At 44.7% G+C, this 288358-nt stretch overlaps 6 protein-coding genes across 18 annotated transcripts in view; 4 read left to right on the forward strand and 2 right to left on the reverse strand.

Moving 5' to 3' along the window:
• The window catches only part of LOC119217576 (collagen alpha-1(XVII) chain), a 16883-nt gene extending 14953 nt beyond the window's left edge, over nucleotides 1-1930 (forward strand). The window contains exons 45-46 of the mRNA XM_062564351.1: nucleotides 1066-1110; nucleotides 1382-1930. Coding sequence (XP_062420335.1) covers nucleotides 1066-1110; nucleotides 1382-1428 — 92 coding nt within the window. The 3' untranslated portion in view covers nucleotides 1429-1930. The remainder of the gene's footprint in view (nucleotides 1-1065; nucleotides 1111-1381) is intronic.
• Nucleotides 1931-6703: 4773 nt separating this feature from the next.
• Nucleotides 6704-32691, forward strand: LOC119217577 (collagen alpha-1(XVII) chain-like). Of its 8 annotated transcripts, none has more exons than XM_062564327.1 (41): nucleotides 6704-6803; nucleotides 11575-11741; nucleotides 11837-11881; nucleotides 11962-12015; nucleotides 12122-12169; nucleotides 12319-12453; nucleotides 12531-12620; nucleotides 14128-14286; nucleotides 14979-15023; nucleotides 15159-15269; nucleotides 15368-15577; nucleotides 15675-15725; nucleotides 15807-15833; nucleotides 15917-15943; nucleotides 16041-16103; nucleotides 16201-16305; nucleotides 16381-16443; nucleotides 16605-16640; nucleotides 16728-16781; nucleotides 22190-22252; nucleotides 22907-22978; nucleotides 23489-23524; nucleotides 23627-23779; nucleotides 23897-23992; nucleotides 24090-24140; nucleotides 24327-24353; nucleotides 24436-24486; nucleotides 24671-24742; nucleotides 24921-24968; nucleotides 26626-26751; nucleotides 26836-26946; nucleotides 27031-27126; nucleotides 27928-28053; nucleotides 28269-28388; nucleotides 28535-28648; nucleotides 28910-29053; nucleotides 31450-31599; nucleotides 31679-31828; nucleotides 31910-31990; nucleotides 32279-32323; nucleotides 32555-32691. In XM_062564327.1, the coding sequence occupies exons 2-41, from the start codon at nucleotides 11702-11704 to the stop codon at nucleotides 32599-32601; spliced, it is 3342 nt and encodes a 1113-aa protein (XP_062420311.1). In that variant the 5' UTR covers nucleotides 6704-6803; nucleotides 11575-11701; the 3' UTR covers nucleotides 32602-32691. The 8 variants fall into 8 exon arrangements, 7 of the variants coding, with proteins under 7 accessions (XP_062420311.1, XP_062420306.1, XP_062420307.1 ...); XM_062564322.1 differs by having other exon boundaries at nucleotides 6724-6803; nucleotides 11518-11741; XM_062564323.1 differs by having other exon boundaries at nucleotides 6736-6803; nucleotides 11509-11741.
• A 109-nt stretch (nucleotides 32692-32800) lies between these two features.
• On the reverse strand, nucleotides 32801-49949 carry slkb (STE20-like kinase b). Its single transcript, XM_037472369.2, has 18 exons — nucleotides 49151-49949; nucleotides 47661-47825; nucleotides 45592-45640; nucleotides 44863-45012; nucleotides 43428-43500; nucleotides 43080-43274; nucleotides 42896-42977; nucleotides 41748-41879; nucleotides 40631-41383; nucleotides 40400-40530; nucleotides 40113-40236; nucleotides 39411-39590; nucleotides 37775-37904; nucleotides 36041-36165; nucleotides 35750-35941; nucleotides 35483-35608; nucleotides 35287-35400; nucleotides 32801-34402 (listed from the first exon to the last, which is right to left on the reverse strand). The coding sequence occupies exons 1-18, from the start codon at nucleotides 49298-49300 to the stop codon at nucleotides 34256-34258; spliced, it is 3018 nt and encodes a 1005-aa protein (XP_037328266.2). The 5' UTR covers nucleotides 49301-49949; the 3' UTR covers nucleotides 32801-34255.
• A 334-nt stretch (nucleotides 49950-50283) lies between these two features.
• stn1 (STN1 subunit of CST complex) lies at nucleotides 50284-55916 on the forward strand. Of its 3 annotated transcripts, none has more exons than XM_037472372.2 (9): nucleotides 50284-50906; nucleotides 51443-51538; nucleotides 52287-52361; nucleotides 52626-52799; nucleotides 52921-53032; nucleotides 53960-54110; nucleotides 54368-54490; nucleotides 54578-54650; nucleotides 55059-55185. In XM_037472372.2, coding segments are annotated over exons 1-9 (939 nt in total). In that variant the 5' UTR covers nucleotides 50284-50773; the 3' UTR covers nucleotides 55061-55185. The 3 variants fall into 3 exon arrangements, with proteins under 3 accessions (XP_037328269.2, XP_037328268.2, XP_037328267.2); XM_037472370.2 differs by having other exon boundaries at nucleotides 50305-50906; nucleotides 55053-55913; XM_037472371.2 differs by lacking the exon at nucleotides 51443-51538 and having other exon boundaries at nucleotides 50295-50906; nucleotides 55053-55916.
• Nucleotides 55917-57176: 1260 nt separating this feature from the next.
• Nucleotides 57177-120892, forward strand: sh3pxd2aa (SH3 and PX domains 2Aa). 4 transcript variants are annotated; one of them, XM_037472364.2, is made up of 15 exons: nucleotides 57178-57779; nucleotides 64577-64657; nucleotides 74528-74603; nucleotides 75717-75793; nucleotides 81501-81592; nucleotides 90380-90405; nucleotides 95914-95958; nucleotides 99160-99288; nucleotides 106079-106192; nucleotides 108544-108627; nucleotides 111555-111672; nucleotides 112487-112890; nucleotides 113147-113196; nucleotides 113422-113541; nucleotides 113670-120892. In XM_037472364.2, exons 1-15 carry the CDS (start codon nucleotides 57603-57605, stop codon nucleotides 115704-115706), a joined length of 3630 nt encoding a protein of 1209 aa, XP_037328261.2. In that variant the 5' UTR covers nucleotides 57178-57602; the 3' UTR covers nucleotides 115707-120892. The 4 variants fall into 4 exon arrangements, with proteins under 4 accessions (XP_037328263.2, XP_037328264.2, XP_037328261.2 ...); XM_037472366.2 differs by lacking the exon at nucleotides 108544-108627 and having other exon boundaries at nucleotides 57177-57779; XM_037472365.2 differs by lacking the exon at nucleotides 95914-95958.
• Nucleotides 120893-122552: 1660 nt separating this feature from the next.
• Nucleotides 122553-159484, reverse strand: neurl1aa (neuralized E3 ubiquitin protein ligase 1Aa). Its single transcript, XM_037472833.2, has 6 exons — nucleotides 159253-159484; nucleotides 149713-149963; nucleotides 149137-149458; nucleotides 137607-138335; nucleotides 126505-126654; nucleotides 122553-125316 (listed from the first exon to the last, which is right to left on the reverse strand). The coding sequence occupies exons 1-6, from the start codon at nucleotides 159284-159286 to the stop codon at nucleotides 125078-125080; spliced, it is 1725 nt and encodes a 574-aa protein (XP_037328730.2). The 5' UTR covers nucleotides 159287-159484; the 3' UTR covers nucleotides 122553-125077.
• Between the last annotated feature and the right edge of the window lie 128874 nt (nucleotides 159485-288358).

The raw sequence follows: 288358 nt of genomic DNA on the forward strand, positions 1-288358 counted from the left end.
CCCCATTAGCTGTCACCAAAGTGGGTCGAGCTAATCTTCCTGGGGTCCAACAAGAAGGAAAATCACTTAATGATAACTACAAGCAGTAAAACATTGTAACATTATAAACATCATCAGAGATATTTCAGAATAAGTTATTATAGTATTACTTTAATTATTTCATTCATTGAGTTAATATGTCCATTCCCTACTCACAAATTTAAATAGTGCATTCTCAGATGTACTTGAAAAAGACTTTCATAATCATTTTCACATATCTTCAGTGGGCAAATATTCCAATCTTTGACAGCACGATAATTAAGTGTTTTTTGTTATATAACAAAACAGGTTGAGAAGAAAAGACAATGTTTCTGAAAAATGTAGTTGTATTGAAAACCAGCCTGTTCTCTACCGTTAACCATGAGAGTCGACGGTGTATACTGATCGTGTTTGTTCTTATGGGACAATGTAATACTAACCTGGCAGCTCTGTTTTGGGCAGTTTGTAATTTCTGTAATTGACATTTAGATGTAGATGACCATACAGGTGCACAATAATCTAGGTGATATAAAATTAGAGATTCAGCCACCTGTCCCACAATGTGTGTAGGGACATAAGAGAGACATTCCCTCACCAAAGAGATACCACAACCCATCTTCTTCACTATGGTGTCAATATGTTCTCCCCATGACAGCTGACTATCTATTATTGTACCTAGTAAATTTACTGCTACTTGTTCTATAGGTTCCCCAGACAAGTGCAAATTCATCTTTGGTGTAGATGACAGTTTATGACACGATCCCAAGATAATTGATTTGGTTTTCGAGATGTTCAGTACCAACTTATTTTGTTTTATCCAATCAAAAACCATATTTAACTCAGCTGATAAAACATTGCCCAGTTCACTGATAATTTTTGCAGCAAAATATAACATGGAATCATTAGCATACATTTGTACAGTTGCTTAAAACAATACTGATGGAAGATCAATTGTGAAGATGGCGAGTGGTAGACTTTGTTTACCATAAGTTTGTACTAACAACTGGTTGTTCATGTTATAAACTAATCTACTCTGTGTGGACACAGGTGAACAAGGCCGTCCTGGGCTGCAAGGACTCAAGGGACAGAAAGGTGAGGGAGGTCACTTGTCAACTTGTTTTGATGGTTGATGATTTGGCCCTGGATCCTGTTACCAAACAGGGAATTTAGTTAAATCATGACAGCTGCATCATGACATCATCGACAACATCAAGAATCTAGTCTCATGAATAGTTCTATTTAGTAACAAATGTATTGGTCATGCATTGATCAATATGTTTTTTAAAAGTAAAAGTTGTTCATCTCTTCTCTGCTAAGTGGGAAACTTTGATTTCATTATATCCATCCGTATGCTGTGTTCCAGGAGAATCATCTGTGAGGAACAGGAGGAGGCGAGATGCTGCAGACTGACACAGTTCCTGACATGGAGTCACTGAGACACAAGCTTGGATTTCTATATTTCTGACTGCGCTGTGGTTCATGAGTAAGAGCTGGTTCCACTCATCTGGGGGGAGGAGTCTCTCTTATGGTTTACGCCAGTCTGCGCTTTATAATTCTTTCTCTATTTTTAATTTTTTATGATTGTGCATGAGACTAAAATGTAGTACAGAGGAAACATTTTTTATTTACAGCACTATGAACATCAATATGACACATCTACTCTAAGAAAACAGACATTTATTTTAATAAACACATCATGATTTTGATATGGATATCATAGTTTTCATTTAGAACGTCATCCATTGACCCTTTTTGTGTGTAGAATCAAACTAACGGACAGAGCAGTACTGAAGGAGTGAACACGGTGCTTCCATAGAAGGAGCTGCTGAGGAAGTTCTGCAGGAGCTGCAACATTCTTCCGCTGGTTTAGTTGTTAAATACCTTTTAGTAGCCAATCAGAAAGAAAAGGAGACGATGCAGCGAACCAATCACCAGTCTAGTTCCTAAGTACATCAACACGGCGTCATTGCAATACATCAGCCCGCATAAACCAAAAGCTGGGAGCTCATGTCGTCTTCGTTTCTTCAGTCACACAGCAGAACACATTATATGTTCATTATGAAGGCTATTAGCTAGCGGGACCATGCAAACAGTTTTTCAATAAGAAGATGGAAGTTGGAAATGGAAATTCAAGTTACATAACTTCCGGAGTCAATGAAACATGCATCTCTTTTGCTTGGCTATAACTGGTTGGTAGCTAAAGAAAGAAAAGAAGACCCACGGACGCTCGTCTCTAATGCATGCTGAATGCCTTCTGGAGAAACGCCTGAAAGCAGGAATCGTGTCTGCAGGAAAAGGTTCCTGAAACCCGCATCTCAAGCGCTACTCATCACAAGCTAAACGTCTAAACACACCAAGGAGGATTTCATCTAATAAACTGAATCATTTCTTCAGCAGGACTCACCTCAACAAAAGGATCCGTCTCCTTTTCCCAAATGCATTCTATGTTATCATCACATAGAAATCACAAAGAAATCAACTATTTGTTTAAGCTGTATAATTATTATTTTTTTAATTCAAATGTACAGAAGCCTTGAGAGGAAGTCTGATCTCAGTGTTTATGTGCCTCCAAGTGTGGAGGTTGGTGGAAACCTTAGTACCTTATCGTGCGTTTCCACCGAGCGGTACGGTACGGTACGGGTCGGGTCGGTACCCTTTTATTTGTGTCTCCACTGAGAAAAGTACCAAAGATCCGCACCGTACCGTACCACTTTTTGGGTACCCTTCCGTTGGGGTACCTGGCACAGTTGTTTGGTACTAAAGGGTGGAGCTAGACTCACTGCAGAGCGTTGATTGGTTGAAAGAGTGTCGTCATTTGCGCGTGCCGCAAGGGGAAAGACAACACACGAAGGAACACCGCGCAGCATTTACTTTAACAGCCACATATCGAAACGCAAGAACAGGATCGGCTGTATGTCCTCCATTGTTGTTTGCGGTTAGCTTTCAGTGTTCGCGCGATCGAATGACGTCAATCTACTTTCCGTCCAATACCACGCCTATCAAGTAAGGGTACTGTTGGCGGTGGAAACGCTCGCCAAATCATGGTTAACAGACCCAACCCGTACCGACCCGACCCGTACCGTACCGCACTGCTCGGTGAAAACGCGCCATTAGTATCGCTTAGAAACCAGTGCTGACTGTCTACTCACAACACTTAGTTACAAAACAGCCTGGATCACCACCATACCTCATCTTTTCAGGGCCTCCGTATGAATGTCTACATAAGAAACAAAGGTTCCTGTAAATGATGAATTTCACAGCCAAACAAAATTAATTCTACAGGCAAACAACTATTACTCACAGAAGGGCTTCTTCACGGCAACACTGAAAGTGAAATTATCCTTCAAAATATCTGTAATAGTTTGAAAATATGCCGTTTGCGCGTCTGCTAGAAGCCTGTGGAGTGGACAGTGGGGATGGGGTAGAACTTGGAGATGCGGCTCTGGCTGGACGGGTTAAGGCACTCTGATTCGCCGCTCATCTTAAAGAACACTTCCTGTTCCTGCAGCTTCCTGGAAAACTTCTCCTCCAGGGCCTGCAGGTAGACATGCAGACATCCAGTTGTGTGTTAGTCAGAAGAGGCATAGCCACAGTACTCTGGGCAGGTTAACATTGGGCACTGATGCGATCGGGACTCCTCAAGTAAATCACACTTCTTAAACAGAATAAGACAGCAGGGGGTTTGGGGGCACGTAGTTGTAGAGCAACCTAACCAACAGTCTGAATGCCATCCCATAATATATGGTAAGAGGAGGTTATGTGACGGTGCTGAGCCGTGTTTATTGAGTCAGTGACAGTCTGATGTTGGTTCCCCCGAGAAAAGTCCGCTGTACAAAAACGAAGCTCATTACCAAAAACACAACATTGCTTTTACACTGTAAAATATATATGGTTGAAAAAAATATCGCCCAAGTTAACGGTTTCCGACAATTTTTCAGTACTGGTTTTTTAACTGCTGCTTGAACAGCTGGTGTTTCTCCTGCAGATGGCGCTCTATCCTCTCCAACCTCTTTTTCTGCCTTTATCTCTACTGCCAAAAGCTATCTCGACTAATCCACATGAGAGTTTAATTTTCTAACGTCAAAAACTCTTCTTCTCCAACCTCGAACTCCCCAGTCCTCCTCCCCCCTCCATCTTTCTTCCAAGAGACTTTGTCAGCTATTTAACCATGAAAATTGCTGACATACGCTCCTCTTTTTCAAACCCATCTTCCACTACTTATGTCTCACCGACTTGACCTCTAATGCCCTTACTTCCCTCTTTCACCCCTGTCTCCTAACGAAGTTCTCACCTTAGTAACCTCTGCCCGTCCGACCCCCTGCCCTCTCGACCCCATTCCATCCCATATCCTACAATCTATCGCTCTTGACCTTCTTCCTTTCCTCACCTGTCTCATTACCAATGCACTGTTGTCTGGCTGTTTTCCCAACTCTCTGAAGGAGGCAAGAGTTAACCCAGACCACCAGTCAGGACCCCTGGCGGGTCATTCCACAGAGACTGCTCTCCTTGCTGTCTCAGAGCCGCCTTTCTCTTCTCTGTCCTCATCCTTCTGGACCTTTCTGCTGCATTTAACACAGTAAAACACCAGATCCTCATTTCTTCCCTTCAGGAACTCGGTGTCACAGGCTCTGCTTTCACATAAAGAAGACTTCCAGGACTGCCATTTTTCATCTACGTAATATATCGAAAATCAGGAACTTCCTGTCTCAAAGTGATGCAGAAAAACTAGTTCATGCATTTGTTACTTCTAGACTGGATTACTGTAATTCTTTGTTATCAGGCTGCTCTTGTAAATCGCTTAAACCTCTCCAGCTGATTCAGAATTCTGCAGCACGTGTATTAACAAGAACTTAGAAATGGGATCATATAACTCCTGTATTAACTTCTCTGCACTGGCTTCCTGTTAAATCAATAATAGAATTTAAGGTACTTCTCCTCACCTACAAGGCACTTGCTGGTGTGGCACCGTCTTATCTTAAAGAGCTTGTTACACCGTATTGCCCTACAAGGCATCTGCATTCCGTAGATGCTGGGCTACTTGTGGTTCCTAGAGTTTTGAAAAGTAGGATGGGGGCTAGAGCCTTCAGTTATCAAGCTCCTCTTTTGTGGAACCAGCTTCCACTTTCAGTCCGAGGGGCAGACTCGTTCCTCTTTGATATTGCTTATAGTTAGGGCTGGCTCAGGTTAGCCTGGACCAGCCCTTAGTTAAGCTGCTCTAGGCTTAGACTGCCGGGGGACTTCTTAGGACACACCGAGCCCCTCTCTCACGCTCACACTCTCACTCTCTCCTTCCACAATCATCCATGTTTTATTAATGTACATCACTAATTAAGCTTCTTTCCGGGAGTTCTTTGTGCTTTCTCGCCTAGCAGGTCTCTGTGGATCATAGTTTCGTGCGGACCCCGGTTCTGACTCCTGGTAGGGCTCTGCTGACACCTGCTGCTGCCATCATCATTACTTTAAATATGATTCATATTACTGTCATCATAAACCAACATATTTCTGTTCTCCCTCCCCACAGAAGCCTCTGTGAATGGTGGTTCGACCTGATGGTGGTTGTCCCTGCAGTGGTCCTGCCATACACCTGTTCTGCTACTTGCAATTACTTGTATCATTTCTGTTAGAGAAATTGAATGTATTGTACATCTTTTACATTGTTGATTCTGTACACATGACATTTATTGCAGTCTGTCCATCCCGGGAGAGGGATCCCTCCTCTGACGTTCTCCCTAAGGTTTCTTCCCTTTTTTCCCCATTGAAGGGTTTTTTCATATTTTGGGGAGTTTTTCCTGTGCCGATGTGAGGGTTTCTGGACAGAGGATGTTGCATGTCTACAGACTGTAAAGCCCTCTGAGGCAAATTTGTAATTTGCGATTTTGTGCTATACAAAATAAAATGAATTGAATTGAATTGCTTTCTCCCTTCTCTCATTCTACCTTGATGGCCGCACCTACTGGGTAACCTGGAGAGGATCTGTCGGAACCTTGTCCTCTTACTACTGGAGTTCCTCAGGGCTCTATCCTGGGTCCCTTCCTCTTCTCTATCCATGTCATTTGCATGGTTTCTCCTACCACAGCTATGCCGATGACAACAAACTAATTCTCTTCTTCCCTCACTCGGACACTCAGGTGGCGGCACGGATTTCTGCCTGTCTGACTGACATCTCTCAGTGGATGTACGCTGAAAATCAACCCTGATAAGACAGACTACTACTCTTTCCGGGAAAAGACTCTCCCACCCAGGACCTTACTGTTAATTTCGACAACTCTGCGTTAACGCCAACTTTCACTGCAAAGAACCTCTTGACACTTGACAGCCAAATCTCCCTGACTCCCAACATTACAGCGACAACACGATCCTGTAGGTACACACTCTACATCAAAATGATTGTCTAACCACCACGTATAGGTTAATGGCCATCACTTGATTGTCCATACTTGCTTACACTTTTCATTAGCAGTGATGATATTTTATAATGGTCCCATTGTTTTTATGTTTAGGGCTAAGGACTTACTTGGTTTAGTCTTCACACTGGAAACATGAATGTCATTATTGAAATAACCCAATTTGATGAAAAGAGTTGTGCAAGACACTTTGAATGTCTTTAATAATGAAAAACCCCTGGGCTTATTTCACTTCGTTGGGACTTGTCCCCTGAAGAATGAGTCAGGCACACGCACTGCACAGCGATTTCCTTCAACATCTCGAGTTGATGCACTTTCATTTGCTGAGCAAGACACACTCATTGTGGTGGAAGTATCACTTCTGAACAACTAATCCATAAGGTAAGAACTCGCGGACAGGTAAATGTCTGTGGACCTTTCTGTAATTCCCACAATAGAAAAGTCGTCCGGGGGGCTGTCCAGACTCCGGCAACGGGCAGCACTGGACGGCGTGGGTTTGACATATGTGTTGTAGAAATTTGCACATGCTGAGAAACGGTCAGACAAGGTTTGTGAGCTGAAGTGCAAGTTCAAATAATTGCAAAAGCCAGATTGGATTGGCAGGTGAAACTTCGTATTATGCAGTTTTTCACAACTTTGAGAGGGAGGCGGAGGAAACAGGCAGAGGTGTCAAAAGTATTTACATTTATTACTCAAGTAGAAGTATAGATACTAGGGTTTATAAATACTTTTGTAGAAGTTGAGGTATCAACTCAAGCTTTTAACTTAAGTAAAAGTATAAAAGTACTGGTTTTAAAACTACTTAAAGTATAAAAGAAAAATTAATTTAAGGGAGAAAAAAATCCATTAAGGACAAACTTTTAATGTGTAACCTCGCTAACAGAACATATCTGTCTGTTACAATATGATGGGAAGGCGCTTTTAGATCATGTCACCTGCCGAGACATATGTATCGACCTGCATGCTATATATATATATATATATAGCATGCAGGTCGATACATATGTCTCTTTGTTGTTTTAGCGTTGCCTCTCTGAAATTCGCCATGTTTCCATCATTTATATATATATATATATATATATATATATATATGCTATATATATGTATATAGCATAACCAGAACCCATTTTCCAGTGACAGCAAAATACAGAATCCCTTTGTGTTCATTTCTAAAGCTTTGCATTAAGACATACACCACTTTATTTAAGACGCTGCGCTACTTGCAGCTCGCTGTGTTTTACCAGATTCTCAATAAAGTTAAAAAAAAACATTTACAACTAACCCATGGTCATGAAGACTCATGTGGAATTTGCATGAGGAGGAGGAGGGACGTTCATGTCGCTAGATGCCAAACTGAGTGAGTGCCGTTCTGAAAAGGATCCTTCCACCGACCAGCGCAGGAACCGACCACTGCAACCTGCCGTTCTGAAAAAGAACCTTCCCCCGACCACTTTACCCACTTAACGAGTCACTTTGTGTCATCTGCAGGCGCATCACGGAGAAAACCAATAGGGTGTCGGAATGGTAAATGTGAGGCTAGGGTTTCCACCCGTCCCTTATAATACGGAATCATTCCGTAGGCTATTTGAGCATGAAATAGCACGTCCTGTTTTGAATGAATACAGGACGGGGTTTGTCCCGTATTTTCCGAGTTGTCTTCTATGCAAATAATCCCACCCGAATTCTGTGAAGACTCGTCCTATTCGTCCCTGATTGGGTATTTCTCGCTGCCATAGTTGCATCCGTCACGTGATGTCTGTTCCCCCCCCCACCCCGCCCGCCTGCCCCACCTCGCCCGTAGAGTCCCTTTTGTTTCTGTACAAAAGGTGGCGACCCTAAAGGAGGCTATTTTTATAAACTACAGATATTTGTGTCAAAATGTAAGGGGTAGAAGTAAAAAGTCGAAAAATAAATACTCTAGTAAAGTATAGATACCCAAAATTTCTACTTAAGTAAGATAACAAAGTATTTGTACTTCGTTACTTGACACCTCTGGAAATGGGAATGTTTTTTAAAAGGCACATTTTATGAAATATGTTGCGTGGAGAGTCGAGAGCTGACGGCATGTCGTTTACACAGCAAAGAGTAGATTTAGAAGTTCTAAAAGTGGGAGCATGATGGCCGACGGTGTCGTGGACAGTGCGGCACACAACAAGAAATGGGCAAAAGCAACACAGACCGTTCACTGGAACTATTCATCCAAAAAAAGACTTTAAACGGCAACTCTTCTGATTTGCCTTTTACCATCTTTTAGTTGAAAAGAAAAATCAAGTGAGCATCGAGCAACGCCCATTCAATACCGCTTCAGGGCCATGTAGAATTCTAAACAGCTCCTGCCAAAAGACACATAGCTACAAAGGAAAGACATGTGACCCCACAAAATGAAAGAATGAATTCCTCAGGGATAACGTTCGGCTCTGTGTAACCAAAATCCACCACTTCACAGTAGGCCGTCACATTTCACACAGGATGAGGAGGGTGCAGCCCGCGGCCTCCTGCAAGAGGGGAAGGTGGGGCTGCGTTCTTCCTGAAGTCCACGACCATCTCCACTGTCTTCAGGGCGTTGAGCTCCAGGTTGTTCTGGCTGCACCACGTCACCAGGTGGACAGACTCCCACCTGTAGGCAGACTGGGGAGTCCAGATGTTGGAGGATGAAGTGGAGGACCATGTTGACAGCATCGTCTACAGACCTGTTGGCTCTATAGGCGAACGGCAGGGGGTCCAGGAGGGGGTCGGTGAGGGTCTTCAGGTGGGACAGAACTAGCCGTTCAAAGGACTTCATGACTACAGAGGTCAGGGCGACGGGCCTGTAGTCATTCATTCCTTTGATCCTGGGCTTCTTGGGAACAGGGATGATGGTGGAGGCCTTGAAGCAGGCTGGAACGTGGCATGTCACCAAGGAGATGTTGAAGATGGCGGTGAACACAGGAGACAGCTGGTCAGCACAATGCTTCAGGGTTTGGGGTGAGACTGAGTCCGGACCGGCTGCTTTACGGGGGTTCTGTCTTTTAAAGAGCTGGTTAACATCTCTCTCCAGGACAGAGAGGGTCCTTGGGGGCGGTGGAGGGGCGGGTAATACAAAGGTGTGAGCTACTGATGGGTCGGGGGAAGGAGGGGTGGTGGAGTTGTGGGGGATGGAGTCAGGACATTGTCTTTCAAATCTGCAGTAACACTCATTCATAAAGCCTCTACAAACTCATGCAGAGTCATTAGCTGAGATCTTATGTTGGAGTCTCTCAGAGTACAGTCGTTTAGCTTCTCTCACCGCCTTGCTAAACCTGTATTTTGACTCTGTGTCTTTGTCCCCACTCCTAAATGCCTGATCCTTCTGCAGACATAGTTTTCTGAGTTCCGCTGTGAACCAGGGTTTGTCGTCGTTATAACTCACCCTGGTGCATGATGGTACACAGCTGTGCTAACAGAAGCCGATGTAAGAAGTTACAGCGTCTGTGAACTCATCCAGATTGTCAGAAGCAGTCCTGAAAACATCCCAGTCTGTGCACGCCAAAGATCTTCTAGAGCCTCGCTGGTCCACTTCTTGGATTCCCTCCCCACAGGTTTGCAGAATTTAGTTTCTGCCTGTATGCGGGAATCAGGTGGACCATGATGTGGGCTGAGTGTCCCAGCACAGCACGAGGGACGGCGTGATAAGCCCTGCTTACTGTAGTGCAGCAGTGATCCAGCGTGTTCTCCTCTCTGGTCGGGCATTTAATAAACTGTTTGAACTTAGGGACTTCATGGCCGAGGTTTCCTTTGTTAAAGTTTCCGAGGACAATAACCAAGGAGTCCGGGTTGGTCCGCTCCACACGGCATATCAGGTGGCGAGTGTCTGCTGTGCCTCGTGCACGTTGCCCGCCGGTGGAATGTAAATACTGACCAGGATGAATGAAGCTAACTCACGGGGGGAGTAGAAGGGTTTGCAGTTAATGATAAAAGATTCCAGAAGAGGAGAACAGTGTTGGATCACTGTTACGTCGTTGCACCAGCTGTTGTTGAGGTAGAAGCAGATTCCTCCACCCTCCACCCTTCGTCTTTCCGAAGAGCTCTGAGCAGCTGGAGCGCAGAGTCCGGTATCAATCCACAGAGCCACGTCTCCGTGAAACACAAAACGAAGGATGAAGAAAAGTCTCTGTCTCTTCTCACCAGCAGCCGAAGTTCGTCCAGTTTGTTGCACAGTGAGCGCACGTTGGAGAGAAAGATGCCTGGCAGCGGTGTGCGAGAACCAGAATGTGACTAGAATGTCCAGTAATTCCACAGAGGAAAGAAGAGGAGTTGGAAATAACTCTGGAGTTGTTCCATGGATGTTCAAGAGCTCATTTCTGGTGAAAAAGCTCTGGGAATCGCAACGACAAAAACAACACAAAACAAAGAGGACCGAAACACAGAGGCAGCCGTCTGCGACGCCATCTTGGAACATGGGCCATCTTGGAACATGTGAATTCATATGTGATATGAATTCATAATGAAGACGGCTTTTCATTGCAGTATGAAGTGTCTTGACCCTCGGCTGGTTCCCAAGTTATAGCGAAGGAGCCTATGTATCTGCAGCCGGATGCTCTGTGAAACTCAGCACTGACTGACATCCCCGAGAAAGCGGTGCCACCTTCCTACACATGGAACGGCAGATTGCAAAGTTGACAGGAAGTCATCAGCACTTGTTCCCTCCACTGCCAATTGCATTGTTCTGATTTAGGTTTCTTACAGGGGGAAATGTGGGTCAAAAAAAGGTTTTCTAACAGCAGGCGGTATTCACTAAAAAGATTTAATAAACCAACTAAGTTCTAGTTTTCCTGAGCAGAGCAAAGTAGATGCACAACTTAATGAAAGGGAAGTTAATCATGGTATTTAGCCAATGAAAAACCCCTCAAGCTTCCAAATGTCAACTCGTGTTTTTTTATTAACAACTAAGGTAATTACTGTGGGCAGCGCGAGCAACCATGTTTTATGTGTTAGTGGAAGGATTCCTGTTTAATCTAAACTGATCTAGGCATATTTGATGAGAGTTTTGATAAGATCTACTGCTACTGATGAGATGGCAAAAAAAAGTCAGAAACGATCACTGTATTTGATGGCTAATATCTACTAGTCTATCTAGTTTAGAGCCTCCGGAGGATTCCTCCAGCATGTCTTCTGTTGGTGTGAATAATGGTAGAGAAAAAAAAAGGGATGGGGGTCTCGGCACGGCATCAAAGACCAGCTACGGTCCAGGAGGGTATGGTGACTCAAAGAGAGGATCGTGCACCACTGTCCTTCACTCAGCTCTGAAAGAGAAGAAGAGCATGAGCACGGCCATGGCAGGCGCTCACTCAGTTGTCGACGGTGAGTCTGAGGTCAGAGGTCAAGTCATTCACGCCGTTTCATGTGGGAATGACAGCAAACTGAAGGCTGATCTGATCTCTACTTTGTCAACACAGTTTCAAGCAGAAACTCATCTCCAGAGTACAGCAGGAAGGAGTACGGTAAGGTCTACCTGGGTCTCAGGTTATCATCTGGAACGAGCAAACGCATTCAATCTTTCAGGTTTTTCTTTTTCTTTCAGGCCCTTCAAGTGCAACCTCAAGTAGTGCCACCAGAGGGAGAACTCAGAGCAGAGGTATACTGGCGTCTGTGTCACAGTACACATAGTACCAGGTCTGACCTGTACAGCACATGTTGTTATCAAAGCAATGTAATATGTACTCATTTTGTTGTTTGTGTAGAGAGTGAGATCAGAGCCAGGCTTCAGAGCGCTTCTCCACCAGGGAGCTGTGAGTAGGACTCTTCCATATACATCTGGATGGCGATCACGATGCAGGAGTGTAATCCTGACTTACTGACTTCATGTCTGTGCACTGTCTGGGACTAAAGCATGCTGAGACATAGGGGACATATGTGTGATGTCAGCTCTGCCCCTCAGGGACGGAGCTGGATGACGTGAAACGTCTGCTGAGAAGAAACCACACTAGCCCCCCTCAGTCCCCTAACAACACGCTGCCCATCCCCAAGAAGGCCAGTGTGGAAACTAGGACCATGTCGGAGAGCAGCGGCGCAGGTTCAACTAATGAGCCATCAAGTCTCTCTGTGTTCATAAACATGTGATGAACCATTCTGTTCTGTTTTGACTACTAGATCAGTATGGCAACAGTGGAGGTATGAGCAGTAGCTACAGTTACAACACCAACCACAACCTGTCTTCTCTCACCACCCTCCACCCATCAGGTCAGTCATGTATGAAAAGCAGTAACATGTAGCCAGTACAACTATTGTTTCTCCCTTCTCAGTCACACCTGAGCAAAGCGACTGTGTGACCTTTCACAAAGTGAAGCGTCTCGGTTCTGTGAGCCGTATTGACCTTGTTACTCTCGCAGGCTGAAGTTTCTATTTTCACTGCAGACTTTGTTTAAATAAAATGGTTGGAACAAAAAAGTCACAGTTGGTTATTTGGGGGACCAGACCATTCAAAGCCACAAGAAAGATAGGGAGAGTAAGAGACACTGAGGACAGTTAAAGGCAGTAAGGTGTAATAGGTGGACTGATAGGACTTTGCTCTGTTCTGTCCTGTTGTAGCGATCTCTGGTACCAGTGCACGAAAGGACCCAAAAGCACGACTTAGACAACAATGACAGAGACGGGTGGATTTACTTAAAGTTCAGGCAAGGTCAAAACCATGAGACAAATCCAGAGGGGGAGGCAGGGAATGCGTAGACGTTGATAATGTGGCGGGATCTGAAATGATAGGAGAGTTAGTAAACATGCAGGTCCTCTACTACGGTCCTCTCTCCAAATGGAAGCAATTCACAAATAGGTAAAGCAGTGATGCTAAGAACAGAACGCATCTACGGAGGTCCTTTTCCATGGAGATCTTTTCCCACTGCGCTGTTCAGTCTGAGAGCAAAAGGACCAAGCCAGAACCGAGCCAGTGCCAACTTTGAACAAGAATATATGAAAGCTTCACTCCTCAAAACCTTAGTCTTAGCTACAATCTGCACATATACGTTTGAAAATACTCAAAAGACAACTCCAACAAGTTATGAAATATGTTATGGAAATTAGTCCAGATAATTTGCTTATGTACATTTTTCCATTTAAAGTTAGAAGCTAACTTAGATGCAGGTTTTAAGAAATGGGGGGGGTTCTCAGCCGATTCTCACTAGCCATTTTAACTTCTGAGTGGCAACGGGAGCTCTTTTACAAGTGGTGTTGGTTGGATACAATAAGATTAGACAATAAAAGTGCGGAAAAATAAAAGGAAAAGGTCCAGTTTTTGATTCCTGTCATGAGCCCTGCACAAAACCCTCCTCTGGAGTGGTTTCAGTGCTCTATCAACTTGAAACCTTCCATGTGTACTGTCCACACACAACGCTAGCACATCAATGTGTTTTAGCCTGGTATCTCCATGTTTTATACGACTTATAGGGCTGTTTTTCAGGCAATTCTCAAAATACGAAGGATTGTAATTTAAATTTAATTTTTGGAGTAGAAGTTTAAAAAAAAGCCTCAGAATAAAGAGGAGTACACTGTGTTATGTTCAGATGACCCTTTTAAGAGATGTCACAGTTTATGGTGTGCAGAAGAATGTTTCTGCCACTGGACTGAGCACCACTCCAGGTAAGGGGCTCATAGATGTGATTGTGAAAGAAAGTGATGTACACACTGTAACACACATGGTTGTGTACTGTAGTCACTGTGCCCATCGTTCACTAAGTGTGTTGTCTGTGTCCCACAGTGAGACCCAGCCGTCCCTTTAACGACAACAAAGTTACTAAGTTTGTGGTGATAGAGAAGGAGAACGTTCCCGTCAAAAAGGAGACAGAGCGCCTGGTGATGACCAAAGACACAGGGAAGCAGTTCATGTCTGCTCAGCCTGCTCTGACTTCTGGTAACGGTGAATGCTACCACGTACTACTGCTTACACTACTAACACTCAGGCAGTGACCCCACTCCCTTGACTGTTGTCACTGCTGCTGTATTTCAATGTCCCCTAGATGTCTTCCTATGATCAGTGTTAACTGTTCTGTCTTGTAGCCACCTACTCGGGGGACTCCCTGAAGAGAGAGAAACAGGGGCTATCATCCAGCAGAGTGGAGGGAGGAACGGATGCTAAATGTAGAGCTTTACGTATACAACTAAACTCTTTGGCCTTTTGGACTCATCGCATACATCAGGAGGTCTTCAACAGGGGGTCCGCGACCCGCAGGGGGTCTGCGGAGGTACCGCAGGGGGGTCGCGACATTTTTGGTTGATAAGACCATTTAAAAAAAAAATCTTATCCAGATATTTAAATGTCTTCAGAATCAGAATTGTATTTATTGTCTTTATATACACATGAACATGAATCCAACATATTGTAGCGACAGCACAGGCACTAGCCAATCAGATTGCGTTCATGCTCATGTCTAAAGAGGACAAAGCTCAAAAATAAAAGATGGCAGACCAAACTCCGTAGAATAGGGGGTCCCTGCTCCATCTCGCCATCAGATGGGGGACCTTGGCCTAAAAAGCGTTGACCCCTGAGCAGACCCCTGACATACATCATATGTCTTGTTCAGTGTGTAATTCTTTGCTCTTTTTTTATAGCTTCAACCATGAAAGTTGCCACAAAAGACAAAGCCACCTATGCAGGTCTGTATATGGTGCAGATTTAGTTTTCTTCTATAGCTAGTACTGTATTTGTTCGGTCTAAAGTCAAATGTCCAATGTGAAAGATGTCCCAAATCTCTGTTAAGTGTCTGTCTATTGCCATTTTTTGTTTGTCAGAGATCATTACTGACGAGTCAGGCTTTAGCTTCTGCTTCCACTGCAGCTGGTGGAAGTGGCTGCTCAACCTGCTGCTCCTCCTCAGCCTCCTCTTTGGACTCATCGCTTTGGGCATGTTATATACATTCTCCAGCAGCATGTTATATACCCTCACAAGGGTCACTAAAGCTCCTCTCAACAAGTCCATCATCTTCTCTCTGGCCTCACAGGTGAAGATTTGAAACGGTACAAGAACCGCCTTGATGCTCTTGAAGCCATTACTGGCACTGCCTCAGCCAGGTCCAGCCGACTGTTGGACTCCTCGGCCGTCAACATCATCGATCCACTGGACGCTTCATACATCGGCAGCAATTCTGCCGCCCTGCAGATAGCCGTTGAGCGGCTGGTCAAGGCCGAACTCCGGTCGGATGCTGTAAGAGGTACCGATGAGTTCTTTTAACATAATCTCAGGGATCACACCACAGCATATTTATATTTATATAAATGTTACTGATCCGGATGTGTTTTCACAACCAGAAACACTTGCATACTCGCTTAAAGGGGAGAAAGGAGATCCTGGACCTAAAGGCATGTTTGCACCAATTGAAAAATAATTTGGAAACTGATATTTTCTCGTTATCTGACATAAGAATGGTTGTTTCTCTACAGGTGATCCGGGGCAGCTAGGACTAAAAGGTGACGAACAGCCCTTCATATGTATTCAAAATGTCAAGGAAAAACCGGAAGCTGGGTAACATCCATGAATTGCTCTTTTGCAGGTGATAATGGATTTCCCGGCCAGTCAGGTGAGACTGAGCAAAATATGATGAAGATGTTTCCTTCCCACAGAGGTGACCAACTAACTGCCAGCTGCTTCTGCCCTTTTATATCTCATTTCTTTAGGCCCCCCTGGGCAGATGGGACATCCAGGATTGGATGGACCAAGAGGACCAAAGGGAAGTGGAGGTAGTGTGAAGATGCTCGTCTCTGTTCTTTGAGGACAACCCCACAGTAGGAGTAGGAAGAGAGACAGTGAGTGAGTCCCTCCTCCTTTGTGACCCAGGTGAAGCAGGTGCCGAGGGACCACCAGGACAGAGGGGGCGGGACGGGCCAACGGGCCCCCGGGGAGAGGTTGGACCACAAGGCTTTGGAGTGAAAGGAGACAAAGGTAGAAGATGTTTATGTTCCCATCGTTGAATGACAGAAAACGATACATTGATTAAATGAAACGTGCTTTTGACAGGATCTCAAGGCGAGGCAGGACGTCCGGGTCTTGCTGGTGCTGCTGGTCTTGTGGGGCCAAAAGGTAAGGTTAAAGGTCATGTTGGAGTTATAGCCCCTACCGGATCAAATTTAAAAACCCTTACGAATGTTTTTTCAAAAACAAAGGACATGTAAAGTGCCATGTAAAGTCATGTGCCAAAACAGATGCCAAAATGCATTTTTACTAAGACTTGTTTGATTTAGGTCCAATGGGAGAGCAAGGTTCCTCAGGAAGCCCCGGTAAAGACTGACTACTGAAGATGAAGCAGTGTTATTTTTCCTGTTGACTGTCGGTCATGTGTTGCATCTGTAATCACTTGTTTGCAGGAGCTCCAGGTCCAAAGGGTTTCCCGGGTGAGACAGGAGCACCAGGCCCTAAAGGTACCTTTATTGGTTTATCTTCTTTTTCTTCAAAAAAAACGACTAAATTAGTTCAGTTTAATAGCTCCATTATAACGACCAGTTGGTCCACATGAGCTATGGCTCTCCTGAGTCGTCCCTACTGGGAGTAACTTAGTAGACATGTAAAACATGCTCCTTGACAATGGCTTTTAAAAATAAAATGTGAGATTTGTTTTAAATGTGAGTACATTTACCAGAATACATTCTGCTGGACACATGGTAACAGATCCTTTTATAAAAGCAGGGGAATATTTTGATGGTTAAGAAAATGACAATTAAATAATGTAAAGGTGAAACTCAATGGCAAGGGATATCATCGCAATTTCAGTGAATAGTTTCCACAAAATGGACTGATTTAATGATTCGAGTACCCTTTAATGTTAAAATATGAAGAGAATCACCAAACAATGGACATGAAATATAACACAAATAATTAGCCCAATAATTGATAAGGTCATTGCATCATTAAGCATTGTGACGTCACGGGAGGCCACACCGCTCTCTGCGGAGCAGTTCAAGGAGTGCTAGGACACCAGGTTAACGGAAAATAATGATCTGTGACAAACTTAGGTAGACCCTCTCCTTGAGGTAAAACTAAAACACTGGTTCCCTCCGGCAGGAAAACACCCTTCTTCTGTCTTACTGGTATGTCGTGGTCTGGTCCTTTGTCCGGCGCCCAGTCTGCTGCTCGTTTCTTTCAGCTTTCTTCCCCCCCTACTCCCTCTCTCTGTCTCTTAAAAACCATTCAGTTCATTAAGTGTTGGTCAGTCTCAGGTGTGCGGGACTGGAGAGGTGGGGTTCCCGGGTCCACCAGCAGATGGGGCCATAGCTGTCCCAGGACACAGCCATCTTCTGGGGATGTAGCGTCCCTCCAGGACCCAGCCTCTCGTGACGCCACACATCCCTCCCCTCGAGACAGACGTCCTCGTCGGGGCAAAGGAGGTGCAGAAGGCGTCCCGTCTGGAGAGGGCATCCGCATTGCTGTGGCTCTTGCAGTTAAATGCTTGCAAGCTTAAAAACCACCGGGTAACTCAACTGTTGGTTTCCCTGTTCCTGGCCATCCACTGCAGAGGGGCATGATCCGACACCACCGTAAAGCGTCTGCCCAGGAGGTAGAATCGCAGGGATTCCAGGGCCCAGGTAATCGCAAGGCATTCCTTCTCCACCGTGGAGTAGTTCTTTTCTCTTGGAAGCAGTTCTCTGCTTATGTAGAGGATGGGATGTTCCTCCCCATCATGTGTCTGTGCAAGTACAGCTCCCAGCCCCACCTCGGAGGCATCTGCCTGGACAATGAATTCTTTCTTGAAGTCAGGCGCCACCAGGACTGGAACGGAACACAGCGCTTGCTTCAGGTTGACGAAGGCCGCCTCCCCCTCCGGGTTCCACCTCACCATTCGTGAGTGTCGTTTGGTTGTCAGCTCTGTTAACGGTGTAGCGATGGTAGCAAAACCCGTAATAAAACGTTGGTAGTAGCCCGCTAGGCCTAAAAACGATCTCACCTGTTTCTTGGCGATGGGCTGGGGCCAGTTCTGTATAGTCCGCAACTTTGCTTCCTGAGGCTTGACCAACCCCCTCCCAATGGTGTACCCCAGGTAGTTTGTCTCACTGAAGGCCAGCCTGCACTTCTGTGGGTTTGCTGTGAGGCCTGCATCCCTGAGCGAATCAACCACAGCTTGCACTCTGGGTAGGTGGCTGGCCCAATCCGGACTGTGGATGACCACGTCATCCAAGTATGCCGCTGCGTACCTCTTGTGGGGAGCCAGGACTCGATCCATTAGCTGTTGGAATGTGGCAGGCGCTCCGTGGAGACCAAATGGGAGCCGGGTATACTGGTAGAGCCCCTCTGGTGTGGCGAAGGCAGTCTTCTCCATGGACCCCGGTGTCAGGGGCACCTGCCAGTAGCCTTTTGTGAGATCAAGAGTGGTTAAAAACCGGGCATGCCCTAAAGAGTCTACCAAATCATCAACCCGCGGCATTGGGTAGGCGTCAAATTCCACCACTTCGTCCAACTTCCTAAAGTCATTGCAAAACCGTATCTACCCATCTGGTTTGGGAACCAGTACAATGGGGCTTGCCCAGGCACTTTGGGACTCTTCGATTACCCCGAGCTCCAGCATCTTCCTTACCTCCTCCTGGATGGCCACCTTATGAGCCTCCGGCACCCGGTACGGGCGTTGGTTTACCGTTTTGCCCAGCACGGTGCGGATCTCATGTTGGGTTACTTCTGTGTGCCCGGGCGGGAGGAGAACACCTCTCGGTTACGATTGGACCCACCTGCACCTCTTTCCGCGCCCTTGGGTTCCGTGGTGGGTAGATAATTGAATAGCGCCTCCGTGGCGTGCCACTTCTTTAAGAGGTTGACATGGTAAATCTGTTCAGGTTCTCTTTTATCCGGTTGCCTTACCTTATAATTTACCTCTCCCACCCGCTCAATGACTTCATATGGTCCTTGCCAGGTTCCCAGGAATTTACACTCGACGGTAGGTACCAGGACCAGCACTGTCCCCGGGCTTGAACTCTCTGGGTTGAGCGGACCTGTTGTAGGTGGCCTGCTGTTGCCGTTAAGCGGTCTCCATGTGCTACCGCATCATGGGATAGATGGCTTTCATTCTCTCCCTCATTGCCCCGACATGCTCAATTAGTGTTCGCTGTTGGCAAGGCTGCTCCTCCCAGGCCTCCTTGGCAATGTCCAGCAGTCCTCAGGGTCTGTATGAAACCAAGAGCTCAAAGGGTGAAAAACCAGTGGATGCCTGCGGAACCTCTCTCACCGCAAACAGTAGGTATGGTAGCAGATGATCCCAGTTGCGCCCATCTTCCCCCACCACTTTTCGCAGCATGGATTTTAGCGTTTTGTTAAAACATTCGACTAATTCATCGGTCTGGGGATGGTAGACTGAGGTTCTCAGCGGTTTGATCTTCAGTAAAGCGCAAAATTCTTTCATTACCCTGGACATAAATGGCGTGCCTTGGTCCGTCACTATCTCTTTTGGGATCCCCAGACTAGTTGAGAGGAGGAATAGCTCCTTCCCGATGTGCCTGGATGTAGCCTTCCTCAGCGGGACGGCTTCTGGATAGCGGGAGGCATAGTCTAGGATGACCAGAATGTACTGGTGTCCCCTGGCGCTTTTTGGTAGGGGCCCAACTATGTCCAGTCCAATCCTCTCAAACGGAGTTTCGATGATGGGTAAGGGAATGAGCGGGTTTCTATATGTGGGTTTTGGCGCCATCTGCTGACACTCCGGGCAACTCCGAAAGTAATTCTCTACCTCTTTGTGTACGCCTGGCCAAAAGAACTGCAGGATTCTTTCCTTAGTCTTCTCTACCCCTAGGTGAGCCCCGAGAGGGTGCGTGTGTGCTAGATTTAGTACGGTGGCTCGATAGGGCTGTGGTACAAGGAGCTGCTCCTGCACTTCATTTTTCTTAACTACCTAATAAACTAACCCCCGGCTTATTGCGAAATGAGGGTAACTAGGGCTAGTCCTACCCCCCATTACTACTCCCTCTACTACCTGCACCCTTCCTAAGACATTGGTAAGAGTGGGATCTTGTAATTGGGCTGTACCATACTGGCCTGTGAGAGGGGGAGGTTCCTTGGGGCCCCGGGCGTCTTCCTCACTGGAGATCGGAGCGCTGTCCTGGGCCCTGTTCTCGTCGCCTGTGTCGGGACCCCCTTCGGGGTCCGCCTGGGCACCTGCAAGAGCATAGGCCGGAACGCGTGATTCGGCGGGGGGCACCTGCGTATTCTCATGGGTCTTACCTCTCCGCTTCCGAGGTGCTTAGATTGGCCTCTCCTGGGTCTCCCTCCAAAGCGGGTAGAAGGCAGGGAGGTCTCGTCCAATTAGGACAGGAACAGGTAGGGAGTCAACCACCCCCGCCTCTGTGAATATGGTTCCCCGGGTAGTGGTCAGTTGGAGTTCGGTGGTGAGATAATCTCTGGTGTCTCCATGGACACAGGAGACGGGGAGGACTTTTCATGGGACCAGGCACCCCGGGCTCACCAGGTCCTGACGTACCAGGGTGACCCAGCTACCTGAATCTAGCAGGGCCTCCACGTCATGGTGATTCACCATCACTGGGCAGGTCGGCGGTCGATCTGGGTTGCCCTCTATGAGCCCCATTAGGGAGGCAGAACGGTGGGCGGGTGGTGAGCTGGATGACTCAGCAGTGGGCATAGGTTCATCCGCCGGAGCCCCAGACTCCCAGGAGAGGTGCCCCACTTCCCCACACCGGTAACACTGTCGGGTTTCCCGTTCTCGGTGCACTGTTGCTGGACTTCTGGCTCCCCTTGGCGTCGGGGCAGCTCCTGAAGAGGCTGGGTTGAGGAGCTGGGGCCGGACTCCTCCCAGCCGGGGCAGGGATGCAGTCCTGGGTTCTTTTCTTGAAGCACGAAGCATCTCTGTGGTGGCCTGGTATTTTTCAAACGCTTCCACGGTTAGATCGGCCGTGGTCAAGGCCTGATGGCTGAGGACCCGTTTCGCCTCATAAGGTAGGCCCGTAGGTAACGATCCACGACAATGGCCTCCACCACCGCCGGCGCTGTATTCTTCTCCGGTTCCAACCACTTCCGCGTGATCCGGAAAGCTTATGCATCTGCGCACTTTACACTTTACTGTGTGGACATTCTGGGCGGCCATCTGTTTCTGCAGCTGCAATTCCTCTGCCTTCAGAAGGTTGGCTTTCTTTTGTTCCTCCACAAGGGCCTGTTGTCCAGCAATAAGGGCTTTCAAAATGTCCTCCATTCTGTGGCCTACGGTCAATTTAGAGAAGTGGGAAATAAAACTTTCAGTGTCCTCCTCTGACATGCACTATTACCGCTTGAACAGTGCCCGCATTCTCCACCATATGTGACGTCACGGGAGGCCACACCGCTCTCTGCGGAACAGTTCAAGGAGTGCTAGGACACCAGGTTAACGGAAAATAATGTTTAATTGCTGTTCGGGGGGTTCTAACAGAAATTAACGTTCTCTGTGACAAACTTAGGTAGACCCTCTCCTTGAGGTAAAACTAAAACACTGGTTCCCTTCGGCAGGAAAACACCCTTCTTCTGTCTTACTGGTATGTCGTGGTCTGGTCCTTTGTCCGGTGCCCGGTCTGCTGCTCGTTTCTTTCAGCTTTCTTTCTCCCCCCCCCCTACTCCCTCTCTCTGTCTCTTAAAAACCCTTCAGTTCATTAGGTGTTGATCAGTCTCAGGTGTGCGGGACTGGAGGGGTGGGGTTCCTGGGTCCACCAGCAGATGGGGCCATAGCCATGTCCCAGGACACAGCCATCTTCTGGGGATGTAGCGTCCCTCCAGGACCCAGTCTCTCGTGACGCCACAGCAATTATATTACGTAAAGACATCTCTTTACGAGTTCAAAAAAGTTGTCTTAGAGCTTTATGTCCAACAGGTGATGAAGGAACACCAGGGCTTACAGGAAACAAAGGAGAACAAGGAGAGAGGGGACCACGTGGTGAGTTATAGAAAAGAAATATAGCAACAATAAGTCATTAAGTGTATTTTATTTTTCATCATGCCTTCACTAGTAGACCTCCACTGTCATGGGTACTGGTACCGGTACACAAAGGAACCCAAAAGTATGACTCAGACAACGACAGGTGGATTTTACTTAGAGTTCAGGTGACGTAAAAAACCGGGAGATCCGTCAGTAGGCAAAAAAAATCCAGAGGGGCAGGCAGGCAGGCAGGGAGTCCAGAGATGAAAACAGGCAGGGTCGGAACCAGGATGGCAATCAGACAGGCAGACAAATCCGAAAAGGGGCAGGCAGAGAATACATGGTCCAAAGGCAGGTGATGTCAGAATTGCGGGCTGTTGGCTAATTCAGAAACACTGGAAAACATGGCATACACAAGATGTCAGGAAACAACAGAACGTGACGTGGCTGACGAGGGGATGTGCTGCAAGTGAGTAGGGCAAGGAGAACCAGGTGTGGGTAATGAGCTGATATTATGGCATGATCTGAATTAACAGGAGGGTAAGTATACATGCAGGTGGGATGAAAAACAAACTAAGATGGGGTCAAATGTGTGACGTCCAGAGACTATATTATATAGAGGTGTTGTTCAGGTAAAAAAAAAATGCTCTGTAATCCGGAGTATTTATGCAGGCGACACAGGTTCGATGGGACTTCCTGGAGTAAGGGGACAGCCAGGACCTCCTGGAGATGTTGGTCCACCAGGTAGGCTACCACCAGCAGTTTGTGCAGTTTTCATCTTATCAACTCTTGTCGTGAATTTTGTCTAGGGAATCGAACAGCAGCTTTTTTTCAATACGATGTTGAAATAAAAATTATGTTTTATGCAAGAGTTATGAAAGCTAACTCATTAAACTCTTTCTAATGAGAGTGGAAAGGCTACAAATTTGGTGTGTAACTTGATACCATTTGGTACTTGGCAAAAAAACACAGCTGACGCTGATGTGGTCGTCAGCTTTAGACAATCTCTTGGGAAATCTCTAAGGTGAAATAGTTAAAGTGGTGGAACAACTGCGTGACTTCCAGCAATTCTGGTTCACCTTTAATGTGCCCAAAGAAAGCTCGCATACACACTTTACTTCAAAACACATGTTTGTGATTCAAGTTGTGTAAACTACAGGTAACTTTTCTTGCCAAAAAAGCTAAGGTATGTGTGCCTGTATCTACTGTATAATGAAAAGTCGAATCATATAATAACATATAGATGTCTTTCAGGTCAACCAGGGTCCCCTGGTAATGTCATCGCTCCAAGTGAGAACATGGACAAAGCAAAACTTTCTCCTAGACAAATGAACCTTATGATACATGAATTCTAAATGCAGCTGCGTTCAGCTCTTGCTTTTTTATTTCTAGTTGGTTCCAATACTGTGGCAATACCCGGAGCCCCTGGGCCTGCTGGGCCTGCTGGGCCTGCTGGGCCAGCTGGGCCTGCTGGACCTCCAGGTCCTGCTGGAACCCATGGTCTGTCTGGTCCTGTTGGCCCCGCTGGTATCCCAGGACAACCTGGTAAACCCAAACTCTTGACTCAGATTAAGCATCTGGAAACCAAAATGGACTGAGGGATGTGAGGATTGTTGGTACATCTGTGGTTTTCTGTGATGGCACATTGATTTCACAATGCAGGACCTAAGGGAGAACAAGGAGAGAAAGGAACAGGAATTGGTATACCTGGACCCAAAGGAGAGAAAGGAGAACCTGGCAGCTTTGTGGCAACCTCAGGTCTTAGAGAAAACAAATAAATCAAGAAACCTGTCATATTCAGCTTTTAGTGTCTTTGTTTGGCCTCTTTAATGTGTTCCTCCTTGGTTTACCACAGAAACCTTTTTTGCTGGACCCCCAGGACCCCCTGGACCGCAGGGTCCAGCAGGTAGGTTTGACAAACCAGATGCTCTGCTACTGACAACAAAAGTATTTTTCAACGGTCAGAGGACTGTATGTATGATGCATTTATGTAAACATAATTGTATTGGTGAATGTAGCAGATAAATGGACACTCTTCTTAGAATTCCAGTGGACAGTTACTTTCTTTCATCTTATCTTTCATTATCCTTAGGAGTCAAAGGGCCACAGGGTTACCAAGGTGAGAATTTTGGATAGAGTAGATTACCAACCTTTTAAACGTTTAAAAGAAACATATTTTAATGTAATCACAATTGTTTCAGGTGAACCAGGTCAACCGGGCCTTCCAGGGAGTCCAGGGGAACCAGGGGTTGGTATGTGAACCTTTTAGATAAGATTCAGTTTTGATTGATACTGTTGGCAGTTCAAAATATATTTTTGTAATATTTGTTACGTTTTCTAAAGTTTTCATCCCCATCTTACAGTTTAATTGGAGGGATGACAAACCTCCAAGCTTTTTTACTAGATCAGATGATCAATCAGTGTTTTTCATGTCAGGTGTCCCAGGTCAGCCAGGACCCATGGGGCCTCGGGGCCCAACGGGCCCTGAGGGGCCACAAGGACCTCAAGGTAAACTAGGCCAATGTTCTGATCCTGTCTTACAGAGCTGGTATCAATGCTCTACTTGTATGTGTCTTGTTATAAGAGATGGAGATGGAGTCATTGTGAATTGTAAAACACAATCCCTTCATGTTTCTTCTGCCTGTCAATCCCTGTGTCTCCTTTACCATTTACCTGTTCCTTGCAGGTTATGGAGGACCCCCTGGTGCCCCAGGAGTCCCTGTGCTCAACAATGGTAAGACCAACATTAATATTAGGTAAAAAAATGCATTGATAAAAAAACAATGGTGTGCTTTTAGAAGGTCTCCATGACTGTGAGTAACCAGAAACGGGTTGCTGTCAATCATCCAGTGTGTAGCATTATGGGGAAATGAAATATAATGCAATTAACTATATATTTGTTAGAATATTATTCCTATGAACTACGGATTGGTTTATATTTTCATTAGCTTAGAATTACATGTTTACATTTGGAACTCGTCCAGCTGCCGTGTTTCTAGCCTCAATGCAAGATGGCACCATACCTTTCATAACAAATCTTCAAGAATGTGTAACGTATCACTTGGACTCCTCTGATAAATTCCCATAGCAGCTATTTGCAAGGAAACACCAGTGTGTATTTGCAGAAGTCTTTTCTGGCACCCATGAGGAATAAAGGAGGTGTGAATCATTTCAAAACATGGGAGTGACCATTTGTTTGTACTTAATTAAAGTGACCAAACGTCATGCCATTCAAAGTTTGTGTAGCTTCTTATTGGGCTCTCTTATACATCCATTATATTCAAATGCTTTGATCCTGACATGATTGACAAGGCATCATATATTATCAAATGTTTGTACTCCTCAATATTAACTGGGTGGAGGGTTTGAGTGGCCCTGGGAGCTGTGTTATCGGGGGCAACAGATCAAGGTAGGGTATCCTAAGGCAGGGTGGTCCCAAATGGAGGGGCCAGAAGAACAATGATTCACTGGCCAAATATGATTTGCAAAGAAAACAGTTGTGGCACCTCAACCAGAACCATAGTTTTAAATGTTCACCACCTGGAGTAGTTCACAGTAAGAGCACGAGGGCTCAACAATATGAAGATATAGTATCATACAAATACCAATTCCTTTTCCTCGAAGTAAGTTGACTAATGGTTAATATATGCAAAATATTGGCTGTTGGATGAAGACCACTACCTCTATGGTCCACTACTCACTATTTAACAACTACAAGCAAAACGGAAAACACGCATGTTGTCAGAGGGGGGACGCGGTCGAGGGCAAGGAGGGAGGACTCAGATGCAGAGTTGAAAAATAAAAGACTTTAATTGTCAAAAAACTCAAACTCAAACTCAAAATCACTCCAACCAAAAAAAGGGGAGGACGGAGGCAAAAACAAAACAGACAAAAAAACAGGGACCTGGACTTGAAAACATAGACTTGACTTACTTGACGGGACACAAGAACGTCAACATGTAATGACGCCACACCAGACAAGGGACTCACAGGGCTTAAATACACAAGGGAGGTGCAGGTGATTGAACACAGGTGGAAACGATCAGGCACGGCAGACAATTACAGGGGAAGACAGGACAAGGCAGGAAGTGAAGTTACCCAGGAACACCAGAGACATGAAAACTACAAAATAAGACAGAGCAGACCCAAACCGTGACACATGTTGGGAAAATCAAGAACAGCAATGTCTTCTACGATTTCATAACCATAATTTTACTCCAACGAGTACTCCAAAGATTTATTATTGCAATCAGATGTGATTGAAAAGCACCTCTGCATTAGCCTAACCAACAAGCATGAATGATAAGTAATGCTATTAATTGAGCGCTAATCATACGTGTAGGTGATTGATATTTCATTCTTTTGTTACATTATTTGTGGTGTTGTACCAGGTGGTTCATCCAGCCCTGGAGCCCCAGGCCCACCTGGACAACCTGGACCACCTGGATCACCCGGAAGAGACGGAAGTGGGTCTGGATCAACTGACGTTGGCCAGTACATAGCAGATTACCTTCAGAGTAGGTGATTCTTGTATTTACTTTGGTTCATGCACATTTTTCTCTGTGATCGAATTAATGAGACAATATTGTCTTGACATGCAGGTGATGGTATCAGGCAGTACCTGGCTGGACCTCCTGGACCTGCTGGTCCTCCAGGATCCCCAGGGACTGCAGTGGATGACTTGGCCAACCAAGTTATTGCCTACATCCAGGGTATGACCATAAATCATTATACAGGAGCTCTGTGTGAGACACCGACAGCTTTTCTAACTTTCCTAATAACTTTCACCTCTTCAGGTTCAGGTAGAGGATATGATGGGACGCCTGGTCCTCCCGGTCCTCCAGGTCCACCCGGCTCCATCTCTGTTAATGATGTTATCAACATATTACAACGTAAGTCTCATTTGGAGGTTGCTAAAATACTAAATTGAATGGCAAAGTCACCACAGTTGAAGGGTGTTGGTTTAATACCATGCTTTCAGCAAAGCATGTGAGCAGTGATGCCAGGAACGCCTTACCTCTAATCTGACCACCTTTTTCAGTAACGAGTAATCTAAGGCAATAGTATGTCCAAACCGGTAATCGGATTAAAATTACTTGTCCAATTCACTAATAGTAAAATATATATTTGATTACTTGTCTCTAGGAGTGAAGCCACGTAGATGCGACCATTAGGTCACGTTTTCAGCATGAGGGTCACGTCACATACACGTGTACATACACAGACCTGCCACACAAACACCAATGGAGGAGGAGAAAAACAATCACTATTTTGAGTATTTGTCAGCTAAAGATGGAAATATCAAGGTTCGTTGTACACTCTGTGCTGGTGGCGACAAAGTGCTATCAAGCCAGTGTTTCCCCTACCGTTATAACAGCGGGGCGCGTGTGCGCATATGTCCGTAAATGCGCACACGCGTACCATGGACATCTATCAGCCTTCGCCGCCGGTGTGCGTCCGGCCCGCCGGGTCAACGACCCGTCAGCCGTACCGTTGGCCGGTCGGATCGTCAGCAGCACAGCAATCCCCTCCTAACTAATAAAGTAACTTGTAATCTAATTTAGTTTTAAAATCAAGTAATCTGTAAAGTAACTAAGTTACTTTTAAAGGAGTAATCGGATTACTTTTTCAAAGTAACTGTCAACACTGCATGTGAGACTGTTTGTCAGAGTAGGTCAATCATTTGTGTCCAGGAGAGGACATGAGGAGATACATGGCTGGTACTCCTGGTCCACCAGGACCTCCTGGAGCTCCATGCCCAAGCAGCTATGGATTAAGCACCCAGGAGGTAGCTGAACGAGTCCTTGCCATCATGAAAGGTGAGTATTACTGTATGGCACCAGAAAGGGGGTGGCAGGTTTCCTGGACCACCACGGCTTCCTGAAAACGTATCAACCAAGAAATAGCATACGAACAGTTGGCCATGCAGTAAAATCAGGTGTTTGAGCTCTTTCTGTCTTGTTCACGTAGTCTATACTGGTCATTGGATCTAGTAGCATTTTCAAGCCAATGTTCGTTTTCATTGTCCAACTAGGGGTCCATCAGGGGCCTCCTCGTTGCCCCGGTATCCCGTGTCCAGCTGGACCAGCAGGTCCAATTAGCCCATCCAGATTTGGGAACCACATCAGTTCAGACATTCGTGACTACCTGCATAGTGAGTCTGACAAACTGTTATTAGCTCCATCACTTCATGATGAGTTTATCTGCCAAGATTTACAAAAATAAATAGTATAAAATTACAATGTAAAGTAGTATAACCTACATTTTGTCAACCTTCACATCTGCTCCCTTGTTTCAAAGGTGTTGCCTTCAGAAACCAACCAGTCCACCATGGTCCCCATGGACCCGAGGGTACCCGTGGTCGATATCCAAACGGAGAGACGCTGAAAGCAGAACCACAACATTATACCAAGAGTGAGTTTACATCCCCGAATTTAAAACTGGGGCAAGGTTTTAACAAAGACTACTTGCTGGCATTGGGGTCCAAAAATATTGTACAACAACCCTAGTTTTGTGTCAATCATTCACAAATATTGCTTTGAGGATTTAAATAGAGCACTATATCAACAAATACTCCCACAATGATTTCAATTCATTAGTCATTCTGATTCATTTTTCCATCTGACCTAATAACTAAGGAACTGTTTCTTCTTTCTCATGTTGTTTGATCTCCAGGGCACGGTCTAAGAGAAACTTTGTTTGGTCTTCCTGGAACCTCAGGATACAAGGGAGAGCCTAGTGTGGCTGGTTCCAGAGACAGACACTTGGATACTGAAGACTACACCCATATGGCTATCAAAGTAACTGATTACATCAAATGTATGTGATCTAGAGGAAGTCTTCATTCTTATCACATCACAAACGATTTCTCTTTTAATACATTACTAGTGTGTTTCCCGTTCAGGGAGTGGTTCGAACTGAATTGCTTGGACCCTTGAGCTTGTTACAGCGTCATCGAACCGCTCTCCTCTCAAAATAGTTTAGGTGTATTGCTATTGTGTTTAGTAACCCACTGTTAATGTAAAGGCCTGCTGTGGACAACTTGGTGGACTTTAAAGGTTTCGAACAGTAGCAACTTCAACACTGCCCATCCTTTGGTTCCCAGAAATATACCCAGGAAGTGTAAATACTGGGCCCAACTATGTTAACAACCTCTTGAACAAATGTATTTAGTGTAAAATCCAGACTATCTGTGTTTGGCCTATGAGCTAAAAAGGACAGCAATACAGGTTTCAAATAGCTACAAAAAGAAAATGTATTTAAATAATAAAACACAGTCCGGGATGATGATTAGATATTTAATGGATGGAAGGGGCACAAACAGTTCATGTCCGGGGTGGGAGGGGTGAGCTACAATCCTACTGGCTGCTTCAAGGTCCTGGAGAGACGGCAGATTGCAGCCGATCACCCTCTCTGCAAAGCGGATGACACGCTGCAACCTGCCCTTGTCCTTGGCTGTGGCTGCAGCGTACCACACGGTGATGGAGGAGCAGAGGATGGACTTGATGATGGCCGTGTAGAAGTGCACCATCATCGTCTGTGGCAGGTTGAATTTCTCCAGCTGCCTAAGGGAGAAAAACCTCTGCTGAGCCTTTTTGGTGATGGAGATGATGTTCAGCTCCTACTTGAGGTTCTGGGTGATGATGGAGCCCAGGAAACGGAAGGAATCCATAGAGGTGACGGGGGAGTATTACAGGGTGAGGGGGGAAGGTGGGGCTGCGTACTTCCTGAAGTTCACCTCCACTGTCTTCAGGGCGTTGAGCTCCAGGTTGTTCTGGCTGCACCACGTCACCAGGTGGACAGACTCCCACCTGTAGGCAGACTCATCCCCTCCAGAGATCAGTCCAATGAGGGTGGTGTCATCAGCAACTTCTGGAGCTTGACGTACTGGTGACTGGAGGTGCAGTTGTTTGTGTACAGGGAGAAGAGCAAAGGGAAAAAAACGCAGCCTTGGGGGGGAACCGGTGCTGATGGACCGATAGGCAGAGACATGTTTCCCCAGCTTGTCATGCTGCTTCCTGTCGGACAGGAAGTCAGTGATCCACCTTCAGGTGGAGTCAGGCACGTGCAGCTGAGAGAGTTTGTCCTGCAGCAGAGACGGGATGATGGCGTTGAAGGCAGAGCTGAAGTCCACAAACAGGATCCTGGCGTAGGTACCTGGGGAGTCCAGATGCTAGAGGATGAAGTGGAGGACCATGTTGACAGCATCGTCTACAGACCTGTTGGCTCTATAGGCGAACGGCAGGGGGTCCAGGAGGGGGTCGGTGAGGGACTTCAGGTAGGACAGGACTAACCGATCAAAGCACTTCATGACTGGGGGGGTCAGGGCGACTGGCCTGTAGTGTGGCCTTCAGTCCTGTGATCCTGGGCTTCTTGGGAACAGGGATGATGGTGGAGGCCTTGAAGCAGGCTGGAACGTGGCATTTCACCAAGGAGATGTTGAAGATGGCAGTGAACACAGGACAGTTGGTCGGCACAATGCTTCAGGGTGTGGGGTGAGACTGAGTGCGGACCGGCTGCTTTACGGGGGTTCTGTCTTTTAAAGAGCCGGTTAACATGTCTCTCCAGGGCAGAGAGGGACGGTGGGGGAGGGGAGACTAATCCAAAGGTGTGAGCCTCTGATGGGTCGGGGGAGGGAGAGGCGGTGGGGTTATGGGGGATGCAGTCAGGACATTCAAATCTGCAGTAGAACTCATTCAGCTCGTCTGCCAGGCAGAGGTCATTCATGGAATGGGGGGTTTTCGGCTGAGTCGATCAACTGAAATAGAATGTTGGATTCAAGTGATCTGCTAAAAGTTGGATAAGATGGAAATACTTGCTTCTCTAAACGTTTACTAGTTTTAACTCTTGATTAGACCTCATTCCCAACTCGAAATACACGTACACGGTCTGTCAAGGCTGGCAATAGTCTGACATGTTTTGAAAAGGACACCACCTGCTCTAAATGGGGATTAACCAGTGCTCACAGGCATGGAGTTAAAGACAGCTGTGGACAGATGAAGTAGGAATAAGGGATGAGGATGGAATAGAACCTCTTCATGATAGGACACACAGGAATCCTTCATCTGAAAGCTGGGGGGTGAGACCGTTTGAGTTTCTGCTCCTGTATAGTATGAGGGAGGCTACAAGATACGTATGAACTTAAATGTCCCGACATGTGTCCTTTCAACTTGATTGACAGTCACACAGAGAGCTTTGCTTGGTTGTCCCTGCAGCCCACGGCCTCCTACAAGACATTGTGAGGGAATACAGCAGTCGTGTGTTCCAAGGACCCCCAGGACCGCCTGGACCCACGGGGCCACCTGGAGACAGCCGGTGGTTTGGTTCCCATGGAAACGCCACAGATCTGCTGGAATACATCAGATGTGAGCCTGTGTGCAATGACATTACAGATGTCAAATCAAGAGGTAGACCACTGGTTGACTCTACTCTGCTTGTCCCCAGATCACGGTCTGCTGCGTGACTCTGATCGAGACCACAATGATCGCACCATCCAAGGGCCGCCGGGACCACCTGGCCCCCCGGGTCGACCCGGATACAGCCGGCTGTTTGGTTCCAATTCAAACATCACAGATATAGTGGAATACATTAAAAGTAAAGTTGTTACTGGGAAGAAGGATGACGTCGCTGAGAGATGAGGGGATTTCTGATAACAACTGAACCTGTCATCCACAGCACAGGGAGCCATTGTGGGGCAGCCTGGGAGACCAGGACACAAAGGAGACACAGGATACCCAGGGCCCAAAGGAGAGAGAGGTAAATAGATACATGTTCATAGCTGAGTACACAGTGGGTACAGTGATGCAGTATTCCACACAATATTTCAGCTGCTAGAGCCTTTGTTCAGGTTGTTGAGACTCCGCCTCGCCAACTTTTCCCCAAACACCCCCTCCCCCCGCACGTTACCTTGTGCATATGATGAAACACTTGTACAACAACGTTCTGTGAGGAACCCATTCTTCTCAATCATTAGACTTCTACCATAAGTTTGTACTAGCAACTGGTTGTTCATGTTATAAACTAATCTACTCTGTGTGGACACAGGTGAACAAGGCCGTCCTGGGCTGCAAGGACTCAAGGGACAGAAAGGTGAGGGAGGTCACTTGTCAACTTGTTTTGATGGTTGATGATTTGGCCCTGGATCCTGTCACCAAACAGAAATTTAGTTAAATCATGACAGCTGCATCATGACATCATGATAAGAATCTAGTCTCATGAATAGTTCTATTTAGTAACAGATTTATTGGTCATGCATTGATCAAGATGTTTTTTCAAAGGAACCTTTGATTTCATTATATCCATCCGTATGCTGTGTTCCAGGAGAATCATCTGTGAGGAACAGGAGGAGGCGAGATGCTGCAGACTGACACAGTTCCTGACATGGAGTCACTGAGACACAAGCTTTGATTTCTATATTTCTGACTGCGCTGTGATTCATGAGTAACAGCTGGTTCCACTCATCTGGGGGGAGGAGTCGCTCTTATGGTTTAAGCCAGTCTGCGCTTTATAATTCTATTTTTTACATTAATTGTTTTTTACAAAGCTTTTTCTGTCAGATGACTAAAATGTAGTACAGAGGAAACATTTTTTATTTACAGCACTATGAACATCAATATGACACATCTACTCTAAGAAAACATTTATTTTAATAAACACATCATGATTTTGATATGGATATCATAGTTTTCATTTAGAACGTCATCCATTGACCTTTTTGTGTGTAGAATCAAACTAACGGACAGAGCAGTACTGAAGGAGTGAACACGGTGCTTCCATAGAAGGAGCTGCTGAGGAAGTTCTGCAGGAGCTGCAACATTCTTCCGCTGGTTTAGTTGTTAAATACCTTTTAGTAGCCAATCAGAAAGAAAAGGAGACGATGCACCGAACCAATCACCAGTCTAGTTCCTAAGTGCATCAACACGGCGTCATTGCAATACATCAGCCCGCATAAACCAAAAGCTGGGAGCTCATGTCGTCTTTGTTTCTTCAGTCACACAGCAGAACACATTATATGTTCATTATGAAGGCTATTAGCTAGCGGGACCATGCAAACAGTTTTTCAATAAGAAGATGGAAGTTGGAAATGGAAATTCAAGTTACATAACTTCCGGAGTCAATGAAACATGCATCTCTTTTGCTTGGCTATAACTGGTTGGTAGCTAAAGAAAGAAAAGAAGACCCACGGACGCTCGTCTCTACTGCATGCTGAATGCCTTCTGGAGAAACCCCTGAAAGCAGGAATCGTGTCTGCAGGAAAAGGTTCCTGAAACCCGCATCTCAAGCGCTACTCATCACAAGCTAAACGTCTAAACACACCAAAGAGGATTTCATCTAATAAACTGAATCATTTCTTCAGCAGGACTCACCTCAACAAAAGGATCCGTCTCCTTTAGCCAAATGCATTCTATGTTATCATCAAATAGAAATCAAAAAAATCGTTTAAATTGTTTAAGCTGTATAAAATTGTTTTTTTTTTAATTCAAATGTACAGAAGCCTTGAGAGGAAGTCTGATCTCAGTGTTTATGTGCCTCCAGGTGGAGGTTGGTGGAAACCTTAGTACCTTAGTATCGCTTAGCAACCAGTGCTGACTGTCTACTCACAACACTTAGTTACAAAACAGCCTGGATCACCACCATACCTCATCTTTTCAGGGCCTTCAGATAAATGTCTAAATAAGAAACAAAGGTTCCTGTAAATGATGAATTTCACAGCCAAACAAAATTAGTTCTACAGGCACCGGAGTTCATAAAAAACTATTACTCACGGAAGGGCTACTTCACTGAACACTGAACGTGAAATTATCCTTCAAAATATCTGTAATAGTTTGAAAATATGCCGACAGAAACAAAAGGAGAGTGCAGACTGAGGAGCAAAGTCCAGAGATAGAAATGCTTCCCACAGCCTCCCAACAGTCTCCAGAGAAAGAGGGCAAGGCAACTTGGTTCGGTCTGTACTGAGTGTGTGTGTGTGTGTGTGTGTGTGCACGCTCATCGTGCCCATCGTTCCCGTGTGCACGTCTGCTAGAAGCCTGTGGAGTGGACAGTGGGGATGGGGTAGAACTTGGAGATGCGGCTCTGGCTGGACGGGTTAAGGCACTCTGATTCGCCGCTCATCTTAAAGAACACTTCCTGTTCCTGCAGCTTCCTGGAAAACTCCTCCTCCAGGGCCTGCAGGTACACATGCAGACACGAGGGAATCAAGGTGGCTCCTTTACATCCAGTTGTGTGTCAGAAGAGGCACAGCCACAGCACTCTGGGCAGGTTAACATTGGGCACTGATGTGATCGGGACTCCTCAAGTAAATCACACTTCTTAAACAGAATAAGACAGCAGGGGGTTTGGGGGCACGTAGTTGTAGAGCAACCTAACCAACAGTCTGAATGCCATCCCATAATATATGGTCAGAGGAGGTCATGTGACAGTGCTGAGCCAGGTTTTTTGAGTCTGACAGTCTGATGTTGGTCCCCCGGAGTAAGTCCGCTCTCCAAAAACGAAGCTCATTACAAAAAACGTTGCTTTTTCAACGTGGAATATTTTACGGTTGAAAAAATGTAAATTAAGATAATGCTACCCAAGTTAATGGTTTGATTTTGTCTGGACTAAACCGGGCTGCAGTCCTGCTTTGACCATCACATCAGTCCCAGCCGTCATTTGGTGAACCAAATGGTTGTTTTACTTCACTGGACTGTGTGGGCGTTTTAGTTATGATATGGAGCTGATGTAATAGGGTGTTATGCTATTGTTGACTGCATGGTGTCCTCATGTCTCCGTGGTTGATCCAGATCAGACTCTTTATCAAGTAAGAACACGGTGAGGCATTGATGTCATACTACTAAAAGCAACTTACTGAAATGAACATGGACCCTCAAGTCTCCCTCTCTTCATCAATGAAACCACAAGACAACGTCTTTGGACAATGTCAATGCAATGTATTTATAAGAATGTAATGTAATCCCACTTTGCACCATCCTACCACAGTCAGCCTCGCTCTGAAGCTGCCTCTGTTACACATGTAGGTACGGTTATGTCATCAGGAGGAACACGTGCTTTACCTTCTTCCTCGGCCGCAGCTTCTCCCTCCACTCCTTGAGCTCCAGACTGTGCTCCTCGTCCAGTTCCTTCAGCTTCTGGGTCTCGTGTTCAATGAGTAAGTGGCACTTCTCATTCTGAAACGCACACAGGCATATGAAACATGTTACCTTGTCCAGGGCTGCGTGTAACAGTAGGTCAGAAGAGCCGGATCGGTACCTGGAGCTGCTGAAGCTCTCGGATGTTGGCGTCACACTGCAGCTGCAGGTCTCTCATCTGGTTTTCATGTTTCTGATGCTGATGGAGCCTCTCATTCTTCTGCCTCTTCTCTTCCTGAGCTGCAAACTGGAGAACAGAGACACCGTGAGGCTTCCACATCTTTGAAAAGGACTGCCGGCTGCGGTTTTTGGTCTGGCACTCCATCCGAAAGTAGACAAAAGGGTGGATTCAGTTGACATCCAATTCCAGTTGGTATCCCCTCCTCACCTGTTTGACCTTCTCCCTCTCCTGCTCTGGGGTGATGGCGGCTCCAGTGATACGGATGCTCTTCTTGAACATGGCCATGCGGGTCTTGGCGTCGCTGCGCTGGATCTTGGGCAGCCTGGTTCTCTCCTGCGTCTGCTTGTTCTTCATTTCCTCGATCAGACGCTGGTTGTAGCGCTGCATCTGCTCCATCTCCTGCACGGGCCACGCAAGCACACACAGAACATGGAGAAGAGAGTCCTTTCAAGGGGGAACAACCTAAGAGCAGGAGTGAGGCCTGGGGTCGGCCCGTACCTTCTCGTGTCTCTTCAGCAGCTGATGTCTCTGCATAAAGTACTGGTCTTTGAGCTGCTGCTTGAACAGCTGGTGTTTCTCCTGCAGATGGCGCTCTTCCAGCTCCCACATGGCAGCCTCCCGCGCTAGGGAACGAAAGACAGAACCAACTCATCAACATTAAGACGTATAGTGACAGCTGTGGTCTGAAATGGCTTTGAACGGCTGAATCGAATATTCAACTTTGGTGATGAGGTTTCCGCTTTAAACCGTCTCACAGTCGCCAGGCTCCTCCAGCACAGCTCTACCCTCAGGGAGTGTTTCTCAGAAATGTTTCTGTTGTGCAGTTACCGTTCTTCTAAGCACAGATTAGGTCCCAGGCAGCGCTACCTGCCAACGGGCTGCAGTGGTGTCAGACAGAAGATTTCAGGCTGGTTTACTGCTGACTCCCTATTCCATTGTATGCTGAACCAAGCCTTCTGCTGCCACTGAGAGGATTACTACAATCTAACCTGCCTGCAGTGAGACATACGGTAAGAGTTCTACAAACACCAAGATACAGATGCACATGCCCTGGGAAGTCTCATTTCTTTACTTCGGGCCTCAGGCAGCAACATGCGCTTCAACTAGATAATTAAACTCCAGATGGACCAAATGTTCTTAAACGTCCACATCTGCTGAAAGATGAATTCTAGTGACAATGAATAGATTATTAATATTACATTAGCATCATAGGCGTAACCAAGTATCCATTGGGGGGGGTTGTGTCCTGCAGAGAATTTTCTTCATTATCTGTTTGTGTCTGTGGACCGATACCGGACTCCGCGCTCCAGCTGGAGGGCTTCCAGCTGCTTAGAGCGGACCGCGACACGGAGCTCTCCGGCAAGACTAAGGGTGGAGGAATCTGCTTCTACTTCAACAACAGCTGGTGCAACAACGTAACACGGATTCTACAACACTGTCCTCCTGATCTGGAGTCAATTCATTAACTGTAAAGCCCTTTACTCCCCGCGAGTTCGCTTCATTCATCCTGGTCGATGTTTACATGCCGTCGGCTGGAAACGTGCACGAGGCACAGCGGACACTCGCCGACCAGATACGGTATGGAGCGGACCAACGCGGACCCCTTGGTTATTGTCCTCGGAAACTTTAACAAAGGAAACCTCAGCCACAAACTTCCAAAGTTCAAACAGTCTATGAAATGCCCGACCAGAGAGGAGAACACGTTGGATCACTGTTACACTACACCTGCCCACACCAGCCCAAAACCCGCTTTAAAAAAATTATGGGAAAGAGTATTCATCTGGACCCCCCCAATGTCTAAACCATGGTTACGCCCTTGATTAGCATTAGGTAAGAGCAGCTGTCAGGAGAAGAAGGGAGATTGATGAACTTCATGTACACATTGGATTTTCTCCATAATCCCACCATCATAATCACGAAAAAACGTTCATAACATAACGAAAAATAGTCCAAATGGCTGTGTGTTCACTAAAATGTTATTCAGGGCAACAAACACATGAATAGATTCTGGAAGTAATCATCAAACTAACCATAAAGAGGATTTCTTTGAAAGAGACAAGTGAAACCCGAGTCACAGGTTCAAACCCCACTGTTCACGCAGTGGAGGAAACAATGATGAGGTGGTTACACACTGAAAGGCTCCTGTGTGCTAACTAGGGTTGAAGTGGAACCATAGGAACATTCCATCACACGGGACATGACAGCAGGTCTATATCGAGTGATTCTTTTCACCTCGGAGCAGCTGCTGCTTGTGGTTGAGGCAGTCCCTCTCGATGGTGGCCAGCTCGTGTTTGTGCTGCTGGATGATCTTCTTCAGAGCCGTGTCCAGATCCTGCTGCTGCTTCTGAAGGAACTCTTGTTCCTGGACAAGGATTACAGGCCACATGAGCAAAACAGGAAGAGGCTGCTCATCTACAATTCACTTATCTGGGGAACCACGGAGCCTCCGTGACGACAATCATCATCATCATCATAATAAGAAGAAATCTTAGCGTTATCAGTGAGACACGTCTACAGAGACCTTTCAACCAACCCTATAGGAAGCAGGATTGGCTTTATGAGGCTGTGTGTGTGTGTGTGTGTGTGTTGGCCTTCAGGCTTTCTGCCAAGTTCCCCTGAGGATAAGCTCAGTTTGAGCTCACCAGCCAGATGGTAATAAACTGTGTTTCACATTAATCCAGCCTGCCTGGCTCACCTCTCACAGAGTGATAAGCGGATGTGTAGTGCTCATTGAGAAAACAGGAAGCACCTGTCAAGGTCCCTATTGACACATGTCTCCAAATGGCCATTTCAGCATGGCTTGTTCTCATAGGGGAGGTAGAAGAGTAAGGCCTCACACAGTTCTGACCCAAGAGACAACAGTGACTCTCTCTGGCCAGTATTTTGATGATCTCGGAGGTAGAAACCGTAACTCAAATGGTACAGACCGGTCCCAGGATCATTGTCCTAATTGATAATCCTCAGCAGGTCCTTAAAGTGCTGTTAAAATGAGAGACTCTCTGGGTCTCTGCAGGGATGGTAGTATTGGGTTTTTAGCTATAATGTTTCAAGGTCCTTATGGATGCCCTCATTTACACACAGGTGTTATTCTCCATTTGAACTCTAATAAGTCACACGGCCATCTGAAGTTCAGAGAGTTTTCTGAATCCAAATGGACCTGGACAGCCGTATAGAAGAGGTGGGTGTGGTCTCAAGAGTAAAGATTCATTCTTTGAAAGTCACAAGAAATCAAAAAGAGAGTATCGCAGGGCTTTCACATCTGAACTGGACTGAATGATAACATGGACCACTCCCTGTGGATCACAGCGCATGACCCTCCTAAACACTGCACACACACTCACTCGGAGCCTGTGGTCAGCTAGGCTTTGGAAAAGAAAAGGAAAGTCATGGAAAGAAGACATGTGGGCTGGATAAGTGTCCCTGCAGTGTGGTCTGTTCCCACAAATTACAGAGAAGATCAGAGAGAAAGTCTGTGTTTGTGTCAAAGCTCAGGACTCTAAACAGGCCCTCATTACCTCCCCCGGCTAGATTGGATAATATCCTCTTTAATACGTTTCAGGATTGCATTTGTCACGTACTTTGGATAAAGTCCCATTTCCTGTTTGCCCTACTTTAGGTCAGCCATGAGCAAAAGATACGAAGAGAACGAGAGAGAAGCTGTTAACACTGACACTAACAAAATGAGTGTCAGTGACAGAGCTTCTGTGCAGCTAAACGCTAGTTATGCACTCACAACAGATCAGAGAGGCCTGTGTGTGTGTCAGAGTATCAGAATAACTTCCTATAAATAGGAAGTGTACAAGCTCTCCTGCCCCCCTCGGGGTGTGCATGAGGGCGAGGGGCAGGGAAGGGTGTGGAACATGCCCACCTCTTTCTTGCGGTTCTTCAGCATGTTCTGGTGCTTGGACAGCTCTTTGTCCTGCTCGGCTTTGATGCGCTTGGCCTCGTCCCTGAGCCGGTTGGTGTGCTCCTGCTCCAGCCTCTCGATGGTCTGCTTCTGCTGCCGCTCCAGGTTCTCCACCTCCTGGTCGTACTGACGCTTCTTACTCTGGAAGGCGGCGAGGGTCACGTCAGTTCAACGAAACAACGGAGCCAATAAAGTCATTAAAGAGTCAGCAGCATGCGAGTGGCTATTAGCGTTATGAGTGACACCCAAGATGAAGACGTCTGATGACTAAGATCCGACACCCACTAACGCCAGTGATGGTGATGCGAGTACACAACATCTATATGTAGAAAACTAATGCTGAATGTTGGAGTCCTCTCATTCACACTGATGCTTGGGGCTATCATGGAGGTTAGTTAAGCAGTCACACACCAATGCAAAGTCTCTTCAAAGTGTCTTCTCCAAACACAATGACCGGAGGAGTAAGGGATCAAACCGCCACCCTCAGCTTCAACAACCCACTCTACCTCAGAGCCACAGCTAGGTCTTGTCCCTTTTGGACATTTGAATTTGACCAAGTTACATATTTTAGTGAAGGACAGTTTGAATAATTTCAGAAAATATGATAGACTTGTGAAAGGATGAAAGGGCCGTTTGTTTGGATGCATCCTCTGTGAGACTCACCGTGGTCTCCTGCTCAAAGCGCCGGTAGATCTGCTCCTTCTGCTGCTGCAGCTTGTTGCTGAGCTGCTGCTGGGCCCTCTGCTCCTCCTTCTGCAGGAAACGCAGCTCCCTCAGCTCCTGGCGTCTGCAGAGGAGGAGAGCAATGGTCATCTGTGCATTGTTTGGGCCTAACCAGGGTCAGAGTTGTGAACGTGCACGGCCACTGATTGAGAGGTTGAACACAGAGGTTACTAGGTAACCTGTGTCTATGATGATGATATTTGTACTGAACGGAGGCAGGTGAATACCTCAAGAACCTCATCTCCTCGTTCTTGGTGTCATTATCAGTGATGATCTTTGATGTAGTCACGCTAACTTCCACTCCGTCCACAATGAATTTGCGAGTCTTTTTCAACGTCTTCTTCTGGCGCTTGTTGTCCTGGAGAAAAAAGAAGAAGAAGGAGAAGAAGAAGAAGAAGAAAGGTGAATGCATGTTTGTGTAGCTGTGCTGACATGAGAGTGTGGACTGTGGGGGGTACCTGTATGGAAATGGATCCTGGCTCCTTTGTTTTGGACAGAAAGCTAGAGATGGACAGATTTAGGTCCACACTGCTGTTATCTGCAGCTGAGCTGCCCCCCGAGTCCGAATCCCTCTCTTTGTCATCCTTGGCTTTGTCTGGAACCGTCTTCTCATCTTCTGCGTTCAGCTTCTCCTTCTCTGTGGGCTTCTCATCATCTTCCTTCTTTGGAACAACGTTATCTTGCTCCGGTAGTGTCAGTGTCACCTTGAGATTTCTGTAGCGCTCTTGCTCTTCTTCTTCGTCTTTCTCTTTCTCTGCCTCCTCCTGCGCTGGTGCGTTTGACTCCTCCACAGCAGTTATGTTCTCTTGGTGAGGAGGCTCAGTGACCTCTGAACCCTCTTCTGTGCCCTGTGGATTGGCTGCAACCTCTGATGTGTCTACTTCCTTTTCATCCTCGACTGCAATCTCCAGCTGCTGCATTTCCTTGGCAGGGGCCTCTGGTTCTGTGAAGGCAACATCTTCTGGGGGCTTCTCCTCCAAACCTGCATCCTCATCTGGACTACTTGAAGTCTCCTCAGCTACAGGTGAAGCGACTTCCTCAACAAAGCCAGTGTCCACCACATGGTTGGCCACAAGGAGCTGGGTGGGTGTGGGCACGGACACGGCTGTCTCAGCCCTCTCAGGGACCGACTCCAAGCTGGCCGGCGAGAGAAGGATCTTCTCATCCTCTGAGCTGGCGAGGCTGATATTGGAAGGGGCTCGTTTGTGGCCCTGAAGCAGTGGTAGAGACAGGTAAAGAACATTAAAAACAACAGGGCAGTACCCTGTATGTAAATATCAATCAATCACCCAAAAAACAATCTCCTTCACAGAATATCTTTGTGTTGTTGGAATACATCGAGAGAACAATCAGCAGGTTCATTTTAAATTAAAATAATTGTTGCCCAATCACTTTCTGTGAAATACTTAAACAAGATTTTTGCAATGAGCATTCACCTATTAAGAATGATCAGACTTAATTTAAAATACATAGTCCTAAAATGGTAGGAATGTTGTATCGACTAATTAATTTACCAGCACTAGAAAAAAAAAGTCAGAAACTACTAACAAGTTCCTTTTGCAATTGTTTACACACCAGGTGCGCTTCTGTCTCCTCCTCCTCTTCTTCCTCTTTGTGGTCTTCAATCTCCTCTGTGACCTCAGCCTTTGCCTCAGCGATGAGCTCCCTCAGAGGCCTGCTGTCAGTCACGCTGGACACAAATGGATGCTGTGCAAAACAGTTCAAAATAACACCATTAGTAACCAAGATTTTGTCTCCATCTCAACAGCAAGTTCACAGTGATGTTGTTACATTCTAGGCGCTGCAGCGACAGCTCTTCAACATAGTCGGCGGTGAGGACTGGACACCCCACGGACCACTAATCCCATCGACTTTGAGATATAAATTGCTCATAGTAGAACCACACTGTTCTGTAAAAAAAAGCACACTAAACAATCCCGTCTTTCATCTCAAAGAGAAGACACCCACAGCATCGACATGACCAGCTCACCTTCTTTGGCGTAGAAATCTGCTGCACATATTCTATCGCTGGCCTAAGAATATGCAGCTTCTTCGATATCAAAACCTTCATCGGTGGCAGACCGACGTGTTGTATTTTCAAGCCCATGGATTCTTCCTTTGTACGGCACGATTAGGAAATCTATTTTGTGTCTGTGTGCCCTCACTGCTGCTCGGTAAACAAGTGGCTCCGACTGGACGAGCACCTCAAAGCTGCACCGCTGACGTCGGCGTGGGCAGAGAGGAGGAGTGTCGGTGTTACCTGACACGGACAGACAGGTGAACAGACGTCCTCTAGGACTCTAAGTAGCAGCTGGTGCATGGGTATGAGATGGGAACGAGGATTAGCAGTCCACCTTGGTGGACGCCTACGGGCCAGTCTGGCTTGGAGCGATGCCTTTGTGTCTGATCCAATCAGCATCCAGTGAGGATCTCCTGGTAGCTAGTGGCGTGGCTTGGGTGTGTGCGTCAGCCGAGAGGAAGGAGACTAGAACGTTGGCTGCTCTTGAAGAGGTAAGTGTTGATGCTGCGAAGCCATCAGTTCTTCATTGAAAACACTTTTCTACAACCGCGCTTTGGGGAGAGTTCATCGAAACAGTGTCTCTCTCATTCAGGTTAGAATAAATGTACTTGTCAAACTGAAGGGGTCCTGGCCACTGGGGCTTGCTTATAAACACATCCATGCTTTCAGTGACAGAGTGGGGAGAACATTCACAGAAAGGTACCTGCAGCAGTTGTGTGGGACTCCATCTGTTGTCCACATACTTGTCCAAACAGCGCTTTAAGAAGTCACTGAATTCTGGGGACCTTAAAGGTGCAATTGGGGAAAAAAAAGAATTACTGTTCTCCATCAAGGACCTCTGCAAATAATGATATTGTGTCGAGGTAAGACTGAAAGCTGGGACTCACCAGCGGGACGGCTGCATCAGGGTCGGAGGGTCAGCCTTGGCTATTTTCAGCAGGACTCTCATGGGGTTCATCTCGTGATTGGGCGGCTCAATCTGAGCCAGCTCTATCAAGGTGACCCCGAGGGACCAGACATCCGCCTTGTAGTCGTAAGGACGGTCCTTGGACGTCTCGCACATCACCACCTCGGGAGCCATCCTGGAAGGACACAGGGAAAGTCACCGGTCAGGAGTTCACGGAGCTCAAGAAAGGCAAACTGAACGCAAGAGTCTGTTTGACACCCTTCATCAATGACTGACAAAATGGTTGCCATTGACTACCACGACATGTGTTGTTGGATATTCAACTCACCAGTAAGGCGTCCCAATGAAAGAGTCTCTCCTCTGCAGGGTTTTGGTGTTTTTGGCAGACACACCGAAGTCAGCTGGAAGTCAAGGCAAACCACATATTTGTCAGAGGGACACCGCTGTGATCCAAATAAACAAAACAGAGAGCAGCACAACTGCTGCTCTCGTCGCTGTGTGAACAGAGAAGGAACAATGTGCCGTTGTTACGTCAGGCGTACATCACGGCTCGTCTGTGTTGTGTGTGTGAGCGCCGTGTGTGTTTTGTGTCCCTGAGCTCGTTCCTTCCACCAGTGACTCCTGCCCATATAAGGGCGCTGCATACACTGTACCTGCTGCTGGATGCAGGTCTGTTTACACACTGTGCAGCCACTGCTATTGTGCACGATGCTCACTGATTCATCGAGACCTCTGCAGCGCCAGGCAACAGGGGGAAAAAAGGTTTTCAGTCTGCAGTTTTGTATCCAAAGGGCTCACAGTAAATAATAAACAGGACTTCATGTGTCAATCACTTACGCCCTCGCCCTGCTGTAGTGTGCATGTGACAGAGAAAAAATATTTGGTTACATCTTTTTTTTTAAATAAAAAATTTAAAGACAGCATCTGCTGCATTTCATACATCTTTAAATTCTAGTTTTGAAATACGTTTTTATCGCTCAGCATTTCATTAGCAGTAATTCATTTTATTAATAATAAGTCGCAAAAACTGGCGCTTTTTGATGGACGACAACAGCCGTGGGTAACCGTGGTGAAGGTCCACTTTAGTGTGGACATACATATATCCTGCTTTCACTGTTGTAAAAAGTAAGCCTACTGCTATACAAACAAACCCGGTATGAAAATGAACATGGCTTCAGTTTACCAAGTAATCAATATGCTCTGTGATGACAAAGACGTTCAGAAACAACACAACGTTTTATGTTACGTTTCTGGCAGACAATGTTCCCAGCTGCCTCCAGGGTCTAGCTAAGCTAAGCTTGCATAGTCTTGTCCTCAACTACATGTTCCCTGTTATATGCTTTTGCAAAAAGAAAATGGTAAAAGTGTCCCAAATTCCCAAGCTTCGCCTTTGCAACCCTGCCTCTCTGCATGAGAGGCCCACATGAGCCGGTGAGCTTTGCGCATTAAAAGTGTGTCAAAGTGCTCAAGTTGTTTTTCTGCTCACACAAGACCACATGATACAGCCACTGGACACAGAGCGTCTTTTGGAGAAGCCTGTGCGTGAACCACGAGGATGAGAACTGGAGGATGCGTATCGTGGAGACAATGAGAACTCAGTCATGGTTGACCCTACTGTTAACTCTCTCCTGTCCCCTGTTTGTATGACACAGATTACAGTGGTCCTTGGGGTGGGATTGGGACCGTATCGCTTGTGTTGATGGTGGGAGACGGTTTGATACGGTGCCTCTAGCTGGACTTCCTGTTGTTGACTCTGCCCTTACCCAGCTTGACGTCCCCGTCCAGCGTGAGCAGGATGTTTCCAGCCTTCAGGTCTCTGTGGATGATTTTGTTGTCGTGGAGGTAGACGAGGGCCAGCAGAGTCTGCTGACACACCACCCTGATCTGAGGCTCTGTCAGAGGTCTCTCCAGTTCTACGTGGGATCACACCAAGACACATGCTTAGAATTCATCACTGTGGAGCACACACACATGCAACCTAATCATAGGTAGTAGGAGTTGAACTGCATTCACTGTATCATTGTACAAAGAGTGTAACGTGTATGTGCTACGTAGGTTTTTTGATGTCTTTAATCTGGTTTCCACTCAGCTAGATGCTGCCTCTGGCAAACAGTGACAAGGCATATGTCTAGGGCTTTTATTGTGAAAGGTAAGAGAAGGAGTGGACCTGTTCGGCTGTCTTTTTCATGTTGAACTGAACATGAAAAAGACAACTAATAACTGGATACTTAGCTTTGGGTTGCTGTATGATGCAGTGTGCAAACACTGTGAATGATGGATGCATTTATTTGTGTTCTGTCAGAAGGTATTAATGCCAATTCTTCCAAAAACATCATGTGATGGGCAAATTCCTCACACAAAAACCATCTCGGTGTGCTAAAGAGTTTACTCTGCCCTTTTCCCCTCTCACTGTGCTGTTTAGTGTGTACAGTAGGACAGCAGTTTTGTTTTCCACATTCTAAGCTGTATGCAAAGTGGAAGTGCTGACTCACCAAGCATGACTGCATCCACAGCCCCTCCCGCACAGAACTCAATGAGGATCTGCCGACACGGGCAGAGGGAACACACAGTTAATGTTTGTCCATGTAAAACAGCGTGCATCAAATAGTCTCCATGAAATCAAACTCTTTATGTGTCTTAGAGGTAAAGTGACGCAGAGCCGTGCTGCTGGGCGGGAACACAGCAATGAAATGCTCATCTCTGTAGGGACATGCATTGTATACCTGCAGAGCTGAAAAGGGGACGTACACCTGCATACTCAGTGGAATAAAGCAATCTGAGAAGGAAGCTCCATGCAGCCTGCATGAATGAAACACTCTGAGGGCGTTTAGCAGCTCGCGGTAGGGCTCTTGGTGTAAGAGGATTGGCCCAATTAGGGGCCACGTCGTGGAAGAGGTTTCACACAGCGGTTAGGTCACTAGCTGGCTACATGGCCAGACTTCAGCCTTGTGCTGTAAATAGGATTAAAGTTTCTATGGACGCAGAGCTTGAGCAGGAGGCAGTATGTTTAGTAGGTAAGGTAAAGCATCTGGAACACAGGGCACAACATTGAGCCAAAGTTGACACATTAGGGAAGAGGAAGTGAAGCACGCAATTCTGCTATTTTGCAACCATTGAGAAACGCATTGTGGTTGATATGTTGGTGCCTGCATTCAACATGGAAAGCTACCAAATCCTCCCATTTCCCTAAAAACAACCTGTAACTTTTCATCAAGGATCAATGACAATCCTCTATTCAGTTGAACTTTTTAAGTTCTACTTCAACACCAAAGCCCTTACAGGAAGCCCAATGCCTCACAACAGTCCACACACACGCACGCACGCACGCACGCACGCCCGCCCACAGTTGTTTTAGCGCCTCTGCTGTTCTACAATGGCTCCACAGTGGTCGTTCCCCTACACACACTTTGGAAGTGTGCACAGACACAAACAGAACATGAACTGGAAACATAAGGTCAAAGGGTGACCCAATTCAAGTTCTCTCAAACCGTCCACAGCCTTCCATCTCCAGGAGGATTAGTTGGTTCACAGGCCACGATGAAAATCCAGTCAAACTCCATCAGGCTATGCCATTGTTCAGAGGACAATGAGAAGGAAAAGGGCCGAACAGTGAAACGAAACACCCAGGTAGTCACCAGAGTTTATAAAGACCCCTCTGTCTCCTTTGATGCTGGTGTACGGACTCACATGAGTGAATGTGTTACTACAAAGTCATTCTACAGGGAGTATTCTAGAAGAAAGAGAGGACCAACCTGCAATAACGCACACACACACGTCTGGTCTAGGGCTGAGGTAAAAGCACTACTTCTACACATATTTTGCAATCCATAAATGCCTCTTGGGTGTGACACTGAAAAATTGGAATCAGTGTTGCAATGAAAATATATATATAGATACACACACACTAACGGGCTCCCAAAGATAACAGCAGACCACATTTTAAAGAAGGCTAAAGTGAAGAAAAAGAGCATTTCAAAAAGCTCAAATCAACAGCCGATGGGCTGTAAACCGGTGTGATGATTAACAGTCTTAAAAACGCCTTGTTTCTGCTGTTCATGTGAACTTTGGCCTCATATTTCAATAAGAATACGTAGGAAAGACCGGTTTATAAAGCCTTGCCATGATAGTAAAGTCTATGCCTTGTAGGGTCACAGGGTCAGCACTCTCGACGGTTCCCTCCTCAGCACAACGTTTAGCTCTCCCTTCCCAGACCTGACCACATATAGGATCCCTCCGGTGGGTGCTCGGTGTACTCACACTATTTGAACATGCGCGCTAAAAAGGGATGAGGGTCCTGAAGTCAGCGGCTGTACTCCCTACTGTGAGGCTGAGCCTAGCCACAATATGAAGGAAGCTCCTTTCAGGATGTATGTCTGAGGTGTCACTCTCTCGCTCACCAACCACAGCTAAGCACCTCGGGGGAGGTTATCCGTCTCTGGCTACACCTTCCCCTTACAGGGATTTAGATTATCAACAATAGTCTCATTTGTGATAAACCAGAGAAGTCCACGCGTTTGTTTACTAGAGTGGAGACATGGATGACCCCCCACCCCCTACTCACCCAAAGTTTGCTCTCATAATAGAAAGCGTCGAGCAGTTTGACGATGTTTGGGTGGTCGCAGGAGGCCAGGATTTCAATCTCCACCATGTAGTCTTCCAGCTCCTCCTCGGTCTTTGTATCGATAACTTTGGCTGCAGCTAGAGTTCCCGTCTGTTTGTTTTGGGCCTGTAGGATGAGAACACTATCAGACGGCTGGATATCAATGCAGTTATTCAGCTCTTTATTTTTGTCTGCTCTAATCTACTGGAGAACATTTCCCTGTTCAGGATGGGCTCATGCGATGTTAAAGACTCAGAAAAACGTTGTCTTTAGACCTCCACCAAACACACCCATTAAAAGGATCTACAACCATCAAATAAACCCCGTCTGCTTTGCTGAGGGCCAGAGTGAGTTAGCAGGTCTCGTTAAAGTGGACATTTCTCCTGTTTGTTTTGGCTCCTCTGCAGGCAGGATGTGCTCAATGGAGTCCCTGCTGCAATGTGGGATGCAGCCACTTCCTGATGACCCGCCCAGGTTGCACGATCAGCCACACACACCATCCAAAAACACGTAGACCCTCAGAATGTACTCATCAATGGTTTTTCACAAGGAATCCCCAAGGAAAACTATCCAAGTGATGCCTCAGTGCAGTTCGCCATTGTTAGATCTCCTTTAGCTCGACTCTGGAATCATCAAGTGTATCCACAAAACCACAAGGGTTAAGGATCCGTTTTGGTACTTGGTTCCTTTCTTCGACAGTCGGCCTAGTTAACGTGAGCCTTGCTTGTTGGAATGCTGGGAAATTGGCAACATGTGATGAAATCATTGTGCAAAAAGATTAGGATTAGTATGATACAATATAACACTGAGTTGAAATCTTGGGTAAGTCCAAAAATAGCATTTGGCAACAAAGAGCCAAACAGCCCATGTAAACCGTGTTGGTCCGCCACAGACTTCCTGGTGTCGGACTGGGTTGAGCCCTCATGGGAGGTAACATTTACTGTCACTCATGCAAATGGCACTTGTGGCTCCAGCGATGCATCAGGGTCAAAACAGACAATGGCTCGATTTAAAATGATGACAGGGGGGGGGGCTCGCTGTGATATTGGGTCTGAAGATGTACAGGCAGAATTTTTCAGTTTGCCTGCTGCAGCTTCTAAAAAAGCATCTGAAGAGTGCATATGAAAATCCATAGTATTGTCTTATACATGAATTCAAATGGCAAATACAATGTCAAAGAAGTGCTGAATGCTCAGCTGTTTCCAGCCATGAGGGCATGTGATGTCATTTGGATGTCATGTGTAAACAACCTTCCCAGGGAGAGGCGGGTAGGTTAAGACTGGAGGGACCTCAGCACTCCTATTTACAACCACCTGTGCTCTGAGGGGTCGCCGTGCTATCTGGGGTCCGGATCCAGACAGAGGGCTGGTGGGGACAGAGAGGACTACAAGAGCACGAGAGGAAAGCCACTCACTACAAGGAGGAACAGCTCTGAAGCTGACATGTCCTACCTTGAACACTTTTCCAAAGGCTCCATCTCCCAATTCACCGATTATGTCCCATACTTCCTCTGGATTTTCGTCTCTGCGCACGTGCTCGTACTGTTTCTTCCTCTTCTCGGCTCCCAGCTTAAAGATTTTACGGAAATTAAAAAACGACATGCTAATTCCTATGGTCCTTCGATCACAAAGTTGACAAAGGAATTCCAGAATAGTGTTGCTTGAGCAGTTTGAGAGACTTTAGTAGAAGTGGTCGGAGCGGTACTCGTGTCCCATTAGTTAGAAGTACCCGCTTGGATAACGTAACGTTAGTGTGTTAGCTTTCATAATAGTTCCTAAACTAGCCTAGCCTTCGACACCGTTGTGTCTGGTCCGGAGAACAGCTCTTTGTCCCCGGTCATCGTAAACCCCTTACGTTAAATGAACAGTTTAGGGTGGATGTAGACGTCTCCTAGCATCTGCTATCCACCGGTACAAGACTTTATTCTAATAAGAAGTAGTAATACGCAGCTCGTCGTTGGTCACCAACTGGCCCGAAAACCCCCGTGGGGCTCTTTTTCCACCCAAAGAAACAAAAGATGATACGGCGTCCTCCCAAGTAGTTGTATTCCACTGAACACTTCATCCGTTCATTGAGGCTTACGGTACTCCGTACGTTAACGTGAGCTATAACAGCAAAGGAAAGACAACGCTCATCGTTCCCTTGGTGAGACACGGCTTTAGTAATCTAGCGGATTTAGACTATGTGCGCGGTCCCGCGGGCGCGCGGCCCGGTTCTTTCTTTCTCTCCTTCGTCCTCGTGCTTGACAGTTGGTGTGGTAATGTCAGCCTTATGCCGCCCCCATCCGTTTATGTGACCAAACACTACGTTACACCTTTAGTCCGAATGGCAGACGAAATACTGCGTTTACACATTTAGTTTCATTTAAGAGAGACAAAACGCTGCATTTAAACCGTTCATTTATCTTAATGGGAGGCCAAACACTGCGTTTATACCTTTAATTGTCTTAATGGGAGATGAAACACTGCGTTTAGACCTTTAGTTTTCTTAATGGGAGATGAAACACTGCGTTTAGACCTTTAGTTTTCTTAATGGGAGATGAACCACTGCGTTTAGACCTTTAGTTTTCTTAATGGGAGATGAAACACTGCGTTTAGACCTTAAGTGTTCTTTATGGGAGATGAACTACTGTGTTTACACCTTGTGTGTTCTTCGTGGGAGACGAAATACTGCGTTTATATATTTTTAAGGAAGTATTTCCTCCGGAAACATGAGCAGTCAACTAATTGTTCGTACTACCTAAATCTTCCACCATCACCTCAAAAACACTGGAAGGTCCCTTTGTTTCCCAGAAAACTACATGTCCCACAAACCATTGCGAGAAATGACCCCGCCGAAGCGGCAGTAAATGCTAAAATGACTCTTTTAAACATATACAAAATCTTAAGGCTATCTTGCTAACATGTTGTCCGTATGTTATTAACGCACCAGAGCCAATGTGAACTTTACATACACCTTTAATGTAACCATGCAACCCGTCACGTGACTACTATTTTGGTTCCTGTCGAGACGCTCCAGTACTCAGTCCGCTGGTTCCTCGCCGCCAAAGCAGAGGTTAGATATTCCACCATGACATGCAGCAGACCACGATGGACCCAGCCGAAGAGCCCCCGTCCATGCTGTGGGGACTGGACCCGGTCTTCTCCGCATTCGCCAGGCTGTATGTCAGAGACATCCTGGTGATGACGGAGTCTACACAGGTGCCAGGTAATAACTGAAGTAACGTTAAATACGTAAACAACAGCTAACGTTAGCGGTAGCGGGGCGAACGTCGGACTGTGTTTACACGTTGAGAGTTCACGAGGAACACCACAGGTCACACGAAACCACGTGGCTAAACACAACGAGCAGTCCGTCACCAAGTGATGGCAGCTAACTGTGACGCTACTTCGATCAGCTGACATCAACTACAACTTTCGACATGTTATACAACGTTTGCCAAGTATAATATTATATATCCTTCTTTATATGTTAATAAAGTGTTGGCGTAGCAATAATGACATTGCAAAGATTGTTTAAATAAAATGAATACTTTATTATAAGTTTACAACATGAGCAACAAAATTCTTCTGCAGTTTGTCAGCAGGATCTCAAAAACGTTTGAACATCTTTTTATAACTTTTTTATAAAGTTTTAGTTCTTTTGTGCAGTTTATATATTTCTATGTATGTATGTGTACATATGTCACATTAGTAGATACACATGATAATAACGAATACCTGGTATCCACCTTTGTCTCACAGGTATTTATTTCTACAAACTGCATCCGATCTACAAAGTAGATGTTCTCGGCACAGTGGTTTACAAAAGAGAAAGAGATGACTTCTTCTGTTATGGAGGTAATCCCCCTGTATGTAACAAACGTATCAGTGCCTAATCAGGCTTGGCTGTGGCTAGTGAAAATTGAACTCAGCTTTCCAAAAAATGTGGTCAATCAATAATTACCCTTTTCACATTTTCCTCCCTTAGTCAATAAAATCATTATTCAAAAACTGCATGTTATACTTACTCAGGTTACTTTTGTCTAATATAAAAAGTACGACTGTAACATAAACGCAATTAATCCTGTGCGATTAATGTGGCCGAATTAATGCAACAAAATGATATTATATAGTATGTTTATTTACTTCCGGAGTGGAAATAAACCGGAAGTTGACCGTGGAAACGAAACGGCCCTATTTACATACATGGAGATAGCTTTTTGCATTGGAAGTAAACCTACATCGGACCTACAACCTACAACTGTGCAGAGGATATCCTGCACTTGTCAAACAGAAGGTGGATGAGTGTCAAACAGACCACTTCGGCTAAGCTAGCTGCTAGGCTGCTTCCATCTCAATTACCCTGTGCGGCACACAGTCTGCAGAGGACCACCACTGTGTTCCTAAAAGACCGTGGTTGGAAAGCATCCTGGCTAAATGTGTGGAGATTGTAGGCACATTCATTAAAAAACAACATTGTAACCACAACAACAACATTCATTAATCGCCATTAATCGTGATTAATGAATTTCAAAATGTGCAATTAATTAGTTAATTTTCATTATAATCTATTGACATCCCTGGAGAATCGCTCCTTTGTTCACAGTGGATGATGGTACTGGTGTAATAAACTGCCTCTGCTGGAAGAACGACCTGATGAAGGAGGAGGATCCTTCCCAATGTGAGTTTGCAAATGTATAAATTCCAGCGTTTGTGCAAGTTACTTTTCAGCCATATTGATACATTTGTAATTGCTTATATGAGCCTTATAGCAACCTCTTAGTTGTTTGTTGTGTAAATAAATTAAATGTTTATTAGTGCAGCTTAATACTTCATTATCCATTAGTTTGACCATTTTCAAAGGTGCTGCATAAACTCAATGTCATTCATTCATGTATTACCACAAGGTATTGTGTGCTATCGTATAGAAATCTTTGATCTCCAGCAGGAGCACAGCACGGTGACGTGGCTCCAGGAGGCTTCAACGTGGTCGCCGAACTGAAGAAGTTGAGACAGACTCAGCAGAGCCGCTGCCGCCTGGAGATTGGAGAGCTGCTCCGAGTGAGAGGACCGGTGAAGACGTCGAGGCAACAGAGAGAAATCATGGCCTCCACCTTCTGTGAGTAGAGGAGGCTCCTCTGCCCACCACAGTGTCAGTTTGACACCAGAACCCATCGTCCACTTTCACCATCTACCTCCCAGCTAATCCCACCATTGACGCCATGTCTCTGTGTTCCCAGATAAAGTAGACGACCCGGTGATGGCGGCCCAGGTAGCGTGGATGATGGAGGTTCCTCGGCTCTACAGAGAGTGTTACGACAAACCGCTACAGCTTCAGCCTAATGCAGCGGGGTACTAAAAACATTCAGCTCTTAATGGACCATCACAGTAGTATCCAAGAATTTACATAAAATTGGCAAAAGTAAATGTTTTATAGTGAGTTTCTATCCACTTTACCAAAACGAATAGTTGAGTGTAATTAGATTGCAGAAGAAGAGCAGCAACACGACGAAAATAAGAGCGGCAGGCAAAGTTCAGTGAAAGTGGAATGCTAAATGGGCGTGTGTTTTTATTGCATACGTCTCTCTGACCACTCAAAAGTCTTCACACTACATGTCATCACTAACTCACACTTAAACAAGATTTATTTAATTTCACCCTCTCACGTTCCTGCTGGTTCTAAAACAACCAGATGCTGACTGAGAGGAGTCCAACCTTTAAGCTACAAACCTCTCATCAAGCCAATGGGTGATGACAGTCTGTGGTAAAATCAGATGGATTGAAACTCAAAGACCAGGTGTTTATTACAAAAGAGCCATGTATGACAAGTGGTAAAAACACATTTGATTTACAATTCATACTATTAGAAGTTTGAATTGGACAGAAAATATCTTGCATCCCTATAATACATGTAAAAGAATTGACATATTCGAAACTTTCAACGCACACTGGCTGCATCATGTAGCATCCAGCACAATGTGGAGTGTAGGTCAGGACAACAATATTAAAGTTAAGAATCTATCTCCACGTAAATTGTGCTCCTCATGCAATGTCAATATCAAATTCATACTAAATCTGTGGCTTTACAAACATGCACGTACCCATTAGATAGTATGAAATATTACAGAAAGACATTGCGCACACAGTAGACCACCAGTGAACGCAGGCTCTAATCTAACCATATGTACATAGAGCGCGAGCTGTCATCCATTCTCTGTAAACATATACATAAGCATTGGTCTCAACTGAATCACAGACAGATTTTTTCCCATTGTTCAGTGACTCATCCATCAGCTCCATCAGCAAGGCCACGAATATCATCAAGGATTTCTTTAAGCAGAAGTCGGTGACCAGATTCAGACCCTGTGATGTTCAGGACTTCCTGCAGCCTCTGATCTCCTGCCAGCCTCAAACCGCAAGAGCAGACCAGGTACAGCCCAACAATAATAATGGAATCCTTTCTTTATTGAAGAACTGTGTTGGTGGAACCGAAGGAAATTCAAACAAAATTTTGCAATTGTGTCTTTATGTATCCCTCTTATGTGCAGTGCGTTTTGAACATTCTGGAGATCTAAAAGTGACCCCTCAGCACCCATAGCTTCATGCCTTCGCCCATCCCTACCCACTCGAGTGTGTAAAACAAATGTAGCCTTGTGTCAGCTCTGTTGTGTTACTGTCGCTGTGAAGGAGCCAGTGGCAGGTCCATCGGCGTGCCAGCAGCTACGCCAGCTTCTGAAGGAGGCCCTGCAGATTCTACAGGATGAGGGAGTCGTGTACCGCAAGGTCAAATCTCAGGATGAAGTCTATAATGTAAGGACCAGCAGAGATGTCTCCATTACACTCCTCACTCGTCACTTGGTCATGTTCGTGAGGATTCATGCTGTTGCCCCTCCCCAGGTGACGGCACATGACACAGATCTGCTCATAGCTGTCAAAGACGTCATCAGAGAGGACTCTCGGAGAGAAAAGTGTAAGTGCACTTCCTCCTGTTGCTCTTGATTAGTGGGAATAAGGTTGCAGCATTGACGTGGATGTCTCATGAGTCTGGTAAATGCAAGCTCTGTGTCTGTATTAGGGGTGTATTATCGCTTTAATTAAAGCCATTGAATAATATATTGCACATAAACATAGTTTAAAAATATAATTTTTCTTGATCCGTTTTGTTGAGTGCAGACTAGTGACTACCAGACTGGTGTTGAATCTACTAGTCTGGTTTTCTGGGTCAATATAGCATTGCTTGTCAAATATGTCCAATACCAAATGGATTTTTGCAGTGAGTATTGTGTTTTCTGCCATAGAATGAAAAAAGCTTAACCACTTTTAGGGTCTTGGTTTTCTGTGTGCTGATGGGTGCTTCCTCCGGTGCCCGTAGATGCAGAGAAGGGCTGCCACGTCCTGCACATCCTGTCTGCAGTCCGACAGCGCCACAGCCTCAACGTCAGCAAGGCCACACTGCAGCTGGTCCTCAAGTCCCTGGAGTGCAATAGCGACATCGTCAGCACCAGCGAAGACCATTACACCGCGTTTTAGTGCCTAGAGTTACTCTAGATACAATGTGTATCACAGCTTATTGCTCCAAAATGTGAGCGTCTAGACATGACTGCTGCATAAGGACAGATGTACGGGAAGGTTTCAGGACGACGTTGTCATTGTAAACAATCATGATCGAACACACGTTAAAGTAAATAAGCAATAAATAAAAAAGCGGGGCTGAGTTAACCCGCTAAAGAGGCACCTCGGGGCAAAATGTAAGGTCTGCGCCAGGGCAGTTTATTTTATGCCAAAATAGTTACCATCTATTAGGACTATATGTTTTTCATACTGGTTTTGGTCACAGATAGTTATATTCAGAACTATAAAAAAATATTTATTCAAGAACCATACTCTCAAAAACCAATAAACCAATGCATCATGGAAAGAGGAGTTAGACCATACGTTTTCTGTGATCAGGTCAACAGCAGAGGTGATTAAATCCCTGCTGAATAACGATGCCACCTAAATCACAACTGAACATCTGACTGATAATTCAAGGACAATGTTAAAGAGCTCTGAGCCTCAAATAGCTTACTCATGACCAACAGAAAAAGTTGCTTTTGTCATCAATTCAGCTATTCATCCTTGTAGATGTACTTGAAATCCAAAAGTTAGTTTTGAGCTGTACAATATCACCCCCTCTTTAGCCAGCTAGCAGGATGTCTACACCGTTGCAGCATTCAAATAAACCATCAATCATTACAATGATATGAATTATGCAAAGGTGAAGTTGCTATTATTGCATCTGGACTCCTTCAGTACAACAGCATGCCCTAAATTCAAAACGACAACACATGACTTGTTCTGAACCTGCCTTTATCCAACATGCAGATGTATGCTCACCATCCACTTCATTAGGTCCACCTTAGAGTGAAAGGTTGGACCCCCTTTTGCCTTCAGAACAGCCCCATTTATTTTTGGCATACTTCCAACAAGGTGTTGGAAACATAACTCACAGATTTGCCGGCTGCACAACTACGATGTGAATCCCCCGTTCCAGCACATCTCAAAGTTCTTTTGAGATGTGGTGGTTGTGGAACAGTCAACTCAACAACAGTACTCGAGTAGGCTGCACCACTCAAATGATGCTCAATTGGTAGGACGGGGCCCCACAATGTGCCGAGAAAATATCCCCCACACCATGACACCACCACCAGCCTGAACCATTGATACAAGGATGCTTACATGTTTTTATCGGCACATTCTGACCTCATCAAGCAAGACCATTTTTCCAATCTTCTATCGTCCCATTCTGGTGAGCCTGTGTGAATTGTCTCAGTTTCCTGTTGTTAGCTGACAGGAGGGGCCCCGGGTGTTCCCCTCTTCTGCTGTAGCCCATCTTCTTCAAGGTTCCACGTGTTATGCGTTCAAAGATGGCGTTGTGCATTACTTGGTTGTAACGGTTATTTGAGCTACTGTTGCCTTTCTATCATCCAGCCAGTCCAGCCCGTTGTCCTCGCTGGATATTTTCTCTTTTTGGGACCACTCTCTGTAAACCATAGAGATGGTTGTGCGTAAAAACCCCAGTAGATCAGCAGTTTGTGATGTTCTCCGATCAGCCCGTCTACCACCAACAACCACGCTAGGTTCAAACTCACGAAATTCCCCTTTCTTCCACATTCTGGTGCTCGGTTTGAACTTAAGCAAATTGTCTGGACCACGTTTACAGGCCTAAGTTGCCGCCATGTTAACAAGTAATTGAAGAGGTTTACCCCATTAAAGTGGCCCGTGGGTTATGTTGTTTTAATGTATGGATATCAGCTAAATTTAATTGCATTATAAGTTACTTGCATATTTAAGCATGTGAAATGAAAAAGAATTGTACGTACCGTGGTGCCGGTGTCGCTGCGGCCACAGGGTGGCAGTGTTCGGTCGTTAATTGGCTCTCTCCTGGAGAGCAGGCGGCTGCTGATTGGTCCGCCGTTAAACATCTGTATCCATATCTCCGGCCAGAGTGCAGCGCGTGAGTCAGAGCGTGGAGCGGCGCTATCCCGTCATATCACACGGGAGGACAAGCAGCCTGGCTCCGGGGGGGTGACCGACGTGATACGGACACACCGTCCCTCCGCTGCTCGAGGAGGGAGCCCCGGACTCATGCCTTTTTGTCTTTTTTCTCTCGCGAGCGCTTCATCTAGGTAGCCTCGTGGACGTCCGCGTGTAGCCCATCCCACTTGGTTCCCCAAATTGCCCCGCTCGTGCTGAGGCTCCCTCCCGAGCAGACAGCCCGCCGTAGGCTTCTGGTATGCGGCTGTCCCCCTGGTAGGCACCGCGGCAGACACAAAGGACAGCCGCTCACTGGGTTTCCTCCGCCGACCACACCGCTCCCTGCTCGGATACTCCGCGGAGCCTCTTCCACGTACCGGGTCGAGCTGACACCACTCGGCGATGCATGTCGGGATCTCTCTCCCGCGATAGGAGGCGGCTGATCCGGAGCAGCAGCAGCAGCAGCAGCAGCCTGTCTGTCGCTTCTATGCAGAGCCGTTGCAGGGTCAAGATGCAGTTCCGGACGGTGCTGGACGTGAAAGTCGTGGACGTGGAGAAGAGGCGCAGTCCGTCTAAACACTACGTGAGTCCTCTTGTTCCCTGTGGCCTGCTCACAGTCCTCTCCATGGAGCTAGCTGCTGCTCAGCAGCATACCTGCTTCCTAAGAAAAGTCAGTAGCTGACACAGGTGACTCCACAGCATACTGACCCACAGGCTTTAGACTCCCCTCAGGTCTATTATGACCACAGCCCGAAGGTTCAGCCTCACAGGGGTGCTTTAACCCCTAGTACAATATTATATTCATGGAGAAGTAGAATTAGCGTGCATTGTAACAGGTCCCAGATTCCGATAACAACCAATAATCCAGGTGTTTACCATCATCTTGTTCATGGTTGACACCATGTCTGAAATGGACAGTTCTCCCCGTGTCTGGAGGTTACTTCCTGTATCTCCATGACAGCCTGTGAGCATCAACTCATGAAGGGACCATGGAAAGATTTAGTCACAAAAACTAGGTCAACTAAAAAAAGGTGTCTGGTAACCGGCTGATAAAATGATCTCACACATCTCGCTCATTTAGTTGTTCTGGAGTGTATTGGTCACACACGTGATCTTGACCAGTAGATTGAGTTACACTTGAGTACATTGTGGTTTATTTGCTCCCTTGGCTTAACCGTTGAGGTGGTGTTTGTCCTTGGCAGCGGCAGTCGTCACAGTGATCTGACACATTTGTTACACGTACTTTCCGTCTTGCTCCAGTGGTCATTATTACCTTCCCGATCCTTTTGCTGCTGTGGCTTTCCTCGTCACTCTAATTGTTATGAGAGAGTCTTCTGTTGGGGCTCTGCCCGGTTTCCCAGATCAGGTCATAAAACGTTAATAACAAGTCAAGTCAAGTCCCTCCCTCCCCCACCCCACATTCGCTGGGTAATCCTGCATGTCCTTGCATTTGAGTAGCCATCGGAGGCAGACATGGAAGCCTAATTACACTTTGCCTGGAGCTGGTGGAAGCCACCAGTTGTCCCTGCCCCCCCGGTTTGCCCTGTGATGGATGCGTTGTGTTTGTTAGATACGCAATAACTTCTCTACTTCTGTCTGTGAAATAACCACAGCCTTTAAACTGGATGTCCACGTGGCTTTGAGATTACGTAACGATGTCGCTGAGAGCAACGCTCTTTGGTCCACGTGGGGTCTTTTAGTGCTTGAGGATCTTGAACAAATGTGGGCCTTTGCATGAGATCACACAAGCACACAGAGAGAGAGAAAGAGAGAATTGTTCTCACTCTTGGTTCCTTTAAACTCCCCCATTGAAAACTAATAATTGTGCTATATGCAAATGTGACTGAAACCCGATTGGTTGCCGGTGCTGCTCTCGATGCCTAATGACTGGTTCAGGGATCTGTCCATCGGCATCACGAGACTGTGGATTGATATCCGGGCCGAGAAGAGCTAAAGTGTAACAGGAGCTTCTCAGAGCTGAGTTCAGCTGTGTTTTGGGCCCCTCGGCCCCCCCAGGGGGGGCGGCCCTTGGCCTAGTTTCCCTGGCTACCCCGTCTCAGGAGTCAAGGCCTGTCACTGTGGGAAAAACGGAGGGAGGGGAACCGAGACGAGACGCTATCTGTGTCACCCATCAGGTGTTTGTGATGGCTGTGAAACCAGCTGGACATGCTCGTCTTAGGAGACGAGGGGCTTCGTGTCATCGGGACATGGGGGGCAGGTTGTACCATTGAGAGCACAGACATGTTTACCTCCAGCTCCGGTTTCCCTACAAGTGGCCGAGCTGCTGTTGTTATTGGGCACCGTAAAACACGTCTTCAGAGAGCTGTTCCAAACTCAAAGTATGTATTTGGCCATCAAACAAATAGGGAAAGGCTCCCCGGTCTCAGACGCTCACCCCTAACCAGGAGGCTGATGTGTGTCAAGGTTTATGAGGCCCAGCGACTGTTTGCAAGAGTGTGCTGAAGGCCTGTGTGTGTGCGTGCGTGTGTGTCAGTCAGGTCCCTGTTTGCAGAGCCGTCACCCTGACCCCATACTGACTGAGTGTGTACCTGTGCTACATGCCGAGGGTTGTTTACATGGCTTCAGTACCAGATGTTGTTTGTGATTATGGAACGTTTTATGAGTCTGAAAGAGTGATTCGCATAGCGAGATGTCTCCTGCGCTCGGGTGGAGAAGCACGCGCCCCGTGCCTCATTGCGGCCTGCGGCATTCCCTCCTCAACAGCTTGACTTATGGTCCATGCATCGCTTGGAAGATGCACTGGCTCTGGTTTCTGGGGACATGAACGTCTCATATTTACGGACACTTGAAGAATCAGGCTTGACTATAGCGTTGCTTCCCTGTCCATAAACGTAACAAATGAACAAATGTATGCACATTTCATACATTTGATGTATAATCAAAACAGTTAGACACGACAAGAGACTTATTTCTGAAACTATTGAGCACATTTCTTCTCCACACATGGTTTAAAGTGGTGCTTTTGTGTGAATCTTTAAATGTGTGGATTAGTGTACCAAGACCTTCCTTAGTGGAGAATGGCTCTGGCCTCAAGTCATCTGGTCACAGCTTGGGCCTCACTGGAGATGTCTCATGTTGCTTTGGAAGTCACATGCCTTAAAAAACGACTGGCTTCCTCCCTCTCGTCTTTAATCTGAACCGATGAGAATGATATCGCGGTGCACAGGACGTGTCACTTCCTGTGTCCACCACAAAGGCAGTTCTTCAGAAACAAACCCGCTGTCTTCAGTGGGCTTCCTGAGGGACTCTGCCATAGCTCATGGCTGGGACGGTCCCACAGTCCATTTCCCCCATGGGGACGTTCTTGTTGGCCCTGCTGAGAAACCTCTGGGAGAATTTATTAAAGGTCATTGGTTGATGTGGAGAGATAGTTTGGGACGTGTGAGTATATTTAGCCTGTGGTTCCGTATGGAAAGACTTAACTTCAATGCAAAGATAATTTTCCATGTGGAGGAGCATGTGCGCTTCCATGCCCTGTAAGTATGTTGTGAGTGTGTTTTATAGCTAAGTTTAAGTCTTGTGGTTTAGGCGGGGCTCACAGTGTTTAGTGGCTAGCTCCACGTTCTCTGCACTCTCCTGCCTTCTTCACTTCAGAACGGGCACACTGACTCCTGACTTTCCCCCCGAACTGTAAGTTATTGCTCTCTCTCTGTATCATTGAATGATCTGAAGTTAATAGAGAAATGGTTATTCTGTCAAGGGGTGGAGGGGGGGGGAGTTAAGCTGTAAACTCCGTTTGTATATTCATAGCCTGATTCATGAGAACATGATGAAATAATCAGAGGTCTTATTTGTTCCGTCACAACAATTCATGTTTGTGTCTTTGCTTCTGAGATTGAATCAAGCGTGTTTTCAAGTGTTTTCAAGACCCTCTTCCTCCGTGGGAATAACAGGCGTACCAGGGCCTTTCTTCCTATCTGGGACGTTGGAGGCCCCCAAGCCTTCTTAGACGCGTTTAGTTCCCCCTCCCTGTTTCCCTGTTTATGAATCTTTTTTGACTCCCTTTCTAGAACAAAGTTGACAAGTCAGAAGAAGAACATGGCGTTTTGACACGTTAGGGACTGCAGACCACTAGTTTGTGACCAAGAAGCGGTCAGTGAAATGTGAGTAGAAATACTACAGCCTACTCACACTTCAGGTCCTGCCTCCTCGTTGTTTCCAAGTGAGCTGTGCTTATTGACAGCTAAGTGGTGGAAATCCTGAGGAGTCCAGCCTCTCCATGTGAGCTCTTACGCCTCATGTTGGAACTGCGGCAATGCCGTGGTGGTCCAGACCTCCTGCTGCTGTGCAACAATGTCCAGCAGCAATCACAGCGTTCCGCTGAGATCTCTCTGTGTTTCTGTTCCCCTAATACCGCCATAACAACATGGGCAGTACATGTGGTAGGACGGGGCCCCACAATGTACTCATGTGGATGTGTAGAGTGGTGAACAGTGTAGAGACACACACATGTAATGATGTAAAGCGTGTCTTCGTCGTGTTTATCAATACAATACACTTCTAGTCTAGAGCTTAATACAACTACTTCAGTGGGTTATAAAGCATCCATTGCTTGTTTATATAATGCTGCACACTCAAACTCACAACTGGCTGTAATGGAACTCTGAGTCAGAGCGTGGGCTGCATGAGAGAGGTGAAGGCGAAGCAGCCACCATGTAGTATGCAGAATAGAGTCCGTATGCAGAAAAAAGTCTGTTTGCAGAATAGAGTCTGTATGCAGAATGAAGTATGCAGAAGGAAGTCCTGAGATTAGATGAGGGGAGGCTCACTGCCTGGAGAGGTGCAGCAGCTCAGACTATTCTACTTCACTGGGAGTGTTGAGGAGTGACTAGTGAGTCTATTTAGAGACGGGCAAAGGGCTTGAGGTCCAAGCTTGATATTTTCAGCACAAGCAGACCATGGATGGTTTTTGGTTGGGTTCTACACTGCAGCCTCCATTACTTACCCATCTGCTCCTGGGGTTTGGATCAGTTCACTGAGTTCACATTTTACCACATGGCTTCACACATGAAGGATTGCCTTCAGGCATTATGGGAGGAGTTTGTGGAGTACATTAGGTCCCAATCCCCACACTCACTGTCTTTGATGCACGCTACAGATTAGGGCTGTGCTGTTTAAGGAGGCCGTCGTGTTGCCTATAACTCATAGCCATGTGACGTCAAACATGGGGTTACCAGTGGAGGCATGGAGATGTCCAAGAAGGTACACAAAGAGGACATCAAATTAGTGTTTAAACTAGAATATTATTTTTACTCAAAAATACTAAAGCTGGAACAAAAAAACAGAAAAAATCAGGAGAATGGAAGCAGAGATGAGATCATTATATCAAACATTTCATTTTCTATATTTTGACAGAAACAAGTTAATACAACCAGATCTCATTTTATGAGGACAGTGCTTGGAACATGTTCAAATCAGGGAGTAAAAAGCATAAAATAAAATGTTAACAAAAATTGTACAATTTTGTTGGGGCGGTTGAGCTTCCTCCAAAGTGGGTTGTGACAGAAAAAGTTAGTGACCTGTTCAGTTAGAGGATGCTCCACATAGAGAGGCTGACCTACTGTGGATATTTGTTTGACCACAGACGTTAGCCAAAAAGTAATTAAAGATATATTTGGACGGGTACTTACCACATTGCTAGCAGGCCCAAGCAGTACTGGGAGCTGAATAGGCCTACAATGTTTAGAATCATTTCAGTATATAAGCTAAGTATCTCCAGGAATCTGGTCATAAACCAATGAAGAGTTAAACTGTTACAATCTACCGTGAGGGGGAAATTTCACCCTAAACCACAGATGTCAACCCCCCTGATATGGAATTAGGTTGTTGAGACATGTTACTCCAAGACACATGTTTGCATGGTGGCTCTTTAGGAAAAAATAAAATCACCAGGATCTCGAGGGCCATGAATGTGATCATTGAATATGAGTGAGAATACATTCCGATTATTAACGCTCTGTCACTGATTGCGAGCCATTTCTGAATGTAGTGATGTGAGGAGCACATTTTGGTGTGTCAGTTGCAGTGTCTGTGTTCTGCATGGCAGTGAACATTCTGGGGCGGCTCCTCGCCAGCACAGCAGCAGCCACGAGGCCTTTTAACCCCTCAGCGTTGTAGCGGAACCTCTTTTATTCCAAGCTGCTTCTCTCGGCACTTCACTTCCCCTCGTTGACCGTGGCTCTGCCCGGGAGCCTCCTGGCAGGTACAGAGGGGTTGGGGGGTTGTATGATCAGTCAAAGATGGAGCCTGCTGGAGTGTGGAGCAGCAATGCCTCAGCAGGGACACCCATTGACTTTATGCCATCTGAATGCTGGAACCTGCTCGTTCACGGAGCCTTGGCGCCGAGTGGATTTCTATATGCGCTGTGTCTGCGTCCACTTAGCTGGGTGTCTTGATTTATCGAGAATCACTTTATAATGGTTATTTTAGATGCTCCTTGATTACACTCCAGATATTTAACAGAATGCAACATATCTGAGAGCCCTGTGAATGCTTTTTGTTTAGCAACGTGAGCCTGTCCCTAGCAGGAATCTTCAGCCCTACCCCCATCAGAGTGAGAGCGTATCAATAGCACCTCTAGATCACATTCTGGGTGCGTGCTCTGTTAACTCACCGTTATTAACCCTTCACAAGTTGGCAGGCTAATGTTATGGAACAGCTCATCCACTTGGGGGCCCTTTAACGCAAATCAACTGATGAAGACTCAGAAACGTTGGCCTCTAGATGAATTCATTGAGACTAGAAATGACGGAGGCATCGCTCCCCTCCTCTGGATGGATTGGTGCTGCAGCCAAGGGTGAAGGCCAACAGGTCAGTGTGCTGACATAAGAGGGGGGGCCCGTCCGTCCATCACATTTATGAGCGGGTGTCATTGAATCTTTGTGTGGGGGAGGTGGGGGAGGTGCTGTTGGGCCGTGGGAGCTCGTTGCAGCCTCAGACACACGTTTATCCGATAACAATCCATCCATAGAGGAGCAGGGAAGAAATCGTTTTGTCACTTATCATAAAAAAGGACAAACCTTCTTTCCTCTTTGCACAGATGGCTGCACAAACACGATGGTCACAAATGTCAAGAGGGCATCTGTGGCTCATTGGAGAGCAGTGTCTCCTCTCCAGCACAGGATCAGTGGTTTGATCCCCATCCCCACTAGTGTCCATGTCGATGTCTCTGCCCCAATTTGCTTGCATAGCTGCAACCATGGTCTGTGAATGCTAGGTACTGATGGGCAGGTGGCTCGGTGTGTGCTAGCTTGTGTCATAAATGGGTGAATGATGACATGTGACAGGGTTAAAGAGCTTTGAGTGGAAGGGAGACTAGAAAAGACTTTTACCAAAACTCTGTTCTTCTTCTCTTGGCAGGTGTACCTCATCAATGTCACCTACTCGGACAACACCTCCCACATCATCTACAGGAGATACAGCAAATTCTTTGACCTCCAGGTAATCCTCCTCCTCTCATGTACTCTGTGAGAGGTGTGCTTGCAGAGCGATCCCTCCATCGGCCCGGTGAACACCCTGAGAGCATTGTTTTGTATAGATGAATGTGTTAGCCCTGTGTCCTCCACACCTGGTCGCCCCAGTGAATCCATGTGAGTGTTAGTAATTGGTGGGGGAGCAGGGGAGACACCTCGTACAGAAGCAGCAACGCAGCATCTCTCTCTCTCTCTGTGTCTCTGTCTCTTCTTCCTCTCTCATCTAATCTCTGCCGTACCCTCAAAACGTCATGGAGCTGACGGGCTCCTTTTTTAATAGTACGAGCACAAATCCACATGGAAGTCAGTTTAATGTGCCGTGCCTTATAGTGGGCTGCTGCTAGATTCTCTAATGCAGGCTGCTCTGATTGGTGGCCTCTTGAAGTATTTTTTCTGTTTTCACTTGGTGTTTAAAGGGTCAAGTTTTCTCTCATTCTGGACTATTTATTTTGGAACGCTGAATGAGTTGCAGTGAAAAAGCTGCCTTGTATCTCTCAGGTGGACCGCTCCAGTCTGAGAAAATGTCTGTGTGCATACACCGGCCCACTGCAAGCCGATACCACATGTGTGTTGGACTAGAGGTCTCTGGGTCACCAGTGAATATGAAAGGGCTGCTGTGAGAGAGTTACAGGGGGCCACATCTCAATGGCCGCAGTGTGCACGTCCAGAAGGAAATGTACCAATCAGTAGAGGAAAAGGTCCTTTCTGAAAGCTCCCATTGATAACCAGTGGGGCAGTGTCCCCGATGTGGAATAAAAGATGGAGGTGGAATAATAAACAGGGTAAAGGGAGTGAGGCGAATCTTCCTCCTCTATGGAAAGGTCCGAGACGTAGCCGAGTGGACTGGAGGTGTGATCTTTTAAGCCAGTGGTTCTCAAACATTTCATGTTGAGGCCCCCTGCCGTTCGTCCACGCACCCCATTTTGGGAAGCACTGTAATAAGATGTCGAGAGGTTGGTTCTAGAATCCTGGGCTGCACACTGGGGGGAGTTACCAGCTGGAGATCACCACTCACACCTTTATTTAATGGTGGTTTGGGGCTGCAGCTATTCTGCTGGAACAGAGCTTTGATCTTTTATAGTACTGCATCAACTCAGCAATCAATGCAGCTGAATTCCAGGCAGGCAACGAGTGGAGGCTTGTAGTCACACAACCAGAACACTGTAGGCCTTTGCATGTGCTTTTTAACAGCAGTATGTCCTTAGCCGTAGCATTTCTTAAAAATCTTAACTTAATCGCGATTAAATAACATGTAATAACCCAGGAGCAGGTGTCCCTGTTAGTGCTGAACCACTTCACCTCACTAAGTACACAGCTGAGGTTTACTGTTCAGTCCATGCGTGTACTACAAGTCGTTAAGAAAATTAACTTGCCCAGTCCTTATATATAAAAATATATACATATATGGGTGAGGACGGTTGTGTTTTCAAGGTGATGCAGGACTCAAAGGAGATTTTGGACGAGGGCCATGGTTTTGTTTTCTGTCCTTTCCTCCATATTTTTCTCTCTTTTTCCATGTTTAGAGTAAGCTTATTAGCTTGGTTAGGTTCTAGAGTCGGCCCTCAAGGTTGATGTTTAGTCCTTTTACAAATCAAGTCCTTTACTTGATGGATGCTAGCAGCACGCTGTGGGCACGGATCATCTTATTTTCACCTCTGACAATTATACTGATCCTGCGCTCAAATTGTTGAAGAGAAGGTCGTGGAATTGTGATTGTCTGAGCTCTAAGTGGGCCACTTGAAGGAAACATATGTCTACACCACAAAGCGTCATGGCTGTGCCATCCTTGAGGATGCATTTGATGAATAGCAAGGCCACTACCGTCTCCTTGTCCTTGAGGTGCTCATACTGTAACTCAACTTAATGAGGGAGCCTATTGTTTCAGGTCCAGGATGAAGGACTGATTCTATTTCATTTCTGTGTGCCAGAAAGAGAGGAGCAGAAAACAGACTTTAAGCTCCTCGTGGGATGCAGAGGAAGGAGAAGCCATACAAGGGCTTTTCTGGTGGCTTACAATTGGGCACTGAAGCGGACGGCTAAGATCGGGTCCTTGCTGGCCAGGGAGCAGAGGGGTGTAAAGTATGGAGTGTTTCCCACAGCAGAGGCGGAATATAGGAAAAATGAGCACATTCAGCTGTTTGTGGGACAATTCTTCAAAGTGTTCGGTGTGACTGTGAGGGGACGGGGGACACAGTGGGGGAGTGTGAGACAGACAGAAAAATACTTTGGATGAAAGACACACCAAAAGACGGCATGTCTTTTGATAGAAACTTCAATGGGGATATTGGAATAATGTTTCAGAGAAAGATGTAATTTTATATGATAAAATATGAAATAATGCTGGTTGGCCTGAAAATAAGGGGGGGGGGGGAAGTTCTGAGTTGCTGTGTAGGTTCCCCCCTCTTATAAAGAACAGATGGAGTGGTTTGTCACCACTTTCAAGAGGGATGTTGAAGGCCTATTATGCTCCACACTAACACTACCTTTCACAGGAGCTCTTCCAATCGCCCGCATGCTACAAAATACAAAGTTTTACTGGGGTCATGTTTGTATTATTTCTAACTTTTTGGTAGTTTCATTGGCAGACTTCCATCAGTGACATCCACCGTGCTGTTATAATGGCGTGGTGCAGGGGAGGGGGGGGGGGGGGGGGGGGGATAGTTCTCTACCGTTGTCTTCCCTAACTCCTGTTGAACCCTCCTTCACATACTTTTCTTGACTTGTGCATTTTACTACACGCCAAGTAGGGCCAAAAATCCATATCACAGTATTAAGAAACATTATGATGGTATATCACGGTATTGCTTTTTCAAGTAAATACATTCATTCATTGACCCCCCAAAATGGCCGCGGCCACCCCAACAGCTTGCTCACAACTGGGCGACGACTTAGCACGTTAGCACGTTAGCTTGTTGTGGCTGCAAACAGCCTACTCGAACAGCTGTTCACCGCTGCTGGCCAACTTGCTCGCAACTGGCTGGCGAGTTAGCTTGTTAGCGTGCTAGCTTGTTTTGGCTGCTACTGTTGCCACCAGAGGCTCGACAGACTTTGTGTAAAAATAAAATCTGCCGCCTGCCGAAGAGCAACTTCAGTTGTTATGGCGTAACACTGGTATGATTTCATTCCGTAAGGATCTTATACCGGTATTCGTTTGAACCGGCCAAGGAACAGTGGTTACGGAGACACTTCCTTCCTCTCTCCATCTGCTCTTGCTGATGATGTTGGTTACCGTATTGGATCAGTGTATTGATTCCTGTGTTTACTCGGTTATCGGCAGACCTAGACGTCCGTCTGGACTGGTCTCCAACTGAAGGGGATGGGATGTGGACAGAGGATCTCCTGCTCTGCCTTTGTTCACTCTTCTTATTTCAATGTCCCTCTGTGCATCTCGCTCACAGAGAGCACTGTCGAATAGACAAGGACATGTGATGAAAAGGAATGTGAAACTGTGTGGAATGAGTTCACACAGGTATAAATAAGTGCTTTTTATGTCTGTGCCATAGTGGAACTTAAAGAATAATATTCCCTCCTGTAGATTAGATCCATTTGTCCATGGGTGCTGGATCAACAGTAACGTGTTCATAAATCACACATTAACATCTAGTCTTGAAACAGGTTTCTCTCTAGAATTGTGTCGTTATCCCACAAACAAGAGTTCATAGATACAATGATGAATATAGAAAGTGTGTGTAGTAATAATGCTTATGTAACATTCCACAAACCCTCCCACGTTTACAGCTGATCAGCACAATATACAGACCGCTTCTGCTTATCTACAGTATGGGGGCGACTGCCCCCCCTTCAGGTTAATGAACAGTGCGAGAGTAAACAGCAGACAGGACGGGACAGAGAGAGAAACGCCAGGTGCCTGCATGTGGTCTTCTGCGTCCACTGGTCTCACACACACACACACACACACACATCCATCTCACATCTCATTCACACAATTCCCTCCCCACCATGTGTTAAACCTGTCTGTGTGAGTCGCTTTACCAGTTGGCAGTGGTTCCATCACATGATGCCATCTGAAAGACAGATTACACAATGCAGTCAAATGTAGCTAAGTAAGTAAACCACAAAAAGTCGCTATAAGCAAATGGTAAGAATTATTCTTAAATGTATTTTCTGTTATTTGTAACTCTACTGGCACAGTCAAAAACATTTAAACTTCTTGTCCACCCCGCTTCTTCTCTCTGCCCCCCCCACATTCCCTCCGTAAACACACACAAACACACACACACACACACACACACACAGACAGCCAATCTAATTCCCTCCTCAGGAAGGGACTGGGGTTTAGCCCCTTTGCTTAAGGGTTGTCCCGGCTGTCAGCATTGAAACTCTAGAGACCGTCAGCTCGGCTAAATCCGTCCCTACGCCCCTCTGTTAGCACTGAACCCTGGAACAGGTGAGAGCCCATCCCCCGCTGCCCGCGCCGTCTCCACAGCGTGTTGGCTGGCCTACTTACTTCAGCCAAAGCAAAGCCTGGAAGTCCACACTGTTCTTTGTCTCACTTTGTAGTGAAATGGCTGAGAGTGCTACTGAAACATTGAATATGCAGGGCAGGAGCGGGGGGAGGTTAGAACGGATTGAATTGTTGTTTGAATTGAATTGTCCTGTTCCTCATCCACTCCAAACTGCATTCTTCCTCCGCTCCAACTGGCACCTTCGCCTAGGCGATATGCAATACATTGACTATGATAGTAATAAGTCGATCACGCTTCCCTCATCTGCTTTCATTGTCAGAGGGGGGGCATAGGCAGCGCCTCCACACACGAAACACGCAGAGCGGACACCGACATGGAAAGAAAATGCGTGAACCCACCGTGTTATGTGTTATTTTTTGTGACATCTACAGACAATTAGGATAAACAAGTCTAAATGGACTTGGTTACGAAGCTGCAATCGGCTCCGGTGTGGGAACATTTGGGCTCTATGACTCATGACGAAGCGTATCTTCCTAAATTAAATGAAATAAGAAGTTTATCTTCCTTATTTGTACTTCTGAGTTTTTCGGATTCTAAGGCTATTATTGTTAAGCTCACCAGGTTGCTAGGCAACAAAAGCAGTGGAGGTAATGCTGATGACGCAAGCAGGAAGTGCCCCCGTAGGACAGACCGTCCCATGTCAGAGACCTTTTGGTTCAGCACATACAGTTGTTGGAGGACCAGCCCAGGTCTACCTCAAAGGCTGCTGAAAGCTGGAGGCTACAAGGATGGAGGCTACAAGGACGCATGCATTCACTGTGTTGAAGCATGCAGGATATCATGTTCCATCCAAATATAATGTGCCAACATCAACAGAGATTTGTCTAGATCTGGAGCCATCATGGCACAATTTTATATGGAGGCAAAAGTGTTGTGGCTGTAAAATAAGGACACCCCGCCTCAAGCCCATCTGAGACATCTGTCTCTCTTAAACTGAATGCTACTGAGTGCTAATGCTTGTTGAGAATGAGCTATTTCCTCACGATGGGTGAGGGGGAGGTAAAAGTGAGGGACACATGTTTAAATCTTCCATACAAGATACAAGCAGAGCAGTCATTCCCTAAGATCAGCAAAGAGAACAAGCAGGCCGTGTCTCTTGCCTTCCTCACTATCACCAAGTCGCCATGGCAATGGACTGCAGATCAAATGGCTGTCTTGCTGTGCCAGTCATGAGTTGTGCAGAGGTTGTACGCCTGTGTGTTTATTTCTGTTCCACTACTGTGAAGCCCGGGATAAACCCTCCCAGGCACATGGCCCCCAACAGGAAGTGAGGCATCAATGCAGCGCACAATAATTGTATGGTGCCCTCCCCCCCACCAGGTTTATGCCAAGCTCCTTGTATGGAGTCTCTATTCTTAGCCCATATAGTGTAAACAAGTAGCCGTTAGTACAACCCTGACGTGACGTCTTCCTCTGGCTCCACTTCTCCTGCGTTTCTGGTTCTGGAAAGAAGCAAACATATCTCCATGGATAATTCCGTATTGATTCACATCACATGACTCCCTTCAAAATGTGTGGAGGCCAGTTAGCAAATAGGTCAAAGTGACCAAAACACATGCTCAACGACTCAGTGATTAATGAGTTCTGATACAACAGGGCTCACATTCTCTGCCCTTTTCTCAAATGTGAAACGGTATTATTTCATTTCCATTTTGCCGGTATTATTTCATTTGGCTAGGATTTGCATTTCCTAAGATTTCAATCCACTGTTAAAAGCAAAAGGCGTCATTTGAAGCCCGGATGTGCCTGAGGCTTTACAGTAGGAGAGTAAACATTACGTCATGAGAAAACCCTCTTCCTTTTTTTTTTTTCTTCTTTTACCTGATTCCAACATGTACACCAGTGGTCCAGAGCTGTGCAGCAGCATCCAATCACGTCTCTGCACACTCTGTGGCGGTTACCAAGGAGACAGAGAAGTCTGGGAAGTGGAGCTGTGGTTTGGCATGAATATTTTTTTTCTTTCTTTCTTTTTGTCTTTCTCTTTCCACATCCCATATTGCATTTTACTTATATTACTACCGGGATTCTTCGTTTGTCATAGAAAATAGATAATAGATATTCCTGTAAAAGAGCAGTCGTAGGCTGCGGCACCTGAGCGGGCTTCCTCTTGGAATACTGTCAGTAGCATCAGTAAAGGGGAATTTCTTTGGCCTAGTTTGTCACCCCTTCCGTGGACTGATCATGAGCCAGAGCTGACATGTCAAGCCCTAGTGTATAGAGCCAAAACCAGGTCAAAAGTTTGGATCATTTGACAGACAAAAGTTTACGTTTTGGTCTTGAACATACAAGAAAAATACAACAATGTATTCAGAATACAAATAAGTGGACGAAAAGTGTTTTGGCGTTGAGTATAGTTTTGAATAAGTTCTATATTTTTTTTGAATAATTGAATAATGCCATGATGCCGTGCCTCTCTCAGTTGATGTCCTGGCCGTAAGCCACATCAGAGTCAAACGCCATTATGTGAATATAAAAGAACCGTAAGTAAAAAAAAAGACTTGATTTGAAACGAATCAAAATATAAAATCTCCAACCGAAAAATATAATACAGCGAATACAAAAAAATATTTGTAAAGTATAAAGTAAGATTTAAATAAATTAATGAGAATTTTTTTTCCCAAAAATTAGATAATAATAATCCAAATTATATCTGACCCAAAAATATTTTTGAATACATACAAGCATATTAGGGTTGTCACGATACCAAATTTATGACTTTGATACTATATCTGCCAAAATATACATAATATACATTTAAATATAAATTTACTTACGATACGATACCATAAGTACGATACTGGATTATTTATCTATGATAGTAATAAATAAAACATCTGTAAGGTAGATATTAATGAAAACAACATGGTAAAATCATAGCATTGATTATACATGGCTATATAGGCCTATTGTCTGTAAAGCTACGTGGGTTTGGTACATTAAAGATGGACGCAATTTCTCCCCTTTATCGAAAAACTACTATGAAAATTGCATCGAGTGTGTATTATTTGGTACAATTGTGTGTTAATTCTGACCTCATGATCACATAGACCTACATGAGTGAAATTGTAGGTTATTTTGCATCTATATATTTTTGCTGGACTATTCAGTAACGTATTTGCTGTCTTGCTTTGTCTTGCATTGCACTTGCTTGATCCTTAGTAAAGTTGTTGTCAAGAAAACACAGCTACAGGCTGCCATCTCTCACGGTTTCCCCGTGTGACACATGCTTTTGCGTGTTTTCACCGAACACTGAGTGTGCTCCGATTGCGTGATTTTTTTAATGAAGTACCGGTACTAAAAATATTCAAAATCGTTTTCAACGTAAAGGGTATATACATTAATGCATGGCATATAGACCTTTTTCAATGTTCAATATCAAAACAGTTCACATTTGTTTTTCAAAAGGTCAAAACTTTTGACCTGGATTTGGCTCCATTTTAGTGGGGCATTGGTATTCCGGAACCTACACACTCCCATGCATAGTATAACAACCACTCTGCCATCGCATGTAAATGATAAATGGACTGTACTTGTCTGAACCCTAAACCTAATTCACACACCTTTTTGTGTGTGTGTGTGTGTGTGTGTTAAAGGGGCCCTATCTCGGGCAGCAAAAGCTAGTATTGCCCTAACCCAAGCATGGGAAATTTGACGCTGTTTCCAGTTGTTTCTTTTTTTTTTAAACTAAAGTAATGTTAATTCATACATGTCAACAAATCTACATGTCAAATATCATGAATATATATATAAAGATTTGCATGTCTAATTACTATAGGAAAGTTACTTTGATAACGGAAAGTATTAAGAACAATCGTGCAATGCAGATCCATGATGAAAGAGCTTTTATTGCACTAATTGAAGGGGTTGAAGTGGTATGTCTTATTGCGAAAGGCCAAAATTGGGGTCCCGGATATGTTGATTCTCTAACCAATGTTTAATCTCCGAAAAAACAATGTTTACAATGACAACCAGTTTAGGGCACTACTAGCGCACTGCGAATTCACCGGCGTTAGCGTCCTCTTAATGACACTGGTGAAGACAATTTTAACTTTCATAATTAGAACCTTATTGGTCTCGAAAGGTAAGGAGCTAACGCTTACTGTAACACTGTTAAATCACCTGGATACATTGCACAAACAAGATTTTTATCAATAGTTTAACTGCCCGTGTTAGGGCACCCTGACGTTAGAAATCCCCATGTCGGACCACACGTCTCTAAGCCCACTTAGTCCCTGAGGGACTTCTCCTGCCATCAAACACAGAGAATCCTCCTCTCCCCCCCCCCACGTGGGAAAGGGTTTGCTGCATTGCTGTACAGTACGTCTCTGCTTTGCTTTTTACTATCTATCTAATCCCTCTCGTGAATGATTCATTTGAAGGGTGAGACGGGGTGAACACAATATGGCTGACACAGTCATCTGCCCATGACCTCTGCTGTATATCTCTCTCCACCTGCTTTGTCTCTACCTTCTCTCTCCTTTTCTTTCCCTCCATCTTACCTTATCCTCCTTCTTTCTGCTTACCCCTCCAGCTCCATTGTCAGCACGCATTGGTTAGTGTTGCTGTGGTTCATGAATTCATTGTAGCTCCTTCAACTCAACTTGGGAAGCTGAGGGGTGCTTCTTTGTGGGGGTTTACATGCATAATAAGAGGGCTGAAGAAAGTATTAATGGTTTACACACTTTACCTATGTAATAAACCTAAACTATTGTTTTCTGTTTGAGAGTAAATAATCTGCTACAATGTCATTTTGAGTATGAAGCTAATGTGCTAGATAGATTCACACAACTGTTAACTATTAACAGTCAAACAAAGGAGCTAATGTTAGCCTGGTTCTGTAAAGAGGCCGTGTTGGGCAGTAACAAGTTATTTCCTTTTTTTTGTAAAAGTATTGCCAGTAAGCAACGCCACGGCAGTGAATAACCCCAGTAGGTAAACCCGACTCGTTGTGTGTCTGAGTAGCAGTAGCACGTGGTAGCTTGGTGCTAACATGTTTGACTAGTCTAGGTGATCGGCCTTTGTATTATTAGCAGGCTAGCTAGCCACTGGTTAGCTTACACAAGTCACTTGAGCTTTGTTCAGAGTGCAGTCACTGCAGCTAAGCTAGCTACTGATGCTAGGCCGTACCTCCACCCACAATGACTCATTTAAAATATCTACATTTGTTAAATTAACGGATAGTCCATCTAATTGCTAACATTCCTACTTTTGAAGGCTGGGGAGATCGTGGCTGGCGTCGTGGGCAATCTCCCGTCTGGCTCCTGCTGCTCTATTCTTTATTCATGAGAAATGTGATTGATATCCACCTTATTGTCTCACACCATTAAATCTCTCCCCTCTTGTTCCTCTAGATGCAGATTCTTGACAAGTTCCCAATTGAGGGAGGGCAGAAAGACCCCAAGAAGAGGATCATCCCATTTCTGCCAGGTAATAGCCTGCTCCTGTTCTCCAGTTATCCAAACAGGCTCCCATATTAATAATGTATGGCTGGCACTTGTGGGGGGTCAATATGAGCTGGTTACTGATGCCGGCCTGCGTTGCATGTGTGTGTCTGTGTGTGTGCGACACTGCTGACTAGGCCCTCTCTGTGACTTTCAAATCTCAGCCGTGTTGGCACGGTGGTATGTCCATGATTTTCATTCTTTTGTTTTAAGGACACGTAGTATTGTGCGTGTGTTTCTGGGGTTATGGATGCATTTGATTAGCTTGATACAGTGTGTGTCCTCCTAGTCCTCTAGTCATGCCCCACATGTTTGTCTCCCTCCTGCTGGAAGTCGTCGGCTGACATTCAGGCTCATGGCGACCTGCCGCGTGGCAGTGAACGATGAGGGTTTGTGGTGGTTCATGCTCTTCAGGCTGCGTGGGCATCTGCGGCCTCCCGTGTGTTCATGCAGATTTCTGTCCATTCATCTGGGGGTGACATGCTCCTTTCTGTTATCTGTTTATTTTAGTAAACACTGTGTTTGAGCCAACACATGGTCCGAGCATCTCCTGCAAATGCTCTCACTCCCTCCTTCTGTCTCTGTGTCTCTCTGTCTCTGTCCGTCTCAAAAGGTAACATCTGGTCATGCTATTCTGAAATGGTCTATTCTAGTTCTTAAATGGTGTTAATTTTAAATGTAGATTTTTAAACCAAATAATCCTGTAACTGATATTTGGATTTGACTTTTCAAAAAACGTTTCAAAACAAATCTTTGATTTTTGTGAGGCATTATTGTCTATTAGGAGTCATGTCCGGCTTCTCTGTTTTAAAAGCAGGTTTTTAGAAGTTATGATGACTCTATGCTCAATTGAGCAGGATAAGAATTTTCAATTGTGACGGACGTGAAGGATCCCCAGCGAACATTCCTGACATCTATTGCTCGGTTGGGGTACTACTTCAAACAGGATCAACTCCACAACTGGGACAAGATGCATGTTGTTATTTATTCAACTCTCTTTGTTGGCTGTTTTCTCCTCTTCCTCCACCCATCACACTGGTCTTTTCAAAACTTTCCTCCCCCCAACTCATTCTGAATTCCTTTTTTTTTTCTCCTCCAGGAAAAATCCTGTTTCGGAGGAGTCATGTGCGAGACGTGGCCATGAAGCGGCTGCGTTTCATTGACGACTACTGCAGGGTAAAGAGATCTTACTACAAACATCTTTCATTTCCCCATCTGACTCTGGGGAATCCCTTCCGCCCCTCACTCCGTCTGTGAGGGGGTCCAAGGTCGTTTCACATACATGGCACACTTGAGACTTCGGCCACAGTAGTAAATGTGGAAAAGTTCCCTCGAAGAGAAGAGCTGTATATCTGAGCTATTCTGAGCCATCTCATGTGTGGCGAGCTCTGACACTGGACTTGGTGTGGAAATTATGGGAATTTTCCCTTCTATGGTTAAAGGGTTTGTGTGGTGGTGGGGTGTGATTAGCTCAGCTGCGGGGCGGGGAGGAGAGCTGGGAGGAGGGGTGCAGGGAACGGTGCCGGCAGGTGATGAGCACAGCTGGGATGTATCAACTAATTGTCCCCTGTGCTTAAAACCAGTAAACAGATCTGGAAAGAAAAAGCCGGGAACTCTGGAGCACGCACGAGCAACCGACGAGTGAACGGCGAGCAAACGACGAGTGAACGAGGAGTGTGCGAGGAGTGTGCAACCTCGAGCACTGCGAGCAAAATAAAGAAACTTATATTCAAGCTGCCAGTGTCCGCGTGTTACTCCGCACTCTGCTACAGTGGCGCCCAACTAGCGGATGGAACCCAGCGATCACCACGCGGAGGGGATGGCGCAGCCGGCGGTCGCGCTCGGGCGGATGCTGGGCGAAATCGCCGCGATGCAGCGGGAGCAGGCGGAGGCCAACCGGCACTTTATGGGGGCGCTCCAGGCCCAGGCGGACCGGCAGACCCAGGTGCTGGAGCAGTTGGCGACCCGGCCAGGTGCGGCGCCGCCGGCGGCGGCTCCCTCGGCCTACGCGGGGGTGGTGCTGCACAGAATGACGCCGGCAGACGAGGTGCAGTCCTACCTCGAAATGTTCGAGGCGATGGCGGGGGCGTGCGGGTGGCCGGCGGACGAGTGGGCGATCCGCCTACTGCCACTACTGTCCGGGGAGGCGCAGACGGCGGCGCTTGGTCTGCCACCGGGGGCGCGGCACGACTACGACGGGGTGAAGAGGGCCATCGTTGACCGGCTGGGGCTCTCCCCCGAGGACCACCGGAGGCGCTTCCGGGAGGCGAAGCTGGGGCCAGGGGACCGCCCGTTTGCCTTCGCCCAGCAGCTCAAGGACGCGGCCAACAGGTGGCTGCAGCCGGAGGGCGCGGGCGGAGCACCGGCGGTGGTGGAGAAGGTGGTGGTAGAGCAATTCCTGCAGGGCCTGCCGCCACGGACCTCGTCGTGGGTCCGCTACCACCGCCCGGCGACGCTGGAGGCGGCTGTCACCCTAGCAGAGGACCACCTGGCGGCTCACCCCGGCGGACGGGGCGACGGCGGACGCCCGGCCGCGTCACCACCCCCAGTCCCCACGCCGCGAAGGAGGACCCAGCAGCCGGCCGCGGCGTGGCCCCTGCCGACGCCGCGATCACCAGCCCGGACCAGGGGGGGCGACCGTGGGGAACCGACCGGACCCGGCACTCTTCCCGACCCACCGAGAGCGCCTCAACCGCCAGGGCAGGAGTGTTGGAGGTGCGGGCAGCCCGGGCACTACCGGCGGGAGTGCCCCCTGATGGAGGTGGGCCAGACGGTGAGGGTTGCCGGACCTCCAACACCCTCCCCCGGCCCGGGAGCGACGTACTGCGTTCCGGTAAGGATCCAGGGGGGTACATACCAGGCGATGGTGGATTCGGGCTGCACGCAGTCCATGATCCACCAGAGGCTGGTTCGACCCGGGGCATTGGTGGAGGCATCGCGGGTATGTATTAAGTGTGTGCATGGGGATATTCACGACTACCCAGTGGTACCGGTAGAGATTAGGTGTGGGGGTAAAAAGCATAAGATTAAGGTTGCGGTTAGCTCCCGCCTTACGCACCCCCTAATCTTGGGGACAGACTGGGCAGGGTTTCATAAGTTAGCGGGGCAGTGCGCGGGGGTGCGGTCACGAGCAGCAGGGACATGCGGGATGTGTGCGGTGCTCAGTGGTGACGCGAGGTTATCCGACACTGCAGACAGGGACGGGGAACCAACGGAGCCTCCCACGGAGACCCCGCGGGCTCCCGAATTACGCTCCATGGAAGATTTTCCACTGGAACAGTCTCGTGATGATACTCTACGCTCGGCCTTCGACCAGGTGATACGTATTGATGGTCACATGGTGCGCCCTGACACCGCATTATCATACCCGCACTTTTCATTGATCAGGGACAGGTTATACAGAGTGAGTCGTGACACTCGTACAGGTCAGGAGAACACCCAGTTGGTAATACCAAAAAGCCGTCGGGAAATAATTTTCCAGGCGGCTCACTATAACCCGATGGCGGGCCACATGGGTAGTGACAAAACTATGGACCGGATAAGGGCCCGCTTTTACTGGCCAGGCATTTGGGCGGATGTGCGCCGATGGTGCGCGTCCTGCCCGCAGTGTCAGCTAGTGAACCAGCCGGCCATTCCGAGAGCGCCGCTGCGACCGCTCCCGTTGGTGGAGGTGCCGTTCGAGCGCTTAGGGATGGACCTTATCGGGCCGTTTCACCGGAGTGCACGGGGATATCGCTTTGTGCTAGTTCTGGTGGATTACGCAACGCGATATCCCGAGGCAGTGCCGTTGCGCAACATCTCCGCGAGGAGTGTTGCGCAGGCACTGTTTCAGGTCATCTCCCGCGTTGGAATCCCGAAAGAGATTCTAACGGACCAGGGCACCTCGTTCATGTCACGTACACTGCGGGAACTTTACGAATTACTGGGAGTTAAGTCTGTTCGGACCAGCGTCTATCACCCCCAGACCGACGGGCTGGTGGAGCGGCTGAACAAAACCTTAAAATCCATGATTCGTAAGTTCATTCACGACGATGAACGTCATTGGGATAAATGGCTTGATCCTCTGTTGTTTGCAGTGCGGGAGGTGCCTCAGGCCTCCACGGGATTTTCTCCCTTTGAGCTGCTGTTTGGCAGGAAACCCCGGGGGGTGCTCGACCTGCTTAAAGAACACTGGGAGGAGGGTCCGAGCACCAGTAAGAACGAGATTCAATACGTCCTGGACCTGCAAGCCAAACTCCACACACTGGGTGAGTTGTCACGTGAGAATTTGCTCGAGGCCCAGGAGCGTCAACAACGGCTGTACAACAGAGGAGCAAAGCTGAGACAATTTACACCGGGAGAAAAAGTTCTTGTATTGCTTCCTTCCTCCAGCTCAAAACTCCTCGCCAGGTGGCAAGGGCCCTTCGAGGTCACACGGCGGGTGGGGGACGTCGACTATGAGGTGGTGCGATCTGACAGGGGCGGAGCTACACAGATCTACCACCTCAACCTCCTCAAACAATGGAGAGAGGCGGAGTCCGTTTCGCTGGTGTCCGCAGTAGCTGAGAGAGAGGAGCTGGGGCCCGAGGTTTCTAAGTCCACCGATCCGACCCGGCTCCACTTCGAGGCCCATCTCTCTGCGGCCCAGAAAACGGACTTAGCCCAGTTGCAAAGTCAGTTTAATGATGTGTTCTCTCTCCTGCCAGGTCGCACGGACCTCATAGCGCACCACATTGAGACGTCCCCGGGCGTGACAGTGCGAACACGGCCCTACCGGTTGCCTGAACACAAGAGAAAAGTGGTTCAGCGGGAATTAGCGGCAATGCTGGAGATGGGGGTAATAGAGGAGTCCAACAGCGCCTGGTGCAGCCCCATCGTCTTGGTCGCTAAGAAGGATGGGTCTGTGCGGTTCTGTGTGGACTATCGCAGGGTGAATGACGTGTCACGTTTCGATGCCTACCCGATGCCCCGGGTCGACGAACTCCTGGACCGACTGGGCACCGCACGTTTTTTTACGACACTGGATTTAACCAAGGGCTACTGGCAGATTCCCTTGTCACCAGAGTCCAAGGAAAAGACGGCCTTCTCCACTCCGTTTGGGTTATACCAATTCGCCATGCTTCCCTTTGGGTTGTTCGGGGCCCCGGCCACCTTCCAACGCCTCATGGACCGGGTGCTTCGCCCGCATGCTGCATATGCTGCCGCCTACCTGGATGATGTGATCATCCACAGCACCACCTGGGCGGAGCATGTGCGGCAGGTGGGCGCGGTGCTGGAATCCCTGAGGCAGGCCGGGCTCACCGCCAACCCGGGGAAGTGTGCAGTTGGGCGGAGGGAGGTACGGTATCTGGGGTACCACTTGGGGGGCGGGCAGGTGCGCCCTCAGGTAGACAAGACCGCGGCTATTGCGGCCTGCCCGCGTCCTAAGACAAAAAAAGAGGTGAGGCAGTTCCTGGGGCTGGCCGGGTACTACAGGAGGTTCATCCCGGGCTTTGCGGAACTGACCAGCCCCTTGACTGACCTGACCCGGAAAGGTGCCCCAGATCCGGTCCAGTGGACCGAGCGGTGCCAGTGGGCGGTTGAGGGGGTAAAACAAGCTCTCTGCGGGGAACCTCTCCTCCATACACCTGACTTTTCTCTCCCTTTTGTCTTGCAGACTGATGCGTCGAGCAGAGGGCTGGGGGCCGTTTTGTCCCAGCAGGTGCAGGGGGTGGACCGCCCAGTCCTCTACATCAGCCGGAAGTTATCGGAGAGAGAGGCCAGGTACAGCACCGTAGAGAAGGAGTGCCTGGCCATCCGGTGGGCGGTCGACTCCCTGCGGTACTACCTCCTGGGACGCTCATTCACCCTCTGCTCGGATCACGCCCCGCTGCAGTGGCTCCACCGCATGAAGGATACCAACGCCCGGATCACTCGGTGGTATCTAGCTTTACAGCCTTTTAACTTCAAGGTGATCCATAGGCCCGGGACGCGGATGGTCGTGGCCGACTTCCTCTCCCGCCCTCCAGAGAAGGAGGAGGAGGAGGGGGGGGGGGGGGGGAGTTGGTTCGGCCGGACGGCTCCCCGGCCTAAGTCGGGCGGTGGGGGTATGTGGTGGTGGGGTGTGATTAGCTCAGCTGCGGGGCGGGGAGGAGAGCTGGGAGGAGGGGTGCAGGGAACGGTGCCGGCAGGTGATGAGCACAGCTGGGATGTATCAACTAATTGTCCCCTGTGCTTAAAACCAGTAAACAGATCTGGAAAGAAAAAGCCGGGAACTCTGGAGCACGCACGAGCAACCGACGAGTGAACGGCGAGCAAACGACGAGTGAACGAGGAGTGTGCAACCTCGAGCACTGCGAGCAAAATAAAGAAACTTATATTCAAGCTGCCAGTGTCCGCGTGTTACTCCGCACTCTGCTACAGTTTGTTAATATTCATGGGTGCCACGATCAGAGAAGAAGAAGGCTGACCTAGTTTTTAACCAAACGTCTCGCTACACGAAACAGACAAAAGCTCTTCCATTTGTTCAGGAGCCGTGGTTCCACTTGTCTTTCTCAGTGTAGCTGTCCATTCTGTACACTCCGAGATCGGATGTCGCTCACATTGGGATCCGATCAGCCGCTCGCTGAGGTGCTGGCTCACATCGGTGAGGTGTGGACAGCTGGGGACAAATGATCCGATGTAGTTCTCGACCCCGATGGCACAGAGCCACACTAGCAGCAGGGAGAGGCAGCAAAACATCTCATTTGAGTGTGTCTGCACACATTAGGGAACAGTATGGCTTGCCTGCTTTAGGAAGGGTCATAGCCACGGGACCCACTCAGTATCGGCCTACAAGAAAAGTTTGTGAAGTTGGCGTGTCAGGTAAAAAAGTAAAGAAAAGAACAATCAGCCGGTCTTTAATTCCCGTTGTTTCTCTCCTTAGGCGCTGGTGAGACTCCCCCCTCAGATCTCTCAGAGTGAGGAGGTGCTGCGCTTCTTTGAGACAAAGGCCGAGGACGTCAACCCCCCAGTGGAGTAAGTGTCACGTAGTGTACACAGAGAAACAGCAAGCACACCCTCACATGCCGTCTTTACTGTCCTGCTGCAGTTTCACTGATGATGGCAACTTCTGCCTGTCACTCCAAAAATATGCCTCTGAAATGGGTTTTGACATCTTCTTTTGGAGAAAGAGAAGAATATTACAGCTGTCGTCATCGGGTGGATGTGTAGCAATCAAAGCAAAATAATAACTAACTTAGGTTCTCCCAAAATAATGTAAAGTAGAATTTATGAGTGTTTATGATATTCACCCGACTATGAGGTTTTGCTACCACTTGGCCTGGTGTGGTGTGACCGTTAGCTTCAATGGTTGCCCTGAGCTGATATGAATACACTTTGCCATGTGCCATGTCGTCCTGCGTGATGGATGGAGCTGTCCTGAATACTTTCAAACTCCATTCATTCGGTTGACCTTTCCATGGTTGAGTTTGAACCCGTTGTTTCTGCGTGACATGTTTCTTCAGTTGCTCCAAAGTCAATTTATTGTTAATGACACTTAGTGCAATAATAATTATCTTCAATCCATGTATTTTGGCGTTTAACGTTGTCACTGTGGTCCACAAATAGTTTGCTCCCCTGCATTTTTGATTGACCGAAGCACTGTTCAATGAGAACATGAGAACAAAAGTACAAGTGGCCTAATTATTGTTCACACAATGTATAAACGGGGCACCATAAAGCAGCCCTACTCCAAAATACAGTATGATTGTGCAATGGAGAAGCTCATCAGCTCTCTGTCTATTCCCAAATCATCTCTCTCTCTCCAAGTCCATTAAAACCTGCAGCCGAGTGAAGGAGGCAGGAGATTGCTCCTTTGGGGGGGTGTAATGAGAGAACACACTCTCCTCTCCAGACCGCCACGGTCCGTATGGCACGTTTGCACTTGTGCTCCTGTTGGCACTGGGCGCTGTGAGTTCTTTGTGTGCTTGAATTTGTCTGCTGACAGTGTGTGAGCAAAGAAGTCGGGCAGGATTCACTGTTTTTCTCTGCACAGAATCACAAGGGCGTCTCTCTGCTCTCATTCGTTGCCTCATAAATTCAAGTGACACAACAGCTGAAGGTTACAAATGTTTCTGATGCCCCCGGTGTCTCTCCTCTCCTGTCCTCCCGACCTGCATCTCGTCCAGTCCCTCTTACCTCCTTTCCTACTACATTCAGATTTCACTCAGAAAACATAATTCAAATAGTAGATGAAATTGTCCAGCATGCTCCACTGATAATATTTTGCTCATATTTTGGGGAGTTTTTCCTGTGCCGATGTGAGGGTTTCGGGACAGAGGATGTTGCATGTGTACAGACTGTAAAGCCCTCTGAGGCAAATTTGTAATTTGCGATTTTGGGCTATACAAAATAAAATAAAATGAATTGAATTGAATTGAATATGTCTGTATCAGAAAGTACACTTTTGAATGCAGTACTTTCACTGTGCCGTCATTAACAGCAGAGCCCTGAAGCCCCGCCCCCCTCCCCCCTCACGGTGCTCTGTGCTGATTTATGGCTCCGTGGGTCCCCAGAAACACACCCACCAGGTGTGAAGTAGATGAGCTTCATTCACTTTGTGTATTTCTATCTGTCACACTGGGGTGTCTATAGACGGTTTACTTCAGGTGGGATAACATCAACCTTCGTGTTGTTGAATGTCTACATAGACTGTATTAAGAAGCAGGCGTCTCCTCAGTTTGTGGACCGGCAGTTACGTTGCCATTGTGTTGTTCTGTACAACCAAAGAACAGAGGGGACATGTTGGTGTCCTCACACGGTGCATTGAGAATTTGAGTCATTTCCTCATAGATGGACAGTGACAACCGGGGGGAGACACGCCCAGTGAGTGGAGGGTAGAGAATGCAGCTTTAACACAGAAGTTCAACTTTGGGCGACTTGATAGCGCTTCCTTCAGTTAGTTAGAATGATAAAACTCCCAATGATGGAAAAACGCTGGTGGAACAAAGCGGCTTCCGTTCACATATCGGTTTGCAGACCTTCTCAAAATGGGGGTGTCTTGATTAACGACCCCGCCCACCTGTGATGGGAGGTTCTCAGCTACTGTTCTCCAGTTAGCTTCAGATGGATCCCTGCAGGCCTACTCTGTTGCACTAAAAGGAGCCCACCTTAGAGGTCTCCACTCGGCTCAAAGCTATTTCCTACCCATAATGCATGTGTTAAATGAAAATGAACCACAGGGGAGTATCTTCATCACCCATTGATTAAAGGTGGGGATTGAAGTGTGTGTGTGTGTGTGTGTATAGTGTGTGGGGTTATTTCATGTGGGAGTACACATGTGTGTCCTGAAGACACAGGAAGACTAATATTCATCATGGTCTGAATATGTGTCCTGTTAGGGTTTGTGTCCTTCGTTCTCCCTTACTTATTTCTCTTCTCTTCCCTTTGTTGTACCCCCCCGTCATTTGTCCATCCCACTCCGTCTGCTGTGGTGGAGACAGGGTCACTCAGCCTTAATGGATAAGCTGCTGCACTCCCTGTACTATTACGATCAATAGCACGAGCAGCACGGCTAGTGGTGAAACACTTTCAGTGTGTTGGAGTTGATAGGAGGGGTCAGCCCAACGTGTGGTGTGTGTGTGTGTGTCCATGTATGTGCTCTCAGGCATGAGCATGTATCGATCCGTCTGAAACTGAGCAGTTGTACACAATTATATGTTTAAAAAATCGTTGTTTTTGCAGCCAAACAGAGAGGGCAGCTGGAGCCAGGGGCTCTGTGTGCGCAGCAGCTTTAGGTCCTTTCCCATCATCCTACACGGATGCACTCACCCACCCGATGGTGTCTGACTCACTGCTGCACTCAGCCTCACTCACTCACTCACTCACTCACTCACACAGGGTGTTGTCAGGGCTTGCTACAGTAATAGCTTTAACTCTGCATGGGTGTGATGAATGGAGCGAGGCAAGGACAACTACCACGGCGAGGAAAAGTGTCCTCCTCGTCACTTCAAGATGGTGAGAGGGTCTCTGAGCAGCTCACGTCTTCTCTAGTGAGCTTCTTGAGCTTTGTAAGACTGGATGGAAGCGTGTGTTGTTCAGTGAGTTGAGTTGCTCTGTGACTAGAGCCGGCACCTCTCCTTCTCTTTGTGAGGTCTGATTAAAACGAGCGGCCACATGCCCGTCAATGTTTCACATCGATCCCATCAATCTGTGGAGTTGAGTACTGCTGTATCGGCACAGCCTCTCCCACTTTTCTGATGTTTTTGTTGGCATTTGATGCCTTGAAAAAAACTAGACAAAATCTGTCGAGCTCTGTGAGAAGGAAGGCGGAGCTTCATTAGCTCTGATTCTACTCCCTGTCAACTCTCCACTTGGTGGCGTGCTTCACAATAGGAGAGTGTCCTCTGCGCTGCTCTGCATCCAGCACATCCCCTGCTCACAAGCCTCCCTACGGCTTCGCTTTGGCTATACATTTTCCCAGTGTCTCTTAATGTCCATTTTGACCCCCCCTCCCCACTATTCCTATCTCATATCTTTTTCTACTGGAGAGAATCGCTCATGACGCTACACTCCCCTTCCCCTTTTTGTATTTTTCTGCACGTTTCCCACCATTTTCTATTTCTATCGAGTCACTTAGCATGAATGTGTGCTGTGATTTGTATCATTTGTCTGGGCCTTGCTATAGCAATCATACAACTATCAGCCTGAACGACATGATCTGTCCTCTGCAGAGCATAACCGGGACAAATGCCTCTATTAATATGCACACACTGTATTTCAGCCATGAGGACAATATTTGCCTCCCATGGGCTACCGTAGTATGAGGCCCGGCTGACGTTATTATCATTCATCAAGCCCCTCACAACCTTCCCCGTGAATAACAATAGGCATCGACCTTGGCTCGTGTCTCGAGGAGAGAGATGCTGCAAGATTATCAGATTATGACTGGGTTCAGCCATCAACCCCTGTGATTGGTCCAACTCTGGGCCTAAGTAGGGTTGTCCCTGGTGACAGAGTGAAGACAGATCTGGGTGTTTTTCAGACATAATTAGGAATAAGTGTGTGATTGAGAGGGGTAATAGGGGTGTCCCACTCAGTCACCGTTGTAGACAGGAAGTGCAGGGGTTGAAGCGATTATTTAATCAGAATAAGGCATTTTATTTTAGGTGTTCACCACGGCTAAAAACCTCGAGCCTTAAGGACCAACATAATGCCAGTGAGGATGCTCCTGTGTTCCGTAGATACCAATAAGCTGTTGCATGTCCAAAATGTACCAAAATCTGTGGGCCCTCCGGAAGAATCCCATGCAAGTGGGAAGGAGATTGGATGAACAGTCCAGGAGCTATGACAAGGACGCACGCACACACAAATGCATACACACATACAGATGAATTGCTTTATAGTTGTACACACACACACACACACACACACACACACACACACACTCAATCATGTACAGTTGACATCCCTCTTAGTTGGATGACCACCGAGCTGACCCCCCTGACCGCCTCTTCCATCTGCCTGCTGTGAAACTGAAGTAGGTTGATAGAAGCGAAGCTCCACAGAGCTGGTGAATGCACAGTGACAAAATGTCAGTGTGACCAGTGTTTGAATGCCCTCAATGGACCCACCTGTCAGTGTTGGAATCGTGAAGGACTTTTCTTTACACCAACACTCACCAACCTTTCTGAAACTCTGAGCTACTTTAACCATAATGAAGAGTACGGTGGCTACTTGTTTTATACAAACTTCCTTGAAGAAAACAAGTTGCACAGATCACCTTTTAATAATAATAAGATAATAAAAAGAATAGAAACGGCGGGTGAAATAAGTATTGAACACGTCACCATTTTTCTCAGTAAATATATTTCCAAAGGAGCTATTGACATGACATTTTCACCAGATGTTGGTGACAACCCAAGTAATACATACATACAAAGAAACCAAAACAAAGAAGTCATAGAAGAGGCCCACGGAACCTTCAAGATTTGAAGACTTTGTGTGGAAGAATGAGCCAAAATCCCACCAGAGCAATGCATGCGACTAGTTTCTCCAGACAGGAGGCATCTTGAAGCTGTCAACAAAGGCTTTTGTATTGAAGTATTGAATAAATATCAGTAAGCGTGTTCAATACTTTTTCCCTGCATCATTTTACATTATTACACATAACTTTATTTTTGAACTTTTTGGTTTACTTGTATGTATGTATTACCTGGGTTGTCACCAACATCTGGTGAAAAGTTCATGTCAAAAGCTCATGCTTATTTCACCCGCTGTATGTGAATATATGTAAATGTTAATTGTTCCTCACAGTAATGATTTAGGAAAGTAGGAAACACTGATGCATAAACAATGAACAATGTTTGCATAAACATGCAACATGTATTTCTTTTAATCTGTTTCAACATTTGAAAGGTATCTCATATCTTTTATACATAAATTATTACAAATAATCAAATCTTTCTTTCCCTCCATACATCAACTGTATGGAGGTAAAGTGCAGTACTTTTTTCTCTGTAAATGCACGGAGAACATGTTTATTTTAGATTTTAATGCCTTGACAGCACTGACTCACGTCAGCAACAGATTTACCTTTGACTCGCAGCTCAGTACAAATGGTTCAGTTTTCCAGGGATGTCTGCTAAAAATGCAAGGTCAACCATCTACTCAGTGTCCTGAAGCATCTTCCCCTCTGCACTGCAAGAACTCTATGATTTTGCCCAAAAGTGACAAAGAAATGCAGCACTGTCCGTCCCCTGAGAGCCATTAGATTTGTGTGTGTGGTAACAGGTCACCAGTGTTGGGAAAGTTCACTTTCTACATGAACTAGTTCAAAGTTCAGTTCACAAATTTTAAAATGAACCAGTTTAGTTCAAACTTCAAAATATTTGAACTAAGTTCACAGTTCCAACTAGTTCAGTTCTTTTTTCCATATGTTGCTGCAAGCTATTATTTTTCAAAATTATTGCCACAGCCCATATAGAACCACAGCAATTATTTCATCAGTTTTAACACTGAAGCTATGCATCAGATTTAATCTTAATATCCAATTTTGAATCCTTATCCAACCAGGGTTTACATTAGCATTGAGGGCACAGCATTTCCCCTTTGTTGCTTAAATGTTGCTGTCCATTCACTCCACACTAGCAGCAGCTGCAGCGTTCACCCCTACGGTACATTCTCAAACACATGCTGCTTGAATGGGCTTTTTTAAATAAGGAATAAAAACACAACAGTTATCATTAAGGTGCAAATGTTTTCAAAGAAAGCTCAGATTCCTCCCATCCTCACCGACCTTGTCAGTAACTTCATAAAACTCTTTTAAATTATTATATGCCGCTTCTTTGCTACACGAAGCTGTCGCCTCCATGCATTTCTTTTTTTTTGATGACGCATGCGGCGGTGCGACACTGGTGGCTGGTGTTGTCAGATTGGGTGTTTTTTCCGCTACTTATTAAGCCGTGTTTATGGTGTGTTTTCTATAGAAATCTGGCACCCCATTGAACGATGTTAACCTGAAAGAACGTGCCGTTCACAGACAGCAGAATGAACGAGTTCACAGTAACGTTCATCGGGCATTAATACAGTACGTTCAGTTCACGTTCGCCCAAAATATGAACGAGTTCATGAACTATCGTTCAATGAACGTGTTCAGGCACAACACTGCAGGTCACCATATTCAGCTGGCAGCTCCTCCAATAGCACCTTGAAAATCTTGTGTTTTTAGAGTCTTTAGAGCGGATGCGTACATAATCTCATGGTGGAAGCCGGTTACTTTTGCACATAGCGCCTCGTCTTTGAACGCAGTGTTGACAACTATTATCATTGCTTCTTTCATGACCTCACCGTCCGAAAGGGCTTTTTTGCTCTTTATTAAAAAATGTGCAGCTCTAAAGGAAGCTACAGTTGTCTCTGTCCGCCACGCGCTGCCAGACGAGTAGTTAGCATGAAAGCTAACATGATGGTTAGCATTGTATCTTTGTTGACACGTACTGAAGTGATTCTCCACATTGTGCCGCTTTGCAGTTGACCCACATATGAGACACACACGTTTGTCATCACTGTGTGAATAGTAGGTTTTCCTTTGCTTTTCCGCCATGTTTTTAGGGTTCGTTGTACACACAATATTGTAAGTTCTCACAATAATGCTAACTGGATAGAGTCTGCACCCTTTGTTTCTGTATTGAATCCTCTTCCTCCTCCTCCCTCCCTCTCCCTATGTCCTCCCTCCCCAACCCTTTGCCCTAATGCTTTGCAGATGTCTCTAAAACTATACTTCTAAAAAACAATGCCCAAAATAGCAAGCTGCACCCCTACTGGCATGTCCTGATGTAAAGTGGATGTGGCTATGCTAACAAGCTAAAGATCCCTCTTTGTGCTGTATGTGGCTAATCTCGGTGCTACTGAATTGGCTTTCCTGTTTACTGTAAGCATCTAGCTGAGGAATCAAATTTATAAAAATCAGTATTTGTTTCATGACTCAAATAAAATATAAGGTCGTACTTTTAGCTTCTCATAAAACATTCCCTGGAAAAGCACCGGCATCTTTAATAACACTGAGACGGGAAAACATCCTGGTGTAGGGCTCGCTCTGTCCACAGCATACTTTCCACTGAGACACATCCACACACCCAGCTTAGGGAGCTCTGATGTGTATGACTTATTGAATATTCAATCAGAGGCCTTGTGCCGGGCATGTGTGAGACGGACAAGATGAGGAAAGGGGTCAAGTCCCGCTCTATCCACGTCCCGCATGGGTGACAATGAAGCACACTGTGGTTGCAGCGATGCCGGTGGAGATGTCGGTACAAAAGCGCCATTCTTGGGTCTGCCGCTCACAAAGAGGCGGACACATCACAGGCGGGAAGGGAGTGGAGAGAGAGAGGGGGCTTAGGGACTCACAACAACCCAGGGGACACTTTGGGATCTCTTCATTAGCTTGATTAGCAGCGTCAGCCCCCAGAGCAGCTTCTCATCCCCCTAGGGCAGTCACTGCTGTCACTCTGCCACACCTTTACCAGATGAGAGTGACATCGGTATTTCACAGGGGGCCCCGGGGTTCCTGCAGCTGGGGAGCCAAGGGGTAGTCCTCCTGAAACCAGAGCAGTTTGTTGGTCTGATTCAGTCCACGAGGGGGGGGGGGGGGGGGGGGGGGGGGGGCTCACTGCATCGTCCTTCTCCACTGTTAAAGCTTCAGCACTGCAGCAGGATGACGTGCTGCAGGTCGGATGAAGCCTGTGATCAGCACAAGAGAGAGAGGACGGGGGTTGGGCTTGGGGGGGGTTGTGTGGGGTAGGTGGACAGATTGGCAGGTTTCTGTTTCCATAAATAGCATCTCTCCTTCGCTATCTTGTTGAAACTCAATTTCCACCGTGCCAAGAGTCGTTGCTGATGAGGGAGGAGTCTGAGCTGCTCAGCCCCCGGTCCCCCCTGTTCCCCCTCCCTCCCTGTCCGGTCTGTAGCTGAGCCTTGTGGCTTAATCCCATTAGAATCCATTAAGCAAGGCATCTTTATTTAGACCCCTGATTCTTCCAAATGTGGGGAGGGGTCATCTTCTTGTCTGTCAGGTCAGAGGGAGGGAGAAGATGGTCTGGAGTCACATGACTCATCTGTGTCTGTTGCTGGAAGTACAGGCAGCTGGGCAGAGCCTCCCTCTCTCTCCTTCTCCATCCTTCCCTCCCTCCCTCTCTCTGTCTGTCTCTCTCTCTTTCTCAGCATTTGTTAGTGAGCTAAAGCCAATTGCATGTGTGCTGTTGCTTCAGGAGAGCTTTGTTGCTGACTGCTGTCACTAACTATGTCTCTCCTGTGTTGCTTCTCCCTCAGGGACTATGGCTCCAAGCGGAAGTCGGGTAAGTAACCTGTTGCTTCTCTGTATTTCTCCCTCAACATGTTGCTCCGAACAGAAGCTGGAGATGCGGGGGAGGGGGGGTGATGACGTATGCCTCTTATCCATGTGATGTCAATGTGCGGTGTGTTTACTTGTCCTTGCGTATTATGTGTTTGGGTTGGATTAAAAAAGCTGTGATGCCTGCTCTCCCTCTGGCTGCAGGTCTGATGTGACAGACCAGGGGGGCGAGGCAATAGTGTGTAATTGTGAAGAGAATGCTTTATTCTTTGATGAGGTTCTGGGTGAGGCGTACACACAAACACATGTAGGGCTTGGTGATTTATCAATAATCTATGATCATGGTGATACGATTGGACACATTTTAGATATTGTCGTTTACTAGTTTGATACCAGTATATTATTTGCCTTTACCCATTGTGTGAAAATAGCCACATTACGTATGCTGATCTATCAAAACTCTGTGTGTAAATGTTCTTTAACGGCACCAGTTATCAACAATGGAATATCGTTGCAATGTGTTTTTTTTGTTTTACATTTTTGTTTTGAGTTGAGGTTTTGTCCATATCGCCCCGATCTTATGAACAGATCATAATTCTGTAATGCCAATTTACTTTGTAGGGAAATCTTTAATCTAATGTATTTCTCACCAAAACTACATTTTACAGATGGCGTTTGAACACATCATGAGAATCATCTAATAGCATGAGAATGTTTTCATTTTTACTGAACAGCCTGAAGGCATCATAATGTCACTAAAGGGAACCTCCATTGCTTAGCTCCTAGCAGTGCTGCTAACATTACTAGCTCTCCTCATTGTTTGTTTACAATGTCAATGTGAGGAATAGAATAGAAAAGCATCAATCATGTCCTGATCACTGATTTGAATATTCAAACAATCGCCAGTAGAACTTTATTCAAACAGTGATGGTTCTAGTTAATCTGTGTCATAAATCTGCGAGTCAAGCTGTGGCTGAATAATGAGGGGAGGGGGTCCTTACAGATCATGGTACACAGTGGTGCCACTGGTAGATGTAGTGGAGAGGGTTAGTTTGTGTTTGTACGTATCTGTAGCTCCTTTAAATACAAATACAACCTTCTTCATGAACATTTTTCTGCAGCAATAATGATCAGCCCTGTACATTATGTCCCTGTTGAGGACTGAGAATTAAAGATGGTAGTTGTCTTCTCTGGATCTAATGAGGAATGGCTGCAGGAGTGGCAGTATTTCTCAGAAGGACCCGGAGGAGAAGTCTGGTCACTGTGGAACAGATGGGATTTTTGAGAGGATGACATGATGCACGTAGCTCTTTGAAAGCTACTGCTAGAGCAGAGGGCTCATCAGAACCACTCCCCACACCGCTCTACAGCAGAGAGCCCGTCAGCACCGCTCCCCACACTGCTCTACAGCAGAGGGCTCATCAGAACCACTCCCCACACCGCTCTACAGCAGAGAGCCCGTCAGCACCGCTCCCCACACTGCTCTACAGCAGAGGGCTCATCAGAACCACTCCCCACACCGCTCTACAGCAGATAGCCTGTCAGCACCGCTCCCCACACCGCTCTGTGTGCCCAAGAATGTAATTTGTCACTGTGTCGGTTCCACCCTCTTCCTGGTAGAAGGATCGATAGCAGTTAGCTTCTGCCTGTGGTTTGACATTGTCACTCTCTGCTGCTGTGCTTTTTCACAAGTGTCCCATCAATACTGTTTAGTGATTGGTTGCCTTTGTCGTGGTGTTAGGGGACAAGGGTTTATCATTGAAGCTCTCACTGTGTGGAGGACATGCAGGGAGAGCCAGCATGAGGTTGGACCTTCAGTTTGGCTTTTTGATCTAATCATACAGTTCGGAATGAGCACATTATGCTGATGGCAGGTGTGTCCTCCACCCAGATGAAACTTAGTGACGTTCATGAAACCATCATCAGACAGGCCCTGAAGATTATGCCAGGCCCCACCATGTCCTCCACCTTTAATACCAGCTTCTTCCCTCAGGCAGAGGCTTCAGAGTCCCGCAGTGCAGGCTCCACCACTTTAAGAACTCCTTTGTCCCCTTATACATTAAAGCCCTAAATGGCAAGCTAGTCGGAGCCTTACCCCTGCAATGCAGATTTTTAATCTAACCTACACACTACAGGTGTGTTGTATGACTGCCCCCCCCCTCCTCCCCATTAACATTAGTTAAGTGTTAGCTCAGCTCAGCTGTCTCAAGTTCAATCAAAAACCTTGATTCATGCAGCTGACCTGTCGTACGAACAACGGCCGTTCTGGGAAAATTTGGCTCCGCCCACTCAGCTCGACATTGTGACGCCTGGCCAGGACTTGCCACAGATTTCTGCCGATTGCCACTGACTTTCCACTGCATGCCGCAGAGTTTCCACAGACTTGCCATTACTTGCCACTGCCACAAGGTAGATCTCACTTCAATAAAGTCTATCTATCCATCAAATAAGAGGTTCCAGTGATAGAGGTCTCTGCTTCTACTTAACCTTGCCCTTCATCTCTCACTTTGCTTTTCATCCTCTGTATTTCACACTCGTTAAAGATCCTAGCAAAAGATCCTCTGATTTCTCCTGGGTTGGTTAGGGTTATTATCATTATCAGTGTTTGGGATTATGACCAAATAACTGCAAAGGTTATGGCATTTCTTCTGAATAGTGATTCATGCCAATTAGCAAATAATGCATAAACGGTGCATGCTTGTGGCTCAAGGCCAATACAGGCTCCATTATTAGTAGCAGAGGTGGGACAAAGTCATTGTTATGCAAGTCACAAGTAAGTCTCAAGTCGTTGCCCTCGAGTCCCGAGTCAAGTCGAGTCAAAGATGAGGCAAGTCCCAAGTCGAGTCAAAAGTCAAAGCCACCAAGTCTCAAGTCGAGTCCAAAGTCTTATCATTTTAGTTTCGAGTCATTTCAAGTCCTCTTATTATAGTGGGGACGGGGAACCCTGGGTGATGGTGCGCTGCCTCACAGACCTAGACTACGAAGGGAAGGGTAATGGTGGATCGACTGTGACTGTGTTATAGTACTGTAACGCTCACCCCAATGCTGCAGCGTAAATAAGGAGGCGATGACTGGCTTGCAACTCCGCTGCATTTATTTATATAAAACAACTCAACTTCGGTCACTGTTGGCCGTCACCACGCCGAACGAACACTTCCGCATACACGGCCCCCCAAAACTCGGGTTGTCTCGCGTAACTACAGCTGGTAACAGAGCACATGCAACATCTGCATAACTGATTAACTAATAACATTAACTCAGCTCATTACAGTACTTTAAAACAGACGTTGACATAATGTTGGCAAGGATTTCCATCGGAGTCTGAATCCGGGTTCAAAAATCAAGATTTTTGTAACCATGAACGAGCTGTCTCGTTGATACGGTCAAATGGACTGCAGTGATTGGTTGTCGTGCAGGCAGCGCTCTCTGCATACAGGTGGCGCACATTTTTTTGACAGATGCAGATAAACAGAGCGGCGCGGCCGTGTGAAAATGTTTTCCCCCAGTTTTCATGGGAAGTAGCAAGTCTTCTCGAGTCAAAAGGCTCGAGTCCAAGTGAAGTCACGAGTCATCGATGTTAAAGTCCAAGTCGAGTTGCAAGTCTTTGTACGTTTTGTCGAGTCGAGTCTCAAGTCATCAAATTCATGACTCGAGTCTGACTCGAGTCCAAGTCACATGACTCGAGTCCACACCTCTGATTAGTAGCACTGATGAATACGTTTGCATGCTAACACAGGAATGGCTGCACTTAGCTTGAGCCCAAATAACTCTTGTAGTCATCTTGTAGCTGTGACTACGGTGTGTAGACATCAGTCTCGGCTAAGATGCCGTACACCAACCGCAGTCGCCAGTCAATATCAGAGCTGACAAATATAGACAAACAACCATTCACTCTTACATTCAGTCTTGCAGTTTACAGTCCCCAATTAGCCTAACCACCAGAGCATGTCTGTGGAGTGAGGTACCTGCAGAGAACCCATGCAGACACGGGCACAACATAAGTCCACAAAGAAAGGCCACTGGGTGGAGTCAAACCCAAGACAAGTACAGTCCTTTTACCGTTTTAGTGTTGAGCTCAAAGGGGCGGTGCCACAAACACTGGTTTCATCTTTACCTGAGAGAAATGAAGCAGCTCGGTGTGTGATGGGGGTGGTGGTGGTGCAGAGGTCAGCATGGAGGGCCCACAGTCAGAGAGTAAATATCAATCAGATGTTGAGCGTGGACTGAGAGTCGCCCGGTGTCTAGTATCACTTTATGTCAGTGAGCGGGGTTTGACCCTGGCTGACCTGGGACCAGCTATGTCCCTCCCTCAGGATCGACCATCCAGCAAAAGCCCCCGAGGCTCTGGAGGGTAGCAGCTTAGGAAGTTAGATATTTATTACAGGAAGTACACAAACCTCTAACTACTCTAAAGGTTAGAGTTTTTCTGAGATTTTCTGATCGTTACATTTTAAAACATTTTCCATGACTTCTTAGTGTTCCATGCAGGGATGAAACAACAAGGCCATATCCTTCATGAACATTATCTATTTGTCTTAACAGTCTCTGTTGGCCTCCACCGACAATGTGTTGTTACAATTCACTGTTCACTGACATAAAGCTCATTTCATCCATCTGATTAGAGAATCGGACTAAGCCCTCCATGCCACCTTCACCACATTGACTAATAGATGTCAGACGTGTTCATATGCTTTGAATGGAGTGAGATGAAGGCTTGTCTGGGATCAGGTGAGGTCAGGAGGGATCCAGCAGATAGTAAATCAACAAAAAGTAGAGGAGTTTTATTCTGGTCATTTTGCAGTTGTCACACACCAGCAGTCTCATAACAAACATATAACTTAGTAAACCTCAGAACCAAGTGAAAGTGACCGTAGAGTTGGTACAGGAGATTCCAAGAAGCAGCTTCCTTTCTATGGAGGACTGACAGTTAAAGCAGAAGGCCGGATAGTTCACGCTGAGGTATATGTGTGTCTCCATGTTTGAGGACGGGATGAGAAGAGGCCCCAACCCATGGGCTCCTTGAGATTTAGCTCCGTCTGCTGCACCGGAGACTTGGGGACCGCTCCCTCTGTCCCTGTCTACTCTGATGCATCGCATTTCATTTCCTGGCTAGGGGGGTGGGGGTTCGAAGGGGGGGGGGGGGGGGGGGGGGGGTGTTTGAGGAATAAACATAAGAGGTGGCTGACGTGACGGCCATCTCAGACATTCCAGGAGATCCCGATAGAGGGAAGGAAAGACTGGAGAACATTATGGAGAGAGGGGGTCACGGAAAGGGGAGAGCCCGCGTCTTCCGGTCTGAAGGAGTCTGGGGTGTCTGTGGTTGAACTGCCCTCAAGACATCCTTCACTGTCCTCAGCATGAAGAGAACCACGCAGCTACACACAGGCCATGGCTTTTTGCATCATCCATGTGTTGTGATGGATTAAGAGGTGTGCTTTGCCATACTGTTGCTTCTGCATGCTGTCCAACTAAATAACCTCTCTGCTTCTCTCCTTCCTTCTCTTGTCTGCAGTATGGATGTACGGCTTTACAGACAGCCCGAGGAAAGAGGCCTCAGGTAGCCTTGTCTGTCTAACATGTTGACTATGCATGAGCCGCTGTGAGAGCCACATGACAGCTGCATTGCTTTCTTTTCAGTCAGCATCTGCTTTGCATGCACTGCCCTAATCCTCCCCCTCATCCCATCACCTCTCTCTCCCTCTGCAGTCCATCCATCCATCTCCACAGGCCTGCTCGGCCGTCAGCAGCTGGGCACAGAGCACGGAGCTTAGGTCTGCATGTAGCTGCGTGTCCCAGACTCAAATGAGGTGTCAAGTCTGGTTCTTTACATTTGTCTGCTCAGTATTGCAATAAACATTCCAGGAAGTGACATTTTCAAACAAATTCAATCACAGATTTTCCCCACATGCTGAGCATTTAACCTGTGTCTAACTGTGAGGGAGGCATTGGAGAAAGACATTCCCTTAAAGATATGTGTCAGTAGAAGAGGAATATCTAAGTATATCGAACCAAAACATTGATACAAATGTGAAGATGTATTACTCAACAATGTGTGGTAGCCCTTACAGCACAAAAAACAGCTTCATTACCTCAGACCAACTGTGATTGCTGCTAATTTTCGGCACAACATGCTCATCATTGTTCCTTTAGGGAGGATGCTGAAGGCTAACATACTACCTCAACCAGGGGGGCAGGAAGGTTCATTCCCTGGTGTTGCCTTCCCTTTTATCAATGAATCTGAAACACGTTTTATTTTTCCAGGCTGCTGAGATGCAATGTTGCTCTGCACTCTGCATTTGGAATGGGAAGGACTCATTATATGAGTTAGACTTCAACTGGTTCTTCTTCTCTGGGATCTTAAGGACCGCGGCATCTAACGCGCTACAATGTATCTGTGCATGTTTGATGACGTAAACCGTCTTTTAATAGCATCACGTGCAGCATCTTCCACATCTCCTCTGCCAAGATGTATCTGATTATGTCAGCTAGCCAGGTGCTAACAAGCTAACTGAGCCAGATGGCCTGCTGGACCATCTCTGCTCCCACTGGTCCAGCGGATCCAATCGTACAGGTGCTGTTGATTCATGCTGCCCAAAACTCATACAGAGGCAGGTGTATGCAACTAATGTTAACCCTTTTTTGACTTTGCAAGAGAGCCTAGTGTCCTTTAAGGACACATCTTTGAATGCTTCATATCCATAAACTCTGTCCCAGAGCTAAAAGGTTTAAGTCTAAGAAACATAGGAAGTTTTCCAGTTGCGTCATTGTAGCGCGTTCCTTCGGTGACGTACATTATTAAGCCACAATTGAGCTGCAGACACAGTGAGTTCATTTTCTTAACGTGAATGACAGGAGATCTTTCAACTCTTTTCGTTTGGTGTTTATTTTACGCAGCAAAAGCATTAACTAACAAACACATTCTGTCACACAGTAGAAGAACTGTGCTGTAGTGCCTAGTGCAGCTTATCTCAGTTGCACCTGCTGTAATCATGACATCAATATATACAAGTAAATAAAGGGAGGGTAAATCAAACATACCTCTCAAAAATATATGCCACATGTTTTCAGCTCCTACACAACATGGACAAATCAAGGCTATTTTGATGGTCGCATCTTCAATAGCATTATTACCCCATGATATCATCACAAGTACACACGTCCCTGACTTTTCCCATACAATGAAAATGTGATTTTTACCTGTTTTTCCTGGAAATATCTAAAGTAATTCTGAATTGAGATGTTCAGCTGTAGGGGAACATCGATGTATGAGGGCTTTCTGCTCCATAAAGAACGAATGCTCCATCTCTTATTGGTCATATTTTAGATCCATATAAAATGCATAATGCCAACATGCATTTAAAGTGTTAAAACTGCATAGGTGCAGATTTTTATTCCAAAAGCAGAAAAAATGCACTGTAAAGTTTAAGTTTGTGCAAACGTTCTTGTTTGACATCCTGACTCTGAATATTTGGTGCTTCTCTCTGAAGATGAGAAGAGTTGCTGGAGGCAGATTGTAGCAGAGGAACAGCTAGTCTGTTCAAAGGATGCTAACCAACGTAGCTAAGCTGTTAGAAACACGCTGTTAATTAACTTTATATCCGTCTACCAAGAACTTCTGCCCAGTTAAAAACATAAAAATACATTTACAAGACGAGAAGATAGTTGCAGTAACTATTTGTTTTCTTTAATCCTTAAAGAAAGATTATTTTCATTATAAATATTATTTTCAGAAATCATAAGCTATCCCCCATCTCTTTGAGTTACTTCTTCATTAATACATGTTTAATTATTTAGGTATTACTAGATGTTCAGTTCTACAGAGATGACCTTTTTCAATGTAAATTCTGTTTTTTTCCTGATGAGAGGGGGTCGGACAATTAGTCGCCCAGCAGCCTCACTGTAGCTATTGATAAAAATCGTCTGACCTCTAATGGCTTATGAATAGCATCAGTGAATCATTGCGGCTCAGCCTTTTAAATTGTCCAATAGCAGAGCTCCGTCCGTCCGTACGCAAAATGTGTGTGTCCCAAACAAGCCGTAAGAACCCGACGAGATGAGAACTGTCAGTCCGGCAGTGAGAAGGTTAAACATCAGGAGGAGGACCGAGTGGCTCACCACAACTCTACTGCCTTCTTCTTGTGTTTCACATAAACGTGGACCCAGTTGGCTCCCCTCTCTCTCTCCCTCCCTCCCTCTCTCTCTCTGTAGTCCACTCATATGTTTCTATTTAAGGCCAGCAGTGCCGACTACCCCGATTGGTGTCCGCCCCCCGACTCCAGAGGCAGTGGAGGGGAGGCCTTTCTTCTCAACCGCACTGCTGCTTTTTCCACCAAGCACTCATTCGCTCCCCAGTCTTCCCCTCTAGCATTAGCAGCTCCTCGCTTTCTTCACTAGTCCTCGGTTCCCTTCTCCTTGGATCCTAAACGGTCCTGTCATGGATCACTCTAGGTTTGAGGTGCAGCCCCAGCTGGTGCTTTCTTCCCGTTAGCTCCTTTTGTTTTGACTCCCCTCCGATGCTCTTCAGTCTGTTGCTGTGGGCCGACGGTCAAATCAGCTATGTGGCCAGACGTTTGGGACTATGGCGGCCAGGCCAGGTCGTGAGCTTGCTTTCTGATTGGTCAGGGAGATCCGGCGGCAGGGAGCGGGGGTTGGCCTATGGCGGCGTACCGGGTGGACAGCGGAGTAGTCGGTCGCGGGGGGAGGAGGTCGCGGGGGGCCGCGGCGGGCAGGTGGCTGACGGCCTGTTTCTTCCCCTCAGGGATGGACAGCTCGGAGCCCATGGTGCTGGAGCAGTACGTGGCCGTGGCCAACTACGAGAGGCAGGAGAACTCTGAGATCTGCCTGAAGGCCGGCGAGACAGTGGACGTGATCGAGAAGAGCGAAAGTGGTGAGTGGATTCTTTGTTTTGTTTTGCTCACGTCACTTTGATCCACAACAGGAACGTGGGAATGGTGCACGGCTCGTCTTGTTTGCCCTGCTCCACTACTCGACCTTATCTCAGTCCCTCGCCTCTCCTCCCCATGTGCTGGTGCCCAAGCCAGGCTCAGCACCACCTGGAGGTGCTGTTTGGCTGTGGAGGAAAGGCAGTGGTGTGGCTGTAGCTTTCTAAGAATCGGCTGACTTCCAGGATGCTCTAATCTACCCCGCACTGCGTGATGTCTCGGCTTGTCATCTTCGAGGGATCATGCGCCTTCAGTTTTGAACCAGCTTGTCATTTGCCGTCTCTGTGTGCAACATTTGGTTTACAACCCCCCCGTCTGCAGAAATGACATCATGGTTTGGTTAAGTTTTGACTGCTTAAAGAAGTTGCATTGGAAGAGGCTAACTTTTGTGATGTGGCTGTGGCTGCGACCTGCAGGCCGTGGATGTCTTCATTAGAGACATCTCCTGGCTTTCTTTGTGAGGTTTCAACATATTAAGTGTTCCTGCATACTCTTGACTGGATGGGAAATTTACTTTTCTTCTCATGCAATTTTGATCAACGGAATCTCTTTGGAGGAACTTCAACATTGCTTTTGTTTAATGAATAATTGTGTACTGTGCACAGGCAATTTCTTAAGTGAATATTTGGCCCGACAGCATCTGCTCACCAGACCTGCCGGAAAGCCTCATTGAACATGGATCAAAAGCATTAATAGCAACACAAGCAACTTCTGAATTCAGTGGATGGTGGACGTCATTTACCGCTCAAGAAGTGGAGCAACAGCCATGATGGTGACGATGACATCACTGTGGGGCCTTTCCAAGACAAACATCTGAGTGTTCAGATAATATCCCACAACCCCCTCCTGCATCCAGCTTGTTTCCTTTGACACTGACTGGCTGGTAATGTCAGCTTATTCTCTTTCATAGGAAATAAGAGGTGTCTGTGTTGTACCCTCACACCTCTTATTTCCCCACAAGAAAGGGTTAAATCATTTTGTACCTGCTTTTTCCTCCTAATGTAGATATTTTTCTCTGCATGTTGAGCACAGATGGTTCCTCATTGCAACACAGAATATTTAGACCTGTTTTTAAGTGTCTGCAGGCTTGACTTGATGTAATTATGGGTCCAGAGTCGGATGTTGTTGTTTTTCTTCCTTGTGAGAAGTTCTTGACCTTAGACTTCTGGCCCAAGTTGTTTAGTCAGTGTGAGGAACCATCTTTATGGTTGGGGCTTGTTAAGTCACAAGCTGTGTGTCGAATGCAGGTTGGTGTGTATTTGAATGACTTTGTGTGGGTTGTTATGTCCCAGTGTGTGGGAATCCTGTGTCATGTATGTATGTATGTATGTATGTATGTATGTATGTATGTATGTATGTATGTATGTATGTATGTATGTATGTATGTATGTATGTATGTATGTATGTATGTATGTATGTATGTATGTATGTATGTATGTATGTATGTATGTATGTATGTATGTATGTATGTATGTATGTATGTATGTATGTATGTATGTATGTATGTATGTATGTATGTATGTATGTATGTATGTATGTATGTATGTATGTATGTATGTATGTATGTATGTATGTATGTATGTATGTATGTATGTATGTATGTATGTATGTATGTATGTATGTATGTATGTATGTATGTATGTATGTATGTATGTATGTATGTATGTATGTATGTATGTATGTATGTATGTATGTATGTATGTATGTATGTATGTATGTATGTATGTATGTATGTATGTATGTATGTATGTATGTATGTATGTATGTATGTATGTATGTATGTATGTATGTATGTATGTATGTATGTATGTATGTATGTATGTATGTATGTATGTATGTATGTATGTATGTATGTATGTATGTATGTATGTATGTATGTATGTATGTATGTATGTATGTATGTATGTATGTATGTATGTATGTATGTATGTATGTATGTATGTATGTATGTATGTATGTATGTATGTATGTATGTATGTATGTATGTATGTATGTATGTATGTATGTATGTATGTATGTATGTATGTATGTATGTATGTATGTATGTATGTATGTATGTATGTATGTATGTATGTATGTATGTATGTATGTATGTATGTATGTATGTATGTATGTATGTATGTATGTATGTATGTATGTATGTATGTATGTATGTATGTATGTATGTATGTATGTATGTATGTATGTATGTATGTATGTATGTATGTATGTATGTATGTATGTATGTATGTATGTATGTATGTATGTATGTATGTATGTATGTATGTATGTATGTATGTATGTATGTATGTATGTATGTATGTATGTATGTATGTATGTATGTATGTATGTATGTATGTATGTATGTATGTATGTATGTATGTATGTATGTATGTATGTATGTATGTATGTATGTATGTATGTATGTATGTATGTATGTATGTATGTATGTATGTATGTATGTATGTATGTATGTATGTATGTATGTATGTATGTATGTATGTATGTATGTATGTATGTATGTATGTATGTATGTATGTATGTATGTATGTATGTATGTATGTATGTATGTATGTATGTATGTATGTATGTATGTATGCTTGCACAAGTACCATTCAAGTACTATTTAGGAAACTGTTGTCTACTAAAGTTCATGAAGCCCCAGGGAGTTGGGCCGGCTGGAAGCTTGCTCTGGGTCGTCCTCGGACACGGTCGGAATGCCTTTAGATGCAAACTAAACATGTCATTTGCAGCATAAGTGAAAACCACCAGGTGGTAAAATACCAACTGAAGCTATGCCATAAGGAGAACACTTTTGGGTGACTGTGTGCCTAAGCCACACCACCAGCCGGGGAAGCAATTTCCCCAAATATCTTGGCCCTCCTTGGTGCCAAGTTTACTGTCATTTTGTCACAGCTGATTTGAAGAGATTAGATGGATTGGCTCAGCTCTTTTTGGACTCGACTCTGTGCCTCGCATAGAGTAGGACCACCTGTTGTGTTGCCAGATAACAGTAATCCTCTATTTTGGAAAATGAACTCATTTTTGTGGACATCTGTCAGAAATAGCAATGGGGCACATTGACATGAAGACATGTCAGAGTTATATGGTACTGCTTCTCATGATGTAGGGAGAACCAATGCCAGGAGTTTTGGCACCTTTCTAAGTGCCCAGGAGATGTGGTGAGGCTGGCAGCCAGGACCAGAATGCCTTTCCAACGGCTTGGCCTTAAATGCTTTGCTTGGTCTGGCGCAATTTAGTATCATAACCTCATTTGGACTACAAGCCTGGCCTCCAGGCTATGAAACGATAAATGCTGCAGTGGCTGGAAAACCTTAGGAAATATCCCTGAATGAAGGTGTTTTTCTATAATTATAGATCATTGACCAACAGCGCTCATCATAAGCTAAAAACCCAAACAAGAAGCCAAAAAATTCAATATGTATGATTAGCCTAGTGAAAACACTGCTATTAATACACCGACAGTCTTATGTTCTCTAAAGATATGAATGATATGTCTTTGAATTATGGAACTTTTGGCAGACATTTCCATTTGTGTAGAAGCCGGCAGTGCTTGATCTCAGGCTGTGAAACATACACAGCAACTTTAATCGCGCTGATTGGAGATCCAGAACAGAACAGTAAGGGTTGAACACGCACACGTATAGGTATATACAATATCAAGGATGAATGGTTCATCTAGTCCCTGCGGTTTTAAGCCCCACCCCCAGCAGTCCCCTCTCACTTGTAACCACACGTCCGTGTTTTATGAACACTTGAAGCAGGGAATATAAGCTTCCTACTAGGATGTAATGCGTCCACCTCACAGTGTCAATACTGACTTTCTAGGAAAGAAGCAGCATGGAAGGGCTTCGGTGCCGCCTCATACGTCCTATTTTTAACTGAAGACCCGCTTTGAAGTGTCATAAAGAGGTATTCCACCTTGAAATGAATATGAAACCCCCCCCTCCAAACCGCCCCAATAGTTTCGCAGTTGGAGGCAAAGTAGATTCTTGTTTTGAGTTTACTATCGTGTGAGTGGACCCTTTGTGAGTCTAAACATCCTCAGAGAGTGGACTGGACTGTAGTTTAGAGTACTTCTGCTAAGGAGGGACTGGACATGTGTACACAATACAGATGTTCCCCTATATGGGAATACGATGGATTGGATGTATGAAGCGTGTTACTTGTACCTTTATGTACCTTTATGTAAGAGACTAGTACTAATTTGTTGTTTTAGCATTTACTTTTATACATTATTATAACTATGGATTATGCTGCACTACGTGTCTGCTGAAAGCCAAGTTTCAAATCATTTTCCAAAGCAAAAGTCCTGTGGCGTGAGTCCACCTGTCTCCCGGGTGTAGTTCTCTATGTCTCCCCTTCTGCTCACTGCTCACAGAGCTAAGACAGCAGCTCCACACGCCGTCCATGTGTGTGGATCAGAGTGTCTGTTACTGCTGTACTCCCTGTGACCTCCCCCGTACCTCCCTCAGGGAGAAAGCCGCTTGGCAAGACATGGTGTTGCAATTAGAGCGCAGCGCTGTGAGGAATGCTTATTGGAGCTTCTCTACAGCCTTCCATATTCATGCACGCACCTCAAGGGTACCTGCTTCACAAGTTCAGACAGTATCTACTGTGGGGATGGGGGTGCATGGAGTAGTGTGATTCACTGGGAGCTGGTGGTTCGAATCCCGGCTGCCCCATGTGCCATGTTGAAGTGTCTCTGAGAAAGACACCCAACCCCTAATTGCTCCCCAGGAAAAATTTAACGCATGGGTATAATTCACTGTAAGTGGTTTGGATAAAAGCGTCAGCTAAATGTAATGCGTGCCAGCAGAGTAGTAGAGTAATTTGGTCAGGTCTTAACCTAGAATATCCTGAGTGTGCCGTAACTCAGAATATAACCATAAATGTAAGCCTCTAAAGAGGTGTGTGTGTGTGTGTGAATCCAATGTCGTGTTTTTAACATGACTGACATGGCATGACTCATTGTATACATCCATGTGGAGAAGAAATAGATTCAAGCCAAAAGGTGAGATCATATTGTCTATTCCTTGACTTAAGTGATAGTGATCTGATTTGATCCCAACCTTCACATGATATTTAATTACTTAACATCATAGCCTGGTTCTACGACAAGCAGAAACAATTCACTGCATTATTGATGAAAACAGATTGTTATCCTGTTTTTGCTCACATTGATAAGTGTTTTTCTTTTTCAAAATTAGGTTGGGGGGGCTATCGAACTGACCGGCCACTCAGAAACTTTAAAATCACAGAAGATAACTACTTTTAGGATTTTGAATGAGTGTGCCATGTTTGGTTCTGTATCAAGCATTCAAAGCTCTTAAAATACGTTCTTCCGATTAACTCCCCTGGAAGAGCTCATTAAAAGTACAGTGCCGGGAAATACACATACAAAAACTCTAAATGGCTGCGACATACAGTGATAGCTGCTAAGTTAACATTTTGTAGGGGGCGCTATTGAGCAATATTGCAGCTATGACAATCGGTATTTGGAGATGATCAGACAACGTCCGGGTGAGTTATAGCAACTTCCTGTGTCACGAGGGGAAGTCCGGACCGGGGACAGGGGACTCAAACGCAGTCTTCACTAAAACCAAAACTTTATTTCAAGTTGGATACAAAATCAAAAAGGCCTTGGGGCAAAACAGGGATCAGGAACAAAAACTCACCGACATACGAAACCCATTCAATGAACCGTCACAAGACACACAAGGTTTAAATACACAGGGAAGGTGCAGCTGATTGATGTTTCCAGCATTTCTAGACCCTTGAAAGAACATTTATTGCTCTTATGGAACTAATATGCAGTAGCGCCGAGTTCAAAGAGTGGCAGGTGGAATGGACCGGTCTCAGAGTGGTATGGAGCCGCCTCCTTATTCACATTACGACCTGTGATTCTGTTCTTTTTTTCTTAACTTTATTGACATATTAGCACCACGTAGCTTTCTGAAACTAGCACAGTGTCTTAAATTAGGAATGTGTCTTTTTCATCTGGTCTATTTCCTTCTTTGGCTAAATGCAAGGCTTTAGAAATGAAGATAAAGGGATTCTGTATTTTCTCTTATATTATTTTGCCTGCAGTGGTGGTGAACAGAATGAGGAGGATGTTCTCTCATCGGTCTGAATTTGGCCTTAAAGGGTCGGGCTGCGTCCGTTGGTTAGGCATTGCCACTTAGAGGATGACAATGAATCAATGGGTTACTGTCCATAAAGCCGATTCTGCATATTTGCCCCCACAGTACGTCCCCCACCACCCTGTCTGCCTGCAGAGCTTATACTGAGCCAAGTTATGCTTTGGTCTAATTACCTGACAGGTTTTCTGTAAAACTCTCTCAGAAGAGCCATTTGGCAGCGTGGCGACCCGGACCAGAAAATCTATGGTCCGACCATCACCTTTCTCTTTTACTACCTTACATCCACATCTGCTTCTCCGTTTAGTTTTTCTAAAACATTGTCTCCAAACTGCTCCAGTTGTGAAAGTGCATTTCAATATCTGAGGGAATCCAGCATTCGTTCTGCTCCTCATTTATCTGCTTTTTTTGATCCCACTTTCTTCCTAGCCGGCCTTTATGGGGGGGGGGCTCTGGGCCCTGGAGGACCGTACCATGAAGTGCCCATATGTGCACACGCTGGAGTCTGAAGCTTACCGCGTGAGACAAGGATAGTTCCCATCGTTATTGTCAACATGAGTCAGTACTGACCTGTTCCTCTCTCTGCTCTCTCCAGGTTGGTGGTTCGTCAGCACAGCAGAGGAGCAGGGCTGGGTCCCGGCCACATACCTGGACTCCCAGAATGTCACCAGAGACGATTTGGATCTGGGCACTTCTAGGACTGGAGAAGGTTAGAGCAGACGCACAAACCAACATGATATTATTAAATCAAGAAAACGTGAGCGTCATCCCGGCCTGCATGATGTTGTAGAACAGCCGGCGTGGAACAGGGCCATGGTTTCACACACTAGTGTTTTTTACACCTCAATCAAAGACTGCACGCAGAGACAGTACACACATACTCACCAGCAGTCTTCCAGTCACACATTAGGAGCCTTGAAGACCACAGCAGCAGCGTGGTGAAATGGTACCAGACCACAGCCAAAGGGTTTGCAACATTTTGGCACCACAGAAAATTCCTGTAACTCCCCAGAGAGGCTGCAGCCGCTGCAGGAGCCTTGTATTGTTGTGACCTTTCCCCCCTCATGTTCAGTGGAAACACATTGAAACACATGTGTCATAAATCCAAGATAATTAAGTGCAAACACACAAGTATGCTCTCATGCATGCATAGAAATAATCATACACGCTACACTGCAGTAGCAGTGGGTGGGTGATGCAATGGTGTGATAGTTTGTTTTGCTGAGGACCACTGTATGAGTCAACGGACATTTTCATCTGTTGTTAAGATGTGTGAGCATCCATGCTTCCAAGCTGTGCACGTTCTCCAAGATACACACTGTGCCAGGATGATGACAGCTCCTGCACAGTCACTGTTTGCGCCTTTCATTTCCTTGCACACACACGCACATACGCATTTTTGTTGCCTCTGTCAGTTATTTAAATCTTTATAAAAGCTTAAAAAATGGTTGCATCGGGTGTGATTATTTGGGTTCAATAGCCAATGCACTCCAGTGAATTCATGACACGTGTAGCCCCTCCCCCTCCTTTACCCACTAGGCCTGGCATCTTAACGTTTGCACACATCCTCACTTCCTATTTCCGATCCCCCTGTCGTTCCGCTCATCTCATTATCTTGGCGTGGTCTGTAAACCAATTCTACTGACAGCTCAGTCGGCTGGAGAGGAACCGACAGGCACACGCTGAAATTACCTCCAAATAACATTTCCCTTTGTGCCTTCCCTTGCTGATATTTCAATTAGGAGGTCAAAGGGAGTAGGGTGGTGCTCAATGGGATAGATGCAAGGCAGACAGGAGTCCAGAAAGGTAGCAGAGCCACCCAAAGGGGGGGGGGGGCAGGAGGGTCCCGGATGGGGGGAATCAGATTAGCCTTGTGTCTGCTCTCCATGTGGCCTCAGACACTGCAATAAGGGAGGAAAAGGACTCCTGCTATGACTGTGACTAACTTCATCAATTTAAATCAATACAATCTTTCTTCCTTCCTAGTTGATGGAAGGTTTTAGGTCTCAATTACAGACACAAATGACTTTATAAGGCAATGTTTACACTGTATATTCTGCTGTTTTTTCTCTGGCAGTTGTTATCATTTTATTTAGCTAATTTAATGTCCTGCCTCCATTACCTGATGAATCCTCAAGCCAATCAAAGAGTGTGAACAGGAAGGACTTAGGTTTGTAGAGGAGCTTCAGCCGGAGTCTTCTTCAGTGGTTTCTTTTCCCACAGGTCCCACAACGTACTTATGGTAATGGAGGCTGCAAGCTATTTGCATAGCAAAGATCTTATTTCATATGTTCAACAACACGCATTTGTCTTCTGGGCATGACACAAAAACACACACCAACATACACACACCAACATAAACACACACACACACACAGCTGCGTGTTTATAACTGTATACTGAAAAATAGTCTAACTTTAGAAACAGATCCTCAAGCCGAATTCCTCCACCAGAATATACCCATCCCTGGGTAACAGAAGTGAACTTTCCTGAATAACTAGTAACTTTGGGTTGTGTTGTCTGTGTAACACGTGGTGGGTGTTACCAATACCACATTTAGACTCCATAAATCGCAAGGTGTCTTACGTACTGCTGTCTTATACGGACGCCTGCTCCTCAAACTGTGATGCTCTTCCTTGGTTAAATTTTTCCACGTTGGAGTAAGTATGTGAAATAGTTTCATGAGTCAACATAAAAGAAAGAAAAACCTTGTCTTACACCTGAGACTGTAACAGCTGTCTCCTTGGTGAAAGTCCTGGTTTGTTTGAGCTCTCCATCCTCGGCCATCTGACTCTGCTGGGGGCGGGTTTAGCTCGGAGCTACTGGTGCTGTGATAAGACACATTATCATTACGGCCTGGGAATGCCTCACTTTTAACACGTCCAGAACTAAACACGTACCAATCTCAGCTCATCATTGCAGGAGGAGTTCCTCTGGCTTATTCGCTGGTTATTCACCATGTCATGACGCTGTGGTCCTGCTAACTCTGCTAATCGCTGCTTCTAATACATCTGTTTTTGTTTCTCCCCCTTTTTGGTTGCTCTTCCTCCTCCTCATCAGTTACTAAGAGACGGAAGGCACATTTGAAGAGGCTGGACCGCCGCTGGACCCTCGGGGGTATAGTCAACCGGCAGCAGAGCAGAGGTGAACATGGAGGCAGTGTAATTTGTTTTTATACTGCAGATGCAGTCAAAGATGAAAACTCACCCATGGTTTAGTGTGTTGGTTCTTCTCTTGATCCTGTGTGTCAAAAACCTAAAGGTCCATCTTTCACAGTCAGGTGTCATTAGTGCAACATTAAATGTTACTGTAGGCTGAGATACACTATTCGTCTGGCATTGTGTCTCCCTTCTCTTGATCAGTACATCACGTATTAAGTGGGTACTCAACTCAACAACTACGCATTGTAGGAAAACATATTGATTATGTTTTTTGGCAAAAAGGGACAGTGACAACCGCTGCGTTTTACCTAAAGTCTAGCAGAAAACAAGAATAGACTCAGTTCGCTGCTGAACACGCAGCGCAAGTAATTAATAAATGTGCTGGTCTCAGGGAAAAACCCTTCGTTGAACACGACACTCACTTTGGCGCAGAAAAGATAAGCTGTGTGTGCAGAGATGGATGCACACACACACACACACACACATTACCGAAGGCTTGGTGCAGATTATAATCACGTGTTTAAAACTCACTCCTCCAAACATAGAACGCACACCTTTGCTGCAGACTACCCCCTCCCCCATGGCTCCACTCCCCTGTACTCACAAATTGAGGCATCATGGTCAATACATGCTCATTTACTAAATCCTGATCAGCTAGCCTACAACAAGGACTCTTGTCACACAGAGCGGCAAAATAATTGGTCTCCTTTGAACAGATTTGGAAAATGAAGGCTGTACGGTTCCCTCTGCACCTTGACGACCACTGAGCATGTGAACATAACAGTGTTGCTGCTTGATTAAAGTGAGCTCCCTTAGGTTTAAAATGCTGTAAATTACTTCAAATATTGCTTGTGTTTCTCAGAGAAAAACATGAAATGGTGTGCCCTGCTTTCAAGATTCTTATTTTACCAAGTTATCAGTGGGTTTGAAGTATTTGCTGCTTTAATGCCTAAAGAGAGACCACATACACAGAAAACACATTCACACAAAGCCGCAGAGCTTTGCTTTTTAGCAGTGGACATAACAAACACGCTGCTGATTTAAGGATCATTCATATACTGGACTGTGAGGCTTGGACCTAGTTCTCCTAGTTCTTCATCAGGAGCCTCAGCACCACCTCGTCAGAAAACCCCTCCAATCAACACTCAGCTAGAAGGAATAGGGAAAATGTAACGTGAATATAAACTGGATATTGAGAATTAGGTCTAATATGCCGCTACCTCTCTCCCATCATAATCCCCTCCACTCTTTAACTCTGTGTTTGCTCAATGAATAGAGACACCACTGTCCCTGCCTGATAAGGCATTGCTGAGCGGGCGATAACAAAGGCCTGAGTGAGGTCTTACAGTGACGCGCAGACACTCGAGCTACAGTTTGATTCAGTAGCACTGGCAAAGGGCAAAAACCAAGAGCGCTCACGCAGGATTTAACCAGCGAGTGGATGAGAACAGCCTTTGCTGACACGCACTGCAACGTGACGCCTCAAGGAGAAGGGACCTTAACAGCAAAGTAAGGGCGCACTCGGGGCTCCAACTGAATCAAAGTGTGACGGTGAACCAGACGCACTCAGTGCCAAGGACATCAATACACATTCTCTTGTTGTCTGTTCATCTGCAAGCACGCACACAGGCTTTGTGAGCTGATGTTCCACTCTTATTGACCTCAACTGACAGGAAGCAGAGGAACCGGGGTCCCTGTTGTGGTGCAACCCAGATCTGTACCCAGATCCTTGAATGCACACATTGACATGAATAAGCAGACACGTCTTTCAGATATCGCCCCTGACCTCCGGCCAGGTCCTGGCTAACTCATTGATATTGCTGAAATTTTTCTAGCTTTGGCTGACAGTGGATTCTATGCTAGCACCTGTAGCACCTGTTCCACAGCCTTCGGGTAATGAAAACGTGAAAGGGCCTTTCCAGAGCCACTGTTTGGTTTGTCCATTTTGGGCTACTGTAGGAACATATCAGTGCAACACGGCAGACTGATTCGGAGCTAACAGAACCACAGCGATTCTTAGTCACACTAATAGAAACATGGTTGTGGATTTGATGTTCCACTGCTACTGACGAGTCTTCTGAAATGCCTCGGCCTTAAAGTCATCAGATCATGAGCCACTGAGATGAGCTAATGTGTGTTGCATTGCTGGGAAGCTTGGTCTGACCTATGTTCCAATATTTGGTCTCCTGCTCTTCCCTCATCTGTTTTCTTTGGTGTGTACGAGTACCGCTACACACCCCACCAGACCATGTAGAATGTGCTTCTCTCAGGCAGGGTATGAGGGAGGAGTGGTGGTCTCAGAAGAGTGAACTTGGTTTAAATATCCCCTCCTGCGGGCCCTGATGTCGGCCAGCCACTTGAAGAGGAATCGCCCTCTGGAGACCCTTCACACTCCGGACTAAAACAGTTTGTGTCCCTTTCATCTGGCAGGAAGCTGAGGTCCATCAGGACCAAGACCAGTTTCTTCCCGTCGGCAGTTGGGCTCATACACAGAGCCGGTCCCACAATGACTGACTCCACTGAACACACGTGGACTTTCAAATACACTGCCTGAGCACTTTAAGCGTTGTAAATTATTCTCTTTTGTTCAATGCTATGTATGTGCCACCCACCATGACAATTTCCAAATGAAGGTTTCTAATTTTGATTCTGAGTGAGATGCACTCAGGGTGAAAATAGCTCCAATGAGGCCAAACAAGCCGCGACAGACATGTTTGGCCTGTAGAGGGAGCCGCTTATTATTAATGTGTTTTTGGTTCCGTATGGAAATAGTTAAAGGACTAAGTAGGTCACGCTCCCCATGTTTCCCCCTCATAAGGCCTCTGGAAATATGTAAACTCTACTGTGGTCTCACCCCTCAGTGTAAGAGGATTTAATCACTGTGCTGCTGTCTGTCTGTCCTTCCTCCAGAGGAGAAATACCTGACCATACAGCCACACATCAGTCAAGGGAAGGATGAAGTGAGCTTCGAGAAAGGGGTCACCGTGGAGGTCATCCAGAAGAACTTGGAGGGCTGGTGGTACATCAGGTGAGTTGGAGAAGGAGAGAGGAGGCCTCTGCTGCACACGTACGGTCCTGTATTCTAATGTGTGTGTCTGTTGTTAATCCTGCCAGTGTGTGTTTTTCCATTGTTTGTCTCCTTTCATCCCATGTGGCATGTGACATCTATGTGCACAAAGAGTGAATATGGCTGACATGTGTACATGAGCTTGTTGGGGTAGTTTTTTCCCACGTGATTGGACGGATGGTGTCAGAGTGATTTGGGACATTTGGGACTGACCCTCGTTGGAACGCACAGCTAGTCGTCTCAGAGCACAGCTTCATCAGGAAGTCAAACCCCAGATGTGCATCCTTCTCTTAACATCAGGGGTCCTTTTCTCTTCTGGGGACTCCTTGTGGTCGCTGCTGGGCTCTCTGCTCCAGGAAGTGATCAGAAGTGTTTTGAGTGAAGAGTGGGCCACAGAGAGGAAAATGACTCACACATTTGCATACGTAGACTTCCTTATTGATCCACAAAGCACTCTAAAATGACTCATTTGGTTGAACCATACATGTGTGAGGGGGTCTTTGTGTAAATGGTGTTCGACACACAGGATTTTGGGGGGTAATTTCATTCCTTAGTGACCTCCCTCTGTGCTGTGATTTATAGTCAAACTAATATCAATATGCAATATCAATTTCCTAAAGGGGCACTGGTGATACACTATTGCACAGAAAGCAGATCAAAAGAGAGAGGTTGTAATAATAATTTCATCCCTGTGGGTCAAGCTCCAGGAACTTTAGTGCTACATTTCCCGTAATGCCTGGTACCAGATCTTTAAATCTTCTGTGTTTACCCACAGATACTTGGGGAAAGAGGGCTGGGCTCCTGCCTCCTACTTGAAAAAGATGAAAGAAGACTTCTCCCCCCGCAAGAAGACCCTAACCGGCCCCGTGGAGATCATTGGCAACATCATGGAGATCAGCAACCTGTTGCAGAAGAAGTCGGTCAGCGAGAAGGACATCCAGACGGACGCGGAGGGCAGCACCACGCCAGAGCGCCACATCTCCAAGAGCGAGATCAGCCTCCCGGTGCCCTACAACTCTGAGATCAATGCGGAGACGGGCAGGAGGCTGAGTGCAGGCCGGGACACCAACAGCCCGTGTCTGGGAATAGCAGCGAGCGCCGCCCTGAGTGACAATAAAGGACGGGGCGAGCCAGGCTCCCCTGCTGTGGCCAGAGTGGCTCCACACAGAGTGGAAATTGGTGAGTGTTGGTGGTGTCAGGAGAAGATTGAGCGGTAAATGCGATGCAGCGATGGAAAGGAGCATTTTGAGTCCTGGTATGAGACATTAAGACTTTTCCTTTTGCTGTAGGTAAAATACATGATGATGGTGGTGTAATGATGGCGGAGGCGCTATGCTTTTACCTCGGATATTTCCGTCTCATTCAAACAGGAATGAGGCACAAACCCACATTCACTGTTGAATACGTTTTAATAACATGTTTCTTTATTCATCAGGGTCTCCAAATCTGAGACAAAAACCCCCTCCACGAAGAGAAGCCAACTTGGTAAGACACTCACAAGCTGCTGCTCTCTAACAATGGCCAAAAGGACTCAGTATCTGAATGTGTCACTGACCACACTTACATACAACACATGCTATGTTATGTGTATATTATTCTCATATAGTCTATTAAACCTATTCCAAAGTTAAAGAGCATGTCAAACTCGTAGTGGTGCACATTCTGCCTAGATATGTCTGCTGCTCAAGTCTCTTCCTCTTTGCTGTTCAGGGATTCCAGTTACCCAAGCCTCCAGAGCCCCCTGCTGTGGAAGCAGAGTATTACACCATAGCAGATTTCCAGTCATCCATCTCTGATGGCATCAGTTTCCGTGGGGGACAAAAGGCTGATGTAAGATGATGGTTTTTGGCTTATTGATGTGTCCATTGAGTGCGGACAGCGTTAATGTTTGTCATTAATATTCTCTCCATAAAACACATACACTTTTTCAGACTGCGTATATCTTGCATGTCTTATAGGTGATAGAGAAGAACCCTGGAGGATGGTGGTATGTGCAGATTGGAGAGATGGAGGGCTGGGCCCCCTGCTCCTACATTGACAAGCGGAAGAAGCCCAATCTCAGCCGACGGACCAGCACCCTGACCCGACCCAAAGTCCCACCCCCAGCTCCTCCTGTCAAAAAACAAGAGTCTGACGAGGCTCCTCCCTGTAATTCTGTCTCCAAAGTCTCAGAGCCGCCGAGCAGGCCTGCGTACGAGGAACCCGAATATGATATTCCTGCAATCGGATGCGAGGGTGAATCTGACACGGATTCTTTGAAGAATGAGCGGGACTTCGATGTGAAGATTAGCAGCGTGGTCAGCAACAAGTACCGCGGCCCCCCTCCTTCCTGCAAGGCCTCTCCTCCAGTCTGCAAGGCCCCTCCTGTCTGCAAGGCGTCCCCCGTGTTTACTCATCGAAGAGCGGCCTTCAGGTCTGCAGAAGAGGTTGCAAAAGAGGAGTGCATCTATGAGAACGACGGCTTCAGGCCCAGCAGTGGAGTTGAAAGAACTTGCGTCAAAGGTTCCAGTGAGCCAAATTCTCCAAGGAGCTACCATTCCTCCACTGTTCCACGCAGGCCCTCTGGATCCTCCCCTTTACCTGGTCGACCCATGAAGGCCATCACGCCAGAGGTGAACCGCAGAAGCCAGACTCTTGGCAGACATGTAGATAACCGCTTCAGGTCGCAGAACAACAGCCCCGGCTCTTCATCCGATGAATTGAGCAGAGGCCCCAAGAAAGGCTCAGCCTTCAGCCGGGATGTGGAGCAGAGGATTGGTCAGAGCCCCTCCACCAGGCCCAAGCCCTCCGTCAGACCCAAACCACTCCTGACCAAATCCGAGCCCCAGAGTCCTGAGAGGATGGACATCAACTCTTTGAGACGGCAGCTGAGGCCCACAAGTCAGTTCCGGCCTCACAGCCTCAAAGCGAGCCGTGGGGACGACTCTGAAGCGGCCTCTGTCGTCTCATCAGAGGACTCCATGTGTTCACGCAGCACCTCGGATCTCTCTTCCGTCTACTCCAAAGGCAGCCGAGGGGAGTCGGACGTGGAAGGTCCCAAACTCTACCGTTCCCTGGATAACTATAAGAAGGTCCAGGACTCTGAGATCAGCTTTCCAGCCGGCGCGGAGGTCGAGGTCCTGGAGAAGCAGGAGAGCGGTTGGTGGTACATTCGTTGGGCATCCGAGGAGGGCTGGGCTCCTTCGTACTACTTGGAACCTGTCAGACAAGTGGGGGATGCGGGTAGGTTAGACCTGGGTAGACATGGGAGTGCTGGGAGTAAGTCCAACAGCCTGGAGAAAAACGAGCAGCACGTTCTGGCCCTCAACAACATCAACATCCAGGGTCCGAGCCAGAAGCATCAAGCAGTGAGGAGGGATACCCCGCCAATCCCTTCTAAGCCTCCTGGTGGCTTTTCCAAGCCTTCTGGGACAGTGAATGGAGCGGTGCGGATGAGGAACGGGGTTCGTCAGGTGGCGGTGAGGCCTCAGTCGGTGTTTGTGACCACATCTCAGCCCGCCAAGGATGCACACTACATGACAGGGTCTCTGAGGCGGAACGACTCCCTCGGCAGGAGCGACCACTACGGCTCTGGTTCGGCCACCCTCGGTGTCCGCCGCAATGCCTCCTTCAGCACGGTGCGTCCACACGTCGTCGTAGAGAGCAACACGAGGCCCGCCGAGCGCTCCGGCCCGGGCTCCTCGGGCAGCGCGTTCAGCACGGGCAATGTCCAGGACGCCTTGAGCAGAGTTAGCCAACGCAACGGGGTCCCTGTGTCCACGGTACGACCCAAGCCTATAGAGAAGGGCCAACTGATCCACAACAACCTCGGCAGGGATGTGTACGTGTCCATCGCCGACTATCGCGGCGACGAGGAAACAATGGGCTTCACTGAGGGCACCTGCCTGGAGGTGCTGGAGAGAAACCCTAACGGGTGGTGGTACTGCCAGGTGCAGGACAGCCTGCTGCCCCGCAAAGGCTGGGTACCCTCCAACTACCTGGAGCGGAAGAAATAAAAAGCAGCCCCCCACGTCCCCCCCCACTGTCCCCCTTTTTGATGTCCTCAAGGACGCCAGTGGCATCACTCCTCTAGAATGTTTCCACTCTCATGCAAGCAATATGTCCATGAAAATGTACAGTGATGACTGCGTACTAAAATGTATACAAGGAGGAGTGTAAAGACTTGAGACAGGGCGGTGGGCCGGACGGGACTGGAGGAGGACAGTGTCTCTGTGGTAGAACATGGTACGAATGGGAGGGGTGACCACTGAACGAGGTGCAGAAGTTCTCATTCCTGCCATCAGTGAGGCTGGTGGCCGATAAGTGCCTTTTGTAGAGGATCACCCGGTGGACTGCAAAACCCGCAAACCAACCAAATCTTTTTGGAGTGCCATAGGCGTGTGAATACCAACGGAAGTATTCCCAAAGCATATGAAGAGCGACACTGTTGAGTGCCAACAAGGTGTAGAATTTTGATCTCGAGGGCTGCAATTGGTCCAACACAAATTTAAGATAAACAACTGAGAATTAAGTGTGAATGTATTCTTTTTCTAAGCCGCAAGTTATCGCGCAAACTAAAACATTGTTTTAAGTTCATTATTTAGTTTCTTTTTCCATGTTTTTATGTAGTGGAGAATTATTTCTGCTCTCTTGTGACATCTGTTTTCCATCAACAGCCTAGAATTAAAAGGTTAGAGCTAGAGTTCTTCATGCTTCCATTCCCAGACATAACTATCGGAAATAACAAATGTCTAAAACCAAACCTGTGAAACTTGAAAATAACACACAGATCTTTTAGTTTTCTGGAAAATGTTTATTTCAGACAAAAACACATCATCAATAATAGTCTCAAAGATGAAAAAAATTACAAAAGTTTACATTTACTGCCGTGGTTTTAGTAATGACTTTAATGAATATCATTTTGTACATATTATGTTTTACCAATGTTTGAATTAGTACTGGAAACGTGCAATAATTAAATTCCAGGGACATTATTTGCATAGACCTTATCCCAAAATGTGATTAAATTAAAGAGAAATTTGTTTTAGTGGTTTAGCTATTTATTTATTTTATTTTGTAATACAGTGTAATCTACAACCTTTCTAAAATAAGTTCGTACCTGGAAGCACCTGATTCATTTCCTCCAAATTACAAATCCCTGAAACTAGAAGTAAACAAGTGCATCGTAATATTACAAATTGCTGTGCAAAAAATTGATTTGTAATTTTCATATTTTCCAAATTAAAGTTGGGTATCATATTACATATGATTTAAAAATAACTTATCATTTAATAGTATCAAGTTCACAATGATTCCTCAAATATGCAGAAGTGTCAGCATGTGATATTATGAGCTCAAATCTAACTTTTAAAATTCAAATGGCTGATGTTCAAGACTGCTGAAAAACATTTTCCGATGAGCACTGTGAGCTCTAACCTATGATTATGTATCTGCTGGACAGTATCACAGTATTAACAAAGTACAGGACCTGACCCATGACATATTTCTCTCATATTTCTGTGTGTCAATGTGTTACTCAGTGATCACACTGGGACAATAATGAGGAACGAAGTGGTTCTGTTTTGTGATTTAGTGCACTTTAAACCCGATTAATGGTGCATTGATGTAACGATGCAGTAAGTACTCAGCATTTTCAACATAATCTTGTAATTATTCAATTTCTGTTGGTTACCTCCAAATGAGAGGAGTGCTGCTCAAGCTGCCAAATGCCAAAGTTAGACTGAGTAGAAGTAGAGCCCTCTAGTGGCTGCTTGGAGGCACTACAGCTGCAGTAGTGCTCCTTCCTCAGTGGAGGAACACACACTGCTGGCCAGTGACCCAAAACTCTACACAATGTGTCGGATTTATTTTCCTTCTTTTCAACTTTAATGCAGCTAAGACATTTTTATGTATTGGGCAATACTTTTTTTTTATTAAGAAAAACAAATCTATTTTTTCTTTAATGCTGTGTGCTAAAACTTTAGCAAATCACGGGCCCTTCGTTCATCTTTATTGTACTTTACATAATGCCAGATTTTAAGTGTATTTATTATGAAAGCTTTTGTATTTTATCATGGTCCGACAATCACCTCAACCCTCCAATCTAAACATAATTGTAAGGTATTATCCAGAAATTGGCTCATTAGTGTCCAAAACAGCCAAACACCCAAAAATGATATTATTTTGGAAAATGTGAGATTTTTGCATTAATTATAGTATATTTCCAATCTAATTCACATTTGGATGAATAGTAAGAGACCGATCCAGACGAAGGCATTATGTAAATGTGTTGAATCACTGTACATTTCTTTTTGCTTCTTCTGATTTGACTGAATTGAGTGTAATAGTAAGGGAATGTTCTGTGGAAGGTTTACATTTAACTGGTCAGCATCTGTCTGTAGTCATGCCTTCACCTTTTTTTCTTTTGAACCCAAATTCCGAAATGTAACCATGAGGAAATGTGCAATAGATCCGAAAGGCACTAACATCACAAGAGCATGTATTCCAGTCGTCACAGGTCGGTCTGAAAGAGCCCGTGTGAAGGGCCCTGAAGGCGCTGAGGACTCAGCGGACCGGAGCAATGGGGACGTACCCGTGTCTCCTTGTCTCCTCACCTCACAGACTTCGCTAACAGCACGAGGACCTGTGCTCCTCCGGACGGCTGCCATGTGGACGGCATGGCAGAGCCCCTTGTGTACACTCATTACAGCCATCAGGGGTCTTCTTCACTGACGGAGAGTCAAGGGCCCATCATCAGGGGCCTCAGTGGCCCTGCTCTGAGCTGTCACGTTCGTGCCTGAATGGAATTTTGATAGTTTCCTGTGATTCATCTTTCGGTTAGGGTTTTCTTCTTCTTTATCTGTTTGCTTTCTGAAGGGTGTCCTCCCCATACCTTAGCGAAGCCTCTAGCCCCGCCCCCCTCGGTAACCAAGTCAGACGTCCTCGGCACCAATCACCGCAGAGAAGGCGGGAGGTGACGTGCCGAGGACACGGGGGTAAACAAAAGAGCGGGGAGGAGAATGCCCTTCAGACCATTTCAGACCAATCCATCAGCTTCCAGGATGTACGCCAAAAAATAGAAAAGCCTTTATTTTTCTCTTTGCCTTATCCATGTGTGACAGGTGTACACATCATCGTGCTAACGACTTTCTGTATGTACAGGCCAATAAGGCTTGAGTCCGCACATTTTTTTTGTCAGGAGAGTTTGTTAAAGTAATTTGTTTCAAAACGCGCTCTAACCGTCAGAAAAGAATTGTGGAAAGACTGAAGTTGATAGTTTGACATTTTCTGTGGGAACGGTGAAGCGTGTTTGTCTGCTGTCACTCACTGGGACATCTGACCTTCAGTGGGCTGAAGGATCTCTTCACATTTACGTGCTGATGGAGGCTCCTTTGAGCTTCCTCGGGACAGAGCCAGGCTAGCTGTTCATGACGCTAAGCTAAGCTGCCTCAGACATGAGACTGCTCGCAATCTGCTCATCCATCTCTCTGCATAGTGAATGAGTGTGTTCCATAAAAAGGTCCTTTAAGTGAGAGCCTCCTCCTTCAGTGAGCGCGGCCCCTTTCCCCCTAAAGCGCCACAATGGGAGTGGCTCGGCGGTGCTAATGTGTCTCACGTCGGAGGAAATGCAAGAGTTTCTTGACACATTCCCCAGAGAAGCAGCAGGGCGAGCTGCGCCCCCCCCCCTTAAAGTCTGTCCTCATGAACCCAGAGCTGGCGCTGCCGCTGGCGTCTTCCTCCTGCCTGCGCTCCTCGTCCTTCCTTTTCTCTCCTTCCTTGACACAGACAAGCCGTCTATTCCCGCAGAGAAAGATTGAGATGTGGAGGAGGAGTGGAGCGTGCCTGTGTGTGTCTGCCTGAGGAGCTGGAAGGCTTGTAGGGAGACAGGAGATGGATCAGGTGGTGGAATCTAGGAGACAAGGGGAGATTGAGGCCAGAGGAGCTCTGCTTTGATAGGAGGAGTAGAGAGGCGTTTTAATCAAACCATTTGAACAAAGCACCAGACTAACCAGCTCTCCGCTCCGAAGCCCGAGCCCGGACTCAAACGCTGATTTAATTGATGCTTGAGCAAGTTCACGCCACAGTTCCCTCCTCCTATGGAAGAACTTTTAAAGACGGATCTCAAGTCTTTTGCTGCCATTGTCTTCAGATCTTCTGCCACCCCTGAGGGGGGTAACGCTTGGGCTTGGTGTTGTACGGTTGTTGTTATTCTGGAATAAGACAAAAAGCTGGCTTTGTTGAATCACATGCCTCTTTTTTCTGTCTTATTCCTCAGAGTTGTTTTTGTTGCTGAGGGAAACGATTGAATGGATTTGAAGCGCTGGCTCAAATCTAATGAGACAAGCTGTCGTTCATAGTAAAAAGAAATGAAAAGGTCTTCTGAAGGCTGCGGGAGAGACAAGGACGGGGTGGGTTTGATAAGCAGGTGTGAGTATGTGTTTGGGAGCAGGGTGGAGGCGTTTAGGGAGATGTTATTGTACGTGTTTTAATTAAGCAGAAATTTCAGTTTGAGTGAAGAAGGGGAAGAGTAAGCGACGCTGCAGGGGCCTCGCCGAGGACGCTGCCGCTCTGAGAACGTCCTCTCTGAGTCACGCCGGGGATCACAGGAAGATCTGTGTCGACGGCCGAGGCTCGCGGCCATGTGTGCAGGGCACCTTTTCTTGTTCCTGTCTCTAATTAGCACAGCGGCGTGTCTTAACCTCGGCTCCGGCGTCCTCGTCAACAGAACCTCTGGAGCCTCGGGTGCCACATTCCCGCTTTGGTGGCAAGCTGTCCGAAGTGATGGATTGTTGAGTTCCAGGTGAGGTGTGTTCATGAGAAGGTACAGCCTCCTCCATCCTGGGTGCTGCATCTATAATAAGCAGCGTGCAGTGGAGAGCCGTGACACACACATGACAGGTGGAGGGCTGGAGGTAGACCAAAGGAGGTGCTGATCCGTTATGTTTTATTACTATCGTTGTTATGTAGATTGTGTTCTAACCCTCGCCAGTGTCCCGTTTTCAAAAGGGACGCCATGAGGAGAGACTTCATCATCCAACAGGGAGTTAACATGGGGACGTTCCTTTTAAACACAGGGCATTTCTTTATCCAACGCTTCATTTCGACAAGTCTTGCTCCTTTCTTTTGTATCTTGTACATGTTTACATTGTATCTCCCATCGCCCAAAAGACAAACAGTATTAAATGTATTATCTCTGTTTTAATACGGCTCCTTTTCATTTGACTTACACTTGGGATGGTGCGTGCCACTGCAGATAAAGAGCAGCCAACCCGCTCTCTGCTCGCCATGATCGATGGCGTGTGGCAGGAATGCTACAGCTAGACATTCATCTTTATTCGCCTTCTTGTGTTAGATTAAGTAAGTTCAAATGTGGCCGAACAGAAGAATACGGCTGGTTATGTACAGATATGAGCGATATATGAAGACGAACGAGCTCGGAGTCCTGGTCTCCCCTGTGTCCCAACGTGTGTCCATATATGCTTACACTGTGTTTTCCAAAGAAGCACGTGTGAAAATATTGATTAGTGTCAGTTGTACTTAGTAAATATTGAATTGTTATAAAAAAATGTGAGCTGTCGCACAGCGGTAAGGACAAACAAGTAAGTTGTCTCAAGCTCCATCAGCCATCTTCATCAGACATGAGGACAGCTCCCACAGCAACAGCTGTTTCATTGAAAGCTATTCCTTTATTAAAGATGGTCTTATCTGTCCTCCAAGGAAGACCTTACGATGCCGGTGAAAGTTGCTCAATGGGCTTTTAATTCATATTTTATGTCCAACAGGTATTTTATCCCACGAAATCTATTTTAAAGTGAAGCCGCTATAGCAGCGTCTGTCCACTAGATGACAGTGTGGAGCCTTTTAGTTCACAGCGGAGCGGATCTCCATATCAATAGACGTGCACGCTGCACAGTCAATATGCACATTTATATTAAGTCTCCAAATGGAATTATTAACTATTGCCCTTTTTATACGCCGTAACTAATACGATTGGTTGAGAACATTGAGGGACGACGACTCAGTTGAACAATGAACATTGTTAGATACATTAGATGCACGAGTCTGGATTTTTGTTTCATGAGATTACTACTCATTGTATTCATGTCCCTTCTTAGCCTCTTCTAGATGGGGACATGTCTGTTAGGGATAAATGTCTTCTGGCATCTAGTTGAGGTGCTTGATGGATTTATTGTGCTGTCCTTTTATTACAGTTTAAGGTGGAGGTATTTCCACTGATCTCCTAATCCCCACCAGTACCCGTGAAGCCCCCCCAGCAGCTGAGCTGTGACTGGAACAGAGGCCACAGCACTTTGTAAACCCCCCCCACACACACACACACACACACGCCACAACTGTGTTTCATACAGATCTGGCTGCACAGCTTGCTACATCTGTTCCAGGCAACTTACATTCTACCTTCTTTAGACGTTGATGCCAAAGGTCAAGTGCAATCAAAGATCCATTTAGGTCTTCTGCTGTTATAGCATCAAACACGAAACCCCGTGGAACATAATGCGAGGCAATGCATGAAACGTTGCTATCATAGCACCTACGAGCTATTGGGAAAGTGCAGCATTTAGCAGCTAATGAACACAGTAAATGTTCGGGTTTGTCTGGTGGCAGACGCACCACTGAAGAGGAAGGCTAAGTTTGACCTCTTCTACATGTGATAGAGTCCTCAAATATATATCTGAGCTTGCGTGGCCGCACTAAGCGGTGGTTAGCTAGCATGTGGTCAACTCAAATGTCACACAGTAGAAAGGATAAATCCCCTGACAGGGAACATAACATGTGTATCCGTGTGGCTGCGTCATGCAAACACATCCGAGCTGTCAGCGAGTGAAACACCAGATCAACACAGCTCAAACACATCTGGAAAGTTTATTCATTACAATCATCCGACGCTCACTGACAAACGTGATGTTTCAAGAGAAAAAACAAGGTTGGAGTTTGTAAAGTACTTCAGCTGCTGAGTCTATACATGTTTTTGTGTGTATATATATATATGGTTCCAGTCTACAGCAACGCGTACAGCGGCCCACTAGGAGGCTCGTCTACTGTTGGTCCCCATGTTAACGCAGTCAACAGATTACTGCGGCATTACATTATAAAAGTACTCAGCTCTACACAGAGCACCGCTAAAGAAAGCAAACACACAGGAATTAGTCCACATATCAGAGATGACCAAATAAATAGTACAATGTCGGGATCAGTGACACTCAAAGAGCCTGTGGAGGGTTCAGGATGCAAACAAATGACATCAAATACAAATAGCTTCAGTTAACATGATGTAAGGTTTGTTTGCTAATTTTTCAGCCAGGTTTTTGGCTGGGTTTGTATTTATCAATTCATGTGGACCAAAAACATACAGCAGCTCAAACTGAAACTGGGTTTTGCACCAAAGGACTCCCATGTGTGAGATGTAAAGACAAACCAAAATAATCAATGATCAATTTGGTCAGAGAGTCAAAACAATACAGACGTAGTTGAGTCGAAACATTAACAAGATTACAATCAGTAGCTTTATAAAGTGACATTTAGCATTCAGAGATAGACTTCATAATGAGAAGAGATCTACTTACAGAACGAGTAAGAAGGCTAATACACGAGAAGATCAATTACACAAAAGAGCTTGCGGAATTTAAGTAATTGTAATTAAACCAAGAGTTTATATCTTGCACCCCAAAGCAATGAGGTTCCGATTGTATACTGCAATATGACTTACTGTTGCAAGGTATAATCAAAGAATCAAAGTACAAGAATGGACAACAGAAAAATAAATCAAACAGACCTAACTTTTTTTCTTTGTTTTTTGTTTGAAATCAAACTATGATGAAAGCCAACAATCTCTCTAAACACACAAGTTGACATTCAAATGTGAATCCACGCTTCAAGCAGTAGCGTATCAAAGTGTAGTGTGGGAGGAGGGATCTGTGAAACATCTCTGCCGGCATTGGCCCTCAGAGGACAGCTGGCCAATAACGTAGCGGCAAAAGTTTGAGCCCCGAGCGTTTATCTGCACAGTGCAGGACGGTGTCATTAAAGGAGACAAACGGTCTGTCAGCTCGCGCCGTCCTCTAATGAGCAACGGCTTGCTGCTGAGCTGCTGTCTCTGAGGGGGACATTTCAAGACATTTTGTAGTGCTATTAGAGCATAAGGACCGTGCAGATATTCAAAATAGGAACAGATTCTTGCTGCTGGTGAAAGGCCTGTCACAAAGCGTTAGAAAACATTTTAGTTAAATATTGGAAATGTAGAGAATTTATGTTACAAAAATAGTTTTTTTTGGATGAGTGAATCTTTTTGTGTCACGGAACAGGATCATTTGGTAATGTGTCTGGGTTCTGTAAAACGGGAGAAAGCACAGGAATCGTGTAACACATGAACCTCCTCTGGTTTAAGGCAGGAGGCTGGGCGACATCTGTGGTGGCTTCTGATGCCATGGCAACGATCCTTTGACTCTGCGTTGCCATGGGAACTATTTCAGAGCAGCTGTCGATTCGTCATGAGCGCTCACAGTGTGTTAGGCATGACATGGCTGAAGTTTGGGAGGACAGTAAAAAGATTGTGGGCCCTGAGGAGAATCCAAAATCACTTCCTGTTTCCTGTCACAGCCTCCGAGCTGCTGAATCTATTGGATGCAGGTTTGGAGATTGAACCGGAGAACGTCTTTAACCTCTCGGTCTTTTGAGGGGGCATTTCTGAGAGGGCACTGCTTATTTCAGTGCAACATACCACATGGCAGAGCAAGCTGCTAGCTAGCACGACGATATAGCTACCACCGACATTTGCAAATAGTACATTAGATTATACGAGTACAAGAGGTGTTACAATCCTATTTAATATACTCAGCTCTGCCTTCCAGCTCTACGCACATCACTCACTTCTAATCACCACGACAGCAACACAGATCCATCACTTCATGGCTGAATGCTCAGTAACACACAGACACAAGTTGTGAGGTACTGAGGGGAAAAGCTGTCAGAACTAAGTCAGAGCTTCAGTCGTCCTCGGAGAGAGAACGCCTATCAACACATTCAGCCCCAGAGTGAGTTGTTTGCTTTGGTGCAAATTGGGGTGACGGTCCTCATAAGTTACAACGTTGCTTAACAAACGAAATGATTTTTGGGATTGTCTCAGTTCCCTCTCGGTGACACGCTCCCAAGATCCTGCCAGAGAGCAAACCCGTCTGGCTAGAAGGAAGCTTTTTGGGGGCACCTCTGACTTCTCCATCTTCGCCTGTGCAGGGACAAAAGAGCTTTCCAGCGAAAAGGTACCAACACTATGAAAGGTCAAAAAACAATTCCGTGAATTTACCAAATTAAAGTACCAGAGTTCCTATTCCCTGAACTTATTCCCCTGATTTTGCTGTTCTGATTGTCCCCTTTACGTGCTGCGGTAGGTCTTGATGATGTCTTTGATCTGCCTTCTGCAGATGGGACAGCAGGCGTTGGACATCTTCTTGAGTTTGAGGCCACAGATGTAGCACAGACACATGTGTCCACAGGCGTAGATGACCGTGTCCACCGCGTTCTCGTAACAGATGGAGCACTCGTCAGAACAAGGTCTTCCTGATGGAAACGTGGGGGACTTGGGCAGGCTGACTGGGGAATTTGGGGTTGTGCCTGTGGAGAAAATCAAATGATATATTTTTATCTCAGCCACAGAAAAACAATATTATATTCAATTCATTTATTTTGAACAGCCCAAAATCCCAATTTACAAATTTGAGGGCTACAGTTGGTAACATCATCTGCCCCGAAACTCCCTCATTGTCAAAAGAAAAACTCCCCAATAATTTGTTTTCCTGTCTTGATCAGAGAGTAAATAGAAGAAAATAAGTTGGAACTGCTGATGTTTTCTGCGATTGTAGAAACAATCAACCAACTCTGCACATTCTGTCCCTTAACTCGGCCAATGTGTTGGTTTGGGTCTCATGTGTCCCGTCTCTTTTCACCGTGGACCTCAAGCTTAGTGTTTGTTGGTTCTACTTAAGCAACAAAGGACTCGGAATAGGTTTAGGAAAAGGTTCTGGTTCAAATAAATCAATTTGTCAAATAAAAAGTATATTTGTTACGTAACAACTGAAGTACAGTAAAATAAGTAATGGTCTCCATGGTGACAGCTTTGCCTCCCGCATTAATCTTTCTGTCTTTAGACAGCGTCTCATACTAATGGCCTCAGATTGGAACTAGTTCAGACTTTCATTCAGCGTATTTGATCGGTTTAAGAGAAAATATATATTTTTATTATTACTCAGCCTTTCATTTGCAGTAATTACTTTTATTTATGACAAGTGACACCCATCTGGCGCTTATCACAGTAATCAATATGCTGCGTAATGACAAAGACAATGTTCCCAGCTAGCTGGATCCAGGGAGCAGCTGAGCTAGGCTTACATAGTCTTGTTCTCAACTAGTTCCCAGTTAAATGCTTTTGCCAAAACGAATAATGCTCAAAATTTCCAAAATCCAGAGTTTAAATTCTCATGGAAACATTCTGTAAATTTTCCGCTCCTTTGCAAACCTATAAGTCAGTTTACAGAATTAATAAATCTTAAAATATTTTTGTCTTCCTCTTCTTTCTTGAATGGTATAAACAGAACATTTTAGGACATATTCACAACTTCCTACTAGCCTTCACTAGTAAATTTTAATAATCGTTCAGATTCCAAAAAAACTCCATCTGTCCAAACGCATGAAAACAACACCCAACTTAGTGAATGAAGACATCTGCTCACTGTCCCATAATGGCTCCCACTGCATGCCCTTTTGGGGTGATTGATGCTGGGCCTCATATGCGGGAGTACCTACCCTCTGCTGAGCCGCAGTATGCGGCAGAGCACAGGCCTCCATTCAGCACCGGATCGGAGCTGCCACTGCCCAGGGCGCTGGGGGTGTGGGGAGAGGACGAGGGCGAGCTGGGGTTTGAGGTGGTCCGCGGATCCCTGAGGTGAGTGGAACCTAGTCGGAGAAGATCAAAGAAGGGATTAGAGGTCTAATTGATTCAGGAACCAGATGGCATAAATCTATGGTGTCTCTAAGTGACACTCCTGGGAACGGAGAGAATATTGTAATCGTAAAAGGATAGATCCCAATGCAGGCTGACATTGTGACAGGGGCAACCAATAGTTCAGAGAAGGAGACAAGGTCAGAGGGAGGTGTAGAACCCTGTGGGCTGAATAAGAAGAACAAATGCTCACTAAGCAGGTTAATCATGACTTCTTTAAAAGAAATGGCTCAAGGCGTTCCAGGCCATAGGGGTTCTCGTAGACAGACACTCTTTTACTGTTTTTCTTTCTTTCTTGTTTGGTTGGTCCACAAACAGGGAAGCAGAGCTCCACGGACTGTTTCTCCTTATCCAGGTGTTCCATTTAAGGTCACGTGAGAATAGAGGGAGCACATATTCATCACTGTTTTAGAGCAGTCCTGCATTCATTCTACCTCTACACAACGTTCGGGGAAACAAAATGGAATCCCGGGAATACGTTTAGACTACACATGTTGAAATGCCTGTGATGCCTAGAAAGAGAGATCAGGCTATTAGAGGCTACCAGGGGAGTAAAGAGATACATGACTAACAAAAGATGAACACGTGACTCTGAAGCCGCACTAATCAATATTTCCATACTAGGAGTGGATTAGTTGACTACGTGCAGTGTGAAGGGGGTCGCTCACTCGTTCGTACTTTGGTTGTAAATCATTTCTCTTTGGCAGCTAGTGAATAGTGAAAGACCAAAGAGCTGAAAGTGGATTAAAATGCACTACAATAGTAGATCGTTTGTGAGATCTCTCATATGGTTAAAAAAAAAAATTAATACAGCTTTGAAATGACCAATTTGGCCGGAAGGACAGTATTGTGCAAAGGGAAGAAGACACCAGTCTGCTGAAAGCAGCACCTACTGACACTCATCTTGTGGGATGCTCTGACATTTGACATTTTATAGTTTAACATCACAGGTAGGCCAGCGACACCAAAACACACAACACATTTAGATGCAAATGAGCTGTCTGGCAGAGCAAGCATGTTATCGCCAAGAATTCCCATCAAATGCTTTGCTGCGTCTTGCCGTAGCTGCAGATTACTTTAATTACCTTTCCCCAAGCTTGCTGTCAAAAATAGCACCCTAACTGATTCAGACATCAGCCGCTGTGTTCTCATTAGATATTGAACCATCCTATTTCAGGAACTGCTTTGTCTCAAAAAAGCGTTGCTCCACTGGGATGAATCATAATGAGGGACATTTCACGTGTCCCCATTGACACTGACCACCGACATCATGGTGAACGTCCCAGCAGACCTCTCCGCAGCCATCTGCACCAGCAGTCTGATCAATACTACTGATGCCGGGCCAGGAGCCGCTTCCCATACGGGGCCAAACAATATTGGTTCACTGGACCTGAGAGCAAATCAATTATGTTGTGTTATAACTCATCTTTGTGGTAGTAGTGTTTTTGTCATAGTTGGCGTGTCATCGAGTCGATCATATATCAGCAGCTGCTTGGCGGCATGTCACACTATCTTTGGTTTGTGAATCGGGGGGGTTGCCCTGATGCTCCTGGCAGCTCAAAGTGTGTATGATCGGCACTGTGTGTACAGTGTGTAACGTGAGGTCATCTACTATGATCTGCTCTCCACACATGTCTATGAGTAGATAAATGTCTATGAATGTCTATGAATAGATAAAAGATAAGCCACAGGTGTAAGCACAGGGGACACCATTGCTGGAGCTATTTCAATCAGAAAATGCTTTCCTTCCCTAAATAAGACCACTAGTGGTGGCAGCAGATTCTTATGCTGTAAACATGTTGTTCATGTTGTGAGAGTTCATGCTTTTACTTCCAATAGGTATAGTGGTCACATGAATTAGTTATGTAGGTAAAATTGGGTATGTTCGTTAAAATAACTATATCTCTATACTATGAACCATGAACCTTCCTCTGTGTGAAGGTCCTGTGTTTTAAGACTCGTCTCTTGACTTCTATACCTCTATTCCATTTTGGTGTCTTTTCGGTTTGAGTCTTACGATGCTTCAGCCACTTGATCCATCGTACTGACACCATCCTCACCAGAGCAATTACTGAGATTTAGGAAGGTTGCACAGGTCAAACAATCACCCAGGTTGAAGGTAGGTTTTGCCAGATTACTAAAAACTTTCTTTGTTGAAGTCACCGAAGTGATGGTTAATAATCCATTGTTGCACAGGAAAACCATCAACTACCAAAGCAAAGCCCAGGTTTGTGTCCTTCTACTCACTAGCCTCAAATATTAGCATCTCACTAGAAATGTGGGGAATATTACGTCTGAAAGATAATGTTAAGGATTGTGGGAAGCCTCCTGTGATCATAAACTTTTACCAACTTCCAACTCTGCAATTTCAGGTAATTGGGTTTCCTACCGCTCAAAGCTCCTTAACCCTACATGCCATTATTCACCCATTCATACCTTGATGACAGGTGCCACCATACACAGTCACCTTCCCACCAAGAACTAACATCCAAACACTTTAGTGGGCCATTTAGGGTTAAGTGTCCTACCCATGGCCACATCGACTTGGACTCTAGTGGAGCCAGGTATCAAACTCCTGATCCACTCATTAAAGGACAATCCTGATCTCCACTAAGTCACAGCCTCCTCTTTCACATTAGGTTTAAGCCTTTTGTGAGAGGAAGGTTCAGAATGTCTTCAGTGTTGTCTGGAGCTTTGTTGTTCCTCTCTAACCTCTGCTTTCCTTTTCCGCTGCCGTCAGTGAAGAATCGCAGGATGTATTTATGGATGCCTCTTCCTCCACGCACTCACTGAGACACCTTTGGAAACCTTTTTAAGAGCTGCATCCATCAACACTGTAGTCACAGCTATAGGACGACTTGGTGTTATGTGTTTTGCTCAAAGACAAAGAGGCCTAGACGAAGAGATTGACTGATTGAAGGCAAACCCTGCCTAGCTGTTCATGATGATGCTGATCATTCTTTGATAAAGACATCTAACACACATGTATAATACATCGAGTTTGCTTGATGGTTGGATTGTTTCTGAAAAAGCCTCCAACCACCTCCAACCACCATCAGGCAAGCAAAAGAAAAAGCCAATGTATATAGGAGGCTCTGAATTGAAGGGCCGCTGCTAGTGATTAGTATATCATTGTGAAAACCTACAAGGTGTTACTGCACTACTCAGGCTGAACCTTTAATCGGATGACTTGAGCCTCTCTCCCCAGCCTCCCTCCCTCTCTTTGTTCATCTCTCTCTGTTAATTCCCCTGACAGACGAGCAACTGCCATCCAGGGCAGCTGAGGCAGGATCTGTGCAGCCCAGCAGTGATTCCGACACTATATCAAACCGACCTCTGTCAACAGCTGCCCGTCTGGGGCCACATCTCTGCTGCTAACTACCTCAGCCATGCTTCCATTTTTAGCAAATATGGGAGGTATGCAGATGATGTGGGTGGCGATGGAGGGCTGGGGGCTTAGTATGTGTTTGTGTGTTGACTTCACATGCACCAGAAAGAAGAAAGGGAGAGGAGTGAAGGGGACCTTCAAGTGCTTGGCTTGGTGACGCTATACCCTCAGAGCGTAACCCAACTTCAACAATTCTGCCACATACCATCTCAAAATTACATATTACATCCGACCTGTGACGTGCGGCCACTGGAGGCAGGGGAGCCAGTGCCCCCCATGTCATCATGAATTGTAAAATATATACTGTATTTATCCACTGATCTGTGATAGAAGTGTAATTAGATTACAATCAATCCAATGATTATTATGGGCAATATCGCTGAATCTATTTTCCCGTACAAATACGGGGAAGCTTTGTGCAATCCTTCATAAACCCAGGTGAGCTGCTTGTGTTTTTGCTCAATTTGAGCATGTGCAATTAATGTCTCTTTATGTTACCAATGTAATGTTTGTACTGCTTCAGCTACAATCTTTCTAGCCTGCTTCAAGGTCCTGGAAGCGAACCTCCTGGAGAGACGGCAGATTGCAGCCGATCACTCTCTCTGCAGAGCGGATGACATGCTGCAGCCTGCCCTTGTCCTTGGCTGTGGCTGCAGCGTACCACAAGGTGATGGAGGAGCAGAGGATGGACTTGATGATGGCCGTGTAGAAGTGCACCATCATCGTCTTTGGCAGGTTGAACTTATTCAGCTGCCTCAGGAAGAACAACCTCTGCTGAACCTTCTTAGTGATGGAGCTGATGTTCAGCTCTCACTTAAAGTCCTGGGTGATGATGGAACCCAGGAAACGAGAGGCTGTATTTTATTGTCAATAATGTACTGTTCAAGTGTGTTGATGAACCTTATTGCTTATATAATACGGTTGTCCGTGACGTTATAAGTGAATAGCTGCCTTTCAGCACAACATAAGTTGTGGACACCAAACATTGTGTATTCAGCAACCTACAGAAAGTTTATATGCAACAAACAGACAGCATTGGGAACTTCCCGTGTGTTAGCCTAGCACCTAAAGTTGGTTGATGATTGGCAAGTAGATTAACATTAATGTGTGCTTCTCATTAATTCACATTGCTTATGGCGTCCACCTGAATGGTCTTCTTTGGCTTAAAGGTTCCCTAAATTGTTTGAGAAAGCTCGTATTTCTCAAATCTGCTCATTTGGGAAGTTTCCGGGCTATTTTTAGGTCATCGGCACTGAGCTAAAATCTGAAATGACTCTCAACGGTCGCCCAAAATCAAATTATCATTTTGATCACGGCACTGATATGCAACGCTCAGGTCAATGTAAACAAGTAATATTACATTATGGCTCAATTCAGTACACCCCATATACTCACTCAGAACGCTTGATTTCATCTACCCGTATTATAGAATAATGATTAAATTTATTAAAATTTCAATATTTGTGTTTTTGAATTATTTAATGTACCTAGAAATAATTGTAAAGTCTATCTGTGCAAAATATATGCTTTTTCTTACAAGTCGCTGCCTGTCATACGCACGTTCTGTATTCATGAGCGTTCTTTCTGCGCTAGGGGTAATCTCGAGATTGCCTGCAAAAGGCGGGTCTGAGAAGCACTTTAGCCAATGAGTGATTAAATAAAAAAATGTGTGACATTAAAATTTGGCCAATCAGCGTTCTTTACTAGATTCAGCCTGGGGCAACATTGGTTTGGCCCCCAATTTGCGTGTGCTCGTCAAGGCTACTGACGTGATGGACATATATGCTTCCTGCTACCAGCCAACAAAACCTCCGGAGGGACAATCCTCACTATTGATAATGATTACTTCATGCTTTATACAAGTAAGCGGCCTTGGTGAGGACTGCTTTATTTGCCTATCATGAAGCAGAAGCCCACTGGGGGAGCCAAGCTGTCAAGTTCAACATCCCTCACTCCCATCGAAAGGCATGGCTGTCATTCAGCTTCACAGAAGGTTAAATTGCTTTCCATTTAAAATAAAGCAATAGATCCAGAGCTGCATAAGAGACACTTCTATTTCAAAGCAGCTGCAAAGTAAAGATGAATATCCCCTTAGGGGGAATTATTAGATGTGCTCTGATAAGGAGATGTGCTCTCGACAAGTTTCATTGTTCGTCTTTTCCTGTGTTGTTGTGTTACCGAGGCTCTGAACACAGAAAAGACAGGTGGTCAGTTATGCACAAACAGGAAACTGTCATTTGAAACTAAAGCAGAAGATCTCTCTGAGTAACAGAGCGTGTAGGCAGTGTTGTGCCTGAACTCGTTCATATTTTGGGCGAACGTGAAATAAACGTACTGTATTAATGCCCGATGAACGTTACTGTGAACTCGTTCATTCTGCTGTCTATGAACGGAACGTTCTTTCAGGTTAACATCGTCCAATGGGGTGCCAGATTTCTATAGAAAACACACAGTAAACGCACCTTAATAAGTAGTGGAACAAACACCCAATCTGGCAACACCAGCCACCAGTGTCGCACCGCCGCTTGCGTCATCAAAAAAAAAAGAAATGCATGGAGGCGACAGCTGCGTGTAGCAAAGAAGCGGCATATAATTATTTAAATGAGTTTTATGAAGTTACTGACAAGATCGGTGAGGATGGGAGGAATCTGACCTTTCTTTGCAAACATTTGCACCTTAATGATAACTGTTGTGTTTTTATTCCTTATTTAAAAAAGACCATTCAAGCAGCATGTGTTTGAGAATGTACTGTAGGGGTGAACACTGCAGCTGCTGCTAGTGTGGAGTGAATGGACAGCAACATTAAAGCAACAAAGGGTAAATGCTGTCCCCTCAATGCTAATGTAAACCCTGGTTGGATAAGGATTCAAAATTGGATTTGAAGATTAAATCTGATGCATAGTTTCAGTGTTAAAACTGATAAAATAATTGCTGTCTGTGGTTCTGGGCTGTGGCAATAATTTTGAAAAATAATAGCTTGCAGCAACGTATGGAAAAAAAGAACTGAACTAGTTGGAACTGTGAACTTAGTTCAAATATTTAGAAGTTTGAACTATGAACTGAACTAGTTCATTTTAAAATTTGTGAACTGAACTTTGAACTAGTTCATGTAGAAAGTGAACTTTCCCAACACTGCGTGTTGGTATTTAGTTTTTGTTGCAAAAGAAAACAGGGTACGGTTTGCTTATGAAGCTAAAGACTACATCAAACACAACTGAATTGATGATTGGGGAAACCAACTTGCTAACTATGTCATTGATTGATCAGCTGATGAGCTGATTCACCACAATAGACCAGAAAGGACAACTACCCATGAAACAAAGCAACTGGAAGCAACTGGAATCAATAAAATGGAAATGTAGCGCAAAAGCAGAAAAAGGCCAGAAATGAAGGCTCAAGTAGACACGAAAACACTCCACATCAGCGGGTGAAAAGAGACAGGGTATGGGGCCACACTGATCCTTTGAGTTGAGTTGCTGCTGCTGTACATTGATGCTCACAGTCATTTGTATTGTCGTGGTTGTCACAGTCACTTTGTTGTCAAATGTTGTTATGTGGGTCAAGCTAACAAAGGGCAACATTAGCCCTTCGTGAACAGTGAATTTGCTTCCTCTTACATGCAAAGAGTTTGAAATAATTCTGTCAGGATTCAGCCTCATCTCAGGGGCCAACCAAGGTTTAACTCTGCGTGCAGTCTGCAGGGACGGCGACCGGTGGGGGGGAGCAGTGTTTGGGCGGGACACGGACATGAGGCCCGGGAGTAGGTGGCGGCAAAAGTTGTGGTGCCGGCAAGGCACGTTCCCCAAAACTGTTCAGAGGTTCTTGGTGGCCAGGGGGCCGAGAGGAGACGGAAAGTCAGCTGAGCGCTTCAGGGCCAGAACCGGTTCAAAGATCTCGCTGGCCAGGTCTCAAAAAGGAACTTTCTGGATATCTTTTGTGGTGGGTTCGTGCTGTGAGGATTCGTAACAGGCTCAAACCAAGATTTGAACTAAAAATTACTCTTATCACTCTTGAGCCAAAAGATTTTCTAGGCCTCTGCTCAAAAAAAAATCTGTGTGGCCATAGGGTTTATTTGAAAAACCTGAGTGTCATAATAAAAGGGAGCACTTGAGGTGAGGTTTTATCCAGATCCTTTAAATATGGGTAGATATATGTTTTAGGTGAAGACAAAAAAAAAAGCGCACTGCGCACTTCAGTAAAAAGAGTCAGGTTCGCTTTAAATAAAAAGCACTCAGGATGATTATCCCTTTGGAATTATAAAATGAAAGCTCAAAAACTCTTCCAGATCACAGCATAATATGTTGTTTGTGTTGTGTTTCTCTCTGCAAATGACTATTTTGACAAAGTGAAGGACACACTTTTAGAGATTATTTTAGTACAGACAGTTTAAAAGAAGATGTTGGTGTTTGGCCGCTAGCAAACACTTTTAATGGCAACATTAAAAAGGGACTTTTTTTTGTACAAATAAGGGTGGGCTTCATATCTATTGAATCTGCAGAACTATGTTTATTCTGTAGAAATCTTGATTGTGTGTTCAGCCCAAAGTAGGGCTGAGCTACGAATGTTGTCCAATTTTCATCATTTGAGTTGTGATATTTGGTCATAGAATTGTTGGGTGTTTTGGAGCATGTAAATACTGTATGGTATGTACTGTGTACTTGTAGCCCTTGTTCTGCTGTTGAATTTGATGTGCAAGATTACTATATTCTTTCATGATTAGTTTAGGTAAGAATATCAAAATGATTAGTTACTGGTGACGATATCAAAGTATACTGCTAACATACAAGTACTTGTTGAACTAAAATAAAGAAAAGAGATTATTTCCAGCATTCTTTTATTAAATGAATCAAACATAAAACAATAAAATAATGGTTGCACTAGGAACTGCAATTTTCTCTCCAACTATTTCATGAAATCAAGACAGAGAAGATGACGATGACTGAGGATGTCACCATACTAGAACATTTTTAGTTCATACCAACACCTGAGAAGTTTCCCAATTCTTGATACAAAAACTAAAAACTAATACTATACATTTTCAGAATTCGGCTTGGTACTAAAAAATCAATTCTCGTGACATCCTTCCTCTGGATTTTAAAATGGTAAATTACTCTTCCGGTAGTTCTCTTTTCTAGGCTTCCTACCGCTCAAAGCTCTTTAACCCTACATGTCATCATTCACCCATTCATACAGGTGCCACCATATCACCATACCACCATATCACCTGCCCATCAGTAACTAGCATTGAAACACTGTAGTGGGCCATTTGGAGCTAAGTGTCAGCGAAGCCGGGGATCGAACTCCTGATTCACCGGACAATCCTGATCTCCACTAAGTCACAGCCTCCTCTTTCACATTAGGTTTTAAGCCTTTTGTGAGAGGAAAGATCAGAATGTCTTCAGTGTTGTCTGGAGCTTTGTTGTTCCTCTCTAACCTGTTTCTAACCTCTGCTTTCCTTTTCCGCTGCCGTCAGTGAAGAATCGCAGGATGTATTTATGGATGCCTCTTCCTCCACGCACTCACTGAGACACCTTTGGAAAGGTTAAAACCTTTTTAAGAGCCGCATTAATTAAAGAACAGCTTTCCCAGCTGAACGTGCAACTTTGCAACTGTTGCATTTATAAAAACAGCAGTTGTTCAAAATGATCATTTTAAGGATGTCTCACATAAACCGTGTGTATATTTATTTGTGTCAGTTTGGCTTAAAAAGGATTTAGCCAACTTTATTCAGCAGACAAAAATGTCATTCAGAATGTTTTTCACATCATGTTGCAGCTCCCCCCCCCCGTCTACATACACATCTTGTAGGAAGGCATTATGCTTGGTAGACCAATACAAGTGTCCCCCCACTGAGACATCTTGTTGCCCCCTTCCCCCGGCAGCCTCTGTCCACCTCTGGGCACACTTCCTGTTTCTTATCTTCCTCGGTCCACAGAGCCTCGTCTTTTCTCTCGATTTCTATAAATGCGTCCAACTGCTTCCTGTGTGTAAATATTGTGTCTCCTTGGTGTTGCTCCTGGTCCCCGGCAGTAATTTCCAAACAAGGAGTCATGGTCGGTTTGCCCCGATTGGCATTCTGTCAGAGCGATCAACACTTAGCACAAATAGATTTTCAACCCTAGGAATTAAATAAATACAGCACATATCTAAGGGGTTTCAGCAGTGGTTTGCCGAGCCAAATGAAGATCGATATCCTGATCTGTGGGCTCTCGACCCATGATACATTGCTGGGCTCTAAGGACTGGGTTTTTCCAGCAGAAATGACTCTTTCACGTTGGATTATTCACAAGATAAAGCATGTGGTCTAAGAACTAAAGTGTGCTCATCGCTCCCTTTCAGACACACATGAGGCATATAAATCAACGTTAGGACTTTTCCATCTGATCCACTATTCCGTCCATCCATTTTGCGTCTTTCTTCACAAAAACTAAGTGCTTGGGATACTCCCATGGTCCTGAAGTTTGGCATGCTAGGATGTTCTTAATAATTGGGTTATATGTTTATATTCATCTAGAGTTTTTGTCAAATATAAAAATATAGTTCTGTATTTTCTGTGTTATACATATCTGTGTTTTAGTATAATTTTACAGATCGGTGTGTAATCCACATATATTCTCCCAGATTTTATTTTTTACATATCAAATTTCTGAACACAGTTGGCGTTAAGAGAAGGTCCAGGTGGAGAGATGGGTCAGACACAAGAACAATTTATTTTGTTGATGACAAAACAAGCCCCGTGTGTGTGATGTAAAATCTGTCATTTGTGCTGGAAGGTTTTTCCTAGAACCAACTGCACTCATTGAGACATTGAGCTGAATCATTCCAGTTGTGTTACACTTTAAAGTGTAGCACAACTGGAATGATTAAAGAACCATGACAGAGACATCTACCAGAACTACTCAGTAACAACATAGAAGAAAATAGAACTTTCTTTTGACTTCAGAGTGCTCATAAGCTTTATGTTATTCCGCTGTGTTTCTATAGGTGAGGAATTTTGTGTGAGGGCCACAAAGGCTCTCTCCATTAGTGGTTCCCAAACCGGAGGGAAGGCCCCCCTGGAGGTAACAAGTCAGGTCTTTCTGTGCTGCGATTTCTCATCAGTTATTGGCCGACATTGGAAGACACATGCAAAGCTGCTTTATGAGCCCGGTCAATTCATTTGTTGAGTTCAAACAAAAAAGTCCAACGTAAAACAGCTTTGGTTCCTTTATGGGAAGTGTAGAATCATGGTTTACTGAGTTGACAAAAATGATGAATTATGTTTGTCATTACTCACATCTCCACAGAAAAATTACCATTAGCATTAATGTTTATGCGGTTGATGAATTAAGTCCTCACTTAAATGTGGTTAAAAAAGTAAAACTAGGATGGACCCAGATAAAAAACACGGTAGAATCCAGAACCTTTTCAGTTTTAATATCTTAGCCTTTCCTGATTGATTTGAGTGCATTATTGAAACACTCCACTCCCCCTGAAATATTTTTGTCAAACTTTAATATTTAATTTGATTTCACTTACCCAGAATCTTGAGCTGAGTCACAGCCCCGTGGAGACCGAAGAACATCCAGAGCGGGCGGGAGTTGTCCACGCACACCTGCATCCCCACATTGGTGCCGTTGTGGCTGAGGATGACCTCCCCCCCCTGGTTGACAAGGAAGCCCAAGATGTCACTGCTCTGGAGAGGCGTCGGCACCCGACACACCGCCCAAAACTCCTTCCTGTCCACCAGAGCCTCCGGATTGTAGGGTAAGTCGCTGGGACGCAGCACCGCCGGGTCGCAGGACGTCACGCCGTAGGACAGCGAGCCCGAGCGGGCCGGGCTGGACTTGGTGACTTTGATGAAGACCGTCTCCCCGGTGCGCAGGGGCCGGTTGGTGAAGACCAGCGTGCGTTCGTCTCGCGCGTGCTCGGATCGCGCCACGGTCTGCTGGTCCAGAGTCTTGATGTGAGCGCCACGCAGCTGGTGGAAGTGGAGGTCGCTCTCCAGGGCGGATGGCAGCAGAGAGGACTGCTGGGAGTTGAGAGAGTTCTGAGGTATGGGGCAGGTGGAGGAAGAGGAGGAGGAGGCCAGGTGGAGGGTGTGCCGGTGGGAGTGATTGTGGCCGTTGCTTCCGTCCTCCTGCTGCAGGTTGAGGTCACACAGGCTGACGGACAGGCGGGAGTCGTCAGCCTCACGCCGGAGAGAGGAGGACCGCACTGTGGTGAAGGAGCGTGGGCGTAGGCAGTCTGGAGGAACAATCTCACTGTCTGCAAAGAGACGGAGACAGAAAGGTGCTTAATAGTGGTTATCTCAGAGTTGAGGCAGTGAAGTCTGCAGTCAGCTGGATCGCTGAATAGAGAGCAAACAATTCTCAGAAGATCTGATTAAATGATGAAAGAGAAAGAAAAGCCATTTGACTTACTTTGCGTGAGTTGGATGCCACGTACGCTAGTTCTAATTACTCATTTTGTCAGAAAGTGCGTTCAAAGATAAAAACAAAAAAGTAGTCAGGTGCTGCCATATTTGCACACAGCTGAATCATCTCCTGTGACTTTAGACAGAAAGTGCTCTATGGAGTCAGTCAATAAATGACTTTCCTCAAGCTAAATGAAGCACATGTGCATGTTTGCGCATTGGTTGCATTCCTTGCTGTCTATAATAAAGTATCACTTTACAGGGAGTCATTAATGTCATCCAATATGTATCACAATCACACAAATACAAACACATAAACCCGAGCTGAGCTGCCCGCAGGCTGCTTACATGTACCGGCGTTATGTATTTAGAATACAAATTGTGAATAACAGTATTCTGTTACAGTTACAATTTAAATGGATGGTATTTAGAATACAGTTATATTGTAATCAATGGATTACATGACGGTTACTTCTCTCTTTCACGAGTTTATTCAATCTCTAAAAAATGCGTTGACGCATTCCAAGTATTCTTCTTCAAATCTTTTTTCAACTTATTCTATTTCTTCCGCCGCACCTTTCAACTCCTTCACACTTTTAGCTATTAAAACCGTTCAAATATTAAAATCATCAGCTCGTTCACGGGAGGGGGGCTATGATTTTTCAGCTTTCTTGCTGTTATAATTGAATTTATATGAATTAAAATCAACAACTTTTTAAAACATGGTTTTCCAATGGAGTTCATTTTCAAATCCTCCCAAACCGCTTCAACTTTTTCTGCTTCGCCAATCTTACAGCTAAAGACACAACTGTAAAATGTTGACAAAAATCTGAACTATTTCATAAAAAAGAAAAAAGGCTTGTTGATATCTAATTTACTTGTTTCACTGATTATCGTTCATTAGTTTTTCAGGCCTTTTCTGAGATTTACATGGGTGTCTATGTAGAGAGATAGAGGGTGGACCAGCGTCAGAATCCGGTAAAAAGAATCTGGCACATTTGCCCTCATGGCCAGAATATTAACTTTTCAGGCTTCATTTTTGGATCAAAACGATGCCATGCTTGGGTATGGAATCCCACAGTTATTTACTTTTGGCCTGAGGAGCCCAAGAGTGAGACAAAGTCTGGTTCAAGCCCCATATGCTCCAATACAAATCAAAATCACATATCAATGGATACCCATCGTAGTTTTACTCCAGAGTACATTTGTTTGAGGTGTGGATTGGTTGCCTCTCTCTGCTCTTTGAGCAGCTGCTCCGTTGCCACGGATACTAACACACGCGATCCATGCATCTCTCCTTTACTTGCCCACTTTCTCTCTTCCTCCCTCTTTCTAGTTTTCGCTCTCTTTTCTCCCCCCCAATCCCATCATTTCAAAACAAACCAACCATGGAGGGGATTCTTACTGTAATGTTTGATGAGGCCTATCAATTAATAACTTCTTAGTTTGAATAACAAACATTCTGTCTCCCAACCCCCCCATTCCCAATTTCATCCTTTCAAAATAAAATCCTCAATGAGTATCTGTACCTTAACCATGAAGCTTAGAATGAAGTTGTTATTTTGAACAAGCTCTTTCAAATACTAGTACAAAGACTACTAATATTACTAGTACTACTAGTAGTACTTCTACAACTGATACTACCATTATTAATACTACTAGTATTTCAACTTCTATTATTTCTAAAAAGACGCTTTCTACTACTACTACTATTAGACTAGAAATACTATTACTACCAGTAGTAAATAAACTGCAACTGATATTAATACTCTTACTACTATAACATGTACTAATATTTGTACTACTACCTATGAAACTCACTATCAATACTAGTTTTTCTATTGCTATTAATACTACAACTACTACTAATTACTACAAATACCACTATGAATAATAGCAGTATTTTCTACTGCTATTGATACTATTACTTCTTTTACTGTTATTACAACTAGTACCACAATTACAACTATAACTACTACTACTACTAATATTACTACAAGAAATACATTTTTTTATTCTTCTCAGCTGTTGTCGGCTTTCAGTTTCTGCAATTTTTATATTTTCATCAGTTTATTGAAATTCGTATAGAGCTTCTGCTATGTATGTTTTCCGCCGTATTTTCAGCACTTTGTATTTCATTTCAGCTTCTCCCCTATCTGTATTTTTTGCAATTCTTTAAAATTAATTTCAACTTTTCTTATATCTGTATTTTTAGCAATGTTCAGAATTAATTTAAGCTGTATTATATTTTTTAATTTCTTTATTTTGAGCAATTTTCTGAAATTCATTTTTCAATTCAATTTCAGCTTTTAGCATTCCAACTCATTTTCAGCAGGAAAAGCATTTTCTAGTCGGATCCAAAACAGCTCGCTAAGAACTTTGTCTGTGGGGTCAATTGTTTTGTTACATCCAAACTTAAATAAAAGTGAAAAGGATGCGTTTGAGGAAGCTGTCACTCATGATGACACGCCCCCCCCAATTAATGTCCCGCCCCTTCACGCCACATCAGGGTCAAAAGTCTGAATGTGAAAAAAAAGATCAGAACGCAATAAGCAGATTTAAAGGTGAAAATAGTTATTTGAATGCAAAAACATAAAATCTTTAACCGAAGAATATAATACAGTGAATATCAAAAACTGTCAGGTTCACATTTGATTTTCAAATAAACATAACATTTGACCAATTGTAAACCAATTTAAAATTGGGACCAAAGAAGTATTATTTGTGAATACCGTAGAGTCATTCAAAAACTCCACATCTTAACCACTTTTCTGATTCCATCTACTATTCCCTTCTACTATCAGTCCGCCGACCGTCTCACGCTCAATAAAAACACAGCCAGCACCAACAAAACCACCAACATCTGACATTTCCGTGTTTCCGTGCCATTTCTTCAGACAGAGACTTGCTGAAGGGAGGCCTTAAGTTAAGTACATATAGCTTAATGTGGCTCTGGGAAGGCCTCTCCCTTGGGGATACAGAGAGCAGCAGGCATGCTAACGGCTTAGCCGAACAACTCATCGGGATGCGGAGGCAGTGGCGGCCTACTCTCTCAGATTTATCGGGGGGGATTGGAAATACACCACCAAACAAAACTGTTTGTGTGTGCGTTTTCCAGAGACGGATTCCTCTGCTGCTCATCGCTCCATCCTATTGGATTACGAGTGGACAGATTTTGTTGCAATACCTCCGGGACACGAAGGAGAACAGGAGCTGCGGAGAGGATGATAACATGTCGTAAAGCCAGGAAGGCGGAGGTGACAATGCTGGATTTATGTCGAAAGGAGTCGGGAAAGGCGCAAATCAGGGCTCTCTCTGTGTGTGTAACTCGGACTCATAAGTCCAACACAGACTGTATGAACATAAACAGTAAACGGATTTCTTCCAAAATACCTCAAAAGAAGGTTCACCGAGAGTTAATGTTCCTTTTTTACATCATCTCCCTTTCCTCTTCCTAGCTCACTTTTGAAAGAAAAGCCATTTACAAGCCTTATTGGTTTGTGTGCCACTTGTTCTTCTTTTGCTACTTTATTCCTCAAAGGCTGGTGAGATGGAAGCACTGAATATGTTGTTAGCCTCCAGCACAGAATGATGACTGAAACCACAGTAGAACATTGACCATGCATTTGAAAAAGATTGTGTGTGTATCTGTTTGTGAGCGCACCATCTGCTGCTCGCTAACCATGCTGCACCTGCGCCTTTAGCTAATACAATCCTTTTGTCTCATTGGTCCCTTTTAAATCCGCCACTCACAGATCCTTCCTCCCATTGGCCAAGGACAGTTTCTCACTATGAAAGCAGCTTTAAACATGCATGCGTGCGTGCCTGTGTGTGTGTGTGTGTGTGTCATGTAGGAGGATATTGTAATGGGGCCATTGAAGATGCAGCTGCTGACACTGTGAGCCTGGGAGAGGAGGAGGGGGATTCATCACCTGATTCTTCACTTTCGATTGAATTTCCAACCAAATCGAGCACCTGTTGGGGTGAACCATTAATTTGTTCATGCAGAGGAGTGTGCTAACTATGGGTTAGCCCGTTTGGGATGCCTCTTTTTCTGATCTTGGAGCATGTTTTGATTTGAATAATTAAGCACCTGTTGGACTAATCCATTGTCTATACATGGAAAGGGAGGGGGGGCGGCATGTCCATCTTGGCCCTCACGCATTGGCTCCCGCTGTAATTGTTTTTTATTATGGAATAGCCACAAAGCCGGCTAACTGGGGCTGTGCATGGGGGGGGTGGATAGTTGCACAGGCTGGCTTAGTGGCTTTGCTGGCCTGAGCAGTGGGAACACACAAACAGTATCGGAGCGGGAGGGTGTGGGGGGGATTTACTCTCACGCACGCAATCTATTTCACAGGGCTTATCTTCATCCGTATGCTTTGGAGGGTGTCATCTGATGTCGGCAAAGGTGAAGGGAAAGAAAGACTAGGAAGAGCAAACGAAAAGAGGGAAGGAAGAGATTGTCAGAAGGGAGGACAGAAAATGCACCGGGAATTGTTCAGATGAGCTTGGAAGGAAGATCCTGGAGGCGGAAATCCAGTGAGATATGAAGAGCAAGGAGTCAAAGAGACCAAAGAGAAAGCGCATAGCTTATAGACCGACCGAGAGAATGAGAGGCTAAGATATAATATGGCTAAGAGAGAGAGAGAGGGAGAGAGGCGGAGTCAGAGAGGCCTTTGTGCTAGATGTTTGGGATGTTCTTTATTCCCTGGCGCTGGCCCAATCCTTAAATCGGCCTGGGCGGGTTTGAACCCATGGCTTTTGGAAAGAGCAGCAGGCTCCTGAGGCGACACATGGCCATAACAAAGAGCCAGGCAAAATGCCCGGTAAGTCACAAAAGCTCTATCCCTTAGGTCATCTGCAGAATCCAGCATGTGCCTGGGCCCCTCCCCCCATCGCCTCTACCAATCAGCATGCCATACCCCAGCGTTAATAACCTCCATCATACGGTTCTTATATAATGAAGCACCTTTGTTTTATTCCTGTGCTCAAGCACAAAGGCTCATATGAGGTGGACGACCCTCTCAACACATGCGTGTCCACCCCTTTGCTGTCATTCTGAAAGCTGCAATAATGTCCTTCTATCCACTGGGGCTTCCCAATGGATAGAAGCCCCTGAAGTGACTGTCTCAGGCAGGGGGCAGTAAATATGGAGTTGACTCCCCTGGAGCTTCGTCACAAGGCCAGACACTGAATCTTAGCTCAACGTCCCTGGTAAGAGAACTTCTTGAGCATGGGAAAGACACACTGAGATGAGGAAACACAAGGAACAGAAAATAAATATTGATACGGTACCCATTAAAAGTCATCTTTTGAATTAAGTTCAAAGTGGAATTATTCTGCTCATGACTTTTGATACCTCTTCTTCAGAGGTATTCAGTGAGCTGGGGAATCCAGCCGAGGAAAAGTAACTTCAAAGTCAAACAAATCCAGTTTATTCTTCTTGGCCTTCAGAACGCTCTGACCAACATGCGTCATAAATGATATGAAGCCAACTGAAGCCAAGGAACAAATTTGCTGTGTTTGATGCCTACAGATCATTAAAACACTAAGCTACATTTCCTAAATGAGTACAGAAAAGGCAGGTTTTACGCCATCTTTCCTGCTTTGTGTGTTGTTGTTGGAGGGTCTGCGTGAAGAGTCCGGGCTTGTATATAAGTGCTGCTATTAACTGGGAGGCTGTTCTGCCAAGTCAAACATCACCGCTAGTCGAGTACGCAAAATAATCAAATCATTTCACTGAAAAGTAATGGGTTTCTCGTAGAAGAATGGGAACCCTGGTTCGTCTCTCTCTCTGAGCTGGATAACACAATCCTAATAGACTTCTGACTTCATGTTCCTGGAGTCCTTGGAGAGCAGAAAGAACATTGTATGAGAGACTATTTAACCAAACAGTTGGACTTCTTCCGCTCTACCATAGACCTGTTTTGGTCTTCATTAGGGGGGCGTTGATGGGGTGATAGCAGGTCAGCAGTAGATGACAAATAGAGGTGGTGTATATCATCTAAAAACTGGGAACCTGAAGAGTAATTTGAGCAGCGTGTATGTATTGTGTGTAATAAACATATTCAAATGTTTGGAGTGTGATTGTGATTCTAATAATTGCATCGATTTTTGGATTGATACCATTTTTTGCCAATACAGGCTGTAATCATGCTAGAGGTCACAACAGGTTATTATAGCAAGGTTAATGTTCTCGCTATGTAAAGAGCCTCCCCCAGTCAAACACAATAAGTGTAATTCAAGACTGTTGAGACCTATTATGCAAAAATGTTCAATTACAGAATTTTTGAAAAGGTGAAAATAACACATTTATACTGCATGCAAACTGCATCTGATCCCCATAAAATGAGCATGTAGATAGAGGGAGACTTTGGAAAACAATACAACCCATTTTAGCTGAGACGTGAGAGGAACCCTTCAAAAATCACCAGAATGTATCCTCACATTGGAATGTTATTCAGGGCCTCTCTAGATAAGCTAGCATGATATGGTTGGAACCCATAAATGCCATAATATAGGTTTACTACGGTTTAAAAACAGACAGTTAAAGTCTCTGAAAGACAGAATTCTATGAGTGTTATAATGGTGATCCAAATGTCATTGCATTCTGCTCTGTTACTGCAGGGTGAAACCTGCCAATCAGGACTATCTCAAATTCACACAGTGCAGGAACTACTTGTAAATCCAATTTGGGGTTAGGTGTCTTGCCCAGGGACACATGGACATGGACACGTTTGACAAGTTTGAACCACGCTGTAACTCTAAACCACAGAAGCTCCTGCAATAAACAGAAGACCAGGTTTCTGGTGCCGAATGCAGAGATAAGTCAAAGAAAGAGCACATATGTAAGAAACACGCATTGTACTGAAATTGTATTGTAGTGCTCTGCCAATCACAACAGCAAACACTCTGGCTTCCTGGTCCTACAACGGGACCTCATTCACCTGTCAAGACCTAAAGTGTCATTTAATGCATCACCTGAGGAGAGGCGCTTATGACATAGCAGACTTCAGTGACTTCCCCACACAGCGCATCTCTGATGAGCACAGATTCCTCTTCCAGAAGATATTTTTAATAAGGAACTGCTGCATTCTTTGACTGTCTCGTTGAGAGGTGTCAGTGTCCTGGAGAGTTTGCAATCTGACTGTGATCTCCCGTCTTTCACTGAAGTCCCACACCGGGCCCCTCTTGACTAAAGCTCCTATGTGACTGACTCATAGCATTAACAGCTGGAATTACTCAGGAACTCACCCGCCTTCCTCGTGTCCAATGAAGTTCTTCGGTGCACATGATGTGTGTGTATGAAAAAAAGGGTAATACATAATTAGCAGTCACTTGTTTGTGGTGTGTCCACAAACAAGTGACTGCTAATTATGTATTACCCTTTTTTTTCTACCACTAACCATTGTACGCAAACATTGGACATGAGACTGAGTAGTTCATTACAACATTCATTGGGATACCTTCTCAAAAACTGAAACCGCCTTCAGAAGACAGTTGGCCAATGCCTGTCAGTTGATTCACTGTTTTTAGAGGGTTCAAAGTAGGCCAAGTAAACCAAGAACTGAGGAGGACAAACAGCACGTGGATCAAGACAGGCAGTCTAACTAATACATTGGCAAAGCTTCCATCATTTTTCTTTTGGAGTGTTAAAGTATGTTAGGATTAGGCCTTATAGAAATAGACAGCAGTTTCTGTTCGGGCCTTTTTAAGAAGGAACATTTAACTGAATGTGTTACTAGTATGTTTTGTTCAAGTTTAATTATTCTTAAGACAAGCTGTTCTTCCACTGTTTTCCCCCCACAAATAAGTCAAAAGCTGCTTATGTAAAGGGCCCGGTTTTTGGAAGTCACATAATTTGTTCTGTCTCAGCTTCAGTAGCAGAATGGAAGATGGGAGGGGACACTCTTATTTCTTATCATCATGCTCACTCCTGCTACCCCATTTCCGCCATATAGGATGGATCATCCTAGTGAATCCTCTGCGGTTGGATTATCACATGATGAAGCTTTTATTTCAATCTTTCTACATCAACGCCACTTGAAATGTTGCCCGAGGTCATCCTTCGCTATCTTACTTCAGCTCTGACCTCAGAGCTGCCTCCGGATGCTGTCCCACGCAAAATGTTCGCTCTGAACACATGCTAACATATAAAAATGATCAATATCGTCATAGAAAATGCTGGACAAACAGGAGTAGTGGCATTTATGAAGTAAAAGTTGACTGGAACTAGGGGAGCGGTAAAAGGAGTCGTACTTCCATCCTTGGCTGCACTAGTCACGTTGGTGTTTCCTTGGGCACCTAACTCCACTTAAGGGGTGTGAATGGATATGAATGTTAGTTAGTCCTGATGGACAGATGGATTTTTTACATGGTCTGAAGGGTGAACGACATGGAAGAATAGAAAAGGACTATACTATTACACTCCATTTACCATTTATACCTCAGTCTATCTAGGGACATTCATCTATAAAGTAGTCCTCTTCATTCATTGAATGGCAAGCAGACAGATGGCTTTAGAACAATATAAGACAGATAAATCTACATTGCTGAAGAAACTCACTAATGCTGAAATAATTGTGAAAACTTTTTTTATGTTATCAACCAGAGCTTACTTGTCCAAGAGGAACGTGTGGTTATCTATATGTTTAATGTTGATGATACACAGCTCAGGTGGCATTCTTGGTGGCATCGCCAAATGGTGTTAAACTTAAGTCAAAGCATTTGTAACAGAACATTTAGTTCTTAGATGGCTATTTAGGATTGACAAAAATGCTTGGATTTACCATTCTCTTGTTTTATGTTCTAAATGGTTTATTATGGTTGAAATGCACTTATTGTAAGTCACTTTAGATAAAAGCTTCAGGTAAATGACATGTAATGTAAATGCACACCGGCGGAAAGTAGAAATGGACGCTTCTCAAATACCAGATAAAATAAGGAGTGAAAGCAAGAGGAAGGCCTCAGATGTGGCGGCCCAATCCGAGGATAGGGAAAGGTTCACGAAGTGCTGCCCCAGAAACGTGATGCACAGAGCTGACACAATTGGCCATTCAACGCCACAAAGGGACGTGTCTAGTCTGGATAAAGTATTTCTATCTTACCCTTCGGTAGCGTTCCACCCCTCTGAACAGGCCCCTGTTTGTGGGGCCAAATGTTAGTCAGTTGACCCCCGTGGAAACATGAGCTTCGGCCCTGCATATGGCCTGACTCTAAAAAGACGATAGGAATGACTTTAGTAGGGCTAAGGAGGAGGCCGGTTTAAGTGCTTGGAGTCTCAGAGAGGTCAGACGTCTCTCAGAACGATGAATTACAGAAACTTCAATCAGAGCGAACCTCAGGGTGATGAGCCTGAATAGTGAGCCTCCTCTGCTACTTGATATTTGAGCTATTTCCTGTATGTCCTATTATCTTATGTTGATCTGCTAGCCGTAATCTATTAGGAAAGTCTTACATACAGCAACAAGACTTTATGAGCCAACGCAAACACAAAGGAGAAAACACACTATATACATATATATACTCATGAAACTAAACACCCACCCCCGACACCATGAAGGCAACACTCAACGCAGGAGACAATTACAATATCTATGGGCCACGTCACACAACAGCAGAGGGATGACAGCAGTGAATCTCCAGGGAAAATAAATGTGTGTCTACATTCTCTCACATCAAAGCCTGACTATACTATCCTGGGCTTTGCATGTTAAGCTACCCAGCATAGCTCAATAATGCACAGCAGCCCCTCCTCGCTGTTTTGTGTAAACATAAGGGGCCAAATATTGGCCATATATAGACAGCCTCTTTTCATTGTTGTTCCATTGCTTCATGGAAGGCTTTACTGGACACCAACACAGGAAGGACAACCTCTAGAGGGAACCTTTTTGGGGTCAACTGCAGAAATTAAGACCTCATGTCTTTGCAAAAAAGATGACACAAAGTATTACATTGTGAGGAAACCAGTATATATTAGCTAAAACAAGGTATCAAGGCCAGATTAAATAGTAGCGGGTTTGAGGCACAATGGACTGTGGTTCAGGATCACTGTAGGGTTTGCTCACCTGTAGCCTTCGGTGTACATAAGCAAGGTGGTTTGTTTGACCTAACCACCTGATAAGCTATCGTTGGATACTGTTAGACCTCTATGATCAGAAATTATGCTGGTATCTGAGTAATAGATTTTCAATTGATTTAGATTTATAGACTAGGCTAAAAAAAATGAAACATCTCATCTCAAGTTCTGCTACTTGCAATTACTTGTATCATTTCTGTTAGAGGAATTGAATGTGTTGTACATCTTTTACATTGTTGATTCTGTACACATGACATTTATTGCAGTCAGTCCATCCCGGAAGAGGGATCCCTCCTCTGACGTTCTCCCTAAGGTTTCTTCCCTTTTTTCCCCATTGAAGGGTTTTTTCATATTTTGGGGAGTTTTTCCTGTGCCGATGTGAGGGTTTCGGGACAGAGGATGTTGCATGTGTACAGACTGTAAAGCCCTCTGAGGCAAATTTGTAATTTGCAATTTTCGGCTTTACAAAATAAATTGAATTGAGGGGCGTTCCGGTCATCCTCCTTGTACAACTTGGCTCTTGTCTGTTTTGTAATTTAGCTCTGCATTTCAGGCTTCTCCAACCATCTTACCTAGCAGCTGCACTCCGCGGGTCAGACCATAAACATCGATGAGGGCCCAGAGGGGCTCGGCCGTGCGGACTCCACTGAAGAAGAGCATAGGACTGGACTCGTTAATGCGGTAGAAGACTCTGCCCTTCTTGTCCACCCAAAAGGCAATAATGTTGCCCTCGTTGGCAAACTCCTCAGGCAGGGCCTTCGCCCAGAAGCCACTCTGGGACACCAGGTCGGGGCAGGCGTATTTGGGCAGGTTGTCTGGGTTTATCCTGGAGGGGTCTTTGGCAGTGAAGCCCAGACGTACAGCCCCACTCCAGCAACACTGCTTTTTAGTAATCTGGGGAGAAGAAAACCATATGTGGCTTTATTGGTATTATTTGAAATATAAGTAGATACCACCGTTTGACCGTATATCACCGCTGACTCTAAACTTCTACATGGTTTCCATTCCAATGCAACCACTGTGTTGTTGAATCTTCACAGTGTAACTCCACACATTAAGTGCATATGATAAAAAGGTACAATCATTTAGTCAGTTTAAAAGGCCACAGAGTTTTAGGGACTCAAGTGATCAACTCGGACATAGAATACCTTGAGGCGGACTTGCTCATAGAGTGCCATAGGCCTGTTGCTGAAAGTGATGGCATTACAGAAACTGGCCTGCCTCTTAACTGTCTTCTGGGCCAGGTCCATGACAATTTGGGATCCCTTGGCATTTGGATGGAAGAGCAGTGGGATGATGGGAAGGGGCGTGCCAACACTGCCACACTGGATAGGCAGGCACCTCCTCGGTTTGTGGTGGCATCTGTGCGACGTGGAAGGAAAGGGGCCACCCAGGGAGTCTGAGACAAAGAGAGTACAAAGCACAGAGTCAGTTGAGCTTTACTGTGAAACACAATTGGGTTTTTTTTTATTTCAAATTTGATGTCAAAATATTAACATCATCATCATCAAGATTCCTAAATACTTGTATTTGGGATATTTGTTGATTTGGTCTTAACACTGGTCGTCTAATACTGACACAATGGAGTTGATAAGTTTAGTTAGAATAGGTTGAAATAATACTTACCTCTAACATAGTAATAACAACATCGGTTACTTAGCTAAATTGACACCACGATCATGATAAAATCCTTGTATAAAAGAAAGCAGCCTAATAAAAAATGTAATTTTGCATTCCAACTGGCAGAGCGAGGCTAGATGGACTTGATAATTGAAGCGTCCAGCTGATCCAGTCAATGTGTCTGAACGGAGTCTGGGTGAGGGGGTCTGAGGGGTTGTGACAGCACAGATCGTCTAGTGCTGTTAACAGCAAGATTTCAACTGATGGATTTGTATTCTGAAAGCAAACTGAAACGTCATATTCCATCATTGCCGCGACGTTAAATGATTTCCAGGAGGTTCTGTATCTGTTCTGTTTCACCATCACAATATTTTGGGGTGAAATGGTTTAATTTAGATTTTTTTGGTTGAGCCCATTTTTTGTCAGGTTGTCAGGTCAACTCAGTTCGTACATCAGTTAGTGATCAACATTTGATGCAAGTTGAGATATAAAATATTTCTGATTCAAAGCAGTGCATGCTTCCCAGCTGTGTTGCATTATAGACCTTTGAGTGAACTGTCAGAGGAGGAATTGGAATGTCGCTCTCTTGGATTAATTTATCCCGGGAGGATTTACAAGCCCGGCTTTTCAAATCAGAGGAACTGATGCATCAGCATAAAAATCAACGAAACCTGATGTTTACCATGATGTTTCAGTTTCTTGAGTTTTTTTAAATCGAACTCCAAACATTTCCACAAGAAATATTTGGAGCACCTATCTATGGGATCTACAATCACCACCTCACACGGTTCTGCTTCTGACCCCCAGTTGTGTTGTGGTTTGTCGGAATAAGGTCATCATGTCAACAAAATGTCACAAATGTCTCATCTGTGAGACATTTGTGTGAAATATGTTTTGACTTGAGTCTTAGCCAAAATGTGTTTGGGAGGTGACAACCACCCGAATTGGATCAGTTCCTCCTTGAGTCCAATTGGTGGTTAGTTTTGTTCGTCAGGGGCTTAATTAAAAAATATAAAACGTCAAGATTTTTAAAATATCATATCAGAACAATAGTAAATATACAATGTCTGATGGACTCACTCAGTCATATTCAACGAGGACTGTCTGACTGACACAATGGCAGCAGCAGATGTGTGGTAGAGTCCTGATAAGACCATGCAGCTTCATGTTTCTTTCTTGTGTCCTTCTTTCCTTTGTCTCCATCCTCTCTCCAGTCTGTGTTAGCCTAGTATTGCCCATTCCAGTGTTTCACCCTGTAAGCCTCAACCGTTCAATCTGGCCCTAAACTATGGGCACTGCTGAGGCCTTTTGTCTTAGGCAGAGCCGCAGGAGAGCATGTGTTGAATGTGGTGCACATGGTCCTGGGTAGATTGAGCTGAATGCATTACTGGGCTCTAAAGAGGCGCAGCTGCTGTACAGGGAACACACTATGTGTAAATTCAAGTTCCTTAGCAAACACGTGTATCTAAAGATGCTGATAAGGGTACTCTATAGCTCTGTGGTTACCAGCTAGGATACAACAGATGCCTTTTGTTTACTCAGATACATCAACGTACTATTTATGATCTCAGATGGTATCTTTTTTGCAACTGGGCCCGAGTCTGGTTTCTTTGTCTATTAAAAAAAAGGGGAATATGAGTTCACAGAGCAAAGATAAAATCTGTGCAGGTCTGCTTCACCCAACTGAGACTATTAAGAAAAATCAAGGCTTTCCTCTCCGCGACAGACCTAGAAAGAGTCATCCATGCGCTTATCTTCTCCAGGCTGGACTATTGCAATGCACTTTATTCCAGCATTAGCTGGCGGAACATTTAGAGGCTACAAATGATACAGAACGCTGCTGCCAGGCTTTTAACCCATACGAAGAGAAGTGACCACATCACACCAGTCCTTGCTGCTCTGCACTGGCTACCCGTGTGCTTTAGAATAGATTTTAAGATTTTACTGCTTGTTTTTAAGGCTGTAAACGATTTCGCTCCTGCCTACATCAGTGAGCTTTTGAGATCCGTATGAGCCTTAGTGCTGCCTGAGATCTTAAGGCGGGGGCTTATTAACTGTCTCAAGTACTTGATTGGTCACTAAAGGTGATCGGGCCTTTGCGGTCAGGGCTCCAACTCCCTTTCCTGCAGGTTGAGACAGGCAGACTCTGTGTCCTCTTTTAAATCTCTTCAAAAAACTCACTTTTACGAGCTGGCTTATTTATATATTTGATGGATTTTATCTTATTTATTATGAACTGCTAGATTGTACTTTGTAAATCTCCTGTGTGTATTGTTAAGCACTTTGTAACTTTGTTTTGAAAGGTGCTATATAAATAAAAGTTATTTTTATAATCTAATTTCTGCTCCCCTGAAAGATCTTTCCATCTTTTTCCCAATATCTTCACTAACAATACATCCCTAAAGACACAACATCTTTGCAGGTATTTTTATTTTCTGGTCAAGTTGAGTCTTTCCCATTACTAATAAAAACACAAAAGTTAGCAACACATCAGTAGACATTTGGAGCATTTAGCACATGGCCTATTCCATTAACCCTTGGCTAAGCCCCGCCCCCAGCTTTCAGGGCAACCTTATAACGGAGCCCACATCATCACTAATGATATAAAAAATTTTGGAAATAGTAATTATATTTGACATTGGACATTAAAATGTTCAGCCTTGTATTTTAAATTCTTAAACAGTTCTTGAATTAGTCTGATATAGCGTCTAAAAGTGACTAAAAAAGGGCTAAAAAGGAAAGCGAAAAGGGTCGTTAGGTCTTACCTTAGGAGAGTATAAACTGTTAAGACAAAATACTAACCTGGTTTGTAAGTTTATCATATATTTTAGCAACACACCAACAACCCCCCTGTTTGAACATAAAAGGGTGGAGCAGAAAGGCTGTTGAGTTCAGCACTATATTTACATAGTAGAAAGACATTTGAACAAAATGTACTTTTTAGTGACAAACAAACTAAACTGTTAATGAGTGTCACTCAATCAGTGTGGACACTTCAACCTCATGTTGTCGTTTAAATGTACTAGAGCAAGCAAAGCCACATTGAGCCCACTAGCCGGTCTCAGTCCTCCTATTACCTTGGCAACACAAACCCTAGAGTACATGCTCACGTCCACGGAGTGTTATTTGTGTCCCTTGATGCAAACAGCTTGAAAAAGGCTCCTGTTGACATCAATGTGGTGGATGCCTCTTAGAAAAAACTCTGTGCACACAGATTGATGTATGTGTTATCTGTGAAAAAGCAGTTTAAACAGCCTCACTGGAGCCATTTGCTAAAGGTGAAGATGGTATGATGGAGGAACAGAGTAAGAGGCTTGTATTCCTCTGAGAGTAGACAACATTGCACTAATAGCTGTCATACGCCAAGCGACATCTCTGTGGAACAGTAAACTAACCTCCCATCACTCAGACGACAGATGTGTGAGTTTATTTAACCAAGGTTTTGTAGTTGTTACTCACCAACAATCACCTAAGTGGTTTACATTGCAAATAGGATGTCATAAGTGGGAGAAAACGATATGGAATTAGGAGTGTTCTTTTCAAATAATCAAGATCTGCCATTTTTTATGCAATTTTTTGATTGAATGCACGGTGTGGTTAGTTGTTAATGGGTACTAAATAGCGTATATCTATACCTCCAGCAAGTAATACTCAGCAAAGGAATTGTGATACGATACACACAGGACTGCCTCAAAGAAAGTCATATAAACAGCGTGGACACATTTTCTCAAGTCAATGAGAAAGTGCTGTACAGTATCTAAAAAGTGTAGAGGTTGCGTGGGAACCAGGTAGACGTGGCCCTGCAAAAACAGGGCGGCTGTCTACGCGGATAGCGTGCATAGGAGTAGGAGGTTGTGCAGGCGCAGCAATCACTCCCAGAGCCGGAAATACGTAGAACGCAAACACAGATATCATACCAACTGCTTTGTGAGGATATGCTGAAATAAGGAGGCATTCTGATTTACATCCATGTAGCACATGTTGGGTCAGTGTGTGCAAACCATTTTTTTCTATTCTGAGTTTGCAGATGCCATTGATCAATAACCTCCACCGTATGTAAAACCATTAATGATGGGAACATGATGAGTCTATAGCATTTAGTCACAACGGCAGCAGTGCTCATGGAGCACAGGTAGCCCACATAGTAACCCACTCCTTCTTCTTGTTACTATGTACAGTCTTCATCCGAAAACACACACACACACACACACACACACACACACACACACACACACACCTACAGGCTATTTTTGGAATAAGCAGGCATGCAGGCTAGTGTTGGGTGTTATGTAAAAGAACAAATGGCTAAAACGTACTGCAGTGCTGAAAAGTCCATCAGATTAATCATTTATCTTATCATTTTAAAACCATGTTAACTACTGTGTTTTTACACTTTTTTTGTTTCTCCTGGTTCCCGTTCCTTGCACGTGGTTCAACAAAGTCGATCAAATGTCCCCTTAGCCAGCTCAAATTAAACCGATGATTGATGTCGGGCTGTCTTTCTCCTCTAAGGCTGATCCGCTCTCAAACAGTCTCGTTAATTTGAACCAGATGTCAGTCATCAGGATAATTGTGCGTGGCCGTCCTTATTCAATACTAGGGAGGGAATACAAGTGCATAACATCATTTCTGTCATATCAATTGAACTTGTTGTACATGTTTTACATGGTTCATTCTGTACATCCAACCAATGAGAGGGATCCTCCTATGGCTCTCACTAAGGTTTCTTCGCCTTTTTTCTCCCCATCAAAGGGTTTTCATTTTTTGGGGAGTTTTTCCTGTGCCGATGTGAAGGTTTCGGGACAGAGGATGTCACATGTGTACATACTGTAAAGCCCTTTGAGGCAAATTTGCTATTTTTTTATATGCTCAAATAACTAATATCGCTCCATCAATGGGATCTCCGAGAAAGGGGGCAGTAATTTCGTTCCAGGGGGAGTGGCGGGTTTATCCAGACTGAAATTAGCCTGTGCCAGAACCGATTCAAGTTTTTAGATGTGTTGCTATAGTGATTTTGCCAAACTTTCTTTGTGGAACTAAAAAGCCTGACTATAATATTATAAAATAATCCAGGTACGAGGGACGGCGACATGGAGTGATTGCAATCATCACCATGTCATGCAGGTAAACTCCTGAATTTTGTCTTTCACACAGGATTAGGGGTGTAAATTGTTGCTCTTTAGCGCTTTAGTTGCCATTATTCTCCTTAGATCCATTGACAGTAGCATTTACAATGCCACAACGAGTTTAGAGGCCAATGACAAACAGCATCTTAATGATGTTTACACAGAAGTGTCTGGATGATATATTCAATCCCACTGACTCGTGACAAAACGGCATTCGGGCCTGATGTAACAGCCTCTGTTGAATCACACAATAATAGCGGCTATTAATCACACACATTATCATTTGAGCTTAAATGCATCACAATGCTGCGGAGGACGGCTTTATGCAGCTTACAGATATGTGCTTTTACATTGTCGTTAGCAGAGACAGTAACTGTAGCCTCCTCTCTACCGTGGGACAGGTAGCGACGGCTCATTACACACCCATCACTCATTTTGTTGGCGGTAACCAAAGGACTTGACGTGCAGCTAGGCAACGTGACGACAGATCTATTGGTTCAGTGTCGATGATGTATTGATAAATGATTGGGCCCCATAGTAATGCTGCTTGATGGGGGGGTTTCCATGATGACACCGGAGAGGAGCCTTAGGTGATCCTGTAACATCATACTGTCACCTCCAGATGCACTGCTACTGCTGCCTCGCTTACATTGTAAAAATACGTGGAATTTCTTTGCCTTCATTCATTAAAACCTGACATTGTCTTCATGATATCAATGTGATCTGTTGTACAGGAGTGAATTATGTTTTCATGGAAGTCTGTTCAGGCCAGAGTGATAAAATTGTTGAGCAGCTTTGCTCTTACATAAGCACATTAGGTCCTAGAGAGGGGACAGAAGGTTCAATGCTTGCTTGTGCTAGAGTTCAGATGGTATTGATTTCAAGAGCTACAGCATATTCCCCAAAGAAAAATGACTATTCTATGCTATTGCAGTTGCTTTTGCTGCTTTTACATTAAATAAACAGTCTGTGTTTTTCTTTGACAGGGTTTTTGATGTGTGATTTCAAATTTTCAACAATTTTTGAGACACTTTTATTGTCTTTATTGTCCTCTCTGGAATAGATGTCTCGTAACCAGATAAATCAAAGAATGCGGGACAGACATGAAACATAACTGAGTATTTCTAGTTTCCTACCTGGTGCTTATCCCACTGTGCCGACACTATCAATATTTCACAGCGTTGACCTGTGATTGAAAGGTTAGACAGCTGAGCACTCTCTTCATGAACTGCATCACACAACGTTTTAATAAGAAATAATATCCCAAAGGGCCCCTGGAGTGGATGGAGATCCTCTAGACGTAAACAAGAGCAGGGTGGTGGAGAGGCGTAAGGATATGCAGCGTGCATCGCAAACAGGCCGGATGCTATTCAGGGCTGACTGGAAGTCATTGTGCGGGCTGTGCCTTGAAGGTGACCTGTTATGAGGATGCGGGTGACAGGCCTTGCTGCAGACCTACACGTACACAAACACACACATGATTGAGCATGCTTACTGGACAAAGGGAGGTTAGGGTCGGTCCACCCTGTGTGTGTGGTTTGGGGCTGAACCATTATGGCCAAAAGGACTCTCATTTACATTTATTTATAGACAAAAGCAGCGAGAGCCCCGACTCAGCTCATCTCTTCACAAGACTAAGGATTTTTAAACCCATTGGGTTTAATTAAAGGCATTAATTTTTCATACGCCTAGTTTTCTCCAGTATAGTTAGTTTTTCTATAGAAACATTTCCCCAAATGGGATTAAAAACAAACAGTGTCTAAATATCGAACTTGAAACTGAATATTCCCAACGAATATAAATTATAGGGAAATATTCTGTTTGAACCATTGGTTAAAGAACTGGACTCCACTGAGCCACAGTAACACAGTAAAATATGAATGTGCCAGATGAACACAGCACGACGAGACTTCTCGCTCAGCAGCTGACTGGCAGTTCAAGAAGCGCTTGGTTTGATATGTAGCACCTTTTTCATGAGTGAAGCACTCTATTTAAATGGCAATGCCGCGATCCCAATTAATATTCCATTCATTGTGAAGCCCTGTGACAGACCGCAGAGCAGGAGGAAGTTGAAACCTTATGGGAGACTCTGTCGAAACAATAACACCTGACCCTGTCACTCCATAGCAACCGTTCAGGCCTGATCAACTTCCAACCTCCGGCTCTGACACACGCAAGTACAAAGAGGGAGAAAAAAGAGGAGATATCCTCAGTGGTAGTTGATGGACTGCATGCTGTGCTAAATATTCACTGCTTTTAAGTACAAAAGCAGACAAAAGGAGAATTTTAACAGACATTATTGAGGCTTACAAAAAATACTTGGAATAGATGGAACATAAGCTTTACCTTCCAATGTATTGCAAATGTCATTAAAATACCTCTAGTCAAAGTATGGACTCAGAGGAAGTTTTACTGACCGATTCCTAGTCTGTCTATGTATTCCAATTCTGATCAGATCTTCACTTTTAGAAACAATGTAAAAACTCAATTAACATCGCAGTCACTCAGTTGCAACGGCAAACTTAAAGTGATAAACACAACCCCTTCATCAGAACTCTATGGCAAGGAGGTGAAATGTATTAATATTACTTATTAAATTGGACTCCCTGAAGGACACGGTTGTAGGCCTTCTCAAAGTCTCCTAAACGGTTGTAGAGTAGATGGGGAAAGTCCTATGATCCGGAGCCTTCTCTCCAGCACCCTGGAATAAACTCTCAGGGTGACTAAGATGTGTGATTAATTAACTGTTATTGGACCACACTCTCGGGTCCCCATTTAAAATAACGGAACAGTGTTTTTTTGGTGACCAAGAGTCACTGCTCTTATGTATAATGATGAAAGAAGATCCACTTCATCCAGCATACCGCTGCTCATGTCCCACATTAACCCAAAAGAAGACATTGACATGGAGTTGTTTTACATGAAGTTGTTGCCCGTGTCATGTAACGTTGTGTATAATAGTCTATTAAGAGCAGTTGTCATGTAGTTACAGTAACGTCAAAACTTTTATTTGGACATGACCCATAAACCAAAACCTTCTGACTGGGTGGTATTGGGGGAGGTCAAGTTTTATGCAGAATACACACTGTTACCCTTAAGTGATAGGACAATAGTGACTCTGTTTATGAGGTGTTTGACCTTTGTCCCCAAAGAGAAGCGGCTGTTGCTTCCTCTGGCTGCTGTCTTAGTCAGTCTTTAGCTAATTGGATCAATCCACAGGCTATAATTAGAACTATCAGCTGGTTCAGGATTAACTCCAACAGGTTCACATACGTGTCCACACGTCAATATATAGAAATATAATAACAATGGCATGGTAATTCCATATAGACATGGAGTAGCTCCAGATGTAAACCATTGGTTTGGTTCATCTTCTGCGTGGTGGTAGAGAGGAGAGAAAGGAGCAGCAGGACCAATTCTGTTCTAGAAAAATCATAATGTTGTTGGTCACCACTGAGTGCATCAAACTTGCGAGGGCTTATGTTTAGCCCACGAACCAACACAGCACCGTACCACTGATGCCCCGTACCTGAAGAACCACGGGGCCGTGTTGTTCCCCACAGTTGAAATGATCCCACTGCCTCGACCTTAATATTCCAGAATCATGCAAAGGGAAATGAATGTACACATAGGGGAAACCACACCACAGCACCGGGCAGAGGGAAGCCCGCAACTTTCGAACCTGAGCCCCTCTCAACGGGACGGGTCTTCTTCATCGGAGCATGAGGCGTTAATCAAAGAGTGACGTTGACTTTTGAATGACGTCACTGGGACCAAAGAATAGGCTCTAATGGCAATCAGGTACCTGATGGTGAGAACAGAGGCAGCGCTGTGAGCGCACAGCTCCCACCGCCCGCTACCAATGGACCCCCCGGACACAGCACCGCTGGCCCACAGACACCGCCTGACACACCGGTTGGACCACAGATAGGAGCTCCTTACCGTAAAAGGCATTTCGCGTTATCTGGCCACCCATCGCTTTATTCCCGTGGAGTCCGCGTATCGCCTGAATGGATCACTCAGATGCTCGCGTGCGCGCAGCCCGGCGCTCGTGACATGGCTGCACGTTGACGTCCGGAGGCAGCCTGCCGCTTCTTCCCCCTCCGAATGGATGCGGCCGCTGACCCACTCCCTGTTTCTCGTGAGCGCAGGGACAACATCCACACCCCCACCCCCCCACCCCTCTACTCACCCCCACCCTCCATTCAGCGCGCGCTCTCCGCCTCCGGTCCCACTCACTCTCTCTGTCATTTACATAAAAGGTGGAGACTGGCTGAGCGCTTTTAACGCTGTCACTGCCGCACTGAGCGCACACCAGAGGGGTCTGATGGACAAAGGTCTACGTGCTTTAGGAGGAATATACATGTGTATCTTCATGAAACAAAGCAATACAGTGTGCAGCTCCACATTCAAAAAGGAAAGGGAATGCATGGGTCCAGAACCTGACCGGTCACATTCTTTATTCTCAGCACTCACTCTTTCATCTTGCGTATAGCTCCTGAGTGGCCTGGGCCCCTGTATTACAGAAATATTTAAACTATTAAGTTGTTCCTGATTTGTTGCCAATTTGGTCTTTGAATTCTGAAACTCAATTATATTGTTTTGCAAGCAGCCGTTTACTTGTTATTAAATAAATTCTGCTCTTTGAGTTTTCCAGCTAAAGCGGTGTACACTTTCACATTTAGAAATGGAGGCAGCAGATTTTGAGTATACTTGACAGTGAAATTTGAGAAAACTTAAACTAGTTAAGCAACCAGCTGCTAAGCTATTTTGAGCAAACTCAACATACAAAAGCAGTGTTGTTGTTCTAAAAGAACACAGAATTTCAAGTTCCTCCAATTTAATCTCAAGTGTTCTGAACCACCTTAGTTCCCAAGTAGATGCGACTATCAAATGCAATATTTTAAGTACTGTTATTAGTAGGTGTGAAAAGTATTTTAAGTATTCTCAACTTTTTTTTAGAGTGTATCAATGACAAAAACAGCATCAATTAGCTGATCAGAAAGGCTGGTTCAGTGATTGGCCTTCCCTCGGACTCACTAGAGGTCACTATAGAAAAGAGAACAAGGGCCAAGTTAGAAGCAATCATGTCTTTTGAAGGCCATCCACTACACAGTGTTTTATTGGACTCAGAAACTCATTCATTTAGCAACACAGGATACCCAAGTGTTCTACTGAATGACTCAGAGGGTCTTTTATTCCAGCAGAAACTCAGGTTTTGTCACGCAAGGGATGTGACTGTAAAGAGAGCTGTAACTGGACGCTGGCCAGACACATTTCCACAAGAAAAATCATACCAATACCAGGGTTTTTACCCAAGCCATGTCTTGTGACCTTGCAGATACACAGGAGAGGAAAGGCCTGAAGTGAAATGCACTTCCTTGCCTGGCTTGACGTTGGTGCGGTACCTAATTGCATCGTTAGAACATCCTTCCTTTGTACAGTGCCTTTTAGTTCCTGTTTATAGCTTAACCTTTAGGCAGTTTCCTCTGCAACATGCTTGAGGTGCAGGCCAGAGAGTCTTTACCTAAAATGACACCTCTTAGATGTCTGCCAAATTATTTTTATCTTCATACACAACTGGCTACGTGTTTTTATTTCTTCTTTTAAACTGTAGCCCTTTGAGATCCGCAGATGTAAAGGGCACTACAAATAAAATGTATTATTACTATTATTATTACTACTACTTACTTACTTACTTACTTACTAGTACAAAGCTTTACTGCAAAGATCCCAATACAATTTTTAACCGTTTGGTAAAAAAGTTGTTGCCCACAAAGGCTGCCCTCTCTGATTTAAAGTGTGTTTTATGTGCACAGGGCCGATTACCCCTATCTGGGTTTGCTCTTTTTGCATAGATCCTCTTAGTTTAAAAAACAAACAAAAAAACTGACTATATTTACACGCGTTTTCATGTTTTGAACAAGATTTCTTGGCACAGAGTACCTCCCAATAGTAATGCAAATATTTTGCATGTCAATGCATTTTGGCACAATGCTTTTTACACAAGTGCCCACTTGAGTGACTCCCCCCAGGGGGGCTATTCTTGACCGACGTTCCCCCCCCCCCCAAACATAAACTTTTTTTCCTATTAAGGAAAATTCTACAGCTGAAAGGGTTCATAATCATAAATAAAATTAAATCATTTTTTTCCAGTGAAATTATTGGACCAAGTTCATTTCTCATTTTATTGAGTTCATTTATTCAGTGGAAAGGGGAAACTCCTCACCAGAATCAGGGAAACAGTCGTCTTGGGAACCAGAGGACATTAGATCCTCGGCCTGCAGAAGGTACACAAATATAGAGACGCAATTGGGCCTCAAAGCGGTTCGGGTCATATTCTTACATATCCTGATCGCCCTATGCCGGATGAGGCCAGTCTTCATTTTTTAGAACTAGGCCTGGTCAAAAATGTTTTCATATTCCATTCCCGATTTTATCTTTAGGTACAGCAATGGCCAAAAGGTTCGCCCCAGCCTATGCAATCGTTTATATGCCAGACTGGGAGCGAACAGTCTTCCCCAAATGTAAAAAATGACCTACCATTTTACGTACGCTACCTTGATATTTTCAGCTTCTGGAGCCATACTAAGGCAGACTTCAGCGATTTTATTCCGGTCCTTAACCCCCACCACTTGTCGATCTCCGTAAAACACAATCTTCAACCTCAGAGAATGGAGGTCCTCCTGAAGATTCATGTCCAACCTTTAAAGGTTCATGTCTACAGCAGCCATTTGTGGTTTGTGTATGACCTCAACCACTTGAGGTTAATGTCTAACCTTGACCACTAGAGTTTAATGTCTACCTCAAACCATTCAAGGTTATTGACAATCCATCCCTGGTCCAGCGGAAATATTTCAGAAGCTTCAGCGTTTTGTCTTTTATTTCATGTTATTGTTTAGAGTGGTTAGCCCTTTAATCGCAGCTCATTAAATAGAGTTACAGATACCTTCAAGCCAGTGGCAGCTGGTGTATATAGGGCAATGGGGTGGGGCCCCACCATGAGCGACAGAAAAAAAGAAGAAAAAAGAATAATTTTTTGTTGTTTATTATATTAAATTTGAAAAGTGGATTATATACTCGGTATATTTGTAAATTAAGATATCTACCTGAAATATATGCTTTTTCTGCACGTCCTGCCTGCTTGTCCGCTAGTCTCAGCTGGGCTCAGGCGGCGTCCCAAAGCGGTCGATCTAAGAAGCAGCAATCACTGATAAAGTTAATGAGTGACAATATAATTTTTGCGTCCTAAAATACCTACACTGCGCTCTCGTCACATCGACGCGCCGTGTAACAACGTAACAAGAGCGAAGATGAGCAGTGTCCTTCCATGAAGACACAAACTCGGTACGAGAAAAGAACAGGCTGGACCAAGATCAGCCTGACCAGAAAACGAACCAGCGTGAAAGGGAAGCCGCACATATGACGCTTCTGTAGAGATTTCTACAACTGGGATGTTTAGCTAGCTAGTTAGCTAGCTACATGCTGTCATGGGGTGAAGAATCACACAACAAGGATAGCTCAAACAAAGTGCCCGGAGGGTGGTTTATTTACAAAGTGAAGGCTTTGGGTGGGTGCTCTCTCCTTGTGTTGCCATGAATATGGGATGTGCTCCCGAGAGGCTGATTGGTCACCCGCTGCTTTCTGGAGAAAAGATAGAGACCAGGCGTTAGAGTTCTGTCTCCTGGAGAGGTTTTTCTCCCTCTGGTCAAACCCGTGCAGCTTATGTGGCTGTTGTTTGATGAACTGCAGCTGGGGCTGATCAGCCGGTGACGAGGGCGTGCCGGTGTTCCTCGTGTGTTTCCAGGACGACGCTGATGAATCCTCTGAGTGCTCGTTACAATGCTAACAGCGTATATTCGTGCACCATGCGCATGACGTGTTAAAGTTAACATCGCTACCCAAATGCGACGCACACAGGACTGCGGTGAGCACACACCCCCGGGACGTCGTGTGTGATTCAATGACATTTTGTAATGAAAGGATTAACCATAACTAACAGAGCGACTAAGAAGAACTGCAAGTGAATATCCACAATGTATGGCCTCATAGTTTCACACAAAGCTCACGACACATTGGGTTTACTCAGCTGTGGTCTTTGACCTTCACTGCAAAATCTTCAATGAAGAGTCACCATCATCATGAATAGATAAATAGCAAGACCGGCATGTCATTTCCTCACACACACCCCTGTTTTCTATATACAGTTTTACTGTTGATTCACAACAAAAATAGAGCACGAGATCTGTCATTTTAGCCGTAACATTTTTGACCTTTTGTCGGTCTCTGCTTACAAATTAAACTGCTTCAGGGTTCTAAAACTGAGGGCGGCCACTACATATCATATGGCTAAAGATCTGATGATTAACTAACACTCATCTAAGCATGTCCCAGCATGCTTCAGCGTTTGACAGCAGCAGCAGACCAGATCTAACAAAAGTTTCCACGACAACCAGTTTGAGAGGACAGGGAAGCACAAACATACGCACAGTCCATTAGTCCAATGAAATATGATATCCATCAACAATGACAGCAATGGAATCTGTGAGCTAAGCCTATACCCATCCATTAGGAGCGACATCATCCTGTCTGCAGAACGGGGCTGCCACCTTTTTCTAACCAATTTGTATGGAAGAGAAAGCAAATCTGGCAGTAGATGATGAAAGGCGAGGAGGTCAGCACACCAGATCTGCTGCATTTGGTATGAGAACTTACCATCCAGAAACCAAAGAAAGGAGAAAGATAGGCTGCAGGGATCTGAAACCCTCTTGGTTTTTACAGAAGTGACTTTGGATCATTGTTCAAGGAAGGGAAAATGAGAAACATGGAAGAAGAGAGGCGGACAAGGTGAGGGGTAATGCGACAGGCATTGAAATAATGATGGTCCCGTCCTCATTAATTCATCCTTATTGTAAATCCCTTTCTGTCTATTCTGAAATATGCCCTGCGTAGATATTCTAAATAACTACACCAGTTATTAGCAAAGGTGAAAGTTAGTTTGAGGGCAGAGGATGTCTGGTGTAAGATAGTACTTTTCATCAAAGTAGAAGCAGACGAAGTGTGGAGGTGATAATTAGATCTGTCACTCTACTTTAATATCTCTCAGACGAGCTCTGCCCAGGGCTGGATTGTTTCAAAGAAATACTTCATTGTTTCTGCTGCTGAGGAACTGAAAATACCATTTCCATGCCTGATATGCTCCTGCAAAATATGCTGGTGATGAGTGATTGGCTTCAATGGGGTAACGCTGTGGATATGAAAGGTTTTGGGTTGTCAATGTGATATACTCTAGATCTCTTGATTCTCAACTGGTCTGGCTCCATGACCCATGAACCCCCATCACAACTTAATGAAAATTTGCGAACTACATTTTTTGACAAGGGGGCAGCGACATCATTTTCTGATGGAGGGCCGGGTGGTGATCTTTCTCAATGAGCAGCCTGTGCCACCCCTCCTCCCCTCTCACCCAAAAGCATGCAAAAAGCAGCTACAGTGAGAGCAGACAAACCCCTCTGTCCAGACTGTAAATGAATCTCTCATGCCCAGACCCAACCCACTAAAAACATGGAGAATCACTGCTGTTACCCAGTGAATTAACCATGCTATAATTAAATTAGTTTAAAAAGTCTAAGAAACAACTGCGTAATCATGTTTGTTAAAATTATTTTTACACTCAACAGAACTAGAGTGTTTCCTGTTTACGTCCATTATGGTTGAATGTTTGTGTGTCTCATTCATGTGTAAGAAAACACTAAAGTAGTGGAATACAGGGTTGTCTTAAATTGTACCTATCCTTCACCTTTCATGGTGTATAATGATATTATGGGTTACTAACAGAACATGTGAAAATGCTATTACTACAACACTACAACACTTCCTTTTCCCATCCTTTTAGCATCTATAAATCACTCCTATTCTCCCTCCCAAAAAGCCCCGTCTGCCGATTCGTCAACTGCTTAATCTTCGAGTTGGAAATGTCTCGCTACAGTTGCTACCAAAGCAGCTGAAAGCGCCGCTCCCTGTAGCTACGATCACAGTGGTTTTGGTTTAGCATAAAATCCTCCCAGTTTTAGTCCGAAGGCCAAACCTTTTCAGCTATTCAGGCGTTTTCACCTAAGAGAGGTAAAAGTATAACTGTCACTTTTCTATTTCTTTGTGACGACTGAATGTCTGCGGTCCAACTGTTAAATATTTTATTTTCTCTTTTGTAGAAACTGGATCTGAATGCTGAACAATTATGAAAATGCCTGCAGCAGTTAATCACACTAGACAACAAACTACATGGAAGAGCACCAAGAGCAGCCACCAGGATTCAGCCCAAGACACTGAGGCAGCCTTTGTAGGGAACACAAAAAATGTTCCTGATGAAATTGAAACTGCTTACACAGGTTTCCAAACCCTATTCACTTTCAGTATGAATACAACAGATTTCTACATATACCAACTTGTCACGATCCGGTGGGGGAGCGAGATCAACAGTTTTTGAATGTCCGCACTAAGTGCATTGTCATGCCTGTTTAAAAGGAAAATACAACACGTGTTTTTTTAGGTGAAAGCAGTTTTTAATGAATAGGCTCCCAGTGCAATATAAGGTGCCTAACTGTGTGGTGTCCAATGTTTGGTGTCTGTCGGAGCGCTCGTCTATGTGGATCCCGAGGCCCAACGCAGGAGGGCTTACCGGACCCCAGCGTGGTGTCCGTGGACTGACAGCAGGCAAGCAGCTCAGAGGACTGTACAAACTGACAACCAGGAACAGGGCCTACATGTTGCCAGGAGATAAGAATAGATGACAGGTGTGTTGGCCAGTTGGCGATCGGCTTGATCCTTTGCAGCTGTGCACCAATCAGAGATGTGAACATGGGAGGTGTCCTGAGTCTGGCCGTGGTTGGCCGATCTGCCTGTTTCAAACACTTTTTATATTGTCTTATCCTATCGGGTTAGCTACTGTGGCTTTTTGTGAAGATGCGCATATGAATTTTGCTGTGAGAATTTGTGGTTTTTGTTTCATAAAAGAAGAGAAAGAAAATCCCCAGAAACAAACATCCATCCATCTTCAAACTGCTTATCCTGCAAGCACAGCCGCTGGGCAGCGTCAAACCTAGGACCTTCTTGCGGTGAGGCAACGGTGCTAACCACCACACCACCATGCCGGTGGTTCTTTCCAATTTGGCTTCCATTTCAGAAGCTTTAGCTAAACCTCCCTCTCTTTCTAAGAGTTAGATCAAAGGATAATTACTTCTCTCTGTACAGTAAAGGTGTAGCTGTTTTGAGTTAGTTTAGCTTAGCACAAAGCTGTGATGAGGAGGGAAACACTAATGTGGAGTCCAGATTGAGTTTGCTGCAGGAAGTGAACACCCCCCTATTGCATTATCTGTTGATTTGATTTTTCTAGTTATGTTTATGGAACCGGCATATTTTTTTGTGCTTGGATTGATATATATATATATATATATATATGATTAGGTGAGAACGAGGGGTGCCCACACAGGCTCTGAGGTCACCTAACGGGTCCTTGTACAGGAAGTGAAGCGGGAGATGTGTTTCGCGGGTTTTGAGGGAAAAAGTAGAAAAAGAAGGAAGAAGAGAGAACAAGTGTATCTGTAAATTGGCGTTGATGCGCACTTCTCCCACTGTTCATTGGTAAATAAAAGATTCATCGAAATCAACGCACGCCTGGATGTCACGTTTGTCCAAGTGTGCTACACTAAGCCTGGCTCCTTCCAAAATTCTCCCATTAGTGACTCTACAGCACACTGATCAACTCCATTGTTTATTTCTTACTAAAACACCTTGGACAGATTGTGTTATTTGTGAGTTAGGGGTCATTTTGCATCTACTGAACTGCACCAGTCAAAAAAACAGAACAAAGTGAACCCAATGTTTCCTGTAGCTCTCTCTGTAGGGGCAGTAGTACATCCAGATGTAATTCTTTGCGGAAAAAATCCGAGACTTTAAAATTGCAATTACGATCAAGATGGAGGGTTTATTGCTCATTACATTAGATTAATATTGAACAGCTGCTGCTTGCGGCTATATAAGAAGGCGTTTTCATGGATGCATTGGCGTCATCAATCAGTGGCCCTGCTGCTTTAGTGGTTTTCAAACTGTCTGTGAATCATCGCTCTATCTTTCATGACACTCAACAGCTTATGTCTTGTTTGGCAAAAAAATATACTTCCAGGTGCTGGGAAGAATTACCAGAGCTTTGTTTTAACCACGTATGTGGCCCTCACTTTATCTTTTCTCTCATTTATCACATTTACAAACCAGTATCGTCTTCTCTCCCCGTTTGTTAAGCGGTGTCTAGATCAGGGTTACCTACACTTTTTTGGCTCGCAATGTAATTTACCAAGTCATGGATTATCTCAACCATTAAGTTTGCCTTCCAGTGTTCCTGTTTGTGACAATAATTACACATCATTTCTGCATTGTGCAGATTACTACCGCCTTTAACCGGTAACGTTTTTACCGTACTTATTTCATGACCTCCATTATCAGCCCGGGAATCTCCAAATACAACTTTTGTGTGTAAGCATGTGATTTCCAGTTTGCTGCATGCATATTTTTCCCCTTCTGCTCACTGACCTTTGTAGCAACATGTGCAGGAACAGCATTTTAAACTGCCCGAGTGCCACCAGTTTACAGTGCTCCACAATGAAATGAAATGTGTCCGTCAGGACACAAGCAAGGATCGCACTACCACGTTTTCTGTTGACCGCCCGTGTGTCAGAAAACATTTTTTTTTTTCCAATGGCAGTTGATCTACTGGCACTGCCTTGGCAATTGACCTATTGTGCACCCCTGGTCCAGATCCTTAAGAAGCTGCTGAGCCAGATCAAATGAAAGGAAACTGTTGTGATTGTCCCATAGACCTGGCACACTACAGAATGTGCCAGCTGAGGCAGAATGGAGCAATGGATTTGTGTGATGCGCTGGGAGCTGCAAGGTTGGTGATTCCAATCCCGGCTTCCCCATGTGCCATGTCGAAGTGTCCCTGAGCAGGACACCCAACCCCTTATTCCTCCCCAGGCAAAATGTAATGCATTATATAATGGGTTATAATGCAATGCAAGTCGCTTTGGATAAAAGCCTCAGCTAAATGACATGTAATGAAAAGTCCCCTCAAACACTATTTTGTATATACTTACTAAAACAATGGCCTTTTTAATTATACACTGGAGAGGCCCACACAGATTTTACCTTTGGCTAGTCTGTTCCTCATCTCATTTGGGACCATTACTGAGATAAGCAGATTGTTTTGAGGGCATCTTTTCCCTTTTGTTCCCATGCGCTGATGTGAGAATTAGTTTCTCTTCCAGCAAGAAAAACACATGAAGATGTCTCATACTTTTCTCTGAGCCTGAGAGAGGGACTGAAGACTAAAATAGGAAAGAGAAGTCACAGAATTCCGCTGAGATCAAGTAGCTTCAGGATCCAAGAGCCAGGATAACACAAGGAGCAAAGTTGCACGATGTGCTTGACACGTTTTCTAGGAAATCTTCGTGGAAAGGGACTCCAGTTACCTTTTTTCCAAATTATGTTTCTACATGACTAATACTTCAGAAAAGTACAGAACATGAAGAAAAATTGCTTTTAAATTGACATTGTCAAACCGCAACCATTACAACACACAAAAACACACAGGGAGAATTTACTAAGTCATGTGCGGCTTTCCTTCTGCATGAATAAGGCAAAAAGACATGACGTTTAACTGATCCCCAAACTCGGTGCTCCAGTACTATTGGCAAATTTTTGGAAATTCAGGCATTTACAGCAAATCGGTCCTCATATTAGTTCCATGTGAGGAGGGCTAAATTACAAATGCAAATCAATGTTGAATTCCGAGAGCGCAAATCAGGTCCAAATTAAAGATTCACAAGCAAAAGTCTGTCTCAAGCGAGCAAAAGATCCTTTCGCGCGAGCTATTTACGAAACTTGAACCCCATCGCTCGGGAGGCTGTTTTCTGCCGGCTTATAGTTTTTCTTTTTGACAGCATGGGGCCAGATCCCGTCACAATACTTTTTCATTTTTTTTACTTGCGTGGACCGAGACCGCTCGGTCACTGTGGGGGCAGCGGTGTTCTTGTGCACCGATGCGGACCGCGACGACTATTTTACGCTTCGGTGAGTGTGAGTGTGTGCTTCCTTGGTTTAGCTCTGCTGTCTCAGTTTATCTAACTGTTAGCAGGCTAAAGCCGCGGAACTTCAGAGACCAATGTGCGTGGAAATGAAGATCCGTTTAACAGCTTGGGGCTGGTCGGCCAGCAGAGATGTTAATGCGGACCTGGCTGCCCCATTTTCTGGTGAAGGTAGCCAGCGTTTCGTACGGTGGCCCTGAAGTGCAAAGCAACATTACAAAGATCGAGACAAATTAACATTTTGGAAGACACATTTACATTGTTGAAAACACATTTACATCTTAGAAAACAAATTTACATTTTAGAAAACAAATTAACAAGACGCTAAACACTTTTACCAATCGCGAAACAAATTTACAAAGGACAGATTCTTCACGGAAAGGGAATGTACCAAATACCGGAAGTGACGGAAGTGTTGAGCGCGGTGTTTTCATTGGTTGTGGAGTTTATGGCGACAAAGACGTTCATTGGAGGGATGTTTTGCCCGTTTTGTGGCAAACACATGAACAGCTTCGGTGCGGTCAGTGTTTGGAGTTTTTAAAGGACGTGGACCAAACGGAAACACCAGACATACTGCATCATTGCGTTCAATATTTTAACGAGGGTCACTCTGTAACCATAGACATGTAAAACAATGTAAATGTGTTTTCTAAAATGTTAATTTGTTTTCCAAAATGTTAATTTGTCTCGAGCTTTTTAAAAGTGTTTCATTCTTTGTAATGTTGCTTTGCACTTCAGGGCCACGTGCACTTCAACTAGTTCACACGGCACATCATGAGAAGTGTTTTACTAAGAAACAAAGAACGCACAAGCACATGTGACAGGTGGAGGCTTTTGATAAAGCTGCTCAGTGCAAGTGAAGGATGTGGCGGCACAGAACAAGTGGAAGAAAACCGGAGGACAGACAGAGAAAAAAACTGGTCATGAAACCAAAAAATAAAGAGAGAAAGAGAAAGAAAAAACTGTAAAAAGTGAATATCCAGTTGAGAATGCCTGGTTCATGATCCAGCCCAAAAAAGAATGTGTTGCACCGATTGTAGGACGTTAAGGGTTAAGGGATAAGCAATTTCACAGTGGAACAATAAAGGACCATGACGTTTCCGTTGACCATGTCAAAAGCATTGCGAGTAAACAAAGACAACAAAGTGTTTCGTTTAGTTCCCTTGTCCTCATGAAGTCGGTGGAGCTTTACACCGTTGCAAATGTGTTAAATACCCTTACAAATAAATGCTTTGCTACTTGTTCAAAGCCAAAGCCCTTCATGTAATGATTTTTCACATGTCATTTAAATTGGCCCCAATAAATAATAAATAGAACCCATCGTGACCCGCGAGTCAAAAACTTTGCCCATCCCTGCTATAGACTTATCCGAGGAGGGACAACTTAAGTACTGTAAGCTAGACTATTATGCAGTTGTAAACACAAAAAAGGGGGTCCCTGGGCCTGAGAAGGGAAGAAAAGGAGTTTAATACAGATATTAAATGTGACTAAAACTAGACTAAAATGTAATTAGTTTTCGTCGACAAAAACTAGACTAAAAGTAAGAAGGATTAAAATGACTAAATGTGACTATAACTAACATGCATTTTTCTAAAAGACTACAACTAAATCAAAATTAGCTGCCAAAATTAACACTGATGGGTACCTAAATTCAAGCTCCCTCACAACCAAACTGCAATGTGAACTATGTTTTAAAGGAAAAACATACATTTGTTGCGTGTTGAGTATTACAAGTGCATTTCCAATAAAAGAGACAAGTCAGATAAAGAATATGTTTGTTATTAACAGATGATATGCGATGATAAAGCCTTCACAGAGTCTTTGGAGCTTGCACTCTACAGGGAGATTTGTAATGGAGCGCTGCCATGATCAGCAACAAGATAACCCCATCTTTGGTGTCCGGTCCTGGTGGTGTTGGAAACAACGTGACAGCAGCATAAATGTACTCAAGGTACAGATATTTAAATTACACAATGGCGTTCCTTTGTGCTCATTGGGGAGAAAGGGATATCATGACTGACAGCCCCAAACAATTACAGAATGAAAATAATGAGAGAGCATGTGTGAAGAGTAACTGGCAAATGTATAAGAAATAAACTGCAGGTTAAGGCATGCAAGAGATCACACATCCAAACGGAAGGCAAAGATCAAGAGCGTCTTTACCTCTCATCATGGGTGATTGGTGGATTTGTGTTATTTTCTAAAAAAACAAAGAGACATTTCCGTTGTTGAAGATATGTATCTGAAGATATGTACCTAAACCATATAATGTCAAAAGGCTGTGGTCATTTGCCGCTAGGTTGGTGGTTAGAATCCCAGCTGCTCCATGTTCCATGTCAAAGTGTCCCTGAGCAAGACACCTAACACCTACTTGCTCCCCAGGAAAAATGTAAGCCATGGGTCAAAATGCAATGTAAGTCGCTTTGGATAAAAGCGTCAGCTAAATGACAATGTAATGTAATGTCATTTCACATCTCTGTGTAGCTCCAGTCCGTAGCTCTCGCTCCTCACTTTCACACTTACAGCTAGTCCCTCTCATTGTACTGCTCCACCCTAATACTCTGGTAAATGTCCCATGGCCACTCTTCTGGTGACAGATGGTAAAGGGTTGAAAACTCCCAAAATAAATGCATAATTCCCTCCTCAAATGGGCCATGGTAAAATACTGAGATTATCCCACGACTAATATCTCTCTTGTCTTTGCTAATCTCTTGTGTCTGTATGGCTTATGTGACTGGCTGCCTGTGCTTTATTAGAGGGAAATCATTCACAACCATCTAAGCAATTTATTTTGTATAGCCCCAAATTCCAAATTTACCTCTTTACAGAGAGACTCTAAAGTCTTTACACATGCAACATCCTCAGTCCTGAAACCTTCACATCGGCACAAATCATCCCCTAAAAATGAAAAAAGGAGAAAAAAATAAGAAAACTTAGGGGGAACGGCAGAGGAGGATCCCTCTCCCAGGATGAACACAACGTTCACTCCATATGACTGAAATAATTGAAACTATTGAGAATAGCCAATATGCCAGGTGTAAGTCAGGACCACCATCAGACTTAACAACCATCAGACATAACCCCCATAAAATGTAACCACCATCAGACGTAACCACCATAAGATGTAACCACCATTAGATATAACCACCATCAGGTGTAACCACCATCAGAACTAAGCACCATCAGATATAACCGATCTCCACAGAAACCTGGCTTCCGGAACGAGTCAGTGATGCATTACTACTAATTTTAATGTGACTGATAATATTGGTGTTAGAAGCGGCAGGTGTCAGCAGGTTCATGTCAGGAGACAGATGTGACAAATATTAGTATAAAATAAGTATAATTGATATTACAAATGTAACTCTAGAAAGCACATGAAAACTCAGTGGACAAAGCTGAATTAGTGATTATGTAGGAGGGATTATGTGGAATAAAGAGCTCATTTTTATCAACATGGGCAGATTTAAACACAACAAATTATTTACAATTGCCTAATGATCATTTTCCCACATGTCAAACATGATTATTGGTAAAGAAGATCATGGACCTAATAAGAGGAAACAACCAAAATTCCAACTAAAAACCTATGGAAGTAAATCTGTGCCATCGGGGGTTGAAATAAAAAGTTGATTGAATTTCTAGCACTGAATATTTATGCATTGAAATTATGTACCTGAATGTTTTTCAACATTAAAACACCGCAAAAAAATTCAACCTAAAAAAAAAAAATGTTGAAATATTCGAAATGGAGGCTACAATATTCAACCGCAAAAAATTCAACCATGGCACACCAATATGCGGAGGCTACAATATTCAACCCAAATAAATTCAACCTTGGCACACCAACATCCGGGACACTAAGGAAGAGCAATCGATTCTAGATTCAAGATCAGTAGCGTGCGTCAAGCTAAAGGAGCGAGCACCCAAAACACCTTCGGCTTTGGATTGTAAACATGTCCAATAATAACGGGGCTTTAACTCTTCTTCATGTCATCAGTGTGGTTTGTGTCTGTAAGATTCCGTAATAGACAGCTGACATTTGTACATTAACAGACTGTGTTGGACATGAACTAAGCGGAAGTTAAACGAGAGCGTACAGCCGCTCACAATACGCCTCTTCGTCTAGTTTTGAATTCATTTAATAATGCTGAGATCCTTGGACAAGCTGTTACGAGTGATTGGCGGAGTTTTGAAAACCAGGAACGCGCTTGAAGAGGCAGATGAGCTGCTGTATCGTAGTGGGGGGGGGAGGGGGGGGGGCAGCGGCTTTAACGGAGCGCGCAGACGCATAAACCCGACAGGACATGCAGGAATAACCGCAGTAGCGTCGGTGGAAGGATCCTTTTTCACAGCGGCACAAGCCGATCTCAGTTGGGTATTAAGCGACATTCAAAGTCCACGTAACGTTAAATGAGTCTTCATGGCCATTGGTAAACTTTATTGAGGATCTGGCACAACACAGCGACCTGCAAGTAGCGCAGAGTCTTACATAAAGGGATGTACGTCTTAATGCGAGGCTTTAGAATTTATCTCAAAGGGATCCTGTATTTGCTCGTAAAGTCTGAAACGAGAACCCATTTTTCAGTGACGGTGTTGCGTGCCTACTGGTTTTTGAACTACTGGTTTGGCTACGGGTGCGTGTTTGTTTTCCCCCGGTGTTACGTGCCTACTGGTTTTTGAACTACTGGTTTGGCTACGGGTGCGTGTTTGTTTTCCCCCGGTGTTACGTGCCTACTGGTTTTTGGACCTACTGGTTTGGCTACGCGTGCGTGTTTGTTTCCCCCCGGCAGGCAGGTGTTGTCTGCCTCCGTCACTTGAGTCGTCACACATTTGCAAACATATTGTTCTGAAAATGTTCAAAAATGCATCCCATATCCATTGCAGCGATTACGATTGTATAAGTGAGCACTACGTCACTGCCACGTATGAAGAAATACATAAAAGAACATTTATTAAAAGTCCGCCACAACCGGGATTCGAACCGTGTCGCGCAAAATAACGTAGTGCCACAGAGCGGCTGTGCTACCCACTCGGCCAACCGAGCTTAAGGGATTTCAGTTGATTTGTATATTTTAATAGAGTTGTATATCGTAAGGTGGCAAGCAAACGTTTTGGTTCAGGGTGAACATTATATGTTCTTTTATGTATTTCTTCATACGTTGCCACACTGATGGCATGAAGAAGAGTTAAAGTCCCGTTATTATTGGACATGGATACAATCCGAAGCCGAAGGTGTTTTGGGTGCTCGCTCCTTTAGCTTGACGCACGCTCCTGATCTTGAATCTAGAATCGATTGCTCTTCCTTAGTGTCCCGGATGTTGGTGTGCCAAGGTTGAATTTATTTGGGTTGAATATTGTAGCCTCCGCATATTGGTGTGCCAAGGTTGAATTTTTTGCGGTTGAATATTGTAGCCTCCATTTCGAATATTTCAACATTTTTTTTTTTTAGGTTGAATTTTTTTGCGGTGTTTTAATGTTGAAAAACATTCAGGTACATAATTTCAATGCATAAATATTCAGTGCTAGAAATTCAATCAACTTTTTATTTCAACCCCCGATGGCACAGATTTACTTCCATAAAAACCTTTTTCCAAACTTTGAATGGAATGTGGATCCGCTAATTAAACACGTTTAACCCGACTAACTCTAAAGACACATTGTAAGCATTTCAGGAAACTTGCTGCCCTGGCAAGTTAAAATGAATGTTAGCATTCCCCAGTGGTTAGCTCACGGCCACAGCTCTACTTTTCTCAGCTCGGATGTGGTGGTTGAGCTGTTAACTGTGGTGGTGAAAGCGTAGCAACCACCCTCCACTTCCCCTTCAGGGAAACACTGTTAGCATCATCAGCTGCCGGCCCAGCTATCAGTGCCTCTAAAGTTACAGCTCATAATTAAACACTACTATTGTTTAAACACTTAACCATATACTTCAAAGACAGACAAAAGGCAGTGTTACATTTGTTAACTTGTAATGGCTGAGATCTTCGATCACAACAACAACAACTCTTTTTTTAAAAGCAGAGTGCATGTGGTCTGGACGTTTGCTGTGAGGACATTGTAGTAATGGGACCTAAATTGAGCAGCACCTCACATTCTGACTAACTTGTCATTTCAGTCTACCGTCCTCTTTTAACTGTGCAATCAAAAGCATTTGTGTTATTGACGAGCTTATTTTGTTGTGGTGCCAAATAGAGAAGCTATTTGTTTGGTGGACTGGCCAAAAATGAGACAATATTTTAGACATTTTAAGCATTGGGTGGCATTAGGTCGAGGTACTGCAGGCCTGCTCAAGTCAGTTCATTTTCTGATCGCAATGGTTCTGCTTTGCAGAGGCTCTAAATAAACAATGTCTTTATTAATTCATTTCATCCGAGATGAGCAACACACTTTGATTTAAATCATGCTATTATCATAAATATCATAAATATTAATAAAATATTTGATTTCTTTGTTTTGTTTTCAACAGAATCAAATATTTTAATTTCACATATTTATATATATATATATATAAATAGATAAAAATATAAATAAATGGCTTTATTCCAAGAAAAAAAAACACTATTGCATTTGAAGCTAAGAATTCTAAAAAAGTGTCCTAGGAAAACTTTGCCTTATTGAACCATATACCCTGACCGCTGGGACAATATACTTTACCTTCATTGTGTGGTTTGAAAAACACTCATGGAACCTGACCTGGCTTTAACATCCTGCATCTGCCTGACGCTTCAATGACTCACCCAGTTTTTCCGGAACTCACTGTGTGTTTACAAAGCAGATGATAATGATTCAAGTCGTGGTGAATCGTTCCTCCTCAGCCCTCATGAAGTCAGTGGAGCGGTTGAGTACACGAGCACTATTAAAACCCACATCTGTTACTGTGCATACAAACAGGCAATATTCCCATATTGTCAATGGACTTTTACTCTTTTAAAACCGATAGTGATTGACCATGTGTGTCGTAATTCTGTCCTGGGTACCGTAGCCTGAGGGCAGGAACCACTATTGCCATCAGAGCATGAAACTAAAGCGATCATAAAGCTAAAGCACGAGCATATTCACCAGATTTTTTACACTTTCAGGAATAATACTGAATTTGATAAACAGGATCAAATATCAGACATACATGACATGAATGCACAAGGATATGCCTGTTTGTTGAAATTGTCATGAGCCAAACAATGTGTCAAATCTATATAAAACAATGTAAATGCAAAGAGATAACAGAACACGATTACTATTACTGAATTTTGAGATTGCCTAAGAGTGTTTGGGGGCAGATGTATTGTACATGTGCCCCCAAACATTTCATTTACATTGTTTTATATAGGTTATGACGCATCGGTTAACCTGGTGATGTCATCCACTTCTATAGCTAAAGTTGTGTAACCGCAGCATTACAATGCCTGAGGAGCTTGGATCCTCACAGGAGGGACAAGGTGCCTGCATCACCCCTCGATATCTGTGTCTCTCATCTAAGCAGGTGTTACCGATGTTCCAGGAACCCCCCGGCAGGCAGCTGTCCTGTGTCTGACACGGTGCATAAGCAGATCAATCAGACTCCACCCTGCTGTACCGTATGGTCTTTGATTCTCCAATTAATACACCGCTACAGTGTAATTTCAATTAGTGACTACTAAGACTACACTTCTAAAAACACCAGGTTTGCCAGATAATTTCCATACTTCACAAAATTAAGTCAATGCAGAAGTGTCCTAAACCTGGATTCTTTCTGAAAGCCAACAGAGCGACGGATGTAGAGAAATCTTACAATCTGCAAGCTCTTACAGAGTCAATTGTACGAAAGAGTTGGAGTCATCATCCAGTGTCAAGATCAGATTCATTTGCAACACTTAGTAGAGTTAAAATAACACTTTGATAGGATTGAAATGTAACTGTACAGTGTCACACTTCTTGGTATCAGGCTTAACTCCATGTAAAATGGCGCATGCATTGGTGAGGGTGCACCAGGAACCACAGGGTTGGTGGTTCACACCCTGAGCAATACATCTAACCCTGAATTGCTCCCTCGGCTAAAATGTAAATACTATGTGATAAAAATTCAATGTAAGTTACTTTTGATAAATGACGTTGTCTTTAACAACGAGCAGATTTATTTTTGACACTTATTCAGAGTTAAATTGTTAACACTTTGCGTGTTGATTTAACACTTACAAGATTGGTACAATTTGAAAACCAGCTTAGAGTTAAAATCTCACAGAGTCTAACTCTCTGAAATTTGCTGAGCAGACAGAATGAAAACAGATGTAGATCCAATGTACTGTATTCACGTAGAGGCCAATCCACATAGTCCAATAGACCAATGACCTGTTGTAGCATGATCATAACCTGCAACCTTACAACAACAGACTACAGACTGGGGCTGTATTCTAAAGGATACCATGGAATTTCTTCAATCAAAGGATCGGCGTCTTTTTCCCCCGACTCCAGTAGTCCACATCTCCTTGGGCAAGAAACCTGACCCCAAATTGCCGTTGCTGTGACTACAGTGTGTTAATGTCAGTCATTGATGGGCAGGGGGCTCTGTGTATGGTAGCTCCTGTCATTGGGTTGTTAATGTATGTGAATGGGTGTTACGAAAAACTTTCGTAACACCCATTTTCTGAGCAGTTACCCATCGAAGTGCTTTATTTCAGGATTTATTAAGAGAATACAAACAATTTTATTGCATTCTTTGCCACTGCAACCATTCAACTTTGATATTTGAAGTGAAAGGATCCTTCAATTAAATTGCCAAAATACATATTTTGAGTCACCCATAATACAAATATTGGTTAGATAATTGACACACACAGTGTTCAAATTTTGGTGTTTGACTCTGCACTGCTATCTCCATCTCAATGGACCGTATCCCAACTAAACAAAACAAACCCTGTCCACCTATCAAACCATAAAATAATTCTCCCAACCAGTCTGATGTTACAATGCCATTCCAAAGCCTTGACAGGGGATGTGGATCTCTCTCTTTCTATCTTTCTCTCTCTCTCAAATTTGCCTAACAAAGATTAACTTCTTTTCCTGGGTGGATAATTGTGAAAAAATAATATATTCTATCTCTAAAAGCAATTCAAGAATGATTATTAGCTTAGGAAGTGTGCAGGTATTGCACATGTATTACCCTAGTGAGTTACGGCATGCTTCAGGAGGTGGTGTTCATCTCTAAAAGATGGGGAAATGGTTTGGAACTAAGCTGTTGTTTACCCGGGAGGAATCACTCTACATCGTGTTTACTGGTAGACAACATTTGCATTCCCCATGTCTCTCTTTGTTGGCCCTCACACTGTTTTTCCAGGCACACGCACACACAGAAAAAAACAAAACACACACATCGCACACACACACATACACAAGCCTTCTTCAGCTACATGTGTTTGTGTCCCAGCTGTTTTCTGTCTACATGGACCTGCAACTGAACACCATGTTCATGTGCATTTGGTGCTGCTTGTTACTCTTCTCTAAATGATGTCCCACTAGCTGTAATAATAGACTCTGGTTACGGAGCCGGGTCCTTGTGTGCTTCAGGCTTCTAAGCAACCTATCTCATTGGAGTGATTGGATTTTTTACAGTGTACAGACTCAACAGTCAATGTGTCCTAGCATGTGGGATGACAAAAGTCTCATTGAATAGACTGGTGGATCAATAGCTTAAATTTTATTACTGGCAAAAAACAAACATCAAAACAACAAAACATCTGAAACTGATGATACATACAGTAGAATTAAAATGTTTTGTACTTATTAGCATTTAGTCAAGGTTGTCATTTAAGCTCCATTTTCCTCATTCTCATAGAACGGGTCATATGACATGTCCCAATAAAACACTCACTTATAAACTGTCAATTTGACTAGACTAGACAATTTATACCGTTCAGAACATTAGAATATGTTTGAAAATTCTAGAAAATATAAATTAGTCCAGATAATTTGCATATTTTTTCATCAAAGCTAGAAACTAAAAACTTAAACGGGACACCAAGTGACGTCGCTGAACAACGATACCCATAACATTTCTCTCAAAAAAACCTTACTAAAGCCAGAGTAAAATAATCACTAAGAATATAAATCAGAAATGCCCCTTGTTATTTGGGGGCCTTGATAAAAATAAAAGAAACAGGGGTTCTTTCAGGGGATTCTCTGTTATATTAATTTCTTGACTTGATCAACATATAGACTGTTTTTTACACATCAGACAGAAACTTGTTTGTCCAGAGAGTATTTCCAGAGTTTACATTATTTATCATGGGTATGCCATTTTTGGAGCTGTCTGCTAACCTGCATGCCTTTGTCCTGAATAAATGAAACCCTGGTTGGACCGCACTGCTTGAAGGGATATGCTTGGCTGCATCAGATGTGTCTTCTAAATCAGCGCCTGGAGGGCTGGGTCCCTCGACTGCGTTCAGAGGAGCCAACGGAACGGGACAACCAAGGCACAGCCGTAGTGACGTATATGGTAGACAAATGCGTCCTTAAATGATGCAGCCAACGAATTGAGAAATACCCATGGACCTGTGTACCAGTCGTGCTCCCTTCAACGCTCTCTCTAGTCTCAATTGCTCTCTCTCTTTTCTTTGAGTGATATTACGGTTTGTTTCTACACCATACAACATTGCAACAATAGTTTCCACTCATGCACTCACCTGCACTTTTGGTTTGAGCTTGCCTTTTATATTAACATTACAGTCCTTTTCATTGCCAGTGATCAAACTATGAATTCATGCACAGACTGCAGAATGAATAGCCCTTTTTTAAGGACTATCAAGTTTATGATCATTATTGGAATATGATGTTTACAAGAACATCAGGTTACTCCCATCCCTGCATACATGATACAGCTGGCTGCTGTTTGCTAAGGTGCTGTGATTCTTTAAAAATAAAAAACACTAAAATAACTTCTCATGGTCTTTGTTGCCTCTCTGGCTTGGAGCTCATCAACCGTCAACCACACACTGAGGCCGAATCTATTCCTCGGCTGCGTCCTCCACGGCTGTGTCAGCCAGTCGGCGCTCAGTAAGCAGTTCGAAGTGTGCCGTGGTCCTGAGTTCTCCAGGACGTAGTCAAACCATCTCGTTGCGGTTTCTAATAACAGGATCATAAGTGAAGTAATGATTTAACATTAAGTTAAGATGAAAACATTGAGTTACAACATAAACCACTTGACTTTCCTTTATTGAACAAGCCATCAGTGAAAGCAGACCAGAATCTTGACCTTATCCAAACCACTGTGTTTTCTTATAAACAAAACAAAGTACAAAGCGTATTAATATCCTTTTGAGGTTTGTGTAATATATGAGATAAAGATTACTGATGGAAAGTAATCACTTAAAAGCTGAGTCACCAGAGCTTGAGGAAAACAAATGATGACTGCACTGAATAACTGACTGTGTCTTTGAGATGTTGTGTGTGTGTGTGCATGTTGTGGGCTTATCTTGTACTCAGCTGACATTGCTCAACAGATCTCTCTTCCATATCCAGCCACTCACTGCACAATGCATGGCTCTAGTAAACAGCACACACACATCGCTGTCCTTTCGTTACTGAACGGCTGCAAGTGACGTCAAGTAGTGCTCTCATCTAAATCAGCCATCATCTTCCACTGATAACGCGCTCTGGAAACCATCACCATGGGAACTGTTGCACATTTTGGGGTGGTCGTCAAGGAAACCTGGCTGTGTAATAGTCCCTCTTCTCAGATGCACCTCCCTGCATCTATTTTCCTGACTCAGTTGTATGTTGTGTAGATGTGAAATGGCTGTGCGCTCTCAGAGTGTGCTCGAATTGGAAGGACAAACAGAGTACTTATCCCAATGACAGCTACTTTTTCAACCATTCCCCCAGGCTCATTTGCCCTATACGTCATCCAGATTCATGATTGGGATCAGCCCATCCAGATGTGGGAGTGGGATCAGCACGGGTGTTTGTGGAGGTGGACTTATTTCTACTTCACAGGATTGTATTATACTTGGGACTAAGCCCAAAAAAGTCCTGAAAATAGCTTTAAAATGGGTCTACCAGACTATGTTTGACTGTACAAATTACATTTCCTGGTTTGACTGTTGATGAAGTACTCAAATGGATTATGTTATTTGAGCTTGGCTTTGTACTTAACATCATGAATTACTCTCTGTGTACGGATTACTTTTCAGCATGCACCCCTATGTATGATCTTGAAGGTACATTCTTGTGGCCAAAGACAATGAAGATGGTCAGCATTATCTCTCAATCTCTTGGCGAGAAGTAGCGCACCCAAGTTTACCCACCTTGCCAATCGAATCTGCTGTGGGCTTGGAGAGGGATAACTGCTCAGCTGTGGTTTTCATCCTTTGACTGCGCTCAGTGTGGGTCAATGTGCCATAGTGGATTTAGTGGTCGACATTTATGCTTTGCCGTAACTTGAAGTGTTCAGTGACCTTTTTCATGGAGCCACTGCTGCGCTGCAGTTGAAAACTGGTAAACAAACTAATGCAATCTTTTTTTTTCCTGCTTTGCCCCTGCAGTCAAAATTGAAGTTGCATAAACCTGCCTTGTAGACATCTCATCTTAAACTGTGTTGTTTCGCTCCTCTTCACTGCAGTCCTCCTGCGCATCTGACAGATCTTGAATCACCAAATGCAGAGCTAGAGCAAGCGGTTCCCATCAGCCAATGAGCAGCTCCTGCTGGAATGTCAGCAAATGACCCGAAGGTAAACTCTCCCCCGCCAACACGCTAACACACCTGAGCAGCAGAGGGACCCCTCCTCCCTGACGTCTTCAGTGTGGGTTTGTGAGCCTGCACGTGTATGCTTATGTGTGTCTGTGAGAGAGAGGGGGGGGGGGGGGGGAGCAGAGCAACAGATCAGTAGGTCCACACTGTGTCACAGAAACACACACACATACACACAGGGCCTTCATCTCAAAGCATGGGCACTGCCAGCAGAGAGAACTAAGTCGTCATGGGACTCTAGCCCTGCTTTTATAAAGGCGTCATCTCTATTGGCCTTCAGCTACAGGAATATAATGCTATTAGATCTTTTTGGAAAGCTGTAGAAGCTTCAGGTGTTATTCCTCTTTTGGATAATCTCCACTCACCTCTATCAATAAAAGGCTCCTATTGAGCCTGAGGCATTGGGTTGGAGATGTATGTACAGACGAGCTTTTGGTTTGGCATTTAGAGCCTTGAACGCATCCAACCGCAGCACTGTGTGCTTGCAAAGCTCTAAAATAACTGCTCCGTCGGGTATGATTCATCCTTAGCTGGAGCTTAACGTACTTCAACCCCCCCACCCAACCTCCCCCACCTCCATTGATTTCACATTTATTCCAAGCTACTTGTCCAATATTTCTGCCACCTTTACTTTATGGCGCTCATATTAAAACTATAATCAGAGGCAGAGCTCTGGATTTTTCATTGGAAACCTCCACAAGCATACATATGTATATGGCAGATTGTCACATTAAGCGTGTACATAGTTTCCATCTCTGAATGGAAGGGTCCGAGGGCTTCAATGTTTGTCAGAGGAGGACTGTGTCACATGGAACCACAAGGGGGCACTGCTTGGACACAGTTCATTATGTAATGGGCCCTCCAACACATGTTTTCCACAAACAGATCATTTCTAATCCTGAGCTTGGAACATTTTATGAGTTTAACTTTTCATTGCATTTAGGCAAATCAACCTGGAAGCTTTTCAAACAATGTCATCAACGTGTCTTTTGGGTTGGAGGAGCATGCCAACACAGAATGCTTTTGATGTGCTAATATACTGTATACCTGCATTGGAATTTCACATGAGAAGATCTCTGCATGCTACTGCTGGATTGTTGTGTCTGAGGTGTAGGTGGAAATTGATGAAAGATAAAAGACACAGAGGCTGAAAAAGAGAAAACAAGGAAGGAAGGTGGCTAAAACATTAGGCCATAACATTTTCCCAAACCTGATAGTTCATGAGAAAGAGAACAGAGAAACAAGGCAACAAGCATTCTGACAAACTAAAATCAATCTTCCCACTCTTTCTCTGCATTCTCTTTGGGGTCTTCCTGGCCCCTCCCTCCCATGCAGGTGTCAACAGAACAAGAGGTAGTCAGATATGCCAGGAGATTGCCAAGTTAAAAGGAAAGTGATGGAGGAGGAGAGTTTGTAGAAACACGTGAAAGTGCTGCTGGGGAGATATGCCTCCAGTAAATGTGTCCCAGGAGATCAGCCGACTGGAGAGAGTCAAAGAAGACAAACACACACATTTATCCATTCAATAACATACCGATAACTGATATTGATAAAGAAACAAAACACACTTCAGTTCATCTAACTTCGCCACAAGGAGTCCTAAGAACCCCAAGATTCCTACAAAGTCTGATTAATCAAGCGACTCGTCCGCACTCCTTACCTGAGGACCGGGTGGGCCATCTGATGTTGTGATGAATGAGCTAAACCCCGCTGCCACATTCATCTGTCTCCCTGAGGTGATGGATGGGAGCCCAGCATTGGACAGGGAGGTCAACAACCACGATCCACTACACAACGACCAAAGGGAAAACACGAAATGGCCATTTCGTATGTTGTCCCAGATGCTCATGCTTTCTGACACCGTATGCACTTAGCAGTGTTGACTGGTCTCTCTGTTGCTTCCAACGACATGGCTACTAGCGTTTTTTCCCCCGTTTCTCCCTTTCCTCTTCTCTTCTATGCCTTCATGTTGATCGATCCTTCTGTCATACTTGAGATCTCTTTGTTTTCATCTGGGTTGGGTTTTTCATGCCTCTCAACTTTTTACTTTTTCAAAACATCTGTGCTTTCGAACTGCATCTTTCCTTTCCGCCTCGCTTCCCCGTTGTATTATTTCTTATGAATACTTTCATCATTTTCTGTTAGACATAAAAATAATAGGTATGTCCTTACCAATGGTAGCTTGCTTTCAGCTTCATAGATCTCGTATTGCAACAACATTAAATGGCATCTTTGTCACACTCCTTGTCATGCAGTAATCAAAATGTCAAAAGCAAATAGTTTTGACTACAACACATGGGCTCTGCTAACCTCCCCCTGCAGAGTTCAAGAACCCTCGAAAGTAAATTCGAGTGCTGTAAATTGTGCAAGGGGGTTATGTATCCTCTACCTATATGAGCTTATATCAGGGCCCTACGAGATTTACCATCGCGGCCCACCTTCTGTAGCTTTGTGATGAAACTGAAACATATGAGCTAGATGGCAGAATGTTACACACAAAACCTTATGTGTCAAATGTCCCATTATCCAGCTTCCTGGCATTAAATATGTTTCCCATGATACATATAAAAAGGTTTTACTGCATGTGACAATATATATTCCTGTGTTTTTTACAGTGTTTCTTGTACTCTATACTCACATTCGCATCAATGCCCAGATCTATGGATTTTTCACAAACAGAAATAACAACTCTTAAATCTATTTTTTTTTTCAATCTGAATTTTCACTCATTGTTATTATGCAATCATCAGCAGTTTGGCTACGTCGAGATAAATGTTTGGTCTTGCTAACCAACCTGTCAAAAGACATTAAAATGATGTTAATATGAACTCAGTCCCATACTGATTAATGAAAATAGAATGGCATTTCACTAATTATCTGGCTGTGGTTAATCTTCTTAAATCTACTGCCCTAGTTTAGTGTTTGCTCTATGTTCTGTAGATGTCCAAGAGTATACAGGACATTGTTTCAGGAAAGATTCTTTGTTGCATTTAAACAAAATGTATTCATAAAGAGTAAATTCAGTGCATTTCATTGACTTCCATCATATTGAGGATGATGTCAATTATTAGTGTTATAGTGTTACAGTGTCATGTGTTATAATATCAATGTGTTCTTGTTATTTGTGTTAATTCACTATTGAAAGTTTCAGGAACTAATAGAGCAATATTCTATTATTTTTTTCCATCATCATGTGGAAAAGGCATATAAGCCAATGAGACTCCTTGAGTTCGGTCATATAGAGCCATATGCAGTAATTTCCTGGAGAGGTTGGTCAATGGTCTCCTTGACCCGACACAAGGCACTCTGGTTTTTGAGAGGCTTTGATCTGGAGTAGTTCTGCTTGCAAGCACAGTCCCAGCCGACTCTCCTCCTTGAAAATAAGGCCCTAATTGCTCTTCAAGGCTCTCAATATGAGATCCTGGAAGGAGAAGTACTCCTGAAACAGATCATCATGTTCTAAATATTGTTCTTATCATTTTTTTGTATAGGGAGGTCTATTTATATTTAATTGCTTTGGGTAGCATTGCGCCCCACTCTGATAGCATTTACAGATTTGTGTGAATAGCTTTGAGTGTGTTTTGCTGTACTAAACAAAAATACCAATCTAATGAATATCTGGCTGATGTTTTTGGCCCAAACTGATACAAGCGGACACATCGGATACGAATGTGCAAATGTTAAGCAACAAAATGGACCTCATAGAGATCTATCTACTTTGGTTACCCGTGAAGGGTCTACAGCTCAACAAACAAGCGTGCGGGGAAACAACTGTGTCATAATGAAGGTAAGAGGTGGTAACAGGACACAGCAGTCCCAGGACCTGGCCACCATTCCTCCCGTCAGTCCAGCGCAGCCACTCGTGGCCTACATAACCGCCAACTAACGCCCAGCACGTTGCATGCAGGCCCTTAACGGGCCGAGGCCAAAGAGCACTGACCAAAGTTGGGTATTTGATGATTTAGGAGTGGCAACAGGTTTGTATGTTTAGAAAAGGTCCAGGCTATCTGTCCTATAACCTTTGGAACCGAAGAGTGTTTTTGAAACACTTTTTTAATATCGTTCCTAGAAACATGGCTAAAATGAATCTTAGTGTGCACATTCAGATTTTAATCGAGACTTGGTTTTTCTCCCCAAAGTAATTTAGAATGTGTTTTGGTATTTATTCATTAACTTTATTATAATGTAATGCACACAAACCCACACACACAAATGTCTGAACACAGAGGTCATTCACTAACATATAGTCTAATAACGTGCACTATACCTATGACATGCAAGGTGTTCAACATAACATATTTACACTGGCTTGTTGATGAGGTAGAAATGAGAAATGTAGCATTTTATCATGTTAGACTCCTGGCCAAATGCTGGCACTTTGTCCGTGTTGCAAAGCATAAACTGATCCGGTCGTCTTTAGCAAACAGACACTAATGCTTCTGAGAGGTAGCACAACCAACAATAATAGCCATGGTAACAATGACAATAAAGCAGATCTTGTACATCTGTGTGTCTCGATCTCTCTAAAATAGTGGAAAACTGTTTCAAAGAGGTTTCTTCTAACTACTAGCCTGCAGAAAGGCTTTGCAGCACGATGCACTATAGTAGCAGGCAGTTTTACTACCCTAAGCCGTGCACATTAATCTCTGCTGATGCAGTGCTGCTCTAATGGGCAATGGAAGTACACTGATTATTTATTATAAAAGGACCAGTGTTACTACATCTTATTATCCAGTGTTATTCCTCATGTATTATCTTGTTAGTGGAGGACAATAGCAGAAGAAAAGCACCACCATGGCTCTTTTCTAAAGCTGAGCTGGTGCTCGTCTCCGTAGCTTCCAAGAGGAATTTTAGTCTTCCTTTCTATTATTAACCCAGTCAGGCTCAGAGTCGGGGTTTATCACTTCCTTTTCCTTTGTAAGGAACTTCTTTTCAGCCTTGTCATTTTTCTGCTCCATTCTCCAGATGTAGTATCAAAAGTCATCATTTTCCTCAGCTTCCATCTAAACTTTCCCTTTGATTTTGCAAACTTTGTTCATATTCAGCCTGTGCACAGCAATAAAGGCTCACATGACAAACTTCCTTTTTGTGAATCATAATCCTATATTTCAATTTGAACTTTCTTACAGACAATATTCCCATGTTGGCCATTAAAGAAATAGCTTGCTGTGCGTGGTGAATACCAAAGCTGCTACTCCATAGCTGTCATACGGCGCCATGCAGGGTTTTCTAACCCCCCAACTAGTCATGGTTTTCTGAATGAGCCTTCAACTCAACACACAAGCATTCATGTATATATCACATATATCCTATTCTCGCTAAAAAATCTGGAGCACAAAACACTCTGTTCATCAGTCTGAAAGTTTAACTGGGGCAGTCAACAAAGTTTAAACAATACAAATCTTCTTGAGCATGGCAGTTCAGTTATTGATTTTAATCTAGTGTTCCTCCTTTTAATCATTAATCTCTCAGCAGCTTTAATTCCCGTTTCTTTGTGGCCTGGGGCGGCCACCTCTGAGCTGAGCAGAAATGGTTTCTCAAATGAGGTTCAGTCAGAAGGACCTCACTGCTGCATGCCTAAGCGTGTAGTTCATTTCTCATAGATCTACCAATCACTTCTCGCACAGGCTCACTCATTTTTTCTTGCTGTCATTGTTCAGGGATGTCAATCATGATAGCAGCTGTTTAGATCAGTTGGTCTCCATTAGCCAATAGCGTAGGCGTATTCTATTAAAATTCAGGCAGGTCCAGTTCTAGCTCCAGTTGAGATCTAGGACATCACGGTAATGTTCAATGTTCGCTTAAAAATAGTCCCATATATATTGATGTAGTTGACAGCTGACCGTTAAATTAAATAAAAAAAGTTCAACTAATGACTCTATATTGTCAGATTTCATATTGGGCGCTATAGAGCCCCCCCTGTCTCATCCCATGCTATGTTATATGCAATACAAGAAGTATTGCTTGTCCTTCTCTCACTCGTGATGGTTTGATTTAGCTTATAGACAACCAGAGTTCTCAGCTTCTACTTGGGGGAACACGTTTTCTTCCCTCTGTCATGATGTGAGTCTCAGACTGTGCTGAGAGAGACAAAGACACAGAGAGAGGATTTTGAGACAAAGACATCTCACTCTAAAACTAATAAAGTACTGATAGCCGAACTGCATCAGTATTGCATAATCATTTAGAACCGGTTCCGGCTAGCTCTTGGTTTTTGGTCGGCACCAAACAGTGTAACAGAAAACACCTTCCTACATTAGGTAAATGTATTTTAATGCATTCGTATGATATCAAAAATGTATCTCTCACTCCTACTACTGGGTCAGGTTCAGGCAAAGATCCTAGTTCCGGTTAAAATAACGTAATTCAGTTAGGTGGCTTTAGTTAAAGCTACAAGGAGGAACTTTCATGATCTGTTGATTTTCCAGTCCTTTGCCGTTAAATGGCTTTAGAAAATTTCTAATTTCACTGATGCTGGGTCTGACAGTCTGCTCCTCTCAGTCCTGGTTATGGTCCTCTCTCCCCACGAGTAGGCCCATCGATACACCTTGGTTCTCCAGCAGTGTGGTGTCAGGTTGTCTCCTAGTGAGGGAGGTCAACACGCAGCTGCTTGGAGTCTTGATCTCCTCCTCCCTCAAGAGATCCGATTTTGAGTCAGAGCTTTTGTTTCTTGTTTCCTGTGTGATGTCATCAGATATAACCTGGACTGGTGGCAATGATGAGAAGCAATAAGACGAAATATATCAATTACACAATCTTTCCTTTGATGGTTTTGTTACTGATAATGTTAAAATAGAGGATTAAACATATATAATAAAATATAGTATATAGTAATATATGTAAAGGTTGAGTTTTGGTTTCACGCTAGATGTCAACTGCTGCCTTTGTTTGAACGTACCATTGATTCCGACATCCTTTTTTCGCAGAATTACTGTGCATTATATTAGAACAGCCTGGACAGGGATACACTGTTGTCTGTCACTGACAAGAAGGAGCCCTTGTTCCTCTCAAATGAAATCATTTGATTCTGTGCATGTTATCTTGGACTTGAGCGAGTCAAGCCACGGCACTCCATGATTGGATTAGCAGATCCATGCAGAGGGAGCTGTGTGATACAGCCCAGAAATCTAATTTGACTTGGGAGGGATTGATGGAAGTAATGTGATGTTTCTTATCTAGCTTCACTGTGGACAGGAGAGGAGGAAAAAAAAACTGAGCAAGATACCCTATGTGATGGCAGTGTTGATCCGATACAAAGGACTCTGCGCTTTAAACCACATCAGCAGTGATCCAACAGCAATGGGAATAAGCATTACGTTTATACAGTGTGATACACTTGTCAGCTCAGCTTGATTTAAATTCTGGCATTGTAAAGATAATTTTATGGACAATGGCCATCTTGGTCATCCCTTCATCTTTAATGATTTGTCCGAAACTACAGAGCTCCCCACTTCAAAAAGCAGCAACACGTTCAGCAACACCTCGGCAACGGAGGTGTTGCTTGTTAGTCCGTCAATAATTCTGTCACACACTTGTTTTTGTCCCAATCAGCTCATCTGCCAGTCAGTCTGTGATGTGACAGATCATTTATGATGCCAATAATTTAACTACCTCAAAAAGTATCTGGCAACGTTATATGTTGTTCGCAAGGTATTTAATGCCCATGTTGTCTTGCTATCCTAATAAAAGGGTAATGCTTAAAAAATGCATGTTTAGACATTAAGCATGATTATCTAGGGTTAGAGGTATGGACTTGTAGAGAACTTTCCACTTGAACCACCAATATTTATTAGTTCAGGAGAACTGAAATAAAAACACACACCATGTACCATAATTTAAGTCACTTATTGAAACGTTTTGGTAACGGTGTGGGTACAGCACATGAAAAATAACCACAGTGTTGCTGTTTGCAGGAGAAAACAACATCTCGTCTCGCTGCTATCCTCTGCTTTTTCCAGCATGGCCACAGGTGTGCTCTCCCAGCCAGGACATCGGAAAGGCTGTCATATGTGTCCTGACCTTTTACACAGCTTTTGTCTTGAGTCTAAAATATGTGCAAAGGAGGCAGTATGACAGCTGGCTCCACGTGTAACTCAAACTTTGGTTCAAATGGGATCGTCCCGTATCTCTTAATGGGCTATTTGGACAACTCCTCCTCAAAATTAAATCTGTGTCATCGGATTTTGAAAGAAAAAGGTGATTGAATTTATATCACTGAATAGTTATGCATTGAAATTATGTATCTGAATGTTTTCCACCGTTAAAATACTGCAAAAAAACGCAAATAATTCAACTTAAAAATATTCAATGCAAAACATTCAACAGCACGTACCACCGTCACTAAAAAATGGGTTCTCGTTTCAGACTTCATGAGCTAATACAGATTCCCTTTGTGTTCATTTCTAAAACCTCGCATTAAGACGTACATCCCTTTATTTAAGACGCTGCGCTACTTGCAGGCCACTGTTTTGTGCAAGATCTTCAATAAAGTTTACCAATGGTCATGAAGATACTCATTTAACGTTACATGGACTTTGAATGCCGCTAAATACCCAACTGAGATCGGCTTGTGCCGCTCTGAAAAAGGATCCTTCCAACGACCACTTTCCGCACCCGGCACCCTACTGCGGTTATTCCTGCAGGTCTTGTCGGGATTATGCATCTGCACGCTCTGCTAAAACCACTGCCCCCCTCCCCCCCCCCTAAGCTACAGCGGCTCATGTGCCTCTTCAAGCGCGTTCCTGGTTTCAAAACTCCGCCAGTCACCCCTAACAGCTTGTTGAAGGATCTCAGCATCATTAAATTAATTCAAAACTAGAAGAAGAGGCGCATTCTGACCGCTCTCGTTTAACTTCCGCTTAGTTCATGTCCAATACAGTTTGTTAATGTACAAATGTCAGCTGTCTATTACGGAATCTTACAGACACAAACCACACTGATGGCAAAAAGAAGAGTTAAAGCCCCGTTATTATTGGACATGGCTACAATCCGGTCACCATGCTGCCGACAAGCCAAAGTTGTATTGGGTGCTCGCTCCTTTCGCTTGACGCACGCTCCTGATCTTGAATCTAGAATTAATTGCTTTTCCTTGACGTCCCGGTTGTTGTGGTTGAATTTTTTGCGGTTGAATTATTTTAAACGTTGAAATTCAGATACATAATTTCAATGCATAACTATTCAGTGCTAGAAATTCAATCACCTTTTTCTTCAAAACACATTCATTCATAAAAACCATGGCTCATTTTCACAAAATAGAAAAGGATGTGTGCGACGTACTGGGGGACACATCTAGCAAGCAGCACCTCTGGAAAAAGGTATGTCATTTGTCATTATTACGCATTTTGGGCTCATTTAACGCCATGTCATGACAGCAAAAGGGTTGTATTAATTTATAGGCAAGAATACCCCACCCATGTTGCTAATCAGTATCTGCCCTCATTTACCCAGCCCAAAAAAAAGAATTCGATCTCTTCACAAAACCAAAGTAACACTCCCTATCTTCTGATTACACTATGAACGTCCCATGTCCTTTCTGGTTTCATCATCTTTTTATAACATGTATTCGATAATTTGAAAAGAAAGCTTGACTTCTCTCTGAAAGTGTCCTCAACTGACAAGAATTGCGACCGTGTTACATTTTTTCACAGTTTTGGACCAGGGGCTGTGATTATTTAATGAGTCCCAGTGTACCCTGGCCTGACCTCAACTTATGCCTTTCCCTCCTTCTGTGTGTGACATCTCAGCTTGGATTCATTCATAGAGACAGAAAAGAAAAGACAGCTAGAAATATGTGCTCTTTACAGTCAAGGAGTAGTAACAACAAGCCAAAAAAGGTTATCCACATTTGGACATGAACAGTTTGTTCATGCCAGTACCTGAGCGTGTGATACGGTTTTGACATGGAAAAAAATGAAGCCAGTATAGATTGGTGGCAGAGGAACATTTTGAAAATAACTAAGTCAAAAGTTTTTTTTTAACTTATTAGAAACACCCATTTGGACGAGAACAGAGCCAGAACCAAGGTCCAACTCAACAATTCTGCCACAAAAGAGATACTCATCATAAACAAGTATAATAATGTCGCACACCGTTCAAACAGTCTTGGCTACAATCTCCACTTATCTGTTAGGGGGTGTTAACATCAGAAAACTCAGAGGTGTTCCCCTTTACCTTGACAGAAAACAATTGTCCAGATAGACAAAGTTATTCCAGACCAATTGCACTTTTTATCATGGGTACGCCATTTTTGGAGCAGAGGTTTGTCCAGCCACAAGCTGATAATTTTGAAATTGTGGTACATGTGTTTGTGTTTTTTTTAAATCAAAAACTGGGGGGGGGGGGGGGGGGGGCACTTACCCTCAAAAAGACCCTTTCTATACCACTTCTTTGGGAAACCAGGTATCTCTACAATCATCAAAAGTAGCTAATCCTGGATCTGGAGGGTTTGTGAAAGATGTTAAAAGCTGCTGCTGAAACCAATCGTAACCTTTTCTTTTCTCATGGCCTCTTTATTCCTCTCAGCCTCTGTGGGGGTTATAACTCTTTTTTGTGAAGAAGCTTTGAACTTTTGGTGAACAGATCCAAATGTTACAAATACTTGGCTTAAAAAAAGCTTTTTTCAGGACTGTTAAAAAGGTTGTCAATTGGATTTTTCCTTTTTTTGCAAGGAACTGCGGCTAACAACACAGGAAGATTAATGCAAAACAATGTTATCTCCTCTTTGGTTTTGCTTATTAAATCCCTAATGGGTGGATTTCTTTTTTCCAGTATAAAGTTTCTGGGGAAACGTTTTTTTTGTCGCACTACTCAATTTTTGCCACAGGAGGCTTAGGTATAGTTATGTACAGGTGAAACTTGAAAAATTAGAATATCGTGCAAAAGCTCATTACTTTCAGTAATTCAACTTAAAAGGTGAAACTAATATATTAGTGTATATATATATATATATGTATATGTATATATATATTGGGATGGCCCAGCTGGTGAGCAGCGCCCCACATGGCTTGGAGTAGCCAGGCGACGGCCACCAAGAGGCGTGGTAGTGGATGGGCGGTACTACAACAGGTGGCCCTAAGTGCACCTCCCCAATGTTTTGAATCAGAACCACAAAAGGGAGCCTGTAAGAGGGAGGGTGAGACGACACTGCTGGGAAAAAGAAACGGACCGAAACTAACCTCTCTGTCCTTCTCACTCCAGGACGAGTCCAGCTGAGCCTCCTGATGCCTCCGGTGAACCCGCCTGTAACAGCTGGGTTACTATGGGGGGAACGTAAGGACTCACAGACACCTGTTCACAGTTGGTAACCGTCTTTATTGTTATTATTTCCCCGGCTTGCTGGAACACCCCGCTCGCTCGGTCGGTCTCCCCGTTAAATAGACGGGGAAGCATCTCTTCAATTGTCCTCAGCTGGAGGTTCCTTACCTCCAGCTGTCACCATTCCCCGAGCCACTCCCCCTCTCTCTCCCTCTGCAGCCGAGCCGAAACCACGCCCGCCACCACATACCCCCACCGCCCGACTTAGGCCGGGGAGCCGTCCGGCCTAGCTTACTCCCCCCCCCCTCCCTCCAGAGGGCGAGAGAGGAAGTCCGCCACGACCATCTGCGTCCCCGGCCTATGGACCACCTTGAAGTTAAAAGGCTGCATGGCCAGATACCACCGAGTGATCCGGGCGTTAGTATCCTTCATGCGGTGGAGCCATTGGAGCGGGGCGTGGTCCGAACAGAGGGTGAATGGGCGTCCCAGGAGGTAGTAGCGCAGGGAGTCCACCGCCCACCGGATGGCCAGGCACTCCTTCTCCACCGTGCTGTACCTGGCCTCCCTCTCTGACAGCTTCCGGCTGATGTAAACCACGGGGCGGTCGACCCCCCCCACCTCCTGGGACAAAACGGCCCCCAGCCCTCTGTCCGATGCGTCGGTCTGCAGGACAAAAGGGAGAGAAAAGTTAGGTGTGTGGAGGAGCGGCTCCCCACAGAGAGTCTGTTTCACAGTCTCAAACGCCCGCTGGCACTGCTCCGACCACTGGACCGGATCTGACGCACCTTTCCGGGTCAGATCGGTTAAGGGGCTGGTGAGGTCCGCAAACCCGGCGATGAACCGTCTATAGTAACCTGCCAGCCCCAAAAACCGCCTCACCTCTTTTTTTGTCTTGGGGCGTGGGCAGGCCGCGATAGCTTCCGTCTTGTCCACCTGAGGACGCACCTGCCCACCCCCCAAGTGGTACCCCAGATACCGTACCTCCCTCCGTCCAACTGCACACTTCCCCGGGTTGGCGGTGAGCCCGGCCCGCCTCAGCGACGCCAGCACCGCATCCACCCGCCGCACATGCTCCGCCCATGTGGTGCTGTGGATGATTACATCGTCCAGGTACGCGGCCGCATATGCGGCATGTGGACGCAGTACCCGGTCCATGAGGCGCTGGAACGTGGCCGGGGCACCGAACAAGCCAAAGGGAAGCATGGTAAATTGGTACAAACCATACGGAGTGGAGAAAGCAGTTTTCTCTTTGGACTCTGACGACAGGGGAATCTGCCAGTAGCCCTTAGTCAAATCCAGGGTCGTAAAGAAACGTGCAGTGCCCAGCCGGTCCAGGAGTTCGTCGACCCGGGGCATTGGGTAGGCATCGAATCGTGATACGTCATTCACCTTGCGATAGTCCACGCAGAACCGCACGGCCCCATCTTTCTTGGCCACCAGAACGATGGGGCTGCACCAGGCGCTGTTGGACTCTTCTATTACCCCCATCTCCAACATAGCCGCTAATTCCTCCCAAACCACTTTTCTCTTGTGTTCGGGCAGTCTGTAGGGACGTGACCTCACAGTCACACCCGGGGGAGTCTCGATTCTGTGCATTATCAGGTCGGTCCGGCCTGGCAGGGGGGAGAACACATCAGCAAACCGCTTCTGCAACTGGGCCACGTCTGCCCTCTGGTCCTCAGAGAGCCGGGCCTCACACGGGAGCGGGGTGGGATTGACCGCTTTTGGCACCTCCGGCCCCAGGTCCTCTCTTTCTGATACTGTGGACACCAGAGAAACAGACTCCACCTCCCTCCAGGCTTTCAGGAGGTTGAGGTGGTATATTTGTGTAGCCCCGCCCCTGTCAGACCGCACCACCTCATAATCGACGTCCCCCATCCGGCGTGTAACCTCGAAGGGCCCTTGCCACTTAGCCAGGAGTTTCGAGTTGGAAGAAGGAAGTAATACAAGTACCTTTTCTCCCGGTGTGAATTCTCGCAGCCTGGCTCCTCTGTCGTACAGCCGTTGTTGTCGTTCCTGGGCCTGGAGCAAATTCTCCCGTGACATCCTCCCCAGTGTGTGGAGCTTTGCTCTCAGGTCCAGGACGTACTGGATCTCGTTCTTGCCGGGGCTCGGACCTTCCTCCCAGCTTTCTTTAATAAGGTCCAGCACCCCTCTTGGTGATCTGCCAAACAAGAGTTCAAAGGGAGAAAACCCTGTGGAGGCCTGGGGGACCTCCCGGACTGCAAACAACAGAGGATCAAGCCATTGGTCCCAATTACGTTCATCTTCGCTAATAAATTTACGGATCATAGACTTCAGTGTCCTATTCATACGTTCCACCAACCCGTCAGTCTGGGGATGGTACACGCTTGTGCGGACCGACTTAATGCCTAGTAACCCGTAAAGTTCTCTCAGTGTGCGCGACATGAACGAGGTGCCCTGGTCTGTTAGAATCTCTTTCGGGATTCCAACCCTGGAGATGACCTGAAACAGCACTTGCGTGACGCTCTTTGCAGAGATATTGCGCAATGGCACTGCCTCCGGATACCGGGTTGCGTAATCCATGAGGACTAGCACAAAGCGGTATCCGCGTGCGCTCCGGTGAAATGGCCCAATTAGATCCATGCCGATGCGCTCGAACGGGACCTCCACCAACGGCAGCAGCCGCAGCGGGGCACGCGGGATGGCTGGTGCATTGACTAACTGACACTCCGGGCAGGACGCACACCAGCGGCGCGCGTCCGCCCGGATGCCTGGCCAATAAAATCGGGCCATTATCCGGTCCAGTGTTTTCCCGTATCCCATGTGACCCGCCATCGGATTATAGTGAGCCGCCTGGAAAACCATTTCCCGGCGGCTTTTCGGCACCAGTAACTGTGTGTTTTCCTGCCCCGTTCGAGTGTCACGACTCACTCTATACAGCCTGTCCCTAATCAATGAGAAGTGCGGGTACGACAGTGCTGCGTCAGGGCGCACCAAATGACCATCAATTCTTATCACTTGGTCGTAGGCTGAGCGTAGAGTATCGTCCCGAGACTGCTCGAGTGGAAAATCTTCCATGGAGCGGAACTCCACGGTTCCCCCTCTCCCCCGGCGGCGTCAGACGACCTCGCGTCACCGCTGAGCACAGCACAAATACCGCATGTCCCTGTCGGTCGTGAACGCACCCCTGCAGCCTCCCCCATTAGCGCGTTAAATCCCTCCCAATCCGTTCCCAAAATTACGGGGTGCGTCAGGTGGGAGCTAACCGCGACCTTTATCCTATATTTTTTCCCCTTGAACCTAAGTTCTACGGACACAATGGGATACTCGTGAATGTCCCCGTGCACACACCTAATCCTCACCCGCGATGCCTCCACCAATGCCCCGGGCCGAACCAGGCTCTGATGGATCATAGACTGCGAACAGCCCGAATCCATCATCGCCTGGCGTATACCCCCCTGGATGCTTACCGGAACGCGGTACGTCGCTCCCGGGCCGGGGGAGGGTGCTGGAGCGCCGGCAACCCGGATCACCTGCCCCACCTCCATCAGCGGGCAATCTCTCCGGAGGTGTCCCGGCTGCCCGCACCTCCAGCACGCCTGCCCTGGCGTTTGAGACACTCCCTGTGGGTCGGGAATGGCGCCGCCGTCTGCTGCTGTCCGTGGAGAGTATGCCGGGGGGAGCGTGGCTCGTCGCGGGGCCGGTGTGGGTCGCTCCGCTGGCCGCAGCTGTCTTCCTCCCCCGCTGGGATGCACCGCCAGATGGTCCTCGGCCAGGGTAACCGCTGCCTCCACGGTCGGGGGTCGGTGACACTGCACCCACGCCGCAGTCCGTTCCGGGAGCCCCGCCATCAGCTGCTCCAACACCACCTTCTCCATTACTGCCTGCGCCCCACCCGGCCCGTTCGGCAGCAACCATCTGGCCGCGGAGTCCTTGAGCCGCTGCCCGTATGAAAATGGCCGGTCCTCCGGCCCCAGCCCGGCCTCGCGAAACCGGCGGCGGTGGTCCTCCGGGAGTAGTCCCAGCCTGTCCACCACGGCCTTCCGGACGGCCGCATACTCCCGCCGTGCCGCCGGTGGGAGTCCCATGGCCGCCGTCTGCGCTTCCCCCGACAGGAGCGGTAGCAGCCGCACCGGCCACTCGTCCTCCGGCCAGCCACACGCCTCCGCCGTCGCCTCGAAGGCCTCCAGGTATGCCTGGACATCATCCCCCGCTGTCAGCCGGTGTAGTGTCAGCCCGGCCAACGCCGCCATCCCGGGCGCCGGCGGGGGTGCGGCTGGCCGCCCCGCGAGCTGCTCCAACGCCTGGGCTTGTCTCCCCATTTGGGCTTGGAGCGTCCCCAGGAACTGACGGTTGGCCTCCGCCTGGTCGCGCTGGATGGCCGCCAGCTCCCCGATCATTCGGCCCAGTACCATAAACGGCTGGGTCGGTATCTCCTGCCTGTTGTCGTCCGTCATTGTCCCCCCTCCACGTTTGGCGCCACTGTAACAGCTGGGTTACTATGGGGGGAACGTAAGGACTCACAGACACCTGTTCACAGTTGGTAACCGTCTTTATTGTTATTATTTCCCCGGCTTGCTGGAACACCCCGCTCGCTCGGTCGGTCTCCCCGTTAAATAGACGGGGAAGCATCTCTTCAATTGTCCTCAGCTGGAGGTTCCTTACCTCCAGCTGTCACCATTCCCCGAGCCACTCCCCCTCTCTCTCCCTCTGCAGCCGAGCCGAAACCACGCCCGCCACCACACCGCCGTTTTGAGTTTGTTTATGCCCCCTCCCCTCTTCCCCTCAGATTATAACAAATAAAACTTCCGTTCAATTTTCTGCAACCCTTGGGTTTCGGCTGCTCCTTTACCTCCTCACCTGTAGCCACTGGCCCCCCTCTGAAGACCGGGCGCCCACAATATATATATACATATATATATATATACAGTATATAGCCATAATCATCAAAATTATATCAAATAAAGGCTTGAAATATCTCACTTTGCATGTAATGAGTCTATTGTGGAGAGCGATAAGTGAGGAGACAGGAGACAGAGATGTGTTGCGTCACCTGGTGGTAACCGCGCACCAGGTCCACCTTCAAAAAGATCGTGGCACCATCTAGGTGGGAGGAGAAATCTTGTATGTGCGGCACTGGGTAAGGGTTGGGGGTGGTGGCGTTGTTCAGGCGACGGAAATCACCACAGGGACGACAACCACCATCAGCCTTGGTCACCATGTGCAGGGGGGACGCCCACGGGCTGTTGGAGTGGCGCACGATGCCGAGGTCCTCCATAGTGGCGAACTCCTCCTTGGCAATCGCAAGCTTGGCCGAGTCGAGGCGCCAGGCTCATGGATAGACTGGGAGGCCAATCGTGGTGATGTAGTGCTCCACGCCATGCTTAGCCACCGCCGATGAAAACGTGGGCGTGGTGATATCAGGGAACTCAGTCAGCAGGCGTTGATACCGGTTCCCGGTGGCAAACGTGTTCAACAGACAAAGCACCCCCTCCCCCCCAGCGTGCAAGGGTACAAAGCAAAAGAGAGGGCGTCGATCAGGCGGCAGTTTGTAACATCCACCAACAGCCTGTAAGCATACAGGAAATCCGCACCCAGGAGCGGCGTCGACACGGCGGCCATGACGAAGTCCCAGTCGAAACGCCGCCCGCCGAAACACTTCCACTTACCTCGTGCCATAGTTACGAATGGGCGTGCCGTTGGCGGCGTCCATCGGAGGGCCATGCCTGCCAGCCATGGTGTCCACAGGCATCGCCGGCAGGATGCTGCGCTGAGGCCCGCCGGCCGGACAAGATGTCAGTGACGAATAAAAGCTTGCAGTCACGGCCAGCGCCCATAGCTGCTAATGAGCGCCGGCCCTGGCTTTTCCCTGGGCTCCAAAACTGCAAGGCTGGTGACACTGCTTGTCTTGGCCCCAAACCTGGAATGGTAATAACTAGAGATGAGCGAGTACAGCATTATCTGTATCTGTACTCGGATTGGGTGGGGCCTAACCCGGAAGTAGGCATGATTTAACCCGTAAATTGTCTTGAAATGGGCTGGGCTTTAACCGTTATGCTGTTTTTAAAGCATGCAATTGGCCCTTCGCAGGGAGCTTGATTAACAGGTGAAATGACCAATAATACATGAACTTAAAAAACAGTGTACTGTACTGACGCATTTCTGCGGTTAAAACAGCATTCCTTCTTAATTCTTATGTTCATTTATGTTTATTTTACATTACATGTCATTTAGCTGACGCTTTTATCCAAAGCGACGTACAATAAGTACAATTATTTAATGCTATAACTGAACTAGAAGGAAGAGATGATCGGTTCACAAGCAGCTTTAACTGATACTCTACAGCAGGGATTCCCAAAGTGTGGTACGCTGCGACCCCTGTATGTAATGTAATGGCGGTCAGTTTTTTTAAGTGGGATTTTTCCATTGACATATATAAAAGGATTTTTCCATACAATAAAAAAGTGTAAACATTTCCTTTGTAATCGTTTTTATTTCAAATATAAAAACTACTATTTTTTTATTTTCATTGTCACTGATTTGACTCTCACTGTCCTGCAAGGTTAAGCAAACTCTGACTGGTGGTGCTGTGTCAGCTGAAGTACTCTGACTCTGTATCACTCATCATTCTGTATCACTGATGATCATGAGAGATAGGGGAAGTGTGTGTGTGTCTTTGTAATATTAATATTTACTTATTTTAATATTTACTTATTTAACACAACTGGTCAACGTCAGACACTGAGTGCATGAAGAGAGCCAGCAGACGGTTAAAAAAACAAACTCTGATGACCGGCAGAGAGAGGAAGAGAGAGAGAGAGTAGGTCAGTGCGTGAAGAAAAAAAAATCTCCGACAGGCAGAGACGGAACGCGATTTGCAATCTTAAATGCCACGTCTTAACAAGCCCCATGTTTACCTGAACTCTACTAGTTAAGAATAACAAACCGAAGTAAAAAAAATAAACCTGAAGCCGAAGAAATCCTTTAAATTTATCGGGAAAGACCCGCGAACCTGATGACTGAGGGAGGGAGAGAGAGCTGTTCTCTTCTCAGTGTTCTGTGTATGAGTAAGCCGAGCGGGACACAGCAACACAATAAACTGTATGTGTGTAGGGGAGGGGCGCTGTGACTAGCCTATCACAGAACGCAGACACAGACAGCTACCCAATGAGGATTTTTATTCAATCCGAGCACAGATATTGACTCGTATTACTTGTATAATACTCGTACTCGGAAAAAGTTCTTTATATTTAGAGTATCCGGCTCAACTCTAGTAATAACACCACCCGTCCTCCCGCTGTCGATGGGCCCTTACAGAAGCTGCAGTGTCCGGGCCGTCCTCGGGGGGTGGGAGCGGGGCAGACGTGTGCTGGGGGGGCAGCAGCGCGTGGACAAACTGCTGCCGGTTGGCGAGGAAAATCCTGTCTGCCTCCAAGGCCAGCGGCCAATAGTCTCTGGAGGAAGTGAGGGAGGAGCAGGCCAGTGCGGTGCGCACAGCCGCTGGGAGCTGCCGCAGGAAGATGTGGGTGAAGAGGAACGAGGGAAACGCGCCCAGCACAGCCAGCATCCTCTCCATCGACTCGGACGGATTGCTGTCACCAAGGCCATTCGGGGATGGCAGACGGTCTGCTTTCTCAGGCTCCAACAGTTCAAAGAGTTTCAACAGGAATGTTTTGAGTGCGTCGTACTTGTCGTTAGCTGGAGGAGCCTCTAACAGCGCCAAAGCCCTGGCCGTCGTCGAGGCATCCAAGGCCGATACAACGTGGAAATACATCGTGAAAACATCCTGCGTAATTCCTCTCAGCTGGAACTGAGCCTCGATGTGTTGAAACTTGGATCATAGATAAGCAAATTTATTTCTCATTACCTTCTCACTGCATCCATAGTGATTACCGTATTTTCGCGACTATAAGACGCACTTAAAATCCTTTTTTTTTCTCATAAAACGACAGTGCGTCTTATAATCCGGAGCGCCATATATATGGATGAATTGGTCGATCCATGCTGGTTAACGAGGATCCATTGGAGGGAAAGTCTGGTGCCAGCAGTCGCGGTAATTCCATCTCCAACAGCGTATATTAAAGGTCGTAGTTGGATCTCGGGACTGAGCTGACGGTCCGCCGCGAGGCGCCACCGTCTGTTCCAGCGCTGCCTCTCGGTGCAAGATGCACGAAAGCATTTGCCAAGAATGTTTTCATTAATCAAGAACGAAAGTTGGAGGTTCAGAGATATTGTTAAAATCCACATTAACGTTTGAACAACATTACCATGGGAGTGAACGCTTAATAACGTTTGATTTAGCATAGCCCGATCTAGTGGATGCATAACGCAACCCCAGTCAAACGTTTTACTGCAGTATCTTCTATTCTATGCGCCTTATAATCCGGTGCGCCCTATATAGGAAAATAGTTCTAAAATCGGAGATTCGTTGAAGGTGCGTCTTATAATCTAGTGCGCCTTATAGTCGCGAAAATACGGTAGTAGTAAGGGGGATATCAAGAAAAAAAACAAGAACAAATATGTAATGGAACAAAATTAATTAATAAACATTTCAGGTTATTCTTAATAAAATACAATAGAATACGTGTAACATGAGTGACGGAAGGATGCAAATGTGGCAGGGTGATGTGTATCTCAAACTGAAAAACTGTAAATAGATGAAATGGCAATCCAGACGGCAGTGGTGGCCCAATCTAATGCTTTTCAGATATTGCATTACCTTCCGGGCATTTTAAACACTCAACTGTGCCTTTGTTCACTTACTTCCCGATGCAGAACCTCTTCCTTCATCCAAATGATGCATTGTTGCTGTCAAGCCAGCCATATGGCGACCAATTGAAAGGCACACAGCAGGCACCCAGCAGACGTACACAAGCACTTAAATCCAAATACATCAGACACTTTACAGTTTTACAAAGAGTAAATGTTGATAATGAACAGCTCATTAGGTAAATACATACACTCAAGTTTCTACCCTGCAGTATCTACTTCACTAGCTAAGACATATCAAATTACATATGCCCTTCAATGAAGTGTCAGATACCATGCAAGCAGGTCACTAAAGAGAACACCTAGTCACAATAGGGTGAACCGGATTCATTGAGGGAAGTGGGGCGGCTGTAAACGTTTTCATTCATCCACATGAATTGAAGTTGTGCAAACTCATGAAAAACTTGTGGTCACGGCACGCTGAACACAAAACAGCATAGACAAAGGTGTCCCTGATCTGATCCTCTCATCAGGCCAGTAGGAAACTGGCAAAATAAATCTATTTAGGACAATCTCTATTACTGTGGAGGATATTGACACTGCCAGTGGCCACAAGGGTCTTATTCAGTTAGGTTCTTAAAAAATCTATCATCATTTATATTTCTTAGAAGTAACACAAAGCTCTAAGCAAGTACTGCACAGTGTCAAACGTCATATAAGTATTTCAATTAGAAGTGGGCTTTAAATTTGATTAACATGCGAAGGATGTCGCGGGTGTTGTTTGCATAATGTGAATGTTACTGGCACTGTAAGCTCATCTCATCTTCAGCCGCTTATCCGGGGACGGGTCGCGGGGGTAACAGCTGTAGCAGGGGGCCCCAGACTTCTCTTTCCCGGGCCACATCTACCAGCTCTGACCAGGGGATCCCCAGGCGTTCCCAGACCAGTGTGGAGATATAATCTCTCCACCTAGTCATGGGTCTTGCCCGGGCCTCTTCCCAGCTGGACGTGCCTGGAAGACCAGGACGCATCCTTACCAGATACTCGAACCACCTCAACTGGCTCCTATCAACGCAAAGGAGCAGCGGCTCAGCTTCTCACCCTATCTCTAAGGGTGACCTTGTTCTTTCAGTCATGACCCATCCTTCATGACCAAAGGTGAGGGTAGGAATGAAGATTGACCGGTAGATCGAGAGCTTTGCCTCTCGACTCAGCTCTCTTTTTGTCACAACGGTGCGGTAAAGCGAGTGCAATACCGCCCCCGCTGCTCTGATTCTCCGGCCAAGCTCACACTCCATCTTCCCCTCACTCGTGAACAAGACCCCGAGGTTCAGATTTGGAGCTGCTAATCCTCATCCCAACCGCTTGATACTCGGCTGCGAACCGCTCCAGTGACAGTTGGAGGCCACAGACCGAGAATGCCATCAGGACCACATTGTCTTTAAAAAGCAGCGATGAAATCCGCGGTCCCCCGAATTGTAGACCCTCCTCCCCCCGACTACGCCTCGATATCCTGTCCATGAAAACCACAAACAAGATTGGTGATAAGGCGCAGCCCGGGCGAAGGCCAACCCCCACGGGTAATGACTCGGACTTACTGCGGAGAACCTGAACACAGTTCTCGCTTTGGGTGTACAGGGATTGGATGGCCAAAAATCCACAAAACACATGTAGACTTAATGAGCATACTCCCAGGCACCCTCCAAGATTCGTGAAACAGGAAAGAGCTGGTCCGTCGTTCCACGACCAGGACGAAAACCGCATTGTTCCTTTTCAATCCTTGGTTTGACTATTGGGCGAACCCTCCTTTCCAGCACCTTGGAGTAGACTTTACCAGGGAGGCTGAGTAGTGTGATACCCTTGCAATTGGCACACACTCTCATGTCCCCCTTTTTGAAAAGAGGTACCACCACCCTGGTCTGCCACTCTTTTCGCACTGTCCCAGACTTCCACGCGATGTTGAAGAGGCGTGTCATCCAAGACAACCCTTCAACACCTGTTGCTTTTAGCATCTCTGGACAAATCTAATCAATCCCCGGGGCTTTGCCACTGCGGAGTTGTTTGACTACCTCAGTGACCTCCACCAGGCAAATTTACGAAAATCCCAGCTCCGCCTCTACCAAAGAGGGCGTAGTAGTTGGATTTAGGTTGGATTTAAGTGTTCCTTCCACCGCCCGATAACCTTCTCGGTCGCAGTCAACATCCTTACTATACACAGCTTGAATGGTTCCCCATTTCCCCCTCCTGAGGTGCCGGATGGTCTTCCAGAAGCACTTTGGTGCCTACCGAAAGTCCTTCTCCATAGTTACCCCGAACTCCTCCCACACTCGCTGCTTTGCCTCCATCACGGCAGAGGCTGCTGCCCTTCGAGCCTGTCGGGACACAGCAGCTGCCTCCGGAGACCCATCGGATAGCACAACCCGGAAGGCCTCCTTCTTCAGTCGGACGGATTCCCTGACAACCGGTGTCCACCACGGGGTTTGAGGGTTACCGCCCCTTGATGCACCTAAGACCTTGAGGCCACAACTCGCTGCCGCAGCTTCAGCAATGGAAGTTTTGAACATGCACCACTCTGGTTCAATGTCCCCTACCTCCAAAGGAATGTGAGCAAAGCTCCGCCGGAAGTGTGAGTTGAAAATCTTTTGGACTGGAGCCTCCTCCAGAAGTTCCCAGTTGACCCGCATTACACGCTTGGGTTTACCAGATCTGTCCTGAGTCTTCCCCCATCCTCTGACCCAGCTCTACCAGATGGTGATCAGTTGACAGCTCTGCCCCTCTCTTTACCCGAGTGTCCAGAACATGCAGTCTCAGATCAGAAGATACAATTATAAAGTCGATGATTGATCTTTGACCTAGGGTGCTCTGGTACCACGTACACTTATGAACATCCTTATGTTTGAACATGGTGTTTGTTATGGACAATCCGTGACTTGCACAGGAGTCCAATAACAAACGGCCGCTCGGGTTCAGATCAGGGAGGCCATTCCTCCCAATCATGCCTCTCCAGTGCGCATTGAAGTCTCCCAAAAGGACTATGGAGTCCCCTACTGGAGCCCTTTTCAGGACTCCATTCAGGGTCTCCAAAAAGGCTGAATACTCTGAGCTGCTGTTCGGTGCATTTGCACAGACAACAGTCAGTTTTCCCCCCCACCACCACCCGAAGGCGTAGGAAGGCGACCCTTTTGTCTACTGGGGTAAACTCCAATGTAGCAGCACTCAGCCGGGGACTTGTGGGTATCCCCACACCCGCCTGACGCCTCACACCATGGGCCTAGAATAGAGTCCATCCCCGATCCAGGAGTATGGTTCGAGAACCGAGGCTGTGTGTAGAGGTAAGCCCCACCAGATCCAACTGATAGCGCTCCACCTCTCGCACAAGCTCCGGTTCCTTCCCCCCCAGAGAGGTTACGTTCAACGTCCCAAGAGCCGGCATCTTCCGCCCAGGTCTGTTCCGTCTAGACCCCCCACTATCACTGCCACCCTTGGAGCAGCGCACCCGACCCCATCGGTTGCCTCTACAGGTGGTGAGCCCATGGGGGTTAGAGTCATGGGATGCCGCGTCACTCCTTAGGGCTATGCCCGGCCGGACTCCGCTGCAAGCCCGGGCCACTAGACGCTCGCTGTCGGGCCCTCCATCTGGGCCTGGCTCCAAATGGGGGCCCCAGGCTTCCTCCGGGCCGGGTAACTCCTTTCCTCTTCCACTTTTTCATAGGGTCTTTTTGGAACATTCTTAGTCTGGCCCCTCGCCTAAGACCACTTTGCCAAGGGTAACCCTACCAGGAGCACAAGGCTCCCAAAAACACAGCCCTCAGGGTCATAGGGACACACAAACCTCTCCACCACGATAAGGTGACGATCCCTATTGAGGCTGCATGTCTTTATACATCCATGGGTCCAACTCATCAGTAACACTTCCATGTGTTAACTTTGCCTCTTCCTTGGACTCATGGGTTTTCTCGTGGGGGGTCTTATTATTTCATCAAAAGTAATTTGCGCGCCTATAATGGAAATCGCAAGGTTTCATTAGACTTAGGCCTGTTGCAATATGCAATAAAATTTACTTTGATCGCATTGATTTCCTTGAAAAAGAGCGGAGGCGGGGCGGGGCTAAAGGCAGTGCGCACACACAGATATAGAGCAACCATGGACGGGTGAAGAGAATCAGTGAACCCACAATGCTATAAAGTCTTATTTTCCGTAACATCTACAGCCGAACGGTAAGATCCCAATGGACTTTATTACGAAGGCACAATGTTCGGCTTCAGTTTGGGAACATTTTGGCTTTAAGCCGATTGAGAGACGAGAGCCAATCAACGTGAACGAACCGGTGCTTTTAAAAACAGTAGCACCGAAGACAGGGAACACATCTAAGCTAAAATCTCACCTAGAGTTTTGGGATACAGGATGTTACATGTGCATATATTATAGAGGAAAATTAGAGGAAATTTAGGGCTATGTAAAATCAATTTAATTAAATTGACAACAGATTTATTTACTCCAGCGAAAGCAGGCCCAAAAATACCCTGATGAATACAGGTTATGAGAGGTCAGAAGATTCATTTGGATCTTTATATCTCGCTAGAAAAGCAGTAATAATTAAGGTATTTCCTAATATATTGAACTATTCCGTATTCTCTTTAGGAACAATTACAATTTATTCAAGTACTAGTTCCTTCAAGTACCATTCTCTCATAAACATGCAGACAAATGAAGTCTTAGTTTTGAAAAATCACACATGTGTTTATTGAAAGCAATGGCGAGGAGGCTAGGGCCTTAAGTTACACATCCCTTTGGGTGATGAAGTGGTGTAAATCAGAGACTGACATGGTAACAATATATGACAATATATGCATGCAATTCTGTACTGCAAGTGTATGCAAGTGCCAGTCTAGAAGATTTAGTTTCTGCATGTGTGACTGTGTTTATGTATGTCTCTGCCATAGGATGCATCTGGCTGTCTATAATGTTTTGCATTTCCATTCAGGCAGAGACAAAGTAGCCTGGCACCTAATGAGCCGATTACTGGAAGCAGCATATGGCATGTTCTGTATGGTTATCTTGGCTCCGCCATTAGCGCTGATGAGAACAGGGAGAGGGTGGTGCAGCTTGGGGAGAAAAAGCACAGACGTGCATCTACTAAGACACACAAAGCTGCTTTTTGACTTCTCAATCTCTTTGGGCTGGAATTTACAGTGAGTGGATTCAGAAAAGGGCTGCTAAGGCTTAGGAACTTCCACCATTCATCTCATGTCATTATGAAATTCCTAGAAGTCCAGTTCAGATGACGGCCAAATGGACCACAGTGTGGAATGAGCTGGTTGTTATAAATGACCTGATGCTTCTGGAGGCTGAGATTGTCAGGAAAGAATAAAATATGACATGGCTGCTAGTGTGAAATTAAATCATTAACATTAAGTTTGTCACCATTACTGTTTTGCCCCTGAGATAAGGAGGGGAGAACTGAGAAAGGGAGCTAGCTGGGAGCTAAGCTAATGACCACATGGCAGGCCACATGTGGCTACGGCTACTGGCAGAGGTGTTGCCAGGAGGCTGTATTTGTACACCACTTGTGTTCCTCGCATAGTTAAATCTGTCTGTAGGTGGAGAGACAGGTGTATTGTTTACTAGGGCTGCAACAACGAATCAATGAAATCGATAAAAATTAGGGCTGTCAAATGATTACAAATTTTAATCAGAATTTTCAGTGGATTAATCACTATTTGCAATAACATCTGAATCCTAACCATTTTTTCTTTCTGAAATGCATACCAAAGATAAATAACAGGACACAGATACATCATTATGATTATTATCATCATTATTTTTTTTTTACATAAATACATGTTATTGATATTTGACTTGGTTTAATTCATTCCAGAAAATAATAAAAGCAATATTATTTGATAAGTTACAGACAGATTTCCCTGCATGGCTCTAGAAGGGTCTCGAGCCTCTGCAGTTTATCCCACTCTGCTGTGGTCGGCAAAACGAGTTTGTGCTCCTGATGGTCCAGGGCTGCGATGACCAGACATGTCAACCCTCCCGCTATTTCCGGGAGACTCCCGAATTTCAAAGCCCCTCCCGAAAATCTCCCAGACCGACCTTTCTCCCAAATTTCTCCTGATTTCCACCGGACAATAATAAAAGTTACACCTTGAAGTCGAGCGGCAATTAGAACGGAAAAAGATGAGACTGGCGCTGCAAGGAAAACCGCTAGCACACCCCCCCCCCGTCGATCACCAGCGCCCCTTTTGAATTGGCAAGTATTGCGATGACGGCGTCTTTATTTCTGCTCACGCGCTTGACTATTTCCAGCGTTGAATTCCAACATGTTAGAACATTTTGCTGTTGTGTTGGTCAAATGATCTAAGGTTGATTTTGTTAATGGCCTGCGAACATTCAGCGTGGACTGGCGCAAACGACTTGCTGAACCTGACGGCCCTGACATATGCCTGCAGGTGGCAGTAATGTGTTGTATAGGATGAAGTGCATTCCCTAAAGGAAGAGGTACTTTCCTGATCTGAATAATTTGTCACACTGCGCATGCGTGAAATGTGTTAAAAAAAATTACGTAATTAACAACAAACAACTAATTAACGTCGTTAACGCGCTATTTTTGACAGCCCTAATAAAAATCGATTATTAAAAGCGTTGGCAACAAATTTGATTATCGATTCGTTGTGTCGCGCGTCTATTATGTTTGAGTATTAAAAAAAAGTTGAGCGCTCGCGCAGCAGAACAGAGAAGAAAAAAAGCTCCGCCCAGCAGAGCATTGCTAAGAAAAATAAATAAAAAAAGAGCAAAGCTGAGGTAGAGGAAAGACCCTCGGAGAGACCCGTAATACTGTTCTGAAACATGCGGAGGAAGAGAAACCAATGCGACCTAAATCCTCTCAGGTATGGGAATATTTCACACTGAAATGGGGGGGGGGGGTGTTAGCGGTTTTCTTTGCAGCGCCAGTCTCATCTTTTTCCGTTCTAATTGCCGCGCTTGACTTGACTATTATTGTTCGGTCTTAAACAGCGCGCCCAGTGACGGATGGTGTAGCAATATTGTTGTCCGGGTGGAAATCGGGAGATTTTCGGGAGAGGCTTGGAAATTCGGGAGTCTCCCGGAAAGGGTTGACATGTCTGATTGTAAGATATGCAAAAGCGACAGGGCCTGGCACGGGAGCACCACGGCGATGATTCAGCACCTTAAACGTAAACATGTTGGAAAAATCTAATCTAAATATTTTTTGTGCCCAATATATTTAATTTGGCAGCTGTAAAGTATACATCATGCGATGTATGTTTTTTGTGTTAGTCCATTTTATTTACTTACTTAGGGATGTTCAAGGAGCAATCTGTTTGTGCACTTTCTAAATGTTTTGCACTGTCAGTTTTATTTTTCAATAAAGGGTTGGAAATTCATGTTTTTAAATGTTTTTTTTTTTTGTCCGATTCATCGATTAATCGAAAAAATAGATGAATCGATTATTAAAATAATCGTTAGTTGCAGCTCTATTGTTTACTAAATAAAAAATCAGAAGAAGGAAGAAACAACTCAAAGGAAAGCAGATCTTATCCGCCACGGTAAGACACGATATCGGTTAACTTCATCATGTTACACAGACTTACTGTGCATTGATGGGGTTTTACTGGGAGTCCGCTTGGTCCTTTACTTTGGCGGGATTCGGGATCTTGTGAACTGTTGGGTTTCTTAGTGGCGTAAATAGGGTGGCCATTCGTCCGGCCGTTGGTTGCTGAAACGGTGAATATGCTGAAGCGAAAGAACACAGGTTTGTCACAAAAAGTAGAAAGGATGAGTTTCATTTTTATTATACATTGTGTCGAAGCGACGTAGATGTCAGCAGCAAAGGGAAAAGAGCTATCGAAAGACATGCTAGTAGTGACAAGCATCGAGCTAACAATCGGAGTGCAGCAGGTGCCTCTTCTCTTAGTTCATTTTTTTACGAACGTTCATCACCTCAATGACAAAATTGCTGCTGCAGAACTTACCAGCTGCCTGAACTCAAGGTGAGAATGTCATACAACTCAGTCCTGTTAATGTTAACTAGCATAAACAAAAAATTAGACCTATGTAATCTGAATTGGAAGAGCACGTTGTCATGAGCTGTATCTTGTATTTTTTTTTTAGCTATGTGGTATGTGTATGAACCTTTATGTAATCTGGTGGAAAAACCTAGTAAATTTGAAACTGGATCATACCAAACAAATATCTGCTTGCGTGTCCCCGTGCAAAGTGTTCTCCTTTTTGGCGTGAAGGAAATGGCCACCCTAGGCGTAAAAGATGTTTGTGATGTTCGTACACGCAAGCTGTATACAAGAGGGTTGAGGAAGTTTTCCTTCTTGTGAGCTGCTTGGGCCGGAAGTGACAACTAGGGTCGGAAAGGTCCAACAGCGGAATGCTTTAACCTCACAATGACCGTGAATAAGTATGGAAAGGGGTGGATTTGAAGAAGCGGTCTAACCTTGCAAATACACAAATGGATTCAGAAAGAAAGTTTTAGAGGTTGGACTTCACAGCAGAGAAATGCCTATGGTGTCTGTGGCTTGACCAATTAGATCTCAGGGCTGTTTCACCAAGAGAGAGAAATTACACGTAGGTGTGAAGACAAATTCCTTGTGGGGGTTTCATGTCTGCCTTGGTTTTATGCTATGGTGGGAGCCCAACACTTCCTTTGTAAAGAGATGCCAACTTGCCAAAGGATGTATATCAGAATTGGAACACAACACACAGTGATAATATGGTAAGCATTTTGTGCCATCAAGATATACACTGTAAAATTCAATTCAATTCATTTTGTATTGACCAAAATCAGAAATTAAGACATTTGTGTCACGGTTTGGGTCTGCTTCCTGTTTTATTTTGTAGTTTCATGTCTCTTGTGTTCCTGGGTAACTTCACTTCCTGCCTTGTCTTCCCCTGTGATTGTCTACTGTGTCAATGATCGTTTCCACCTGTGTTCAATCACCTGCACCTCCCTTGTGTATTTAAGCCCTGTCAGTCTCTTGTCTCATGTTGCGTCATTGTTTCCTGTCACCTGTTCAGGTTGGTCTGTCTTTCTCTGGGATCAAAATAATAAAAACCCATTGTGATACACTATCCTGGCATCGAGTCCATTTGTCCGGGGCCCGAATGACCCACGCACCGTATAAACCTCTGTCCCGAAACCCTCACATCGACACAGGAAAAACTCCTATGCACCACAAACTCAGGGCGTTACAATGGACCTATGACCTTGTCAATAAAAATGTTTATGTTAAAACGGGTCCACCAAACTGATGATGAGAAGGAGCAGGGACCCGCTATTCTACGGAGTTTAGTCCGCCATCTTTTATTTGAGCTTCGCGCTCTTTAGACGTGAGCATAAATGCGATCTGATTGGCCTGTGCCTGTGCTGTGAATGAACCGATGCCCAGCTCGAGAGAGCTCCTATGGGGAGCTGAATGTGTGTATTGCGGACTGAAGGATAACGTCTTCATCCATTAATTTATCTGTATTGGCTGGATTCATGTCAATGTGTTTTTAAAGACATCAAATTCAATTCTTATTCTGATTCTTAGTTTTTTCTGATGGCTAAGGGACATTTTTGTAACTATTGGCTCTACACACAAATATAAAAAACCTGCAAAACATTGTAGTTCTCTTGCAAAAGCTAATAAACCTTGCTTAATTCTTCGTAAAAAATTAGTTCGTAAAAATGTTATTTTCATATCAAACAGTTCACACAAGCCATCACATTAATAAGCACACAATGCGCCAACTGCACACTGACAGCACGAATAAAGAACACAAAAGCTTTTGCTTTTCACGTGCACAAGGTAGGCTCTATCAGTTTGAGGTCATACTTTTGTCATAGTTTTGTAAACATACAGGGATCCAAACTTCTAGTAAGTATTGGTGTTTATTCACACACACCGATCACATGCAATATGCTCTAGTCCAAGGTACCGGGGAAAATATCATCTGGAATGCCGTATCCAGCCCTAACATGATGCCTCTCTTCGATTGGATTCAAGAATGGAGGTTGAGTAAAGTGAAAAGTGGGTTATCTGTAAACCAGTTGGTCTTCTCTGGTCTTAGTTAGTGACATTAGTGAGAATGTCCTGTAAGGTGTCCAGGAATGTAGTGATGTGTACAGTGTTGTATGGGCCCAGGGTTGCATGATGGTGAACAACACCATTTTTACTAATCGCTGCACACATAGTTATGTTAACACCACATTGTCTTGGGACATTATGGCAGGTGTCCAATAATTTTCCTGCCACGTCTGCTTGTTTTAGTGAGGTTAAAACCATCCACAAAAAGCAGCTCCTGACCCCGTCACTCTCAATGCAGCACAGCAGTATTGTAGTAGTATAGTGCGTATTAAAGAATTGCAAACTGAGTGCAAAGCATGAATTTTGTAAACTGAGTGGTTTTAATAGTATTAATAGTTTTAGAAATTGTGTGTTAACAATCACAGTTAGGGTTTAAGCATTCAGAAAAAAAATGGTTGAAAAAACAAAAACAAATTGTATTATCAACCAAACATTTCGCGACCCCCCCCTGCAGTACCTCTGCGGACGCCCTGTTTTGCTTAGATTCTTCTAACTCATGATCTATTTGTATTATTTGCACCTGAAATAGATGTGATCTTTTGATCTTTCTGGCCCACAACATCTCCCGAGAGCCCAAGAAAACTTTAAAAATTAAATAATCCAAAATGAGAAGCCTTTTATCAGTGCATAATTCAAGCTCATTGATTATTTATTGAAGCAGCTGCGAGATGACTGCAGTCTGAAAGGTTATTCAGGTTATACAGCAATATTCCTGCTACAGAAATAACCTAAAAGTAGGTTTTGATTGAAACAAACCCACTATGGGTTTGGATCTGGCCCTTTTCCACGCCTAATTCTGCGTCTAAAACTGAAAACCTGCTTTTGTCTGGGAGGTCTTTCCCTGTCTTCGTTTATATCCTTAGTAACTCTCCCAAATGTCATTATCCCAATTTGTCTTCTTCATTACTAGGAACTTTGGAACTCATAGAAATAATAGCAGTACTAGTGAAAAGTTTGGACACATTTGCTTATTTAATTCACTGAGAAAGTGTGTCTAAACTTTTGACTGCACTTTATGTATTGTACCAGTTTTGTTAGTCTAGTTTTGACATTCTCTTCTGGTCAATACTTGTTAACGTGTCATCTGCGCTAGACACGAGAGAACGAGAAGGGGTGTGGCTTAGCACCCTGAAACAGTTCAGCTTTCCACCATTGTTCGCCGCATCAACCCATTGAAGACATAGCGACTCTGTACCTGTTGTGGAAGCCCTACTCATGTTAGACCACCAAACGCCATTGTGTTTTGGTACAAAATAGCATCGGTAGCCACAGACAGCTCTGTGAATTTCACAGACTTCCACAGAAACGTAATAGATGTTGGCTCAAATCGAACCAGACTTTACCGCCTGCACACTTCTCTGCCTAGGGAAATGTCTTGTGGCAAGTTGACCACGTTGACCGATCGATTTGGGTCGCGGATTGTCATGAAGGGGTGATGGTGGTTCCCGGAGCCAGACCAGTTGAGAACCACTCAACTGTACTAAAGCATACTGAAGTAATAACAATGAATCAGAAATCATTTGTTTTCCTGCACATTTGAAAGGTTTCAGCCTCTCCCTCCTCTCTGAGGCAAACTTTGGATACTAAAAGACAACAATTCCTGTATTGTACTGTAACATGTATCATCTCACCTGTCGTTTTTCCGAATTAAATTTGTACTAGTGACGCAATTATTGAGCGGTGCAGATTTGGCTGTACCCTTAGACCAGCCGTTCACAGTGAGACCATGTTCACAACATTTACTGTAGTTCATCAGATATCACCGCTCTCCTTTGTCCTCCACACTCTCCCTCGTACCACTCCTCTTCCCCCACCGACCTGTCTTCTGTGGTCCATATTTCCAAAAAAATCAGTTCCAAGCCATCACCTTTTACTGAAACATGGTAGTGTTAGTGGTGAGTGTAAAGCAGGACGCCTGGGTCGGCTTTGAGCGGAAATTCCAATTAGCTTGGATTGATAATGTTTTGATTTTCTATATTTTAAAATAATTACTGCTGAATTTTTTTACACTTGTCATCATTCTGATTGTGTTTTTTTCAGTTTTAAAAGGAGTGTGTTAGCATATGAAAAATATCCATAATGTTTTGCAGTTTATGTAGTATGAATGACAAGTGTTTGTGAATTATGAAAAATTATTCAGTTACGTCCGTATACACTTGTTGTGTCGTGAATAGTTGAAAATGTGGTTTGAGTATTGAAAAAACGCCTTGTAGCGATTGAAACATTTTTTAATGGAGTTGTTGATGCTAGAATGTTCAGCTAATTCATAGGACATGGCTTTTAGTCCACTTAATGTTCTGACAAATGATAATCAAAAGCTTTTTCTTAGCGCTCTGTCAGGGAGTCATTTTCCTCTTTTGGTTGAAGAGTGCAAGGTCAGAGGGCAAGCAGGATGTGCCGAGCAGGCAGACGCAAGTCTGACAAGGATGGAGTTTAGAGACACACCAGAGCACCATACAACACACACACACACGTTTGCGACCGGATCTTGTGTTGCGGGGGGAGGAACTAGTCCTCTTCTACGCCAGTTTAGGGCCAATAGAAATCTTTTCTGTCTAACAAGAATTATAAAACATGATGTTCTTGCTGATGTTAGTTAGTTAGTTGTTCTTCCGGCCTGCGGGCCAACAGAACTGCTCCTGCCTTTGCAAACGCAGCGATGTTACTTGACCTGTGATCTGACAAATAAATCTCCCAGAACGAGAGAAGTTGTTCGGCTGAATTCTTCCAGACGTCCCCATCTGTGCTTCATATTTTTGAACACATTAGTTCCATTCTTTCACAAAGGAACCATTAGGTTATTGGGGATAAAGGTGCAGCACACTTGGCCAAACATAGAACACCTCCCTTTTGTGTGGGAAATCACAAGCAAAACCTTATAACTGCCCACCCTATATGAACCTTATGACGGAATATACTCCCTCCCATATTTTCTGTTCGTGGTGGCAGTTTTGTTGCAGTGCTGGCTCAATGAATGATGTATGTGAGCAACGAATTTGTGGGGGATTCACATATCACCGTTTATTGTTATGACTAGTGTTGTGTCACTCCCTCCATTTGGACTGGAACTCATTTAGTTTGCTGAAGGCACTTTCAGAGATGTGCTCAGTCAGACGGATTGTAATTGCTTTTTACACCACCGCAGTCTGCTGTTCAACAGCTAAAACATGGAAAACATGAAACAACAATTTCACCGCGCCAATACACAGTCATCGGCAAACACATATTTTCTTTTTTTTACCATGTTCTTCTGATCTTTGTCAATGACAAGCCCCCAAGTGGTTGAGTCAGCTCCAGTGCACCCCACAAAATCCATCTGTTCAGAGCATTGGTGCTGGGCCTGCCCACGATGTGTCCACACTGCCTGGCTGATAGCTGCCTCTCACTCTCTCACATACAGGCACCTTTTTTCTTAACTTCTTTAATGAATATACATATACTATATTGTGTACACAGGAGAGAAATGACATGTACAGGGCTTGAGGTTAACATTTTTGCTCACCATCCACTGGTGTAGTGGTTTTCCAAAGTTACTTTTTTGTTTACTACGGTTTGCTACAATTTACTAACAATTTTCAAACCTTTCAAATGTAAATGCAAAACCATTTTAAACACCCAAATTACTAGTTTTTGACAGTCGCTAGGACACATTTCTCAATACTTCTCAAGATCACTTTTTCAAAACTCTTCACACAGTGAGCACAACAGAAGTATATGTGGGCTAAACTGAGGATCAATTATCATTGCCTACCTGGTCTAGATGGTGCACAAGTCCCTTGCAGGAAATGTAAAACCCACAGAGTTCCACCTAATCTTTTAGGCATCAGATTCTTCAAGCCAATCTCCTCAAAGCTTTTCCTCAAGTTTAACCTCTTCAAGAAGCTCCTGTGCAGCAGTCTTCGGACCGCCCCCAAATAGAATTCAGATGCATTATGCTGATTATAAACAGCCATAATTGGGATTGCTTTGGTTGGGCCTTTCGTCCCTCAGGGCCCCATGCTCTGTTTGTGATTTTTGCCTCACTCATCTTGAGATTGCTTGTGTTAGTGTCCCACAAATGATGTGCTCTCTTTATTCTCCTGCTAACTGGCAGTCAAAAGGTTTGATTCTCTCTCACTCTTTCACCAGATAACGCTGTCACTGTGGAGGAGGTGTTGCTCGCTGTAGGGGATGTTCCAGGATGAACAAAGCGGAGCCAAAATACAGGTTTTTCCAAGGCGGTGAGAGAAGCTAAATGACTGTACTCTGAGGAACTTCAACAACAGTTGTCAGCAAGTGACTCTGCTTCAGTTTGGTGAGGCTTTAAACACTACAAGCCCAAACCCCCCACACACATGAATGACCTCCGCCTGGCAGACGGGCTGAATGAGTTCTACTGCAGATTTGAAAGACAATGTCCTGACTCCATCCCCCACAGCTCCCCCAACCCTCCCTCCCCCGACCCATCAGGGGCTCGCACCTCTGTATTACCCTCCCCTCCCCCACCCCCCTTACCATCAACGACCCTCTCTGTTCTGGAGAGAGACCGGTCCGGACTCAGTCTCACCCCACACCCTGAAGCATTGTGCTGACCAGTGTTCACTGCCACACTCAGTGAGGCAGCTGGCTGTCAACCAAACAGGACCACAGCTCTGGTGAGAACCCCGCAACAAGTTTCAGGAGGCAGAAAAAAAAGCCATCTATTGCACTTGCGTTAAAATGGTGAACTTGCGGTCTTTATCATCAGCAGGGGTCAAAGAGTCAAGGTGGGCTGAGTTCTTTGGACCAGAGGTTTCTCCCAAAGGCAGCTGGTGGTCTCTGTATAAAATGCCCGTAGAGAAGCAGAAAGCAGACCACCAGTGGAGGGAAATAGTGTTTCAACTTCTAAAAAGGTGATTCCATAGACTCGGGGAGGTGTTCTCGCTGATTTTGTTTATTTTTGTGCTGAAATACAGTGCAAGGAAAAAAACAGCACACACTTTGATAATTTTCTGTCAGGCATTGCCAAACTGGAACATTTGGCTCACTTGCAAAAATAAGATTCAAAATGTTGGCAGTGTGGAGCTAGTCCTGGTCCTGAAGGGGCAGCTGAAGGGCCGATTGAGAGTGGAGTACACATACTATAAAATGATGGATAATATGACTGCGTTAAGCAATTTCTGGGCTGTGGGGAGGAGGGAGAGCTGATTTTTAGTTTGTGACGATGGGTTTGTTTTCTGTGCCTGAACAAGGATTTTTTATTTCTCTTATTATTAATTTCTTTTCAAGGCTAAACTGAAACTGCACAGCGCCATGGATTTCAGCAGGCTGACGCAGAAGGACGGCATGAGGATCGTGTGAGTGTATCGTACACGGTGGAGGACTGCAGCGTAAAGTCCACTGCGCGCATGAACAGGGGGAAACATCAGGAGGGACAGGAAGAGACAAGTGAGATAACGCTGGTTGGTTAATGTGGCTGAGGGCAGGGCTGGACTGGGACAAAAAAAGGGCCCTGGCATTTTTGCTCAGACCGGCCCCCCACAATCGGTCGGACACAACCACCAACCAGTACACTATCCTTGCGTTCCCTGTAGATATGCATATCTACTGTTCCCAAAAACACATACAAAGCTGAGAACTACTGTAAGTGCCATGGACAGTAATGTCGGTAATCAGACAGTTGATGGACCCCATTGACTTCCATAGTATTTTTTTTTTCTACTATCGAAGTCAATGGGGTCCATCAACTGTCTGATTACCGACATTCTTCAAAATATATATTTTTGTTTATCAGAATAAGGAAATTCATACAGGTTTGAAACAACTTGGTTGAGTAAATGATGACACAATTTATTTTTGGGCGAACTACAACATTTACCACTAATTGTTGAGACACTTCCCATAAAAACCCTATACAAACAAATTACTCACACAAAAACGTCCTGATTACTCTAAATTATAATTTAGAGTAATCAGGACGTTTTTGTGTATATTCACTTGCCGTAATATTGATATTGGAAATTCAGATGAAACATTATAAAATATCTAGTTAGTTGAATATACAGCTTTCAAAATGCAAAGCGGGTTTTTAAACCCCAAATAACATACGTTACCTCTTCTAACGTGTAACTCGTGGGCGAGTAATAATTAAAATAATCAAATGGCATCATTTCAGTTTTTTTCTAGAGAAGAAGGGCCGTCGACGTTATGAGTTTTAAATGTTTACATTAGAATATCAGAAGTTGCAATTGAATAAGTGAACTCTCAACTCAAAAAAACAGTGCAAAATAGCTAGTAAAATAACACATCATAAGCTAACTGAGTGGCCATTGCAGTCACTTTTAAGTGACAATTGGACAAATGACAACCTGACACTCAGACTTTAAAATAGCAACAACCGACAACGATAATGTTTGTTGCCTTATTATAATATTCATTAATTGAGGTAACTGTTAAATCGTCATCATCTTGGTTGTGGCCCAGCCAGGTCCACACACACTATCCTCATGCTCCCTCCCTGTTCATGTAGCTACCTGCTTGCTTACCGTTTCAATGACACTCTCCTGCTCACTCTGCCCCTCCTGGACTTCACTGTCACACTGACACCTGCTGCACCTTCTCCTCTGCTGCCTGCGAGCTAGGTCTGCCAACCGTCCCGTATTACCCGGGACATCCCGAATTATGGGCAATTTTGATTTGTCCCGGCCGGCACAGCTTCAGTACAGATTTTGAATCACAGCCTGCTAAGTCAATGACGCGCGAAAAACTCCCGGTTGTTGTGAAGTTGTGGCGCATCAGACCAGTGTGTGTGCGCGCGGGTGCCGGGTGGCCAGAGCGGAGCATGTGAGGTTGTGCAAACCCGGCCGCCGGCCGCCGACCGCTAGCATCCCCCCGTCAGCCCGCGAAAGTGTCCCTGATTTGGGGTTGGGAGAGTTGGCAACCCTACTGCGAGCTGCAAGCACCGCTATCGCTATGGCTAATCACCTCTCCTCCTCCATGTGCACCTACTGTTTCTGCAACATGTCGTCAGGTTCTGTAGTAGTTTTGGAAACTGAAGCTACAGCACTAAACACGTCGGTTATTTTTGAACATGTTGAGGCATCAACCTCTAGATAATTCTTTGGCCCGCAATTTCTCCGCACCCGCCTTGCTCTTACGTTTTTGTTTCTCCTTCTTAATCCACACATTTATTTCTAGCTCTGAGTCACTGAATGCATCTGACTGACACACGGAGAGGGAGGGGTGGAGCCTGCTAAGAGATAATTGGGCCAGCCCAGTGTCAGTATGGAAAATTAACCAATGGGCCGCTGTCCCTGCTTTATGGGCCGGTCGAAAGCAAAACATTTTTTTTTTTTAAATAAAATGTTTTTATAGGCCTATCGATCGGCCCACCAGGCATTTGCCCAGAATGCCCGATTACCAGTCCAGCCCTGGCTGAGGGTGAAGAGGAGGGGACAGGACGGAATAAGTGAAGTCCAACAGGCAATGCAGATAGGTGGGGAGGGGACAGATGAAGTCCAGCGGGAGAGCGAGGTGTGTGAGGGGGGGATGGGTGTGGCGGAGCCCAGCTCGCCAGCCAGGAGAGTGATACAATGACTGAGGGGACGATTGAGGCCCAACAGGATAGCCAGACTCGGAGTGTGGGGGCGAATGAACAGGCAAGTGGGGTCAGACCGGTTGGTCAAAAGAGTGGAGGAAGGTACAAGTAAAGTTGAGCAGGTGGTTCGGGGGCGTGAAGGAGGGCTGGAGGGGGGGGGGGAAGCAAAAGACACGCCGGTGAAATGCTGTCTGAAAACAGTGAGGAGGAGGGACGTAAAGCCACCCTGAAGCGAAGGAAGACAAGGAGCAGCAGAGGGGCCTCTCGAGCTCAGAAGGGGATGCGGCTGAGTCTGGGTGCTGCAGCATTCTGAATCAACTGGAGAGGCTTAAGCGATTTACAAAAGTCCACTGTGAGAGACAATCTAAAATAAAATAATAATCCAGAAATAACAATGTATGATAACTATTTATTTGTATAATACAGCTGCAAATAAGTATTTGAACACCTGAGAAAATCAATGTTAACATTTGGTACAGTAGCCTTTGTTTTCAATTAGAGATGTCAAATGTTTCCTGTAGATTTTCACCAGGTTTGCACACACTGCAGGAGGGATTTTGTCCCACTCCTTCACACAGATCTTCTCTCGATCAGTCAGGTTACTGGGCTATCCCTGAGAAACACGGAGTTTGAGCTCCCTCCAAAGATTCTCTATTGGGTTTAGGTCTGGAGACTGGCTAGGCCACGCCAGAACCTTGATGTGCTTCTTGCAAAGCCAATCCTTGGTTATCCTGGCTGTGTGCTTTGGGTCATTGTCATATTGGAAGACCCATCTTCAATGCTCTAACTGAGGGAATGAGGTTCTTCCCCAAAATATAATATGTGGCCCGGGTCATCCTTTGTCTCTAGTGTCTTTGGACAGCTCTTTGGTCTTGGCCATTTTAGGAGTTGGATTCTTACTGATTGCATGGGGTGGACAGGTGTCTTTATGCAGCTAACGACCTCAAACAGGTGCATCTAATTTAGGATAATAAATGGAGTTGAGGTGGACATTTTAAAGGCAGACTAACAGGTCTTTGAGGGTCCGAATTCTAGCAGGTGTTCAAATACTTATTTGCAGCTGTATCATACAAATAAATAGTTAAATCATATATTGTGGTTTCTGAATTTTTTTTTTAGATTATGTCTCTCACGGTGGACATGCACCTATGATGACAATTTCAGACCTCTCCATGATTTCCAAATGGGAGAACTTGCAAAATAGCAGGGTGTTCAAATACTTACTTTACTCACTGTAGGCCCCCAGCTCGTTAGCCGATTACTCCCCAGGTCTTCACCACTAGCTAACCAGCACACAGAACAGACATGTACTGAAGAGTAGGACAACCAGCTCAAACAACAAGCAACTCACGGAACAGACGTACACTCTGCAATTAACACAGTCATTCTGCTTCCACTGTGGAGGACATCTAACAGTCCAATCTTCAAGTCCGCCCAAACATCTGAAGGCATTTCTACAAAAGAAATAAGTCACAATGTTTTTTATTCATCATATTGTTATATTGCCCTACCGAGAATAGATAACTACATACAAGTTATGTGTCTTTCCCTTTACCTGAGGAGATTCATTTCAGGATCATTGATTCTGGGGAAGAACATCAACGAGTCATATACTCAAATCTCTTTGGCTTTGAAGTCAAACACCTTATTTTTTGATAAAATTAACAAATGTCAGTGAAGCTGTAAACCTACTACCCCACATAAAAGCCAGTGGAGGTGTTGGGGTCAACATTTTGCAAGGAGGAAGTTATAGTAATTGAGTCTCAAAAATACGAGTGACAGATGCATGACTTAGTTTCCAGCTTATTGTGAGATAATTGGTTTTATTTTGTAAGGGATTTTAAATGAAAGGACACTGGACTCAACTTTGATTTGTGGTTAAAATCTTAAATCAGAATAAAATAACAATAATTTCGGCCAGTGGAGTTTTGTTGACTGATGTAGATAGCTGAACAGCTAATAGTCACCAAAAATGTATAACAAACATGTTTACCTGTTTTCAGTGGCGGCTAGTGAATTTTATTCACATACAAATGAAGCATTCTGACAAAATAATAAAGACAAAATAGAACATTTTCTTCCAAAGGCAAATGGGGCCAAGGAAAAAGTTTAAACTTAATTGATTTGCCTTGTAGAATTTTGTAAGATTAAATACATCAATAGAAATTGGGAATCATTCTAACAAGTTAACAGAATGTGATTCTAAAATGGGTGAGTGTGTTACAGCCAATCTATTGGTAATATCCCCACCCCCTCGCTCTCTTTGCTCAGTTACGTATGGCGCAAGCGCGTAAGTGCGAGCCCCAAATCCACATTGAAAATGCATTGAAGGCTAGATTTAAAAAAAAAAAAAAAAAATTAACATGAGGGTCAACGGGAGAATGCTTGGGCAGTTTTCCACGTCAATGAATTCGCCCCGAGAGAGGCGGGACTCGCGGCGGGAAACTGAAAACACTGAACCAGTAGGCACGTAACAACGGCGTTTGGCGAGGAATAATCCTTTCAGCGGTACAACCGGGCTTCGTTCAGTTTACTTTTAAGAGTCCTCAAGCTGATGTTTACACCGTGTAGACTTGACATCATGTCCACGGTTACAGCGTACGAGTGACCCTCGTTAAAATATTGAACACAATGATGCAGTATGTCTGGTGTTTCCGTCTGGTCCGCGTCCTTTAAAAACTCCAAACACCGACCACACGTAACGCAAAACCGCGTTAAGCTGTTCATGTGTTTGCCACTTAACGGGCAAACCATCCCTCCAATGAACGTCTTTGTCGCCATAAACTCCACAACCAATGAAAACACCGCGCTCAACACTTCCGGTATTTGGTACATTCCCTTTCCGTGAAGAATCTGTCCTTTGTAAATTTGTTTCGGGATTGGTAAAAGTGTTTAGCGTCTTGTTAATTTGTTTTCAACAATGTAAATGTGTTTTCTAAAATGTTAATTTGTTTCAAGCTTTGTAAAAGTGTTTCATTCTTTGTAATGTTGTTTTGCACTTGCAAACTGCTCTGCAACAGATGAGTTCACCTCCCTCCGTAAACTGGGACAGATGTTGAGACTTCTCAACTTCTCTTCTAGACGTTTTTGATTCTTCTGATGGAATCTGTCGTACAGCTAGTATCTGTCTGATGTCTTGGTGATAGGATGCCTTGCTGCCATCCTATCACTATCTGGCATTTCCTGCAGTGGTAATGTTGATCTCAGGTTCTTCACCCACTGCATGTCAACCTTTAGGTTTTTATCCGCTGCCAGTTTTATGTTGCTGGATGTTGGGCCACAGAGTCTCCCGTCAAATGGCTGGAAATATTTTTTTTGGTGCGGTTGTTGGTGTGACGAGCAACCTGTCCTGCCACGTCAGAAATGTAACACGTGGGGAAGTGTTTAAAACTCAGCAGGCCGTCCGTGTGGTCTCTTGCGGACTCAATAGAATGTTGACGTAATATACGAGACCATGCGGACAGCTGAAGTGAAGTACTCCACCTTCAAAATAAAAAATTGAATGGCAATCATAACTAAGGTTTATAAAATTTAAAAAGAGAAATCATTTTCAGAAATAACATCTCACCACCAGCTTTCTGCAGTTTCATAAACAGCTTAGGATAAACATCTTTAAAGTTTAACATGTCGGCAATGGACCCATCTGAGGACAAGCTTCCTAGAGATCCTTTTTCTGTGGCTGAAAAATTCAAAATATGCATTTCAGTCATTTAAAATCCAAATATATTAATCTCACATCTTTTATGAATATTAAAAATTAATTCTATGGAGAATAATTAACTTACATAGAGGGCTATCCATACATCAAAATAGTTAGCTTCTCAATGTGTGTACTTTCTTTGACTCGATCAGTTCGAGTACTGTGTCCCCATTTTTTTTTTTGTATGGATGTTTGAAATCCTCTGTTTTACGGAGAATGTTTCCAACTCTGGTGTGCTCTCCCATCCAAGGTGCCAAAGTAGAGTGGCCAACAGATGAGCAATATGGATTTGCCACAGAAGACCCTATTTGTAAAAGGACATTGTAAATTGTTTAAAGAAGCATATAGTTGCCTGAAAATTTAAGTGTCATAACATTGTGATGTAATTCTTTTTTTTTTCCTTCACAGAATTATAATATAAATAACTTTACCAACTTGGTCCACACCTGATATAAGGCCTTGGGCGATTTGTGACCTGTCCAGATCCGACCATGCCTTGACAATGTCCACTTGTAGGTCTTTGTCCGCTATGGTGTCTGAATCGGGCCTTTTAAATGTCCCAACTGCAAATTAATTTCTTTAAGCAATTACAAAGCCATTTAAACATACAACTATCATAGAAAAACATAACCTCTAACTTCAAAACTTTAAATGAAGCAAGATTGACCATTACATAAAATCAGATGTACAAGCAAGTCATTAAATATAGAGCCCTTGTACATCTAACACCCTTGATACAGAGGCATATTTGTATTTTTTTAAATCTTCATTATAATTTAAATTTATTTAGGGAGATATAACAGACAGGTAAAATATTCTTACGAGGGACATCAAAGGCCATTTTCCAGTTTGCATCTGCTACAATGACGGCTGGGTGGTATCCACACTGGTACCAGAAGAAGTCAAACTTGAAGTCCGATAGTGAAAGGAAGTGATTGAACGCCCTCCTCACTATTTGATGATGGTACAGGTTGTCATTGAAAAATGTAGTATCAAGCATCCGTCCACTGGTTGTCTTGTTCTGTTATTGAAAAACGTGATAAGAAAATATCCATTACTACAAAATGATTTCCATGGTTTAAAATGTTCAACTCTTTTTGTAAAGACACTGCTGTCTTTGATTGAAGTGAAAAATTTTTTACAGCCAAACCCGACAGCAGAAGCTCACACAACGGCAGCGTTAAGATCACGCAGTTGTTAAAGTTGTGGAAAGCCCAAGAATAGCCCTAGAATCTCACAACGTTAGCACACGACGGGCAATCTTTTACTGCAACTGAGACACCTATTAAGACAATTTAGAAGTGGATTTATGCATAAAAAAAGCCTTCTTTAGCGGTCTGGCTGTTATGGAGTTATGGAGTTCAGATATAATGTTATTTCATCATCCATGTAAGAAAGAATTGTTGATTTACCTTTATGGACTTATCCCGTACACCATTGACTGAGTGGTGATGATCTTCAAAAGATTAAGTGCTGGAGGTGTGGGGCCTGGACAGTAGGGGCAGATACTTTCAGAAGGCACAAAGCATTCTGGAGGCTGTTCCTCTAGAGTCCTCAGCTTCACAGGCAAGTCTTGCAGACGAGGGAGCCGCTTTTTTGATGCCAGGTACTCTGTCATAACACATGAGTTTGTGTTGCTCACATGTTATGCTGCTTTCCTCTATGTGAGTTTCCAAGTCATCAATGTCCCTTATTTGGATGTCCGAGGATGCCAGTGTGCCTGGGGACTGCTGGAAAATCCACCACATTCCCATCATTTGATGGATACAACTGTGTGATCGACCGGTTCCTCGACACTGACAGTTCCACTGTCCTCCTACGGAATCAAATGTCACCCTTGTCCTCCCGAAGTGACACCAGTTGTCCGTTTCATTTGTAAACACCAAAAAAAATACCATCGCTTGGAGTATCGGTCATCATCAAAGAAGATAGGAAACACTATCGACTCCATCATTGGTGGCAGCAATGTTCAGTTGTTCACATTTGTCACCCCAATCCGATGACATTAGGCCTGTAACGATTCCAAGTAGGAATCGGTTCTCGATGCCCAACCCTGGGCATCCAAGTCTTCTCACAGTTGGGCATCGTTACAAAAATTATGATTTCATCGGAATTGTGTCTTTATTGTAAACTGTCAGGGAGCGGTGCTGGTGCAGGCTGAAGGCAGGACTCAAACGCAGGCTCTTCCGAAGTGCTCTTTATTCCAAAACAAAAGCCAAAGCCAGTCTCGGGGGGTCTGCCGCAACGGCGGCCGGGCCTCAGGGTCTTGGGGGGGCACCGGGCCAACCCCTGACCCCACCTCAATGGCCGGATCCCAGACGGCCTCCAGGGGTGGGGGGGGGGAAGAGGACCAAGGGATGGGAGGGAGGGGGCACGATCAGGGGTCGTGGGGCTGGAGACGGGACTGGGGGGGGTTTGTGGTCTCCTCCCCCCCGGGCTCCTTCTCCTCAGGTTTAGGAGATCCCGGAGCTCGAAACATTCTTGCTGGTAGCTCCTGGGACCGAAAACGAAGTTTGTCTTCTGCTGGAAAAATGGGCTCCTCAAATCAAGGTAGGTGGGGCCCAAATCGCTCCAGGAGTCTGCTGGCGAGCCAGTGTTGGCATTAAGCTGGGCAGCCAGCTGCATGCCACATGGGTTCCCCAAAAGCCAGACGAGTTCCCAAATACTTTTGTCATTTGGGTAAAACCCTGCTGAGTCCTTACATGGTCGCGTCATTCTGTCAGGATACCTAGCGGTGCTGGTGCAGGCTGAAGGCAGGACTCAAACGCAGGATCTTCCAAAGTGCTCTTTATTCCAAAACAAAAGCCAACGGACGTGCACCAACGACGCGACATGGGACAACAGGCACACAGGGCTTAAATACACTAGGAGGTGCAGGTGATTGGACACAGGTGGAAACAATCAGGCTAACCCAGGGACACAAGAGACATGAAACTACAAAATAAAACAAGGAGCAGAACCAAACCAGACAGAAACGTTTGGAGGATTTGGTTTCAAATCTGATCAACTCACCTTCCCTTTCTAAATATAGACCACCAGGACTCAATACGCTGGTTATTTATAGATGAGCCGTACATGTGGCTGGACGCTCCCGTGATCACTGTGATGGTGGCGTAGGGTACACTGAATTGCAGCCATTATGCCGTTCTCAGTGCCACAATCAGTCCGCAGTCTCATGGGGATGACACCGATTTTTGCACACATGACATGAAATAGTGAGCAATCACTGTTGGGTTATTATTTGTTGGTCCACATTCAAGCCACAATACTTTACGTGAAAATCCATCTATGCAACCCGAAATGGCCAAACCGAATGGCTTAAGTTTGTCATAACCATCTGCGTGCCACATATAGTTTGGTCCCATTGAGTGGTAGGTTCTTCTAGTAAACCTTCTGCGTGCTCTGCTCTCACACCCTCGAGGATTAAGCTCCCGGAGCAAATTCATCACATCATCTTTCTTCACTCGAAGATTGTACTTTTGTTTAAGTACCTGCCACATCGTGCGGTAACCAAATAGTTGTCCAGGTCCACGAAGTTCAGATCTGATGGCGTTACTCGCGGCGTTTGGCGAGGAATAATCCTTTCTGTGGTACAACCCGGCTTCGTTCAGTTTACTTCCCCTCAAGCTGATGTTTACACCGTGTAGACTTGACCAAAATGTCCACGATTACAGCGCGATTACAGCGTACGAGTGGCCCTCGTTAAAATATTGAATGCAATGATGCAGTACATCTGGTGTTTCCGTCTGGTCCGCGTCCTTTAAAAACTCGTAACGCAAAACCGCGTTAAGCTGTTCATGTGTTTGCCACAAAACGGGCAAAACATCCCTCGGCCGCAGTCTATGTTCGGACGGTCACCATAAACTCAACAACTAATGACAATTCAAAAACACCGCGCTCAACACTTCCATCACTTCCGTTATGTGGTACATTCCCTTTCCGTGATTTGTAAATTTGTTTCGGGATTGGGAAAAGTGTTTCAATCTTTGTAATGTTGCTTTGCACTTCAGGGCCACCGTATTGGTGTGATAATGTTTCAAAAGTAATAGCATTCCAATAATCCAAAAATTACAATTAAATTACACTCCATTTAGAATGAATGGAAGAAATGATTAACCGGACCTTGTCAAATATTTTTTTCATCAGCTTGGACAAATATTGTTGTTGGTGTATTATGCCTGCAGATGATGAATCTGTGTTGTTTTATAGCATTGTCGTAATCAAGACGCAGCACTACAGGGTCTCTTGTTATTTTGCGTGTGACAAACTTTGATCAAGTATTTGCACTTTAGAAATAGTACTTAATAGTATGTATAATTAATAGCTGATTTTACCAAATAAATTTTAATTGTTTAGGCCAGAACACATAAATCACAATGAGTCAAACACACAATTGGATTTGTTTGGAGGTAAATTAGACAATGATATATAATTTTACACATTATATTGGATGACTAAAAAATAGCATATATTTCTTCAAGGTATAAAACAAAAAACCTGTATGAATTCACATGATGATATAAAGGAGGGATGGGCAACTGGCGGCCCCGGGACATTTTTGTCATGAATCTTGCTAGGAAGTGCGCTACCCCCTCAATCATTTAAGTTGCCCATCCCTGATATAAGGGTTATATTTGCAACATTTAGGCAACATAAGCAGGCAGTGCTATATGTGTTACAAAAGCAACTACACCAGCAGACTAGTGTCTGAAAAAACACCCAGGCCAACAAATTACTTCTAACAATAAATCAATAAAGTTAAGTACTGTTACTGTTTACAAAAAGTATAGAGTGATATTAAAAAGTGCTCAAAAACATAGTAAACAACAACAAACTAAAGGTATTCTTAATACTCTTGTGGCTAAATAAGTTGATTGATGTGAAAAAAAATGTGTAACACATTATATATATATACACAAATAAACAAACACACTGACTTGAGTAGCCATCCTTATATTTGTTTATTCAAGCGATAAAGCATGACTCAAATAGTAAACAATGATGCGACAAGGGGCACCAGGCACACAAGGTCTAATAGTGGGGCTGCTTAAGTCCATTTTTGAGCCGAATCGTTCACTTCATGGTACAAGCACCAAATTTGGTACAAATGATGTCCAGGACATACCTTCTAATAAAAGTACGTTGCCCAGCTGAAAATCCAAGAGGGCCGCCAGTTTTCAAGATGGCCGCCTCGTCAAACGCCAAAAAAAGGTTTTCGAGGTAGAACTTGAATTAACAGAAGAATGTTAATGATCCAAGCATCAAAATGAATGTATTATGACTGGAATAACTCAATGGTGTCAATTGAATTCCAATATGGCCACCAATTTTCAAGATAATGGCTATTAAATGACTAAAAAGTAGCGTTTTCGCGTTTTTTCTTCAGTTTTCTGCAATGATCTTAAGTGAAAATCTGCAGAATTCTGAGGGATGTGTTTTTTGTGTGAATCATTTGTGAAAATGTGTCCAAACTTTTGACTGTCACTCACCACACACACACACAGCAACACAAGCGTTCTTTACTGAAATAAAAGTACTAATTTAGCAATATAAATGATAATTCATTAAAATTCTGTGGTCAACATTTATTGGTTAGTAATTTTTTATAAGAGTGATGTCAAAGCACAACCAGGGCACACTGGTGACATCACTGCTGTGAGACTCAGCATGGGGTTCAGTGTCAGCTTGTGGTGTACTCACTGTAGTTGTAGTATACTTTAGTGTCCCAAATGCTATATAATAAGCCCCTGTATAGACTCAACTAGAAGTTTAGTTAGTTGTAGTATTGTAGTTGGATGTGCCAGCGCGGGATAGCCGAGCCAAGGGTAACGGGGCTTTAGTTACCTGGATGGTGTACAGATCGCACGGGATTTATGGCACTGGATGAACGATCGGGCTAGGTGTAGGGCACCAGATACTTGAACCTAGTTGCATCCCATATTCCAATGTGCTATGATATTTTGTATGTTTGGGTGGTAAAAGGATAATCCCTCGACCTTCAACTGTATAAGATGCCTGCCGATAATCCATTGAGTTGTGCTACTAATACTGACTGGAGCAAGTGTTGCCTCTGTCAGACAGATACAAAAGCAGCGTTGAAGTCTCCCCCTACCCGTTATGAGTGTAGTTCTGACGGCTATTCCATGATAGCCAAAAACATACCTCTATTTCAGGCAATCAACCTGTTGCCCATCAGGTTAGACACATCCACATTGGATGATGGAGGTGGCATTGAGGATACGTTGAGGCGAAACGGTGCAATGTATCAGCAAAATGTTTAGCAACTACAAACTCAAGCGTGCCACTAAAAGAGCAGCTGAAACTCAAAATGATCCTGGTGAAGGACATCAAAAAATTCGAAGGGCTAGCACTGAAGTACAGCAGTGTTTCTTATGCAAAAAGCCATGACCATGCAGCTGAATGAGAGGCTCAATGAATGTGCTCGTAACCTTAATGACGGAAAGCTTCTGGCATTATTGAGTGGCGGAGATGTGGTGGCCCTAGAACTTAAATACCACTGGTCTTGCTTAACGGACCTGTATTACAGAGAGAGGGCACACATTAAAGCGGAAAAACAAGAAAAAATCCAGTCGTCTCAAGAAAAGGAAGCCTTTCATTTGGTGTTCTCTGAACTTCTGACCTATGTCATTGAGGCAAAAAAAACAAACAGTGATGGGTCTTCTGTGTTCCGACTTGCTGAATTGGTTAATCTTTACAGGGAGAGACTTAAGCAGTTTGGGACAGACCTACCTGATGTGAATGCGACCCGACTGAAAGAAAGGCTTTTGGCAGAGATACCTGGACTTGTAGCCTACAAGAAAGGGCGAGATATACTTCTGGCATTTGAAAAAGATGTTGGTCCAGTCTTGTCAAAAGCGTCATCCGATGCTGATGCCATTATTCTCGCCAAAGCTGCCCAGATATTGCGCAGGCACATGGTGAATCACAAGTCTAAGTTTGAGGGCAATCTCTATGAGAGTTCAGTGCACGATTCCTTTCCTCCAGCTCTACTTCAGTTTGTCTGTATGATTGAACATGGGGCAGATATAAAATCTCAGCTGAAATTTGGAGCGACTACAAATGATCTGGCAATGGCTCAGCTCCTTCAATACAACTGCTTTGCCAAGTGCAAAGAAGGTGCTGCCACACAAAGGCATTCCAGAGACAGGGAAACCCCATTTCCGGTCTATATAGGGATGTCTATTTATGCTAAGACCAGAAAGAGACACCTTGTGGAAATGCTGCATGACCATGGTCTTAGTATTCCATATAATGGAGTACTTGACATATCAGCTCAGTTGGGAGATGCAGTTGTAAACAGATACATTGAAGAAGGTCTGGTTTGTCCCCCCAAACTAAGAAAAGGCCTCTTCTGCACAAGTGCAATCGATCACAATCCTTCATCTACAACTGCGACTTCATCATTTCATGGAACCAGCATCTCCATCTTTCAACATACATCATCAGAAAATCAAGGCGAAGTTCGAGAACCAATTCTTATTAAGAACAGCAGTGTAAAGAAAGTCCCGGAACTTCCTGATTCCTATACAAATGTCCACCCTGCTTTCTTCACAAAAAAGAAGCCATCTCCTCCAAAGGGCAATGTCACATATGCATCTCTGCCAACTCTCCTCCTGACAAATGAATATCAATGGCTGCAGAAGGTTAGCCTAACACAAGATGTAGATGATGAGGTTAACATCACTTGGTCAGCTCACCATGCAGAGAAGAAGCGAGGTCTTGCATTTGATGTGAGCATTACCTCACTCTTCCCCCTTCTTCGCGATGAGGCCCATTCTATTGCCACAGTGAGGCATACCATAAACAAAGTCAGGGATGCTATTGCACACCTCAACCCTGGTCAGGTCCCTGTGATAACTGCAGACCAGCCTATTTATTCTATTGCCAAACAAGTCCAGTGGCACTGGCCTGACCTGTATGGTGAGGACAAATTTGTTGTAATGTTTGGCGGTCTCCACATAGAGATGGCTGCATTCAGATCACTTGGGACCCTGCTTCAGAGTAGTGGGTGGACAGGTGCTCTTGTGGAGGCTGTGGTGGCCTCTTCAGGAACAGCTGACTCCTTTCTTTCTGCCTCAAGTGTCACAAGAACACGCCACAAGTTACAGCATGCTGTCTGTACATGCTCCGAAAGGAAGCATATGAGTACCATTGTGCAGAACAGAATGATGGAGCGCTGAATTTCAATGACTGGTGTGAGAAGTGCAGGAAGGAGAGTCCTCAGTTTCAATTCTGGGAGCTTGTGTTGTCAATGGAATTGGCGATTTTCTCGCTGGTCAGGTCTTTCAGAGAGGCTAACTTCAACTTGTATTGTCAAGCACTGTCTGCTCTAATCCCCTTCTTCTTTGCAAATAACAATGTGAACTATGCTCGATGGCTCCCCATTCACCTCAGAGACATGGTTTCTTTGGAGCAAACTCACCCTCAGATTTTCAATGAATTTCAGCTGGGAAAGTTTGTGGTCTACAAGACTCACAGGGAGTTCTCAGGCATAGCCATTGACCAAGCTCACGAGCAGGCTAATGCAGTTGTTAAAGGTGATGGTGGTGCCATTGGAGTTACTGAGGATCCATCTGCACTGAGGCGGTGGATGGTGTCTGGACCAGAAGTTAGCCAGTTAGTCAACCAGTATGAGTTGGCATCTGAGGTCAATGAAGCAACTGAAGATATCAGGCATCATGAGCAGACTCGTCAGTCTCAGAAGTCCTTCACTGACAAGGTCCAGAGGTTGTTTGCTGTGATGAAGGATCTGGGTAATCCTTTTCAGGAAGAGTCCAAAGATCTGCTCACATTGGACACAAAAAACATTGCACATCCCAGTGCTGTTGAGCTTGTAAGAACTCACTTGTAGAAAGGTCAAGTTGCCTTCAGAGACTTTTTCAATGGTCTGGGTGATGAGACTTCCTTCTATAGGCCGATTAAAAAGAACAAAGTTGACTTCTTTCGCCAAGAAGCAGCTTCAGCTTGCAGTGACATGAAGAAGCAGGTACTCAAAGATGACTGTCGCCTGTTCTCACAGCTCTTTATATCCTGCCAATCACGAGAGTGTGACCTGCTTGAGTTCTTTAAGCATGAGAATCAGTCTTTCCCTGCAGCACTGAGCGACACAGGGAAACTCTACTACGGCCAGAAGTCTCATGTCTTGGAAGCTACCATTTCTCCTCCTGACAAACAACCAGAATGTGTTGCTATTATCATTGATGCTTCCTCTCGTGTATTCATTGTCTCCAAAGACATCAAAGACCTTTGAGGAATATGCTGTCCAAGATGTAGTTCCAAAGATCCAGGCATACTCATCAAAGTATGAGCGAACCGACATCATTTTTGATGTCTACTGGACTTCAAGCCTGAAGGCTGAAACAAGGTCAAACAGAGGTAAGGGAGGTCGACGTAGAGTGACCGACAAAACCAAACTACCGCCCAACTGGAAAAGCTTCTTGCGAGACAATGAAAACAAGACTGAACTCTTTGGGTTCCTAGCAGAGAAGATAGTGACCTTGTGTCCTGACAATGTCGTAGTTGTGACCAAAGGAGAGCAGGCTCTTACAAACAAACCCATCAGCCTTGAAGGTTTAAGTCCTTGCAACCACGAAGAAGCTGACTCCAGAATCTTCACACATGCTCTTCATGCAGCCAAGCAACAGATAAAGTCTGTGTTGATAAAGGCATGGGACACAGATATTCTTGCAGTCAATGTTTTTGCGACTCTTCAGGATGCAGGCTTAGAAAAGTTCTGGATAGAATTTGGCCAGGGTCAGTCCATTAGGTGGTTGCCAATTCATGATATGGTGGTGAATCTTGGCCCAGAGAAATCCAGTGGCATGCTGTTCTTCCATGCCTTCACTGGCTGCGATGTTGTGTCAGCTTTCCGTGGTAAAAGCAAGAAAAGTGCATGGCAAGAATGGGAGGTTTGCCCTGAAGTTAGTCCTGTCTTCAAAAAGCTCAGCCAATACCCACCTATCATAGAAGATGCAGACCTCAACATCCTTGAGAAGTTTGTCATCACCATGTATGACAAGCAAAGTACTACATGCAAGGTTGATGAGGCAAGACTGGACTTGTTTGCTCGGAAGCAAAGGTCTTATGATGCCATTCCACCAACAAGCGCATCCCTCGTTCAGCATGTGAAACGGTCTGCTTTCCAAGCTGCCTGCATATGGGGCCAAGCAACAGTGTGCAAAATGCAAACTGAAAGTCCTGCCAACTGGGGCTGGCAAAAAGATGGTCAGATCTGGCAAGTTCTCTGGACAACCCGTCCACCCATTGCTCAGACTTGTGAGCAGTTGACAAAATGTGGCTGCAAGACTGAATGCCAAGGACGATGCAAATGCTATCGCTTTGGCTTGAAGTGCACACAGTTGTGTGCCTGTGCATGTGAGGGCTAGGAAAATAGAACAACCAAGTTTAAGTTGAATGTTTGAGTTGGATATTTGTATTATTATTTTTTAAGTTATGTTGATTCAAGTTCTGGATCGTAAAACATGCAGCCTATGCTTTGACACCTTTTCTGTGTTTTTATACTGTTGCCTATACAAAAAAAAAAAAATGGGGGGGACAAAGACAGCCTCTACGTGGCCTCCCCTACAAGTAGCTTACAGGTCCAAAAGCGGAACTAATGTCTTTGTGAGTGTTTTTTTCATTTAATTCGCATTGTATCATCATAATATTCAATAATTTTGATTTTCTAAATGCAGAGTTGTATTTCTCATGTGCAAAAACACATATTTCAATGTATAAACCATCAGAATAGGACTATTCAATCAAAATATAGTTCAAACGCTGTTTCAAACCACTTCGAATGGCGGCCATCTTGAAAAATGGTGGCCACTTTGTTTGTTCAAGTGGGCAACGTACTTGTATGAGATAGTAGGTCCAAAAGCACTTGTGTACCAAATTTGGCGCTTGTACCACAAAGTGAACGATTTTTCATTAATGTGCTCCACTATAAATACACAAGGAAGGTGGAGGTGATTGGACACAGGTGAAAATAATCATTGACAAGGCAGGAAGTGAAGCTAACTCCAGGAACACGAGACATGAAACTACAAAATAAAACAGGAAGAAAATCCAAACCGTAAGAAGTAGTTCTCAACTACTGGCTCAGATGCTAAAATGGGTAGAGTGTAGTCGAGAGTGAGGATTGTCTGACAAAAAGAAAAACACCGAACCCCACAATCTCCGCTGAAATTGCTTGTGGTGTGCATACAATGGCCGCAGCAACAACTGATTTGATAATGCCGTTCAAAACGTCAAAGGTAAGTGGCAATTATGATTTATTTACTTAGACAGAACTTGCAAAAACCACAGCAAAATAACCACTAAGCATCTGATATAAATCATACATATATCAGAGTCTTCAACAAATGAATGGATATTGTACAATATCAAGATGCTGATGTTTTTAACGGTGTGAAGCATTCATATATTTGTCTGTGATGAGTACAAAATATTCCTTTTGGAAGAAGCTTCAGACTTGATTCTGGCTCAGTTTGAATGGGGGTGCTCCTGTACAACTTTAAAACATTGTGCAGTTTATCTCTATTTCTCAGCAGGTTCATCACTATTTTCTGAATCCCGCAGTTTCTCAGTAGCCAAGTTCCTTTTTATTCATTGTGTATTGAAGAAGCCTCCAAACAAGACACATATTCAAATATTTTAAATGCTCAATTTTGTGCTATATCCAAAATAAAATGACAAAACGATGACACATTGATCAACAGTGAACACTGTACTAATGATCCCACATCAATGTGTTTCTGTTATATTAGGGCTTTTACCATCATGATGATTTAGTACTTATATATTGGGATCCTATAGGCAACCCAAGGTCAAAACAACCAACAACAGCAAGATAATCGATCAAATGTTTGTCTAATTTTAAGTATGACACACTATCACGAAAAGGATAATATATTATCTGTTACTTTCTTTAAATAATTTAAATCATTTCAGATGACAAGTAAAAACCAACCGCTTTTTGAAATAGAAACTAGAAATGAATTTGTTGTTTATTCTTATTCAGGAATAAGGAAACGTTTATTGCCATAATGTCAAATATACATGGAATTTGACTTGGCGGTTGGTGCATGACGGCAAACAGTACGACAATGGGCAACAGACAATGTAGTGCAGGAATAAGATAAAAATATAATAATATATAGTGGAGACCTGGAGAGACGGATGATTGCAGCCAATCACTCTCTCTGAATGCATTGGAATGTGAGGGAGAGATAAGACAGAGAGGTTTCAGGTTACTGTGGCAGTTTCACACCTGGATGTGAAGAGGATGAACCAGGAGGAGATACTTTGAAGAAGAAGCCAAAGACATTCAAATGCAACAAAAGACGGCCCCCCCGGGAGTTTTTAAAATACTAAACTTAGAGAAGAACTGGTAGAAATGTCCTGCAGCCGCTCTGATAAGTCACCTTTGACTTGGTCGGAGAATTCTCTATTTCGCAAAATATATCATTATTCACATTGTATTTCACTTTGTAATTGTACACCTTATTCTTTGTTTAGTTATAAAATACTTTTTAAAACCTTTTTAAACCTGAGCTAGTTGACTCTTTGATTCACCGTTTCCTGCCGGGACAAACAAAGCAAGGATGATCTCCATTGGGCCTTTCCAGAACCCAACAAGTCCTCAAACAGGATCCTGGTCCATTTTGACAGCATTGTTTACAGACCTGTTGGCTCTATAGGCGAACTGCAGGTGTTCCAGGAGGGGGTCGGTGAGGGTCTTCAGTTGGGACAGAACTAGCCGTTCAAAGGACTTCATGACTACAGAGGTCAGGGGCCGGCCCTGTAGTCATTCAGTACAGTGATTCTGGGAACAGGGATGATGGTGGAGGTTTTGAAGCAGGCTGGAACATGGCATGTCGCCACGGAGGTTTTGAAGGTGCCAGTGAACACCAGAGAGAGCTCGTCAGCACAATGCTTCAGGGTGTGGGGCAAGACGTCTCTCTCCAGAATAGAGAGGGTCGTTGGTAGTGAGGGGGGTTGGAGAGGGGAGGGTAATACAGAGGTGTGAGCCACTTATGGGTCGGGGGAGGGGGGAGTGGTGGAGTTGTGGGGGATGAAGTCATGAGATTGTCTTCCAAATCTGCAGTAGAAGTCATTCAGCTTGTCTGCCAGGCGGAGGTCATTCATGGAATGGGGTTTTTTCGGCTTGTAGTTTTGTGAGGTGTTTGAAGTCTCCAAACTGAAGCAAAGCCACTTGCCACTTGAGTTTCTCAGAGTATAGTCGTTTAGCTTCTCTCACCGCCTTGCTAAACCTGTTTTTTGACTCCCCACTCCTAAATGCCTAATCCTTCTGCAGTCGTAGTTCTGCTGTAAACCAGGGTTGGGTCGTTGTTATAACTCACCCTGGTGCATGATGGTACATAGCTGTCCTCACAGAAGCCGATAAAAGAAGTTACAGCCTCTCTGAACCCATCCAGATTGTTAGGAATCCTGAAAACATCCCAGTCTGTGCAGTCCAAACACTCCCGAAGATCCTCTAGCGCAGGGGTCCCCAAACTTTTTCCAGTGAGGGCCACATAACTTTTCCCTTCTATGATGGGGGGCCAGGGTCCGTTTCTAACAGAGAAAATGTGACAATCGCAGGGGTCCGTAAATGTAATCATTTATTGTTATCCAGAAAACATGCTGACACACCAGCGCACCACACATATCCAAATATTAATAACCCTTTCTGAGATCAAATAACCCTCTCTGGGTTCTTCACAGAATAAAATAACGTAGAAAAAATATAGGCTAATAACACTATTTATGAAATCAATAAAAATCATATAACCCTCTCTGGGTTCTTCACAGAAAGAAAGTTGAGAAAGAGATGCTGTGCCGTGCACAATCCTAGGTAAAAGTTCAACTTCACTTGTCAGAGCAGAATCTCAAAGTTCTTGTGTTCTTTCCTTATGATCCAGTTTTGTAGGTTCCATAGGCTAGCCCAGTAGACACCACTGTAGGCTCTCTCTCATCAACTTCCCTCTGAAAACCACAAAGCGATACATCACAATACATTTCAATACCAGTATGGTTGTGGAGATGGATTTTATCCCAATAGATTTTATGATGATTATATTTGTTCATATTCAGAATGACTAATTTAAGTCAGAAAAGTGAGCTTACCTATGTACTGTATGTTCATCAGTGTGAATGTGGGCCTGCATCTGGCTGGTGAGAAGTTGAATGTCCGGTTCCATTCTAGTCACAGCCAGTCTCAAACACTGATGCAAATGTTCATCTGTCAATCTTGATCTCGTTGGAGTTTTCAGGAGTTTCATGCGTGAAAAGGTTTGCTCACAGATATACGTGCTGCCAAAAAGTGTGGACATCTTCATTGAGTGTTTTTTTATGTTAGGGTAGGTGTCATTTGGGAGGGCGGCATAGAAGTCAATGAGACTGTTGGGCTTGAATGCGTCTTTCAGAACATCACAGTTCTGTAACTCGGCCAGCTCAAACTGATAAAAAGGCTGGGCTTCATCGATGTCGGCAACAAAAGGGTTCTGATAAAGACGGCTTTCTTTTGCATGAACATGTAGTTCACGGAATTGTACACCGAACTCCGCCTTCAGCATTTCCAGTGCTTCCACACACTTTTCACCTGGGAACGCAACAGCTGGCTTCTCTGCTGAAAAGCTTTGGGTAGCAGGGAGATGGCTGAAGTTGTGTTTTTTCACTTGTTCCAAAACCAGCGCTAGTTTCACCTCAAATGCTTTTATGTGGGAATACATGTCGCAAATGAGTTTTCCCTTTCCTTGTAGCTGAAATTTAAGGCCGTTAAGCATTTCTGTCACGTCTGTTAAAAATGCGAGGTGCCATTTCCATGCTGGGTCGATCAGCTCAGGGACCGTTTTGCCTTTTGACTGAAAGAAATGCGTTAATTTCAGGTAGCAGCTCGTAAAAACGCCTCAAAACTTTGCCGCGGCTCAACCATTGGATCTCTGTGTAGTACAGCACATCTCCGTACGCAGACTTTAGTTCAGACAGGAATTGTTGAAGTTTATGCACGATACCACAAGTTTCTTGACACAATCCCACTTCAACACTTTGCAGCACAGCGCTTGCTGGTGAATTAGGCAGTGTACTTATAGCGGGGCGGTGAGACCCCGTTCTTCCATCTCACGGTTCATGCGTCCTATTAAACCCAGAGACGTGCCTACCATACACGTCAGTCGTGATGCTGGCAAGCTTTGCCCAGTCCAGATCCAACTGTTGCATGGTTTTACATACTTTGTTGAAAATATCTTCCCCAGTCGTAGTGCCTTTCAGGCTTTGTAGGGCTGCCAGCTCCTCGCACATCTCAAAGTTTGCGGTAACTCCACGAATAAAAATAAGAAGCTCCGGTGTCCTGCACGTCCGTGCTCTCATCCAGTGCTAATGAAAAAAAAGTCAAAATCTTTAGTCTTCTGCTGCAGCTGTGCATACACATTACCCCCAATTTCTTCAACGCGTCTGGTAATTGTACTTGCCGACAGACTCACGGCATTAAAGACATCTATCTTCTCGGGACAGAGCTCCTCCACGACAACATTCAAACATTTCTTGACAAACTCTCCTTCAGTGAAAGGTTTACCGCAGCTTGCTATCAGCTGAGCGACACGGAAGCTGGCCCGAACTGATGCTTGGTTAAGCTGAGTTTGTCCTACAAATGTAGTCTGCTGAGCTAACAGTTCAGTTTTTAGCTTTGAGATTTTTTCTGCTCGCATTTGGCCTTGCAAGCTAGCATACTTGTCTTTGTGACGGGATTCATAATGTCGGCGCATGTTGTATTCTTTGAATACCGCCACCGTCTCTTGACAGACGAGACAAACAGCCTTTTTTTTTAATTGAACAAAAAAATAATCGTGTGTCCACTGCGGGTTAAATACCCTGCATTCTGAATCAATTTTTCTCTTACCCAACCTTTTTGCCATTATTCCGTTCTGGGGGGGGTCACGTTCACGTTCTATGACTGGGATATGGGTGGCCATAAGGGTAAAAAACGTGCTGGGGCAAAGTGACAGCATAGTAGTAGCATTTTTTTCCGTCTCTGGTATTGTTCAGGGGGCCGTATGTGGCCCGCGGGCCGTAGTTTGAGGACCCCTGCTCTAGCGCCTCGCTGGTCCACTTCTTTGATTCCCTCACCACAGGTTTGCATAGAGTTCCTGCCTCTATGCAGGAATAAGCACAGCTTACTGTAATGAAGCCATGATCCAGTGTGTTCACCTCTCTGGTTGGGCATTTAATAAACTGCTTGAACTTAGAAAGTTCGTGGCTGAGGTTTCCTTTGTTGAAGTCCTTGAGGACAATAACGAAGGAGTCCGGGTTGGTCCACTCCACACGCCGTATCGGGTCGGCGAGTGTCCGCTATGCGTTCTGCACGTTGCCCGCCGGTGGCATGTAAACACCGACCAGGATGAATGAAGCTAACTCATGGGGGAGTAGAAGGGTTTGCAGTTGATGATAAAAGATTCCAGAGCAGGAGAACAGTGTTGCAGGATCACTGTTACGTCGTTGCACCAGCCGTTGTTGGAAGTAGAAGCTGATTCCTCCACCCTTTGGCCTTGCTGGAGAGCTCCATGTCGCAGTCCGCTCTGAGCAGCTGGAAGCCCGCCAGCTGGAGTGCGGAGTCCGGTATCGATCCACAGAGCCAGGTCTCCATGAAGCACAAAACGAAGGTTGAAGAAAAGTCTCTGTCTTTTCTCACCAGCAACTGAAATTCGTCGAATTTGTTGCACAGTGAGCGCACGTTGGAGAGAAAAATGCCTGACAGTGGTGTGCGAGAACCACGCTTGCGGAGTCACACTCAACAAGCCGGCACGGTTTCCTCTCTTCCGGCAACGTACAACGTGAGTATAGGTGAGCACATCGTTTGACTAGAATTTCTAGTAATTCCACAGAGGAAAGAAAAAAAGTTGGAAATAACTCCTCTGGAATTGTTCCACGGATGCTCATCTCTGGTGAAAGAGCTCCAGGAATCGCAACAACAAAAACAACAAGAAACAAAGAGCACCGATACACCGTGGTAGCTATTTGGGGCGCCATCTTGAAGGTTTTAGTAGTTTTGTCACAGGGTGGATTTATTTCCTGTCCTTTTTTCTATTGTCCTGCCTCTCGTGTTCCTGGCTCTACTTCACTTCCTGCTCTGGGAGTGTCTGCTCGTGTCTGACACGAGACACTCGCAATAGTTTAATGGAATCAGCTTCACTCCAAGTAATTTTCAATAGAAGCTGGCGATATACACTCACCTAAAGCAGTGATTCTCAACTGCTGGGCCCTGTTTTTAGTGGGACGTGGGCCTTTGGATGGGAAAATAAAAATTAGAATTAAAAAAAATAAAAAATCCTTTTTTATTGCGTCATTTTTTTGCCGGCTTGTCCGTCTGTTTTCAGCAGCGTGTGCCAGGTTGGGTCAAACCTTTCTGAAATGGGGGAGACATTGGGTTTTCAGGATAATTAAACAGCCTGAATATAAAATTCAGCTTATGAACTTGATTTTGAATAAATTTGAGATGTTGAGAATGTTCCTCAATTTGGGTCGCGGCTTGTCATTAAGGGGCGATGGTGGGTCCCGGTGCCAGACCAGTTGAGAACCAGTGACCTAAAGAATAATTAACACCTGTTCAATTTCTCATTAATTATCTAATCAACCAATCAGATGGCAGTTGCTTCAATGCATTTAGGGGTGTGGGCTCCTGAACTCCAAATTGAATGTCAGAATGGGAAAGAAAGGTGATTTAAGCAATTTTGAGCGTGGCATGGTTGTTTGTGAAATACTTAGACCAGCCCGTCTGGCACCATCTGCTCAGTTACTGGGATTTTCACACACAACCATTTCTAGGGTTTACAAAGAATGTTGTGATAAGGGAAAAACCTCCAGTATGCGGCAGTCCTGTGAGCAAAAATGCCTTGTTGATGCTGGAGGTCAGAGGAGAATGGGTCGACTGATTCAAGCTGATAGAAGAGCAACTTTGACTAAAATAACCACTCGTTACAACCGAGGTATGCAGCAAAGCATTTGTGAAGCCACAACACCTAAAACCTTGAGGCGGATGGGCTACACCAGCAGAAGACCCCACCGGGTATCACTCATCTCCACCATAAATAGAAAAAAGAGGCTACAATTTGCAAGAGCTCACCAAAATTAAACAGTTGAAGACTGGAAAAATGTTGCCTGGTCTGATGAGTCTCAATTTCTGTTGAGACATTCAGATGGTAGAGTCAGAATTTGGCGTAGACAGAATGAGAACATGGATCCATCATGCCTTGTTACCACTGTGCAGGCGCGTCTGAGTCCTCCCTCCTTTCCCTCGCACCCCGAGTACTGACACTGGTGGTGGTGTGGGGGATGTTTTCTTTGCACACTTTAGGCCCCTTAGTGCCAATTGGGCATCGTTTAAATGCCACGGCCTACCTGAGCATTGTTTCTGACCATGGCCACCATGTACCCACCCTCTGATGGCTACTTCCATCAGGATAATGCACCATGTCACAAAGCTCGAATCAATCAAGTCTTTGGTACATGACAATGAGTTCACTCTACTAAAATGGCCCCCACAGTCACCAGATCTCAACCCAAAACAGCATCTTTGGGATGTGGTGGAACGGGAGTGTTACGATGTTAGGCGGTCCAGGGATAACCGTAACACAAATACTGCTAATGCATCACGGGGGTGAGATGAAAGGAGACAAGGCAGGCAGTTTCTGGATGAGGCTTGACTGGGGTTTTATTGTTTCCACGGGTCGATATCAATGCTCGTGCGCTAAGTACAGTGCAGAAAACAGGAACAGACCCCCATAAATGAATCTACGGGGAAAGAACGTAAGTGGCGCCAACTGAAAGAACCAAAGAAAAAGGTAGAAAGGAAACCGAAATCTTCGCGCATCCGGCGCCTAAACATCCTAACTGATAACAAAAATACAAGGGGGGTGGCGCTCACCTCCTACCTGGTGTTTCTATACACAGAACAGCTACGGGCAGGATGTATATCGCGATATACTAGCCTACCGTTCTTCCCCTACGTAGCTTCACAGCCGATCCCGGAATACTGGACATAGCACAGGACATAAACATAAACACGTATCAATCAGACTGTAGCGCACAACAAATAGCTTCCTGGAGCAGGCAACAACTGGCTGCCGTGAGCGTGCCAGAGAGAGAACCCCCGGTCGTCCCACTTAACCAGCGGTTCCGTCTCCGATTGGCCCCCGTCCTCCGCCCCACTGACGACCGACGCCCGCGTTCCGCCAGTCACAGCGACCTAGAGGAGGGCGATCCACAAGAAAACAACCAATGAGCGACACCCCTGCAGTGCATCAGCGATGGTGTCTGGTGATCACAGAACAACTCCCAACTGCACTGGGAACGTAACAGGGAGCTTCGTGCCCTGGATGTGCATCCCACAAATCTCCATCAACTGCAAGATGCTATCCTATCAATATGGGCAAACATTTCTAAAGAATGCTTTCAGCACCTTGTTGAATCAATGCCACGTAGAATTAAGGCAGTTCTGCTGGCAAAATGGGGTCAAACACAGTATTAGTATGGTGTTCCTAATAATCCTGCCCTATTTGGCGCAGATTACATCAATTGAGCAGGAAGGGTTTGAAGTATCTCCATGAGCTTCAATTGCTGATTATTGTGCAGTGGGCAGGCTCACCTGTCTACTTTAGTTTTCTGTTTATATATAATACAGTATATACCTATTTGTAAATGTAGCCCTTCTTCATTTCATGTGATGGATCATAACTCATTTAAAACCAAGGCTCTGATAATGTTCAAATCTGCTATAAGGGATAACTCCTTCTCCAAAGTCTAATTTTTTATTTATTCTGTTGGATTTTAGCAATGTGCCACTTTCAAATATTTGATGCTGCAGATGTGTCACCTGTAATAAACATGTGCTTACAGTAGGTGTCCAAACATTCATATGTCACTCAAAACATGTAAAGAGCTCCCCGTGAAGGGATTAAGCCATAGCTCAAGACCGGCTTTTCAGCTTTTGGGATTTTTGTGCTGCAGTCTCGCTCTGCGAGCGCCTCACCCCCCTGTGAACCTTCTGGACTTGTGCTGATCTGAAGCGAGCATTCACCTCTGGGTTGTGAAGACTCAAACGCCCACACACGAGCCAGAGAAAGGCCACTTCACTTCCACTAGCAGAGACATTTCTGTCAAGGCGCTGCATATAAATGGAATCACTGCTGTTTGTCCCCCAGTCATGACTATATGAGTTTTCAAAATGTGAAGATGCCTCACATTGTGGTCAAAATCATGACAGTAGACAGTAGTCTCTCCCTGTCTTCAATTTATTGGCATACAACGAACTCTGAAATCGTTTCTGGAGTCCAATTACCTTTCACTGTAGAGAGAACCTGACCTTTAAATGAAGGTTTAACTGCTAGTTTGGACTTATTAATAATGTTTTCATTTGTTTTTACTATTTCCCCAGGTGTAAGGCATCGGAGAGATCACCGATGTAGTGATCTTCTCATGACTAATAATCTCTAGTACTGCTGGACCCATTAGTGTGAAATTTTTGTGTTCTCATGGTTGAACTTTGTTCTGGGTCAAGATCTAACATCTCATGAGTTTTAATTAACTCTATTTCTGATTTGTTTTGTTCCATTAAAGGTAGTTTGATATGAGATGAATATGGACAGATCATTGCCGCCATTTTGCAGGAATCTGCTAGATTGCTAGATTAGGAGACATAAACTCCAGTTAGCCCTCTTTTCAAGTTTGCAGTTTGTCCTATTTTGGTACTTTAATGCGATGGTTTCCATCAACAGCTTTTCGTCAGAGGTAAAACCAAAAGTGACCAGAAAAAAAGAGGAAGAAACCAAAAGTGAGACTTGAAATGAACAGGAAGATAATTAGACGTGAGCTAAAACGTGGTAAACTCGGAAAGTTCCAAGAGACGTTTGAAGGTGTAAAATATTAACTGATGAAGTGTTTTCTCTCTCTCTGTCTGTTTCCCACTCTCCATCTAGTCCATTGTATACATAATTGCTTTGAGTCATTAATAACCTATTAATATTTATTCATGTTATTCAAATGAGCGTGTTAATGGCTCAACGGACCTCGTTAAGACCTGATGGGTCAAACTAGCCCTGCAGTCCCACCACAGTGCACCTGCTTGCTCTTTGATTTGCTTGTCTGTCCTCTCAACCTTTGGTAAACCAAGATATTTTAGTATGTTTTAAGTGGTACTTTGAAGGAGGCTGTTTGCCTTTGTAAGCGGGCAGGTGTCACTGGTTAATTGACTATCGAACCCCTTCCCAAACGGTAATTATCTAGTCATTCATTAGCTTTGAGACCCTGAAGGCACAGTCAGGCCTGTCAGGTTTCAGATCTCTTGACATCCTGAGCTGGGTCATGTGGCTTTAGTTTGACTTAGCGGTATGAACCTCCCATTGGCTGAGAATTTCAAGCAGCTTCTCCACTGATGTCTCCGCTACAAGAAGAAATAACGGCTAATTCTAGAGCTCTGTAGGGGGCGCAAAAACATTTCCGAATAAACAAGCTCTAATTTGATTCCTTACTTTGCACTCTGGCACCTTATTCACATTCACAATACATCTATTTATTTCTGAAAGAATTTAAGTGTAAGTGTATTTGTTATTAATCTAACTTTGTGTGTTAGAAAATATTAACAACATGCTTTACAGCCACGATCAAATTGATTGACTAAATTTGAATATGTTGGAATCACATGGAAGTACATTTACTCAATTTCTGCATTTAAGTACAATGTTGAATTTAATACTCAAGTATTTCCAATTTATGATAGTTTATAGCTTTATTAGATTCAGATTAAAACACAAAGTATCTTGTTTAATTAAGGATGAAACTCCGGAGTAGTATTTGAACAACCTTCACCTTGACAAGCTGCAAAGTATAATGCATAAATATACTATTCATTATTCTGCACAATGACCAGTGAATCAGTTTTTGAATTTATTTAGAGAAATATTATTTTGTACTTTAACAACAGGGATATATTTTAAATGGATAATTTTAACTTTAACATGTCTTCATTCATTTAAACTTTGAACAGGTTTTCTTTCACACAACCACAATTTGCAGATATTTTCAGATGTTGTGAATCGTGTGCAGTTCGTGAGAGCACCTCTCAGGTGCCTGCTGCTGTTTTCTTCCATACGTTAGGTATGTACCACCTCTCAGTTCAAACTGAATCCTGAACACTCCCCCTCTCTCGTCACTTGGCTTATGATCGCCATACACATACTTGGTTTATATCAGTCAAGTGTTTATTTTGTCTAGTTAGTCTAGTATTAAAACTTAAACCATAAAAATGATTTGCTCTTAATGTGTGAATATCAATTGTGAAACTTGATTTAAATTTGGTTATTAGCCCCTCTTAGCTCAGCGTGGGACCCAGTTATTTATTAATGTTTCGAATTACCTGGATAAATAATAATTGTATTAATTTCACTCTAATTTGTTTTCACACACAATACCTAGATAATCCTCCTCCTAAATTCTCCCAATCTGTGGTAGCGGATGACCGCTTCCTTTGCATGAGGTGTGGTGGGGCGGTGAGATCAGCACAACATACTGGTGTCTCTAAAGCTGGACAGTCTGCAATCGGTGGGTTGGAAGAGGATGAGAGTCTAACTCCCTCTCAGCCAATCTGTGAGGAGCAGTGGCAGCTGGGCATCTCACTCAGTCATCAGCTCATTGTATCAAAGAGCAGGATTATTATTTGTGCCATCAGACTGTGGATACCGATTGAGTCAATACGCCCCCCCCCCCCTACTCAGATTAATACGGAATATTCTACTCCCCAACTTTCTCATGTGGACTATTGCACATACGTCTACCACTGCTTCTCTCAGTTTCCACGTTAAACCTTCACTCCGATCTGCAGCCTTGGCCTGATAATAAAGCAGCCCAAGTTTCAAGAAGATGGCCTGGTACTGTCAACGCACTCACTTATTTTAACAATTTTTCTCTCTGCACTTTGCAACCCTCCCACTCCAAGTGGGAGTAAGCGTTTGCAGAGCTGGCACACACGTCGGAGATGCTGCGATGTTCCAGAGGTAGCCAAGCTGCTCTGGCTGTGTCAGAGTGCCATCAGGGGGATGAACGAGAAGCTCTAGGTCTTCACAGACTTTCATGTGTCTCTCTGTACTGCCGTCGGTTGTATCATTCCCTTCTCCATACTATTTGTTCTCCCATCAAAGCATCTCTATCACACTCTGTCACACTGACAGTTATTTCTTGTTTTCTGAATCTTTATTTTTCTTGCATATATTATGCGTACATCCACTGTACATCTGTCTTGTTCCCTAGTTTGTTTGTCCCACCTCTGTCCATCTCTCCCCTATATTTTTTGTTTTTCTTCCCACAGAAATGGTACTCGAGGCCCAGCGTGGATGGAGTCCTGCGGAGTATGTTAAGGAGGCAGTTTTTCCCCGTCAGCCTCTAAGGGCTTCATGTGTTTTGACTTTCCCTAGGATTTCAAGCAGAAAAGCATGCCTGGCAGTAGAAATAATCAAATGTGTGCTCATGGTAGGTCATCTTGTGATAGAATTATATATTGTGTGTGTGTGATTAGATGGTATATTAATGTCTGTATTATAAATTAAACTTATTGTATATCTTGTAAGTCATTTAGTACCATACACATGACATTTATATTGTAATATTCAGCATGGGAGAGGAACTGCCCATTCCTTTCGTCCTTATTCATCCCCATAGAAGGGTTTTTTAGGAAGTTTTTCTGTGTCAGGTCAAAGTTTGGCTCTATATATATATATATGTATATATACACATGCCATATTATGTTTAATTGAAGAAGCTTTAGATCTGAGGTAAATCATTGAATATATTGTGATATTGATGAGGTTAGTGTCTGATTAGGAGAGCAAGGGATTTCAGGTTCGGTCAAAAAATCAAGCAGGGAAAAACGGGATGACCTATAGAGCCAAATCCAGGCCCAATGTATTGACCATTTGAAAAACAAATGTGAAGTTCTTGAAAATTAAAAAATAATGAACTGCCTCGGCGTGGACCGATGACTGTCAGGATTGGTGCTGGTGCAGGTTGAAGGAGGCAGGCAGGACTCAAACGCAGGTCTTCCGGAAGGTGCTATTTATTTCACCACAAAAATCAAATCAGAAGCCAAAGAACGTGCACCAACGAAGACTGACATCAGACAATGACGCAACAAAGGACAACTGGCACACAGGGCTTAAATACACAAGGGAGGTGCAGGTGATTGGACACAGGTGGAAACAATCAGACAATCACAAGACAAGGCAGGAAGTGAAGTTACCCAGGAACACAAGAGACATGAAAACTACAAAATAAGACATAGCAGAGCCAAACCGTGACAATGACAGCGAAGTCACTTTTGAATGTGTAGCCAATCACATACAGCTGTAAAAATAGTGAACACGCCCTGCCAAATGCAAAAAGTTCTGCCTCTCCACCCTCCTCCATCAGCTGTCCCTCCAAGGGCTTCAGGGCTCCCATGAATAATTTATTCCTCACAGATTAGTTGTGAGTTTGAGCCAGTTAATTTATGAATAAATATCCCTGATTAGGAGGCCAGTCATAAAGAATAAATAAATTCCCTCTAGTCTTTATCCTCGTCTTCCCTTCCTTTTTGTTTTTTAGATTAAGACATCATAAAAACATTTGTAGCAATACATTCAAATAATCACTGATTTTGTGGCCCTGTAGTATTTCTTTTTACAGTGCAGCTGTGCAGAATGGCCTGTGAACTATCTGTAGTTAGCTGCAGATAGGGTTTTAGGCAGGGTTGAATGAAACTCCCATGCCTAGAGGTGGAGATATTCAGCACATAATTCTTTGATAGTTCATTGTCGGCGACGGTTAAATAAAAAAGCTGTCATCCAGGAATCCCACTGCTAATACGGAATGAGCAGTTTACAGCTCGATAAAGCACAAGAAGATTTTATTTTTCTAAAGTAAAAGAACACACTTGTTTCCTCATTTGTAATTCTACTAATACAATATCTAAAGAAAAACAGTGCTTTTTAAATTTGCTTCTGCAGGGATTGGGGTGACCGAATTATTTTCAATTTACAACTAGTATACATCCAGTGTAAAAATAGTTTGACTCAATAAATAAAAAGTTCATTTAAAATGAAAGGTTAAACTACATATTTCCTTTGTGTGATAAAATGTAATGCTCATGGGTAAGAATGTTAAAAGTGCATTGGTTTTTTTAATGTTTCCTTTCTGACGGGGGCGCGCAAGAGAAGAGAGAGTGGGAGGACGCGGGCGAGAGAGGGAATAGGTGGAAAACGGGTTTTGTAAAAAGTGCTAAAGAAAGGGTAATAGTTCCATAATATATAAATTAGCAGCCAGATAATTTGCGGATTACCTGTGCGAGGAGTAGCAGTGAACGTTGAAACGAAGTTTGACATGCTGTGACTTAATATTACTATACTCGTTAATTCAGCAAATAACTAAAGTAGCAACATCGACGAACTTTAGCCTGCCGGTAGCTAACCCAGCTACATGCTGTGGCTTCGTCTGGACTGTTGGAAACGGTAAACCAAGAGCGAACCAAACCAAGAATCTCCGTTGAAAAGGTACATTAGGTACTAAGTTTAGTCCAATAATAATAATTCTTTAATAGAGTTAATTAGGAATGAGAACACTATTGAATTAAGTTAAGAACTCAGGGCCCTATCTATCAATTCAGAGAGTAGACTGGCTACAGACAGGAAGTTGATAAGTTACTTTCATTCATAGTCTACTGGTACGACAAGGGAAAACAGTTTAGTAGTGTTGATGCATGTGCAAGCAAGCAGCCAAAATGGTGCTAGAGAGATGTCGGACAGCGGAAAAAAAAAGAAGCGAAATAGCGCAGAGAAAAGACTAATGGAAAATGCTCAAACAAAGAGGGAATCTGATGTCCCTCTGGCTGAATATTCCTTTAGCTAGAAAATAAAAACAATCTCTCTCTAAGCCTGGCAGCCCACGGATCAAAACTGAGGGGATGTCCTACTATTATCCTGCAAACAGATAATTGAGCAGGTCCATCAAGATGTTGATGTCCTGCAAGGGCACATTTTAAAGCAGACTGTATTGTGTATGAAACAAAGCCGGCTGACCGTTTCTGTCATTTGGATATGGCCTGCAATGGATTGTGAATTGTTGCTCTTGAGATGAATAAATCGCTGCTGACAGTAAGCTTTAGAGCTGCTATGTGTTTTTAAAGCTTACTTCAAACATCCATAACCACATGTATGTTGCTTTGCCATACACACAAAACCCTTTCTCTCTGCAGTTCACAGGAGTCCTCATAGTGCATAAAAAGACATGCAACCTCCCTGGGACACGCTCTGTTGGAAAGGCAGTGATTTCCCGGTCAATACTAATGGCACAGACGAGGATATTTTTTCTATGGGCAACCCAGACTGCACTCGGCACATCACCGGAGATGGAATGTTTCTTTAGCATTGTGATGTATAACAAAAAATGAAAAGTGCTATATTGAAAGAAGAGACAGCTACTGTGATCTGTTGCTCTCACAACCATAAATACATATAAAGATGTCTAATATTAATTCAAGCCAATTCAATAACTATAATTTGAATGTTATCTGGGCAATACAAGACACATCCACATGCTGTACCTAAATAAAATGACAACAATATTTTAGGGATCATCAGAGCAGTTTATGTCTTCAAATCATTTAGATGATACTTTCCCAGTCGCTTCCTACGGGAATGGTTAGCTAACGGCCCGTCTTTTACACTCTACAAAAACACTCTTATTAATATTATCTTAGGCAAAGTAATTTGGAAACGACAGCTACTGGACTTCCTTTACGCAAACTTTTTGTAATATATTATAAGAAAATGTATGAACAGATATAGCAAAACAACCTTTCTTCTTGAAACAACTGAAACCTGAATTTGGAGTCGGTGAGAAGACAAAGGGGGAGTCTGTGAAACCCGGCAGGGAAAACGGTGAGATCTGCCCCGCCCCAGTAATGGCTGACATTGACTTCATGGGACTGAGATGGCTGAGTGGGAAGGACTGTGCCAAGTGGAGAGCAACTATACAGTGCTTTATATGACTTTGGTGGTACCATTACAGTGAGTTTTGGAGCGTTCTGTCTCGACCTGGTCGGGGCAGATGACCATTGTGATCCACAAATCTTGACAGGTGCCAAACAATACTTCAGATCATGAAATCAGACAAGGCGACACAAAGCAACTAAAGGTAAAAAGTCAGAGAATCGGCTGACCTTTCCTCACCTAGCATTGTTTGTCTGGGTTCTAATAGAAAGCGTGCCATTGAAGATTAAAGTTATGTGGCTGGCCCCTTGTTACGTCCTGTAGCTAGAGGTAGACTGACATAAACATTAAACCAGACACAAATGGAAATTTAAAAGAATATTTCTTTTGGATTCAAAGTAACAAATAGAGCTTACAAGCTTACAAAGGGGCCAATGGATGCCTCACTAAGTGGCTTAGTGAAGGTTAAACAAAAAACTAAAATCCTAAAAAGTATAATACTCACAGCACCCCACAGCAACCTACTGTGGCTAGAAAACACAAATCTGTTAAATGCAAAACGGTGGTTTCAGTATTGAAACGTGCCCGCTTCCTCACACTAGGGCCCTTTCTCAATATGCGTTCTTGTGTGGACTTTTGTTCTCGTGGACTCGTGAAACGTCATCAGTCGCAGCCCGAGTACTGTTCCAATTCTAAAGTCCGCATCTGGCCGAGAACGGTCATAATACCCAGATGTGACTCGCCCCGCCCATTTTACCGGGCATGCATCGGAGCAGGCTCGTCTGTTCTTGTGAGCGCCAAATATCCCAGAATGCATTTCACCTCAGCAACAGGCAACAACGACAGAGGAAAATAAACACAACTTTATTTAAGTAACGTAATGTAATTTTATGACTGAAGTTAGTTGTTAAAGCAACTTTTGTTGTTTAAATCTGGTCCGTGGATGGAGATGTGAGGTGTAGTTAACGGACCGTCAGACCCTCCAGCACCGGGCGGTCAGCTCATCTCAGCCCACAGAAAGCAGCCTGTTTTTGGCGAGTCTTTTGTGAAACGCTCCGCCGGTTTTTACATCTCCGTAGCGGTTATACATGAGATTTAACGTCTCTCGGTTACGTATGTAACCTTCGTTCCCTGAAGGGAACGAGACGCTGCGTAAAGACGCTGTGGAAACGCCCCTGTGTGCCCGCGTCATGAAGCACGTGTAAAAACTAGCCAATGGCGAGCTGGTACGTCATAGGCGGGGACGCCGGACCAGGCCGTTATAAAGGGACCCGAAGGGCAGGACCATTCATCTCTGAAAGGCCGAATCGAGTACCACGGGCAGGCCGGGAATATGGCAGAACGCCATATTCCCTCTCAGGGAACTCGAGCTGCGTAAAGACGCTGTGGGAACCCTATACGCACTCACCATACGAGCAAGTGACCGTGGTGTGAAGTTTTAAAAACGCACACTCGACAAGAGCCAGTCCGCGACAGGAGGACTTCTGCAGCCGCCATACCCAGATAGAATGGGCCCGGACAGCCGAGATGCGGGCTGACCGGCCGATTCATATGCAAGTGCCATGGCCTTAACCATTCACTTGCTGCGGCTCCGTTATACGCCTGGTCCGACGTCAGGAACGGAGGACAGGTTGCCACAAAGGAAGAGAGATGCCCAAAGGCAGACAGGAAGACCTGTGGGAAACATGGCAGGAACTCCAGTACTGAACCGACCAGGCAGTTAACTGGGTCCGCAGTTGTTCCTACAGCAGGTGGCACCATCTACCGGCATACGCCCTCCTAGTGGCGGGGCTCTGGAGGAGGAGGTGGTCTCTACGACCTCAGTCGAGAGACCACCCCTTAAAGGGCGGGGCCCATAGCTTCCAAAACTCAGGACGGGGGTGAACTATGGACCCCGACGCCTGAGACAGCAGGTCCGACCTGATGGGGATCTCCACCGGGGGGCCTCCGAGGAACGATATTAGGTCCGCAAACCATACTCGGGCCAGCCAGAACGGGGCTACTAATAGTAGGCCGACGCCGTCCTGACGGACCCTATCCAGAACCCCTGGGAGCAGAGCAAGTGGGGGGGAAGCGTACAGGCGCATGCTTTTCGGCCATGCCTGTCCCAAAGCATCCAAGCCGAGAGGGGCGGGGTGCGTGAGGGAGAACCACCAAGGACAATGAGTTGTCTCTGCGGAGGAAAGTAAGTCCACATCGGCGCGGCCGAAGTGACCCCAAAGAAACTCCACCGCCTCTGGGTGGAGTCTCCAGTCCCCGGGCCTCGGCCCCTGCTTCGACAGGGTGTCTGCCCCTTGGTTCAAGACCACTCATGATCGCACCCCAGCCCGTGAGGGAAGTGTCTGTTGTGAGGGTGACCCGACGACAGATCGCCCCTAAAACCGGCCCTTGGGCTAGAAACCCAGGGTGCCTCCATATGACCAGGGCCCTCAGGCAGCGCCGAGTGACTTTGATCAGGCGGTGCTGGTTCCCCCTCGGGGAGAACCCCTTGGTCTTGAGCCACCACTGCAACGGTCTCAAGTGTAACAGGCCACGAGGGATCACATTGGATGCTGCTGCCAGGAGACCTAACTGAAACTGTTTCACAGTGAGTGGCTGGCCTAGCCTAGCCTGCTGAACAGCAGAGAGAATCGAAACTACCCGAGCGGGAGACAGGTGTGGCCGCATCGTGGCCGAATCCCAAATTACGCCCAGGAAGGTGGTCCTACGTGCTGGGGACAGCACGCCTTTCCTGGTGTTAAGTCTCAGCCCTAGACGGTTGATGTGAGCGAGCACAACACCAAGGTGTTGGGCCGCCAGGCGCTCAGAGGGCGCTAAAATCAACCAGTCGTTCAAGAAAATAATTCAAGTTCAAAATACGGATGCCCTGGAGACGCAATGGCGCCAGAGCTGCATCCACGCATTTGGTGAACGTACGGGGCGAGAGGGCTAGGCCAAAAGAAAAGACTTGGTAAATATTGGTAAGCTTTATCCCCAAAAGCGAACCTCAGGAACTTCCTGTGTCGAGGGAGGATGGGAATATGAAAGTAAGCGTCCTGGAGATCTACCGTGACAAACCAGTCCTCGGACTGGTTGTACAGCTTGCTGTACGAGGATCACTACACTGATTATTTCCAGCACACCTCAGTCTTTTGCATGTGGAAAGTACAATGTTTCTCATATTTAATCACCACATTTGCAGACAAATACACACACACACACACACAAGTAGGCAGACCAACTGGTCCACATGGATACACATAGGATTTTATCATGCTTCAGTTTCCTTTCAACATTTGAAATTCATCATCCCCACCAAAACACAAATATGGAAATCTTTGGGAGGAATTATTCCTAGTTGTTGTGCTCACAAGTGCTCTTCAGCATTTCAAGGCTTTATTTGCTTGCCTTATTCATTTGCAATGAAAAGCTCTTCCAAAAATGTGTGCTTGACTCAGGTATCCTTGTATTTCTCCCCCAACAGCAACCGTGCAACATCACATCTGATACACACAGGAGACATTCGTCTTGGAGAGCGAGCGCATGATGAGAAACATAACCTGCTCCCTGTAGGAAGTCGGCCCACCCTGAATAATAGCAGCAGATTGAATCACCATACTTGGTCAGCCTCTAAGCCATCTGCTAGTACCAAGGAAGTCTGGTATATAGACCCCCCCCTGCCCCCCCACTGTACCAGCCCCAACCCGTTGTGGCCTGGCCTCTGTTCAGGTGGCTGCTACATATGTTGTTGTGTTTGATCCAGCGATCTGTGTGTGCTGCATGAAACAAAGCACAGTTTGATTTACAGATGTGAACATTGCAGTTTGAACTCAACTTGAAAATCCGGGGCAAAGTCATTTTAGTGCTAGTGGTCAAACAATAGATGAAAAACAATAAAAAGATAGAAATAAGATTCAAAGAAATGCAGTCAATCAATTATGTAAATCATCACGTGATATGATGTTCCATTTACTTTTCAATGTGCTACTAAGAAAGGAAGAAAAGAAAAATGCACATAATAGCCCTTTAACAACATGAAAAGAAATGAAAGTGGGGGAAGTAAGGTCAAGCGAGACACACTCGTGAGGTGGGGAAAGTGAAATAAATCAGTGTCAAAGCAGTACGAGTGTCAAAGAATCAGCTGGAAAATGGGAACTTTCTTGGATAATATATTCATAGACGTTTTCAATATGGCAGAGTTCTGTGTGAAAGGAGACTTTCCATACATGGGTGAAAACAACAAAGGCAGAGTATATTTTTGATTATAAATGTAATCCTGATCCATGCGTCAAGGCAAAAAATGAACCCCCTTAAGTATAGTTCTTCCAATGCAAAGTCAAGAAGATCATATAAGGTTAAAACTATTGAGGTGTTAAGGATGTGTTGTAGGCTATTCTAAGTGTAAGCATATTGCAGCTACAGTATCAAGTGGCAGTACAGACCATCATCATCATTGAAAGATTAATGGAAATCATAAGAGGTATTGCTTAACAGAATGAGTCCAGTGCTCCTGGTTTTAGATTTTAATTTATATACAACTGTAACCTTTTATTGTCTTACTTGTATTGTCCGCCCAAGACAGTACACTCCGGAGAGATAATAACAATTCCAATAATACTATTAATACTAGTAATACTAAAGAACTGGCTATTGATACAAGAGTGGAAATAGTATAACTGTTATGCACACATTTTTCTCGAGATTAGCAGATACTGTATGAGGCTACCTAGGTACTACTGGCACGTAAAAGAATATGCCCAATATGTCAAACCAAAGATCTAATTGGTTGAAGACAATGAACAATATTCTCCCCACGTACTTTAATCTGTCATGGAGTACCTCGGGCCTCTCTCACATAGAGAAAGATGGGTTGAATGTGATGAAAGCTCTCTTTAAAACAACCTGCAGGCTGGAAGCAGAGCAACAGAGGAAGACAATTAAAAAGAGATAAAAATAATACATGTAGTGTATTTCCAAAAAATAAATAGATGAAATAGTTTTGATTCTGTTTAGGCCAGGTGAGAAGGCTTATTCGGCCTTGAAGTTCCACCACTTGTTCACACTCACAGATCTCTTTGCGGGCCAATTTAGCGGTAGATCTGAGCTGCTGGGTGGCCTCGCCTCGCACTCTGCTCAACACTGCTTTTGAATTAACAAGCCCCCGAGCAACATTTCGTACGGCTCACAACGTTAAATGTTTCACACAGAACGTTGACACAGCAGCTCTAGCAAGACCATGCTAATGATGCTAGTATTGATTACTATCTCTCACTCAGGCTCTTGTAATACAGAGAGGAAGCAGATGGGTATGAGTTGCTAATTAAGGTTTTTTTATTACAAATTTCAAGTCAAATTGTTATGTCTACACTGGACTTTTTTTTTTAAATAAAAAGGTAATAAGCATGTCTGTAGAAGAAGAGCTATATCTTACCAGTATACAAATCATCAGTTGAGCATGGGCACCACAGTATGTCTGAAACAGTGGAGAGGAAATATCCATCCGCTCTAATCGCAGACTGAATCCAGTCTCTCTGCAGCTGCAGACTACCAGGTGAAATACGACTTGGGATGATTTTACAGTGAATTGATTAGCGTGTGTTGGCTGTAGACCCTCACAGCCATGCCTGCATCCTTAATCACCTGGCAGAAAATCTTTGAGGACCTAAAGCAGCAATTACAGTAAAGTCAATCGATAATGACAGGTTTTAGAGGAGACCAAATGACTTTTAATGGATTTTAAAATGTAGCATAAATAATGCACAGGCTAAGGTGTATAATTACAGTTCACTGCCAGCTGCTGTTTAACCAAATGTATGTAAAGATAGACAGTTCCTTTCCTTCCTTTTCAAAGCACATAAAACAAAGACGCTGAGCGCCACAATAAGGTTGACCTCTTTTATTCAGCACCCTGGTCCACAAAAGCCTGACTGTCACTGCAAATTAATGGCTTCCATTTCAGAGCGCTTCCTCTCTGGACGCTGCACGCAGACCAGGGCGCTGTCTTCATCGCTGAGCCACAGAGGTTTGATCTACCTGGATCCAGTCGAGCTTATGTTAGGCCGTTCACCCAAGCTGGCCTCGGTGTGTTCCTCAGCACGGATTTCTTAACCGTCGTCACCATGTGCAGCGCACGATATACTGTTCCCAACTCATTGTTTTGAAGTGTCAAGATAGCTGAACAGCTGGGACCATTAGATTTGACAAGCGTGATAAAACAGAAGCAGAAAAAAAATGGGCTAATGGATGTCAATGATCAGTGTTCCTAATTTGTTTACAGTAAAAGTTTCAGAGAGCACTAACTTCAAACATCCTTAAATCCAGTCAAAAAGTCTTGTTAAGTTTCTGAAATAGGTTGTATATTATTTTTCTCATACACTTTAATCTTTGTCACCATTGACTAAAGGAACCAGTAGGAACAGTGATAATGAGATTCAATTGTTCTTTGTTTGTGATGATTAATGATAGAAGGAGACACTCAATTCTACTCACCACACTTTTCAAGTTCCTTAATCGCAATCGTTCCTTAAGTTGCATAATCACAATAAACATTTGATATTGTTATTACTTTTGATTCCAATTTTCCAATATAAAATGTGTTCTGTTACTCATGTAATAACCTTACAATAATCAATAAAAGGACTGTTCTCCATCCTCTTGTCATATTCAATGTATTTTAAAGCTATTTGTAAAATTGCTCATAGTGTGATCTATGTTAGGCTATTGTAATAACAATGTGCATTAAATCTATTATTCAGCCTCAAGTGTTCTGTTCCCAAGTATCACTTTATTGTACATTCAAATACAAAACAGCAGCGAAACAGCTTGATTGGACTGTGTACCATGACATGGACGAGTCAAAATAAACCCACATTTTTGTAAACTAATTCTATTAAATAAATAAAACTGTCTCACAATATTAACTACAGGACTTCAGTGCATGGAAAATATTGCATTTCTGATCAAAACTGAAAGTACAACAAATGCTTTTGTGTCCCAAAGCGAGCATCAGTCCAAGGTTTAAACAAGGTTAAAAACATCACTCCTTGGGGTTTGCATTTGTACTAGATTACAACTCTTAAAAGTTTTCCTAAAACACAAATTATAAACCTATGTCAACCTTGCTAGGTAATGTTGACAACATTATCTAACAACAACTCTTTGTAACACAACGTGGCACTATTTCCACCATTAGCATACCAGCATAACATTTTAATTGAGATCGTAAACAAGCAAGCTCAGTTGCATGAAAGCATCAAACTTTATCTGATAACAGGAGAACTTTACTAGGCTAATCCAGGAGACTGTTTTTCAGAGTTAACAGTTTTTTTCCCAGTCCAAGCATCACAGTCTGAAGTTAAGTGTATTTGCCATGAATTTTGGGTAATCCAAATGCAAAGCATATGTAAGCCCAAATAACAGACAAACTGCCTGAAGCAAGTTTTTAATACAAGCCATGACGATACCTCCCTGGAGGTCCACTTAACTTGGACCCTCGTGAGGACTTCACTGACAACTGTCAGCACACCAACAGTGATGCATTCTAGGGCCTCGTCTCTTGCTGTATCCTACACCGACACAAACACACTCTTTAGTATTGGCAATTTATGCTCTTCTAAAACATTAACGTTTAGTGTTGAAAGCATTTGCTAGAGAATATGTGTTCACATCGATTGTCCAACAAAATAAATTTGGTATGGTTAAACAGAAGCTATGGTCCACAAGGTCCATATAACAGTGACAACGACCTTTCAACCTAGACTTCTGCTCCTTACATTGAATAATGAATCAATGAATGAATGTACATTTCCATGTACAGGCTTAAATACCTCTCATATTAGCTGTGGAGAACAACATGTATGTTGTATATTATGCAGATAGAAATACATCTTCTGTCAGCACAGGTATAGTTTTATATTAATGCACACCAAACTTTTATTATTGTGCAAGTACTTACAGAGCATGTCTTGAAGAATTCACTGGAGTCGTCACTGAGTATAATCGGAATGCCTTTGAGGACAACAGAGCGAAGTACTGTAACGTCTGGTGTCTAATGATACAGAGAGAGAAAAGACCAGTTCACAGTTATTTGGCACAAGCACAGCTCACAGATTGGTCTGCATCATCTCATTTAGAACTTGATTGATGAACTATCATACAGATCAAAAGCAAAATCAACCTACTTACCATCCAGCTCATGTGCTGCATCAGCTTACTGAGTTTCCGGCCAACAGTTCCCTTTTTTGTTTTGAAAATGTCAATGAACGAGAGTGAGAGCCTCAATTCAATTCATTTTATTTTGTATAGCCCTCAGAGGGCTTTACAGTCTGTACACATGCAACATCCTCTGTCCCGAAACCCTCACATCGGCACAGGAAAAACTCCCCAAAATATGAAAAAACCCTTCAATGGGGAAAAAACCTTAGGGAGAACGTCAGAGGAGGGATCCCTCTCCCGGGATGGACAGACTGCAATGGATGTCATGTGTACAGAATCAACAATGTAAAAGATGTACAATACATTCAATTTCTCTAACAGAAATGATACAAGTAATTGCAGTAGCAGTAGCAGAACAAGTGTACGGCAGGACCACTGCAGGGACAACCACCATCCACAGAGGCTCCTGTGGGGAGAGAGAGCAGAAATATGTTGGTTTATGATGACAGCAGCAGGTGTCAGCAGAGCCCTACCAGGAGTCAGAACCGGGGTCCGCACGAAACTATGATCCACGGAGACCTGCTAGGCGAGAAAGCACAAAGAACTCCCGGAAAGAAGCTGAATTAGTGATGTACATTAATAAAACATGGATGATAGTGGAAGGAGAGAGTGAGAGTGAGAGAGGGGCTCGGTGTGTCCTAAGAAGTCCCCCGGCAGTCTAGGCCTAGAGGAGCTTAACTGAGGGCTGGTCCAGGCTAACCTGAGCCAGCCCTAACTATAAGCAATAGAGTTGAGCCGGATACTCGGCGAGTACGGATAAAGCACTGTTGCCGAGTATGAGTATTATACGAGTAATACGAGTCAATATCTGTGCTCGGATTGAATAAAAATCCTTATTGGGTAGCTGTCTGTGTCTGGTTCTGTGAAACGTGGGGCTTGTTAAGACGTGGTACTTAAGAATACGACTTGCGTTGCGTCTCTGCCTGTCGAATTTTATTTCAATTGGCTCTAACCATTTTTTTTTTTTTTACTTCACGCACTGACTCTCTCTGCCGGTCATCAGAGTTTTTTGTACCGTCTGCTGGCTCTCTTCACGCACTCAGTGTTTGACGTTGACTAGTTGTGTTAAATAACTAAATATTAATATTACAAATTCAGCCACACACACTTCCCCTCTCTCTCTCATGATCATCAGTGATACATAATAATGAGTGATAAACATAAATGAACAAGGAATGCTGTTTTAACTGTAGAAATGCGTCAGTACAGTACACTGTTTTTCACAAGTTCATGTATGATTCGTCATATCACCTGTTAATCAAGCTCCCTGCGAAGGGTCAATTGCATGCTTAAAAAAGAGCATAACGGTTAAAGCCCAGACCATTTCAAGACAACCCGAAAATTTGCGGGTTAAATCCTTCCTACTTCCGGATTAAGCCCCGCCCAATCAGAGTACAGATACGGATACAGATCATTCATATGGTTCAACAGATACAGATAATGCTGTACTCGCTCATCTCTAATAAGCAATATCAAAGAGGAACGTTTTAAGCTTTATCTTAAATGAACTGATCGAGTCTGCCCCCCGGACTAAAAGTGGAAGCTGGTTCCACAAAAGAGGCGCTTGATAACTGAAGGCTCTGGCCCCCATCCTACTATTTAAAACTCTAGGAACCACAAGTAGCCCAGCATCTACGGAGGGCAGATGCCTTGTAGGGCAATATGGTGTAACAAGCTCTTTAAGATAAGACAGTGTCTCACCAGTGAGTGCCTTGTAGGTGAGGAGAAGTACCTTAAATTCTATTCTTGATTTAACAGGAAGCCAGTGCAGAGAAGTTAATACAGGAATTATATGATCCCATTTCTTAGTTCTTGTTAATACACGTGCAGCAGCATTCTGAATCAACTGGAGAGGTTTAAGCGATTTACAAGAGCAGCCTGATAACAAAGAATTACAGTAATCCAGTCTAGAAGTAACAAATGCATGAACTAGTTTTTCTGCATCACTTTGAGACAGGAAGTTCCTGATTTTCGATATATTACGTAGATGAAAAAAGGCAGTCCTTGAAGTCTTCTTTATATGAGAGTTGAAGGGCATATCCTGGTCGAAGAGAACTCCAAGATTTCTGACGGTGCTGTTTGATACCAAAGCAATTCCATACATAGAGACTCTATCACGTGACAGCTGACTTCCAAGGCGCTCTGGGCCTATCACGATAACTTCCGTTTTTACATCAGGAAGTTGCAGATCATCCAAGTTTTGATGTCTCCAAGACAATCCTGAAGTCTAACAAGCTGGTTTAACAACGCCTCACGTAGATAAGTCGCCGCTTGTACTGACAATATCACGACAGAATCAACTTGGTATCGCTAGAGCTTTGAAAAATTTCAATGGCATCAAACATGCTGTCGACAGGAAGTGACGCAACAGACTCACCGCACCCGCTCACTCACAGTCTGTCAGTCTTAAACTCAGCAAACACCTTAAAAAGTAGAGAGAGGGGTGGGTAGGGATGCAGAGGTGTTAACATTCCAACAAGTTTGTTTGGATTTCTAGCCACACACCTTCAATTTCTTTTTGACTAGCATTATTTTATTGGTTGAGAACAAAAATATCTTAACTGTCTCTCTGTGAAGAGTGCTGGCCACTGTGTACAGCAAGCTCCTTTTTTATTGATTGGTCCATCATTTGTGAGATGAGCTGACAAAGGAAAGCGGTTTAACCCACGTTCCCTCGGTCCTTTTGAGTGTGCCATGTTGCTAGTGGCACAGACACTCCTTATGAAGGCACGGTAGTGGTGATTTCCGGGTGTGGCACCCATGTTTTAAGCGGTAATACTTCAGTAAGTAGCCCCTTTTCAGCACAAAATGTGCAGTACTTACACGTCCACTGCATAGGAAGTTCTTTTGTCGTCTTAAAAATCTGAAAGGAAAGAAAAGTTTTTAGCATCAAGGCCAGCAAAATAGAAAGAAAAAAATACTAACGTGCAGTATCAGATTTGAAATACCAGAGCTATAGAAATACAAAAATGTATCTAATAGTCAAGCTTTTAATCATTGAACTTAAAGACATGACGGCCAGCTACCAAATGAACACTGCAGTACAAAAGGTAAATGATAAACATCATCAAGGGAACTGTGGATTGACTATCTGATTCACTATCCGCCTGAGCCTGTAAGGGGACAGTTAAAAAAACAATTTAACACAACCAAAGCTCACCACAACTCACAAACATCTTGAGTTCAGTAAAAACTCTATTACAGGCCTATTACCCACAAAGACAGTGTTATAATGTACAGATTATAGACAACATGACCTTAAAGAACAACTTAGGGAAAGTATTTGCTGGCATACTCAATGGCCTATGATAAACTGGGTGTTAAGATCTTTTCAGATGAGGAGACACTTTTTTCTGTATCTGTGGGCTCTCACTGCGTCCCTCGTGTAATCAGACAAGCACTGCGCGACTACCCATGGTAACCATGGCACAGCTACACATATTAACATTATTGTTAATATTAGCGTTAAGTGAGCAGGGTTGAATAAGATAACATTAAGTTAGTTGACTGTGGAGATATCCCCAGTCACACACCGGCCTTTGACAAGCACAGACTGTGGTACCATGGTACCTAGCTTAAACTAAAATGATACATCATTGTGAGTCAGTACTCGATAAAAAATCTCCAGCAGCGGGTGTGCTCGTGCATGTGACGAGCACACCCGCGACTGTATAATGTAGTTCAGCTAGCGTTAGCCGACATTACTACACACAGGGTTTGAAATGAGGGGTGTCTGGGGGGGGGTCCCGGAAAGAATGACCTGTTATCCACTTTGTCATGTCAGGGATTTATATAAGGTGTTGTAACTTTGTTGCTCCAGAATTGGAGGGTTACCTGTTTGATTATAGCCAATCCAGTTCTCCAGACACCGCTACAATACTGGGACTAGCCCAAACCATGAAAAACATCCCAAGTTTTCAAAACCCTAACAAATCAAAATTACTAATACCTTTCCGTGAAACTACTATGTTACAAGTACATGTCCTGCAGTGAAAATTTCAATTAAGTAAGAACATATGACCACAAAAAAATACTTGAAATATTAAGTAAAAAGTAGCATACTCAATAGAAGAAAATGGCTCTTGTGATTATTATTATACATCACGTATCTTATTACACTCTGAAATGTAGTGGAGTAAAAGTAGAAAGTAATATGAAAAAAAACTCAAGTACTTAGCTACATTCCAACACAGAATAAAATCACAATTATCAAAAACGTACTTTTTCTAAGTGAATCCAGCTCAGTCTGCCTGAGCTGGTCAGATTTTCCAACCACAAATTACAAGTAACTTAGCAAAATCAAGTGTTAATAGCATTTTAATAAAACCGATTTAAGTCAATTAACTATTTTTTATTAAATACCATGTTTGGATTTACAGTGTGTGCTCTCTCATCAATCCTTCCATTACTTTTCTTGTCTCGTCTCTTGTCCCCCATGCTTTGGCTTTGACGCGGTGGTGGTGACAGTGGCGTAGAGTCGGATGTGTTTGTGTTTCCACATGGGAAAGCTTCCAGTGTTGGGAAAGTTCACTTTCTACATAGGGCTGGGCGATATAGACCAAAAGTCATATTCCGGTATATTTTGGCTGGATATCGATATACGGTATATATCCCGATATTTTCTCCACATTAAAAGGGAAGAAAACCTGAACGCAAATGTCAAAGCAAAGTCAAAGCCAAATATGACATGTCATCAGTCGTTTAATTGAAACCAGCTATTTCAGTAAGGAGTTGCAAAATCAAATAAATAAAAATGAATAAATAATCAATTAAATTAAACATGCTCAGCCGTTCAAATAATAATATGTAAACATAAATAATAACAGGAGTATTTTTTTGAAAACAAAGCTCCATAAAGGTGCACATATAAATAAAAATATATCTTGTTTTCATCTCCCAGTCTTGAATGAAGTGATGCAGGGCTCACACGTCCTGCTTCGACCACATATCGCTGGTCAATGCAAAATGGGTCACATTGGCGAGCCGGTCAGCAAGGCTCTGCCTGACTTCAGTAAACATTTATGGCAGTGCTTCTCTTGCGAGGTAGTTGCGACTGGGAAGCTCATATCTCGGGTCAATCGTTTTCAAGAGCATTTTGAATCAGACTTGTTCAATAGTTGCAACAGGGACCATATGTTTAGCAATGTGATAGGACACCGCTTTCGTTATAGTACACCACTTGTCACTTTGTTTCGGGCGTGGGGCTTCTGCAGCGCGCATTTTAACAGATACGTCACAACAACCGGGAGGTTTTCGCAGGTCATTGACTTAGCAGGCTGTGATTGGAAAACGGGACTGGAGCTGTCTCGGCCGGGACAAATCAAAATTGGCCATGTTGCCATGTTGTTTTGTTGCTCATCGGATACTTTAAATCCGAACCATCTTGAAATTACTGAGTCACTGCTTTTTTTACGAACCAATTGCTCCTCCGCACGCTGCGCAGATGTTGTTGCTTCCTCCATGTTTGTTGACGTGTGTGTCCCTGCCCCTCCCCCCTCTGCGCGTGATGCCCCTCCCCCTTCTGCGCGTCAAAGAGGATGGGCGGGGCGAGGGCGAGAAGCAGTGCAGAGCGCTCCGGGTCGGCAGCTTGCTTTCAGAGCGCAAATTGAAATATATCGATGTATGCGAAATTGTCTAATTCCATATCTCATTAAAAAATATATCGATATATTCGTTTATACCGATATATCGCCCAGTCCTATTTCTACATGAACTATTTCAAAGTTTAGTTCACAAATTTTAAAATGAACTAGTTCAGTTCATAGTTCAAACTTCAACAATTTTAACTAAGTTCACAGTTCCAAAAAATGAACTAGTTCAGTTATTTTTTTCCATACGTTGCAGCGAGCTATTATTTTTCAAAATTATTGCCAAAGCCCATATAGAACCACAGACAGAAATTATTTTATAAATTTTAACACTGAAGCTATGCATCAGATTTAATCTTCATTTCCAATTTTGAATCCTTATCAAACCAGGGTTCACATTAGCATTGAGGGGAAAGCATTTCCCCTTTGTTGCTTTAATGTTGCTGTCCATTCACTCCACACTAGCAGCAGCTGCAGCATTCACCCCTACAGTACATTCTCAAACACATGCTGCTTGAATGGTCTTTTTTAAATAATGAATTATTAAAAGAAAAAGAGGACAGTAATCATTAAGGTGCAAATGTTTGCACAGAAAGGTCAGATTCCTCCCATCCTCACCGACCTAACTCTATAAAACTCTTTTAAATTATTATACGTCGCCTCCATGCATTTTGCATTTCTTTTTTGTTGTTGACGCAAGCGGCGGTGCGACACTGGTGGCTGGTGTTGCCAGATTGGGTATTTTTTCCGCTATTTATTAAGCCACGTTTACGGTGTGTTTTCTGTAGAAATCTAGCACCCCATTGAACGATGTTAACCTAAAAGAACGAGTTCACAGTAACGTTCATCAATACAGTACGTTCAGGTCACGTTCGCCCAAAATAGGAACAAGTTCATGAACTATCGTTCAATGAACGTGTTCAAGCACAACACTGAAAGCTTCTCAAAAAACAAAAGTTCTCATCTCCAAATGCCGTGTCTAAAAACAGCAAGCGCTTGTGGACCCTTTATTACAGTCCCTGTAATTCTACATCTCTTCAGACTATTTAAGGCACTTTAACAGTATGCGTCGTCAATCACACTCATTCACATCACAGGGGCTACCGTGCAAGGTGCCACCTGCCCATGACTATCTAACCAACCAACCAAACCACTGATCAAAAATGGTAATTGATCAAAATTCACAACTATATGTAATCTAAACATTATGTTTTGTTGTCCCTGTGGTCTTGCATTTACATGCTTTAATGCACCGCATCCTATTAGGGCAAGGGATGACTTGACTTGCATCATATGACACGCTGCAGGACTGCTGCGGCAGTGTGTTTCCAGTGTGTGTTGAGACCACAGGGATACCTTTCTGTTGATTTCTGGGGTGAGGGCGATTCTCATCTCCACTTTCCCTTGAACGTTAGGAGCGGTCTTCTCTGTTCAATGCTGGGGTAGGTTGTCTTTAAATAGAGTCTGCGGTGAATATGACACAATTAAGCAATCCATTTACGCAAAGTGATTCTGGAATCAAATCTGTGGGGCCACCAGAAGAGTAGATCAAATGGGGATTATGTCCCTTTCGTGAAGTAACCTGCAAGCCATTATGACACATCACTCACATTTAGTGTAGTCGCACGTCTGTTAAATTAGTCATGCAGTTCAGATAGAGACCTTTGACCAAATCCCAGATTCAGCACCTGAATGCTAATGCTCTCATCAAAAATGTGAACCAGTATTTTTCAATCACCCTCAAGCAGGCCGACATACAATTCTGTATTATCTTGTCTTTTTTTCTCCAACTTCAACTCTTGCCTGTAAAAATCTGTAATTACTTTTACATTTACAGACTGGTTGGTTAGAGGAGATAGCACGTGTTCTATCCAAATTTATTTCTAATCCGACGTTATTTACTCCTCGAAATAAAGGTTGTCCATTTTCAGTGCAGCAAATGTTTAGCAACTAATGACCATTTGATTATCATTCAATCATGAACAGTTTTTTTCAATTGCTAAGAAGCATTGTTCAATACTCAAACCACATTTTCAAAATTATGGAAGTAAATCTGTGTCATCGGGGGTTGAAATAAAAAGGTTATTGAATTTCTAGCACTGAATATTTATGCATTGAAATTATGTACCTGAATGTTTTTCAACATTAAAACACCGCAAAAAAATTCAACCTAAAAAAAAATCACTGTTAAAATATTCAGCCGCAAAAGAAATGAAGGCGATCTCGCCGAGTGCTTTTCTCTCAGTGAGGGAGGAACAAGCAGCTTGGCAGATGCAGATCGGAGTGTGCGGGTTGAGATGTAGGGTTTCACCATGTCCTGGATGTAAACAGGTCCCGATCCATTCACAGCATGGTACGTCAGTACCAATGTTTTGAACTGGATGCGGGCAGCCACTGGTAACCAGTGAAGAGAACGGAGAAGTGGTGTGGGAGTATTTCGGAAGGTTGGAGACCAGTCGAGCTGCTGCATTCTGGATGAGCTGCAGTGGTCGAATGGAGAGTTGGGAGTGAAGTGTCATGCCGAGGTTCCTGGCATTCTGAGTGGGCGTTAACACGGAGTCCCCGAAGTTAACAGTCAGGTCCTGAGTGGGAGAGTTTTTTCCAGGGAAGGTTTTGTTGGTCTGAGTAAATTTTGTAGGTTAGATTAAATGTTTGACCAAAATGAATCTTGGAAATGCAGACTGTGTGAAGAGTTTTTAAAGTGTGGTTTTAGTATTGAAGAACCTTAAAACAGCATTTGAGCCAAGCAAGTAGCCAGCATCAGGATGTGTTTAGATAAAGATCTGGTGTTCATGAAATCCAGACTGATTAGACCATGAAATTAAATATATTTAACAAAAATGCACGCTCTGTGCAACTCTTGATAAGAGGTGCTAATTGACATAAATACATCAACATTGAATCAAGATTAGATCTTGCTCTTGGTGGACCATGCATCCTCAGCAGAGAACACACTCATACCTTAAGGAAACATAAAGAAGAAGAAATCATCAAGTGTTGAGACTGTAACACATTTTATCATCAAAGCAATTATTTGTTTTTTACTTCTCATATGTGGGATTTATCTCTGCCAGGGATTGGTTTCATGTGTTTACAATCATTCTTGTGTTCGTGTTTTGGTCATTCCTGTGAATCTGATATTCTTGTGTGCGATGAGCGAGCACAGCTTGATACTTATTCTCACAGCAGGGCTGGGAGTGTTGGGCAGAAGGCTGCAATAAACTGAATGCAAATGAGGCCACAGGTTGTCATGTCTTCTGGTGTGAGTGTTCAGGTGTTGGCACAAATGTAACAAGAGTTGATCAAGGATGGCATAATTTTCTGTTTTGAACGAAAAAGCCTATTCTGCTGTTTGGCTTGCTATCACAATAAAGTGTACATTTAGAATAGTTAGTTCTTAACCAAGCTTTAATAAACACTATGTGGTGTAGAAGAAAATGCAAAAATAATTTAAAATGTACTTCTGCCTTAGTTTTATTTTTCTTTTAAATTATTTACAACAAGCATAGCCAAGCACCAGAGAACATTTCATTGCAAAATACTGTTACCACTATTGCTTTAAACTAAGAAATAAGACATTATAGTTTTTCTCAAATGCTAAACACAAAAGCCAATCCTCTAAACCAAATGACCAGTTGTCTAAACACATTCACTAAATCTAGCCATCATTTTTCAATATCATAAACACATTTCACATAAAGACACAATTCACAAAACACAATCCTCCGTTCTCATACATTTTAACACATTTTTCCTTGCTAGAACACAAGTAGCAAAAGAACTCTGCTCATATTCTCAAATGAAAGCTCATGTGATGCAAATGCTTGCCACAGTCAGCAATATATGAACACACAACGACTCAAAATTGAAGACACTTGTTGCTAATGCTGTGACCACATGTATAAAAGCAAGTTCAGAGTCCACAGTTTGCTGAAGATTCCAAACAAACACAATGAATGAAGGCAGAGTCGTCAGGGGAAGAGGAATTCGAGTCAGAGGGAAAAGAGCTGGCCATTGAAGAAGAGGAGCAGGCATAGAGGTAGGAGGGTTGCCATATTTACAGCGGCACAAGAAACCCTCATTGTGGATATGGTTCGTGAGAACAACTTCATCAGACTCCGGGAGATCAGAGACAAAGTCATTGCCGATAATATCAACTTTGAGAGCATTGATGATGTCAGCTTGGCCACAATAGACCGAGTTCTCCGGCGTCAAAAGATGCGGATGAACATGGAGGAAACGTTTGTGAAATGTGTTTTAGCATTTAGCAGAATAGGAGATAGAAAAAGGCAAACGCAAACTCAATGGAGGGCATATGAGAGGAAAAGTCCAGCAGCAATTTCAGCTGCTTTATGTCATGTCGCATTTGCACTCTTATTTTTTTCAAAGTAAGCGTGAATTATAATTATCGTAACCATCTTTTTTTAGTGGCTATTTTTGAGTTCCATAACAGCGGTCTCATCAAATGTGTCACTGCTCGCTCAAGGCTAAAATATCCGTAGTTTTTATGTTATTTAGCAGTCTACAAGAAAAGAGAAGTCTACAAAGTCACTCACATCTACAAGAGTTTGTTTCATCTTCATTAAGCAAACCAATATTCGCTATATTGGAGCAGATTGACATGGATAACATTTAAAGGATTACACCTTTCATTCGTATGAATAGTAAAAAGAAAACATCCATGGCACCATTTTGTATTTTCCAGCTATTATTTTTACCACATTGCTATGAAAGTAATCCCAACAATGTTCACTACTGATGATACAGTTGTGTAAGGACTGCCATCTACGTTATTCTTAGCATATAAGAAAATATATAAATAAAATCCTGGAGCCATTGTAGGAATGTCATGTTCAGGGGAAAATATTTTGAGAATTAGAGAGGAAAAGAATTGATTTGTAAAATAACGAAGTAAATAGTTTAGAAGAATTAAACTGTCATGTTAGTTGTGGTGCTGGACCCAAGAGCAGAACAAGCAGACAAGGTTCAGCAGTCTTTATTATAAAAGAACTAGGAGGTGAAAAGTGGTGAGTTGACTGGAGGGATGGTCAGTAGGCTGGAGCTGGCTTAGTTCACAATGCAGGTGTGGGGAATCCAGAGGGGCAAAGAACCTAAGGCAGACAAGAAACATTAACAACGTTATCAAGGATTGCTGAGTGTTTTCGCCGTAGCATTCGCTTTGGGTTGGTGAGCTGACGATCTGGCGGGGAATGAGCGGAAAACTGGAGAATATAAAGCCTGGAGCTTAATCCTCGAGGAGAAGTTTTCAATACAGAAGCAATTATGTTTACAGGTTCAGAAAAATGTCTAGAAATAAGTGTAAAATATGAAAAATGCCCATACATACAAAGAAAATAGAGAATATTAAAAATTACCTTGCACAACAATAGTGCAGCATAGTCCACCACGATCTGCCATAGATATACATCACAAAATATGTATCAGACATAATCGTTTAAGTTATGAGATTTTTGAGGTGTTGTCCTGGTTTTTGGAGGTAGATTTCTAGAGTGTCAAACTAAGAGATATCGTCTTGTTGTTTATTTTAGTTACAATACATTTATTGTTAATCCCTTGCTTTTGCAAGTTAGATCACAGTTGGACCCTAATGCAGGACACCAGGCACGTGGAAGAATGAACAGGATGCAAGCTGATGTTGGGCTCCACCATAGCGTAAAACCAAGCACGCAGTTTTCTGGTGAAGGTCATGAAACACCCAAAAGGAATGTGGCTTCACACCTAAAGCCTTGTTATGCTTCTGCGATTTCAGAGATACGCAACACGCAGAAGCTAGTGCCCTTTGCGTGCCTTTTCACCCCCCTCTTGTGTGCGTTGACCACCCCCTCTTGTGTGCGTTTTTCTAGGTTTGCGTCAAAAGCTACGGAAGCTCACGCAGCCCGCAAGGCTGTGATTGGTCTGCCAACTACATCCTTTCCAGAGCCTCATAATTCCGCCATTATTAAAAAATATCTTTTACGAGATATGAATCAGTTTGAAGAGCTTTTGTTGCGTTGTTAATGTTTCTCAATTTTAGATATCTATTCGTCAGGGTTAGTTCAGACAGGACCCAGACAGGATCCGTGGGTAGAAACCAAAAGTTTATTCCGAGGGTCAGATGGCAAACAACAAAACAAAAACAACACCAGTAGTCCGCAACTCTCTAGTTCCTGGGGTGGCCCTTTCACAGGATCCTTGATCCAATGGGGGATACGGTCGTGTCAGGGGATCCGAGGTTGGCGAGGCGAAATCCAGCAGGGTGACGACTGTCGTACCAGGGGTAATCTTGGGAGGGGAAAGAATTAGAATTACCGATAACCCAGACCGGTACTGAGTAATCTCTAAACTCTAAATCTCTAAAGTGTTCCAGGTTAAGACAAGATTCTGTTCTCTCGATTTCTCCACAACCACCTACTGTTGGCATCCATCGATCCGGCAGGGACTGGATCTCCGGGCTGCTTCTAAATACCCCGCTTATAGGGAACTGGAGGCATGTGGATGACTGGGAGCAGCTGCCTGTTCGCAGGAGCACGGCTGTGGTGAGTTGCCAATCAGGGTAGCGGCATAACAGGAGCTGGACCCTGGCCTCTCTGTGTGTGCCCGGCTCATATCCTGAGCAGAACTCTCACCATCGGGCGATAAGTGCCTCCTTTTTCTTTGGGATCCACACTCGTACCGGGCTTCCTTCTCTCTCACCAGTGGTAAGCCACAGCCCTACTCTACATTGTTGTTTATTACTCACAACCCCAGTCCTTGAAACCCATGTATACTACCATGTTAACTTTAATAAAAGATGTTTTTTATACGGTAACCACGTCCCTATCTATAGTACCAACGTAACTACGTGCTCGAACCCTGACCAAATCTATCATACGGGTTAAATCTTTGGGTGGAATTCCAAAGGTGGTGTTGCGAGAACCTGAATATTATATTCCACGTGATCACCCCCACTCTCCGGTCACATACAGGTACTCCTAATGAGTCACACTACTATCCAACTCCAAGATTCTCTAGAGCAGTGGTTCTCAACTGGTCTGGCTCCGGGACCCACCATCACTCCTTAATGACAAGCCGCGACCCAAATCGATCGGTCAACCGGGGGGGGGGGGGTGCTAGCGGTTTTCTTATCTTTTCCCGTTCTAATTGCCGCGCTTCACTGAAAACATGGACGGACGAGCCGGCAAAAAAAACGACACTCCCCATTAGAAAAGGTCCATTCTAAATAAAATCTAAATGGTGTCTCAAGCTGAAAGATTGGAAAAGTGTAAAGTTGAAGAAGTTTTGAGAGGATTTGAAAATGAACTCCACTGGAAACCATGTTAAAAAAGTTTGAAGATGACCACATCTTGTCTAGTCTGCATTTGGGTTCCCACTGGAGAAGCGTGACAGAAGGAGCACAAACAGTTTATGTCTGGGTTGAGAGGGGTCGGCTACAATTTTTCTAGCCCGCTTCAAGGTCCTGGAAGCGAACAAGTCCTGGAGAGACAGATTTCAGCCAATTATACTCTCTACAGAGCGGATGAAACGCTGCAAACTGCCCTTGTCCTTGGCTGTGGCTGCAGCGTACCACACATTGATGGAGGAGCAGACGATGGACTCGATGATTGCCGTGTAGAAGTGCACTATCATTGTCTTTGGCAGGTTGAATTTCTTCAGCTGCCTCAAGAAGAACAACCTCTGCTGAGCCTTTTTGGTGATGGAGCTGATGTTCAGCTCCCACTTGAGGTCCTGGGTGATGATGGAGCCCAAGAAACAGATGGAATCCACAGTGGTGACGGGGGAGTCACACGGGGTTGGGGGGGGGAAGGTGGGGCTGCGTACTTCCTGAAGTCCACAACCATCTCCACAGTCTTCGGTGCTGCTTCCTGTTCGGACAGGAAGTCAGTGATCCACTTGCAGGTAGAGTCGGGCAGATGCAGCTGGGAGAGTTTGTCCTGCAGCAGAAACGAGATGATGCTGTTGAAGGCAGAGCGGAAGTCCACAAACAGGATTCTGCCGTAGGTTCCTGGGGAGTCCAGAGGATGGAGGATGGAGTGGATGGCCATGTTAACAGCATTGTCTACAGACCTGTTGGCTCTGGCTCTGGAATGTGGCATGTCACCCAGGAGGAGTTGAAGATGGCGGTGAACACAGGAGACAGCTGGTCAGCACAATGCTTCAGGGTGTGGGGCGAGACTGAGTCCGGAACGGCTGCTTAAGAGGGTTCTGTCATTTAACGAGCCGGTTAACGTCTCTTCAGAAAAAGCATCGTTGATGGTGATATGGTGATGATGATAAGCATAAGCTAAATGACACGTAATGCATGTATTTTTCTCCTCGGACAAGACATGTAACCAGGAAATAGCTGTGACTACAGTGTGTAATGTTAGTTACTGGTACGGAGGGAGTATGGCACCTCTTGTTATCAGAGTACGAATGTGTTTGAATGAGTCAATGATGACATGTATAATTAAATTACTTTGATTGTTTTGATAACTAGAAAAGAAAATAAATGCCATAGAGACCCAGTTACTAAGAAGGGGCTTCAAAAATTCCCCTGCTTGAGATGGGGTCCCATTTTGTGGCTGTAAAACAATGTTTACGTCCACTGTTGAATAGGAAGGTAAGTTCACACACCGAATGATTAGGCATTTCTTTTTTAACCCCTCAGGTGCTTTTCCACAGTAAATACCCAGATTAAATCAGATTGAGCCACTTTTTGTCAGTACGGGGGGTGCGAGGGCAAGGAGGCAGGACTCAGATGCGGAGTTGAGTAAATAAAAAGGACTTTTATTAGTCAAGATTTCCAAAACCACTCCGACCAAAAAAAGGCGAGGAGGGAAAAAACAAGGACGAGACAGGGATCTTACAAAAAAAAAACATCAACTAGGGATTACTTTCCATGCATGACATGACGAAGACGAGACGTACCTGAAACACATGTAATGACGCAACAAATGGCCCCTTCCAAAGTTTGATTTAATTACTTCATCTCACTATATGCACAGCAACTGCAAGTTGTGTCTTCATACAACTATCCCTTTGCATAGAAGGTGCTTCTACGCCCTGGCATTGTCGACTTGTGACTGCACTTAATATAGCTGACACTAGTGCCAGCCAGCACTCACCTCTGCTGCTGGATTGGATTGGATTGGTGCTCTGTATTTGACAGGATTTGGCACCTAACCTCTTGGGCAGCAGTACTGGTGTCACTTGGCAGGCTAGCGGAGAGAGTTACACTGAGTGTCTGAGCAACAATGCATCTCTCCTGCTGCTATTCCTGGCTTTGGAGGGGATTTGTGCACTGCAAAAACTGATTTTTAAGGAAGCCTTTTTTCTAGAACATGTGTCTTTATTTTTAGTCTCAAAGAAAAATAATCTAGGCATGCATTTTTCACAAAAACAGTCTTAATTTGAAAAAAGATTTACCAACTAATATCAAGTTGTAGACATATTTTGCAAACATCCCAGCAAAGGAAGAAGATTTATTATTTTAAGATTTAGACCACTTCTCAATTTCTCAAATTCCCATGTATATCAGCCACAGCTGTTGTAATGTTTACAGAATAACAGTGTGTACGACTATGAGCCGAATTTATACAACTCAATAAAGATTTCAGGGTTAGAGCAATCAAAAACAAGCAGATAATGCAATGCCAAAATGTGATTTCATAGTCTAGCTAGCTAAGCTAGCTGGCTTTTTGCTGGTAACTTGAATGTAACCATTTTATTGGCAATGCATGTCGGCTGCCTTGTTGCAAGTTGAACCACGCAGTACAGTGTAGACTGCTGATTTACACTTAAGATATACGTATGTAGGATTTATGTACATAAGGCGGAATAAAGTTAGTGATGAGCTCAGTGTCTTGGCCATAGTTGTATTTTTTTCTTTAGCTGCAAAGATTTGAGTAGACTTACAGCCTTTTTTTTCTCAAGATGAAATCAAGGATCTGGCTATATGGCTCGTTGTAAATAAAGATGAAGAGGTCAGTTCTATGTTATGCACATTGATATTATAAAATGTAGTAAAGTGTATCCATATGAATGAGGCAACATTTTAACAGGTGCCGCAGAAGACATTTTTCACCCAAAGTTGAAATATTTTAACTAAAAAATTTGCCTGATGTTGTCACGAAAGCCAATCAGCGTTTGAGATGCTCCACTCGTCATCACCGCCGTCCTGCTGTCAGTGTGAATACACAAAACAGCCGCTCACCGGAGACATACAGGCAGCTGAGACTGAACGCCTATAAGTTGGTTGGTGTCTAACCGAGAGACACTTCCCGTAGGAGTCTGTGAAATTAAAGATGTGTGCGGCGACGGTTGATGTCATTAATCCGAACACAACACCGTTTACGGTCTCAACGTTTGTGTAATTCACACAACAAATAAAGAGCACAGTGGTTATTTATTTTCATGGTGGATAGTGGAAACACTGACTGTCTACGGAAAAAAGCCAGAGATGCACCACGCCCCCCCTCTGCCCCCTTCAGGCGCGAATGAAGCAAAAAAGCAGGCTACAATAACATGGATTTGCAGTTATAAAACAGTTTAGTGTTATTGCACCAGTTTAGTGTTATTGCACAGGAGTGTCGTCAGTTCTGTTGGGCTTGGCTAGGCCATATGAATATTACAGAGAAAAAAACTAATTGTGTGGGAATATTATGACAAAGTTATCCTATGAAATATGTAATTGTGAATGTATCTTAGACTTCAGACTTCTGCGGAACTACCACAGCAGTCTTTCACAAGTAGAGCCCAACACAGTTTGTGGTTATGTCCAGACCAGACTTCACAGTTTACACCGATTCAAGTGAACTTGAATAGGTGCGAGGCTCCTACTTTGAGCAGAAATGGATGGGGACCGAGAACATTGTGGATTTATCTAAAGAGCTGCCTTAATTATTTTAACTGTATTCTGCTGCTTGAATACATATTTTCAAATGATTTGGTCTGTGTGACTAAGTCTTGGTCCTGTTCTCAATGAGTGGATTTATGCAGGGCATGTTGTTAAGAGAGGAAAACTTTCAAGCTTTAATGTGTAGCAGCAAAGGCTACTGTCCAAAAAAAACGCAGTTGTGAGTTTCTTTCATTGTTGGAATGCATTGATGCATTCCAAGTATTGTTCTTCTAATCTTTATTCAACTCACATAGAGACATGAAAGCTACACTCATGCGTTCGGTAGAGTCTTATGTCTCTCAAAATCAAATTATTTTTTGGCTACCCCAAATAGTTTTGCTCCAGGGGGCATTTGTTTGAGGTGTGAATTCTGAGTAACTCACTGTCTGTCTGCCCGTCAGCTCGTTAATGACCACACCTGCTCCGTTGTCACAGCAACTGGCCAGGGCTCTGTCTGTGACTCAGAGCTGATCCATTTTATCTGATTATTGCAGCCTGACATGACCTTCTTCTCTCCACCGTCTCTCATCATTTCAAAACAACCCCCCATGGAGGGAATTCTTACTGTAATGTTTGATGAGGCTTATCAATTAATAGCTTCTTAGTTTGAATAACAAATATTCTGTCTCTCAACCCCCCCAATACCATAATTTCAAAATAAAAGCTGCAATGATTATAAAGCTGTTTTTTTGTATTTATTGCTCTTTCAAATAGTACTACAACCACTGCTAATATTTCTAGTACTTCTAATATTTCAACTTGCATTATTACTAAAATGACTTTTACTACTACTAATATTACTAGTATTTCAACCCCCTATGGAGGGAATTCTTGCTGGAATGTTTGATGTGGCCATCAATTAATAACTTCTTAGTTTTCTTAGCTCAGGGCGGCCGTCCTCCAATCAGAAGGTTGGCGGTCTGATCCCAGGCCTGGCTAACCTGCATGTCAATGTGTCCTTGGGCAAGACACTTAACCCCAGCATTGCTCCTCTAGCTGTGACTACAGTGTGTGAATGTTTCTGATGGGCAGGTGCCAATGACTATGGTAGGTTCTGTCATTAGTGTATGAATGGGTGAATGATGTCATGTAATATTAAAGCGCTTTGAGTGGTCAGACAACTAGAAGAGTGCTGTACAAATCTATTTTACCAAGTCCATTTAGTTTGAATAACAAACATTCTGTCTCCCAAACCCCTCAACCGATTCCATTATTTAAAAAACAAAGCCTCAATGAATATCTGTACCTCAACCATAGGAACACCACAATTGCTTTCAAATACTAGTACCACAATTACAACTATAACTAGTACTAAGCCTTATATTAGTATTTCTATTCTTTCAGCAATGTTTACATTAATTTCAGCTTATTTCTGTATTTTTTTTGCAATTCTTTCAAGTTCATTTCAGCTTTTTGCATTCCAACGCATTTTCAGCAGGAAACGCATTTTCTAGTTTCACTAATTTCCAGTCTGCAGTTTGTTTGTCTTTGCTTTTCATCTGCGTAGTGCCGCACCTTTGACTGCAGTATTGTCTGTCAGCGCATTAGTGCCTCATCATGGGTGACAGATGTGCTCTCCTGGGATGAACAACAGTGAAGGCATTTGCCTGTCATGTGTCAGGTGTTCATCACTAATCGATGCTAATGACTCAAGGTGGAGCAAGAGTGTGACATCTAGGTATCCTCTTACGCTATCGTGTCTATCCACTGACAAGCGCTAACCATTGCGCACCATTCAATCTGTTTTGGAGCACAGCTGCAGAAAGTTGACCACCTTTTCAGACTGTATTGAATAGTCAATAAATGGCCAACAATATTCTGACTGCAGTCAGAATATAAGTATTTATCAAAGCACAAAACAGAACAGCTGCAGCGTGACATGATTTATGAGCCAGGACTTTATTGTCAGTTGTAAAGCCTTTGACTTATACTTTGTCACTTGCTAAACTGTGGTTTTTCATAAGTGGTTTAGAGGGTGTCGGTGAAAACACGGTGAGAGCCAGCAGATTGTCACACGCCATTTATCACGCATTTAATTTTAATACAGCAATGGAAATCTTGTGCCCTAACCAACCACATGATCTCTGTCAACTCTGTCAATTCTGTATGTGTATTGAAATAATTAACCATGTGTGTATAATGGTTTCCATATAAAGACAAGGAGTAAAATGACTATGCATCACATTTATAGACCCGCACTACTAATGTTGTGGGTTTAGATCTTTGGCCAGTTGTACACTGTGGCGGCGGGCGTGGTTTCGGCTCGGCTGCAGGGGGGAGAGAGGGGGAGTGGCTCGGGGAACAGTGCCAGGTGGGAACTAATAATAATCAGCTGTTGGTGATTGTGTGCGTGTGTGTGTGTGTGCTCTCCTGCATCTGAGTAGTAAGGCGGGGAAGAGGGAGACCGACGAGCGAGCCGGACGCCGGTGCAGCAGTTTTCCTGGAAAGAATAAAAACGTTATACTACACGACCCAGGCTTCGAGTCGCTTTGTCCAGAGCCCGAACGACAAACACCGTACAGTGGCGCCCAACTCGGCGGAGACCAGAGGATGTCGGACGAGGAGCGACGGCAAAGTATGACGGCCCAGCCAGCGCTTGCACTGGGCCAGATGATTGGGGAGCTGGCGACGATTCAGCGGGACCAGGCGGAGGCCAACCGGCAATTCCTGGGGGCACTCCAGGCCCAGGTAGGGAGGCAGGCCCAGGCCCTGGAGCAATTGGTGGCACGGGCGGGACCTGCGCAACCACCTCCGACCCCGACGGCCATGGCCAGCCTGACCCTCCACCGGATGACGGCAGATGCCAGGCAGGGACCAGAGGACCGGCCGTTCGCCTACGGGCAGAGGCTCGGGGACGCGGCCGCCAGGTGGCTTCTGCCAAACGCGGTTGGAGCAGCGTTGGACATCTTCGAGAAGGTGGTACTGGAGCAGTTCCTGGAGGGGCTCCTGGCCCGACCGGCCGCGTGGGTCCGGTACCACCGCCCACCGACGCTGGAGGCGGCTATCACCCTGACAGAGGACTACCTGGCGGTACACCCCAGCGGACAGGGCGACCGGGAGGGCGCGCCGGCGATGGTGGATTCGGGCTGTTCGCAGTCCATGATACACCAGAGCCTGGTTCGGCCGGGGGCATTGCTGGAGGCGTCACGGGTGAAAATTAGGTGTGTGCACGGGGACATTCACGAGTATCCCATAGTGTCCATTGAACTTAGGTTCAAGGGGAAAAAATATAGGACAAAGGTCGCGACGCCGCCGGGGGAGAGGGGGAGCCGGCGGAGCCTCGGGTGGAGACTTCGGCGGTTCCCGAGTTCCGCTCCATGGAAGATTTTCCACACTTCTCGTGACGATACTCTATGCTCAGCCTACGACCAAGTGATAAGAATTGATGGTCAACTGGTGCGCCCTGACGCAGCACAGTCGTACCCGCACTTTTCATTGATTAGGGACAGACTGTATCGAGTGAGTCGTGACACTCGGACGGGACAGGAAAATACCCAGTTTCTGGTGCCGAAAAGCCCCAGGGAAATGATTTTTCCGCTTTGTGTTAGTCCTCATGGATTAAGCAACCCGGTATCCGGAGGCAGTGCCATTGCGCAACATCTCTGCAAAGAGCGTTGCGCAGGCTCTGTTTCAGGTCATCTCCCGGGTTGAAATCCCAAAAGATATTCTAACAGACCAGGGCACCTCGTTCATGTCGCGCACACTGGGAGAACTTTACGGGTTACTGGGCATTAAGTCTGTCCGCACAAGCGTTTACCATCCCCAGACCGACGGGTTGGTAGAGCGGATGAACAGGACGCTGAAGTCCATGATCCGTAAATTTATTAGCGATGATGAACGTAATTGGGACAAATGGCTTGACCCCCTGTTGTTTGCAGTCCGGGAGGTCCCCCAGGCCTCCACAGGGTTTTCCCCCTTTGAGCTTCTGTTTGGCAGGTCACCAAGAGGGGTGCTGGACCTTATTAAAGAAAGCTGGGAGGAAGGTCCGAGCCCCGGGCAAGAACGAAATCCAGTACGTCCTGGACCTGCGAGCAAAGCTTCACACGCTGGGTAGGATGTCACAGGGAGAATTTGCTCCAGGCCCTAGGAATGACAACAACGGCTGTACAACAGAGGAGCCAAGCTGGGACAATTCACACCGGGAGAAAAGGTACTTGTATTGCTTCCTTCTTCCAACTCAAAACTCCTGGCTAAGTGGCAAGGGCCCTTCGAGGTCACAAGCCAGGTGGGGGATGTTGATTATGAGGTGGTGCGGTCTGACGGGCGGTGCTACACAAATATACCACCTCAACCTCCTGAAAGCCTGGAGGGAGGTGGAGTCTGTTTCTCTGATTTCCACAGTATCGGAAAGAGAGGACCTGGGGCCGGAGGTGCCAAAAGCGGTCAATCCCACCCCGCTCCCTCACCAGCCCCTTGACCGACCTGACCCGGAAAGGTGCGTCAGATCCGGTCCAGTGGTCGGAGCAGTGCCAGCGGGCGTTTGAGAAGGTAAAACAGACTCTCTATGGGGAGCCGCTCCTCCACACACCCAACTTTTCTCTCCCTTTTGTCCTTCAGACCGATGCATCAGACAGGGGGCTGGGGGCCGTTTTGTCCCAGGAGGTCGAGGGGGTCGACCGCCCTGTGGTCTACATCAGCCGGAAACTGTCAGAGAGGGAGGCCAGGGACAGCACTGTGGAGAAGGAGTGCCTGGCCATCCGGTGGGCGGTGGAATCCCTGCGCTACTACCTCCTGAGACGCTCATTCACCCTCTGTTCGGACCACGCCCCGCTCCAATGGCTCCACCGCATGAAGGATACTAACGCCCGGATCACTTGGTGGTATCTGGCCATGCAGCCGTTTAACTTCAAGGTGGTCCATAGGCCGGGGACGCAGATGGTCGTGGCGGACTTCCTCTCCCGCCCTCTGGAGGGAGGGAGGGGGGGGGGGGGGGGGGGGGGGGAGTAAGCTAGGCCTTACTAAGCGGCTTACATATATGAAAATTATGTTACACTAATATTCCCTTTGACATGTAGCTTTGCATACCAGAATATAGGTCTCTGCAGAGTGCAACTAGTGTACAATGCACAGAACTGTGCTATTAGTACCCCTTCATGGGTCAGACTAGTTATTCTACATTAACCAAGCAAAAGCAGAATGTGATCCACCATGGGCGATAATAAAGGTGTAAATGCATGTCAGGGAGCCTCTTCAGACTATATGGACCGTCTTAAATACAACCTGCATTTCATCCAGACTATTCTGGATGTAAATCGCGTTTTTCAGAAACATGCCTGTTTATAAACTGATACTGATGTTCAACTGATGTTAAATAGGAAGAGAGCAGGGCTCAGTCATCCCTCTCTTCCTCTGGTCAATACAGGGATTTTGGGAATCTTCCCTATTGTCAAAACATTTGACCACATCGTGGTTTGGTTTCATCTCACTTGCATGTTTACTAACTCTCCTGATATTTCAGACCTTCCCACATTATCAGCTCACCTCACCTGGTTTTCCTTGCCCTTCTCACCTGCAGCACATCCCCTCATCCGCAATTCACCATTTAAGCCCGTCACATTTTGTTGTTCCCTGCCAGATTGTCTTTCCAGCGGTTGCTCAGTTAGCCCGATATACATCTGTTCCGATCTAGCCTGCCTTTTTGCTATCCTAGTTCTGACCCTGCCTGTTCCCGTCAATAGATTCCCTGCCTGCTGACGGATCTTCCGGTTTTGAGCTTGCCTGAACTTTAAGTTAATTTACCTCTCTCTGGTTAAGATGTGCTTTTGAGTACCTTCCTGCAGCAGTAACCGTACACTTATGTAGCCGAACAATGGAGATATTGGGGCATAAAGGCTTACCTTTTGGGGTGCATGTGTTACCATTATGGTTTACTATGTTTTTCTTTTTATCTGTTTTTTAATAATATTTTTGACTTGATCAATGGAGCGCTAACAGTGGCAGCATGGCTAACACCAACTAACAAGTTCCCTCTCAGGGAACTCGAGCTGCGCAAAGACGCTGTGGGAACGCCTCTGTGTGACCGCGTCATGAAGCACGTGTGAAATTTAACCAATGGCGAGCTGGTATGTCATAGCCGGGGGACGCCGGGACCAGGGCGCTATAAAGGGATCCGAAGGGCAGGACCATTCATCTCTGTGCCTTCATCTAGTGCGTACAAAGTTTTTTGCACCCGTTTTATTACGGGCAGTGACTCACACGCCTCGTGTGTTGTCTGCCTAGGCGTGGAGCGCGCTCAGCTAGCCCCCTCAAGGGTGCTGTGATGAGAGGTGCTCTCAATCTCGTCTCTCCCGTCGAGCTCTCTTCACTGAGGAGCGGCTCGATGAGGCGTGCTCCCCGCGGCTCTGGTCCAGCTCGTGCCGAGGCAGTGCGCTGGATGTCTTCATGGGGATCACAAATGGAACACGCGGAGGGTTCCGGGACGGCTGAGGCCTTTTCCCAGCCGCGGGATCCAGGTGCTCGTTTCCGGCGTCGGAGGCACGCTTCGCGGTTTCCTCCACCCCGAACGAGACGCCGCTCTCACGTTCTTCCGGCTCCGAGGAGCTGGACGTGGTGAGCGTGGAGGCAGCGGAGGCTGACGCCGAGGCGACTCATTCCCCCGCTGCCGCCGAAAGAAAATAAATTAAGAAGAACTGCTGGAGGTCCTCACCGAGCCGCTGACAGGTTCCATATCAGCTGGCCGGCGGGTAAACAGCAGCCTACTGCTTCCGGTAAGCTGCATGAACGGTTTCTGCCTTCCCGTTGAGTATCTCCGCGCCGGTGCTTGCCTTTCTTCCCGGACGTCCACGCCCTGGCACACTTGCTTATGAATCGGCCGGCCAGCCTGCACCTTTGGCTGTCCGGGCCCATTCTACTAGGGGAATGGAGGCTTCTAAAGCCCTGTTGTCGGGATGAGTATCGCTACACGACGTTTGCATGGCGGCAGGCTGGTCCTCCTCTCTTCGCTGCGACCAAGCACGCTGCGTAGGGGTCGTAGGTGGCCTGGAGGTGGGCAGCCAGCTCCAGCACCCTCTTCCAGCGTGCGCAGACGACAGGGGCTGGCCTCCACCTGCTAGGCCCAAGCGGGGCCTGGAGAGCGCCGAAGGCAGTGACCGGAACGCCGCCCGGAGACTGTGGGCGAGCCGGGGTTGGCGTTGCGCCGGGCAGCCAGCTGCACACTGTGTGGACCCCCAAAGCCATACGAGTTCCCAAAAACATGTTATTTGGGAAAAAACTTGCTGAATCCTCACTAGGTCGCGTAATTCTGTCACGTAGCGGCTGGTGCAGGTATGCAGAGAGGACTAAGATGCAGAGTTTGCTAACAAAAGTCTCTTTAATTGAACTGAGAATGACGCCAACAGGAACCAAAACCACCACATGAAACATGCAAAAATGTGCAATGACGCGACAGGGGACACCAGGCACCGAGGGCTTAAATACACAAGGGAGATGCAGGTGATTGGACACAGGTGGAAACAATCAAACACGGCAGACAATCACAGGACAAGGCAGGAAGTAAAGCAAACCCCAGGAATAAGAGATGAAAACTACAAAATAAGACAGGAAGAAGACCCAAACCGTGACAAAGGTCTTGTCTGTATCCACAGAGTGCAGCTTGTTATTGTCTATCATTGTGCATTACAACTAACGATGTTTTAATTAAAGGACACGTAGTAACCATCATTGAGACTCTAAACCGGCAGCAGGACTTGAGCTTCAAAGAAACCCTGATGCTCCGAATTGTAATAACATTAAATACAATATGTTTGAGTGACAAGACAAACTGTAGGTGTGTGTGTGGAATGTGTTACTATCCAGTAAAATATTTACTTTTTAATCACTGCTACTGTACCCAATGTCCAAACCCTTATAAAGCTAATGCAGTGTGATGTAATACAACAGCCCTGAATTAAACGTTCACCTCAGTAACGTCTTGTGTTTTTTCCATCCAATAAGAATACAAATAAGATCTACACCTATCAGTGTAATCCAGTAAAGTTCAGCAGCACCACAAACTACAGCTACTCCTCTTTATCTGCTTTAAAAAGATGTTGGACCGTATAACAACTCTTGATAATAGTCAAATACTTAACAGTCAAGAACTATATTAAAACGTATAAGCAAGACCAGCTGACGTGGTGACATCATCAAGTCAGTTGCTGTTCCAATTGCTGAAATTACCGTTCTCCCGAACCTGTGAGTCAGGACCCGAGTCTATTCTCACGGGAACGGAAGTCCATTCTTCTTAGGTATTTAGATTTAAAAGGAAACGGAGGCCCTTTCTAATCTGAAAATGACCAAATGTAGTCTGGTGATAGATTTGGAAGGAAATTGGCTCATATATGGTATTTTGAGAGGCTTTTATTTTGGACTGGTACATCAGAATGTCACACCATGGTGAAGTGTACTCTCTGACTGAAGAGAAATGGTCATGAAAGTATTGATTGTTTCCTTTTAAATCTAATCTGAAAATGACTGGTGATTGATTTGAAAGGAAATTGGCTCATATGGTATTTTGAGAGGCTTTAATTTTGGAATGGTACATCAGAATGTCCTGGTTATCCCTGAGTGCCACCTTGGGGATGTGTACTATAAAGCTGTAGTTGAATTACTGTGTAACTATTTTATTTACCTTTTATTTATAACATGAAATTGACCAAAAGTAGTCGTGTGAAAGATTTTGAAGGAAACCATTCAGCTCATTTTTTGTATTTTGAGAGGCTTTCATTTTGGAATGGTAGATCAGAATGTCGTGGTTATGTTGACAGAAAAGGCCTAAGGCCATGACGATGTTAATATCGTCATGCGCGTTGTTCCACACGGTTAACGACCACTGACTTGCGAACGCTTCGTCCGACGGCCGCAGGCATCCTCGGTGTCACGACCGGACAATTGTCCTGAACCCAAATGCACGACTCGCACAACGAGGTTCACCAAAGTTTATTAACAAAAAAGGGGCAAGAGCCGATGAAATTAAAATCGCTCGTGGTAGAGATAAAACCTACACTAAATTGAAGAACAAAAACAAATCTATAATATGAACACTGGCTGAGACAAGGAGTCAAACGGTGGTTCCATGGCTTGGAACAAGACGAACTGGCACGGGACAAAGGGAGACTCAGACAATATATATATACACACACAGGGTAGGGGCACAGATGGAAAGAGGGGGAGGGCAGACAATCAGTCCGACACAGGAGGAAGGGGCAAGTTGCCTGACACAAGAGGAAAGTAAAACAGGAACTCACAAGACAGACACGAGACAACTTAACTAACATATTTTTCTGAACATGACACTCGGCCGCATTTGTAACCGTCTGGCCAGTGCCCCGACGTGCAAGGAGTAGCGAGGACCCGTTTAACGCTGCTTGCAGCTTTAATTTACAAATTATATATGTATTGGTCAGCTGCGTTTTTTACATTGTGCCTTGTATTTTTTAACTCCCCCACCTTATTTGAATCCTGGGTACACGGGACGATTGTGGCAACAAAATCAATCAATGCCATACGACTTCAAAATGAATCAATTTCACAAATCAAGTCAAGGATTTACGTAGACTCTACAAAATGTTTAGTCGAAGCAAGCCGTTCTTCAAGGCTGGGCGATAATTATTTCCTTCCCATTTAAAATGTTACTTTTGGCACATTGCATACTGGTTCCTCCATCCACACTAAATACTAAATACACAAAATGAATGTTCTGCTTGTTACTGGTCTGAAGGCCAAAGAACTTCCCAGAACTGAGGAACCTCCTATTCCGTTTGAACATGATACAAAGCTCCCCTCCTTTTCCTCCACATGGCTCATTCCATTCACACTGAAGTTAAATTGTCAACAGCCTCCTTCTCCTCAGCTGTTTCTTCAACACAGTGGGTTACGTTTCTGTTGTTCCCTGCTAATGTGAATGGTCTCACCCTAGGCAGTTGATCCGTTTTACATCTCTCACTCCCCACCTGCCTGCTGCTCAGTCTCTTGCTTTCTCGTCTCCACAACAAAACCTCCTCCATGGTGCTGCTCCTTAAATAGAACTTAATTAATTTGAGTTTTCTGGGGTTGGTGGCCCCACTCGGAAGGTATCAGCATCTCTAGGTGGGTCGTTCTTCATTTTACCACTCAGTTGCCATTGGGGAAAAACAATCGTCCTGATTCCATTTCCGTGCTAATTGGTTGATCTTACAAATGTATCATTATTCTTGCTCCACATACAACTGTTTAGTTACTCGTTGTTCTGTGCCTGCTCTTTTCAGTATCAAAGACAGGATGTGTGCTCAATGCAAACTCAAACCAAGGCGCAGATGTCTTAACCCCTGTAGAGGGTACACACGCTCTGCTCCATCTGGACATGCAGCGGCGTGAGAGGGCGGCAGAAAACAAGTCGAGCTGAGGCGGAGATCCGGCAGAGTGTCTTGTCGGCCGGGTTCAAAAGGTAGTAATGAGAGAGCAGCTTTGAAGTGCTGAAAGCACAGAACACCGAGGAGAAGACCAGTCTGCCCTTGTTACCGGGTACTGTTTATGTTAGTTCTCGTGTCACCCTTCCTCACTAAACCTACACTGGCAACCTTTGTGCCCCCTCCTCTAATGTGCTGCTCAGACTTCAGCCATGCTGAAGTCTCCACAGGCTGTTGTTGGTATAAATTATTTCCAAATCATAATTTGTATTTACTCATTAGGGTATGTTCCACTTCTACTGATCCAGCATGGAGACTAAAAACAGCATATCTTCCTTTGCTATTTTTCAAACATCCTGATTCGAGCTCTCCAATATTATTTTTGTATTCATCCCTCAGAGATGGATGTCCCTCTGGTGTGGCAAAATGTGAGCATCTTGTTTCATTGCTATTGGAGCAGGTATGAAAAAAACAGGATATTAACTTGGAAAATATGTTTTTTTATTTACCCCAAACAGACTCTTTGTATATCATGGCATATCAATCACTGATCATCAGACCTCTACAATATCTGACATTTGCTGATCGGTTGCTTTCATCTCATAGGCTAGTATCCTCTGGGCCAGCGGGTTTATTGTGTGTCACACCGTGTGAGATGGGAATACAAAAGTCTTGGCTGCATCTGTTGCAGACAATATACCTTTTGATCAACTGCACGACAGCCATCTCTGGACTTCTTTTCCTTCCTCTTTTCATGCTCAAGTTCAGAGAGACGCTAATCTATCTAAATAAAATATATAATTAAAACATACATTTTTAAGCACTGCTGACCCAAAGAAATTGCATTATGTTACATGGTTTTACATTACATTACATTATTTATTACACTATGGCTGCTGGACCATGATGAACCACAGTTGGTAATTAACTGTCCATTTCACAACATGGGTTTAATTAATCAATTCAATTCACTAGACAACATTTTTTTCTTTGGAGAAGATATTTCGGTAACGCTTTATATTAAGGTCTTTGTAATAACCATTAATTAATAAGTAATTAATAATTAAATTGTAAGTCTTACAAGATGCTGATTAACATTTATAAGCATTAATAATGGCATTAAGAGTTAATGGTATAACACATTTATAAGCATCTTTGCCATGCCTTTATTAATCTTATTTTGTTTGCTTATTGATATTAAAATATACTTAATTGCTCCTCTATTATAAGTTAACTATGCACTTGATGACAGTTAACTATGCTTTTTGCAGCTACTGGATCTAAAGCGAGTACAATGCCTCATTAAGGCTAATAAATAATTTATTATGCATTATTATGTCTTTAAGAATCTTTTTTGTTTGCTTTACTAAAATAAAATATAATGTATTAATGTTGTTATTAACTATGCACTTGTTAACAGTTAACTATGCTTTTTGCAGCTACCGAATCTAAAGCGTGAACAATGCCTTACTGGTTAATGATTTTCACATCGTCTACATCTAAAATGGGGTCGAAGCTGATATAATGGGAAGGAAAAAAAGCATAATACAAGAATTTCAACTGTGAAGGCCAAAATTGTTTTATCTATTGCTGTAGACAAAAAATAAATAACACTTTCAGGATCTGTAAAAATTGAGGCATATTATCAAAAACAAGTGCAAGATAAAACTGAGGTTGATTTTTTATGTTTTTAATCCCTATAACATTTAACATTTTAACTTAAAAAAAAAAAACATCAGCCACAACATCAATTCAAAATTCCCCTTTTCCAACAGGCAACAGTTCCCTATCAGGGAACTCGAGCTGCGTAAAGAAGCATGTGTGAAATTCAACCAATGGCGAGCTGGGACGCCGGACCAGGGCGCTACAAAGGGACCCGAAGGGCAGGACCATTCATCTCTGTGCCTTCATCTAGTGCGAGTGAAGTTTTCCACTTAGATAGAAATGGCTGAGCGGTTCGTCCAGTGTGTTCCCCCTTGCACCCGATTTATTACGGGCAGAGACTCGCACGACCTGTGTGTTGTCTGCTTAGGCATGGAGCACGCCCAGCTAGCCCTCGAGGGGGCTAGCTGTGCAGACTGTGAGCATTTGCGGTGGCAATCTCGCGTCTCTCGTCTGGCTCTCTTCAATGAGGACGGCTCGACGAGGCGTGCTCCCCACGGCTCCTTCCTGGGTTGCCTTCCTGGGGATCACAAATGGATCTCACGGCTGATGCCTTTTTCCGGCCCTTCACCGTGGGATCCAGGCGCTCGTTTCCGGAGGCGGAGGCACGCTCCGCGGCAGCCGTCTGCTCCCGGTAGACTGCAGGAGTCTCCGCCCGTCCCCGTCTCCAGGCCCCCGACGTCTGTCTCCGCCTGTCCTGTCTCCACCTGTCCCGTCTCCAGCCCCCCGACGCCTGTCTCCGCCCGTCCCGTCTCCGCCCGTCCCGTCTCCAGCCCCGTCCCCACAACCCCTGATCGTGCCCCCTCCCTCCCATCCCTTGGTCCTCTCCCCCCCACCCCTGGGGGCCGTCTGGGATCCGGCCCTTAAGGGGGGGGTGGGGTCAGGTCCGCTGCAGAGCCCGGCGGCCCCCGCCACGGCATAAATTAAAATCTGCAAAGTCTGTGTTGAAAACTGTGAAGAGATGGACCAACAATGCAAAGATGGAGAGACAATTCTGCTTTGACTCAACTGACTGAACTTTTGAGCCTGCTGCTACAGACCTGGATGGCCTCACTGACTCCGTGACATCTTGTATCAGTTTTATATATATTTTATATATTTATATATATATCAGAAGACTGTGAAAACTTCAGTCCGTCACAAATCGACCATCTTGTTGATACTGCCACAGGCTGGTATAGCCCCCCTCA

The sequence above is a fragment of the Pungitius pungitius genome, chromosome 9 (genome assembly GCF_949316345.1).
Source record: "Pungitius pungitius chromosome 9, fPunPun2.1, whole genome shotgun sequence".
NCBI lineage: Eukaryota > Metazoa > Chordata > Actinopteri > Perciformes > Gasterosteidae > Pungitius > Pungitius pungitius.

Excerpts from the sequence above, each read along its gene's own strand:
- stn1 (XM_037472370.2), top strand. The coding sequence starts at position 50,774 with ATGCAGCAGACCACGATGGACCCAGCCGAAGAGCCCCCGTCCATGCTG. Across the intron at positions 54,491-54,577 it reads CTCAGGATGAAGTCTATAAT|GTGACGGCACATGACACAGA; the intron begins GTAAGGACCAGC and ends GCCCCTCCCCAG. Across the intron at positions 54,651-55,052 it reads GGACTCTCGGAGAGAAAAGT|ATGCAGAGAAGGGCTGCCAC; the intron begins GTAAGTGCACTT and ends CGGTGCCCGTAG.
- LOC119217577 (XM_062564322.1), top strand. The coding sequence starts at position 11,546 with ATGTCTTCTGTTGGTGTGAATAATGGTAGAGAAAAAAAAAGGGATGGG. Across the intron at positions 28,054-28,268 it reads AGTCCTTGCCATCATGAAAG|GGGTCCATCAGGGGCCTCCT; the intron begins GTGAGTATTACT and ends TTGTCCAACTAG. Across the intron at positions 31,829-31,909 it reads TATAGTGGAATACATTAAAA|CACAGGGAGCCATTGTGGGG; the intron begins GTAAAGTTGTTA and ends TGTCATCCACAG.
- neurl1aa (XM_037472833.2), bottom strand. The coding sequence starts at position 159,286 with ATGGGTGGCCAGATAACGCGAAATGCCTTTTACG. Across the intron at positions 149,964-159,252 it reads AACGCGAAATGCCTTTTACG|ACTCCCTGGGTGGCCCCTTT; the intron begins GTAAGGAGCTCC and ends TCTTTGTCTCAG. Across the intron at positions 138,336-149,136 it reads CCGCGGAGTGCAGCTGCTAG|ACAGTGAGATTGTTCCTCCA; the intron begins GTAAGATGGTTG and ends GTCTCTTTGCAG.
- slkb (XM_037472369.2), bottom strand. The coding sequence starts at position 49,300 with ATGTCGTTTTTTAATTTCCGTAAAATCTTTAAGCTGGGAGCCGAGAAG. Across the intron at positions 40,531-40,630 it reads CAGGATCCATTTCCATACAG|GACAACAAGCGCCAGAAGAA; the intron begins GTACCCCCCACA and ends TTTTTTCTCCAG. Across the intron at positions 36,166-37,774 it reads CAAGCAGCAGCTGCTCCGAG|CGCGGGAGGCTGCCATGTGG; the intron begins GTGAAAAGAATC and ends TTCGTTCCCTAG.
- sh3pxd2aa (XM_037472364.2), top strand. The coding sequence starts at position 57,603 with ATGTCGGGATCTCTCTCCCGCGATAGGAGGCGGCTGATCCGGAGCAGC. Across the intron at positions 90,406-95,913 it reads TGGCTCCAAGCGGAAGTCGG|TATGGATGTACGGCTTTACA; the intron begins GTAAGTAACCTG and ends TCTTGTCTGCAG. Across the intron at positions 99,289-106,078 it reads GATCGAGAAGAGCGAAAGTG|GTTGGTGGTTCGTCAGCACA; the intron begins GTGAGTGGATTC and ends TGCTCTCTCCAG.